General features: G+C 34.4%; 1 protein-coding gene and 1 long non-coding RNA gene across 4 annotated transcripts; one reads left to right on the top strand and one right to left on the bottom strand.

The window, feature by feature from the left end:
• Positions 1 to 19,827: 19,827 nt before the first annotated feature.
• Positions 19,828 to 138,193, bottom strand: LOC127553905 (amine oxidase [flavin-containing] A-like). Of its 3 annotated transcripts, none has more exons than XM_051984994.1 (16): positions 138,175 to 138,193; positions 133,696 to 133,831; positions 93,741 to 93,835; positions 88,004 to 88,141; positions 50,025 to 50,129; positions 49,434 to 49,525; positions 46,171 to 46,312; positions 43,087 to 43,236; positions 42,612 to 42,771; positions 41,879 to 41,975; positions 38,625 to 38,678; positions 33,220 to 33,277; positions 28,566 to 28,663; positions 27,457 to 27,568; positions 20,597 to 20,659; positions 19,828 to 20,398 (listed from the first exon to the last, which is right to left on the bottom strand). In XM_051984994.1, exons 2-16 carry the CDS (start codon positions 133,793 to 133,795, stop codon positions 20,255 to 20,257), a joined length of 1,608 nt encoding a protein of 535 aa, XP_051840954.1. In that variant the 5' UTR covers positions 133,796 to 133,831; positions 138,175 to 138,193; the 3' UTR covers positions 19,828 to 20,254. The 3 variants fall into 3 exon arrangements, with proteins under 3 accessions (XP_051840954.1, XP_051840953.1, XP_051840955.1); XM_051984993.1 differs by lacking the exon at positions 138,175 to 138,193 and adding an exon at positions 134,697 to 134,906; XM_051984995.1 differs by lacking the exons at positions 133,696 to 133,831; positions 138,175 to 138,193 and adding an exon at positions 132,508 to 132,535.
• Positions 93,851 to 114,801, top strand: LOC127553906 (uncharacterized). The gene is made up of 2 exons (XR_007951843.1): positions 93,851 to 95,210; positions 114,548 to 114,801. It is a non-coding gene; the product is annotated as an uncharacterized LOC127553906 (long non-coding RNA).
• Positions 138,194 to 288,358: the final 150,165 nt, after the last annotated feature.

The following is a 288,358-nucleotide window of genomic DNA, read 5'->3' on the forward strand; positions in this document are numbered from 1 at the left end:
AGCTGTGATCACTTTGGCCTGTTCCTCTGGTTTTATTGACATTCTAATCTTTAACCTTTTCTTCCTGAGTACTCTGGCTTGTTTATTTTCCTTGACAATCTATTTCCCTGGAAGGCAAAACACTGAGTGGCACTGATGCTTTTGCTCTTTAGCTTGAATGTCTCACAATTCATAGGCCTTGACACTGGAACATTGGACTGTATTAACTTTCTGTCCCCTAAACTTCTTCTGAACATAATATGCTCTGAGAGCCTTGTTTAAACTCTAGCCTAAAGTAAAATGGCAGAATGAATGAATGAATAGATAGATGAGTGAATGAATGAAAAAGCATTTATTAAGCACCTATTAAATGTCAGGCCCTGTACTAGGGACTAGAGAGTCAAATATAAAAGTGATATAACTCTAAATATAAAATATATATAAAAATAAGCCGTGAAGGAGCATATATTGCAATATATTTATAAGGAGAAAGGGAGAAAGAACCACACATGTAGGGCAGTGGTAGTTAAGGAAGTGAGTTTGGATCTGGGGACTCACAGGAATGGTTAAGTGAAACCATAAAAAAGTCTCTTGTTACAATTTTCACATTCTTTCTAGAAGCAATATTAATTCTCTTACTAGAAAAAAATTATAATGTATTTCTGATAATGAAAATTTATTTGGAATCAGTGAGTCCCATTCCTACCTTGGGAGCTTCAATCCCATATCACATGACAGGGATATGGAAGAATTCCCTGTCTTTTTTCACCTTGCTTTTTTCTGCTGGGTATATGAAGCAGAAACAAAGAAGATAACTAGGGATTAAGAGAGGAAAAGAAGTGTGAGTAGACAAAAGTGTCTAAATGGGGAAAAAAGAAAGGAAAAAAGACTATTTCAAAAAGCAAGTAGTGATTTGAGCTATTATCTGCATTGTAGATACTTTTTTTTCCAGAACTGAATAAAAAATCAATATGACTTGTCCTCTCATGCCCTTGGCTCAGACTCAGAGTCATTTTTTCCAGCCAGCAGAACTGGTTCAACTTTATGAAAAGAAAGGTTTTTTTTTTTTTTTAAATTGGTCCCCTTTTTTAGTGCAGAATTATATAATTTAATTTAATTCAACAAATATTTATTAAATTCCTGATATTTAGCTTTGCAGAGCTACTGGGCATGGAAAGAAAGAAACATAGTCTTTGCCTTCAAAAAGCTGGGTGCCATCAGATCTTAACTTTTTTACAGAAATGAAAGAAATGTATTTATATGTATGTTATACTGTGCTAAGAGCTGGGGATACAAACAATACAAAACCATAAAAGAGACAATCCTTGCTCTCATGAAAATCAGTTTCTTATGATAGAAAATTCCATCTACATTCAGAGAATGAAATATGGAGTTTGAATGCAGATGAAGCATACTGTTTTTACATTTCAAAAATTCATTTTTTGTTTTTTCTTTCTTGGTTTTTCCCTTTTATTATGATTCTTATTTCATAGCATGACAAATGTGTAAATATGTTTAACATAATATTGTGTGTGTGTGTGTGTGTGTGTGTGTGTGTGTGTGTGTAAAATTCTACTCATACTTGTATTTATCAGTTCTTTCTTTGGATGCAAATTTGGGTATTTATAATAGTCAAAATAATTTGTTGACTCAAAGTTGTTCTTAAAATAATATTATTGCTTCAGTATACAATGTTCTCTTGGTTCTGCTCATTTAATTCTTCATTATTCCATGCAATCTACCCATGTTTTTCTAAGCTCATTGAGCTTATCATTTCTTATAGCACAGTAATCTTCTATTACAATCCATATATCTCAACTTGTTTGGCTATTCCCAATTAATAAGCATCCCTACATTTTCCAAGTCTTTGCCACTATCAAGAGAGCTACTATAAATATTTTAGAACACATAGCTACTAAAAGAAAGAAGGAAATTTACATGACAACTGTATTATATATTTAAAAGAGAAAGGTAGTTGTACACAATATGTTGTCATATGGGAGCCACTGCCAGTGGCTGCTGGAGGTCTAATTCAGACCTGTAGAATGGATCTCTTCATGTGAGAGGATGATGATGATGAAACAAAGAGACTGAGAGGCAGTTGTTGTTCTCTAACCTCCCTCTTCTTCACTCTTGCCTTTAATTTATTTCATTCCCAATTCACAAGGAATATCTGCGTAAGTACAGATGTTATGATCCGTAGCTGGAGAGTCTCTCAAAGAATTGATCTGCCCCTTCATTTAGGCATGGTCCTTAACAATAAAAGATTTGCGGTGTCATGTGCAATCACCTTTTTTATTATACCATATATATGGTATATGCTTGTTTTATTCCATAAATTAAAAATTAAATAAATGAAAATTTAAAAAATAATATTTTATTACACTAAAGGCAAAAAAAAAAAAAAAAGAACCTTGAGCCTCTTACCTGTTTTCTTTCTCTCCTAAAATAACTCAGAAATCCCCATCATCTGCAATGAGCTTTTTATATATTTATGTACATTTACAAGCACTGTGTCCTGTGATACAAAAGAAAGAAAAATGGTGTTTGTCCTTGAAGAGTATAAAGAGGGAAGAATAATTTCAAAAAACAATTGAGGACTAGGTTTATTACAAGCGAAACAAACTTGAATGTGGAACCCAAAGAGTTGACAGTCAATATGTAAGTTTGCACATTTATGATAGTAGGAAAAAGGATAGAGTATATCTATCACACAAATCTCCACCTAAAGAGAGGAAGAATGTAATAAAGGTGCAGTAAAGGTGGGGAAAAGATAAAGCCCCTCCCACAGGGAAGGAACAAGGCACTAGCAGGAGCCAAGTTATTTTCCCTTAGGAACTGTGAGATGAGGAAGATAGAAGGGTCTGCTTATCTACAAGAGACCCAGCTGCACAATTTCTCAGCTTAGTACAGACTGACTGGTGTCTGCCTTAACTACCAAAAATCAGGGAGGGCCCAGTCTGGGATGCAAACAACACATTATGTTAGCTTAGGATGGGCTTCATCCATGACACAGTCAAGGCCTCCTGTATACTTTGGGCCTGATGTTTCTGGAAAATAGGGCAATTCAAAAAGACAAGTTCAGGGAAATCCTTAACATTCCTTGACAAGAATTCACATTTAAAGGTGAAGAATGGGTGTTGAGTTTGATCAGTGTTACAATTTGAGTCGAACAGTTGAATGGACTTTGTACAATCATCTTATCAATATGAATCAGTACATATTACATATATTATTCTTATTCCCTAAATGCAATTAAAGCTCCAACTTAAGTTTTGGGTCTCGAGTACAATGTGAGATCAATGAGCGTAGAGGCCCACAGATACTGGGGGAACGTTGGGTAAGGTGTAAGACTCTTCAGCTCAGAGGGAACCTGCTGACAACATCTGGTTCCGCTCCTCAACACCCTTTGGTGCTTTCCCCCTTCCTGAGAAGTCAGGGAGGGCGTGACCACCCCCCCTTGGTTCTTTACCCCTTCCTGAGAAGTCAGGGAGGGCATGACCACCTATGTTCTACTTGAAGTAAGGGATGCTGAGAGAACTTGAAATAAAAGGGCTCCATCTTTGAGCATCCACATGAATCTTGCCTCATCACTTCTCCACTAAGACCAAGGACTCGGGATGGTCCTGATATCCTCCAGAGGGCTAGACCAGACCGCATATTTTGGCACCCTAGTGTGGGGGCTCTAGAAAGCACACTACAAATAAGGAAAAGGTAAAAAGTTGTCCAGTCAAGGTAACAGAATCATACGTTGAGAGCTACAAGAAACCTAGGCCATTCATCTAACGCCATGATTTTATAGATAAGGAAAATAAGGGCTAAGGAGAGTTAAAAGTTATATGAGTAGTAAATCTCAAAAACAGGATTTGAACAAATTTAAATGAACAAAGAAATTATATTCTTTAACCAGTAGATGGTGCTCTGTTTAACAAATACTTGGTAGATTTATTCTTGTTGGAGGATTCCAAATACAATGATGTAGACTAATTGAAAATAGGTTCTTAGATTAGTAGGAAGAAAATCATCTAGAAAAAGCTAAAGAAGATGGAAAAACAACATAAGGTTGATGGAACTGATAACAACAATGAACATCCAAATTGGATTTTACAAGCAATAAAGATCAATTCATCTCTACCTTTGGAGTCAGGCTTCTTAATTGCTTTTTGTTTAATTTATTCAACCAATATTTATTAGAAGACACAAAGTCTCATGACAACATCTTTCTAAATCAATGTGAATCTTGTCCATCCTTAGAAATGCAATGATATGTTTAACATATATTGGATTACTTACTGTCCAGGGGAGAGAGTGAAGGAAAGGGAGGGGGAAAAATTGAAACACAAGGTTTTGCATGGGTGAATGTTGAAAACTATGTATATATTTTGAAAATAAAAAGCTTTAATAAAGAGAAATACAATAATATACACAGGATATTTCAGGAAACTAAGAAAAGTATCCACAAAAAGAGCATTTTAAAAATATTTTTTATTAATGCTTTTAAAAAACTATATTAACTATACTGAATAGATCTGAATAGAACTTAGTTTGTACTTTGTACTTTGGAACAAAAAACAGTTAAGCAAAACAAATCCACTCTTTGACCACATTTGACAACATATTTAACTATAGTACCTCTCTAGGACTAATGCAATGCTTGCGTTGATATCCCTGGGAATATACCACAGGGACACTATCCAAATGGTTCATTGAAAGTTTTACAGTATGGTGATTTGTGTAAAAATTGGGTATTATGTTTTAAAAGAAATTTTACACGCACATTTTTGTTGTTGCTTTTAAAAATACATTTTTAATCGAGTTTTTTATATTTTGGGTTTTTTTTTTGTTTGTTTCCAGGCTTCTATCTATATCTAAAGTGTTTTTGCACGCCACTGACTGAGGAACAAATGATGACTCCAAGTTGATACAGTAAATGACCTGACAATAAATACCTGGCAGTTTGTTACAGAGCATCTTGGAGTAGAAACATTTGTGGTTTGGGACACTCTACAAGAGATCCAAGAAAAGACCAAATGCTATAAATATGTAGAGGAATGTAGCACCTCAATTTGTCCCTAATTTCCAGCTAGTCCTCCTAGTGATTTTAGAAGAGACTCTTCCTTTAAGTGAGATTGAGATTTCTCAGTTGAACTGAAATCTTATCCTGCTTCTCTCTAAAGAACATAGTTACTCTTGTGACTGGCATGTTTAATCTGTATCATTTCCTCTTCTGCTTAAACTTTTTGTTTGGGTCAGTGGTTTTACTTACATAATCTCAGTTCCAAAACCCATTGATATGAGACTCCCTTCTCATTGGTGGAGATCAGTGTTCTGTGTTTGTGAGGGACTGGGAGGAGTTGGCAAGATGAGGAGAGAGGAAAGTCTTTCAGTCTTTTCAAGATTCAAGTCTTTTTGGATTTCAGATGCTTCTGGCTTCCAGATTTGAAAGAGAAAGTAGAAAAGGACAATTCTATCTCAGATTACTGAAGGAAAAGATAGTGGGAAGACTTGAGAGACACTGGAAGTTTCCATTGCGCTCCTAATGCCAACTTGCTATACTGGAGACCTCAGGAAACTTTTCTTTGGGTGAAATGTAGTGCTTCTCTCTCCCTCCCCCCTCTTATTTTTCTTCCCCCCCCCGTCTCTCTCTCCCCTCCTTCTCTCTCTCTCTCCCCCTCTTTCTCTCTCTTTTCTCTTTCTCTCTCTTCTCTCTCCTTCTGTCTCTGTCTCTCTTTCTTTCTCTTTCTATCTCTCTGTCTCTCTCTCTTTCTGTGTATATGTGTCTCTATCTCTATTTCTCTGTCTTTCTTTCTCTCTCTTCTCTCTCTGCCTCTCTCTGTGTGTCTCTCTCCTTCTGTCTCTCTGTCTTTCTCTTTCTGTCTCTCTCTTTCTGTGTATATGTGTTTCTATCTCTGTTTCTTTGTATTTCTCTCTCTCTCTGTCTCTGTCTCTCTCTCTGTGTGTATATGTGTCTCTGTCTCTATCTCTCTGTCTCTTTCTTTTTCTCTGTCTCTCTCTGTGTCTGTGTCTCTCAGCGTCTCTGTCTCTCTCTGTTGAGCTGAGTTACCTTGCTCCTAATGATAGGGCTCCTTTATCCTGTTTTGCCTGTCATATTCTAACATGTACACTTTCTCAGATTTCTGTTTTTGTTACCAATTTGGATAAATAGATTTCTTGTCTAATTGCTATGTGTGTCTTCATGTGGAACTGGTATCTAATGGAAAACAAATCAAGCCTTTAGGATAAATCTTGGGGTCCTGCTTTCCCCATTGGTGAAATAATGATCAGAATTAGATTGAACTTGAAAATCACATCCTCTAGACTAATAATATTCAAAGGAGCAAATGAGTATAATTCTAGCTCATTACCCTTTCTCTCTGAGGAAAGCACAGTGGTGGCCTCTGGCTTCCTGATTCCCCATCTGAAAGGAATCTTCCTTACAAAAGTGTGGAGGAAGAAGAGGCTATATGTATCTATTCTGCCTCTGCCCAAACCATACAACACCCCTTTGCTATAGTCTAGCAATATGGTCTTATGTAACTAACATTGATAGAAAAGAGCTAAGCTAGTCAGAATAAGCTAAGGGGTATCTTTAGAGTGATTAGGAAAACAACTTTGTTTTGAACACCCCCCCAATAAAAGGAACCCCCAGACCAGAGATATTTGAGGGAAACTGATATAAATGTAACTACGCTACTGGAAGATAACCAAGAAAAAAAATAGATATCCAGCTAGGAACCTTTTCCTATTCCCCTCAAAATAAAAATGCCAGTGTTTCATGGAGAATGGCTGGTCATACAGACATTAATAAATTTAAACATTGCTAAGATGGCTGGAACATCATGTCTTCCAGGGATAATTCTCCCTGCTATTGCCTTCAAAGTGCATCTATGTGTAAATATATTTCATGTGGAACGTTTATTTTACACTCTTCACATTTGCAAAGAGATATTCATCCAGTACTTGAGTTATTGAAAGCTTTTGTAGAACAGACAAATGTTAAATTTTCAGTGTGTACATTAATGATTAGAAATTAGCAAATGCTACAAAATCAGGCTTAATTTATTGTTTTGTTGACTGAGAAAGTAGAAAAAATTTTTAACATAAATTAAACTTAAAAGGGTATTATACATTTTTTCTTTTTGTTTTTGGAGAATCATCTGTGAAACCTTTATAGCATACCATCAGTTATTAGGATTTCTTAATTTGGTATCCAGTAAAGAAAATTTTGCATATTATTTTTTCTCTTTGTTTTAACCTGTAAATCTGCAAATACACAGGGTTTTTTTTGTGATGTGATGAAAAAAATTTTCATATTTATACATTTGTTGAATGGTTATTGTTCTGTTACTGAATACTAGACAAGTATTAATATTGAGGTTGATGTGATGTGAAAAGCATGGACTTTGAATCACTTAAGTGCTGGTGCCTGATAATGATTTTTTTTTCTTTTTATTAATCTCTCCCTCTCATTACTCTTCTATTTTTCCCTAGTCCCTCCAATAACAATACATTTCTTTTTTGTCATCATGTTATTCTGATGAGTATGATATAGAACCTCAGAAATGTTTTAATTTTCCTTTCTCTAATTGTGAGTAACTTGGTGCATTTTTATATAGTTGTGAATATCTTAAATTTCTTACCTTAAAAATTATCTGTTCTTATCTTTCTTACCAGCTATTTGGGGAATAGCTCTTATTTTAAGAAATTTGAATCAATTTATCTATCTTGAAAATGAGGCTTTTATCAGAAAAACTTGTTGCAAAGATTTTCTCAGTTAACCATTTCCACTATAATTTTTGTTATGTTTAATTTGCTTTGCAAATATATTTTTTTAATTTTAAATCATAAAATGTATCAATTTTATTATATGTGATGCTCACCTATCCCTTGCTGGAAGAATAAGAGTTAAAAGACTTATGCTATTTTTGAAATTGAACTGCAAAAGAATATACATATTTCACAATATCACATGGAATTTTTATTTGTCATATATGAGGGTACAAAGATATTGCAAATAAATGCAAAGGGGCAAAAATTAATAAAAACATAATTTGCAGAATTTAATACAGTAAAAACAAGATTCAGTTGCGGATGCACAAGCAAAAGAAGCACAGACTCAAATGGAGGCTTAGTTATGAAGTTCTAAAGAATAAGTGGATTACAGAATAAATCACACAAACAATGAACAATTATCTGAAAGAAAATGATAATGAGGAAACAACATACCAAAATTTGTGGGATTTAGCTGAAACAATCAGCAATGAGAAATATGCATCTCTCTACTAATATACATTTTTAAAAATATAAAAGGAGAGAAATGAATATGCATCTAGAAAGCTAACAAATAAACTCTATTATTAAAAACTTAAAGGAGAAATAAGCAAACTGGAAACCAAAATAATTATAAAAATGAACATAAAACTAAAAGACAGTTCTTTAAAAAGATGATTAAAATTGATTCCTCCTCCCAATCTGATTAAAAAGAAGAGGGGAAAATAAAATAAAAAATAAAATTATAAACATATTGTTTATTATATTTACAGTAATAGAACACCAATATGGAGTCATTTTTGGCTGAGTGGGTCTAATGCCTATAAAAGCAAATAGGCAAACGAATTCTGAGAATGTACCAAACTATTTCTAGCATCTTTTTGAGGTAGCAAAGTATCAAAATTGAACATTATGATATATAAATTTAATGGTTTAGTATTATACTATAAGAAATGATTAAAAAGGATGATTTCAGAGAAATCTGTGAAGGCTTAAATAAATTGATGCATGCACACATATATTGTATCTAGGATATACTGTAACCTATTCAACATGTAAAGGACTGCTTGCCATCTGGGGGAGGAGGTGGAGGGAGAGAGGGGAAAAATCAGAACAGAAGTGAATGCAAGGGATAATGCTGTAAAAAATTACTCTGGCATGGATTCTGTCAATAAAAAGTTATTTAAAGAATAAAAAAAAAAGAAAAAGAAATAAATCGATGCAGGGTGAAGTGAATAGAACTAAAAGAACAATTTGCTGGTATCTTTCTTCAGATTATTGATTTTCCCAGGAGGACAACTGTTCTGCCTCAACTCTTATTTGTATTTACTGCTCTATGTTTGCCCTGAGAAAAATTTTTGTCCTGTTTGTGAGGGAAATCTGAAAAGCTTAGAATATTCTGATCAACTCTAACATTTGCCATCCTCCCAGAATCCTTCTCCGACTTTTTTTTCTTATTACTGCAAACAGTTGATGCAATATCGGAATTAGTTCTTTGAATATTTGCTATAATTCATTTGCAAATCCATCTGGTTCTGGAGTTTTTCTTTGGGAATTAGTTCATGGATTATTTAATTTCTTTTTTTAGATACGGTATTGTTGGAATCTTTACAAACTGCTAACTCTTTAGAGTTGATGTTTTGGGCCAGAACCTGGAACAAGGTACTAAGTAGAACAAATTGATACAATGCTTGTGTTCACACCAATACTCATTGGAGTTCACAAGTATGGGAGAGTCACAAAGTAAACTTTGTAACTTTGTGAATTCACACCTCCCTTGAAGCTCTTAGGGCCAGAGAATACTCTGGGAGAAACCCATAATCCCTCTCTCTCACATCCCACAATTCCTCTCTCTCGAATAAATAGAGCCTCAAAGGGGCCAGTGAGAAGAGTTTTCAGAGGAAGAAGCTACGAGTCGAGAGTTCAGCGGAAGATTGAGAAGTCTCTCTCAGAGGCACAACCAGATTCATCTTCATCTCACACCACTGTAGTTGGTGGCTGGGCTCCTGCACTTCCCCCACTAAGACCAAGCTGCTCTGAAAGACTCGCCAGAAAGCTGCCGAGCCCCAAGTGAAGGAGACAAGACATTCATTCCATCTTTGTGTTGGCTGGAGGCTGAAGGAAGCAGAGGCAGAGGCTGAAGGACAAAACCTTTGGATTTGGAGATATTCGGAGGGAGCTCTTGGAACCAAGCAGAGAGAGAGGCCTCTAAGAATCTAGCTATCCGGGCCCAAGGAAAGAGACAAGACTTGGAAGGAGAAATAAACATTTGTATTTTTACCAGCTGGCTGCATTTGGGGTAATTATTGATCTGAACTGATACTAAGGCTGCCTCCAGAAAACCTCCTCAAGAAACCTGCTCTCTCTCCCAGACAGAACCTTTATATTATTTTAAAGAAGAAAAAGAACACCACACTGTATTATTTAAATAGCTTAATAGTCTGATATGGGAATTTTATATTTTGGCAAGTATTATTCCATATATTCTATTTTATTATTTTTGATAATCAGGAAAAGTAGTTTATAATAATTTACTTTTTCTCAATTGTTATGAGTTTTTTCATTTTTGATATTTAGTTTTCCTCTTTTTCTTTTTAGAATTAGATTAGGTAACTGTTTATCTGTTTCATTAGGTTTTTTAAAATAGTGGATCCTAGTGTTATTTACTAATTGGATATACTCTTTGCTTTCCACTTTATTAAATTCCTTCTTTAAGGTGTCTTCTACTCTACCTCAAAAGTGTCATGGTATTTTATGGAACAGAAAAGCAGAGTAGGAAAGTACATAAATGGAGAGAGGGAAATTGTGAGGTATATGACAATGGATGATCAACCTCTATAAAGTCTGTAGGTAAACAGTGACAGCTTGATTTCTATCAGAAAATAACATTTGGGAGAATAGGAGATTGAAGATTGGAGAGTTTGAAATTGAAGGACTGAGGGGAAAAAAGATTTTACTGTGAGCAGTAGAGATAATCCTACTGACGAGCATGCTCATGAGAAGTGATATATGTCTATGTTGGGAAATAAAGACTTCATTAAGAATTTCATATGAAAGTAGAGGGAGTGGGAAGGAAGTAGTGGTGGACTGGGAGGCTACAATCTTTAAAAGACTATTAATAGTATTTAGGATAAATTGCCAAAAACAGAAGATAGAATGGTGGTGAGGATGAGATGGAGAGAACATAAACCCAGAGAAGGGATGCCACAGTTTTGGGGAAATAAAATTATGCTGTTTAGGATGGGAAGGTGGGCCTAAAATAATTTAGAGAACAGAATTATTTCTATCACATGGCATTATTCCTCTGCAACAGGTGCTTCTTTAACTGATTCCTTAAAGAGCAAGGATCAGCAAAAAATCAGGATGATGAGACAGAACCCATAAAAACCCTAATAAAAATTAGGAATGTAGTTAGGAAAGGAAGCTCAAATTCGGTAGTTCAAAAATGTTAGCCATTTTTTTTTCAAATGTTCTCTAGTTCTTCTTTGTTCATGAATTCCTCCTTTCTCTAAAGATCTGGTAGGTAAATTACTTTGCTCTCCTAATTTACTTATGACATCATCTTTTATGTCAAATCATGTAGTCATTTTGATTTTATTTTGGTATAATATGAGATGTAGATCTATGTCAAGTTTCTGACATATTTCAGTTTTCCCAGCAATTTTGGTCAAATAGCGACGTATTTTCAAAGCTGAAGTTTGGGGAGTTATCAAACACTAGACTATACAGGCCTTGATTATTGTCGGGGTCTCTGATCTACTCCACAGATCCAGCACTCTATTTCTTAGCCAGCACCAACCAACAACTCTAACTTTTTTCATTAATTCCCTTGATATTCTTGACCTTTTGTTCTTCCAGATAAATTTTGTTATTTTTTCTAGTTCAATAAAATAATTTTTGGCACTTTTGAACTAGTAGACCAATTTAGGTATAATTTAATTGTTGTTTTTTATTATATTAGCTTGGCCTATCTTATGTAAAATTAATATTGTTCCAACTTTTTAGATCTGACTTTGTATGAAAAGTTTCGTAATAGTGTTCATATAGTTCCTTGGTTTTGCCTTGACAGATAGACAGCCAAATATTTTAGTTTTTCTACAATGGAATTTCTCTTGTTGCTTGCTGATGGGCTTTGTCAGTAATAAACAGAAATGCTGATGATTTGGGCAGGTTTATTTTATATCCTGCAACTTTGCTAAAGCTATTAATTGTTTCAAGTAGATTTTTGGCTGATTTTCTAGGATTCTCTGTATCATCATATCATATGCAAAGAGTGATACTTTTATTTTCTCATTGCCTATTCTAATTCCTTTAATTTCTTTTTCTTTTCTTATTGCTAAAATCAACATTTTTAGTACAATATCGAATACTCATAGTGATAATGGCATTCTTGTTTCACTCCTGATCTTATAGGTGGGAATGCATCCAAACTCTATTACAAATAATGCTTGCTGTTTTAGGTAGACATTGTTAATTATTTAAAGGAAAGATCCCTTTATCCTTATGCTCTTTAGTGTTTTTTTTTTTTAAAGAAATGAATACTGTATTTTGTCAAAAGCTTTTTCTGCATCTATTGAGATTGTCATATAATTTTTGTTGGCTTTATTATTGATATGGTCAATTATGGTAACAGTTTTCCTGATGTTGAACCAGCTCTGTATTTCTGCTATAAATTCCATTTGGTATTAAAGAATTATCCTGCTGACAAGTTGATGTAGTTTCTTTGCTAATATTTTATTTAAATTTTTTGTATCAGTATTCACTAGGGAGATCAGTCTGTAATTTTATTTCTGTTTTGGTTATTCCTGGTTTAGGTATCAGTGCTATATTTGTGTCATAGAAGGAATTTTGGCAAGATTCTTTATTTTTTCAAATAGTTTACATATTATTGGAATTAATCTTTCTTTAAATGTTTAATAGAATTCACTTGTGAAACCAAGCCCTGGAGATTTTTTCTTAGGGAGTTCATTAATGGCTTCTTCAATTGCTTTTTCTAAAATGGGACTATTTAAGTGATTTATTTCTTTTTCTGTTAATTTATACTTTTTGTAAATATTCATCCATTTTGGTTAGATTGTCTAATTTGCTGTCACACAGCTAGGCAAACTAGCCTCTAATTATTGCTTTAATTTCTTTTTCATGATGGTAATTTCATTCTTTTCATTTGTGATACTGGTGATTTGGGTTTTTTTTCTTTTTCTTTTTTCTCATCAAATTAACCAAAGATTTATCTATTGTATTTATTTTCTCAAAAAACCAACTTTTCATGTTATATATTACTACTTTAATAGTTTTCTTAATTCCAATTGTATTTAATTTCTCCTGTGAGTTTCAGAAATTCTGATTTGGTATTTAATTTGGGGTTTCAGACAACAATAAGGAGCAAGTGAGGATTATCCAGAATCTGGCAGCTTCTACAATAAAATATTGGAGGACCTGAAATACCATATTCTGGAAGGCAAAGGATCTTGGATTGCAATCAAGAATTAATTATCTGGTAAGATTGAGCATCATTTTTCAGGAAAGGTGATGGATTTCCAATGAAGAGACTTTTAATCATTTCTATTGAAAAAAAATCAGAACTAAACTAAAAATTTAATCTACAAGCACCAAACTTGAGAGAAGCATAGAAAAGTAAATAGGAAAAATATTTAAAAGTTAAACTGTTTCTATCGCTAGATGGGAAAATGATACCTATAACTCTCAAGACCTTTATCTGGATAATCCTGTTGTTCCTTGATATTTAAATTGTTTTTGTCTGGCAGCTTGCAGTATTTTTTTCCTTGAGATTGTAGTTCTGGAGTTTTACAACAATGTTCTTTGGGGATATCCTTGTGGATCTCTTTTCAAAGGTGATTTTAATGGATTCTTACAATGGCTATTTTCCCCTTTATTTCTAGAATATCAAGGCAGTTTTCCTTGATGATCTCTTGAAGAATACTATCCAGGCTTCTTTTTTTTTTTTTTTTTGTCATGGCTTTCAGATAGACCAAAACATTCATTTTTAAATTGTCTTTGTCTCTTCTGGATGCATTTTCCAGGTTAGCTGTTTTTCCAAGGAGGTATTTCACATTTTCTTCCATTTTTTCATTCTTTTTAGTTTGACTGATGTCTCATAGAGTCATTAGCTTCCATTTGTCCTATTCTAGTTTTTAATGTGTGATTTTTATTCAGTTAGGTTTTGTATCTCTTTTTCCAATTGGCTAATTCTACTTTTGAAGGTTGTGTTTTCTGGATTTTTTATTTTTTTTTTTTTGCATTTGGCCAATTGTATTTAAGAAATTTTCTCCCTTTTCCAAGCTGTTGACTCTCTTTTGCATACCTCTCATTTTTTTTCTCATTTTTTCTTCTACCTCTCTTATTTACCTTTTAAAGTCTTTTATAAGTACTTCCCAGAAGCCTCAATTCATATTCCTCTTTGAGATTTCCTCTGTGGATATTTTGTCCTCATCTATATTGGTGTTTTGGTCTTCCTTATCACTATAATATCTTTTTATGTTCAAGATTCTTTTCTGTTTCTTGCTCATTTTCCTTCCTTTTGTTATTTCCTTTTTTTTTTTTTTTTCTTTTTTTAACTTTTAAGGTGCAGCTCTGCTCCTGGGATATAGAGGGCACTGTCCCAGGTTTCCTGTGCAGCTCTAAGCCTTGGCTTTGAGCACAGCAACCCCTTGTATTTGCAGAGAGCAGCTTTGCCTGGTTCCAGAGTTTGTCTTCTGAGCTGGAACTGGAGACTGCCTCCCTGCTGTGCTTCTTTCCTGAACTAGAACTAAGGGCCTTAGTTGCTGATTTGCTGTCATTAAGACCTTCTCACAGGCTTTCCCAGAGTCTATATGAGCTGGCCTGAACACCTTTTCACTCACCTTGATTCCTCTTTTTTTGATTTTGGTTTTACCTGATAAGTCAGCCTTTCTTTAAAAAAACCAAAAACCAAAAACAAAAACACCTCTGTATATAAATTAGTTTTATCATTCATTTTTTCTTGGTAGTTGTACTTATTCTTGTGTTTTTATTATTTGGTGTATTTATAGGAATACTTCAAATACTCCTTTGTTGAATATCTTTTTATATAAGTAATCGGGCATAAATTTGCAGGTTATCATTTGAGATTGCAGGTTGCATTTCTTTGCTTTTGGGTACTCTACATTTTTTTTGTTTTTGCAATTTTTCAGGGCTGCAATATTCCAATTTTTCTCTTTTAAAAGTCTTTTTCCTTAGCACTTGCAAAATTAGTTTTAATAATTGAAATTGTTAAATTTGAAATACTTTAAAAATGTATGGTCTTCTCTAAAAATTGCTACTATTACCTGTATTCAGAAGTTTTGGCGTACTTAAATTTCCTGCATCGTGATGCTTGGATTTTTTGGTGTGCCATGGTCTTCTGGGAAACTTATCTTTACAAATAGGTATTTTTGTGCATCTTTCTTCAATGTCAATGATTTTGTTTTGTATAGATACATGTATTATTTTAATGTTGTTGCCCTTTCTTTTCTAACATTTTCCTTCACTTCAATTAATTTTTTATCTCAAACTTTCCTTTGTTGTGACTCTCCATTATTGGATTTTTCTAAATTTCTAATTGAGTCTTAAAATTTTTACATCAAAAAAAATTAAATTTCTGATTTATAATTATTCCTAATCTTTCCTTTAAAAAAGATTGCCTTTTGATCTACTCTTGAGTTTCTTATTCCATGCTCTCTTAGGAATCCCCAGTCTTCTATATTTCATCAGCAATAGGTTCATTTTTCTTTGCCTTATATTTGTCGAGAGCTTCTCATTCTCTTTGGGTATTTAATATCTATTATTCTTATTGGTTTTAGGATTCTCTATGTTGATTTATCCAATTATACACTGGATTTTAATGGAGAGTTTTCATATGTTTCACTTTTTAAAAAATATCTTAAATTCCTGTCCCTTTTCCAGTAAGAACACTCAAGGAAAGCTATTTAAGCCATTCAAATTGAGAAAATATTCACCAGATTTAGGCACTCATTACAAATATGGGGTAAAAGGGGATTGAGGATGGTTCTGAGGCTGAAAATCTGGGTATAGGAAAGAGGAATTTGTGGAGAAAAGTTTTTTTTTCTATTTTGTACAAGTTGAATTTAGGAAACAAAACATCTAGTTCTAAATTTTCCAATATATTGTTGCTCATGTAGGACTTATTTCTGCATCTGAATCTTTTATCATATTATTTCCCGCTGCCTCCTCTCTTTGTGGCTCTTCCCACTTACACAAATTTTACCTATTTTTCAAAGTTCAATTCAAGTCTTACCTACTCAATGAAGACTCCAGCTAAATTCTTTCCCCAAACTTTCACATCACGTGTGTATATATTCAATTCAATGTTCCTAACACTTTTATCATGATGTAACATCTTTTCAGTCAATTCAGAACATTTTAGTAACAGTTGAATATATCTTCAATAGGAGAGACATCACTGAGCAATCCTTATGAACATGTGTAATAATAATACTCTGTGATACAGCCAATCTCTCCAACATAGAAGATACCAGGAAGTCTTTTTCTTCCAGAAGAATAATAATGTTGTGTAACAGTAAATACCTTGGAGAAAGTGCATGCACGTGCACACATTCCGTCCCTGGTTCAGATCTGCTAACCGTGCAGTGAGGATAAGTAACTGACTGGCCACGGCAGTGTAAGTGGGAGTGCAGTCAGAGGACACTAACCAACTAGAACTTGGCCCCTCCTCTTCAGCTGATTCCTTTCTGCTACTAATGGGCTCCAGAAAGCCAACGCTATGAAAGGCATATGAAGCCAACAGATAGCCTGTGAATATGGGCCTCAACTTTTTGCCTCAGTGTTTCTTTTTTTTACTTTAGATGAAACTGGAACTATGATTGTGAGTTTCAAGGAATCAGATGAGGCATCTGATATCCAGGGGACTAAATCCTTATTGGGTTTTGCAGCTAATTTATTCTCCATTCCATATAGAGTGAATTTCACGAGCCAACTGGAGGTAACTTACATTTAGAGACTCATTCCTCATTCCCTTCCCAGAGACTAAGATAATATAGGGTAGAGTGTGCCTTGAGGAGCTTTCTAGATCTTAAACATCTTTGAAGTAAGTATCCCTTTGAAAATGCTGATAAATTAATTAAATGCAACTCACATACTAGTTACTGGTTGCTTGCAGTGGGGGATTCATACTGCAATGAGGATTTCAATATGTGTAGCATTAAAGATAAGACAATCCAATCCCTCAGAAGTATCCCTAAGAGGTAAAATGCAAAAGGACTTGCTCTCTCTCATGATCTTATGAATCAAAATATAGAATGCAAACCAAGTAGCTCTGGGATTTAATACTAATTCCAGTCACACACTTGTGACTGATGCTTTAATGTTGGCCCCTGTCATAAAATCGTAGAGCTCTGTCCATAAACCCAAATTTATGTTCCAAGAAAGGAAACAAGATTAGCCCAGAAGTAATATACATTCTACTTTATTAACAAACAAAACAGTAAAGGCAAAAATCTTACTTTAAGCCAAAGAACACACACATACTTCCAATATGCAACTATGAGGGCAAACTTGGGAGACAAAACATCAGACACTAAACTGCCAAATTGAACACATTCCCCAATCCTTCATTTTGAAGTCTGTCTACAACACAATATGTTAACATTTTCTATAACACAGTTAATAACCATCAAGGGTTAACTGTTATCCATTTCTAGGTATCTTAACATAGGACACCAACTTCAGTGTCTGAAATTCTTAAGCAGATGGTCAAATAAACCAACACTATCAAGTTTTTCAAAGTGACTTCATTCATTTGGTCCAAGAAAATAATTATAATTTCTATTTAGCCAGTTAATATGATCTCTAAGTTTTTGCTTATAGGTGATTCCATGAAAATGTCTGGATTGGCACTTATTTTATGGCTAATTTAATCTGCAGTTTTAAGACAACTGTTTTGACTAGAATGGATTGACTAAGAACAAGAGAGAATGAGGTCCCTTCGTTTTTTTAAAGGAGGAAATTGAGGCCCACAGAAGACACATTGACTTGTTCAATTATAGAAATGATCAGTCTTCCGAAACATGATCAAAGCTGTCTCCATCCTCTACACCACAGCTGTCTCCTAATGGAGCATATAAAACTTGGGAGTCAGTTGCTCATAACACTCCTAGGCTATTATTAAACCTGACCCTCACACCATGTCCAATAGAAAACTAAATCAGTGGTTGGCCACTGAAGAGCTAGGACTAATGTGATGGATTAGATTACAACAGTCTCAAGTACCCAGGGAAGAGAGCAGAACATCTGAAAGCAACCAGCTGCAGGGTCAGAGCTGCAAAGTACACAGAACTGTCACAAAAGCTACTTTTTGCTTAGAACAGTCTTCTGGACTTCCTGCCACCTCAGAGCAATGTTTTTTAAAGAAGGTAGGGATTTAATAAGTCGTTTATCTGATTTCCTTTGCCAACCAAAAGTTCTTCCCAGTTTATAAGGGATGGGATAGTAAACTGAGAAAGGGCAAAGTCGACCATGACAAATGACAAAAAATAGTAAAGGCTGAAGCATCACTTAATGCAAAAGCCTCTGGAAAAAATAAACAGTTTCCAAGGGTATTGAGAAGGTGTACAAATGCCGTTTATAATGAAAACCCTAAGAAATCAAGGAAAATGTAAATTTTTGTTTAATACAAATATGAAAATGTGTCGATATTCACTTGAGAGCTTGATAAAAGTAAAATTTTTTAAAAATTTGGCACCTAAAGGGTTAAGCTTCAGTAATCTGCAAAATTCACTAAAGTGAAACATTCTGGTCCCTGGACTTATTTATGCTAAATAAATTATTATACATAGATACTACTTTGCCATGATTGACTTTGTCAGATTTTGTAAACTACTTTCTATATTATTATCTGGATGACCTCTTTTTTTCTCACATTACTATTATCAAGACATCCCTTCTGTTCTAGAAGTACTGCCTTGAATTTAAGAAAGTTGTAAAAAAATGTGACAGCAAAATGGCATCATGTAGAAGAAATGTATACTATTGGATTGATATGCCTTCTAGGATAAAGGCCACTTATAATCCACTTGATTTCTTGTCTTTTTATTTAAAGTAAAATAAATAATAAAAAGGTCAGTTCATTTTTACTGATTTCTACTTTCTTTTTGATGAATGATTTATAAGGTTACATTTGACATCTTTCAGAATTATTTTTGAAAATATATAGCAATCTGAAATTTAAAAATCTGTTACTATATTTGAGTACAATTTGAATCTTTAGCAACAATGTCATCAAAATATTTGGTTTGACTGCCATTTAATCATAATGTAGAAAAAAGTGGTACTAAGAAAAAAGAAATAGAACCTCTCCTCTGGTCTATGTGAAAAACAACCACAAATCAGGGGGAAGCTCCTGATAGTTCCCCACCTTCAATTCTAGTCCAAACCCACATTATAGGCTTTACTAATGAAGATTAAATTGATTCCCTCCCAAATTTTATGTGGTACTGAAAAGTAGGGGATGAGAAGAAAGGAGGGAGTAATGGTTTTATCTGTAAGAATACATTAGTTGCAATTCTTTAGAAAAATGCTTGGTTTGGACTAATATAAGATTCTATTCATAAACTTTATCCTAACCAACTGGTACAACACTTTAAACTATACCTAAGTAAATACATTCTTCTCAAGTTTGGAATACATCTCCAGCAGCAAAGGAAACACACACACACACACACACACACACACACACACACACACACACACACCAAAGAAGAGCAGATCACAGAACAATCTCTGGAAATTAGAAATGGAATGGAATTCCCCACAATAAATGTATACAAGATGTTGTTCTAAACACACACTGCAATCCAACATTTTTATTTCTAGTACCACATTAAAATGATTGAGAAAAAGGAGGCCTGCTCACTGCAGGAAGCTCTGTGAATAATGGACTCTATAAATACTCCCATCCTCAAAGAAGGAAGGAAGAGGGGACCCCAACCATATAGTTACCCCTGCCATTTGGCCCTTAGGCCAGCCTCCTTGCTGTGATGATTATTTCATGGGACTGATCCTTAACTTATAGAGCCACTACAGAGAGAAGGTTAAAAAGAAATTTATTTATGAAATCATAAGGTGCTCTCATTTTTTAAAGGAAGAATCAGGAAATAGAAGTAAAGTGATTGTTTCTTATGAGCGTCTGATCTTTAAAAGCTTTCTCTTGAGACTTTTAACTTCCTGAAATTCAAAATCTGATACTATGGTTTTATTCTACCAACGAATACAACTTAATCTGCACATACAAATGATGATAGACCTTGCTCCTACTGAAATTGATTGCAATTTTTTGTTGTTGTTGTTTTGTTCTGTTTTTTGGAATGGCTTTAACACTGACAGGAAAAAAAAATTGGCTTGTAAAATCCAGTGCACAAAAATAGGGTCCAATGTTACCGCATTTAATTTTTCCAGGTTTTTCTTTTGATGGTGCTGGGAAGAAGCAGAAAGCATGAAAATGAAATTTTAGAATCTATCGTACAAAGCTCTTGCATTTGCAAATCATCACACAGAGGGCAATTATGGAAGAAGATACTCCGAGAGCCGTCAGCAGGCCTGGAACCGACGGTAAGTTTCTCTCCCAGAAGGTAGTAGTGATTGTCAGGGCTGGAACTTCCTGGGGGAAGGAACACAAGAATACATCTGTCAGGGTGTCTCAAGATGAGTTTGGGAGGGGTTTGTACATCCAAGAAAGAGAAGCCATTAAAATATTTCACAGTAGATATACAATTTACCCAGAAGTTAACAGGTAAATAAATAAATTAGGGATGGCTAAAGAAATAAGAAGTTGAATAGATAAAAGATTGAAACTTACCTTTGATTCTGGTTCTGGTACCCAAATGTCTTTTTTTGCCACTTTCCCCAAGGCATTCAATACCTGAAAAGAAATACTATTAAGTATTACTGAATTCATTCATTTATTCAGCATAAATGCCTATAAAATGTGAGATACATTTCTAAGGCCTAGTGTTACAAAGATGAGTCAAGACAACAGCCCCTAGCTTCAAAAAAAGTGACAACCAAATCTGGAGAAAGCAAGGACAAAGCACAATATACAAAAACCAATTCTGATACTAGATAAGAGTGTGATGGGGCAAAAGACAAATATAAAATATTCCAGTAAAATCTAAAGGTTGAGATTATTTTCAGTTAAGGAATTTCTGGGGACTCCATATGGAAAAGACAGCATTTGAACTTAAAGGAAGAAAATATCAATAGGCAGAGAAAAGAAGGCAATATAATCTGATATAGATATAAATATATGAATAAATGCATACATTAAAACATGCAGACTTAAATCAAAGGGAAGAATTAAATCAATTTCAATATTATGTATGTATACACATATACATATGTATAGACAGAAATACACATACAGGCATACACAAACACAAACACATATGAAATGGGGCATACAGATTAACAGGAAGCAAACAAAAATCTTTTTTTGATATTTAATAAGTCTAAATAGTTTAAATTTAGAACAAAACTCTGCTGCTAACATATGGCAAAAGTTATCTGATCAAGGCAAAACAGGAAAATGTTAATTTAATAAGTGAACTCTGTCTTACTAAAAAGTTTAAAAGTAGTGCTCTTGTATAATTTAAATAAGATTATTGGAACAAGTTACAAAAGCTAATTTGTGTAAGATGTTTATATTATGACAAATTCACAATTAAGTTTTATGAACTTTTTGCTTTATATGAATTTTATGGACCTGGAGGTCTAATTGGAACCTGTGATGATTTACTGGTTGAGTGTCAGCAGTAGGAATGAATGATTTCTTTTCTATACTGGCTACTTGAAAAATAGTCTGATACATGATAAATGTAAATTCTGGTTTAAAAAGATGAGGTTAGGGTATGTAAATTATTTTTATTTATGAGGGAAACAATCTTATGAACTTATATTTTTATTACTTCAGAATATCTTGTGATTTTTGTTAATGTACATGAATCCATTTTAATATTGTCATAGTTGGCATTTTTGTCATTTAATATAATTTGCCTTTAAATTTCCAACAAATCAGCATATCACCATATCTCTACTTTAATTGTTATTTATAGATAAAGCAACATTTAAATGTTATATCAATATACCATAAGGGTTAGAATAACAGAACTGGAACCATGAGACCTAAATCCAAATCCTACACTTTAGTGTATGACTATGTCCAAAGTCATTTAACTACTTTATGCCTCAAACTTATTTATTAAATCATACTTGATTTGATTGTAGGCTGAATATACTCCCAAATGTGATAAAGAAATCACTGATCTTTTGCTTACATTTCATTATTTCAAGAATCACATAGGCTGGGGTAATGGTGAGCCTAACTATAATTTCAGGTACCATGACTGTGACCAAAATAAAATGTATTGCCTTGGAGGCAGAGCTAAGATGGTACTGTAAAGTGAGGGATTTTCCTGAGCTCTCCCCAAATTCCCCTCCAACCAACTTCAAAATAATGTCTCAAAACAAATTGTAGAGTGGCAGATCGAATAAAGGGACAGGGTGAAACAATTTTCTAGCCTAGGAGAACTTAGAAGTTCAACAGGAGACAGAACCAAGATGGTGAAGTTCATGCAACCCTTCCAAATTCTCCTCCAGATAAATTTAAAATAATCCCTTCCAAACAGATTCAGGAATGGGGGTGAAATGGTTTTTCAGCCCAAAACAACTTAGAATGTTGGCAGAATATCTGTCTTCCTTGAGTATAAGGAAAGTGCAGTACAGCAAATGACAGCAAGTTTAGCACAGAACTCTGTGAGTTCTAGAGAAACCCCATAGTGAGGCCTCCAGATGCAAACCAATAGTGACTGCTACAAGGCCTTGGCACAAGCCAGCCGTGAGGCCTGCTTACCTGAACAAAGCAGGCAATGGCAGCCACACCCAACACAATCCAGCAGCAAGCTTTGGGAGTAACTGAATCTGAGGCAGCAACTTCCAGAGCTCCCAGCCCGCAGACCAAAAGGGAATCAGACAACTGATCAGAAGATTATTATAAGAGAGACCCTCTATGGGTAGTAAGTGCAGGAATCCTATAATCAGTTCCAGGTTGCAATCCCAGGAAGAAGAAAAGCACCAGAGATCCTGGTGCTAGAGAAGCAGGATCCTGGTCACAGTTCCAGAGCAGAAGTACATGTTGTTTACAGAGTGCAGAGAGGAAAGCAGTAATCATACCTTTCCTAAGACCACAATACCTTGGAAGAACAGAAAACTTAACAGAAATTAGCTCTACAAACAATGGAACAAAACCTTGGAAGAACAGGAAACTTAACAAATTAAATCTAAAAACAGTGGAACAAAAACCCTGAAATATGAGAAAGCTCTACTTCAAGAAGAGGAACCAAATTTAATATAATGCCAAATTCAAGAAACAGGCTAGGGAAATGAGCAAGCAACAAGAACCTGACCACATTGGTGATGACAGGGAAGATGAAAACACAAACTCAAAAAAGACAACAATGTAAAAATGGCTAAATATAAAGCCTCAAAAAATGTGAATTGGTCTCAAGCTCAAAAGATTCCTTGAAAAACTCAAAAAGGATTTATAAAATCAAATTAATAGAGGTAGAGAAAATACTGGGAAAAGAAATGAGGATGAAAAAAGAAAATAACACCTTAAAAAGTTTAAAAAAAAATCACCAAATGGTAAAAGAGCCATCAAAATCCAGAAATTGCCAAATGGAAAAAAAATTTACAAAAATTCACAAAGAAATATCTTTTCTAAAAAGTAGAACTGCCCAAATGAAAATGGAAGTACAAAAGCTTCCTTAAGAAAAATAATTCCTTAAAATGAGAATTGGGCAAGTGAAAACTAAAATTCTATGAAACATCAAAAAGCAATAAAATAACACTGATAGAATTTTAAAAATAGGATAAAATGTGAAATTATCTTATTGGAAAAAACTAACCTAAAATAGATCAAGGAAAAATAATTTAAGAATGAATGTACTAAAACTATGACCAGTGAAAAAGCCTACACATTATATTTTAAGAAATTTGCCCTCATATTCTAGAACCAAAACACAGAATAGAAATTGAAAGAATCCACTATCCAACTGAAAGAGTATTATCAGTCAAATTCCTGAGCTCCCAGGAGGAAAAAATTACTGAAAATAGTCAGAAAGAAATAATTCAATTTGAGAATGGGGCAAATTATCTCACATAAAAGAGACACAAAAGAGTTTTTACAATGGAAGAGAATATGGATGAGTATTGGCAATTCAAAAGAATTGAACCTTATTCTCACTGGAATTGGCTAAAAGAGGGAATAACACACTCAACTGAGTTTTTTTAAAAAAAAATCAATCAGGAAAGTAGGAAGGGAGAGGGAAGTTGGGGAACTGATACAAGGGAGGACAGATTGGGGGAAGTGATAGTCAGAAGTAAAATATTTTTGAAGGAAGACAGAGTGAAAGGAGAGAAAAAGATGGATAAACAGAAGGAAAATAAGATGGAAGAAAATACACAGCAAAAATAACATTAAATGAGAAAATGGGATGAATTTACCCATAAAACAGAGGCAAACAGTAGAAAGGCTCAGAGTCGTATAATATGTTCTTTAAAAAAAACATATTTGAAGTAGAAATATAAAAATAGTAAAGAGTAAGGGGGCTGGGACAGAATCTATTATGCTTCACTTCAAGTTAAGGAAAAAATAAAGCAAAGGTAGAACAATTATAATTTCAGACCAAGCAAAAGCAAAAACAGACCTAATTAAAAGTTAAAAAAAGAAATGCTACATAAAGCTTGCTATTACTTTAATATAAAGCAATATCAATGCACCAAATAGTATAGCATCCAAATTCTCAAAGGCAAAGTTAAATGAGAAGTAAAATAAATTGAAATATTTAGAACAGGTAATGAAGACAACAAAACTATCATTGTTAGTAGGTGACATGATGGTATATGTTAAGAATCCTAGAGAATGTGCTTAAATCTAGTTGGAGTGATTAAAAACTTAGGCAATGCTACAGGATATAAAATAAACCCAAATAATTCATTAGCATATCTACATGTTGCCAACAAAGTCCAACAACAGAAATTTTAGAAAGAAAAATTCCTTTTAACATAATGGTAGGCAATATAAAATACTTAGTAGTAGTTTACTTGCCAAGACAAAATCAGGAATTATATGAACATAATTATAAAACACTTTTCACCCAAATAAAGTCCTATCTAAAGAAAGAGAAAAATACTAATTGCTAATGGGTAGGCTGAGTCAATAAAATAAAAATTACATTTCTACAAAAATTAATTGACTTCCTCATTTTTAAAAAATAGTTTTTTTTTTCTGGATATACATGTATATTAACTTTTTAAAATCTACATTGCTCTATGACTTATACTGGAAAAAAAATTAGAACATAAAAGAAAAATCATGAAAGAGGAATAAAACAGAAAAAAGAAGTGAAAATAGCATGTCTCGATTTACATTCAATTTCCATAACTTTTTTTCTGGATGAAGATGGCATTTTCTGTCCAAAGTATATTGGGATTATTGGAATTATTGGGATCACTGAATCACAAACAAAAACCAAGTCTTTCATAGTTGATCATCATACAATCTTGCTGTTATTGGGTACAATGTATTCCTGATTCTGCTTGTTTGGCTCAGTATCAATTCATGAAAATCTTTACAAGCCTTCCTAATTGTTCATCATTTTTTACAGAACAATAATCCCATTACCTTCATATACCGCAACTTATTCAGTCTTTCCCAAACTAATGGGCATTCATTCAGTTTCCAGTTCCTTGCCATTACAAAAAGAGCTACTACAAACACTTTTGTACATGTGGGCCTTTTTCTCTCCTTTATGATTTCCTTGGGATACAGACTCAGTAATGGTACTGCTGGGGCAAAGGGTATGTAGAGTTTTATAGTCCTTTGGGCACAATTACAAATCGCTCTCCAGAATAGTTGGATCAGTTCACAACTCCACCAACAATGTATTAGTGTCCCAGTTTTCCTACATCTCCTCCCACATTTATCATTATCTTTTCCTGTCATTTTAGCCACATAGACATGTGAGGTGGTACCTCAGAGTTGTTTTAATTTGCATTTGCCAAATCAAAGTAATTTGGAGCATTTTTTTCATATAATTACAGATGACTTTATCATCTGAAAATTATCTGTCCATATCCTTTAAACATGTATCAATTGGGAAATGACTTGTATTCTTATAAATTTAATATAGCTCTTTATATATTTTAGATCTGAGACTTTTATCAGAAACACTGGATGTAATTTTTTTTCCCCAGATTTGTAGTTTCTTTAATCTTGTTTGTGTTGATTTTGTTTATACAAAGACTATAATTTAATGAAATCAAAGCAGTCCATTTTTCCTTTTATAATGTTTTCTAGTTCTTCTTTGTTCATAAATTCCTTCTTTCTCCAAAGATCTGATAAATTATCTCTTGCTCTTTTAATTTGCTTATAGCATCATCCTTTATGCCCAAATCATGTACTCATTTTGACCTTATTTTGGTATAGGGTGTGACATGTAGGTCTCTGTTGAGTTCCTGATAGATTATTTCCCAGTATTCCCAGCAATTTTTGTCAAACAGTAAGTTCTTATCCCAGAAGTTGGAGTTTGGGGGCTCCCCAAACTAGTAATCAAATTCTAGATTATTAAAATCAGTGGGTTATTATATTGTGTGTATCTAACCTATTCCACTGATCTACTACTCGATTTTTTAGCCAGTACCAAATAGTTTTGATTACTGTTGCTTTATAATATAGTTTTAGCTCTGATACAGCTAAATGATTTATTCAGTGCCATACCAATCAAACTACTAAAAAAATTCATAGAGATTGAAAAAAATAAAATCTATTTGAAAGAACAAAAGGTCAAGAATATCAAGGGAAGCAATGAAAAAAAAATGTGAAGGATGGCAGTTTAGCAGGACCAGATCTCAAACTGTATTATAAAGCAGTAATGATCAAAACAAAACAAAAGCAAAAAAAGTGGAAGATCGGTAGAACAGATTAGGTACACAACACATAGCAGTGAATGATCACAGTGATCTTATATTTATAAATGCAATCATCCAAACTTTTGGGCCAAGAACTTACTTGATAAAAATTCTTGGAAAAATGAAGGCAATTTGGAAGAAACTAGCTATAGAACATCCCACACATGTCTGCCTCACAAAGACATCCTAAAAACTTTCTATTTTTTCAAACCAATATCTATATTTTAAACCATTCCATTTCTCTAAATAAGCAATTTTTATTTCCTATTTCACTGTAAAGATTGAGGCCATGCAACATAAAACTTCCTCTGTCAATTACTTCTATACAAATAAAACCTCTCTATGTCATAATCTATTTTCTCCTTCCTTCTGGACTATGGAGAAGAGGGATTCCTCTTTCTCTCAAAGATAATTTATTCTACCCATGTCCTTTCTTTACTCAAAAACTGCATAAATATAATGGTGAAAAGTAGAAATGGGGACCTGAATTTGAATCCCGTTTCTTTGATTTACCTATTTCTGAGTCATAAACTCTCTGCGCCTAAGTTTTCTCATTTGGGAAATAGCCATATAAGATGCGCAACAGGCTGTTTTAAGGAAAGTATCTTATAAATGAACAAATGCTATGTATAGATATGTAAACTAACATTATAATTATTTAAAGTCCATTATTCCACTTTCTCCTGAACATACCTCTCTAGCTGCTCTTTCTCCAGCTTCCACTGCTCCTTCCATGTATCCACTCCAAGAGGTTGCTGTCTCTGTCCCAGCAAAATAAATCCTATCAACTGGCTGGCGGATAACCCTTCAAAGTAAATATGAAAAATCAAGATGACAAGAGTCAAATAATGCATTCACAATGAAGATGGGGGGACATGTTCAAATATTAAAAACAAACAAACAAAAACAAATTTCTTGGTTTTCAGCTAGAAATGAAAGCATCAAGTCAGGCAAAGATCAAATTATTAAGCAGCTAGAGACAAACCTCACTCCATAAATAGAAATGTGTTATAGGAATTTTAAAAAGGAATTTGTTTATTTTCAATAAGTATTATTTTAGCAAGATAAGTTTCCTCACTTCTTAGACCAATCATGGATATTTTGTGCCAATAATGAACTGTTATTGATAACAATCAACAATAAGGGGTTTTCCCTCTTTTTAAGATGACAATCTCTTTAAAATGCCCTGTTGCCAAGGTTTGTGGTGAGGAAGGGAAAAATAATAAAAGATATTGAGGTGAGTACAGGACATACAAAGGGGAAAAATAAAGTTAAGGTGACAACTCTGGCAAAGAAAGTGCCTACTGGGGTTCTATCAAATTAAAGATCATCTCATGGTAACTATGGGCAGACAAAATATAGGAATCCAATTACTTTCTTCTCTTTTCCTGAGGCTCTCTTGCTTTCCTATATTCCTTGACTTCTTAGAGTTTTTTTGCCGACTGGCTGTCTTCCCTGAAGTTAATATTTTGTCATCTTGGGTTATTCTGTTGCTGTGTTGGTTCTGTTCACAACAGTTATTTGATTGTATATGATTTTAATTTTATGAAAAAAACAGCTGTTTTCATCTTCAGTTGGATACCTAATAAATCTCAATAAAAACCAAGAAAACTAGTATTTGCCTATACCTTGATGTTTTTTATAAAACGAGACAAAAATTGGTAACCAGACATTTAAAGATTTACATATTGCTGATTCACTAAAATCATAAGGTCTTTGATTGCCTTTCTACTTCTGTCTTTATTTATCTATTCAGAAGTTAACCCTATGGCTTTTCTAAGTGAAAAGTAGTTTATTTGTACCTTCCATACTGAGTCATGGTCCCTGGAGGAAAGTAGGCCGTGTAGCAGCCTCCAGAGTATTGATCTTCACACCAGTTCTTCTCCTCATAATGAAGTGGCTACAAGATTCACAGGAAATGGAAAAAAGAGAAAACAAAGCTGAAATGCTGAAATAAAGGAAAACAAAGAATCTATTCCCAATAGCAAGAACAACAAAAACCACTACAATATTTTGAAGCATCCAATGATAAGGATCTGGATCTACTATATAATAGATTAAAGAAGAATGAATATTCACATTTTACCCATACTGTGGTCTTAGTAAGATGGTATAGACTACTCAGTTTTAGAAGATCTGGGTTTATATTTAGATGTTAATAAATTTAATTTTATAGATATTTCTCTCTCTCTCTCTCTCTGTGTGTGTGTGTGTGTGTGTGTGTGTGTGTGTTAGGAATGACTAGAAGAATATCTTAAAGGACATTATCTATTCAAAAAAGCATGTGTATGTGGAAGAGAGTCAGGAGAATTGGGGTATGGATCAAGCAGTTTTTCTAATATGAAGAAATCGGAGAAAGAAAGTATTTGGAAAGGGGGTGGCATTTGGGTCAACAGACTTGATGGTATCATTGTAATATACATCACAAAAAATCCAGGCAGAAGTACTGAACAACTTAGGAGTTCCAGAAACAAATCAAATACTGACAACAGAGAAATATGATTATAATAGTGAGAAGGGATTTTAATCATCTGTATCTCTCTCTGCCAAAAGTAGAAAAATTAAAAGATTGTTTTGGCTTGCCTCAATGATAATTTCATCTTTTGAAAGGCAGAGGAAGCCACGAAAAGGAAATTATTCTTCTGGATCTGCTTTTCACTATTAGAGGAGGAACCAATTTTGCTTAAGGTAATTTTGGAAGGGAGTGATCATCCCACATTTAAAATTTTTATAGAAGAAAGCAGGAATAATCTTATGTATCTTTTGAGCTGATTTCATAAGAATTCAAAGAAAGAATGGTAGATAAGAGCCTGTTACCTAAATTTCTATAGAGAAAATCATGCCAAGAGGGCTAGGGAGCGCTGAAGAATTAAATTCCAAAGATACAAAAAGAATCCATTTAAGATGGTCTACAAAGGTAGAATGTTTAAAGAGAACTATGGGAATGTTCAGGGGGAAAGTTAACCAATTTTTAAAAGATACACAGAAGATACAAACAAGAGCAGGAAGCAAAGGATGAATGACAATATCAATAGCTAACCATTTACTCTGGGCTTGCCAAGTATAACAGATTTCTTATCACATTGATCTTCACAACTCTGAGATGGCATTGTCATCATCTCAGTTTTATAGATGAGGAAACCAAGGCCGAGAGGGAAGAATTATTTGCCCAGAATCAGCAGATACGAAGTGCTTGAGGTAGGATTCAAATAGACATGTCAAACATCAATTGTTTTATCCATTATATCACACAATTACATCAAAAGTTTAGAATACCCCCAAAAGGAGAAAGTCAGGAAAACCACATCTTAGAAGGAGCTAAAAACAAAAAAACATGGTTTGAGATGAATGTAATGATGATAACTGACAATGGAAGGACACACAGCTGTTTCATTGTTTTGTTGTCTCTGATAACAATGATAATCCTTAGATCATAAAGGATAAAAACCAGCTAATAAAAACTGAAAACCAATATAAATAAGCAAAGAATAGCAAAGTCTGGATTAGTTATGTTTTCCAGTGAACAAGGAGATAGAATAGCTGGATAATGGTCAATCAAACAGCATGCAGAGTAGTAGAAGTTAATATAAAGAACTGGGGAAGAACAACCTTTTTCCTGTTCTTTAAAAAAGAGAAATAAGTAGACTTTTCAATCTATATTGACAGTGAATTTGACTTTGATTGCTGGTATAATTCTAAAGTAACTGCATGAACACCTGGAAAATAAAATTAATAACAGGTTTGATCAAGAACAGGTTATGGAATTCCGAGGGACTCATGATGAAAAATGCTATCTAGCTCCAGAGAAGAAACTGAGTTTTAATGTAGATTGAAGCATAATTTTTTCACAGTTTTTTTGGTTTTTGTTTTCTTTCACAACATGAGTAAGATACATTTTGCATGACTGCACATGTATAACCTCTATCAAATTTCTTGACATCTCAGGGAGGGAGGATGGAAAGGAGGAATTTAGAGCTCAAAAACTTTTAAAATATACATAAAATTATTGTATACATAATTGGGAAAATAATTTTTTTAAATAACAGATCATGATAGACTAACCAGTTTCTTTGTGATAGTTTATTAGATTGGAGAATTCTATAAAGATCATCTAAATATCAGCAAAGCATAGAGCATATGGCAAAGTTTCTCATGCTATTCTCACCATTTCCTTCTATGTGATATTAATATTAAATTTTTCAGAAATTATGTCCCCCATTTCAAAACAAAGTAACAACACTAACAGAGAACAGATATGAAATAAATGAGTCTGTTTCCCTTTGAAATTTGAGGTCATTAACAGTGTTTTGCAATATTTTTAAAGGAATTCAGTCTGCTCCCCCCCACTTCCTTTTCCATTCTGAGCGAAATTCATTATTCTTACTGTGTGTTCCTGAAACACACACTGATGGGCAAGTTCTATGGATTGTCCATTTAAATGTATATAATAATCTAAGCAATTCAAGTCAAGGAGCATTTATTATGCTTTTATGTGCCAGGGACTATGCCAAGAGGTGGAGTTATAAAGAAAGGCAAAAGTAGCCCTGCCCTCAATCGGCTCACATTCAAATGTGGTAGATCAACTTGCAAACAACTATAGATAAACTGGATGTATATATGAGATACCATGTAGGTAGGATTTTAGCTGAGACTTGAAGGAAGCCAGGAGAATGGTAATAGAGAATCTACCAAGCCTAAGAGACAGGCAGTAAAAATGCAGTTAGAAGGTAAATGTCTTGTGGGAGAACAGTAAGGAAGCCAGAGCACTTGACTGGAATCTGTAAAGTGGAGCAAAAAGATTGAAAAGGTAGGCAGAAACAAAGTTATGAAGAGCTTTAAAATCCCCAAATAAGACTGCATATTTGATTCTGGAAGCAAAGTGCATCACTGGATTTATTGGATATGGAGAGTGATATGGTCAGGTCCAATCTGACAGCTGAGAGGATAGTGGACCAGAGTAATATGATACAAGGCATAGGGAGATTAAACTAGAGGCCTATGACAATAGTCCAGGTGTTAGATGATGAGAAACCACATCTGGGTGGTGGCAGTGTCACAGGACAAGAGGGGGCATATGTGAAACATGTTGAAAAAGTACAATCAAGAGAACTTGATGAGATTAGACATGGGTGTGACAGAGTTTGAAGAGTATGACATCTATGTTGTGAGTCTAGGTAACTGCAGTAACTGTTCACTGGGAAGAAGTGATAATCAAATGCATGTAAAAAATAGTGTAGAATTAAGAACTAGATAAAAAACAACTTTCTCCTCTTGGAATCACTAAGCTACCTATCCTTTGCATCAATAACTGAAGGTGCTCTGTCAGATTGGCTAGAATGATAGGGAAAGATAATATGGAATGTTGGAGGGGATGTGGGAAAACAGGGACACTGATACATTGTTGGTGGAATTGTGAATACATCCAGCCATTCTGGAGAGCAATTTGGAACTATGCTCATGTGCATACCCTTTGATCCAGCAGTGTTTCTACTGGGCATAAACCCAAAGAGATTTTAAAAAAGGGAAAGGGAACTGTATGTGCACGAATGTTTGTGGCAGCCCTGTTTGTAGTGGCCAGAAACTGGAAAGTGAGTGGATACCCATCAACTGGAGAATGGCTGAATAAATTGTAGTATATGAATGTTATGGAATATTATTGTTCTGTAAGAAATGACCAGCAGGATGATTTCAGAAAGGCCTGGAGAGACTTAAATGAACTGATGCTGAGGAAATGAGCAGGACCAAAGATCATTATTTACTTCAACAATACTACTATATGATGATCAATTCTGATGGACCTGGCCATCTTCAGCAATGAGATGAACCAAATCAGTTCTAATGGAGTAGTAATGAACTGCACCCAAATGAACACCCAGCAAAAGAACTCTGGGAGATGACTATGAACCACTACATAGAATTCCCAATCCCTCTATTTTTGTCCGCCTGAATTTTTTATTTCCTTCACAGGCTAATTGTATACTATTTTGAAGTCCGACTCTTTTTATACAGCAAAATAACTGTTTGGATATGTATACATATATTTTATTTAACTTATACTTTAACATATTTAACATGTATTGGTCAATGTGCCATCTGGGGAAAGGGGTGAGGGAAGGAAGGAAAAAGTTTGAACAAAAGGATTTGTAACTGTCAATGCCGAAAAATCACCTCTGCATATATTTGTAAATAAAAAGCTATAATAAAAAAATAACTGAAGGTGCTGAATTTTCAGGAATTAATGGTCAGTTATCCAATTAAAGCTTTAATGAATTGGACACTTTTTGCACTTGAAAACTTTAAATTTTTAAATTTAATTTAATTGCTAACACAAATCTTCAAACTTAAAACAAACCCCTTTTAATTACTTCTCATAAACTTACTAGGAAATGAGCATTTGTATTGTTTTAGCGAGTAAATCAAGGAGAAGAACATAACCATTTAAAGATAATTGCTTACTTGCAAAGCTTCTTGTGACCCCAACACTTTTGCATAAAGTTCACAGATTTTCCTCTTCCTGCAAGAAGTATGGTAAGAATAAAAAGACAAACAGATAAACTTTAAACTCTAATAACTTGTTACAGAATAGAAGCAGTAATTCCTATTTATATATAGGTATTCAAAAGCATCCAAATCTGCATTTAATGGACAGCTAATTAGATAAATTGAAAATAAATTATTATAATTAAAACTACTGCATGATACTGCAAATTCTCATTTAATTTGATGATACTTAGGCCTTGGACTTTTTCTTTCTGCATTACTGACTTCAATATTAACTTATAAAGCATTATTAACCTTAGACAGTAGAGAAAAACATAAGAAAAGTTCAAGTATTAACTCTAAGTCATTTTTCTGGACAAGGAGTTATATGTCCTAAAAGTTTTTGAAATTGTGTAGATTATAATGAGATTATCTTTCACTCTTTTCTAAAATAATAAATAGATAAGGTTTAATTAATAGTTGATTAGTATTTCTAATGTATAATAAATGACAGACTTAGGCAAACCATTGTTTCAACTCACAATCTAGGATTCTGTTTTTTGACAATGAGGTGCATACAAAGGAAAATTTGTCCAGGGTCATATAGCCAATTGCTATAATGTCACTTCAAGGTATTAAAGCTTATATGCTCATTTTCTCTAGAATCCCTTTAGAATCTATTATGGATCTATCACAAACTAATTTAATCATTCTTAAAACTTATTTATATTTTCAATCTAAACTATCTCTAGGTGTGCCAGTTTCTATAATTTTATATTGCTAAATAATATAGAATATTTTATTACTTGTCCTATGAATACCACATTAGGATTTCAAGAATTATCACTTCCTATGAATACCTAATAGTATGTGAAGAAGGCCATGTACACTCTTAAGAGATTTTGCAGAGTGGGTTCTTTGAGTTCCATTGACTTTATCTGTCTGGGGCTATAGGAATGTTAAAGAGTGACGAATGGTGACAGTATTATCTTCAATGAAAGAGTTTCCTCCTATTCCTCAAAGTCTGGCTTGGACATAAAGGTACATAAAAAATCCTTGTGAGATATTTCCCATCTGCTAAGATGGGGACTAAAACACAAAATACCTTTCTTCTGATAAGGGAATATTTTGTGAGACAAGATGAATACATTTTATGACTCCAACTTCAAAAAGATGGTGATATACCCCCCACTTTCAAATATCCCCAAATTATAGTAACTTATTAATTGGGCATTATCATCCAAGGGTTAATTTTCCCAACTCTCAGTTCACGTATTTCTGTTTTTATGTAAAGGAAAGAATGTGCAGTTAAGAGTAGAATTTAAAATTATGAGATACAAAATTACAAAACAGTTTTCAATAGTGTATTACAGAAGGTTTAAGGGGAAAAAGAAAGAAAGGAAGGAAGGATGGGTGAGAAAAGAGGGAGAGGGAAAGGGAGGGGAGAGGGAAGGAGAGAGAGAGAGAGACAGACAGACAGAGAGATTATCCTTGAGAAATGGCATAAAACCTCAGGCAGGGATTTGAAATCATAAGAGCTATGGAGATGTGTTTCTTAAGGGAATTTCTTATTTAATGGTTAATTTCACAAGTCACAATTCAAAAATCATGAAGCTACAGTACCGATTCTGTTCCTTCTGTCTTGTTGAAAAAAAGGAAGCTCTCAGAATCATCCCCTCAAGCACAAATCACAGCATTTTATGAAAACTTTCCTACTATAAAACATTCTCAGAGCTCAGAAAAAAGTCTGAATCATAGAATATTTCAGCAAGAAGGGACTTTTTCCTTTAAAAATAGTTATGAGAAAAATAAGTCACAGAGATTAAATGATCTGCCCAATTCAACAGGACAAACATTTATTATGGGCTTATTACTTGTAGACCAATAAGTCAGGTATTAAGGGAGAGAGAGAAATAAATATCTCTACTTTCAGGGAGGTTTTATGCTAATAAATGTAATATGAAAATACAAATAAATTAGTATGCAGGCAATAAATATATATTTTTTTTGACTAATGCCTAGATTTGAAGTCAAGGCAGGAAAAAAAGTTAGTTTGCAGGGGAGATTTGATCACAAAAATAATAGAACTGTGCACAAAGGGCTATCAAACTATGCATACCCTTTGATACAGCAGTGTCTCTACTGGGTATGTATCCCAAAGAGATCATAAAAAAGGAAAGGGACCCACATAAAAAGCTGTAAAAGTAGCCCTTTTTGTAGTGTCAAGAAACTGGAAACTGTAGATTCTCATCAGTTGGGGAAATGGCTGAATTAGTTATGATATATGAATTTTATGGAATATTATTGTTCTGTAAGAAACAATCAGCAGGAAGATTTCAGAGAGGCCTGGAGAGACTTACATGAACTGATGCTAAGTGAAGTGAACAGAACCAGGAGAACAATGTACACATTAACAACAAGATTATGTGATGATCAACTCTGATGGACATGGCTCTTTTTGGCAATGAGGCGATTTAGGCCAATTCCAATGGACTTGTGAAGGAGACAGACATCTGCATCCAGAGAGGGGATTATGGGGAATGAATGTGGATCACAGCATAGTATTTCCCTTTTGATACTTGTTTGCTTTGTTTTCCTTCTCATTTTTTTCTATTTGATTTGATTTTTCTTGTGCAGTATGATAAATATGAAATACGTCTAGAAGAACTGAATATGTTTAACATATATTGGATTACTTGCTGACTAAGAGAGGGGATGGGAGGAGGGGAGGAAGAAAAAAATTTGGAACACAAGGTTTTTCAAGGGTAAATGTTGAAAACATTTTGAAAGTAAATTTTGAAAGTATTCATATATTTTTGAAAGTAAAAAGCTATAAAAACAAAAGATGAAAAGGCAAAAACTATTAAAAAATTAACATGAATTCAGAGTAACACACAAAAGTTCCGTGTTTATTGATGTAGAGTTAAGTTGACTCAATATGAAAATATACCCAAGGATTATAATAATGTAAAAAAAAGAATATGTATAGAAATCCAAAAAAAAGTGATTCTAGATACTGACCAGATGTCACTGTGCAATTCAACCTTCTTTAATCAAGACAATTTATTTAAAGTTTTAAGGGTTATATACTAGAATCTTACATGTCTCATAAACATTTGAAAAGTGTAGGCATATTGTAAAAACAATCAAATGTTTACTACCACCCCTTGCATAAAGTAAAACTGTTTATTTTGTTCTAAACGAGAATGAAAAAGAATAGATGTTTCCTAAATGTTACAATCCATTTTCTAGCCCTATGCATAATGTATTCCCTAATTAGAATGAGCTCTTCTTCATCTTTATCACTGACACTTTGCTACTCACTCTCACTTCCAAATATCCTCCTCTTCAGTAAGATACTCAAAATAGCCCTGGTGGTTCCAGCCAAACTTCATACAGCATGGACCCAAGGCCTTTCTAAGTTCTGCTTGGTGTCCCCTAGACACTCCAAACACTTACTGGTTAGACATATGCAGTGAAGAGGTGACAGATCATCACCAGTCTCTTGGAGGGTTCAGAAAAGCTTCCTGTGGAACACTGGACAAGCAAGAGAGCAGTGAGGAAAGAGTATACTCTAGGTACAGAGGAAAGATAGAGTTTGGAAATGGAGATCCATTTAGACAGAACACTAAGAAAGCCAAGTCTACTAAAATGAAATGTGTATAAATGGAGTAATGTGTGATAAAGTCAGAATGGTGGGTTAGGGCCAGACTGGAAAGCAAAGGTATTTATGTCCTGTAAATGTTCTGTAATGTACACATATATAATATATACAGAGGTAATAGAGAACTATTGGGGATTTTGAGTCAGGAAGTCACATGGTTAGACATGTGTCTCAGAAAACTGCAGATACACTGATTTCTTTTTCTAAAGTTATTTGCAGCTTGAAGCTTTAAAGTCTGTTATTTTTACCTTATAAGGAAAAGCACTGAGAATGTTTTGTCCTAGGACATTCATGACATTTAAAAGAACCAGCTTTCTAATTAAAAACATCCGTGGATTTAACTAATTATTAGAATATCATTTGGCTTACATTTACAAAAATCATTTGCAAATAGGCTAATCTTCTAGAAACTATGTAAGTTCAGAGAATTATTTATATTAGAGTCATTTATACCATCATACTTCTGACTTGAGTTAAATAAAATAAACAAATCACTGCCAGAAAGGAAAATCACTACACTACAGCTTTTCATCATTTTCTAACTTATCAAAAACAACCTTCTTAAAGCCTGTACCTTTTGCAAGTCCTTTCCAAAACCTCTTCTATAACTAAATTTATTATAACTTCAAGTCAAAGTTTAATTAGACACTTAAATTCCTATTAGTTTTCTTCAAAATTATACTATTTATCATCTGAAATTTTCAAAATCAACTTTCTTCCTTACTTGGACAAATCTACTCTTTCAAAGTTAATGTATAGTTTTAGACATAAAGTTATAATTTACATATAATAATCAGTTGTAGGTGGCTGTCCACCTAGTGGTTTGAAAGCAGGGTCTGGAGTCAGGAAGACTCACCCTACTGAGTTCAAATCTGGCTTCAGACACTTATTAGCTATGTGAGTCTGGGGGAAAGTCACTTGACTCCATAAACCTTAGTTTCCTCAGCTGTGCAATGAGCTGGATAAAGAAATTGAAGATCACTCAAGAAAATCTTAAATGGGTCAAGAACTAAAACAATCACTCATAATGTTTATGACTAGATATCCATAAAGATTTGAATGGCAATAGGTGCACTTGCTTACAAAAATATATATTAGAAAGCATATTTCTATGAATGAATTAGTGGTTACAAAGTACTTTTCTCACAAGACAAGTCTTTGAGGTAAGTAGGATAAGTATTACCATGGCCATTTTAAAGATGAGGAAACTGAAACTAACAGGATTGAGATGTTTTTCCTACAGCAATTGATTATTTGGAATAGGTAAGACTCTAAATCTGTCTATTTTAAGTTCCACCTACATTACTCTGCTTCTCAATCTTATAGTCTACATTAGAGAACATTTTTGTACTGAGAAGTTTGCATCAGATGATTTCTAAGGTATTCTCTTCCAACTTTAAGAGTCAGTTCGTGATTCATTCATCATTCTTTCCATGGAAATTCTCCAAACTAACCCATTTAAAATGAAGCTAATGTTTTAAGATATGATTTGCCTCAAGGTCACACAACCAGTATTTATCAGAGAAAGGACATGCATCTAGTTCTCTTATACTTTAATGAGTTGTCATAGCACCTCTCATTACTTTAAATCACAGAACAGTTGTTGATTTGTGGGATTAGAGGGAGTCATCTGAAAGGGGGTTCTCTTTCATAGATCTGAATAACAAAATGTAAACAATGTCTTGTTTTAATAGATTTTTTAAAATTCAACTCTTACCTTAGCTCTTTACTAATGACGGCAAGTTGATGAGCCTTCCTGGCAAGGATAAACCTGTTAAGAAAAAAGTTATTAAATGTTTAATATGAGGAATAAAACAAGCAGTTCTATAACATATATGTTTATATATTTTATATTATAATAATTAATATATTTTATAATATGCTTATAATAAAAAGGATGTCTGCACATGAAACTGCAAATCTACTATGTATAACTTGGTATTCCTTTTAAATAAAACAGCTATCACATAAATTTTTTTCTTCCCTTCCTTTCTTTCTTCCTTCACTCTCTGACCTAAGATGACCTAGATGACTAAGTTGACCTTAGACACCACAGCTGTGTGTATATATGTGTGCATATATGCACACACACATATATGTATATATACATATTTACATAAATGCAAGTATGTGTTTTGCATATATAAATATACCTCTACTTATCAGTTCTTTCTCTAGATGCCAAGAACATCATTTTTATGTCCTTTATAGTGAATCTAGAAAAGTCAGAATGACTTACTTGCCTAGTCATTCTTAAAAAAAATATTGCTGTTACTGTATACAATGTTCTCTTGGTTCTGCTCATTTCACTCTTCATAATTTCATGGAAGTGTTGGAACACTCAGACAAACCACTATGATTCTAGGTAGAATCACTGATTAAGAGTTGGAAGGGATGCTATGAGCCATAAGTCTGACCCCTTCATTTTAGAGATGAGGAATTTAGGTCCAGAGTTGTTAGTGCCAATAGAAAACATTAGAGCCAAAACTTAACTAAAGAAAGAGCTCTTAGAGTCTATGAAGCTTTCATCTTTAATTTCTAAATCCACATCTACCTTATGTATCTCTGAGAGATGTGGCAAAAAGAAACAAACAAAAACTGAATCTTCTGATCCTTAAAGGATCATCTGGCTGATATAGAAGATGTGAGACTGATTATATGATAAGTCACAAGCAGGCTATTTCTACATAAATACTTTTGATGTACAGAAAAATAAGCTTTTGAGAGCCTGAAATAAAGTAAATCTTAGAGGCTCCATAGTATTATATGGAGAGCTATCCATTTTCCAGCTTAACTTCACAGTATTTCCCTTCCTCCTCAGGCTAGAGTCCCTACTCTGAAGCTGCTGTGTGTTGAGTTGTGTTACGTACACTCAGTGTAGAAGGAAGGACAGATATTCCCCACCTCCTCTATTGGGCAACTTTATCCAAGAATCAATATCAGTATGAAATAGACTCATCTTTTTTTCTGGGAACTGCACACTAGTGCAATAACAAGTAGGAAAGATAAAAAGACAAGAAAATAATAACAGAATCCTAATTTCCCTTCATTTTTTATTAGAAATTATTTTTTAATAGAAATCCCAATAAAAGAAATCAATACTTTGTGTGAAAAGGTCCTATACTGATTCTTGAATGATCAAAAAGTCCAATATCTTCATGTCTTTACTTCCCCTCTTTCCCTCTCTTCTAAGTCCTCTGTAATATAGCTTTTGATCCTGTTACTCGATTAAAGCTGTTCTTTGCAGGTGACCAATGACCAATCTCTTTTCTCAGTTTTTATCCTACTTGATTGACCTCTCTGAAGCATCTGACAATGTGGGTTATCCTAAATTTGTAAATACTCTTTTCTTGGCAGAGTTTTATGACATCATTATTTCTTGGCGCTCCCTCTTGCTTGTCTGATGACTTCTGGATCTCTTGATTAACATCCGTTTCATGTTCACTAATTATAGGTGCTTTCCAGAGCTCTATCCTGGGTATATTCTTTCTTTTCTATACTCTCACTTCACAACTTCATTTGCTCCCATGTTAAGTTCAATTAGCATCTCTATACAGATCTTCATATTTAGTCTTAGTCTGCCATGTGAGATCCAGTTCCACATTACTAGCTGCCTTCTGGATATGTGGAACAGAATGTCCCATAAATATTTCAAGCTCAGTATGTCCAAAATAGAACTCATTATCTTTCCCCCTAGCACCCTCCTATTTACAGTGTCTAGGGTCTGCAACCTCAATGTCATCCTTAACTGTTCCCTCTTAATCACTCCACATATCCAGTTAACTGCCATATCTTGTACTTTCTATTTACAAAGGACTTTTATTTACCCTTTCTTTATACCCATATGACCACTATCTTATTTTAGGTCTCTCATCACCATTCCTCTATTGTACAGCTTCTTAATTGATCTCCCTGCTTCTTCTCATTGCTACAATTCATCCTCCCCACAGCTAACAACATGATTTTCCTAAAGCAATTTTCCTAATGAATTTTCTAAGCAAAGATTTCTAATTCTTAAGTGAATTTCTCACCATGTCATCTCCCCCCATTATCTAAACTCTAATGGATTCATATTTCTTCTAAGATCAAATATAAACTCCTTTGGCTTTTTCCCTTTAACTGCCCAAATCCAATCAACAGTCAAATCTTGTTATTTCCTCAACATTTATTCCTTTCCAGTTACACAGTTACTAGCTTTGTTCAGGATCTCCACATCTCTCCTGCATTTTTATAATAGTCTCCAAATTGGTCATTTTCTTCTAGTCTCCTCCAATCCATCTTCTTTACACATGGTTGCAAAACTGACATTCTTTAAGTATATGTCTATTTTCCCTCAACAATAAAAACTCCAGGGATTCCCTATTACCTCCAGGTAAAATGAGAAACTCCTCTCCTTTAAGCTCTTTTTAATTAATTCAAAAAAAAGTAGGTTAATGCTAAATTAAAAAGAGCTTAAGTTCAAAACAGAAGAGTTTCTCATTGAATGATTCTAATAGTAATTCCCCTTTCTGCACTCTGCAGAATCATCCAACCAAACTAGCCTATCCTCCCCAAATGTGATATTCCACTCAATTCCACTATTCCTTCATCCCTGAAAAGTTCCTAACTCCTCCTCTGCCTCTTTATGAATTTCTAAATCCACTAAAGTTCATCTCAAATGCCACCTCCTACAATATATAAGACCTTTTCTGATTTACATCCCACACCCAGTTGATATTGTTCTCCCTCAACAAGTTCCTTTGTATAAATCTATTTTGATTTCTCTTTGTCTTTGTGTCCCTAGGTGCTAGCACCGTGCCTAGCTTGTAGTATACACTTAATAAATGTTTGCGGAATTAAAATGAAGTAATTCTGAAGTCCTGAGTTTTCATTTGCAAATGAACTTTGTATTATTAGTTGTATTTCATAATAAATAAAACTTCTCAACAAAGTTTTCTAATTCTAAAATAAAATTTTTAAATTCTCTATTACCCCATGATGGCAGGTACAGATCCATCTGGTTTGCTGTCATCCAAGGTGATTGAAATTGGAGATTCATCATCTTCAATGAGTATGCAGCCACAGTAATCTTATTGGAAAGAAAATAAAATACAATGATGACAAATTACCAGAAATGGACATGTTCTGAATAATTACACATAATCATAATTTGCTAAAGACATGGTAAAGTCTGAACAAACATTTTCTTAAATCTGCAACTTAATCTCCCTTAAGTACAAACACAAGACTTCATGGAAAAGTTCTGCCCAAAGGAGGAAAAATATTTTTTATCCTTGTTTAGAAACATTCCTGCATACATGCTATGAACAATGTCATGGTTCTAGAGCATTAGTGTATTCTCTCTATTGGTCTACTGGTCAAAAGAATGGGAAGAAAACTGAATCAGGAAATCTACTGCCAACCTAAATACTAGATTCAAAACAAGACTGGTTTACTTTACTAGTTCTGAAAAGATTGATGACACTCTCCTCAACCTTTTATTTTATAATTTGTTTCAATTTATTCAATAAGCATTTATTAAGTAATCCTATATGTAGGACATTGTAGTTATAAATGGGATTCCTTCATGAAAAGTCTAATGAAGTCTGGTCCTTTATTTGAGTATGTTTTTAAAAAAAATATTATGTCCAATGTATACATTGGTTCTTAGCCCAAGGTAGTCCTCAATTTAATTTGAATTATACTATGAATAAAAGCAACCTACTCTTCTTTTTCCAAAAGGCTTCCTTGTAATACATCACACATTTAATGATGGCCCCCATTGGAAGACGCTGGATTAACTGGTTTCTTTCTGATGGAAGTTCTGGTTGAAAGTGGATCTTGCAAGTCAAGATTGGAGGGATGGCACTAATTACATATCTGCACTAAAACACACATATGACATCAACTTAACCATGACTGCAGCCCTTTGTGAAAAGGTGGAAACAATCATTTACATTTTCACTTAATATAGAGCAGGAAGTATTAACATCTAAAGTAAGACTACTGGTGAAAATAAAACATAAACAAGAAAGAATAATGACAGGTACTAATGGAAATGCTGAAAAAGATACAATGTAGTATCAATTAAACAGTAAAGAAAGTTGCAAAGATATTTTAAAAAGCTTATTACAATTATTTTAAAGCTGCATCAGATATATCACACATTAAATAGATTCCTTTTGGTTGAAGGAAATTACCTCATATTTGTCATGGGTTGTTGTCTCCACAAGGACATTATCACCTGTCTGATCAATAGAGCATACAGGCTTCTCCAATTTCACTCGTTCTCCAAGAAGTTCCATGATCTTTTCACTAACTTGACCAGAGCCTCCAATAAACTTCCTTTCCTAAGAGAGGCAAGAGAGATGGGAAAGAAAATAAAAGGAAAACTGTCAAAAACATACATGTTAAAAAATTCTTTGGTTGGTGTAACTACCTCTAAGAATTCATATTCTACAGGCATGTTTCACTCTATGATTAAAGGCTTTTTCAAAGAAATATATCACCACAAATATGGCTACTATAGAAATGAATATATTTACCCATAATTATTAACAAAAACCATCTATATTAAGACACAGGCAGAAGAGAACACCCATGTCAATGAAAAAGATTTTTTGATGTTTTATGTCTTTATAATCACAATTAGTTGTCTAAGTGACTTATCTGAATAGAAACAGTAACTTTTTCCAACATCTATCTGGATTAATACATTTGCAGGAAGGCAAGAATTAAGTAGTACATGGACTCATGAAGACCTGAGTTTAAATCTGTTCTCAGAAATACACTGTGTGTCCCTGTCAAGTCACTTAACCGTTACCTGCCTCAGTTTCCTCAGCTGTAAAATGGGGATAACAGCACCTACCTGTCACTTGTTATAAGAATCAAATCAGAATTATAAAACACTTGGCATAATGCCTGGCATATAATAGGCCCTTATATATGCTTGTTCTCTCCCTCATGCTTCTGACATATACCTGAATTAATTTTATTTGCATGACAAAAAAATGGAAAAAACCATTAATAAAGAACTCTTTCAGTACACTATTGCCTCAAGTGAAAAATATTTACAGAAAATGTCATAATCATCCCCAGTTTTTTTAGATGAGGGAACTGAGGCTGAGAAGTTAAATGATTTGCTTTAAGTCACATAGCTACTAAATATCTAAGGTAGGACTATACTACCTAACCTCCTGTGCTCTATATACATAATAACCTGAAATGGAAGTTTTACTGATATAGTAACCTAAAGGGGACTGCATCTGATTTCTCTCATTTCTTAGGCAATATTTTGACAGAACTGTCTGGATTAAAAGTTTTCAGCCTTTTTGACTCATTTACTCATTTAACATGGCTATAGACCTTATGGTTCTATTTTTTTTAATCATTACCTCTTGCTATCACAAAAATAGCTTAAAACCCACAAATAGAGAAAATCAAATGTCTTTAATAAGAATTAAAGAAACCAATGGGGTTGGTTTTTAAAAGCCAATGAAGTTTTATAATCATCCAGTATCAAAAGGTATTGTTCAGTCATTACAGTCGTGTCCAACTCTTTATGAACTTATTAGGGATTTTCTTGGCAAAGATATAGAGAGATTTGTCATTTTCTTTTGAGACAAACTCTGAGTCAAGTTACTTGCCACACAGCTAGGTCTGAGGCTCAGTTTGAACTCAGAAAGATGATTCTTCCTGATTTTAAGTCCAGCAAAAGTAAGATCATTATATTTATTATACTTGGATAGGGAAAGGATTCAAGTCAGAATCACATGGAGTATTTGCAATTAGGATGTCAATTCAAAATTGAAAGACCAGCGGTAATCACTACTGTTACTTCTCCAAACTACAATTATGAAGATAGTTTTAAATTCTCTTGTTTATTCTGATATTTAAAATGTTGAGTTGTTGGCTTTACTGGTAAGAAAAAGAAATCAGATAATTTTTTTGACCACATAAGTATGAAATAATTTCATATGGGTTCAACTTGTTTTCCAACCAGTTCTGAACTTCTTGAGGTCCAAGACCACTTGCAAGCTTCCATCCATAAAAGATAGAAATGACTTGAAGGGTAAATATTTGTATCTTAGTACCCACACTCATCTATACATTTCACAGAAAAGGCCCCCAGAGTAAGGGATGACCACACTTTGTTCATAAATTATTTTGGAAAATGAATTGAATATTTTACTTTAAACAGGTACAACTTTAAACTAGGATCATGATGTTAAGGGACTTTAAAGCATTTTGGATGGATATTAGGTGCATATTTACTGGTTATGCTAAGAGTTGTTGAGGCTGAAAATATATCCACAAGGATGTGTTATATGTGTGTGTGTGTGTGTGTGTGTGTGTATGTATATATAAAATATAAATGGATGACAGGGGTTAACTAGGAAATTAAAGACACAATATGAGTTCACAGTATTCCTTCAATTGATAAATGACGGACAAAAGCAGCTACACCCAAAGAAAGAACACTGGGAAACGAATGTGAACTATCTGCATTTTTGTTTTTCTTCCCGGGTTATTTATATCTTCTGAATCCAATTCTCCCTATGCAACAAGAGAACTGTTCAGTTCTGCAAACATATATTGTATCTAGGATATACTGCAACATATCCAACATATAAAGGACTGCTTGCCATCTAGGGGAGGGGGCGGAGGGAGGGAGGGAGGGAAAAAAAAATCGGAACAGAAACGAGTGTCAATATAAAGTAATTATTAAATAAAAATTAAATTTAAAAAAAATAAATTAACTATGGAAGATAACATAGCAAGTTATAAAGGAGATAAGGATATTATTTGGTATACTAGACTTCTGAGTAAGGAAAATCTTGTACAATTGAGGTTGAGACCTAGTTGTCTTGAGGACAGAGAGAGTAGGCAATCTGCTCAGGGTCACACAGCCAAAATGTGCCAGAGGCAGGAAGTAAATTCAGGTTTTCCTGGTTCCAAGGCTAAGTTTTTCACAATACTACATCATCATAAAAGAGAGAAAACACATTCCAGAATTAAGCAAACTGGATTGATTGAAATACATCCCTCTAATTTTTAAGACATTGATCTTAAAGGGGAAAACATCTTTTAATGTTTAAATCTTTCTTTTCAGTAATGACAATGAAAATAAGAAGTTACTTTTTTTAAAGCACTCATAATAGAATTTTCAGCCAATCATTTACTCATTCAGCAAATTATTACGACAGTCGTTAAGACACCAATGTCAATCTGTCACAAAGTTAAGACTAAAACATAAGTATGGTTAAAATAAAGACAATGCATACCTGGCCCCCATTGCTGACAGAAAATATTCTAGTTGTGCCCCCACACTGCTTCACATACCACAGGAACCAGAGGGCAGAAACTTCATGAGGTTCAGATGTAACGTTGATATTCACAAAAAGAAAAGCAAATTGCCTGGCAGTTCTGCCAAAGGAACAACAACAACAAAAACCAAATCTAAGTTCATACATCTGTAATGAGCTATAAGACTTTACATATCATTAACCATCTATTCTTGGGGATTTTTGGTATATATTTCTATTACCCCCTAAAATATGTATCTTCTTATTTTCTCCTAATCTCTTTGTTGGACGAGGGCGAGAGAGGAGAGTCATTGAATGGGTAGAACAAAGTCTAACATACTTTCAGAAAACCTTTGGCTTTGCCTCATATACTCTAGTATTACAATAATCTAAATATTCAACATTCTTGCTAACAGACTACAGATCCTGGCTAACAAAGAGGAAAATGCCTATATGGATACATCTGCAATTGGAATTTTTCCTTAAGCCCTTAAACTGACAAAATATTTATTATGCTTATTTTTAGTTTATTATGGTCCCTATTTGCTTATATAGCCAAAAGTCTGGGTAACCCATAGCTATAAGTTGTTTTTAGACAACGAATAAGTTCATAGGTGGGAATTGCAAAGAAAATCTCTTTAATTTTATGTTATGAACATGATACTGGGGAGTTTTGGAGTTCTTCAGGGTAAAAGGGCTTCAGGATACAGACATGAAACAATGTCAGAAATCAGCCAATTGCAAGTATAACTGCAATTTCAAATTGAATACAATTATGAGCAGCTGAAGTACTGTCTAGCTTATTATACAGCTTAAATAGTGACCTGACTACAAAAAAAAAATGCTGTTGCCCTGATGTCTAGCACTCCTGGAACCTCCTAGTTTATCTCTTCTTCACTTCCTTCCCTGCCCTACTTCATCACTGCTTGGGCAAATTGGCATTGCTTATCCTTGGGAATTTCCTGTTCTCTTTAAATCGTGTTTATTTGATGTCTGACTTTCTTTATAGGTTTTGTCTCAGAATAAAGATAAACTGATTTTCATTGCATTCTGACCAAGCCTTTCCTACCAAAGGGTGGACCATATACTGGAGGAAGGACAAAAGATAACTCAGGGATCATTAATCTTAGATAACCTCAAGCTTACACTAAAATACCTTCTCTATGGACACAAAGAGGGCCTTTAAAAATAAAACCTCATTCAGAGAACAATAACAATTCATATTTCTAGAATGACTTTAAGTTGAAAAAACTTAACAACATTTACAATAACCCTGTGAGGTAGGCTGAAACTATTTCTAAGCCCTAAGCAGCAATTATCCTGTATACCTTGCAAAATGAGTTCATTAGGAGTGATTGCTATGAATTCATTAAAGACATATTTTCTTGGCACTACTGCCTTAGCCATTTGTTTGTTTTACTGCATAGAAGTGAAAATCATAAAACCAATTTTTCTTTGAAAGTAAGCTACAATTCAGATGTGTCACCAATTTAGCTTCATTTTCCCCAATCAATCTAATTCAGTACTGTAATTTTTGCATATAATTATGTAATTCCTTCTAGGAAAATCAAATGTTATTTAAGCCAAGAATTTTTGTCCAGCATTCTTCAGGCTCAAAGGAGAGTTGCATGGGCAGAATATACTCATGGGTACTTTAAAATTTTATTTAAGAACAGAGAAAGAATGACAGAAAAGATCTCATTAAGGCTAAAAGTCTAATGAGCAATAATAACAATGATAATACATATTCATAATATTTTCTAATTTTAGCATCAGAGTCTTTGCCTAAAGCATAAATACCTACCTTAATAAGGGGCAAGTTAAAGCAATTGGTATTTAAATTTTTTATTTGAATTGTGGCCACAATGCACTACAAGTTAGGGATGGGCAATTCCTATTGTAGCTGGGGGGTGGGAGGGGTAAGGAGGAAGGGAGAAGAGGAGAGGAAAAAGAGCACACATAACCCAGACAGGTCCCTGACAATGTTTGGATTTGGTGATCTAATTAATTCTTCTTTACTTTTGGTATCTGGCTCTTTGTCCTCACTCCAGTGAAATCAGAGTGCCAAGGTAAGTTTCATTCTAAAACATTTAACATTTCTTTCTTTAGAATGAGGAGAAGAATAAAAAAGACTTACAATGTTCTGCACACATGGCACTGTCAAATGATTTAAAGGAATTGAGGATAATGTGTAAAAAGAAGAATTATATTATATATATATATATTATACTGCTATATAAAATATATTGCATCCCCTGTTGGAACTCCTAAGAATTGACATCTCCTATAGCATTGTCACAGCTCAGTGGGAGAGTTACGAGAGGAAGCCGAGTTCAAAAAACACACACCCTTACTAACTGTGTGACCCTGGGCAAGTCACTTAATCCTGCTTGCCTCATTTGTAAATCAAGCTGGAGAAGGAAATGGCAAACTACTCTAGTATCTTTGCCAAGACAACCCCAAATTGGATTATAAAGAGTCAGACACAACTAAAATGACTTAACAACCATCATCCTACAGGTGCTTGAAGCTTTAGTGAAGGACTTGACATAGTGGTATTCTCATTTGATTCTCACAGCAACCTCTGAGTTGGGTTACTATTATACATGATCTCATATATGACATATATGAGAAAGGTGAAGTGACAGAGCCTGGGGTTGCATAAATATGGATTTTTCAGAGTGGTTTTGAATCCAAGTTTTCCTGAGCTCCCTGGAAAAGATCTGCCTTGTATGTGCACTCAAGGATACATTAAAAAAGCCCAATAGTGAGTACCCCTCATTTGCTAAATTTACATGGAGCATATTTCTGAGCTGCTCCGGGCAGCTTATGTTTGTGTTCTGTATTTGCTATTGAGAAGATGATGATGTTTTTTTCATAATCTTGGACAACTCTGCCCCATAAAAAGTCCTTCTTTGTCTTTCTTTTTTTAAAGCTTCTGATAACTGTTCTCAATATAATTATTCTTCTTTGTAATTGTAAATATTTACTTTTATACATTTTGAAATATTTTTCTTAGAAGGAGCTCATAACCCTCTCCAGATTTCTAAAAGGGTCCACACCTTAGAAGAGGATAAGGTCCCTTATCAAAGTGTAAGAACAGGTCCTTTAAGGTTGCTACTAAAAAGGAACACAAGTGTTTTTTCATTTTCTTCTTCTAAATTGCTATGGAAATCACAATAGGCAGTGACTAAAATGAAGTGTGAAACATAAAAACAATTCCAAAATTAAATTAGGTCTACTTTGTCCAACAGATTTTTTCAATGAGCTGCTTCATGGTCATCTTGTCCCATTCTTCAGCATGAGGTGCCTGCCAGGGAGCCTCAGCGGGAATCTGAAAGAAAAACATTTTTATTTCTTAGGGAATATGTTCATATTCCTCTGCAGAGTGATGCTGAACCCTAAATGGAAAAATCTTTCTTAATCACACCCAGTTACAAAGATATTCCACCACATAGTAAGTTAATATATTAAATGTGGAAAGGTGGGGAGGTGAATTTCAATTATCACATTATCTGTGGTTAACTTATGAAAAAATATATTTATCTTTGCCAGTTTATATATGAGGATCATGGATCTATCTAGTCCAACCCCTTCTCATTGTATACATAAGGAAATTAAGGTATGGGAAGGTTAGCTATAGAAATAGAATTCCTCTGATTCAAATTGGTAAGATTTGAATACAGGTACTGAGTTTAAAGCTAATACCTTTGCACTGTATACCAGAGCCACAGTTCCTGATAGGAAGTGACTACTCAAAGCTATTTAATATAGTTGAACTATAAAGTATAGTTACTCGATAAATTTCTATGGAAACTTCACTCTCATCATACCTCTTTCCCCATATGATCTATTGTCCTCCACAGATTGTTGTAATCAAGATATGCTATGGGATTCCACACAGGAGGAAATGTCCCCCGGAAGACTGTAGATTTTCCCTTTAACATAAAAATTATGAAAAAAAATTAGGTTATACAATGCTTTGAATTAAGAATAGGTAATTATAACAACAAAAACAAGAAAAATTGTTTTCAAATAAACTGTAAGCAGCAGCAGCAGCCAATAGGTAGGTAAAATCAATGAGAACAACTATTTATGTTATCACATGTATATAGTCTGAAAATTTTCAATAAGAGAAATAAAATTCCACTATTATTGATAACTGAGATCAAGGTAGCTATTTTTATGATTTCAGAAAGGAGCAATTTAATATACTTTTATCTCTTGACAAACTAATACTTACCTGATAAAAAAAAATTTGAAAAGAATTTCAAATTTTATCCACATCTAATTCAGATCAAAATGAAAAGGAGCTGAAGACAGCCTCTAGACTACAAAGGGTGATTAAAAACATTAATACTGTGTTTTTTAGCCTTGATACTGTAGCCAGACTAGAAATGGGAAAAGTATCAATATTTTAAAATTGTGGAAAAACAAATCAGCAATAATTTATGAAAAGTAGCTACTACGTATTGACTATTATAGTGAGTGCTGTATTATATTAGATAAAGTGAGGTGAGATTATCTATAAGCTGTTTTTTAACCATTTTCCCCTTAGAAAATGTTTTTTACTAAAATAAAAAAAATATTTAGATATAGTGATAGAGTATATATGGCTGAATAAATGGAAATCAAGGAAAATTATGCTTAGAAAAAATGTCTCATACGAAAGATGATATTAATTATTAAGTGAGCTGGTTTTATTAATTATTATTAATCAACAACAATTTAGTAAGTCTATTATATGTGCTAGATACTGTGATTAAATATACAAAAACAAAAGTGAAAGGAATAACTTTTGAATAGAAGAAACAGTATGTATATATTTAAGTATACACAAGATACTTACAAGAAAATAGTCTGAAAAGTTAACTTTAGAGAGAAAGGCATTAACTTATTAAAATATATAGACAAAACATCAAAAAATATATAAATGGACCAGAACCAAAAATTTACGAGAACACAAATCATGCAATAGACTAGCAGTTCATAAATTGAAGATAATAAACATTAAGGAGTATACTAATGAATAAAGTTGATATGAGAATTATATAGAGACATGAGACTAAGTCCATATTTCACATAATATATAGTAAATAAACCAAATACATCAATAATCAAATAATAAAAACTAATAAAAGTTGTAATATATCTAATGCACTTTGAAAAAGAGAAATTCTTATCTTTTCAATGAATTGAAGAAAATTATCAGAACAGAAAATATATCAGAACTACTAAAAATAGTTTTATAAAGTAATACATTAGAAAGGAAAGAAACATATTGGGGGAAATGTTTACTATTAATATTTCTGATAAAAATGAGATATCTTAAAAAATTAAGGAATCAAGAGTACAATCTACTTTCTAAAGGAAAAATGGCTGAGATGTGAATAATGAGATAGGATTATGTCATAGAAGGATAAAGGTACCATCTAATTCAACCTCCTCATTTTCCTTAGATTTAATAGTCTCAACTTGATCAAGGTAATATGGTTAATGGCAGAGCTGAGATCTGAACCCAAGTACTCTCTTTCCAAAGATCTTGAAAAGGAAGACACAACATAAAAAATGTTTAGCCTCTTTATTAACTGGGGAAATAGAAATTCAAATATCTGTGGGTTTTCATCATATATACGATAATTGCCAAAGGGATTTAGAAACAATAAATTCAATGTTGGTGAGGCAACTGAGTTACTAGTAGGACTGCAAGGTTCCTGAAAGAAAAAAAAATATTGAAAGTATTCATAACAATTATTTGTATTTATAAATCAATATCTAATGATTGAGAAAGCTGAAGATTTCCTGAACAGATCATGGTATGAATATAATGCAAATATGAAAAATGACAACTGCTATGGAAAATTTTATATGGAACAATATATGATTAAGAAATAAATAAAATTAATATGTAAAGACTATAATTTATCCCTCCCTCCAAAACAGACAAACAAAAAAGAGTAAAGAGACAAAGATGCCAACAGGACATTTTTTGTTAATAGTTTTATTAAAATCAAGAGTTATATTTAAAATCAAACTTTAGATAACAGAATTCATGATTAAAGGTATATGTGAACTGTTTTCATTGATAGTTACTATTATTTAGAAGAAAAAATATCTTAAAACATTTTATAAATAACTGGGACATGTCAATTCTGTTGTGAGAGAATGACTATCTGTAAAGTTTTAGCAAACAACTTTGTTTTTAAGAAATAGGTGGAGACTTGGAAGAACAGTAGAAAATGTATTTGGACAATTTCAAAAAAAGATACTGCAAAATATTCCATGTACTCTAAAAAGACAATGATAGAGAATCTATTTACAAAACACATAAGGGAAGGGAAAAAGAGATACTTATATTAAGATGCTCTATTTAGCAAAGAATTTCATTGGTAACTCTCTGAACAGCTAGTTCTTGTTACAGTTCTTAACTAGTACTTAGTTCACATTTTCTCACAAAAACACAAATGTTTAAAAAAAATAACTCAATGTAAAACAAGCAGTTCCATTTGATTCTTTTCAATTTTCTGTAAAGCATGCCTCTGGGGAACATTTAGAATGTAAAGAGATGAACATCTATAGTTAACAAGTGGAAATTGATAAAAAGAGAGTACAACTAGAGGATACAGATCAATCCAAAGACCACAAGAGGGGAAAAACATTTTGATGTTAACTTTTTTTTTTAAACAAATGAGTAAAAATTGTCATTTTAAATAGTTGCAAATGTAAAAAGGTGATCTTGATAGTTCTTTCTGCAGCCTTCTGCAAGTTTTGACAGAGAAAAAAAATCAACCAAAAAATGGGGGAGGTGATAACAATTACATTAATTAACATTAACATTTAAATAAAGTGTTAAGATTTGCAAAATGTTTTATATACATTATCATATTTCTCACAACAGTCAAATAAGGCAGGTGCTCTTATTATTTATTTCCATTTTATAGATGAGGAAAGTAAGACAAAAAGATTAATTAGATGGCCAAAGGTCATACAGCTATTAAGTGCCAAAGGCATAATTCAAATTTAGATCTTCTTGACTTCTAGTCCAGTACTCTATCATTACATTAAAAATGCTTTACTAGCACAGGTAGTAAGACCTGGAAATAAGCACCCATTTCCACATGTTGTCAAGATTTACCTTTATCTTCAGAGACCCATTGCCTAGAGATTCCTTAATCTGTGCAGCTGGCCAGACTGACAATGCTTCAAGTGGTCTCCATGTAGGCCTCACAGCTCTCCTGTTCTAATCCATTCTCCACTCACCAGATAACTGCAGTTAAGGTCTGAACTATGTCACTTTTTTATTCGATAAACTCTAGTGGTTACCAATTATCTCCAAGATCAAATATACAGTGTCCTGGGCTATTCCTACTTTTACAGTGTTCTTATACTTTATTCTCTTCCACCCATTTCATGATTCAGCCATGCTGATATACCTGCTCTCCTTTACTCAAGATCTTCACCTCCTAAATATGGGTATTTTTTTCACTTCTATGTCTTAGCTTCCAAGGAATCCTTCAAAACTCAGGTCAAAGCCCACTTCCTTCTGTTAAACAGAAAATCTTAAGGCCTCTAACAACAACTTCAATTTGGGGGCAATTTTATGGAAGAAGAAAAAAAAGCAAAAGCAGAAGAATATAGTTGACTAAGAAAAGCTCTAAGTGGTGGTGATTGATTGCATTTTCTAGAATAGCTAGTGTTCCCAGATGTGTTAGTACAATATTAGGATCAGGATTTCAAAGACTTCTTGATCATGGACACATTTCTCATGAATAAAGATTTTGGTGAATTAAGTATCAACAAATTAGATACCCGAAGAATAAGCATGTAATTCCTCAAGTCCTAGTTTTTGAGATTCCAGTTAACTTTCCCTGTGGCCAATTCTCCCATCTCAACAGAAAAAGTCTTCTGCAAAGCCATAAGAATCATTGTTTTGAGCAGAACACAATGTCCTTGGAAGAATACCAAAGCTTCTTGGCTCCTGTTAACACTAAGTACTGTTTAAACCAACCCTTATTTGTGATAAGAGGGGGAGGGGGGAACACTGCACTGTTCAAGAGATAATCATTTATTGAACTTATGACATTATTGTGTTGGCCTTTTCAAGGTAAGCCAAGTGTTGGCACATCAGTAAACAACTGCAGGCATTTATCTTTTGGCATTGTTAGAAATTTTTACTGTTGTTCCTTTTTATTTAAAAAATATTCCTTTAAAAGATTTTTTTTTAAGCATTGGTTTTGTAGGTCTGACATATTAGTAAAGTCCAGAGGATTATCCATGGTATGGCTGGAGTTACATAAGAATTGTATATAGTTTAAATTTTCTTTGCTTTGAAAAACAAAGAGAAAAATTCACTGAAGATTTAACAGAAAGATTTGGATTCCAGCTTCAACTCTACCCAGCTTGGTGATCTCAAGACCAAGCCCATCTAAACTGGACCTCAGATTCCTCAAGTTTAGAATGAGAATATTATGGTACATTATCTTTAAGGGAATTTTTAGCTGTAAACTGCTGTCATTTCCAGGTTTTCTGTGATAAGTTAACTTGTTAGACTATACCGGTTTTCCTCATCAAACCTGCTGGCAAATCAAGATACTTAAAAACACTCAGATGCGGAAGTGCAAATCAGATATTTGTAGTAATTTTTACTGCTTATAATCTTAATGAAATGACTCAGCCTCTCCTTTTAATTGCTGGGACCTTCATCTGTGAATACAGTATTAGGAACAATTTGCAATATCAAATGACAGGTTATTTTATAAATGATCTTCCTTATTATCCACAGAATCCAGGAACAGTTTAGATCTTTAACAAGAGGGTTTCTAGTTAGAAATAATGAAATCAGAGTTACAAAACAATACAATGGATTACTAATGAGCATTTTAAAGTATTCATCTTTTGAGGTTTTTAAATTAAAAATACATTTAGGGAAGGTTCAAATTCGGGTAGGATAATATATCAGATACATATATATCTACATGCAAATAAAAAGACAAAAAAATAAGTAAACTTGGAGGAAAACAAGTAAACTTGGGAATAGACAGAAGGTGGGGAGAGAGAATAGTCTGGGCAAGGAAAATAGCCAATGCACACAGCCCTAAATATGTGAGATGGAGTGTCCTGTGTAAGGAAGAGCCAGAAGGTCAGGGTGACTGGACCTAAGAGTATATGAAGGGGAATAAAAAGTAAAAAGATTAGAAAGGTAAGGTTTGTCTAGGTTGTAAAGAACTTTAAATACCAAACAGAAAACTATATTTGATCCTAAAGGCAATAGGGAACTCCAAAGCTTATTGATTAGGGGAAAGACATGTACTTCAGGAAAATTCCTTTGATAATTAAAAACAAATTATAGTGAGGAAAGACTGGAACTGAGAGACCAGTTGAGAGACATTTCTGTCTGAGTCAGAATTGATCAGGAAGTAAACATGGATGGTAGCTATGTTGAATAAAAAGAAGGGAATAAATGTGAAAGATATGAAAATAAAAAGGAAAAGATTGGATTTGTGGGGTTATTGAGAGTAAGATTTCAAGAGAGACATTAAGATGTTGATCATGAGGGACTGGAATGATGGTACCCTTAAAGATAATAAGCAAATATAGAAGAAGCATAATTTAAGGGGAAAGACAATGAAGTTTTGTTTTGAATGTGTTAAGTTTGAGGTACACATGAGACATCCAGTTCAAAATTTTTAATAGGCAACTGTTTATATGGGATTCAAATCAGAAAATAGATTAGAGTTAGATATTAATCCATGGGAGTTGATGAGATTACCAAGTGAGTATATAAAGACATTTGCTCCATTGTGTTACTCTAGCAAAGAATACTGCAAATAGGGGAAGAAGATAAACATTTCTATTTTTTTTAACCAAGTTCAAGCAAGACACTGTGCAGATTGTTTAACCAGTATTATCTCAGTTCATCTTCACAACAACTCTGTGAATTAGTTGCTGTTAACTCTATTTTACAGTTGAGGAAATTGAGGCAAACAGAAGCTAAGTGACTTGCAACATAGCTAGCATCTGAACTAGATCTAAACTTGAAAGTTCTTTCTGACTCCAAATCAGCACTCTATTTATTACATTAATCCAGAATGAAGAAAGTATTTAGGAGGAGAGAGTGATCAACATGTCAAATAGTGGAGGAAGGTTAAAAAAGAATGAGATTTAAGAAATAAGATGTTTGAGAATTAAAGGTCATGTGGAGGACGAAGTAATTTGTGACCAAAGAAGAACTAGAGATCATTATTGATCACAAAATAGAAAATTTTGATTATGTCAAATTAAAAAGCTTTTGTACAAATAAAACTAATGCAGACAACATTAGAAAGAAAGCAATAAACTGGGAAAACATTTTTACAGTCAAAGGTTCTAATAAAGGCTTCATTTCCAAAATATAGAGAGAATTTATAAAAAATCAAGCCATTTTCCAATTGATAATGGTTCAAAGGATATGAACAGACAATTTTTGGATAAAGAAATAAAAACTATTTCTAGACATATGAAAAGATGCTCCAAATCATTATAAATCAGAGAAATGCAAATTAAGATAACTTGGAGATACCATTATACACTTGTCAGACTGGCTAAGATGACAGGAAAAGATAATGCTGAATGTTGGAGGGGATGTGGGAAAACCAGGACATTGATGCATTGTTGGTGGAATTGTGAACGAATCCAACCATTCTAGAGAGCAATTTGGAACTATGCTCAAAAAGCTTTCAAACTGTACATACTCTTTGATCAGCACTATTACTACTGGGCTTATATTCCAAAGGAATCTTAAAGAAGGGAAAGGGACTTGATTGTGCAAGAATGTTTGTGGCAGCCCTCTTTATAGTGGCTAAAAACTGAAAATTGAATGGATGCCCATCAACTGGAGGATAGCTGAATAAGTTATGGTATATGAATGTTATGGAATATTATTGTTCTGTAAGAAATGATCAGCAGGATGATTTCAGAAAGGCCTGGAGAGACTTAGATGAACTGATGCTGAGTGAAATGAGCAGGACCAGGAGATCATTATATATTTCAACAACAATACTATATGATGATTAATTCTGATGGACATGGCTCTCTTCAACAATAAGATGAGCCAAATCAGTTCCCCTATTTGTTCAATAATGAAGAGAACCAGCTACATCCATCAAAAGAACTATGGGAAATGAGTATGAACCACAACATAGCATTTCCACTCCCTCTGTTTTTGTCCGCTTGCATTTTTGATTTCCTTCTCAGGTTATTTTTACTTTATGTCTAAGTCCGATTTTTCTTGTACAAGCAAGATAACTGTATGGATGTGTGTGTGTGTGTGTGTGTGTGTGTGTGTGTGTGTGTGTGCAGTAGTATTTAACATATATTTTAACATATTTAACATGTATGGATCTACCTGCCATCTGGGGGAGAGGGAAGGAGGGGAAAAGTTGGAACAGAAGGTTTTGCAAGGGTCAATGCTAAAAAAATACTATATCTTGTAAATAAAAAGCTATAATAAAAAAGGGAAAAAAACAAGAATGATATGCATAATGTATTGCTTTCTAGGTACTGAAATAATAATAAAATGATAGTTCGAATTAAAAAAAGAGAGTGAATTAAAGGTCGTTTATAACTCTGGATGGGGTAGTTTCAATTTAATGGCAAAGCCAGAAGCCCAATTGCAAAGGATTTCACCAGAAAAGAAAGGAGGTGTGGTGGAGATAAGCATAAGCAGCTTTTTAAAGAAAGTTAGATGAGAAAAGAAAGAGAGAAAATAGGACATTAGCCAGACTATATTGATTCTATTACTGTATGTTTTTGATTCTCTTACTGCACAGTGCCTAGGGCCCATAAAATGCTTTTTGACTGATTTATTGAGTACAAATATGGGTTACTATAAATATGCAAACCACAGTGAAGTATGAGATTAACAAACGCTCTATTCATAAAGAGCTAAAAATAGAAAGATAAGGTCTCATAGAGGTGTAAGTAACATTATTACCATCATATATTTAAGAACATATCTTGAAAGCTGAAGTAAAAAGATACTGATGTGGTCTTTCAGAAATTCCTACAAAACATAATACTAATATAAACTCCTATGCTTCCTTTTAGAAAAACATTCCTAAAAATTACAGGTGGAATCAAAATGGTGAATTAAGGCAGGGACTTGGTTGGGTTTTCTCCTAAGCTTTTCCAAATACATTTAAATGGTAAAAGAAAAAAAATGAAATAATTGTCCATCCAAGATAACTTAGAAGGTTGCTAGGAAAAACCTGATACATAGGGGTGAGAATAGAACACAGTCCAGCACAGACTGCACCAATATAGTCATAGCTCCAGGAAACAAGGAGCAGGCCTGGGAGCCATTGAACCAGCGGTGGCAGCCAGCCAGCAAGAACTTGCAGAACTCTCAGCCCACAAAAGGTAAGGACGTTTAACAACTATCAGAAGGAAACTATTGGAGTTTCTTTGCTATCAATGAGACAGGACTCAGTTGTTTTGCCCATACTCGAATCCAGGTCACAGTCCTGGGTGGCAGTCCCAAGGCAAGGAGAACAACCAGCACACCAGAGTTTGGAACTTGCAGTGGAGCAGGGACCCTCCTCACAGTTCCAAGGCAGAAAAGACCATATGTGATTGCTCACAGACCAAAACATAGATCAGGAGAGTAGCTCACATATCTTTCTTTAGAAGAACTAAAAACTTACAAATTCCTAGAACTATCTCTGAAAACGGCTGCACAAAAGCCCTGAAGGTTGGAACATTGCAGACCCATCCCTGCAAGCAGAGTCCTACTTTAAAGTATATAAAGAATTAAAAGTTAACTAATAGGTTGAGAAAATAAGGAAAGAGAAAAAATATTCAGACTACAGAAAGTGACTGTGGTGACAAGAAAGACCGAAACACACACTCAGAAAATGATAACAAAATCAGCACTCCTACACTGAAAGCCTTCAAGAAAAATATGAATTGGTTTCATAGAATTGGCCATAGAAGAGTTCAAAAAAGTTTTTTTGAAAGCAAATAAGAAAAATAGAGGGAAAATATGGGAAGTGAAATGAAAGTGATGCAATGGGCCATCATGGTAAAGGAGAAAAAAAACTACTGAAGAAAATAACTTAACCTTACCACCTTAAAAACAGACTATAGTAAATGGTAATGGAAGTACAAAAAAAAAAGTCAATGAAGAGAAAAATGACTTAAAAAGCAGAACAGAAATGGAAAGAGGGACACAAAGAATTCTCTGAAGGGAAAAAAAAAACTTGTTCAAGAGTAGAATTGGATAAGAGAAAAAAAAATCCACTGAAGAAAACAAGTCCTTTACAAGTCGAATTGGACAAATGGAAAAGGAGGTGCAAAAGCTCACTGAAAAAAATTCCTTAAAAATCAGAAGTAACCAAGTAGAAATTATTGATTTTATGAGAAATCAAGAAACACTAAGACAAATCAAAAATAAAAAAATAGAAAACAATCTGAAATCTCTCACTGGAAAAAAACAACTCTTGGAAAATAAATCTAGGAGAGATCTTTTAAAAATTATTGAACTATTATGATTAAAAAAAGAGCTCAGACATGTTCTTTCAAGAAATTATCAAGGAAAACTGTCCTGATATTCTAGAACAAGAGAATAAAAATAGAAATTGAAAGAATCCATTGATCACCAGTTGAAAGAGATCCCAAAATTCCAAGGCTCCCGGGTCAAGGACAAAATATTGCAAGCAACCAAAAAAGAAACAATTCAAGTATGGTGGAGCCATAGTCAGGATAAAATAGAATCTAGCAGCTTCTACAGTAAAGGATTGGAGGGCTCAGAATATGATTTTCTGGAGGGCAAAAGAGCTAGGATTACAATCAAGAACTGCTTACCCAGCAAAAAATGAATATAATGGTTCTGGGGGAAAAATAGATATTCAAAGAAAAAGATGACTTTCAAGTATTCTTGATGATAAGATCAGAGCTGAATAGAAAATCTGACTTTCAAATAAAAGACTCTAGAAAAACATACAAAGATAAACAGAAAAGGACTTAATGAAGTTGGACTGTTTGCATTCTTACATGGGAAGATGATACAACTCATAAGAACTTTCTCATTAAGGCAGTTAGGAAGAGTATATATAGACAGAGGGCATAGGTATTAGTTTAATGTGAAGGGGTAATAGCTAAAAAGATGAAATTAAGGAGGTGAGAGAATAATATGCTGGGAGAGAAGGAAAGGGAAAACCATTAGGTTCTTTCAAATACAAGATTGAAGAAGCATGCAAAGATAAACAATAAAGAAAATCATATGGAAATTAAAGAAGTTAGACTGTTTGCCATAAGAAATGGATGAGCAGGATGGTCTTAGAAGAACCTGGAAAGACTGCCATGAGTTAATTCAAAGTGAAATGTACTATGTACAAAGAAACAGCAATATTGTAAGATGATGGGATATGAATGGTATAGACATTCTCAGCAATACAATGATTCAAGACAATGCTGTGAGACTTATGAAAAATACTATCCATACCCAAAGAAAGAACTAATAGTGTCTGAATACATATTGACAGATACTTACTTTTTAAACTTTATTTTTCTTGAGGGTTTTTTTTTTTGGTTTAATTTTCTTTCACAACTTAATTATTATGGAAATATTTAGCATAACTAAACATGTATAACCTATATCTACTTCTTGCATTCTCAATGGAAGGGGGAGGGAGGGAGAGAGGAGAGGAGAGAATCTGGAACTCAAAGTTTAAAAAAAAAAGAGTATTAAAATTGTTTTTATAGGTAAGTAGAAAAAATAAATAAATTTCCAAAGTTGAAGAATTCTTTACCATATTAAAAAGACATTGTTGTTTAAAGGTCCCCCCACCAAGATTAAAGTTAACAATTGCCATAGTTTTGCTCCAAATTGGCTGGGCTGGTTATCGACACAGACGCAATTTGTCTGATTATTCAATTTTCACTTTCATTTTAAACAAGAGTGTCCAAGAACGAAAAAAGCTCTCACTTTCTAAATCATTACCTGATAATCTTTCATGGGAACATAAAAACAAATTTACAATATAGGCTTTCTCTCCAATGTTGTCTTTAAAATCTATACCATTTGTTGTTGTTCAGTCGTTTCAATCATATCCCATTCTTCTTGGCAAAGATTTTGGAGTTATTTACCATTTTCTTCCCTAGCACATTTTATAAATGAGAACTGTGGCAAACATGGATAAGTGACGGCCAGGGACAAGCTAATAAGTATCTGGATCCAGATTTGAACTCAAGAAGTTCCCAAGTCTTCCTGACTCCAGGTCTGGCACTCTAGCCACTATGCCACTTAGCTGCTCTATCTACAACAAGAACTGGGCATGCTGAAATGAGAGGTACCCAGAGCTGAAACGTTTTTATCTGTGCTTTTAACAAAACAGTGATAATAGATTATCTTTACTCTTAAATTCCTCATTCCTTACTCAAATTGCCCTATTTCTTCCTCTGAATAAATGAATTTCTATCACTCAGGGACATAACTTGTCAGGGCGTGGCTCTTTTTTCCCTTTAATCCCTATACTCAGTTTCCAACTTTTGCCAATTATATCATTATCCCAAAAGAGACATTGTGATGGTAAACGCTGATGAAATACAAAAAGGAATGAATTTGGAAGTCCTAAACCAAACTGCCCCTTTATAACTCCCATGATAATCACAAGAAATGTTATAGGAAATTATCCCCAAAGTTGGAGATCACTACTATTACCACTCCTTGAGACCATGAGAGTACAATTTTGGACCTAATTATGTGTCATTCAACAAAGTAAACAAATTCAGTAGAACCTATAGCTGAACCTGAGGATGAAGAACCAACTATGTTTACCTTAATGGGACAAGAACTAGAAGTAGTATTGGTTAATAAGACCAAGAAATCAGAAAAGAAAGACTTTCACTGAAGATCAAGCTATGTTGGTTAAAAAGTATAATATATATATATTATATAAGCACCTACTATTTCTTTACTGTAGAACTCTGTATTTCTATGAAATACAATGAAGAAAATGGCCATCATGGAAATGAGTCACAGGGCTATATCTATAGCATCTACCACAATTGCTACATCAATTCTATCCTTATTTCCAGTTCTATTCCACATAGGAACATTTATTTTTAAATGACTGCTATCCACTGGAACCAATAAAAGATAAATCTTAAGTAGTTTATATTTATGAAGTACTCAATAAAGGGCTGTAAAAGTGTTTTGTGTGTGTATCTCAAGTGATCCTCACAATGGCCCTGTAAGATAGGTAAGGCAATTATTCCCATTTAGAAGACAAAAGACACAAAAATTCAGAGGTTTTCTCAGACACAAAGCTGAATGAGAATTTGAAACAGGTCTTTTTTGACTCCAAATCCAATGCTCTGTCTAGTCTGCATCTGCTGTTCTGTCTGACTTTAGTTGGTCTACTTACCCATCCTACTCACCAGGTTCCTGCCTCCTTTTATGTGTTGTTTTATCCCATTAGATTATAAAATCCTTGAGGCAAGGGAACTATCTATTAATCATATCCCTAGTGCTCAACAAAATGTCTGGCACATGACAGGAGCATAAAGCTTATTGGATTATCTATCATAATTATACCTATCATGTAGGAGAAAAGCACTGGGGGTATGAGATGATGCTAGCTTATGCTCAGGACAATTCCTAACAGGAGATTTCCCTCCTCTCCTAGTATGCCTTGCCCTAGTAAGACTAAATTTGGGGGGGTACTACTTTTAACAAGAGGAGAAAGCCAATAAACAAAAGGAAGACAACCAAGATGAAATTCATTATCATGGGGACAAACTGCAACCATTCCCAATAAGATCAGGAGTGAAACAAGGTTGCCCACTATCACCATTGCTATTCAATACTGTATTAGAAATGCTAGCTTTGGCAATAAGAGTTGAGAAAGAGATCAAAGGAAGCAGAGTAGGTAATGAGGAAACCAAATTATCACTCTTTGCTGATGATATGATGGTATACTTAGAGAACCCCAGAGATTCTACTGAAAAGTTATTAGAAATAATCCATACCTTTAGCAAAGTTGCAGGATACAAAATAGACCCACATAAGTCATCAGAATTCTTATATATCACTATCAAAATCCAATAGTTAGAGTTACAAAGAGAAATTCCATTTAAAGTAACTACTGATAGTATTTTATACTATTTTACTATATATATTATAAGTATTTTATACTTAGGAATCTATCTGCCAAGGGAAAATCAGAAACTTTATGAGCAAAACTACAAAACACTTTCCACACAAATTAAGTGTGATCTAACCAATTGGAAAAAATATTAAATGCTCTTGAATAGGGCGAACAAATATAATAAAGATGACAATACTACCTGATCTATTTATTTAGTGCTATACCAATCAGACTCCCAAAAAACTATTTTAATGACCTAGAAAAAAAATGACAACAAAGTTCATATGGAAAAAACAAAAGGTCAAGAATTCCAAGGGAATTAATGAAAAAAAAATCAAATGAAGGTGGCCTAGCTGTACCTGATCTAAAATTATATTATAAATCAGCAGTTACCAAAACCATTTGATATTGGCTAAGAAATAGACTAGTTAATCAGCGGAATAGGTTAGGTTCAAAGGACAAAACAGTAAATAACTTTAATACTCTAGTGTTTGACAAACCCAAAGACCACAACTTTTGTGATAAGAACTCACTGTTTGATAAAAATTGCTGGGAAAATTGGAAATTAGTATGGCAGAAACTAGGCATTGACCCACACCTTAATACTGTACACCAAGATAAGGTCAAAATAGGTTCATGACCTAGGCATAAAGAATGATATTATAAATAAATGAGAGGAACATAAGATAGTTTACCTCTCAGACCTATGGAAGAGGAAGGAATTTATGACCAAAGAAGAACTAGAAATCATTACTGATCACAAAATAGAAAATTTTAATTATATCAAATTGGAAAGTTTTTGTACAAACAAAATTAATGCAGACAAAATTAGAAGGGAAGCAATAAACTGGGAAAACATTTTTACAGTCAAAGGTTCTGATAAAGACCGCATTTCCAAAATAAATAGAGAATTGATTCTCATTTATAAGAAATCAAACCATTCTCCAATTGATAAATAGTCAAAGGATATGAACAGACAATTCTCAGACAAAGAAATTGAAATTATTTCTAGCCATATGAAAAGATGCTCCAAGTCATTATTAATCAGAGAAATACAAATTAAGACAACTCTGAGATACCACTACGCACCTGTCAGATTGGCAAGAATGACAGGGAAAGATAATGCTGAATGTTGGAGGGGATGTGGGGAAAGTGGGACACTGATACATTGTTGGTGGAATTGCGAATACATGCAGCCATTCTGGTGAGCAATTTGGAACTATGCTCAAAAAGTTATCAAATTGTGCATACCCTTTGATCCAGCAGTGTTACTACTGGACTTATGTCCCAAAGAGATACTAAAGAAGGGAAAGGGACTTGTATGTGCCAGAATGTTTGTGGCAGTCCTGTTTGTAGTGGCTAGAAGCTGGAAAATGAATGGATGCCCATCAACTGGAGAATAGTTGAGTAAACTGTGGTATATGAATGTTATGGAATATTATTGTTCTGTAAGAAATGACTAGCAGGATGAATACAGAGAGGCTTGGAGAGGCTTACATGAACTGATGCTAAGTGAAATGAGCAGAACCAGGAGATCATTATATACTTCAACAATGATACTATATGATCAATTCTGATGGATCTTGCCATCTTCAGCAATGAGATGAACCAAATCAGTTCCAATGGAGCAATAATGAACTGACTCTCCTACATCCAGCAAAAGAACTCTGGGAGATGACTAAGAACCATTACATAGAATTCCCAATCCCTCTATTTTTGTCCGCCTGCATTTTTGATTTCCTTCACAGGCTAATTGTACACTATTTCAGAGTTCGATTCTTTTTGTACAGCAAAATAACTGTTTGGAAATGTATACTTATTTTGTATTTAATTTATACTTTAACATATTTAACATGTATTGGTCAACTTGCCATCTGGGGGAAGGATGGGGGAAAGAGGGGAAAGATTGGGACAAAAGGTTTGGCAATTGTCAATGTGTAAAACTATCCATGTATATAACTTGTAAATAAAAAGCTATAATAAAAAAAAGTCCAACCAATTGAGAAATTAAAAAAAAGAAATTTAATATCATGACAAGAAATTTTATAAGCATAATGGGAATCAATGTCACCTCTAGTCTACTCCTTGCCCCCTATAGATCTAATTTGTTAAGTTTTAAGGAAAAGGAGATTATTCTTGACCTATTTAGTCCCAGAAAACAGAACCAAAGTCAATGTTATGATTATGTGGAGGTAACCAGGTAGAATAGTGAATGTAGAATACTAGAGCTGACATCAGGAATACTTAAATCTGGCTTCAGACACTTATTAGCTGTGTGCCAGGCAAGTCACTTGCCTTTTTTTTACCCCCATTCTTCATCTGTAAAATGAGTTGAAGAAAATGGCAAACCACTCCAGAACTTTTTCCAAAAAAATACCAAATGGGATCATGAAGGGTCTGACACAACTGAAATGAGTGAACAACATTGCTATATGGTTTATGTAGCTCAATTCAAATAAATAACATATGCATATGACATTCTACTATATCCAGATTAGCAGTTGCATACCTCTCTGTAATTGCAAAGCACAGTTTCATTTCCCCAGGCTTGTCAGTTGGTACTGCCAAGCATTCTCTCTCTCCTGTTATTTAGTGGCATTTACAGTGATTATCAAAATGACATATACTAAAGAAAATCTTCTATAAAAGCATCCCATCTTCCATTTCATATCTTTAACAAATATACTCTTAATATAGTAACAAAAATGTAAAAAATGGCATTTGTATTAAGATTTATAAATGCCTTTTCAGTTATTTCTTGCTTGGGGTATAGGCAATTAATATTAATGCAAAATCTTTTCTACACTCTCTTAATTTTTACTTCTTTTAGATATCTAAAGATAGATATCTAAAAGAAGATATCTTGAAAACCACTCATTGTCTTAAGAGGACTGAGGCAACAATTGGTCAATCAATAGCTTTTATTAAACCTTTAACATGCCAGGCACAGTATTAAGTATTGGAGATATAAAGAAAAGCAAATTAAATACAAGTCCACGTTTTCAAAATTGCTAACTATTTGGAGCATGAGTGGGGAAGAAGAGTGAGTGTGTGTGTATGCATGTGAGTGAGAGAAATTGAATGATAGAGAAATTGTCACATGTTCATAAAATATGTAGAATACTAAGGTTTTGTTATTCAGTGGTTTCAGTTGTATCCAACTTTTTGTAACTCCATTTGGGATTTTCTTAATAAATATAATGGAGTAATTTACCATTTCCTTCTCCAGCTGCTAGTTTTATAAATGTGGAAACTCAGGTAAACAGATTTAAGTGATTTGATGAGAGTAAAACAGATTTAAGTGATTTGCCCAGGGTAACACAGTATCTGAGGCTGGATGAAAATTCTTTCCAACTCCAGGCTCAACACTCTGTCCACTCATTCATTCATTCATCACTGATGAAAATAAGAGTATACCCAAAATTATAGCAGCTCTGTTCCATTCAATTAAGAATAAGGGTTCTTAATATGACTGCATGAGGCATTAAAATATAAAGACAAAAATGAGAGCCTTTGTTCTCAAACTTATATTCTATAGATAGATAACTAGATGATAGATAGATATATGTGTTCTATATATCTATATATAGAGAAAACTTATGTTATACTGGGGAAGCCAAAAAATATGCACACAAATAAATATATCTTATATAAGAAAAACATATGAAGTGTTTGGAGGAAGGGAAGACCATTTATAACTAAGAGATCAGGGAAGGTTCTCAGATAGAAGGTGAAACTTGTATTGTATCTTGATAGGAACTAGGGAATTTAAGAGGTGTTTATCATCATAAAAACTCAGAGAGGAGAGAAAATCCTGAAATTAACAACATCAAGTATTGTACAAAGAAGGTCAAAAGGAATGAGGACTGAAAAAAGGCCAATGGGTTTAACAACTGAGACAGCAGTTTCATTCACATGATATAATCAGAAGTTAAACTGCAAAGGGCTGAGAAGTGAATATCATATGAGAACATGAAGTTAATATAATGCGTAGTAAGCAATTACTTCTAACAGTCTGTCAATGAAAGGGAGAAGTGAAGACTTTTTTAACTATGAGGAAGGGATGCTCATGAATAAAAAGAAAATACATATGACAAAGAAAAAGGGCATAATAGCTTCTGTATGAAACAAGCAGGATTAGAATCAAAAACACAGACAGATAGGTTGGCCTTGACAAGAAGGGTCACTTTTTTGAAAGTGGAGCATGTGAGAGAATAGGGAATTAATTTTTAGGTTTTTTTGAGGAATAGAATGAGAAAAGTTTTAAGCAAAATGGTATCATTTTTTCTCTTTTCAGTCTTATTCACAAATTTCATCTTAAGATGATCTGACTTATCTTGAACTCACATTAAAAGTCTTATTTTCCACAACTCCCCCAGATTCTTCAAAGAATTAGCCTTTTGAAATCATTCATTTTTTTGTTCCATACAACTGAGTGCATATTTAAACTGGTGTCACCCTTGGCTGCCATGTTTCCTTGTTTGCTAATTTCATTAAGTATTTGCTATACAGGTTAATTTCAGAAAAGCCTGGAAAGACTGACATGAACAGATGCTTAGTGAAATAACCAGAACCAAGAGAACATTGTACATAGTATAAGACAGTATGATGATCAACTATTATAAATTTATCTTTTCTTAGCAATACAGTGATCCAAGATAACTTCAATAAACTTGGAATGGAAAATTCCATCCATATACAGAGACAACTATGAATCTAAATAGAGACTGAAGCATATATTTTCACTTGTATTTGTTTTCCCTTCTTGTGGTTTTTCTCTTTTTTTTCTAATTTTTTCACAACATGATTAATATGGAAATATGGTTTAAATAACTGTACATTCACAAGCTATATCAGATTGCTTGCTTCTGAAACAGAAAGAGGAAGAAAAATTTTATTTAAAAAATTTATAAAAATTTTTTTTATAAAAATGAGTGTTGAAAACTATCTTTACATGTAATTGGAAAAACAAAATACTATTTTTAAAAAGTATTTTATACATAAGATCATTTATAGGCTCTTTTGGCTCTCTTTTTGTTTTTTAAAGCAAGTGTTTTATGTTGATTAGATTTCTTTTTAAAAAATGGCAACAGTTGGGAGAAGGAGCCAAGATGGCTGAGTAAAGGAAGGGACTCACCTGAGCTCTCCCCCAAACCCATTCAAAGTAATGATTTTGTAAAAATTTTAGAGCATTAGATTCCCCTGAGCTTCCCCCGAAGCTTCCCTCCCATTCAAATAAAGACTATATATTACAGTATCAGGACCTAGAAAAAGATGAAGTGGAACAATTTTCCAGCCGAGAGCAACACAGAAAGTTGGCAGGAGGTATCTGTTACACTAGGGTAGATTTGGAGTGCAATCATAGCACAAGCTGGGCCAGCAAAGCCCAGGCCCCAGGCAACCAGGAATAGGTGGGGGGGAGGGGTGTTTGAATCTGTAGCAGTTGTACCAGTCTCCAATACTCTCAGCCCACAACCACCAAAGATAACTTGTCAGGAAAGGATGGCACACTAAGCTCTCAGGGAAGCCCCAGCAAACTAGTATCCAGCTTTGTGAGTCACTGAAACAACAAGAGTAGCAGCAACTACTGTTGTAGTGACAGCAACCATGGCAGCAATGGCTTCCAAACATTTCAGCCTTCAATCAGAGATGCTAGAACAGCTAGTCAGAGGGAGAGTTCAGGGGTCTCTTTGCTAGTGCTGTGACAGGAGTTTGTTGTTTTGGCCATACTCGGAACTGGGTAGCAGTGCTGACTCATACTATAGGTTCCTAGAAGGATCTCTGAAAACAACTGTACAAAACCCCTGCAAATTGGGACACTGCAGGCTCCACTCTGGAAACAGAGCCCTACTTTAACAAAGAATTAAAAGCCAAGTAGGCTAGGGAAATGAGCAGACAAGAGAAAAAGATTCGGACCACATAAAGTTACTGTAGTGACAAGGAAGATAAAAACACACACTCAGAAAATAATAAAGTTAAAGCTCCTACCTCCAAATCCTCCAATACAAAAACAACAACAAAGAATTGGTCTGGGGCCATGGAAGATCTCAAAAGGGATTTTGAAAACCAAGTAAGAGAAGTACAGGAAAAATTAAGAAGAGAAATAAGAGTGATGCAAAAGGAAACATAAAACACTAATAAGGAAAAAAAAATTCCTTAAAAAGGAGTTATAAAAACTCACTGAAGAAAATAATTCATTAAATACTGGAATTAAGCAAATGAAAGCTAATGACTTTATGAGAAATTTAAAAATGTAGAAGGAACTAAGACAAATTTATTTTTTTAAAAAAGAGCCATTCCCCAATTGACAATCATCAAAAATATGAACTGTGACCAAAAGGCTACAAAATCATGTATATTCTTTGACTTAACAATACCATTACTAAGCATGAATACCAAAAGAGAATTGAAGAAAAAAACTTACACATAGAAAAATATTTTTAGCAGCTCTTTTCTCAGGGCAAAAAAAATGGAAATTGAGAGGATGTGCATCAATTGGAGAATGGCTGAATAAATTGTGGCATGTGATTATGATGGAATATTATTGTTCTCCAAAAACCAATGAGCAGGATGCTCTTAGAAAAATATGAAAAGCTCAAGCAAAAATGAAATGTACTATATACATACTAAAAGTAAAGTTGTGGGATGATCAACTATAAATGACTTTACTATTCTTAGAAATACAATGATCTAAGACTACTCTGAAGGACTTATGATGAAAAATGCTATCCATACCTGTTTGAATACAGATTGAAGTACACTTTTCTTTGAACTTTTTTTCCTTGAGTTTTTTTTTTTTTTTTTTTGGCAGGGAGAGGGAGGATGTGTTTTATTCTTCAACATGACTTTTTGATTATTAAAGCTTTTTATTTTCAAAACATATGCATAGATAATTTTCAACATTCCTGCTGCAAAACCTTGTACTCCACATGTTTTTCTTCCTTCCTTTCCCTCACTGATAGCAAGTAATCTAATATAGGTTAAACATATACAATTCTTATACACATATTTCCATATTTATCATGCTGCTCAAGAAAAATCAGATCAAAAAGGAAAAAAAAATGAGAAAGAAAACAAAATGCAAGCAAACAACAAAAAAGAGTGAACAGTAATAATATGTTGTGATCCACACTCAGTGCCCTCTCTAGAATGCAGATGGCTCTCTCCATCATAAGATCATGGAAATTGGCCTGAATCATCTCATTATGCAATATGATATTTATAGAAATGTTTTGCATAACTACATGCCTTCTCAATGGGAAGATGTGGAGGACACTATGGTACTCAAAATGTTTTTTAAAAAACTGTAAAATATGTTTTACAGGGAGAATAAGAATATTAAAACAAAAATGGTAATAATTCTTTACTTTTATTCATTTTCTATTTTTCAGAGTTGACAGCTGGAGTTGCTCAGTCTTTTCATCTTTTTTTCCTCTAATTCAGCATTTGTCACTTTTACTCTAATCAATTAAGCAACCTGATTTCACAAAAATAAAGGATGCAATCAAACAACAAAAATGAATAAGAACCTATTGTGTGAGGCTCTAAGGATACAAATACAAAAGTATGATTGTCCCTGATCTTACTTAATTTATTATCTGAAAGTTATGACATGTTCAAAGATAAGTACATATACAATTTATACAAAATAAGTACATAGTAACCAGGGCACAGTAATAATGTTTCTAAAAAGGAGAAAGAAGAAAAATAACATTAAAGGAATGAGAGAACACCAGTCTAAATAGATGGTGATAGGCAAAGAGAATGTATAAAATTAGCCCTTCATAACCTTGTCTCAACCTATCTTTCCAACCTCAGTGGACATTATCAGCCTTCTTATTGCTCTCTATGTCCTAATTTCTTACCTTTGTCCTGGTTCCCATGTCTCATTGATTTCTTCTCTTCTTTTAAATTTAACTAAGACATAATTATTTTCTACACAGAGACCTTCCTGATTCCCCCCAACCATTAGTGCCTTCCCCTTTAAGTTATGTTGCACTTAAGTGCACTGTATTAATTATCTTTCTATTTATTCTGTTTATATTTCAATATGTACTTGTGCCTTCCATTTGAAGGTAAACTCTTTGCAATTAGTTGTTTCATTTGTACTACTGGTAACTCTGGGATCCAGTATTATGTACTTAATAAATTGTTGTTTTTGGAATGAATAATAGTCTGGAAGTCAAGATTATGAATGATTTTAAGTGCCAGACCAAGAAGTTTGTATTTTAATAAAGTCATGAGTCACTGAAGCCTCCAAAACATGACATGGTTAAAACTGGATTATCAGTTCAATAGCTATTCCTGAAAATGAGTGGATGAAACAAAAACCTGGGTGCAGAGAAATAAATTAATAAGTTGTTGCAATAGTTTGTGCAAGAGGAGATCAGGCCCTGGCCTATGGTGGTTATGAAGTAAGGAGAAAAGGGTATAGACATGCATTAAAGAGATGTTGAGGATGTGGAATCAACCAAACCTGGTGATAGGATAAAAATGAGGGTGAGAGCCAGAAATCAAAAATAACTTCTGGATTGCAAACTTGTGTTAACTAGAAGCAGGGTAGTTCTCTGAACAGAAATAAAGAAGAGTTTAGGGGGTATGATAAGGACTTCTGTTGTAGACATGATGAATTCCAGATATCTTTGGATTGCATAGGTGAAATTTTAGAGCAAGCACTTAAAGATGTGGGTCTGGAACTCAGAATCTGGTTATATAGATTTGGAAGCCATCTGCACATTTGAATTAATGGGAGTTGATGAGATCAATGAAAGTATACATTCAGAAGGGATGACCAAGGAGAAAGACTAAGATACATACTGACTTGTTTTGGAATAACTTGTAAAGTCCAATGAATTTCTGTTTCATGTACTAAAATCAAGGCTAGTTTTTACTCAAATTGAATAATTGTTGACTTATCTTGATTTAGAAATGCTGGAGGAATTCAAAACCTCAAGTAGGGTAAACTCCTCCTTTTAGTTCATCTTGAATCTCAATTGCTTGTTCAATTGGGAAATAAGGGATTATACTGTCTCATAAGACAAAGGAGTTATGTAAGGGAGAATAATATCCTCCCCCTCACTCTTACACATCACAGTGTGACTGTATCTTGTAATTCTGAAGAACTATTAAGCAAAGGATACCAATGATTCAGGAGTAGACTTCATAGGTTGGTTAAATGGTTTATAATTTATATGATGAGAAGTTCCAAAGGTTTGTAAATTTTGAATTTTTTTAGTGTTAATACTGTGGTGGTGTTTTTGGAGAGGCAGAGAACAAATTACAGGCATAGAAAAGTGAAGAGGGAAAATGGTGGAATGATTAGAAAGTCTTTACCATCATATGAGTAAATGTTACTTCCTAAAGAGAAAAAGCATAAAAAGATATTGGTATGATTTTTATGCTGATGATGACAATAGTAACCAAAGCCATAAAAATATACTATTACATCATTTCTAAAAGGCACTTTTAAAGACACTTTCACATACATTTTCTTTTACAAAGCTTCCCTATTAAATAACTTATTTTATTCTTTCTCATGCTGTGGAATTTAAGAACTTCACTAATAAAAATCTCCTGAAAAGTAATATCCCAGAGTATCATAATCCCTATAAGTCAGGAAACTATTAAACATGAACTTTTATCTTACTGAAAGTGAAAAAGGCACAAATTAGAAAGTAACTAAAATATTGTTGAGTAAAAACTGAAAATGGGATTTCTGCCATGAAATTTTCCTCATTAAAACAGATGCCTTTCCTTTATTACTTGCTTAATAACTCCTTACCATATATTTTATGTTATAAAATGTAACTAGTCAAGCCAAATATCTTTTTGATTCAAAATATGGGTGTAGATAGCTGTGATTAGAAAAAGAAATGATTCCCACTGCTTCTAAAAATCTAATCAAAATCTCTAATCATCAAACTTGAAGTTTTGCCAGGATTTAACTGCTCTTATCTAACAGTTTTTATTATCTTCAATGCCCTGACTCGTGCTCTTTGATCTGGGGAATGAAGATATTTTCTTCTCACTCTACTACTGTTTTTCTTATTATATCTAATAGAGCCTACTAGAATGCCCAAGTGCTTGCCCAATTTCTCTCTCTCCTTTCTTGCTAAACTGTCAGAAGCACTATAAAATCCTTCCAGAGAAATTTAACTATCCTTACCATTTCTTCCTTGATCCAATTCAACTGAACAAATGTATATTAAATGTCTACTGTATAGAATATGGTATAAGAGTTTGGGGAGATGCAAAATTTAAATTAGACCATCTCTGTCCTCATGAAGTTTAAAATCTGATACTTCCGCATAAAGGACAGCTCCACGATAGATGAAACCCCATTCTACAAAGATCCCAACTTAAGAATAATAAATAAGATGTATGTACTTTACTTTACATGTCAAGACCCTTCAAAAATGAATTTTTAGAGTTGGTTCATCACTGATCATTCAAATCAAGAAACATTTATGAAGCTTCTGTGTTCAAAAATGCTAGCCTTGGATTAAGAGAACTTCATGGCATATATATTCATATAAAAAACTCTCTAAATCACTAGAGAAAATTAGAGAAATGCAAACTAAGACCATTTAACACCTCTCAAATCGGCTAAGATGACAGGAAAAGAAAATGATAATGCAGGGGATGTGGGAAAACTGGGACACATATATTGTTGGTGGAGTTGTGAACTGATCTAACCATTTTGGACAGCAGTTTCAAACTATGCCCAAAGCACTGTGCATACCCTTTGGGAAAAGGACCCACACATGCAAAGATGTTTGTAGGAGCTCTTCTTGTAGTGGCAAGGAACTAGAAACTGAGTGGATGTCTAACAGTTGGAGAATGGCTGAATAAGTTACAATATATGAATGTTATAGAATGTTATTATTCTATAAGAAATAATCAGCAGAATGATTTCAGAAAAGTCTGGAGAGACTTACATGAACTGATGCTAAGTGAAGTGAGGAGAACCAAAAGAACACTGCACACCATAAAAGCAAAATTATATGATGATTAACTGTGATAATCTTGCCTCTTCTGTGATTCAAGACAATTCCAACAGATTTGGGATGGAAAGTACCACTTGTATACAGGGAGAGAACTATGGAGACTGAATGTGGAGAAAAGGAAAGCATGGAATTTTCACTTTTATTTTCTTTTTTGCCTTTTCTTTCCCCTTTTGGGCTAATTTTTCTTGTACAACATGACAAATATGGAAATATATTTAAAAGGATTATATGTGTTTAACATTATCAGATTGTTTATTGTTTTGCGGAGAAGAAAGATGAGAGAGAGGGAGAAAAATTTGGATTTGAGTCACAAAATTCTACAAAAATGAATGTTGAAAATTATCTTTACAACTATTTGGGAGGAAATACTATTAAAAAAAAAAGAACTTCCAGGCATAGTGGAAAGCAGCATAAGAATTCAAATGAGAAGATCTGGGATCAAATCCTGGAAGGATAGCTCTAATTATCCATGTATCTTATCCATGTATCCTTGGGCACCTTAAAAACTCTATGACTCTTAATATCCTCTTCTGTGAAATGAGGAAGATTGGACTAGAACTATAAGGTCCTTTCTAGTTCTAAATGATTTAGGATTCTTCTGTTTGTGCAGCACTCTATTCCTTAGAATTTCAAGGACAGTAAAACTGGGAACAAAATAATATAGAAATTAATCCTAAAGTCCATATTATATCAAGAAGTGTTGGATTTAAAAATTCATCATCCATGGCCAGCCTTCCAGTGAAGTCTTAACTTACTGAGGCTACTCTTTATATGACAGATGTATGGCCGATTGTTGCACTAGCACTATAAGTCTTTCTAGTTTAACTCAACCTGCTCTCAGAGCTTGAACTTCACTGGCTCAGTTTTTGAAAGGCCTTGATACAATGAGATATGAGAGCCTGACCCCAGTGAAGATAAAAAGTCAAAACTCCAATCAAGATATGTGCAACAAAATGATAAGATTCACTAATAAACCTTAGTCCTGCATATTTCTGTGGCATCTTCAAAAGTGTAATACTTACTCAAAAGTCATGGTAGGATGAAGGTCAGCCATTTTGTATTTCATTTACACACTACTTACTTTACAGCTAGTCCTAGATCAGGTACAATTGAAACAATCTGTATCTTTACAGATTTTTCTTCCTAAACTCATACCAACAAGTATCTCCCTAAATTATGCTAGAACAACAAACACATAACATATTCTAGGATCAAAGAAACTCACCAAAATTAGGAGATAGGGGAAAGAAAGAGATCGTACTTCTTAGAAAATATTATTCATAGGATAACAAATCTGACAAATCTGAATTTACTTTTTGGGAAAAAAAATAGGGCTGACTCTATGTTCTGGGCCTGGTACATGGATTTGTAAAAATTTAGACTATCACTCCCCAGGATAAGTAAGACTCTCCCACTCCTGATTTAAAAGCTGACCCTACCAGAGCCCCTCTACTTGAACTGGCATATAGCTCAAGAGAAAATACCATGTGCTGTTAAGGATTCTTCCCATCAATGCCTACTCCAAAACATTCATGTAATTTCTAAAGTAGCACAGTGAAAAATCACTAATGGCTATAATTTAGCTGGTTGCCATGGAGTGCTTTTTGGCTCCTGTTGGAAAGGATGATATGGGAAGGATTCAAAGGGTGAATTTCTCCTCAGAATACTGTGTAATCAGGAGGAGACTTAAAGCAATAAAATGCATATCAGATTTTTTAAGGCATTAACATTTTAGTAATCTAAGACTTCCTACTCAGTAGTTGTGAAAGAAAAAATTAATAACTTTCAGTGAAGATATGGAAAGGTCTCCCTGTAACTTAAAAGAGATATGTCAATTCAAATTGAAAAAAAAGAAACATCTTATTACCAATCTATTTAACAACCATTACAGCTAAGTCTGCCTTATCAAAACAAAACCAAACATAATTCTTCCCCCAGTGTTATCCCCTCCACAATGCTCCATAATTGAAACTAAGTATACCTGTTTGGAACAAACATTTTACTTAGGATTCCAGAACACATATACTCTGAAAAGTCTCTGATTTCTGTCATTGGCATGGTAACCAAAGATAAATGTCTGTGAGAGGAACAAAACAAATATTGAAAACAGTTACCAGTGATGGATTACTACAAGATAACCTATATTCTTTGTATGACAACCTGTGTTCTTATAGAATCAAAAAAACTTTTATTTACTTCTCTACACATGTGTCATATGTGTACATATAACATCCATCTGCTAACATCCTTTCCTAATTGACTCATTATGTTCTGTTTGTCACTGGATTCTTAATGGAGATGGAAAGGTAGCATTAAGCTCTGATAGGCCCTCTCAAAACTGTGTTCTACACTTAATTCTACATTTTATTTTCAATCAAACTGTGATACAAAACAGTCCAGAAGCTATACCCAATGAAAATTCTGAGTATTTTTGCCATGGCGTGATACCATAAAGATTAACAAAAAGTCTCCAAAATTGCTACTAAGAGCAAACAAACTCTAAAACAAAAATTTAATGTGTCCAAGCTGATCTTAGTACTTTATAAATCCAAATTTGAAATTCATTATTTTATAATAGAGAACAGATTGTTTAGCCTAATTAATTTGGAGAAGAGGGGAAGCAATCTCCTGTAATAGTTCTAAATCTTTTCTGGTCCCAGTATCTATCACTAAATACTATCCTTGGGGCAAATTGGAAGAGAAGAAAATCCATTAAGAAGTATAGAATAGATCAGATATCTTCCAGCTAAATAAAACATTTACAAATATTAATAAACTCTGCCAGTAACAGAAACTTGCAGAAAATCTATTAAATAAGAAAAAGTATTCCACTACAGGATTCTATTAACAAAATATGTGCAGCACAGAAGAGAGATTCAAAAAGGTCCAATTTAAATATTTTATAATAGTATCATTTTAATATATTCAAGAACAAGTTAGAAAACTATAAATTTGCTATTGAGATAGAGAGCAGAAGGATTATGAAAGTATATCTTCCTGTAGGAGAATAATAATGCCATTAATGATGATAATATCATAATAATAGCTTAACATGTATATAGCACATACTATATAGTGCCAGACACTGTGCTAAGCAATTTGCAAACTCATCTCAGTTGATCCTTACAACTCTGAGAAGTAGATGAGAAAAGTGAAGCAAACAGCTTCATGCATTGCTCAGGGTCACAAACTAACAACTGAGGTCACAAATTATCCTGATTCCAAGTCCTATACTGTACCACCTAACTCCCCCTATGATCAAACACTTTCTTAAGCATGAAAGGAGCCTCGAAGAACAGTGAGTGAGTGATATAAAAATAAGACATTAATAAAAATGTATTTTAAAAATATTTGGATCATTTAACTTTTATTTAAAGACATTCAGCTCATTCCCTTTTTTTTTTGTCAGATCTAATTGTGAGACATTTTTGCCTTACATAAACTTATTTGGTTTTGTAAGTTTTACCCCACCCACTCTTACTTATTATGTCTTAAAGGGATAAGCAGAATCCTTCTACATGATATGTTATTATTTATTCATTATATAGTAAGATCTGAGTGTTCATGAATCCATGTGGGGTCTTCTTGATAGTGGAATGGTTTGCCATTGTCTTCTCCAGTTCACTTTTACAGATAAGGAAACTAAGGCAAACAGGATTAAGTGACTTGCCCAGGGACACACAGCTAGCTAGTATCTGAGGCCAGATTTAAACTCCAGGTCCTCTTGATGCTAGACTTAGACTATGGCCATGCCACCTGGTTTCTTTTCTGAATGGTGACCTTTCAAACACCTGAAAACAGCTATCATATGCCATCAGTAACATCCTCTATACTTTCAGTCAATCCTCTTTTAACTAGATCGTTTTTCTTCTTAGTTGTTCTGCTTTAAGATGCTCCTTTCTAAAGTGAAGAATCTAGAACTGCTCACAATTCTCCATATGTGGTGTGACCAATACTGCAAGACTATCACCACACTAATTCTGGGCACAATGTCCTCTCCCACCCCATCCCCCACCTTATGCCAACCTAAGAAAACATGAATCTTTTTGGGGGGAGGAGGCGAGTTGGCTGCTTTTATCACATAGTTGACTCATATAAACTTGTATCTCATTGAGGCAACTAGCTGATAGTAAATGATGCTGAAGTTAAGGGACAGGAAAACCTGAGATCAAATCTCAGACTCTTACTGGTATGTGATCCTGAGCAAGTCACTTCACTTTGTTTGTTCTTAACTGCTCATCTATAAAATGAGTCAGTAAAGGAAATAGCATAACCACACCAGTATCTTTGCCAAGAAAATCTCAAATGAGATCACAAAGAGTAGGATATGACTAAAAATAACTAGACAACAACAAAACGATAAAGATTATGTATTTTCCATTGTTAAATGAGAGGATTAGTTGAAGTTACACACACATACACACACACACACACACACGTGTATATATACAGACTTTAAAAACTTTAAAATGTTAAATAAATACTAGCCAGTGTGACAACTGATGGTGCTCCTAGCATGGTGGGGTCTAGGAAAGGAGTAATTGCTCGCATTAACCAAAAGAGGGACCATTCAACAGCCATACACTGCCTCATCCACCAACAAGTGCTGTGTAGTAAATCACTGAAGTGGGACTTTGTTATGAAAATTGTGGTATCTTGTGTTAACTTCATTAGAGCTAATGCACTAAATCACAGACAATTTCAGGAATTTCTGTCTGAGCTAAATGTTGAGTATGAAGATGTTCTATATCACACAGAAGTCCATTGGCTGAGTCGAGGGAGAGTTTTGAAACATTTCTAAGACTTACTTCCACAGGTTACAACTTTTCTGCTTTCAAAAAACAAAGAAGTACCAGAGCTCAATGATGCAGAATGGAAATGGCACCTCGCCTTTCTGACAGATATAACAGAGCTACTCAACAATTTCAATATGCAACTTCAAGGAAAGGGGAAGCTCATCTGTGATATGCAATCACATGTCAAAACATCTGAAGTAAAATTAGGCCTCCTCATCAAACAAGTGAAGGAGGAAAACTTCTGCCATCTCCCCACAACTCAAAATCTGTTAGCGGAAAAACCGCTGATTGCATTCCCAAACAAAACATGTGTGGATTCACTGGAAAAATTGCAAAAGGGGTTCCAATTTAGATTTAAAGAGCTTCATTCTCCATGAACAGGACATATAGCTTTTCCATAACCCATTTTCTATTGACATTGAAAATGCGGATACAATTTACCAAATGGAACTGGCTGAACTGAAGAATTGTGACTCTCTGAAAGACGCATTCAAGTCAAGCAGCCTTCATAATTTCTACGCATCTCTCCCCTCTGGGACATATCCTCATCTCAGGAATCATGCACTCAAAATAGCAACCATCTTTGGCAGCACTTATATCTGTGAACAGACTTTTTCTAGAATGAAACATTTGAAATCTCCAACCAGATCAAGACTAACGGATGCACACTTGCATCACTTGTTATGACTAGCAGTGACAAATATGGAACCAGACATTGACCATCTCATTAGCCAAAAGCAGGCCCATAGTTCCTATTGAAATACTGGTAAGTTTGTTGATTTAACTTTACTTCATTTTAAATATTGTATTTGTTCCCGTTTTGTTTCTTCACTTCAAAATAAGATATATGATATATGCAGCGTGCATAGGAATTTGTTCATAGTTTTTGTTTTTACTATAGTCCGGCCCTCCAACAGTCTGAGGGACAGTGAACTAGCCCCCTATTTAAAAAGTTTGAGGACCCCTGCCTTACACTCTCTTCTACCTTTCCCCAATACTCTTGGATACAGTTACAATGACCTCCAGATTAATCCACTAAGAAGACAATGCTCTCCTTCCTCATTGCTGCCTACTGGTTTCCCTGGCTTCCTTCAAATCCTAGCTAAACTCTTACCCCTTCTAAGTGGAAACCTTTCCTAATTCCTCTTTAATTTTAGTGCCTTCCCTTTGCTATTTATTTCCTATTTATCCTTTATGTAGCCGATGTTGAGGGCAGAAACTGCCTTTTGCCCTTTCTTTGTATCCTCAGAACTTAGCCCAGTGCCTGACACTAATAAGAACTTCATGCTAACAGTTAGGTGGAGGCCAGACTAGATGGACATTCTAACTCTGAGATTCTGTGGTACTGCCTACAAATTCACCAGATAAGTTATCTCCAGCCCTAAAAATGCCTTTTCTTGAACTTTTTATCTATAGTAACTTATTTACAGTTATTGGGTCTCTTCTTTATTAACAAATGTCTTGAAAAACATAACTATAATTCTATAGTTCTAAAGAAAGTTATCATTAAAGGTCACAAAGGTCTTGAGTATAAAGTATAAAATGAAGTATAAAAGTATGGAGATAAGAGAACCAGAAAGTACAATTTCTCTGTCCATGTATGATGTCATATAGTTGCGAGTCTGGAAATCATATTCCATGGGGAACTAAACTGGTCTATATAGGAAAATCAAAGGCAGTCACAATTGACATTTTTTAGGACAAATCAGATATAAAATGTGTTTCCTTACAGATACTTATAAATAAAAATGGAACCAAGAACACATAACTATGACTATAGTGTCAATTCTAGGCTAAGAGTAAGTGCAATGTCTTTATTTGAGTAGATGTTTAAGATGAAAGGGATGGCTCACCCAAGAACCCATATGGTATGTGGTAAGAAAAAGAGGGATTCTATCCCAAGTAACTGGCTCCAATATCAACATTATTTCATTAGTGTGTAACCTCTCCAGGCAACCACACTAATCATTCAGACCAAAAAGAATTCATCTGGAAGGGAATTAAATGCCTCCTGCTTTCAGTGTAAAGAACCCAAAGGACAGGGTGTAAGAAGTGGGGAATAAACTGTAAGAGCTGATAAAACCTGTCACTAACACCAAGCTGTTGCCTGCAAGATGCTTTACAGCATCTCCAATAACCAAGAAGAGATGTAAGCGGTTCACTGGATTGATTGTGAGGGCTAGAGGTTAAGAACCATATTCTCCTTTCACGAAAATCATTGGGGATAAAAAAGTAATGACATACTTCTCAAAACTATGAGGTAAAGTGAGGAAAAGGGAATGATAGAGAGAACACAGTGGGAATTGGTTCAATCAAGAACTCCCCACCATATGCTCTCTAGTTAAATCACAGGATAATAAGAGTTAGAGATAAAGCGCGTTCTCTTTGAGGTAATCCATTCAATTTTCATATAGGGAAACTGAAGTTCATAGATATTAAGTGAATTACCCAAGGTCAGATTAGTAAAAAGCAGCAGACTCAGGATATGAAACCAGATCCTTGGGATACTCAAACCTGTCTCTTATGTCTGCTTAGGAAATTTCTAGACATCCCTTGAGCACTAGGAAAAGTAAAATATTAACCGGGAAAAGTTAGGAAATCCTGGCATTGACCCTAGAAAATTGACTTAATTTGGACTTGTTATAAACAATGCTTAGATAATTTGCCACAGTGTCAAAGAGAAAAAGAGCATTTTAAAAAGTTTTTATTCTACAGAGCTTAAAAAGTTTGAATTTATTTATACATTTTTGCATGTCTGAGCCTACTATTAAGATGAATGTTTACCAGCAACGTGGGATTTAATTTAGTTTTACAATTTACTGTTCCTTTTTGCCTGTACACTACAAAGAGACTTGGGGAAAAAATGGAGGCTTCTGACTGAGTAGATGAGGGATAAAGGAAGACGATGAAAGTTAGCAATTTCAAATTACTTCAGAATATCTAAAGAATTTGAATTAGAGTCAGAGATTTTTAAATTTGGCATTTAAGAGATTACAAAATTGGATTTAAAAAATCAAGTCAATTCATCTTCCTATGGCCATCTTCCTATGGCTAGTCAGTCTGAAATGATGTTTTAGCTGCTATATTCATAAATTATGTATGTCTGTATGAATAATTTCTTTACTAAGGGATATCTGAAATCATAGTGCTTTTAAACCATATTTGCATTAAAGTGGTATTTAAATTCTGATTTCTTTTATAGACACAACTTTATTAAATGTTAATTTAGTTTTTTGCATATTTTAATGGAATAGAATTATATCAAAGCCTAATTTTAACTAAATCCATTTCCTCATTCTTTGGAATTTAACTCCATTATCAGTGTTGTAATTAGATGAATTCTTCTTTAAGAGATAGGATTCTGCAAGGGATTAATACATATTAAATATAACATTTTTCTGTATTTACCCTCCTCTTTCCTCAGAGACTATTAAATTCCCAAACACAGATTATTCTGTGAATTATGTGAACAGCTGTATCTAGATTGCAACTGAACTCTGAAAAGAGGTAAAAACAGAAAAAAAAATAGTATGTATTTCTAGAGACAAAGGGAAGTCTGGAACAAAAAAGTATTATGATTTACAAAAAGTCTGAAACACCACAGTAATATCAGCTATCGGATGTGTTGGTGGGTTTTTTAAAATTAACTTTTCTTTTGCTTATAGGACTATTTCTTTAATTATTATTGTGTTAGAATGAGTTTATTCACATGATATTGTTCTGCTTACTGTATCCTGGGGTAGACTGCAATGATAGTGTCTTACTTCTTGATGTTAATCTGTTCCGTTGATGTTTATCATCAAAACCAAATATAATCAAAAAGAAGATAGGCTATAGTCAGGCTGTGAACATATATTTTACTACGTTTCTGACAAAGTAATCCATCTATCTAATTTTTCAACATTCCATGTTTTGTTTACACTTCCCTCTGCCTGGACTCTTTGCCTATCTCTTAATTAATTCTTGATTTAATGCTACATCAAATGCTAGTTTGTAGCCTTTCCTGATTGATCAAGAATGTTATTCCCACTTGAGCTTCAGGGCTCTCTAATTATCAAATGCACTTAACAGATAATATATTCTATAATACAACTATCTATATTTCTATCTTCTTTCTCCCCACATCAACTCTAGCTCCAGCAGGGGAAAGACCTCGTCTTTATTCAAACTATTTTTTTTAAATCTCCCCTACAATGAGGATTCTGGGAAGATCGCAGAGAAGATCAGAAAATTTAACTTCTCCAGATTCCCTCCACAAACAAAATTTGCACCTCAGGGTGAACATAGAGTGGAGTGGTGAAAAACAAAGACAACTTGGGACAGAACAAGGGTCCTCCTAGGACAACCCATGGAAACCCTAGGAAAGACCCCACGGTCAGTGCTTATAAGTAGTGTGAAGTGAAAATACCTGCGGGTTAGTTCTGCACGGATAGTCAGCAGGGAGCCCTGGGGCTAGCTGGGTTCAGAGGGGGCCCTCAGCCACATCCACAGAGACTTTCACTTTCCAGAAAAGCTTGGGAAATTGGGGATTTGAGTCTGAGAAGATAGAATAACATTGGGGTGGGGGGGTAGTGCTGTACTGCAGAGATGTGACCTTGAAGAAGAAGGGACTAGCACCAGTAAAAACAGAGGCAGGGCCAGGGTGGCTGTTGGCTGTGGGCACTTGCTTGCAGGAGGGGGATGCTCTTGGTTTGGAGTTCCTAGTCAGAGAGAAGAGCTGAAGGGAACTTAGAGGCACCATTCCCTCACCTTTCAATTAGAGATGCTTACAATAATATCTCTTATTAAAAAAAATTAAAAATGAATTGGTGAAGAAGAACCCAAGCATATAAAGTTACTATGGGAAAAGAAAAGACCAGGGTTCATCTTCAGAGTAGGACAATGAAATAAAAAAAAATGCTTCTTCTACCCCAAGGATTAATATTAAATGGCTACTTGCCCAGAAAGAATTTATAGATCTTAAAAAAAAAAAAAAAAAAAAAAACTTTAAAAGCCAAGTGAAAGAAACTGAAGGGAAAAAAAAAGAACTATCCAAAAAACCCAAGAGCAACTTTTTTTAAAAGTTAACCAATTAGAAAAGATAGTCTTAAAGAAGAAAAAAAAAGTTGAAAATTAGAACTGGACAAGGGAAAGCCAGTGAAGATATGAGACCAAGAAATAACAAAACAAAATATAAAAAATCAAAAAAATCAAAAAGAATGTGAAATGTAAGGAAAACAATAGATATGGAGAACAGATCAAGAAGAGAAAAATATAAGAATTGGACTACCTGAAACCTGTGACTAAAAGACCCTTGACACAATAATGCAGAAAATAATCACCATTTTAAAGGGATCTTACAAGTAAAAAACATAGGAATATTACTGCCTAATTTAAAATTCCCCATATCAAACAGAAAATTCTACAAGAAACAAAAAGACAGCAATAATAAAAAAAAAAAAAAACAATTCAAATATGCTAGAGCTACAACTGGAATTGTATAGGATTTTATCAGCAGCAACAACAAGAGACTACAGGTCCTGGAATAATTTATACCAGCAATCAAAAGAAGTAGAGCTACAGTTGAAAATATCATATCTAGCAAAATTATCCATTAATGCTGAAAAAAATGGACATTCGATGAACTTACAGATTTTCAGTGCTTTTTCTTAACTAAACCTGAACTTAATAGAAAATTTAACATATAAGAGCCAACATCAAAGATTAATTTCAAGGAACTCAATATGGATAAATTGTTTATGATGTTTTTCATCGAAATGTAGATATATATTTAAGACTGATATCAATATTTTCATAGTTCCAAAGAAAGATTGGGGAAGAGTTGAGTATGATTTGATTCTAAAAAGCAAAACTCTCTAGGAAAAGTAATATGTTATACAGTAATTATGTTATACAAATGAACTGACATAGAGGTGTTAAGAGTAGGGAAGAGGGCTCATAATTCTGAAAACCTATTTACACCAAGAATGGGTGTATATATATATATATACCATGAAGGGTACAGCACCCTCCAAAATCTATAAAGAAATAAAGCAGGAGGCAATAGGATAAGGTGGGGTATAGAAGGATATGTAGATTTATGGCAGTAGGAGAAAGTATAGAGATTAATGAGAAAGGGATAAAGAGGGATGGAAAGGATGAGGGGAAAAGAGAAGGAAGGGATCTATGGATGAGAGGAGAATAAGTAACAGCAAGGCAAGTTAAGAAGCAAAGTTGAAGTAGAAGAGTTGCAGGGATAGACACAAACACAATAATAAAGATCAAAAGTAGAATTTATTGGAAAAAGAGGTCAAGCTAATAATCATTAATCTCAGACAAAGTCAATCTATTCAATCGAGAGGAAATATACATTATATATTAGCAATATTAATATTGTTTTAGAATCATGTTTACATATGAGCAAATACTTAAATATATAGGTGTGTGTTTGAGTATATGTGGTATGTATACATGTAAGTCTATGTATGTTACATATAGATATATGTATATATGGGTATGTGTCTGTGTATATCTGTGTGCTTAGCTGTAGCCAGCTTGGAAGTGGTAGGGAGATGAAAGGGGAAAAAAAAGAATTAAATCAAAAGAACAAAATAATAACCAAAGCAAAGAAAAGATGGACACTCATGAATATAATTTCTTCCATTGCTATATATGCTTTCTTGAAATGGGAGTTTATTGTCATATATTTTAAATCTCTCTGATGTTGTTGGGCACATGACAATGTTTTGTTTTTTATTTTCCTTTTCTTTCTTTTTCTATTCTTTTTCTCTTTTTTAGTTCAATAAAAAAAAATTGTGCTGTGCTGTACACACAGTAAGTATTAAATTAAGATATATTTAATTTAATCCAATATTTATAAAAAACTAAAGTATAAAGCACATTGCTAAGGAGCCAATGAATTTTGATGCAATAGAAACAGGTCTAATTAATGCTTTTTTTTTTTTAACCACATCTGAGATACATTTATAAGAACAAATTTTCAAGAACTATCTCCTTTTAAAACTTTCAAGTGACTACATAATAAGTCGAATGGCACAGTTTTATTTAATTATACTTTCATCAAATAAAGGCAATGCATTCTGTATGGTTGTGGCAATTCACATGATGACAAATTCATTATCAACTTAGTAATGGCATGAAATAAATGAGATAAAATGCATACTTGATCCTGATTCACACTGGACATTGTATTCTCTGAAGCTAATGTAGGAGAGTCCAGAAAGGGGAGAAAAATTCATGACGGGGTGTCAAGGAAGCATACTGTACAAAAAAGAAGGGGAAAAGAATTCCCTCTACATCTTGCATTTCACTGACTTTTTACATCTCACCCTAAGATGAATAATAAGTTTCTCTTAAAAATGTATATATTTTTTTCAAAATACTCCCCAGAACTGTTCCCAAATATGAAATTCATAAAACAATGTTTCTTTATCCAAAAATTATAGCAAATCTAGAATACAATTGTGTTTCAGTCCCTTGACCACCAGATAACTGCACATAAGACACGTAATTGTTTAAAAAATAAAATTTTATGTACATTTTTATCTTTATATCACCTAGATTTTCCCTTGCATCTCTCCCCTCCTCTTCTCCCTAAAAGCCTACAACAAAGAATGTGGTGTTTTTTTTTTTTTTTTAGAAAAAAAGTCCAGCAAAGTTGATTGGTCCTTCAAACAAAATCCTATAATCTATACAATATTCCATATCTCCATTACCTTCTCTCACCCCAACAAGAAAGTAAAAAGTGGCATATTCTTGCATTTCTTCCTGTATAGAAAAAGAAGTTTTAAAACCTAAAAAGGACGAACTACTTCCATTTGCTTCTCCCTTTCAAACCTGAAGAAATGAGGCACAGAGATTTGCCCCAATATCTTAAGAGCTAAATTTGTTGCAGCTTGGAGTAAAAAAGTCAGGTCTTCTGACTTTCAGTCCATTGCTTTTTCCACATTCTGCAGTGACTTTTGGGGAGGAGGAACTATTATCAGCATTTGAAAGTTAAGGGGAATAAGTAAAGACTTGGTCCACCATAAAGAATAGTTATTGATCTGCCCTCTCTAGAAACCTGTTGTAAGAGTAGGACTACATTGTTAAACTATTTCTCCAGACCTATTTTCTAGACCTCAACTCTTATAATTTATCCTTATATATTTATGACATTAGTTATAACTATGATTTCTTGGTCATATACCAGTAGCTCAAATTTAAATAGCTTCTTGCCTAAGTATTAGGAAACAGCACAAAAGGGGCCAAACAGAAAGCTATGATTTTAGGCAGTCCTGGCCTGGTCCCAGATAATGTTCCAAATCATTCACTTAAATATAAATCATTACTGGAATTAGCCTACCACCCTACTTCTGTTTTCCTATGTTACTGGATTTACAAATATTTGTAATTCAAGTTTTGAAGAACTGATTTTCCATTAAAAAATAGCATAAGGAGGATTCCTGGTCAGTTCTTTAAGGTAATGGTTCCATTGGTCATCAGCATAAAGAGTTAATAACAAAGCAAATAGAAAAGCTGGGAGACAAACTTTCCAATTCTTACAAATGAAAGCAAGAGATAAGCAAAAGCAAAATGATTAATTCAACTAATTACTTCAGGAGGATAACAAACAACACAAAACAGAAACACATAAAAGGAATCAAGAGGCATAAAGTACCAAACTGATAGGTGCTATTGACTGATCTTGCAAGTCAAAGTGGAATAGTTGGTGAAAAGGATTTAGAATAAGGATATGTAAAATACAGTAGAAACTCAAAGGAAGAATAAACTAAGTAACCAATACTTTTAAAGTCTCATTATTTATGCAACATCAAAACAACTTTAAAAACAAAATACTTTTTCCAACAACTAATGAGAATAATTTTTTTTTTAAAAAACTTACCTTTACATGATGAATTAGGCATTCCTTTATATTCACTTTATAAGTCTCTAAACCCAGTTCCTTAGATAATCGTAGGATTCTATTTTGAGTAGGTCCTACATAAGCTCCACCAATATCTACATAATCAACGAAGTCATTCTAAAAGAAAAAAAAAAAAAAAGATGGGCTGAAAAATTTTCATTAACCACTTTTTAAAAAAAATCTCAATCATGACAAAGGATTTCCCTGTTAATTGTGTGATCTCACTATGGAGAGACAGAGAGAGTCAGGAAGACCCAGACTCAAATGCTCCTTTTTATACTCTATTACTATGTGATGATAGGTTAAATCACTTATTCTCTGAACCTCCATTAACATTTATAAAATGGGGATAATAATGTTTATAGTATTATATTATATAGCATCAGTAAAGGCAAGAAACTTTAGGTCACAGTTAAATGATCGTAGAACAATAAATTGTCCACTTTGGCTAAAACAAAGATAAAGCAAGAGACAAGCTTATAGAAATAGTAGCTGGAGCTTAGTTGTGGGGAAGCCTGAATGTAAGGCTAAGGAGTTTACATCTTATTCAGTAGTCAATAGAATGTTTTGAAGAAAAGAGCTAACATAATTTAAAATATTCTTTTAAATGATTACTCTGGAAGTACAAGGTAGTTTAACAATCAATCAACCAACAAGGATTTATTAAACACCTACTATGTACTAAGAAAACCCCATGGATAGTATGGTACACAAAGTCACAATGAGTTGGACATGACTAAACAACTTAATATGCTAGGAATAATCAAGAGACAGAAAAGCTTAGTAGATAGAAAGTTGATCTCAGAAGATGATGTCTGGAATGTTAATTCATGATTTAATAAGAAAGGTAATATAAGATACATCAGGTCCAGTGGGGAATGAAAAAACTCAAGTTAGAATGGGAGAGTCTGGGAAGGAGTTGTGGATTAGAGATTGTGAGTAGGGCTCAATGAACATCCAGTGGAAAGAAATGACAACATGGAAGTTGTAGTTAGAAGAGAAATTCCAGGGCTTGATTCAACTATTCAAGTACAGTAAATTGAATGTTCATAATAATAACTATAAGTAATCCACAAATTGCTAAATTAAATTATGTGCCATCTGCTTAACATGGCAGAGAAATGTCTAATATATGTTTAGAAAGATATCCATACAAAAATAAGACCAAAAAAAAAAAAAGTTTTGGTGTTGAAATTTCAATTTTATGGAATATACTTAAAAATGTCTAATATATGTTTAGAAAGATATCCATACAAAAATAAAACCAAAAAAAAAGTTTTGGTGTTGAAATTTCAATTTTATGGAATATACTTAACTGGAATATATGATTCCTGAAAGATTTCAAATAAATAAGGAATTGCTATGAAATATTTTGGATTTTAAAATTTTCTAATACATTTATTTGGAGGCAACAGCATTCTGAGTGATGAGGAAGTCCAATGCTGTGGGTAAAACTAGTTGTATAGTTAAAATTGAAATTAGGACAAAGGTCAAAGCTTAGCTGGCATCTGCATATTTAATTGCTTTGTGAATATTAATTTCTCTACCTCTGAATGGAGTTGAGCAGCCATTTTCTCTGAACATGCAATATATGTAGTAGAAGGGGGAACATGTTAAGGGTTTATGTTGTAGGAGGATTAAGAAAATGTGTTAATTTCATTATCTCCATCCAGTGAGATGATGATGGAGGGACCCTGAAGCTGGGAAAAGGGATATAAGGCTTGCTTTCTCTTATAGGCTGTGTACTTATGCTTCATCTTAAACTCCACACCCACTTCTTGCAGGAATGTATTAAAAGTTGATAATGCTTCACTCAGCCTGAAGGGAACACTATTTTCCTTTCTGGAGTTCAGAATTTTGTTTCCAATAGTAGTATGATGAAGGCTAAAACTAGAAGGAATAATAAATAGCTAAAAGGATGAAATTACCAAAGATGAAAGCAGAACAAAAGACTAAGTAAGAATGATTCTTTCTAACCCCTCCTCAATTTTCTTTGAAAAATTCTTCTATCATTTATTTCAGCCTATTCTTCCTTAGTGCCCTAACTAAAATGTCAACTTAAATATACTGCTGGAAAAGAAATGTGTAAAGTATGTTACTTTTTACATTTTTATGTTTTTTCTTTAGTTTCTTATCAAAATTCCCTTTTTAAAAATTTCAACCTTGTATTAGCTAACCACAATGAAAAAGGGCTTTTCAGCACAGATTAGAATGAAGAAATTCAGAAAGGAAATCTCTCAATAGTGAAATAATAACAGCAATAATCAATCAAATAACAACCAAAAAGCATTTACTAAGCACCTGCTATATGCCAAATTCCAGGAATTAAAAAAAAAATGTTTTAAATGTCTATCCTCCAGGATTTTACATTCTACTAGATGAGCAATTAATGGCTTTTTCTCAACCTTCACCCCTTGACTTCTCAGCAACATTTAACAGGCCTAATTCCTGGTAGAAACAATCAACTCTGCATTGTCTTCCTCTCAAATCCCTTTTACCATACTGCAGATTATATCCAGCCAACCCTCACCCTTCAATCACTCCCACCATTTATCACCTTTGTACCTAATGTGCTCCTGAATGAAGTTGGGGGTGGGGGATCTACACAATCATGCTGCCTGGGTCTACTACAGTAAACTTCTATCACAACCTCAACTGGGCCCTCATTGCTGGTAGACAAATTTACTTTACCCTCCCCATATCAACTCTTCATAGTGGCTCTTGAGAACATTTTCATCCTTTCTCAAATCTCCCATGGTTCCCTCTCCCCACTTTCTCAGCCAAGAACTTCGCCTCATATTTTACAGGTAAAAAAAAAAAAAAAAAACTGAGATCATTCACCATGAGTTCCCTCTTTTCTCCTCTTCCTCATCTCCAATCACTGTGGTGCCTTTTGCCAGTCTCTCTTCCCACCTTTTCTTTATCCATTCTCAGATGGTGAAGTGGCCTTACTCCTTAGCAAGGTTAATCCTTCTACCTGTTCCACTCCACTTCCTCTAACAGGATCACTTCCTCTTATTTTCAATCTCTCCCTCTCTAAAGATTCATTTCCTTCTGCCTACAAAACATGCTGGTGTCCTTCTCCATCTTCCAAAAGCCCTCATCTGATCCTTCCACTGGTACTTTCATCCTATTTTTCTTCTTTGTAAGTAAAATTCCTTGAAAAGGTTAGGTATAATAGGTGCTTCCACTTTTTCTCCTCTTGCTCTCTTCTTAACCCTTTACAATCTGGCTGCTCTGCAAAGTTTTTAAAGCTTTCTTAGTTCCCACATTCAATGGTCTTTTCTCCATCCTCATTCCCTTTACCTCTCTGCAGCCTCTGACACTGTTGATCACTCTTCTTGATACTTTCTCCTCTGTAAGTTTTCAGAACATTTCTCTGTGATGACCGTGTATTTTAAAATCAGCCAAAGTTAGGAAGTCAGGTTAAGGGAAAATCCTTCATCTTTATTCTTTGTGGAGGTGAAGGGGGATGGCAATAGGAATGTGAGCAGCTGCAACACGAACCCGGCCAGCAGTCTCTCTTCCTCTCTCTCTCTCCACTCACCCAAATCCTGTCTATGTCATTTCTTATACAACACATCAAAACTTGCACAGAGAGTGGGCGGGGACATGGTTTCTCCAAACATATATTAATAGAGTATCGTCCAATTGCTATTTAGCCTCATGCTTGGGACCTCAGTGCATCAACTCGAGCTTCAGCCCATTACATCTCTCTCTCTCTCTCCTGGTTCTTCTCCACCTGACTATATTCTTCCTCTTTCTCCTCTCCTGGATACTCCTCCAGATCATGAGTATTCCTTGGAGCTCTGTCCTGCATCCTCTTCTCTTCACCCTTTATACTACTTTACTTATAATCTCATCAGCTCCCAGCTCCCATGAATTTAATTACCGTCTTTTATGCTGATATTTCAAAAATCTCCCTTTCTTGCCCTAATCTCTCTGGTGACCTACAATCCTTAACTGCCTTTCAGACACATTGAACTAGATGTCCAGAAGATATTTTAAACTCAATCTGCTCAAAACACAGCTCATGATCTTTCTCTCTAAACCCTTCTCACTTCTTCCTACCTTCTTAAGCATTGCAAAGAATACTACCATCCTCCCAGTCTCTCAGACACACAATCTAGGAGTCAGACACATTATCTCTCACCACCTCCCTCCACCCCCACATCCAAGGTGTTGCCAAAGCCTGTCATCTTCAACTTTGCACCCCATTTCTCCTAATGTTCCCAGTCTGGTACAGGCTCTGATCACTTCATCCCTTGTTTACTGAAATAGTCTGCTGCCTTCAAGTCTCTCCTCTATCCAGCCACTAAGGTGACCTTCCTAAAATACAATCTGATCATTCCCTACCACCAACCCCCACGATAAACTTCAATGGATTCCTATTGCCTGCAGGTACAGTTACAAAATGCTCTGTTAGTGTTCCTACACACACACATCTTTTCCATTCTTCTTACACCTTATATATACCTTCACCCCCTCCTCTTTTACCTACTTAACATTGGCCTCCTTGCTGTTCCAGGAACAAGACATTCCTTTCCACTCTGATCTTTTTCTCTGGCTGTCTTCTATGCCTAGATTGCTCTCCCTTTTCTGCTACTATTGACTTCTCCCTGGTTTCCTTTGTTTTTGTTTTAGTCATTTTTCAGTCAGATTTTTCATGACTTCATTTGGAGTTTTCTTGGTAAAGACGATGCAGTAGTTTGTTATTTCCTTCTCCAGCTCATTTTACAGATGAGAAACTAAGGTAAACAGGTTAAGTGACTTGTCCAGGGTCACCCAGTGAATATATGTCTGAGGTCAGATTTGGACTCAGAAACAAGAGCTTTGCTGACTATCCCTGGCCTAATATTGGATTTAGTGTGCAACCTCTCTACCTCCGTCTTCCTTTAAGTTCCATCTAAAACCATAACTCCTACAGGAAGTTTTCTCCAACACCATCTGCCTTTTAACTCCAGTGCTATACTCTCTCTTAATTATTTCCTATATCTCCCTTGGCATATATCTATTTATGTGTCATCTCCTTCATTAATTTCCTTGAGGGCAGACTGGTTTTGTCTCATTTTGGATCCCAAATACTAAAAACAATGCCTGACACATATTAGGCAATTAATATTTACTGAATTGAAATGAACAATTACTATCTCCTCTCTGTATATTTCAGTGACCGACCACACACACACACACACACACACACACATACACACACGCCCCTCTTCTCCTAACTATATATCTGCTCTTCCTTAATCTCCTTTATATGATCATAACCTCAAAATGCTTTCCAAATGTGAGTAAACACCAAGATTCTGTTCTGTTTCATCATTTCATTACCTGTCAATACTAGCAAAAAAAAATCATCCTAATGCATGTTAATTTTTAAAAGAATAGTCTATCATTTAACACTGTTAAAAGTGAAGGCAGTAGGCAGTAAAACATAAAATCAAATGGTGAGGGATTAGAACTGGAAATCCTTAATGTAAAAGTAAAGGAAGAATTTAAAGTTTCCTGATTAGAAAAGAATTATGTGCAATTTGGTTATAAAGGAAACCTGTGCAATCCTTCTTAAATTGATGGAGGAACTGAGGTTCCATGGTACTTATAGACAAGCAACTGAACTTCATTTCTCAGAGTCCCATTAGCCCTCTGAATCTCAACAATATTTAGGACCAGTGTTTTAGATACTGCAAGTGAAATATTAAGAAGCTCTTACCCTCATAGTGTAAGTCCTTCCTCCAACTCGGTCCCGTGCCTCTAAAACCACAACATCAATTTCATATTCAGCCAACATTTTGGCAGCAGACAGACCTAAGGGGGAAAAAAAGAGAGGAAAATGTTATGCATAAGTAAATGTTAAACTATATATTCTACCTGATTTAAGGTGATTCCAAAATAGTCCAGGATTCATATTGTTTTAAAATATATTTCTTTATCAATGTATTTGGATTTTTAGTCAATATACAACTACCTTTTTAAAAAATATCCAACACATATCCTCACAAAAAGCTTGTTTCTGTATAAAGAAGTAAAAAGTGTGTATTCAAAACTATTCTCTGGTTATTATAGGTCTTTCTGATCTTGTGGTATTCTAATATAAAATTGATAGGGTCTAGACTAGAGAATCCTAATTAGCACACACATACACTTTCTTATATTGTTTGCTAACTATTTAACATTTATTCATCTTTTCTCTCCAATTAAGTATTAGATTCTATGACAGTATGAACCATATCTAATAGTCTTTCTTGATTCACTCAATTGCTAATTTCTTCCCTTCCTTCTCCTAGTTTACATTTAACTTCTGTGTATATTTGTATTTATTTTATTTTTATGCAGTTTAAATATATTTTATGCATATGTATTATCTGCCCTATTTAAAATACAGGGACATTGTTTGGTGGTTTTTTGGTTTGCTTATAATCAGAGCAATGTTTTTTTCTGCCTGTACCAGAGAGGTCTTGAAGCACGAAATGAGAAATGTTTGACAAAACAAATGAAAACAAAACATAATGTAGACAATGTTAATTTGTGGTTTTTCAAGTCAATATGCCACCACATTTTCTATTTGTGTTTGTTTTCACTGGATATATAAGTTTGTAATCGAGCCCATACTCAAAAGTTTTTTCCAATTTTGAAGGACCATCCAGAACTTGTGAACTAGTTATATAACTACTGAAACCCAAGGTCATCTCCACATGATAAGTCTGCACTGTAATAGATTTTGAATTTTATACCACTCAATTACATAGAAAAGAGAGGCTTAAAAGTACAAAAAAAACCCAATCCAAATCATGGTAGATGACTAAACTTCATTTCATAACTCTTTTGTTCTTAGATTAATACAGGTCTTTTCTATTAGATTCATTTATATGGTGCAGCATATAAAACTAATGAAATACATACCATGTGCACTACATTTACTATGTTTATAATTAAATGGTCTTCAGACTCTTGCCAAACTGTTAATTTTCTGCTTCATACAGGAGCCATCTAAATCAGATGTCCTGTTTTTCTTTTTTCTTTTCTTTTTTTTTTTTTTACCAGTAGGAGCTGACATGACTCTGAAGAGAGAATGACTTCACTTTATCATAATTTTAGTAATAAAAAAATGAAGAAAACAAAGTTTTAATTATTTTTCCTTGGAAGCAATCCCTGGAAGATGCAGCCTGGCAAGTTACTTCAGGTACTGCTAGCAATTAGTGTCACTGAAGACCCAGAAAATAACGTTCTTGTCACAAAACTCTTTGGTAATATCAAATGGTCAATAGCAGACACTGATATGATTTGATTAGCACAAATAATATTAAAGAATGAGAGAGTGATTACAAGGCATGAGGGGAAATCCCAGTAAAAAAGATGTTGATTATAAATTAAACATCAGACAGGTCCAGAAAGAGGCTGGGAAATTGAGCTGAGAATTGTTTGAATAAAAGATGACAATGAAACCCAGGAGAGCTGATGAAATCATCAAATGAAACTCAGTGTAGTTCCAGTGCACTAAGATTTTTGGTACAGGTTATAATCTAAGGCAAGAGGAGAAGGGAATCAAGGGCAGAGCTTTGGGGAATATCCACAGTTGGTGGGCATGCCTTAGATCTCAGAGGAGACAAGAAAGAGCAGACAGAAGTGAGAAAAGAGCCATCCTATGGTGTTGTCACAAAAACTAGAAAGAAGTGCATACCAAGGAGAAGAGGGGCTAATAACCCTGGAAAAGTCTACAGAGAATTAAAGAAGGGGGATTCAGAAAAGAACATTATGGACTTAATGATTAAGAAATCATTTATGACTTTGAAGAGAGCAGTTTCAATTGAAGGAAGAGGTTAGAAGCCAGACAGAGGAGTTTTAAAAGTATTAAGCAAAAGGAAGAACACATGCTAACTGTAAAAGAGAGTGCCTTCTCTCATGGGGTTTAGCATAGAAATAAGGAAAATGATATTGAATGGCAATGATCAGGAATAGATTAATCAAGCGGAGGGTTTTTAAAGGATGAGGAACATATAGTAATGTTTACAAGTGGTAGAGAAGCGGTCATTGAGTCAAGCAGAGACTGAAGAAAATTGAGAGTTGTGATGATAAGAGGTGACAACTTCCTGGAGGAGAAAGAATAGAATGGAGTCACTAGTGCATTTGGGGAGTTCCCTGGCAAGGAGAAAGACCACCTCTTTACATGAGACAAAGGTGAAGGAGGAAATACTCAAAAAATGCATCTGAAATATGAGATGAAGAAAGGATAATAAGAAAGAGCTCTCCATGAATGATCTCATTTTTTTTTTTCAGAGAAAATATAAGGCAAAGTTTTTATCTGAGGGGAGGAGGGAAGAGGATGTGGAGGTAGGTTTCAGTAGGGATAAAAAGGTTTTAAAAAGAGTGATGAGTAAAATAGTAGTAAGTCAATTAGGGAAGTATTAAGAGGGTTGCTTTCCCAGTTGAGATTATGGAACATAATTCTGTAGTGACATAGGTCAGCATGGCTTTGTGATTTTCTCCAGCTTTGGTCAGCATATAAATAGGAGGAGAATCAGCAGATAGTGGGAATAATCCAAGGCTAAGGCTTAACAATGAGATACTGGATAATCAGGAGTATGGGACTTAAGAAAAGAGGATAGTGTACAGCTGAACTGGTTCTCTAAAGGTGCAAGATGAAGAAAGGATTAGTGTAGCCAGTGCAGGGGTGACTGCCTCAGAAAGAATTAAGGGTTTGAGGGACCAGAGGTCACAGTGAAAATAAAGAACAGAGTTTGGTGTTATGGGCCAGATCTCTGTACTTGAAACAAGGTCTTACACGATGCTAACTCAGTAGAATTAAATACAATGGTTATCTAGTTTAGCATGGTGCTTAATAGTTCTCTAGTTCAGTACATGTACTTAGTACTTAATATAGTTCTACAAGATTCACACTTACGATGATGTAATTATAATAGCAGGGACCCAGAGACACATTCATTCCATGGTCCACCTTTGTGGTAGAGCTGGAGGCTGAAGCACAAGCCTTCAGACTCAGAGCCAGATTCATTTACTTCATCTCACAGCGGTGGCTGACCTCCTGCACTTACCCCACTGAGACCAAGGCTGGTCTGAAAGGCTCTCAAGAAAGCTAATCCAGGCCCCAGGCAAGGAGACAATAAAGAATATGGACTTTGGACTTTAACAAACTGAAAGGAAGGCTATTCCAGAGACCTCCAGAAAACCAACCAAGAACACTACAGCAGTTTGGGGTTACAAGCCAGAGTCAGAGAGTTGGAATGACAACAGATTATTATCAAATAAGAGAATTTCTGGGTTCATGATTTGTAGGTGATAGCGAGATCAAGGATATGACTGTTTCTTTATGTAAGTAAAGTTGGTAAGGGAATAATAGATCATGAGAAATGAGAAAGTTGAGGAACTAAGTGGTTGAGATTTTTGAGGCTGTCCCCATACTAGGAGAGGAGAGAAAGACTGAGAGTCAGGAACTGAATTCATTGAGAAAAGAAGGAAACTATCCTGGAGATTGCCAGATAATAGATGAGGGCAAAGAACAGGGTTAGGAACTGCAAGGCAGAGGGAGAGGAAGAATGAAAACAAAATTATAATCAGATAAAAGAATTTGCAAGTTCACAAAAATAGAAACAGAACTGTTTCTACGCGTGACCGCAGAATCAAAAGTATGACATTTTGATGTTTTTAAAATTTTCCTGGGATAATTGTCCACATCCTCAGGAAGAACTTTTGAAAATCTTTTTCATTCTCTTCTACGATATACTCAGCCTAATTTACAATAAAAAGATCTGAGCACAAATTCTAGCTCAGCCACATACTTCCTGTTGGACAAGTCCCTTCTCTATTAGCCTATTTCCTTATCAAAAAACTTGCAGTTTGTAGTAGATAATCTCTGAAGTCCCTTCTAACTCCAAACCTCCTATACTAGAGCTTTAGAATTTACAAAGCAAGGTATTTTTTAACCTTTAAACATTAGGATCATAGATTGAGAAAAAAGAAGGGAATCCAACAATGTTACCAAATAGATAATGCAAATATTTTGCAGATGATGAATCTGCAAATTTATTCATTTATACAGTGCTTTTGGGTTTGCAAAGTACTTTAAAAATATTACTTCATTTTATCCTCACAAACCTGGAGAATTAGGTATAATATTATCCCCATTTACTGAGAAGAAAACTGAAGAAAACAGAGGTTAAGTGATTTGCAAAGGGTCAAATAATTATTAAAATTAGACCCGAACTCAGGTCTTCCTGACACCAGGTCAGTACTCTACACACTGTGCCACATCTAATTGCCTACTTTAAGGCTCAATGAAGAAAGGTGATTTGTCCCATACCATGCTGTAGTGAATGTCAATGCTGGGACTAAAACTTAAATTTTCTGAAATCAAGATTAATATTCTTACCAACATTTCCTCTTTTCCAATGAAAACATCTCAGGAAAGAATACATTCATTCAAAACAGAACATTTAAAAAATTCATTATAAGACTGCCATTCTAAAGGGTACTATAGATAATGAAGCAATATCAGTATTAAACATATATGCACCAAGTGGTACAGCATCTAACTTCCTAAAGGAGAAGATAAGAGAGTTGAAAGAAGAAATAGACAGCAAAACTATAATAGTGGGAGATCTCAATCTTGCACTCTAAGATTTAGATAAATCAAATCAGAAAACAAATAAGAAAGAAATTAAAGAGGTAAAAATATTAGAAAAATCAGGTATGATAGATCTCTGGAGAAAACGGTGATAGAAAGGAGTATACTTTCTTCTCAGCAGTTCATGGAACCTACACAAAAATTGGCCATATATTAAGACATAAAGATCTTAAAATTAAATGCAGGAAGGCAGAAATAGTAAATGCTTTCTTTTCAGATCACAATGCAATAAAAACTACATTCAACAAAAAGTTAGGTGTAAATAGACCAAAAATTAATTGGAAACTAAATAATCTCATCTTAAATAATGATTGGGTGAAACAGCAAATTATAGACACAATTAATAATTTCACTCAAGATAATGACAATGATGAGACATCATACCAAAATTTATGGGATGCAGCCAAAGCGGCAATAAGGGGAAATTTTATATCCTTAGAGGCTTACTTGAATACAATAGAGAAAGAAAATATCAATGAATTGGGCCTGCAACTTAAAAAGTTAGAAAAAGACCAAATTAAAAACCCCCAATCAATTACTAAACTTGAAATTCTAAAATTAAAAGGAGAAATTAATAATATAGAAAGTAAAAAAAAACTATTGAACTAATAAATAAAACTAAGAGTTGGTTTTATGAAAAAACCAATAAAATTGATAAACCTTTGGTAAATCTGATTAGAAAAAGGAGAGAGGGAAATCAAATTAGTAGTCTTAAAAATGAAAAGGGAGAACATTCCACCAATGAAGAGGAAATTAAAGAAATAATAAGGGGTTACTTTGCCCAACTTTATGCCAATAAATTTGATAACCTAAGTGAAATGGATGACTACTCCCAAAAATATAGGCTTCCCAGATAATCAGAAGAGGAAGTAAATTGCTTAAATAGTCCCATTTAAGAAAAAGAAATAGAAGAAGCTATTAATCAACTCCCTAAAAAATATCCCTGGGACCAGACAGATTTACATGTGAATTCTACCAAACATTTGAAGAACAATTAGCCCCAATGCTATATAAACTATTTGAAAAAATAGGGAATGAAGGAGTCCTACCAAATTCCTTTTATGACACAGACATGGTACTGATACCTAAACCAGGTAGGTTGAAAACAGAAAGAAAATTATAGACCAATCTCCCTAATGAATATTGATGCTAAAATCTTAAATGAGATATTAGCAAAAAGACTTCCAGAAAATCATCCCCAGGATAATACACTACCATCAAGTAGGATTTATACCAGGAATGCAGGGCTGGTTCAATATTAGGAAAACTATCAGTATAATTGGCCATATTAATAATCAAATTAGCAAAAACCATATGATCATCTCAATAGATGCAGAAAAAGCATTTGATAAAATCCAACATCCATTCCTATTCAAAACTCTTGAGAGTATAAGAATAAATGGACTTTTCCTTAAAATAATGAGGAGCATCTATTCAAAACTAGCAGTAAGCATCATATGTAATGGGGACAAATTGCAACCATTCCCAATAAGATCAGGAGTGAAACAAGGTTGCCCACTATCACCATTACTATTTAATATTGTATTAGAAATGCTAGCTTTGGCAACAAGAGTTGAGAAAGAGATTAAAGGAATAAGAATAGGCAATGAGAAAACCAAATTATCACTCTTTGCTGATGATATGATGGTATACTTAGAGAACCCCATAGACTCTACTAAAAAGTTATTAGAAACAATCCACACTTTTAGCAAAGTTGCAGGATACAAAATAAACCCACAAAAGTCATTAGCATTCTTATATATCACTAACAAAACCCAACAGTTAGAGTTACAAAGAGAAATCCCATGTAAAGTAACTACTGATTGTATAAAATATTTAGGAATCTATCTGCCAAGGGAAAATCAGAAAACTTTATGAGCAAAACTACAAAACACTTTCTACATAAATTAAGTCTGATCTAACCAATTGGAAAAATATTAAATGCTCTTGGATTGGGTGAGCAAATATAATAAAGATGACCATACTACCTAAACTAATCTATTTATTTAGCGCTATACCAATCAGACTCCCAAAAAACTATTTTGATGACCTAGAAAAAATAACAACAAACTTCATATGGAAAAACAAAAGGTCAAGAATTTCAAGGGAATTAATGAAAAAAAATTAAATGAAGGTGGCCTAGCTGTACCAGATCTAAAATTATATTATAAAGCAGCAGTTACTAAAACCATCTAGTATTGGCTAAGAAATAGACTAGTTGATCAATGGAATAGCTTAGGTTCAAAGGACAAAACAGCCAATAACTTTAACAATCTAGTGTTTGACAAACCCAAAGCCCCCAGTTTTTGGGATAAGAATGCAGTATTTGACAAAAAATGCTGGGAAAATTGGAAATTAGTTTGGCAGAAACTAGGCATTGACCCATACTTAACACCATACACCAAGATAAGGTCAAAATGGGTTCATGACCTAGGCATAAAGAATGAGATTATAAATAAATTGGAAGAGCATAGGATAGTTTACCTCTCAGACCTGTGGAAGAGGGAGGAATTTATGACCAAAGAAGAACTAGAGATCACTATTGATTACAAAATAGAAAAGTTTGATTATATCAAATTGAAAAGTTTTGTACAAACAAAACAAATGCAGACAAGATTAGAAGGGAAACAATAAACTGGGAAAACATTTTTACAGTCAAAGGTTCTGATAAAGGCCTCATTTCCAAAATATATAGAGAACTGACTCTAATTTATAAGAAATCAAGCCATTCTCCAATTGATAAATGGTCAAAGGATATGAACAAGACAATTCTCAGACAAAGAAATTAAAACTATTTATAGCCATGTGAAAATGTACTCCAAATCATTATTAATCAGAGAAATGCAAATTAAGACAACTCTGAGATATCACTACACACCCCTGTCAGATGACAGGGAAAGATAATGTAGAATGTTGCAGGGGATGTGGGAAAACAGGGACACTGATACATTGTTGGTGGAATTGTGAACACATCCAGCCATTCTGGAGAGCAATTTGGAACTATGCTCAAAAAGTTATCAAACTGTGCATATCCTTTGATCCAGCAGTGTTTCTACTGGGCTTATACCCCAAAGAGATACTAAAGAAGGGAAAGGGACCGGTATGTGCCAAAATGTTTGTGGCAGCCCTGTTTGTAGTGGCTAGAAGCTGGAAAATGAATGGATGCCCATCAATTGGAGAATGGTTGGCAAAATTGTGGTATATGAATGTTATGGAATATTATTGTTCTGTAAGAAATGACCAGCAGGATGAATATAGAGAGGACTGGCGAGACTTACATGAACTCATGCTAAGTGAAATGAGCAGAACCAGGAGATCATTATATACCTCAACAACAATACTGTTTGAGGATGTATTCTGATGGAAGTGGATCTCTTCGATAAAGAGAGCTAATTCAGTTTCAATTGATCAAGGATGGACAAAAACAGCTACACCCAAAGAAAGAACACTGGGAAATGAATATAAATTGCTTGCATTTTTGTTTTTCTTCCCGGTTTATTTATACCTTCTGAATCCAATTCTCCCTGTGCAACAAAAGAACTGTTTGGTTCTGCACACATATATTGTATCTAGGATATACTGTAACCTATTCAACATGTAAAGGACTGCTTGCCATCTGGCAGAGGGGGTAGAGGGAGGGAGGGGAAAAATCGGAACAGAAGTGAGTACAAGGGATAATGCTGTAAAAAATTACCCTAGCATGGGTTTCTGTAAATAAAAAGTTTAAAAAAAAAAAGACCGCCATTTATAAGATGTACCAAATATGCTTTAAATTCACATATTTCTTGTAATCACACATTACCCATTATCTAAGCAATTTCTTGCACACCATAAGAGTATCTAAACAATTTCTAAAATTTTCCAAAATGCCTGTGCATTAAAGACAAATATTTGGGTAAATATGGAATATTTCCAAGTAAAGTTAAATCTAAACAATTGGAAGAATCTCAAGTGATCATGGGTAGGATGAGCTAATGTAATGAAAATGACAATTCTATCTTAATTAATCTACTTATTCAGTGCCAAATCAATCAAATTGCAAAGAAATTACAGAGCTAGAAAAATAACAAAATTCATCTGGAAGAATAAAAGGTGAAGAATTTAAGGGAATTAATGAAAAAATGCAAAGGAAAATGATGAAAAAAGCCTAGCAATTCCAGACTAAAACTATGTTATAAAGCAGCAATCATCCATTTGATATTGGCTAAAATGTAGAGTAGTAGATTAATGGAATAGGATAGGTTCACAAGACATAATAGTCAATTGCAATAGTAATCTTGTGTTTGATAAACTTAAAGACCTCAGCTTCTGGGATATAAGAACTCACTCTCTGACAAAAGTCAAAACTGGGAAAACTGGAAAACAGTAGACAGAAATTAAGTATTCATCAACATCTAACACCTTATACCAAGATAAGGTAATTTAAACATAAAGGGTGATACTATAAGTAAATTAGAACAAGAGAGTCTACCCCTCAGAGCTGTGGAGAAGGGAGAAATTTGTGGCCAAAAAGAACTAGAGAACATAATGAAATCAAAATGGAAAATTTGGATTACATTATATTAAAAAGATTTTGCATAAATAAAACTAATGTAGCCAAGATTATAAAGGAAGCAGAGAGCTGGGGAAAAATTTTTACCACCAGTTTTTCTGATAAAGGCCTCATTTCTAAAAATATATAGAGAAATGACTCAAATTTATAAAAACACAAGTCATTCTTCTATTAATAAATGATCAAAAGACATGAACCGTTAATTTTCGGGTGAAATTAAAGCCATTTCTTAGCCATACAAAAAAATCTTCTCACTATTGATTAGAAATGCAAATTAAAACAACTCTGAAGAACGTTATACTTCTCAAATTGACTAACATGACAGAAAAAAGATAATGAACGTTGGAGCGAATATGAAAAAACTGGGATTGTAGAGGGCCACAGATAGTGGGGGAACTCTGGGTGAGGTAGAAGATCCTTTAACCCAGAGGGAATCTGCCGACGATGTCTGGTAAAGCTCCCCATCTCCACTAAGAGCTCTCAGCTTTCCTGAGAAGTCAGGGGCAGACAACCTGTTGCTGTGACTGAAGCAGAGTCATACTAAGTGGCAAAGAGTCATCTACATACAATAGTAAGTTGTTTATGTGCAGTATATAGTTAGTACATGCACAGTGTTCTTTGGTTATATAAGTGAATTAGGGTATATAAGGGTGAGAGAATTTGGAATATATGGACTCCATATTTGACCATCTATATGAGTCTTGCCTCATCACTCTTTTTCTAAGACCAAGGACTTGGGCTAGTACCGAGATCCTCCAGAGCTAGTCTGGACACAACATGGGACACTAACAGATTGTTGGAGCTGTGAAATGATCCACCCATTCTGCAGAGCAATTTGCAACTATGCCCAAGGGCTATAGTATATAAATATAATCTGGTTGTTGCAGTGCACCATTCTCTTTTGGTTCTATTATATACATATATATATTATACAATTCTCTTTTGGTTCTATAATATCTATAGATATATATAGATATTATAGAACCAAAAGAGAATGGTGCACTGCAACAACCAAATTATATGCTGATCAACTGTGATAGACTTGGCTCATCAATGAGGTGAATCAAAGCAATTCCAATAGACTTGTGATGAAAAGTGCCATCCACATCCAGAGAGAGAACCATGGAGACTGAATGGAGATCAAAACATATATTTTTACCTTTTTGTTGTTTGCTTATTATTTTTCCTTTCTGATTTTTTTGGCACAGCATGATGAATATGGAAATACATTTAGAAAAAACTGCACATGTTTAACTTCTATTAGTTAATGTAGCCAAGTATTAGTTTGCATGCAGTCTTGGGGAGCAGATGGGGGGAAGAGAGGGAAAAAACTGGAGCACAAGGTTTTGCAAAGGTCGATGTTGAAAACTATCTTTGCATGTATTTAAAAAAAATATTAAAAAGGTAAAAAATAGGTTGAATCAAGAAATAATAGTTCAAACTATTAAAATTTAAAGCCAAACTAAGACTTTTTTGGACAGTTTATTTAAATGCACATCTATACATACACATATATATATTACATATTTGTGTGTGTGACAGACAGCTTGGTGAAATGGCTAGACACATGGCTCTGGTCCCAGAGATAAAAAGATCTGGATTTCTACCTTTGATACATACTGTGATGCCAGGCAAGTCATTCAATAATTCTAAGCAACTCACTAATACTGTAAATTGCAAAGAATATGAAAATTTCCTTTGGCAGAAGGAGGATCTCTCAAGAATTGCCTCTATCAATAAAATCACAAGTCTAGTTCCTGTTCCTATATATATAAATATATAATGTACACCTACATATATACATACAATTAACAGATTTTTTTTTCAGTATGTGGTTAGACAATGTATAAAATTCCCAGGAAGTTTACAGAATGCCTGCAAACTAATGCTTTGCATTTATTATATATATGGATCCTTTGATACCAATGCCCAACCTATGAGACCTCTCTTTAGAAAAAATGAAGCCCAGCTTACTCTTCCTATAACTAAAGATTTCTATAAGCCTATTTGCAATGAACACTGACAATATCATCAGTGAAGCCTCCAGGGTACTCCTTTGTTTTACAAATGAGAAACATGATCCTATCTGCAAATCATAGTAATTTTAAGAATAAAATACTCCCCCCTGGATTTTTTTATTTAATTTTTTTGGTTTTCACAGGAGGAGGGAGAGGAGGAAGAGACAATGTTTTAGCTAATGTGACAAAAAGTCTATTTTTAAAAGACTTGTTTGAGATTTCAGATAATATAGGTCTAACAACATACATAATACAACAGCATAATCAGGGTAAGATGATTAATATGGACATATCAGTTACCCTGGTAACTGCAAAGCTCCAGCTCCAGACATACTGTTTAAGAAAACTATATCCGACTGTAACCTATTCAACATGTAAAGGATTGTTTGCCATCTGGGGGAGGGGGTGGAGGGAGGGAGGGGAAAAATCGGAACAGAAGTGAATGCAAGGGATAATGTTGTAAAAAATTACCCTGGCATGAGTTCTATCAATAAAAAGTTATTAAAAAAAAGAAAACTATATCCGGATTGATTTTGCATTCTAAAATCTAAAAATTAAAAATCACAAGTGATATAAAATTATTATCTATGATATAAAATTATTATCTAAACATAACTAGAGCAATATATCAAATAAGTGAATATACAGTATAATCTTAAAAGGTAGAGATAGTCTTCTACTTTCTAAAACAAACTCATTCACTTATAATATAAATCTCATTTCTTCTTGGGATCTAGTCCTGCATCTTTTCCCTCTCTCTGGTACTTTTTGGTCTCTCTCATTCTACAGACTCATTCTCTACAGCTACTTTCCAACATGTACAAATTAGAGCTATCACTGAGGGATTTCTGTGGAGGTTTGATTTGATTAATACCTCTTGAGGGGCTTTTCAATTATATAGTTCTCTGTTTTTAAACTACCCACCAAAACAAGCCCAAAAAGCCAGTTTAAAAAAAAAAAAAAACTAAAATCGAACAAACAAAACAAAAAAAAAAAAAAGAGGTAATTATCTGACAATTTCAAAACTTTCCATATACCACTTTTTTGTTTTCTATTTCAAGACTGAATTCCTCAAATTACTAATAAGATTGTTGATTCCATTGTTATTACTTATATACAAATCCCTACAAACCTGGCTTCTACACACAGAAAAATCAGTAGTCCATTCTAAGGTCACCAATAATGGTTTTTTTTTAAATAATTTTTTATTGATAGAACGCATGCCAGGGTAATTTTTTACAGCATTATCCCTTGCATTCATTTCTATTCCGATTTTTCCCCTCCCTCCCTCCACCCCTTCCCCCCAGATGGCAAGAGTCCTTTACATGTTGAATGGGTTGCAGTATATCCTAGATACAATATATGTGTGCAGAACCAAACAGTTTTCTTGTTGCACAGGGAGAATTGAATTCAGAAGGTATAAATAACCCGGGAGGAAAAACATAAATGCAAGCAGTTTATATTCATTTCCAGTGTTCTTTCTCTGGGTGTAGCTGCTTCTGTCCATCTTTGATCAATTAAGGCTCTCTTTATCAAAGAGGTCCACTTCCATCAGAATACATCCTCAAACAGTATCATTGTTGAGGTATATAATGATCTCCTGGTTCTGCTCATTTCACTCAGCATCAGTTCATGTAAGTCTCGCCAGTCCTCTCTGTATTCATCCTGCTGGTCGTTCCTTACAGAACAATAATATTCCATAACGTTCATATACCACAATTTACTCAACCATTCTCCAATTGATGGACATCCTTTCATTTTCCAGCTTCTAGCCACTACAAACAGGGCTGCCACAAACATTTTGGCACATACAGGTCCCTTTCCTTTCTTTAGTATCTCTTTGGGGTATAAGCCCAATAGAAACACTGCTGGATCAAAGGGTATGCACAGCTTGACCAATAATGTTTTAAACCAAATTGGAGTTTATGGAGAGAAAAATAGTAAAAATTTCTATTTACATAAGGCTTTCTATCCAAAAAATGAATTTAAAGTCTCCTAATGTTTTAAATACAAATTGATATTTGATCCAAATGTCAGACAGTCAGGTGTCACATTCAGTACATGAGATACTTGGTTTCCAAAGGCCCACATTCTCACATTTTGTAAGTGTTTGAGACCAGTCTTGAATTAGGAAGATGAATCTTCCTGACTCCAGTATAGCGTTCTATCCATTGTGCCATCTAACTACCCATCCTTAAAGATGAATAAGATATAAAAAATTTTGGAGGCCATTATTTAAAGTAAAAACAAATTTCCCATCTAATTTCATCTTTGTATTTTTTGTAGATTCGTCTTTCTTTCACCCATTGGTGTCCAAAACTCAGCTTACTTGTTCTTTTTCTTCCCTTTACATTCATTTTATCAGAGAATTCAATATTCTCAGTCACATGCAAGAAAGTAAAGAAGAACTATATTGTAAAGAAATTTTTGAATAACTCCGAAGTTTATGTTTCACCCTAGCAGCCATAAACTATAGAGTCATTGAAGATTCTGAGGAGAATAGTAAAATGCTTAGAAATGCTCATTTTGAAGACTTGGCATCTATGGAGGAGACTGAAGAGAAGACCAATAGAAGACAGGGAAACCATTTAGGAAGCTTTTACGTTAAACTAAGCAGGTGGTAATAGGAGACTGATCTAGGATAAAAAGAAAACAGATACAAAGAAATGTCAGGATATAGAATCATTAGGCCTTAAACAATTAGATATTGGGAGCAAGTGAAGTAAAGATTTATTGAGTAACTAAGAGAATTCTGATGCTTCAAAAATAAAAAAAGAAGTTTAGAGAAAGAGCAGGTTTAGTTTTAGTGAGAGAAATAAATAAGTTCTAGTTTGGATATAGTAAGTTTGATTTGCCACAAAAATATATGATCACATATAACTCAGCACTGAAGGATTAAGGTAGTCTGAAGATGACAAAGCATTCATCTTACTGGCCACTAAGCAGGATTTATCAATGACTCAGTAGACTCTTATTAAAAAGTGGTACCTTGTTGATTGAACTGCTTTCTCAGTGCTTTTTACTCTTTTTAGTTAAGACAGACAGTATTGGGACTACTACAACCTATCAAAAGGTAAATGAGGAAAAGAATATTGGTACCCTTCCTCCCGAACTAACATAAATGTGACTGATCATATCATATCTAAAGTAAACTGCTCAAAAATATCATCTGATCCCAAAAATTGGGTGCCCTGGCTGCCTCTTCCATTTTGCAGTTTTTTTTTTAAATACTTAAAGATGACAACAGCATCCAGAAATGAACACAGTTGACTGGTGACAGGATTTTTATACTTTTGGAGAAAAATATTATCAGCTGGAAAATGACTCTAAATCGTTGGCCTGAAAATACCTTGTGGTGGGAAAAGTGGATAGCCAAAGTGAAATAAAATTATGCCCAATTTCTACAAATTGCTTCATGTTTAAAGGTATAAACCTCAACCCTTCCAGGAAAATATGAAGTTATAACTCTTGTTTTAATGCCTTGTTAAATATAAACCTATGAGATCCTTTTATATTAAGTATTTCTTTGTGTATAGGAAATCTGTTAAGATACATGACTTTGGTTATACATGGAATGCCTTTCTATTCACTTTAAGTAAATCTTCCCTGGAATACAAGAGGAGGAGACATAACCAGCCAAAGACAAGAAAGGAAGTCTGACCTTTCTCTTCTTGGTGGTCTGACTCTCCCAGGACAAAACTCTGTCTAGATACATACCTGGCTCAAAATCAGATATGCTCTTTAGGGGAGCAGGAAAGGGTACAACTGGTTTCAGAAATTATTCTAATTTTTAGAAATAGCTTAGGGAATTCATTTGCAGAGAGGTATGATTTGAAGCAGATGAGGTCTTAAGATTGAGTGCAGAAAAGAAAGACAAGAGGTCCAAGACAAAGATATGAAGAATATACATATTAAGGAAAATGAGAAAGAATGATCACACAGGTAAAGGTAAACCAGGAGAGTCACTGAAACCAAGGGAAGAGAGAGAAAAGCAAGACAAGACAGAAAACATGTCACCATGATTTTTCTTTTTAAAAAAGGGCTGTAGGATGAATACAGAGAGGACTGGCGAGACTTACATGAACTGATGCTCAATGAAATGAGCAGAACCAGGAGATCATTATATACCTCAACCACGATACTGCTTGAGGATGTATTCTGATGGAAGTGGATCTCTTCGATAAAGAGAGCTAATTCAGTTTCAATTGATCTAGGATGGACAGAAGCAGCTACACCCAAAGAAATAACACTGGGAAATGAATATAAACTGCTTGCATTATTGTTTTTCTTCCCGGGTTATTTATACCTTCTGAATCCAATTCTCCCTGTGCCACAAGAAAACTGTTCGGTTCTGCATACATATATTGTATCTAGGATATACTGTAACCTATTCAACATGTAAAGGACTGCTTGCCATCTGGCAGAGGGGATTGAGGGAGGAGGGGAAAAATCGGAACAGAAGTGAGTGCAAGGGATAATGCTGTAAAAGATTACATGGGTTTTATCAATAAAAAGTTATTTTAAAAAATTAAAATAAAAATAAAACAGGGCTGTTCCTCTTTCAGAAACTAGCAATCTAGTTAAAAGTAATGGGGATATAGAGTATTCATTTTTTTTAATGTGTAGGTAAAAAAGAATACAATCACAGGAATTTACTATAGGCATAGGGAAGACAGAGTTCATCTTCAGAAGAGGAGAGTAAAAAAAAAAACAATCCTCTTCTACCCCAAAGAGTGACATTACATCACTCCCTCCCCAGAGAGAATTTATAGAAGACCTCAGAAAAGACTTCAAAAATCAAATGAGAGAGATTAAGGAAAAAACTAAAAAATAGTAATAATCCAAGAAAAACTAGTTCATAAAGTTAAAGAGAAAAGGAGATATAGAGTCTTAAAGAAGAAAAGAATTCTTCGGAAATTAAAATCAGGCAAGGGGAAGCCAGTGAAAGCTATAAGAGACCAGGAAATAACAAAACAAAATATAAAAAGTGAAAAGTAGAAGAGAATGTATAACATTTTTAAGAAAAACAATAGACCTGTAGAACAGATTAAGAAGAGAAAACATAAGAATAATTGGACTACCTAAAAACTGTGACCAACAAAAGAACCTTGACACAACAATGCAAGAAATAATCAAAGAAAATTCTGCTGGATTGATAGAACACAAGGAAAAAGTAGAAATAGAAAAAAAATTACCAATCACCATGTCAAAGAGATCTTACAAGAAAAATAAATAGGAATATTATTACTAAATTTTGAAACCCCTGGATCAAAGGAAAAATTCTATAAGAAACAATAAAAAACAAAACAACAAAAAACGCAAAAAAATTCAAATATGCTGGAGCTACAATTAGAATTGTACAGGATTTATGAGCAGCCACAACAAAAGGTCCTATAGTAATATATATTAATCAAAATACTACGCCTGTGTCCAACAATATCACATCCAACAAAATTAACCATAATATTAAATGAAAAAATGGATATTCAACAAACTTGCACATTTTTAAGGCTTTATCTCAACCAAACCTGAACTCAATAGAAACTTTAACATACAGAAGCCAATATTAAAGATTAATTTCAAGGAACTCAATATGGACAAATATATTTTTTTCATGGAAACATACACCATATGTTTAAGATTGACATCAATAATTGGGTAGCTGAAAAGAAAGATTGCGCAGAACTGACTCTAAAAAGCAAAACTGTCTAGGAAAAGGTAAAAATGGTACTACTTTTATTACGTGTAATGAGGTGCAGAGGAAGAATGCACACAGGGCCATTAGACGGGGAGGAAAGCTGATAGTTCTAAAAACTTACATTGGGAATGGATTAAAAGGGAAACAATAGGAAAATTATATATATATATATATATATATATTTATATTTATATTTATATAATGTGTATATATGTAATCCAAAATAGCACCCTCTGAAATCTATTAAAAATTAGGGGGAATGGAATAGGATAAGTTGGAGTATAGATGGGTGTGTAGATTTATGGCAATGGGAAAAGCTGTGTAAATTAACAGGAAAAGGATAAAGAGGGAGAGAAATGGTGGCACAGGATAAGTTGGGGTACAGAAGCGTGTTTAGATTAACAGGAGTTTGAAGATTTATAAATGAATGGGAAAAAGAGGGAGGGGAAAATTGGGAGAGAAGATAAGATAGGAAGTAGGGATCTATGGATGTGAATAATATTCACCAAATTATTAATATTCATCCAAATTAAATAATACCAAAGCAAATGAAGGAGTAGAACTAAAGTAGAAGAATAATAAGAAATAAGAGATATTCATAGACAATAGCAAGGATCAGGAGTAGAATTTATTAGAAAAAAAAGTAGAGCTAGTAATCATTAATCTTAGACAAGGTCAAATTTAAAGATTCAATCAAGAGAGAAATCTATATTATATGTCAATCAGCCATATTAATATTGTTTTAGATGCATGTCTACATGTGTAAATGCATATTTATACAGGTGAGTATATGTGCATGTACACATTCAGGTATATGTATGTGTAGATAGATGTGTGTGTGGAAATATATGTGTATATATATATATATATATATACATACATACACATGCATATATACATATATGTGCATATGTAAATAATCATGTTTAAGTGAAACCTACATGGGGGAAGTGGGGAGGATGAAAGAAGGAAAAAAGAATAAAGTAAAAAGTGAGCAGAGAACAAAAGAAAAACCTATAAGGAAGCAAAGAAAAGATGGACAGTCATGAATATATAATCTCTTCTATCATATATGCTTTATTGAAATGGAAATTTATTTTTACATATATTGAAACCTCCCTGATGTTAACAATGTTCTGTTTTGTTTTTTATCTTTCTTTTCTCTTTTGTTTTTTTCTTATTTTATGGTTAGTTTTAAATAAATATTTTGAAAAGAGTAATAGGGATATTTAAATAATATAAATATATAATTTATATATTTATATATAATTTATATGTATTATACATATTAAATAAGTAAATAAATAATACAAATAAATACAACACCCCCCCAAAAAAAACAAACCCTGAAGTATGAGAAGAGCATCAAATTACTGAATGAATACATATGTCTCATCTAGATAAGACAAGATAATAGGATATAAATACCAAACCATGTAAAACTTCATGTTCACTCAAGACTGGCAGATAGTCAGATGATTTTAAACATTTTCTGTAATATGAGCCAAAAAATGTGCTGGCAATGCAAATGTTGCTACACTGTAATTATCTACCTGTGCATAAAAATACACATACACCAAAATAAACCAATATGTATATGCATTATTTCTTTTCATAGGAAAAGAACATCTTTTAAATAGGTTAACTATTTTTTTAACCATCTTTTAAAAATATTCCAATGACAATCTTCCTTAGATAAACTAAAGACTCAGTTTTCTTTCAAATGATGCAAAGAAAACAGGTAGCAAATGGCTTTATTTTGCATGAACTACAGACTGGTTGTCTAGACAGACAATTTATTTGATTACTTCTTAGTCCACATCTTCACTTAAGCTAAGAAGAATTGGTCTAAAAATGAGAATGTCATCACCCTATAATTCATCTTTTCATCCTACTTCACAAAAAAAAAAATCATAGCAAGAGGACACTAGATTCTCTCTACCAGTGTTATTTTCAACATCTATACCACAGAATTGTTACAAATTTTAAAAGTATTTATATTGATTCTCCTAATCACTCAAGTTGAAAACTATTTTTTACTTTTTTCTCTCCCTCAAAGGCCATACTGGGCAAGTATCTTATACCTGATTCTCTATATTCACCAGTCCATCCATTACACAGCTGCCAATATAATCTTTTTAACTTATACATGTAACTCCACATTTACCTACTCAAAAAATTCATCTTTCTTTGAATATGGCATAGAGGATACAATTAAATTCTTCAAATATACATCATCTTATCCTGTCAAAATTCTTCTCTTTTCTCAGGTCCCTGTGTCTTTAAGTATACAAAAATCCTTGTCCCTCACACTGAAATATTCTCCATTCAAACTTTCACTTTTGCTGACTATCTCTCCTTTGTTCTGATTATACTTCGTGTTATACAAGTTTCATAATCAGTTCTCTCTCCACTCTATTCAATCCTCTACACTAAAATGATTTACCTTATATTCAGATCTGACCACTTCACTTCCCTTTCCAAGAAAATAATGTCTCTCTATTGTCTCTAGGATTAAAATATAAATTATGCTATTTAGTTGTCTTTACAACTCTTTACAAGCTTTGAAATCATCACTTCACCCTCACTTAGCAATATGCCTCCAGAATTCTACATGTCATCACCAAAACTAGCCTCCCATTATTTCCACATGGTACTTCAATTCATATATTTATCCCTTTCTACTGGCAAAGGCATACATGGAATATGGTCTTTCTCCATCAAACCCCTCTCTTCTTTCAAAAGACAGCCCAACTAAGACATTCCATAAAATTTTTCCTGATCCCCTTCAACTACTAACACTCACTTCTTCTTTGCATACAAATTTGTTATTCATCACTTTTATATTTATTCTGTACATTCTGCATAAGTCATACTATCTATGTTAGTTAGAAAGCAAGCTCGAGAGTAACAATTGTTTCATTCTTTGTAACCCAAGCACTGACCACAGTGTTGGACACAAAGGCATTTAATAAATGCTTACTGTTGTTCCCCTACCATTCCTCTACTTTAAAATTTTCAATGGTTCCAAAGCTTACAAGATTAAAAATACAGCCTATAACCTATTTAGTTCCTACTGAATACTTTAGTTTTATTTCACATATTCCCTTTCATGAATTCCATGGAGACTAGACAATTATTACCTACTACCCTATCACATGAGGCACAATTCTGCCTCAATTCCAAGATCATATATAGAAGAAATTTTAGATGGAAAATCAAACTTTTTGGTAGATAAAATTATTCTATAAATTTAGTTGTAGCTTTTTCTAGAGCTCTTAATAATCAACTCATCTCAAGTGCTTATAGCATATAGAAAATATGGCTTGATTTCTTTTCTGGTTCTCTGAATTTATTTTTTTAAGTATATCCTATTAATATAAAATTCATGCAACATGTATTTAGGGACAGGGGGGCTTAGTTTCACATTACTAGTCAAGCTTCTGGCATGTATTATCAATAACATAATATCCCATTTGCCTATAGGATACAAAAGACAAAGTCACTAAGGTCCTTTAGTAAAACTGTTCCAATGTTTCTAATGTATCTGCATATCAAATCTGAACAAAAACTGACTATGTAGTTAGACATATGTTTGTTTCTCTTTCAGAGAATCAGAAGAGATGTCAAAGGAATGAAAAGAGATATCAGAAATCATTTTGTCCACCTGCAGCTGAACTGAAATATCCACAGTATTTAAAGACCTCCAGTGGAGTTCTTCAATCTACTACACTTCCTGAGGAAACCCATTACACTACATTACATTACTACATACATGAAATTACATTACATGGGTAATTCTAATTTCCATTCAGTACTATATATTTTGCCCTCTTAAAAGCAGTAAAAAGAACAAGTATATTATCTTCTTCTGACTGGTAATGTGATTATAAGACTTTACTGTAATTTTAACTTCTTTCATTAACCATAGTATCTATGATATTTGAGATTTGTAACTAACCTCTATTCTATGAGAATAATTCTTGTAAAGAGAATAATGTAAACTAATTGAATATGTGTATATATGTACACACACAGAGACACACAAAATCCACTGGAGAAGGAATTGGCAAATGATTCCAGTATCTTGCCAAGAAAACCTCTTGAACAGTATCAAAATGCTCAAAGAAATGTCATCAGGGACTTCTGGGGTGGAACAGAGAGGAGAGGACACACTTCTTTCTGACCTCCTCTTACTATCCTCACACTAATTATGAAATCCAGCCTCCCCGAATTAGCTCTGGACAGGCAAAACACACAAATATTGGAGTGCAACAAATTATCAGAAGAAAATTTCAAAAATCACCAAAAAGGGTCTGTTTTCAATCAGCACGAAGGGAGGAAGGCCAACCGCAAGCAGGTTGAGCATAGATACCAGTGTAGGCAGCACAGTCTGGGGGCAGTGTGAGCTCCGTGTGCCAGAGGATCTAAAGGGAGGACTCTACCACAGTGTTGCCTACTCTGCCCTGGCTGCATGCCTGTAGATCAGTAGAGAAGTTATACAACATCCAACACAAACACAAAAGGTAAAGAGAGAACCCCAGAAATGCCAGAAACTTGTGGGATCTGGCCACACCCACCCAGCGCCTAGAGTGAAATCAGCACGGACTTAGCACAGCCACTGCCACTCATAAAGGAAGCTGCTGTCACTTGTACACAAAGCTTGGACAACTTTCACTGCCCTAATAACAGATCTCAACGTAAAAAAAAAAAAAAAAAAAAAAATAAAAAAGCAAAAAGAACTCTAACTACAGATAGTTTTTAAGGTGAAAGAGAAGAACAGATTTCAAATCCTGAGGAGACTAAAAGCAGATCATCTCAGATGAAGCCCCAAAAGGTGATATAAATTGATCCCCATTATACAAAGCTCTCCTAGAAGAAATTCAAAACCTAGAAGAAAAATGGGGAAAGAAAATGAGAACTTTACGAGAGAGTTTGGAAAAGGCAACATGGAAATTATCTGAAAAAAATTCACTACAAAATAGTGAAAAGGAAAAAGCATGTAACTCCTTAAAACAGACTTGACAAAATGGAAAAAGAAAACAACTCCCTGAAAAAACAGTATTTGTGAAATGGAAAAAGAAAACAAATCCCTTAAAACTGTGAAATGGAAAAAGAAAATAATTCTTTAAAACATAGAATTTGTGAAATGGAAAAAGAAAATAACTTCTTAAAAAATGGAATTTGTGAAATGGAAAAAATCCATAGGAAAAAACAATTCATTTAAAAATTCAATTGGACAAATATAAAAAGAAGTAAAAAAAAAAAAGTAAAAGAAGAAAACAATTTCCTAAAAATCAGAACTAAACAAATGGAAATGAATGACTCAATGAGACATTAAGAATCAGTCAAGTAAAACCAAAAAAATAGAGAAAAAGTAAAATACCTACTTGCAAAAATAACTGACATGGAAAATAGATCCAAGAGAGACAATCTAAGGATTATTGGACTTTTGGAAAACCATGATTGAAAAAAAAAAAGCCTAGAGACTATTTTCCAAGAAATCATCAACGAGAACTACCCGGATGTCATAGAATGAGAAGTTAAAATAGCCATTGAAAAGAATTCACCAAACATCTCCTGAAAGAGACCCCAAAATTAAAACTCCAAGGAATATCGTGACTAAATTTCAGAACTATCAGACCTAGGAAAAAATATTACAAGGTAGCCAGAAAAAAAAAATTCAAATACCAAGGAGCCACAATGAGGATTACTCAGGATCTAGCAGCTTCCACCTTAAAGGATTGAAGGAACTGGAATCTGATATTCCAAAAGGCAAAGGAACTTGGAATGCAACCAGCTAAGCTGAGCATTTTCTTCCAGGGAAGAATATGGACATTCAATGAAACAGATGAATTCCATTCCACAGTGTTATACACTTTACGGTAATGTGGGTGTCACTAACCAAGAAGTTTTCAGAATGTGAGAGGTTAAGGAAAATTAGGATTCACAGAACAATTATGTGATCAATAGAAGCCTTGAGCAAACAAGAAATTTGGGGGGGGGAGGCAAAAATGGATTCAGCCCATCAGAAAAGAGTCTTGTGGTTTTCAGAAAACCACAAACTTAAAATAATAGCCCATCCAACCAAAACTAGTTGGGGTCAATGACCTGACATGACCAAATCACTACTGCGCCTGCTTAAAAAGCTAATTGAATATTAAACAACACACCCCAGAAGAGGAGTTTTCCGCCATTTTTGAAGATGGGATATATGATGGGGGGGGGGGGAGACATTTTCATATATATTAAGGGGAAATATGTAGTGGGCTTATCAGAAAGACTGTAACCTAGACAAAACAGACCAATCCATTTTCTGAAGGGAGAAATTACATCACACAAGAAAGTATAAAGACTCCCCCCACTTCTGTACCCAGTTCTCCCTCTTTCCAAAGAGGAGTGGGGCACACTTCTTCCAAGAAATGTTAAGACAATTCCTCAAGATTCTTCTTTAATAAAATTTCCTTGATATCTGATTTTCAGTATCAAAAGTGTTATTTTTAACAATAATGTGAATGGGGTGGACTCCCCCATAAAGTGGAAGCAGATAGCAAACTGGATTAAAAGCCAGAATCCTACAATATGTTGTTTTACAAGAAACACATTTAAAGCAGAATGATACATACAGAATAAAGGTAAAATGCTAGAGCAGAATCTACTACGCTTCAGGTGAAGTTTAAAAGCAAAAGCAGGGGTAGCCAAACTAATCTCAGATCAAGCAAAAGCAAAACTTGATCTAATTAAAAGACAAGAAACTATATCTTGCTAAAGGGCAGCATAGAAAATGAAACAATATCAATACTAAACATATATGTACCAAGTGTGTGTGTGTGGGGGAGCCAAGATGGGCAGAGAGGACCCACACATCTTCCTAAACTCTCCTTTTCCCTCAATCTATTTTAATGAAATTCAGACTATGATTTAGTGCTTGATTGTCAGAACCTACGAATATTGGAAGTACAACACATTACCAACAGAAAATAATCTCGAAATTCACTGGAAAAGATCTGTTTTTGCTCTTGGGTAGGGATGAAATGGGGTTAGCCCAGGCACAGACTTTAGGCTGCAGGCAGTGAGAGCACAGGAAACAGCTCACACTGAGCAGACTGGAGTGAGGTGAGATGTGGTCTCTGCTGGCAGAAAATCTGCGGGGAGTGACCAAGAATAAAGACTAAGGACTTTTGCTTATCCTGACTCCAGCTTCTGGGGTATCCTGGGTTTTAGTGCAGTCATCAAATTTGGTGCCTGAGCATACAACCCTAACTTTACTGAAGAAGTCTCTGGTGACCAGGAAATAGGGTGAATATTTTAATAGACAAACAGGGAACTTATTTTGTTAGGGGTTAAACTAGTAACCATTTCTAGCTGCAATGGGGCAGATATTGGGAGAAGATTCTCCCCCAACCCCAGCCCCACGCCCAACCCCAACCCCAACTCCACCCCAAAGGAGATCCAGGAAAGCATACTCCAACTGATAAAGAGACAGGGCTTATTTATGACTTGGGAGCAGATTGATGGATTCCTGGATACATTAGAACGTACATCTGGTTCTTAAGAGAAGAAGAGATAAGCCTAACTAATTGGAAACTTGTAGGAGAGCAATTATGTGATTATTATAATGACAATGGTTCTGAGTCAATTTCCAAAGAAACACTACATATATACGACATAATACAATTGTCCTTTAAAAATCCTGCAAGTTATAGAGAAAAAAGAAAAGTTTTCAGAACAGACAAATGAGAAAGTATGAGGAAAATAAGGAGGACAAAGGAGGGATTAAAGGTGATATCACCAGAGGGCATGAGGAGTTAAGTGAGGATGAAGGGCCTAGTGAAGGGTGTGGTGATTCTCTCTCTCACCAAGCAGTTTCAACCCCACCTAAATCAGAACTGGTTCTTGAAATGCCCCCATCAACTTCACCTTCTGGGATGGAGGGGGGAGCAGTAGTGGGAAGGGCAGTGACACCACCAGCACCTCCCCCCAAAAAATCACACACCCCCCCCATGACTAGATTGCAAAAGGCGGTACTCAAAGACACCAAAGAGAGGCAGAATCTAGCTCTTTATACTATTAATTTCTTGATTTTTGACAAAGATGCACTGGCTCCAGCAGACAGGTTTTATAACCCACCAGAAGGGCAGCATCCAGTGCGAGCAGCTCCACTATCTTTTCAGAATTGCCAGGTGATGTGGAGAGATCCAGAAAGTGGTGAATGGAAGGGACCAGATAGGTTAACTGCTTGGGGGAGAGCGTTTGCTTGTATCTCCACAGATAGAGAAGGAATCAGATGGGTGCCAACGAGCCATATTTGCCTTGTCCATCAGGGAGACATGGAACAGACCCTTGAAATGAAGGAGAAGACCCAAGAAACATCGAGTGGTTCCATTGCTGACTGTGCCCACCCCTGAATGAGCATGGCAGTTATGGCATTTGACTCATGGACATTAAAAATTGTTGGACTTTAAAACCCTCAAGAAGCATTAGATTCTTTGAGACATGATAAGATTGTTGTAGGACTTCAAAACCCTCGGGAATCATTGGAATCTCTGAGACATGATAAGATTGTTGTAGGACTTCAAAACCCTCGGGAATCATTGGAATCTCTGAGACATGATAAGATTGTTGTAGGACTTCAAAACCCTCAGGAATCATTGGATTCTTTGAGACAGAGGTCCTCAAACTATGGCCCGTGGGCCAGATACGGCAGCTGAGGATGTTTATCCCCTTCACCCAGGACTATGAAGTTTCTTTATTTAAAGGCCCACAAAACAAAGTTTTTGTTTTTACTATAGTCTGGCCCTTCAACAGTCTGAGGGACAATGGACTGACCCCCTATTTAAAAAGTTTGAGGACCCCTGCTCTGAGACATGATAAAACTGTTGTAGGATTTCAAAACCCTCAGGAATCACTGGATTCTCTGAGACATGATAAGACTGTTGTAGGACTTCAAAACCCTCAGGAATCATTGGATTTTTCTGAGAAATGATAAGACTGCTGCAGGACTTCAAAATCTGCTGAAATCATTGGGTTCCCTAACACATAAAAAGACTATTGCATGACTTCAAAAACTTGTGGGGATCATTGGATTCCCTGACACATGAAGCAATGGACAATAGATTGGTTTTGGACTATTTCTTGGCTCTTGAGAAAGGCATATGTGTGACTGTTGTTTACATACCCTCCTTCTAGGACTTCTAGAAATCTCTTACAATACCAGATTGACTCATTTTGTTTGTTATATCACTACTTACATGTACAATTTATGTTTGTTGCACCGCATTGAGCCTGCACTGGTTGTGGGGAGAGTCATTACTAATAGCCTGTGCATTATTGCTCTGTGCTTATGTAATATCTCCCATGATGATGGGTTTGTGCATAGCTGTTTCTAATAAAACCCTTCAGCCCAGAGACCCGCTAGCAACCCCCACTTCTCTTTGGTGCTTTTCATCTCCCTTCCTGAGATGTCAGGGAGGGCGTGATCATCTCCTTTTTAGTGCTTTCACCTCCCTTCCCGAGAAGTTGGGGGGGGGTGATCACCTCCCTTCTTTTCTGTGCTTTCACAGCCTTTGAGATAAGAATTCATTATTTGACAAAAATTGCTATGAAAATTGGAAATTAGTATGGCAGAAACTAGGCATTGACCCATACTTACCACCATATACCAAGATAAGATCAAAATGGGCTCATGATTTAGACATAAAGAATGAGATTATAAATTAGAAGAACATAGGATCATTTATCTCTCATACCTGTGGAGGAGGAAGGAATTTGTGACCAAAGAAGTGGAGGTCATTATTGATCACAAAATAGTAAATTTTGATTATATTAAGTTAAAAAGCTTTTGTATAAATAAAACTAATGTGGACAAGATTAGAAGGAGAAGCAATAAACTGGGAAAAAAAGGTTCTGATAAAGGCCACATCTCCAAAATATATAGAGAATTGATTCAAATTTATTAAAAAATCAAGCCATTCTCCAATTGATAAATGGTCAAAGGATATGAACAGAAAATTTTCGGATGAAGAAATTGAAACTATTTCTAAGTCATATAAAAAGGTGTTCCAAATAATTGTTGATCAGAGAAATGCAAATTAAGAAAACTCTTGAGATACCATGACACACCTGTCAGATTGGTTAAGATGACAATGATGAATGTTGGAGGGGATGTGGGAAAACTGGGACACTGATACATTGTTGGTAGAGTTGTGAACGGATCCAACCATTTTGGAGAGCAATTTGAAACTATACTCAAAAAGTTATCAAACTGTACATACCCTTTGATCCAGCAGTGTCACTACTAGGCTTGTACTCCAAAGAGATACTAAAGAAGGGAAAGGGACCCTTATATGTGCAAAAATGTTTGTGGCAGCCCTTTTTGTAGTGGCTAAAAACTGGAAATTGAAGGGATGTTCATCAATTGGAGATTGGCTAAATAATTTGTGATATGTGAATGTTGTGGAATATTATTGTTCTGTAAGAAATGACCAGTGGGATCAATACAGAGAGACTTGGAAAGATAGATATATATGAACTGATGCTAAGTGAAATGGGCAGAACCAGGAGATCATTATACACTTCAACAACAATACTATATGATGACCAATTCTGATGGACATGGCTCTCTTCAATAATGAGAGGATCCAAATCAGTTCCAACTGATCAGTAATGAACAGAACCAGCTGCACCCAGAACCAGCTACACCCAGATACCCTGGGAAATGAGTACAGACCACAACATAACATTTCCACTCTTTCTGTTGTTTGCTTGTGTTTTTGCTTTTTTCTTCTCAGGTTATTTTTATTTTCTTTCAAAATCTGATCTTGCTTGTGCAACAAAATAACTGTAATAAATATGTGTATACATATGCTGTATTTAACATATACTTTAACATATTTAACATATATGGGACGACTTGCCATCCAGGGGAAGAGGTGAAGGGAAGGAGGGGAAAAGTTGAAACAGAAGTTTTTGCAAGGGTCAAGTTAAAAAATTACCCATACATATGTTTTGTAATATAAAAAGCTATAACAAAAAATAAAATAAAAAATATATGCACCAAATGGTGTAGCATCTAAATTCCTTAAAGAAGTTATAAGAGTTACAAAAAGAAATATACAACAAAACTACAATACTGGGAGATCTCAACCCTGCACTCTCAGAACTAGATAAAACAAAACAAAATAAGCAAGAAAAAAGTTAAAGATGTAAATAGAACACTAGAAAAGTTAGGTATGATAGATCTTTGGAGAAAACTAAATGGAGACACAAAGGAGTACACTTTCTTCTTGGCAGTTCATGGAACCTATACAAAAATTGACCATATATTGGCCAATAAAAGACCTCAAAATCAAATGCAAAAAGGCAGAAATAGTAAATGCATATTTTTCAGATCGTGATGCAATAAAAATTATATTCAATAAAAATCCAAGGCAAAATAGACCAAAAAGTAATTGGAAAATAAATAATCTCATCCTAAAGAATGAATGGATGAAACAGCAAATCATAGATACAATTAATGATTTCATCCAAGAGGATGACAATAATAAGACAACATACCAAAAGTTGTAAGATGCAATGAAACTGGTAATAAGTATAAATTTTATATTTCTAGATGATTACTTGCATAAAACAGAGAAAGAAGATCACTGAATTGGGCTTGCAACTAAAAAAGCTAGAAAAAGAGCAAATTAAAACCCCCTAATCAAATATCAAACTTAAAATTCTAAAAATAAAAGGAGAGATTAATAAAATGAAAGTAAAAAAACTATTAATTAATACATAAAACTAAGAGTTGACTTTTTGAAAAAAACAACAAACAGATAAATCTTTAGTTAATTTGATTAGAAAAAGGAAAGAGGAAAATCAAATTGTTAGTCTCAAAAATGATAAGGAAGAACTTTCCACCCATGAAGAGGAAATTAGAGTAGTAATTAGGAGTTATTTTGTCCAACTTTATCCCAATAAATTTGATAACCTAAGTGAAATGGAGGAATACGTCACTCTTTGAAGATGATATAATGGTATACTTAAAGAATCCTGAGATTCTATAAAAAGCTATTATAAATAATCCACAACTTTAGTAAAGGTACAGGATACAAAATAAATCCACATAAATCCTCAGCATTTTTATATAGCACTAACAAAATTCAATAACAAGAGATACAAAAAGAAATTTCATTTAAAATAACTGCTAATAGTCTAAAAATATTTGGGAATCTATCTGCCAAGAGAAAGTCAGGAACTATATGAGCAAAATTATAAAACACTTTCCACACAAATAAAGTCAGATCTAAATAACAGGAAAAATATCAAATGCTTTTGGATAGTTCGAAGCAAATATAATAAAAATGACAATACTCCCTAAATCAATCTATTTATTTACTATTATACCAATCAAACTCCCAAGAAACTATTTTACTGACCTACCAAAAAAAATAACAAAACTCATCTGGAAGAACAAAAGGTCAAGAATTTCAAGGGAATTAATGAAGAGAAAAGCAAATGAAGGTGGCCTAGCTGTACCAGATCTAAAACTATATTATAAAGCAGTGGTCATCAAAACCATTTGGTACTGGCTAAGAAATAGAGCAGTTGATCAGTAGAATAGGTTAGGTTCACAGGACAAAATAGTGAATGACTATAGCAATCTAATATTTGACAAACCCAAAGACCCCAGAGCTTTTGGGACAAGAATTCACTTTTTGTCAAAAACTAGGAAAATTGGAACCTGGTATGGCAGAAACTAGGCATTGACCCACAGCCAACACCATACACCAAGATAAGATCAAAATAGATTCATGATCTAGACATAAAGAATGATATTATTACCTCTCAGATCTGTGGAGGAAGGAATTTGTGACCAAAGAAGAACTAGAGATCATGATTGACCACAAAATAAATAATTTTGATTTTATTTAGTTAAAAAGTTTTTATGCAAACAAACCTAATACAGACAAGATTAGAAGGGAAACAATAAACTGGGAAAACATTTTTACATTCAAAGGTTCTGATAAAAGCCTCATTTCTGAAACAGAGAATTGACTCAAATTTATAAAAAATAAAGCCATTTTCCAATTGATAAATAGTCAAAGGATATGAATAAACAATTTTCAGATGAAGATATTGAAAATATTTCTAGTCACATGAAAAGATGCTCCAAATTACTATTGATCAGAAAAATGTAAATTAAGACCACTCAGATACCACTACACACCTGTCAGATTGGCTAAGATGACAGGAAAAGATAATTAAGAATACTGGAGGGGGTGTAGGAAAACTGGGACACTGATACATTGTTGGTGAAGTTGTGAACAGATCCAACCATTCTGGAGAGCAATTTGGAACTATACTCAAAACGTTATCAAATTGTGCGTATCCTTTGATCCAATAGTGTTTCTACTGGGTTTATATCCCAAAGAGATCTTAAAGGAAGGAAAGGGACCCACATGTGCAAAAATGTTTGTGGCAGCCTTTTTTTGTAGTGGCAAGAAACTGGAAACTGAATGGATGCCCATCAATTGGAGAATGGCTGAATAAATTTGAATGTTGTGGAATATTATTGTTCTGTAAGAAACAACCAACAGGATGATTTCAGAGAGGCTTGGAGAGACTTACATGAAGTGATACTAAGTGAAATGAGCAGAACCAAGTGATCATTATACATGGCAACAAGAAGACTATATATAGATAATCAATTCTGATGGATGTGGCTCTTTTCAACAATGAGATGATTCAAACCAGTTCCAATTGTTGAGTGATGAAGAAAGCTATCTATACCTAAAGAGAAGACTGTGGGAACTGAGTGTGGTTCACAACATAGCATTCTCCCTCTTTCTGTTGTTGTTTGCTTGTATTTTAGTTTTTTTCTCAGGTTTTTTTTTCCTTTTTGATCCAAGTTTTCTTGTCAGCAAGATAAATGGTTAAATATGTATACATATAATGGATTTAATATATTTTAACATATTTAATATGTATTGGACTACCTACCATCTAGGGGATGGGATGAGGGAAAGGAGCGGAAAATTTGGAACAGAAGGTTTTACAAGGGTCAATGTTGAAAAATTACCAATGCATATGTTTTGTAAGTAAAAAAGCTTTAATTAAAAAAGGGAAAAAAAAGACAAGCCCTCAGATCTGAAGAACCTAGGATGTCATGGTCCATAGGGTCAAAAACAATCAGACAAGACTTAAGACTGAACAATACCACATACACATATATAATATTCATGTATATATACATATATACATATACACATATACAAATAATAATCCTAATAAAGAATGCTCACAAACATAATTAAGCATATATGAAATCTATGGAAGTTTTTTTCACTTTTAGTTCAAACAGAATATGTAAGAATTTTTTTAATATGTGAAAATACTCAATAATATCAAACTAGCACAAATAGTCACTGCCCAATTTCTCATTCCTGAAGTTAACATTGTTAAAAAAAGTTTATGCAAACTATAGATATTATTGTTTTGTGCTCCACTTTTGGAAGTATTAAAACAACTGATCGAAACAGTAGGCCTATTTAATATTACCAGGTATGTAAATGAAAATTTTCAAGCCTAAGACATCTATAGAAGTGAAAATGCAACATATCAATATCAATAATGATACCACATCCTTGGCCACATGTTTATTATTCCTCTTTTCTACACTACTCTCTCCCTCATTACCTCATTACAGATATATATCATATCCTTGTATTGCTCAGATACTGAAGGAGAGGGGCAAAAGAAGGAAGAGATCCTTCTCTGAAGATTTGCTTTATTTTGCAATGATAGTAGAGATTCAAGTTGGAATCCTTCTTTTTTGCTTTGAGGTTTAACATTTAAAATATCAGGTTACTGGCTCCCATTCATTGCTTATATTTTTGCTGATCCAGGCAGAATTTTAATTGAGGCTCTCTAATTACAGACTGTTTTCTTTCTCTATATCATATATCACACCACACCAAGATTAGTAGTAGATAGAGTGAACAGTCATCTGGGTAGAGTTTTAATATTCACTTTTACTTATGGAATGAGGTATGAATCCTGGTTCTGCAATTTTTTAGCTATATGTCCTTGGTCTCATTCTATAAAATTAGAGTGTTGAATTAGATGGTTTCTAAAGTTCCTTCCAATTATAAACTAAGATTTTATAAACAGAAAAAGTAGGAGAGTGATATCAAAGTATTTCCCTAGGGGTTAAGCAAAACTACTAATATATTAGGATCACAATTCAGTATCAGAGAGTGTAGCATCAAATAAATGATGTTTTCTTTGGGGGGGGGGGTTTGCACTAAGAGGTAATTTTTTCCAATTACATATAAAGATAGTTCTCAACATTTATTTTTTAAGATTTTGAGTTTCAAATTTTTCTCCCTCCCCTTCTTTCTCTCCCTCCTCCCCAAGACAGCAAGCAATCCAATATAGGCTTTATTTGTATGATCATGTAAATAAACATTTCCATATTAGTCATGTTGTGAAAGAAGAATCAGAATAAAAGGGAAAAAAACACAAGAAAAAAAAACAGAAAAGGTGAAAATATGTACTTCAATCCATATTCAGTCTCCATAGTTCTCTCTCTCTGGATATGGATGGCATTTTACATCCCAAGTCTCCTGAAATTGTCTTGGATGACTGTATTTTGGAAAAGAGCTAAGTCTATCATGGTTGATTTTCACACAATGCAAATGATAAATTCTTAAGGAAAAGTTAAAGATGATAGAAAAGAAACACAAAATATAAAACATCACAATTGTATATAGAATTTAGTGATTTTGTAAGAAATTGGAATCTAAAATAGTAACAAATCTGATTATATTTCACAGGATCTTTAAAATCAAAGTATTCAATTCTGTCTTTAATATAGAAGATAGTGCTGCTTCAGAAGAGAAAATCCATAAACAATACTTCCTTACAAGGGACTGACAACAACATACACAGGATGAAGACCAACAAAAAAGACTCCTTCATTCTACTTTTTTCCTACTAGTATTCCTACATCCATATCTGATCATAGGATATATAGCTGGAAGGCGCCTAAGGGATTGAGATCATCTAGTCTGGCCCCTTCATTATAAAGAGGAAGAAACCTAGGTCCAGATAGGAAGTAACTTGTCCACAGTACAAGTAGCAGAGTGAAGAATTGCCCTACATCACAATGTCTCACATATCCAAAAGCCTTCCCTGATCCCTGCCCCTGTACCAGTTATGACCTTTTTTTCCCTACAAATTCCTCATAACATTTAATGTGCATCTCTAATTATGCACTTATTAGGTATTATAGTTGGCTGTTTATTTGTCCTATCTTCCAGTTAGACTGAACATTCTAAGAGCAGAACTTTTGCCAGTGTCTAGCACAAAACACACGGTGAACATTTTTAAAATGCAGTTTAAATTTGTGCTTTATAAGCTAATTAAGATCACACTCTGTGTATGAGTATGTTCACACTACACAAAACAACAAATGACCTAGCATTAAGCATTCCATACTCAAGTACTATAAACCTAATAAATCAATTAATAGATGGATATTCTCCACAGGAATTGATGTCAAATTCAATAAAGAATTGGAGATATAGCAAAAGTTATAATTCAGGGAGACTATTATTCAATGTAAATTAAGCTTCTAATCATCTAATTTTCTTTTTCAATTACTTTCAAATCCCCTTCCAGATCTCCGGCCAATTATTTACAAAATCCAAACATAAAAAGTACTAAAAAATTCATTACAATCCTCATCATTATGTCTTGTTTGCAAAAATGCTATGAGTTTAAGATATTGTTCTCCTAGAATTCAAGGACTCAAGCCTTTTAACTTTCTATAAAATATATTATCTAATAAATATAACATATAAAGAAGTACAAAATAAATCCTGTTAGAACACAGAGATTTTTTATTAATTTTAAGATATAAATTACATTTGCAGCATGTTCAGAGTTTTTTGAGAAAGGATCCTATTAACTGAGAGAAGTTTTCCCTGGACATTTGTCACCCTGATGTGATCTGTTGAAAGAGGGAGAGGGAAAGGAAAGGGAAGAAAGGGTTACATCCCATACATGTCTAAATACATTCTCAATATTCCCAACTATATGCAATCAACAATTACTTACTGATATAAAATATGAAAATCATATGAAATCATGCAGTAAAAGAAATACAGAAAAAAACAAATGTGAAGTTTTATAACATACAGAACAAATCAATGAGGATGACAAAAAAGTGGGAGCAATCAATTTTGGAGAAACTATGAAAAAACAGGCAGGCTAACATACCAATTGGTGAAAGCCACCTAATTGATACAACCATTGTGAAGTTCAATTTAGAATTATACTAGAAACCCAGCAATCCAAGTACTGGGTAGTCAAGGACAGAAAGAAAAACCTAGAAAGTTCTATACTTCTATATATCAAGAAAGTAGCAGGACCAAAAGAATAATAGAGCAATGACAATACAATACAGCTTAAATGAGATCACTAAAAGGAAATTAAATTTTGAGTAACTGAGAAAACCAGTGATGGTCCCTTAAGAAAAATGGATGGTAAAACTTAAAAGAGAAGACCTAATTTCAAGTCTTATTTTTGACATCTAATAATTATGAGACTTTTGGCAAATCATCACTAAACTTCAGTTTCCTTAGCTATAAAAAATAAAATGGTTTAACTATATTTTCTAGGGTCTATCCCAGCTCTATATGATCTTCCTTCTCAAGGAAGAGAGACAGGAAACTAATGGAATATAGAGTATTATATAACTTTTCTGACTTGATCATTATATTTTATGCTTTTTTTGTTATAACATTGGGTTTAATGGGGAAGAATGCTCTTCCCCCTTCCCAAGAAATTGCTGTGAAGTAAAAGCAGACAACATGAATAAAACTTATTTTAAAGTAAAAATTTCCTGAGCATCTACTATATGCTTAATGCTCTGACAACGACTTTCAAAGAAGTGTAAGGTGGGCTTCTGGCATCTCTCAAAAAATCTAACCTTTCTAGCCAGGGAAGTAAAATACAGGTGAAAACAAAAGCAAAAACCACAAGTCCCCAAGAATAAAATTAAGTAAAATTAAATAATAATGACTTTAAGTGTCAGAGGATTTCAGAGAAAGAGATCATGAAGGATTGGAGAAATCAAAGAGATTTGGAAATAATAAAAAAGATTCTGACTTTAGAACTGGAAGGGACCATAGAAAGATGGAAGATAGATTACGCCTATGGAAGAAGTAGCATTTCTAGCAGAACTTGAACCTGGCAAAGATGGGTTCAATTTCTGCTTTTGATACCAGCAAACTGTGTGTTCATGGGGCATGTTTCATTGAGCCTCAATTTCTTCATCTATAAAATGTGGATAATAATATTTCTGTAATTCAATCTTTTCAGTAATGTGTGACTCATTGCCACTCCTTTGGAGTTTTTTTGACAGAGACACTGGAGTGTTTGCTATTTCCTTATGTAGGCTCAACTTATGTGCCCTAAAGCTATGTGAATTGTGAGGTTACATTAAGGACTAGTGTCAGTATGTTATTGATTCATTCAGTGACTCCATCTGGAGTATTCTTGGCAGAGATACTAGAGCGGTTTGTCATTTCCTTCTCCAGATCATTTTACAAATGAGGAAACTGAGGGAAACAAGGTAAAATGACTTGACAGGATCACACCGCTAGTAAGTGTCAATGGCAAGATTTGAAGATCTCTTCCTGGCTCTATCCAGTGTACTACTTACCTGCCTTAATAATATTTATAATACCTGTTTCTAACAGGGTTGTGAGTAAATCATTTTTAAAACCTTAAATAAATGCTAAAATTTCAGTTATTTGATTTTTAGGTAGGGGAAAGGAGAGAAACCATCCAGGGTAAAGGAAAGCTGAGTGAAGGCATGGAAGTGGGAAGAAGAAGCATAGTGGATTTTTGAAGGAATAAACAGACAGGACAGAGCAAATAATTCCATAAAGATAAGCAATTAAGAAATACGGTTAAATTATCTGAATTTTGAGAAAATTTTTCTGAATTTTGTGAACAGAGTCTGGAAAACCTGGAGTACTTAGAGCTGACATAATGCAGGAAAGATTTAAAAACAAATTTATCTAGGAGCAATAGATAGCATGGGTTGGAATGAGATGAGGATAAAGTCAAAGAAGTCAGCTTAGGTGATATTGAAATAATAAAGGATTGGCTTAAGGTGAGAGAGAATTGAAAAGAAAATAGGATAATATAAGAAATATTTTAAAGGAAGAAATGAAAGAACTCTATGACTGATTAAATACAACTAAATTTAAGGTTTAATTCTATGTGAGTAATAGCCACTGCAATGTAACTGACAAAAACAAAAAAGCAAAAACAATGGGAAATTGGGTGGAGGGATTACTCTGTTTTGGAGGAAGAGATGATGTTTTGTCTTCTGAAATAAATTTGAGATGCCTTGGAAAGATACAAGTATACATGTCTCCAAGGCAGCTGTATATACAAAAGACAAGACCTGATGTAAGATGACAAGACCTTGATTTGAGAGTCATCAATAGAAGCTGACGCCAGGAAAGGGCTTACCTTCTAGAAAAGGGAATAGAAGAGAAACAAAGATTGGTGATTGAGTCTTGGGAATGCCTAAAATTTTTGCTGTGGGAAGAATAGGAATGGTTATAACTACTGTTTCCATTTCTAAGCAAAGAAACAGAAAAGGCCCAGATGTAGAGTTGAAGAAAAACAGAACCAAAAGAGGAGCTTCAAGAAGTTAGAGAGACCAGTGATATCCCTTCAACAGAGTTCAGAAGTTCAAAGCTGAGAGTATATTTTGAACTATTATTATTCAATTTGAAAAAAATTTCAAAAAGGAAATTAAGACTTACCTCTCCCCCCCAAAAAAAATGGCTTAAATTATTTCCTTTGCAAAAATTTTCCCATTCAATATAGAGTAAGGTTTTTTTTTTTTTTTTAATTAGTGGGAAGCAATGGGAATGTTTATTATACACCAATCATCTCTTCTATTTATACCTGGGGACAAGCTTGTCTGAGTCTTAATTTCCCTATCTATAAAAGTTCCATTTTAAAATGACAAAAACTAAGAACATGAATATCACCATAGACTTTTTTTGCGTATGCAAAGTGTTTCAAAATCATTTAAAATCCTATTGTGTAAAACCTATTTTTTATCAAAATATAAAAATTGTCAAAGCGAAATTTGTAAAAGCATACATCTGGTAATGTTTCTAAATGGTATCTTAGGGACTCAAAACTAATTGCTGCTGGGGAAATACATAAACTCATGGGACACTGCTTAGTAATGAAAAGATCTGTTCTTGAATTTACAGATTTGATGCCAGTAAAACTCAGTCTATCCTCATAGATTATTAGGGAAATACCTTACAAAAGATACACCTGATTTCTGTTTAGTTCTAGTTCTACTCTGGAAGGGTTTACCGTCTTCAATATCTCCATTTAAAGTCACATATAACAGATCAAAAAAGGCAAAAGACCCTAATTTTTTTCTATCTGGTGTCGATGTTGGCAGAAAACTATCCTCTGGTGTAGCATAAAATGACTATGCAAAAAGATCTTTGTAGTTCTTTCTTTTCTCCCTCCCTTCCTCCCGCCCCCTTCTCTCTCTCTCCTCTCTCTCTCTCCTCCTCCTCTCTCTCTCTCTCTCTCTCTCTCTCAACAATAATAAACCTTGGAGCCAGGAAGGAGAAAAGTGGTCAAACAATTAGAAACAAGATCCTTAATGATGCTACAGAAACAGGTCCTAAAAAACATGAAATCCAAGAACTAATGCTTGAATTACAAAGGACTGGCAATAGATAATGGGGAAGACATTCTTCTAGATGCCATCCCATGTCTCTTTAAGAGATTCTAAAATTACCTTTTTTTGTTTGTGTGTGTGTGTGAAGACTAGATTAAAAAGCCTACATCCTTATTTTTCCAGATTAAAGAACACAGAAACTATACTGTTTGATACTCCCCTCCCACACCCCCCACACCCAATACAAGAGCCAGCAACCATCTGCCATTAAAGCCAAACCTTCTAAGTTTTTAATAAAGCATCACCTGTTATATACAATGGCCACTAATATCAAAGTAGTTTGATCCTGATGATCCAAAGTACCGATGTCCAATTTAAGTGAAAAAGCTGTTTCTGTGATTAATTTGGGAGTAGCATATGGGGTCTCCCCAAAGGATACTACAAGATGATGGCTTCTCTATGACTCCCTGCAACCCCATCCCCAGCCTTTCTTTTTAATTAGATGCTACAGGTAACCTTTTAGCAATTTCAGCAGACCCTCCTGTGGGGTTGGGAAGGAATAAATGAGTATCCAAACTTTCATACTGACCAGCCCACAAAGATGTCATATAGACCCAATTTCTTATTTAAAGTACAGGCATTTTATCAAGAATTGACAGACCATTTAGGATAATGGGGCAAAAAACCAGTTTCCTAAGTTAGGTTCCTCTCTGAATTGAAAAGCACTGAAAATTTTATAAGTAAATTCAGAGGTCATAAGGGAAATTATCTTGTTAACAATGCTGAGAGCTTTTATGAACAAGTTATCTTAATTAAGAAAAAAAAAAAAACACAAGTCTAAATACCTGTTGATATCATGTCCTTTGCTAGCCCTTCTACTCTTTCACTGAGAGTGCTTAAATTAAGGTGGCGTAAGTAAAGAAAGGAGCTGCAACAGAAACCAGCAATCCTTTAAGAATAGAGGAGTAGGTTTTACCCATTTGCTTCTTGTTCTTAAGGGTTCCAACCTCTTTTTAGGGCAAGAGAACTTAAAAAAAAAAGGCTCAGAGCAGAAGATAACCACCCTATTGAGCCTTTCTTGATAATATCCCTCCTTTTTCTCCCATCCTCTAATCTTCCCTTGCCACAGAATTAGGAGGGAGAGATATATGCAAAGAAAACTTAAAATAGGAATAAAAATGCACCAGCATAGATGTTCCAATGGGGGGAGGAGAACTATAGGATTCCCAAGCAGTTGCATAACCGGACACCCCCTGAAGCTCCTTTCTATATATACTCCAGGATTCCAAGGTGCAGCCCTGGCCCTAGCTGATGCCAACTGTTGCTGCTCATAGACACACATGTGTTACATATGTAAATATGCCATTGCACACATGTAACTAAGCTCTTGCATTTCTCTAAGTGAAGGGTCACCTCCAACAGCTCTATTGGAGCAAAGTTCAACCCCCAACTATGCATCTTACCCTGTCACTCACTTTGGCTCTGAACCTCAGTTTCCTCATCTGTAAAAATGAGTAGGTTGGCCTAAGGCGATGCACACTACTTATGTGAGGCCCAGGATATAAGACCCTATTATCTTGTAGATATCAGGTTCACATTTGGAATCCCTGTCATGGCTACCTGCCTCAATTTCCTCACTTGTAAAATGTGTAGGTAGGCCCAAGATGATGTTGCTTGACTTTTCAGACTCAAATCTGTGATCCCAAGAACTTGTCAGTGTCAGGTGCACAAGCTGTATGCGGTATTTGTGGCTGGGCTGTCCTGCCTCAGTTTCCTCATTTGTAAAATGGGTGGGTCAGCCTAAAGATCGCTACGATCTTTTTAAGACCTCTTCTAGCCCCAAATCTATAGGTCCTGGATGATGTTGGTGCAGGCTCCATAACTTGCATGCCCGCAATAGAGTGCATGCTCCCTGGGCACTGCTATGCCTTAGTTTCCCCCTCTGTAAAATGGGGAGAATAAAGGCCCCTGCCCCACAGGCTGGTGGGGGTCTCGCCTCCCCACCTCCGCCGCCCAACTCAGGCCCGACTGACCTGAGATGCCTCCCCCTATGACGACCACGTCGCACTTGCTGATCGCGTCGTCCCGACTCTTCCTGGAGGACGGGGGAGTGTTCCTAGCCGAGGACGCCATGCTCACGGTTGTGTGGCTTCCGCTGAGAGATTCGGTCTGAGGGTACGAGGGGGGAAAGAAAGGTTTGGGCCGGTCGACAAGGGTCTAGGGATGCGCTCGGCTCCGCTCGGCTCCGTTCGGCTCGGGCTCACAGGCTCGGCTCTGCGGTGCTGCGCGGCGCGGCGCTGCGGGGCTGCTTGCCTGAGCCACCCGGCGCGCCAGGGGGGGCTCGAGCGCTCCCGCTTGGCTCGGCTCGGCCCGGCCCGCCCCGCCTCCGCCTGCTCTAGGTTTGGGCAGCTCTCGCTCCCGCCCTCCCTAGCCGCAGACCAAGCCTCAGCCTATTTCACTCCCCTCGCCTCCTCGCGGCCTCCCTGGGGCGTCTCGCGGGCCTAGATCTTATAGCCTGAGCCAGGCGGCGCTGGCGCTGAGCTCCTCTGGTTCACTACTGGCGGAGGAGGAGGGGAGGGGCGTGTCGGACTGAGGGGGACTGGGTGTCAGGTAAAGCCTGCCCTGGCACAGCCGCGGTGGTGGCGGCGTCCCTATCCTGGCACGCGTGTCATAGGGAGATGGGCGGCCGGACTGGTTCACTCAGGCCCCTAAAACGCCGGACGGGCGCTGTCGCTGCTGTTACGAGTCGGCTGGAAGACCCATGGGAAAAAGCGTGGAGGAGGGGCTGGGGGCCGGAGCCGTGGGAAGCTTCCTTTTGGCACGCGCCACCTGCCCTCGTTACTGAGCATGCCCGGAGTCCAAGGCCGGAGCCTCTCGAAGCCCGGCAAGGGGTCGCTGGGGCTGGGGTTTCTAGGCGACGTGTTAGAGGAGAGGCAGCCTTAAGTCCTGACCGGCCATCCTGGGGAACCCCGAGGACAAAAAATCCGAGAGTAAGGCCCGAAAGGGAAGAGACACATAAAAAAGCATAACCAACCTTGATCTTGACTTGACCTTTTGTCTACACAAAGAGCAGGTTCCCTTTGTGACGTCAGTCGCCTAAACCTCCCCATCCCCCCGCCGGGTACTTTGCTGGGGGAAACTGATGTATCTTGGAAGCAGAATGCTTCTCTAATCTCTATAACAAAGCGTAGTGGAGACTCCAAGGCTCACAAAATTGGTTTCTCCTGCGTGTCCCAGAGGCCACTTGTTAGTTTTTCAAATCCACAGATTTAACCCAACTTAATAAAAGATAGTAGTTATCTAATTGTACTAAAAAAAAAAAAAAAAAAAAAAAAAAAGCCAAAATGAAAATTGGAGTTGAGGTTTAAAACGAGGGTAATGGATAAAAGAAGACAACAGAAAAAGTATAACTAGAACTTTCCATTAAGAGGAAAAAACAAATCAAAAAAAACTATCGAGAGCTAGTGTCCTTAGAAGCAGTATGTGTCAGAGATAAATAGCAGAGATGCAGTATTATTAATGCAAAGATCACTGTCAGAGGACTTGGATCCAAATCCCACATCTTCCACTTTACCTTTGATCCTTAGTAAGTCACTTCGTCAGAACTCAGATTTCTAAACTGTGAAATGAAGGGATTATATTCCAAAATCACTCCCAGTCCTACCTGTGAAATCCTTTAGAAAGTTTGGGTGGCATAGTGGACAGAAAGATGGCCTTGAAGCCTGTCAAGCCGTACTTCTGGCACACAATCTTATAACCCTAACTTTTCTGCATCTGAGGCAACCCTCCAAAACTTTATATTAAACTGCAGAAATGGTGCTGATGTCTATTGCTGGAGGATGCTGGCAACTCCTTACATTGATCAAATAAAACATCTCATTTTTTAAAAATCTAAAAAAAAATTGAGTTTGTGATCTCAAATGGCATATTCCTTTTGATAATTCATTTCACAACTTGTGCAGGGCTTTCATGTTCTTCCATAAATCTGCCAATGTTCTGAGACCTTCTTCCATCTCTTCAGATTGAGAGGATATTGGACCTTAATATCCATTCTCAGCTGTCCATCAGTTATCACTCAATGATCCCAGAAAACAACTGAAGCTATATATTACTTCTTACAAATTTGCTTTCAGTGATAACATTTCCCTCTTGAAGTTGAAATTTATCCCTTTTTCCCATGCTCAAAAATCCCATGATTATGTTTATGGTTCTGAATCTATTGTTAACTGAGTTTTTTAAAAAGGAACTTGTAAAATCAGTTAATAAACATTAGCACCTAATGTGTTTCATGCACTGCAGTAATCACTGAGGATACAAAGAAAGCTAAAAAACAACCTCTCTTGAGGAGCTCCTAATCTATGACTCTTCAAACTTCATGCCCAATCTGGAGTAAAGGCTACACTTGCCAAAGGCCAATAAAAAAATTCAAATGTTTACCTCTCCATATTTGCCTCTGTTCATATACTTGTAAAAATTTTAATGGAAACATTTTGATAGTAATAAAAATGCAGTTTTATGTAATGGTTCTGCATAGACATTACTAATCATTCATATTGATTCTATAATAATCATGTTGTATTGTTCTGGTTTGTTTTCTCCCAATAAAAATAATTTTTACTTTATTTTTCTTGAGTTGTTTTGTCTGTTTTCTTTCACCTCTTGACTATATGGAATGTTTTATATAGCTGTATATATTTTGTATATCATGTATAATGTTTATCAAATTGCTTGCCTCCTAAATGATGAGGAAGGAGATGGAGGGTGGGAGAAAATGTGAAATTCAAAATTATTTTTTAAAAATTTTAAATTGTTTTTAAAATTATCCTTTCCACATTTCGGGGGTTAGAGACTTGGCACTTCCATCATCTGGAAAATCTGTGTACAATTTTTTGGCTCTCTCTTTGTATCAGAGAAGTCTGAATTATTATAAGATAAAAATATGAAATGCTATACACACATTTCTGAATGTCATCTGCAGCTTCTCCAAAACTCCCTAAAAGTTCCCATGTAATTTCTTATTCCATTCCTTAATCTATCAAAATCATGATGGGGAAAGTCACAATGTGGAAGGAATAACTGTATATGTACTTGAGGGAAAATAATATATTTAATTTTTTTTTAAATGTGGGTTTTTTCCTCAATTATGGTACTTTACTTCCTACTTAGCTATGAGCAAGTCATTCAATTTTTTTGAGCCTCAGTTTCTTTATCTGTTACAAGGGGACAGTATGCTTGCTTTGCCTATTTTGAAGGGGTATCTAAAATGATATGTAAAGTACTACATAGAAATCCAAGAAGAGAATTAGAGGAAAGCAAATAATCACAAGTTTGTATGGAAATAGCAAAGTCCTCAGAATAACAAGTCCTTACTTTTCCTTTCTTCTCAACAATTTTCTCTCTTAAATAGTCCTTGAGTAGGTGGCAAGCAGTAGGGTTAAGCCCTACTCTTTTAATTTCCAGTAATCTCAAAGTAGGTTCCCATCCTTCCAATTTTCATGGCCATCTAATGGCAGTCACCAAACCTTCAGATGTATGTGATCAATCAATAGGAAGGCAGGAAAATGAATTATGTCACTGGACTTGTGTCTTTCATAACAACATCATCCCCTTTAATATCATCACTCCATCACCTCCTACCACAGGCCTTCCTTCTTTGGCTGCATCTCCTCAATATAGTTACAACTGGACTTGACTAAGGCACCCACAGTATCTGTGCAGCAAAACTCTGACCCCATTCTTTGCCCTCTTCCCCCTATCATCTCATAGATGCTCCAGAGGAGAAGCTCTGCACTTTGGGGCAGAGACCAGTGAGTATGTTCTCCTTATGCCAACCATACCCCTCTACACATACCCATACAGGAATACACACTTTATTTTTCAGTGGAAAAGAATGAATAATAGGATGAGCAAGCATAGATAGGCTTTGATGACAGTATTGTTAGAAGAGCTAAGTGAAATCAGGAAGACTCAAATCCAGCCTCAAATACAGAAATACAGACTGAATAAATTACTTAATCCTGCCTGCCTTGGTTTCCTCATCTGTAAAATGAGCTGGAGATGGAAATGGCAAACTACTCTAGTATCTTTGCCAAGAAAATCCCAAAATGGGGTCACAAGAAGTCAGACGCTACTGAAATGACTAAATAATAATGCAATCTTTTCCCCAAAAACTCACCCTCCTAAACTTCCCTATTTTTGTGGAAATTAACATATCCTCCCTTCCTCTTTGATTCTCATTCTCCTTGTTATCCTTGATTCCTCATATCAAAATGACTTTATTCTCTTATAAGTCACCAATGGTCATGTCTTTATTAATAAATCGAATAGCCTTTCCTTAATTTTCAATCTTCTTGACCTATCTGAGGAATTTGATACTCCTGAGTACATTGTTATTCTCCTAAATATTTACTCTTTCTTCTCTGAGATGTATTGACATCTCATCTACTTATTTGGCTTCTCCTTATTCTTCTCTTTTTTTTCCCCTGAACATATCCGTCATATCACACCTTTACCTGTGGGTATTCCTGAAGTCTTTTGTCTTGGGTCCTCTTCTTTATAAAGTCTTTCACTTGGTGACTTCATCAGCCTCCATAGATTTAATTATTACTTCTGTTCAGATGAGCCCCAGATCCATTTGTATCTAGCATTAACTTTACTACTACAGTCCCACATCACTAGCTGCCTGTTGAGCATTAAAAACAAGATATTTTATAGATATCTTGAACTCAACATGTCCAGATCCACTTTGCTTATTGAAATCATCCTTTAAAACCTAACTCAAATACCAACCCCTCCAGGTAGCCTTCCCTAATTCCCTCTTGTCAGCAAAGATTTTCCCCTTTAGCTCTCATCTAACACTATATTTTGCCCATATTTAAAGCACTTAACATGTATTATCTATACCTGTAGTATAGCCTGTTGGGCTTCAAGTTGCAATAAAGACAAGTGCTATCCTGTGAATTTTATATTTCATTCTTTTCTAGAGCAAAGCTCTGCACACAATAGGCACTCAATAAATACTTATTGAATGAATGTACCAATGCTAATGGAAATATGGAAAGCTTCTTTGGAAGTTAGGATCCAGTGCCACAGTTGCCAACAAACTTTTTAAAGGGAGGAATAAACCTGTATTATCAGCTCATCCTCAGATGTCTCATTATGACATCAAAGTCATGCTGTCATCTTGAAGGTTTTGTCACTGGAATATAAACTCCAGAAGGCCCTAACCAGAATGGACTTGTCAATGAACCATATCTATTTTCCATCTGAGGATCAGTTTAAGTATGTTCTGAATAGCTTATCACCAGAGGATTAGGCACAAGCTGAAGATAACTTTTCTGATACATCAATGTATTTAATGAACTACTTAAGGATAGAAGAGGCTGCCTTCAGAAAGCATAGGGGCATGAAATCATTCACTCTTGAAGTACTTAAAGTAAAAATCTGCATCAAACTCATTAAGAGTATAAGAGGAGACAAGAAAAACAATAACTAGTGTACAATTTACAAGTTAATTTTCAAATTGAGCTCAGCATTAGAGTTTCTAAAGAGAATATGTAGAGATTATGTGAAAATGCTTTGAAAAATATAAAATGTTCTCAATAACGTAGAATTTTATTGTTATTCAGACTAATTCAGTGAATCAAGTGGTTTGAAAACCAGATGTGACTTTTAAACAGCTGAAAGCAAACCTCTTATGATACTCATGCATTCTTTATTTGTGTATATTGGAATCTGTGAAAAAAAAATCCTTTAAATTCTTTAATTCTTTTCCACCAAACTTCCTTCTCCCAAACTTCTTTGTTATTGTTGAGGATACCACAATCTTCTCAGCCATCCAATTACCCACAATATCAACATCATCCTTTACTTCTCACTTAAATTCACACCACATTCCACTGGAAGAGTTTAATGATTTCTGTCTTACATCTCTTATATCTCTCTCCCCACTCAGCTACTACAGTGGTTCAAGTCCTTATCACCGATCCCCTAGACCGTAGTCTTCTAATTGGTATCTCTACTTCAAATATCTCCCTGCTCCAATCCATCTTCCACTCAGCCAAAGTGAATTTTTTTTTTTAAATAGGTCAGTCCACATCAACTCCTTGTTCAATGAGCTCTAGGGAGCTGTTACATCCAAGATCAAATTTGAACTCCTCTGTTTGACATTTAAAGTTCTTCATAATCTGACCCCTTCCTAATTTTTCAGTTTTCTCACATTTATTCCCTTCCACACAAACTAAAGTTAGCTATCTGTTCTTCACATAGGACACTCCATGTCTTGATCCTCTATAACTTGAATGTTTTTTACCCGAATCTCTATTTCTTAGTTTTTCTGGTTTCAGTGGGGGGAAAAAAAACAAAAAACAGTTTTCCTGTTTTTCATATAAAATCCTATTTTCTTAACGAGGTTGTTTTCAGTACCTCCAGATATAAGAGCCTTCTATTCCAAGATTATCTATCTACTTTGTATATATCTTGAATGTACCTAATTATTACATATTATCTCCCTTTAGAATGTAACCTTCTTAAAGGTTGCCATATATTTAAAAATTCTTTTTATTTCTAGTGCTTAGAACAGTGCCTGGAACTTAGTAAACATGTAATCAATGCTTGTTGACTGACAATGAATGAATGAATAACTTTTGATTAACTATAGAGCTTTCTAAAGCTCAGATATAGGTCCATGGAAGAGCCCAAAGGCAGGTTAGAATTTTTCAGTGAACCTATATTGATGATGTCATTATGATCTTTAGAAGTCAGATTCTGGGATAGAATATATTGATAATTTTAAAGATTTAATATTGTGATAAAGAAAAATAGATTGAACTACAAGATTCAAAATTTCCTGAATTAAGTTGAAAATGATTGTCATTTGCAAATGCCATTTGGGATTTGACCTTTCACTCAAACATGTTGCCCAAATAAATTTCTTTTCCTCTTCATCAGCATATAAAAGCCTACATAAGTAAAATAGTTTTTACTCTCTTGGGTTTAGCAAATATTTAGAGAGATACTACTCTAGAAAGAAACTAAGGAAAAGCCTTCTTTTTCAATCCTTCCCATTCAACTTTTACTCTCAATAATTTGCCTGGTCTTTCCAACCCCTTGAAAAAATAGCATTTGAACAGTACTCCCCCACCCTAATTTTTGACCTTTAAGACTAATACAACATTTCCTGTTTGTCTACATTTATAAAAGAGGTCCAACTTGTTTAAGACTCTGAATGTCTTAACATTGTACTTCATCTTTGTGTTTTCATGACAGGGAAATAGTCAGGGTAGGTGCTTCGGGCTCTCTCTTTTGCCAATTAGATTATAGCTATTAGTTTGAGGGAAAGGAACATGTCATCTAATCTTTTGTATCTCCCTGGAGTGAAATCCCATACTGCCTGATTTATATATGCATTGTAATCATACCCCTTTTCCAAGGTAGACCCTTGCTAAATTCTTAATAGCCAAAGGATTAAATTAGAGAAGGAAAAAGATGGTGAAATGTGCTGTTTAGAAAAAGGTAAATCAAGAAGAAGTATATTTGGTACAAACAAGATCATCACATAGGAGCTACAATAAAGGTTTCAAGAAAGATAAAATGTTATTTAGTGTGAATATAGTTCTCCTTAAGATTAAAAAAGAACCTGGCAGGGTGGAAATGAGGTAGGAAAGAGTTTGGAACTAGCTTAAGTTCTATAACTATAAAATTACTCACCTATATCTAGTTTATTCTAAATTTCATCATACTTCCCCACTGTCCAAGTCTTTGTCCTTAAAAAAACTTCACCATCATTCTACCAAGTTATTGTTGTATCTTTCTTAGCCAAACTTCTTGAAAACACTATCAACACTTGCTGCCTTTATTTCCTCTCCTCACATTCACTCTTCACTCCTTTCCAATCTATTTTGTCATATAGAGAAATATAGATGTTACAGATATAAACTTATTCTCTTACCTGAGCTTCAATCTAAAACTAAACTAAAACTGAACTCATTCAATATCCAATCGTCTTGGGTTGCCTGAATCATGGAAACAGCCTCCTAAATGGCCTCTTTGCCTCAAGTCTCTCCCCATTCCAATCTATCTCTAAACACTTGCCAATTGATTTTCCTGGAAGGGCAACTTTGACCATAGGATACCATCCAACAAAATCCCCCAAACTATTATCTTTGGGATAAACTAAAAACTGTGTGAGTTTAAAGCCCTTCAGGTCTTAGGCCACTTTCACTGGATAGTTTTCCTTCACTTGCAATGCTGTCAAATTAATTTTCTTTCCATTCCTCACCCCAAACATAGCATCTTTCAACTTTGTAACTGGCTTGTATTCATATCCTGTCCTGTGATAATACAGTTCCTTATCTTTACTTCAAGATGCAGCTCAATCACCATTGCCAGCATAAATCCTTTCTTGGTCTTTCCTCGATTTCTAGTGTTCTCATTCCCCAGCTATCTTATTTTTTAAGCTTTCTTTGTATATATTTATATATGTATCCTTTGTAGCATATAATAGGTACTTAATAAATAATTGGTTGTTTATGGTCATATAATATTATAGTATAAGGGGGAAGGGAAAGGAAGAACCCTTTACTAAGCATTTTGTCTGTGCCAAGCATTGTACTAAGCATTTTATATTTTATCCTCATAATGACCCTGGAAGATGGATGTTATCATCATTCCCATTTTATAATTGAGGAAACTGATGCAAACAAGGATTAAATAACTTGCCTGAGGTTACACAACTAGTGAGTGAGACTAGATTTGAATTCAGGTTTTAATGATCATCTAGTCATCTCTAAATCTTATAATCTCAATTATAAATTTCTCCAAGGGAGAAAAAGACCATAAAAAAGGGAAAAGGACCCACATGTATAAAAATTTTTATAGTAGCTCTTTTTGTGGTAACAAAGAATTGCAAATTAAGAGGAAGCTCATTAATTGGGGAATAACTGAACAAGTGGTATATGATTGGTATAGAATATAATTCTGCTATAAGAAATGATAAGCAGGATGATTTCAGAAAAGCTTGGCAAGACATATTAACTGATGTTGAGTGCAGTGAGCAGAATAAGGAGCAACAATATGTGATAATTAATTTTGATAGATTTAGCTTTCAAAAATATAATGATCCAAGACAATTACAACAAATTTGGAATGGAAAATACTATCTAGAACTATGGAGTCTGATTGCAGATCTTATGGTTCTTCATTTTTTATCAATATGGCTTTCACAACATGGCTAGTATTTAATGATTGTATATGTATGTGTATATATATATGTCTAATTATTATCAGCTTGCTTGCTGTTTTAGGGAAAGGGAAGGAAGAGAGACAAGAAAAAGATTTGAAACTCAAACTCTTAGAAAAATGAGTGTTGAAAATTATCTTCACATGTAATTGAAAAAATAAAACATTATTAAATGGGGAAAAGAAAGAAAAAAAATTAAATAAATAAAAAAACACTTGGGGGGGGGGCTTTCCTTCCCTGCCTTCCTGTTACAAATGACAAAAAAGAAAGAAAGAATGACTTGTATTTAATAAACTGTAATTCATTAACCCTGAAACTTAGGAAGATATAAACAGGTTTGCATAAGCAGGTTTTATTATATTTTAGTGAGTAATTTTTTGTGCTTTCAAAGCTAACAAGTGCCATACTGTCTATCATTCAACGAAATTTGTGAAAACTTGCTAGGTTCTACCCTCTGCTCAACTTCCCTTAGGCATGGAGGCAGGATGACCATGGGCTTTTACAAACTATCTTAGCAACACACAGACTCCAGCTCACCACCCTGTAAAGGAATAACAATAATAGTAATAATAGCTAGATATCCTATAGGCCTTTAAGATTTGCAGAGTATTTTATGCTATACCTTTATTTGATCTTTAACACAACCCTGTCTTCCTGACTCCAAGGGTACCTCTCTATCTGCTATATTCTTTACTTGCTTTGGGGAAAGGTGAACGATACACTCGTGTTTGTCACCTAAAGATTGCTCAGCTAGGGTTAGAGGATCCTTTCCAAAGGACTCAGCCACCAGATGTATGAGTTTTGTGGCCACAGCAATTTATGAAGATCATTTACTGACAGAGAACTGATTGTGAAATATGTTTATGGAGAAATCCCACAGAGACTGGAGGAAGCCATATCTGATAATTCTCTCTTCAGAACAACACTAATAGGCCAAGTAATTCATCTAGTCTTAGAATAACAGATCTGCAGTGAGATTCAACTCACTGACTACAGAGGCATCCAGTTCCACTTTAGGCTATATCTGATTAAAAGAGTTTCCTAAGATTAAGTTTAAGTTTGCCCCTTTGTAACTTCTTTCTATAGGAATGAACATTGGTATCATGGTCCATGTATACCTGGTTTCCCATATTACCCTCTATAAACAAATAGAATAATTTATTCCTTTCCACAAGATATCTTATCTCCCAAGTTTTTTCCTTCTCGATTTGATTGTAATAATAGTAGCTATTTTTAATATCATATTTAATATCAAGATTTGCAAAGATGTAGACATACATACATATACATAGAAATCTAGACATTATATCATCTCAAAATAGTTCACCATCTTGGGTATCTCATTTAAAATTAAAATCAGCATCTAATTATTTAGGGGAAATTTCAACCCCAATTTGTTCCAGTAAAAGAGGTTCTAAATTTTTTTCCTCATTTCTCAGAACTTTATTGGAATGACATATACATATCAAGGCACCTTAATTAAATATGGAATTAAACAAAAAGAATTTCACAAATTATTTTCTTTAAGTGACCAAATCTTCAGTCTCCTTGTTGTCTGAATAATACAAAGAATAAAAGCTTTCACTGTTTTTACTTGTTAATTATCTCATCCCAAACATTTGATTCTATAAAGCAAATTGCATTCTTAAAAAGTTCTTATCCAACACACTATCTCCCTTGTATGTGCTATGATTACATGAGATTTTTTTTTTAAATGTACACAGGAATAATTTTATCCAACAGTTCTCTAATAATTAGCACCAACTGAATAAGAAAATGTGGAGAACTATACTAACCAAAGATATTATGGAGGATGTCCTGAATGTTCTAAATTTTTAAAGGAATAAATGATAATTTTTGTCTCTGGATTCTGTCTCATAGAAAATGACTCCTTGAAGAAAAAATGTTAGCAATGCAATTCAAATCAACCACACTGCTAATAGTGGGACTTGTAGAGTAAGCAAGAACTCAGTTATTATTATGCTTGGTAAATGCTATATTTTCATCTATCTGTCAATAAGCATTTATTAAGCACTTACTCTGTGCCAGGTACTGTGTTAAGCAGTTAAAGAGTTAGGCAAAAATTAAAGAGAAAGGAAAAAATACAATCCCACATGCTAATAACTATTTAAACAGCTATAATTATATATATATAAATTATATGTATAATATGTATACCATATATAAATAACATAATTATAACATGCAAATAACTCTAACCAGAAATATGTAACTATGACAAATATAGCTATTAACTATAACTAGCCATAACTATAACATACAAATAACTATAACTTATATAAAGTGTAAATGGAAGGAAGATAATCCCAGGGGGAAGGTACTGGCTGTATGGGGAGTAATGAGAAGAGAACTGGAAAAAGCTTCCAACAGTGGGTGAACCGAGCCCTCAAGGAAGCCAGGTGGCAGAGTTATGGAAGAAGAGAATTTTTGGCATGGGATCAGCCAATGAAAAACTATAGAACAGAGAGACAATGAGTCATCTGCAAGGAGCAGCAAGAAAGCCAATTAGGCTGGATCATTGAGCATAGGGAAGAGAATAAAGGTTGGAAGAGCGAAGTTGTGGAGGGTTTTATATGCTGAACAAAGGATTTTATATTTGATCTTGAGGAATAGGAAACCACTATACTTTTTTTTTTTTTTTTTTTGCTGAGGCAGTTGGGGTTAAGTGACTTGCCCAGGGTCACACAGCTAGCAAGTATTAAGTATCTGAGGTCACATTTGAACTCAGGTACTCCTGACTTCAGGGCTGGTTTCTATCCACTGCACCACCTAGCTGTCCCCACTACTATAGTTTAATGAGAGAGATTATGAGATGAGGAGTCATTGTCAAATTTAAGCTCGAATTGGAGAAGAGAGATTATGTGGTGAAGGCCTATGTGGAAATGGAGAAAAGGGCATAAATGAAATAAAAATTCATTGCTTTCCTTTACCCATTCATTCTCTCATCTTGAATGCTGCCTCTTCATTAGTTTCACTTTTTCATATTCTTTTTAATCTCTCATTTGCTCTCAAAAAGGGAAACTTTTAAAGGCTCATAGTATTATCTTCTCTAATATGAAATCATTGAATTTTAGCTTGGCTTTTTCATCTCTTCGATAAAGAGAGCTAATTCAGTTTCAATAGATCAAAGATGGACAGAAGCAGCTACATCCAAAGAAAGAATACTGGGAAATGAATATAAACTGCTTGCATTTTGTTTTTCTTCCCGGGTTATTTCTACCTTCTGAATCCAATTCTCCCTGTGCAACAAAAGAACTGTTTGGTTCTGCACACATATATTGCATCTAGGATATACTGTAACCTATTCAACATGTAAAGGACTACTTGCCATCTGGGGGAGGGGGTGAAGAGAGGGAGGGGAAAAATCGGAACAGAAGTGAATGCAAGGGATAATGCTGTAAAAAATTACCCTGGTATGGGTTCTGTCAATAAAAAGTTATGGTGATGATATTTTCTCCTTGGTATTTCCTCTTTAAAAAGCCACACTTCCAGAGAATGGCAATGATCCCAATCAGGAGGAGAATGCCCCTGGCGCTGCTTCCCAGGATGAGGGGCAGGATGTGGACCCCGTGGTCCTCCAGCAGGACAGTGATATTCGAGCTCAAGAAGCTGACCAGCCCCTGGTTTTCATACACGGCTCCGTCGAAGGAGATCTCAGCAGGGATGCACAGCACCCACGGAGCCCTGGGCAGCTGCGGGGACAGCTGGGCTCCTAGCCACACTGCGGAGGGAACCTGGGACAGGTCGCAGCTCAGCTGTAGCCACTGCAGGTCCTGGCCAGGGAGAAGGACATTCGGAGTGCGAGGAGGTCGGCGGTGCCCCCGAGCCGCAATCAGGCTCGGGAGAACAGGCCCCCAGGGCAGATGGGGAGACCACACTCCAGGGAGGCCCAAGGAGAAATCTGGTGAAAATGATATTTTTGGATTAGTCTCTGGTAGCATCCTGTTCAATATATTAATTTATACTTTACCTTGTCTCAAATCCTTCATTTGATAATTTTTTGTGTGAATTTTTGAAATAAGATATTTGGACTGCTTCATTGTTGTTATCATCTTTCCATGAGATCAACATTTCTTAGACTGTTTACTGAGATATGTTTTTAAGACCACTTGCTTTAATTTTAAGAAATATTAAGCATGCTTTCAATACTTCTTTTTTGATTTTGTTCTAATAATCTTTATTTTTTCTACTTTTTGAGTTCCAAATTTGCCAATATCTCATTCAGTGCCTTTGGTCTTACTGAATCACAATTATTCCACAAAAATTTCTTAAGCATCTACTCCAAATTGAGTACTGTGCTAGGTGCTGGTAAGACACTCCCAATGTACTGAGACTAAGGTAGGACTGTAAATTAGAGATCACTTCTTTTGCAGTTTTCTTTCAATTATCAATGCTCCTATTCCTTTTTTCTGATGTTCTGAACATTTTCTTTTATTGTTTTATAGGAGAGACAGAGAAACAGAATAGAGAAAAGTCTATTGTCTTTTTGTGTTCCCATTGGCTAAGGTCCAGGGGTGAAGTCTGAGCTGTTTGGGAGTTACTTTTGAGGGACATAAAGTTTGAGTCCATCCCTTATGGAAGCTTAGATCTGAGATCCTAAGATGTAATAACAGGTGGTAAATGCTATATATAGGAGCAAAACAAAATTCTGTATGAAACCTGAGGGAAAAGGTTATTTCCTTTAGGGAAGGGCTGTAACAGCAGTGACATTTTATTTGGGCTTTAATGATTTCATTTACCTGCTTAGAAATAGTCAATGATTCTCCATGGCCTCCAACTCTTCTGTTGGTTTCGTACAGTTTTCATAATCTGGCTTCAGATTATCTTTCTATTCATTTCATAATACTCTGACTCCATATTCTAGCCAATATATGCCCATATTACATGGGTAGATTATACTCATGATATGCCCTCTCATTCGGCCATACAATTGCACAAGCTCTTCTCTCTTTCCAACCCAGATGGCCCTTTCTATATGAGGTATTTGTTAGTACCCAGTTGTTAGTACTCTTCCTTTAATCCAACTATTTTGCATTTACTTATTTGTGTCTAGGCTGTATCTAACCATGCTCCACAAATGAATAATAAGCTCCTTGAAAGCAGGAACTATTTCTTTTCTTTTCTTTTTGTCTTTATATTCCTAGTTTCTATTAAGATTCCTTGCTCACAGAAAATACTTAAATATTTGTTGCTAACATCAAATTTGAATTGAATTTATCATTTCAAGATGGGATAAATTCAAGATGGGAGGAACAGAGATATTCCAAGGCTAGAAAACAACCAAAGGCATGGAAGTGAAAGATGCAGACAGAGAACACCTGTCCACCTAATAGAAGTTTGAGATTTAACTTAATGCAAACAGAATTCAAGTTAGATACTCAGAGAAAAACTGCATAGATTTCAAACAAGTTGAAGATTAGTGGTTTTGAACCTTAAAAAAACAGGATGGAAAAAAAAGCACTCTGTTTATTCATTGAGTTAGATACCTTAGAGAATAGCGACAATTAAGAAAAAATAATAATTGGGATATCCAGAAGTTAACAGGACATAAAATTCAAGAAAGAAGCTAGCTGTAAAAGTTAGGGCCACAAATACCCATACACATATATCTTTAATTAACAAAATGAAGTAGAAGTTCACATTAAAAAAAAATCTGACAATCCCTAACACTTCACTTATATCATCTCTACACTAATTCAAGTCCTTACAGATATTTACCTGGACCACCAAATTAGCTTTCTAAATCACTTCTAAGCCTCAAGTCTCTTTCCATTCCAATATAATCTCTTATTTTGCATTTCTAACCCCTTCCTCTCTTTGCACCTTTCTATGTTTCTCTATGTTTCAACAGTGTTGCTTCCTTGCTGTTCCAAGACATTGCATCTCCTGAACTCACTGTCTTATGTCTAGAAGGTGGTCCCCTTTCACCTCCTCTTAGAATCTTTGATTTCCTTCAAGAATCAGCTCAAATGTTACTTTTTGCAAAGACCTTTCCCAGTACCAGTAGGTGCTAGAACTTTCCTAAGATTATATTTGTACTCTGTATGAATCTTATATGTATTGATTTATTTACATGTTGTACTCCCCATTAGAATGTGAACTTTTTCAGATCATGACCTGCCCCCGCCTTTTTTTCCATATTCCCAGTGCTTAATACAGGGCTCAGCACGAGAAGGCACTTGTTGACTTAGTGACTAGCTATATTAGAAAAGTATCATCATATGAGGAAAATGAGGAATTACAGAGGAAATCATTATAGAAAGAACTTAGGTAAAAAAAAAAATCAGTGGAAGAAACAAAGAGAAGTATTTTCAAAGACCTACCACAATTTGGTTCTGCCCTCCCCACCCCCACCCCTTTATAACTTTACTCTTACTGCTCCTTATCTCTTAGCTTCAGCTAAAAGAGAGAATCTTCAGGGAAAGTTGGAGGTGTACACTGTGATCCAAGGTTCTTTTGGATTTGGAATTTTGTGATTCTGTCTCACATTTATATGGTTATTTCTTTTAGAAATAAGTACATTTTCCCCATTATCAATAAGAACTTTATTTTTTCCCTAAAATCTCATTACATATCTCTGTGTATGTCCCAATGAAGAGCAATACATTTCCCGTACCTTTGAACATTTACTTTAGTTTCTCAAGATCTACAATGTACAGACACAAATATTTTAATTGGAGTCAGGTACCTCAGCTCTTTCCTATGTTGCCTGTGTGGCCATAGGAAATTCCCTATCCCCCTGAAACTCCTTTTTGTCATTTATAAAATGATAGACTTAGATTGGATGATTTCAAATTCCCCTCCCAGTTCTAAATCCTCTTGTTTCTCCATTAATGCTACAGCCTCTCCATACTGCAATCAGTGGTCTTTGTGAGTTTCTGTAGCTGAGAAATTTATAGTGCTGCAGATGATCTGATAATGTGTAACTGGGTTGGTTTATAAGTGTCATCACCAACCTCTTACTTAAAACTGTCAGAAAGTTCTTATCAATAGTCACATGAGCTTTCTGTTCTCTTTGTCCGTTCTATTTCCTTCATATACTCAAGATATTATCCACCCTTCAACTCTCCTAATATGCTTAAATAGGAACCAGAAACAGTTCTATACCTCACAGTCTCAGGTGTGTAAAAGTAGTTTAAAAGTCAGGGCCACAAATACCTCTCTTCCTGGAATCTGATATCTGATTGTTTTGATATCTGAAAGCATACTTTCTTGAAGATTTATCATTTCTTGATGCTCCTCGTGGAAAAATGGGACAAGAGCTACCTTGATCACGTTGCACTAAAGGAGGAAGGACTTGCAGTTTAAATACTGGAAAGGAAAGATGTTCAGCCTCTTATATTGTTTCCTGGGACGACACTTTTCATGTTATTGCTCCTTCATGCCTCCTTTCTCAGAGGAAGTTGAATATAACAGTTTACAGGTCAACAGTTTGGAGTGAGGCTCTGATATATTCAGTCCTCCAACTAATATTCACATGTGAATGCAATCCTTTTTAGAAGTAGAAAGACTTTACATTTGGGATACTATCAAATAGCTACTTCTTTATTAGAGATCTAAGAAAAACTGGATAACTACTTATCAGATAGCTTACAGAGTTAATTTTCCTTCAGGTATAGCTTGTATTAGTTGATGTTTTAGATTACATGTAGTTTTATATCTTTCCTAAGCCATTCTAGTGGATGGCCATTGCTCATATCTTCCATTGAGGTAAGTGTATTAAAAACTGCGCAAATACTCCACACGCCTGGGAAAACCCAATACCACTGTGCCATGAGGATTTGGTACCATTATCTGATCTAGAGTGGATTTTTATCGCTGCCTCTGTATGGCATCCTCTTTTTCCTTCCAAAGTCCAATCCTCCAAATCCTGAAACCCACTTCTAGATGTCACCACAAGTACAATATTCTGTAAAAATTTAAGACCTCAGCCCCCTGCAACCATGCCCAAATCTGGAAGCCTCAAGCTTTATGAAAAGTATAAAAATTAATCTGTTTTAGGAAGTGGGTTCTCTTGGAGACATAAGGGCACCTAAGACACTGATGAATCCCATTTATGCCACTTCAATAAATCAATCAATAAATAAAATCCTGAGTATCAAGCACTATATGAGGAACTGAGGATGATAGGAGCTCACATTCCAATGGGAGAGACAACACTTACAAAAGTATCTCCACTGAAAAAGGAAGGGAATCTCAGAGGGAAAGCATGACAGTAGGGATGGGGGTAAGGAAGAGGAAAGGCCTCTTTCGGAAGGTGGGGGAGTCTTAAAGAAGAAAAGGAATCCAGCAGGAGGAGATGAGGAAGTTATGAACATTTCAGGAATGGGGGATGGCCATGAAGGTATGAGGACACTGGCCACTACGGTTTTCTTTCAGAAAGAAGTTAATAAGAATAGATATTGGTACCCAGATGGCCTGTATGCTGGTGTATGAGTTGTTATTCCTGAAAGCCATAGTGTTCTTGGTGGTGACATCACTATATTTTGTAAAGGAATAGATGGTTCCCAGAACTGATGATCTGCATATTCAATTATCTTCTGAATTTGAGTTATCTTTTTCCAGCCTCTGTAAGAAATAATTCCCTCTGGATCTGGTAACTCTGGCCAAGCTCCATATTCAGAATCCTCTTCCCCCTCAGTCAAGCATTATGAACTATGAGATCCTGAGATCTCCAAGGTATTAATTTTTTTCTTTTTTTCCCCAGTTTGTAGGCAGAGGTTGGGATAGGATGACCCCAGGGAACCTTCCTCTTCATGGTCATGGTGGGAAAGAGGAAAGTGAAAATAAATTTATTTCAAGAATGTTCATTGAGAATTTTTTTTATTGTTAAAGCTTTTATTTTCAAAACATATTCATAGATATTTTTCAACATTCACCCTAGCAAAGCCTTGTGTTCCAAATATGTTCCCCTCCCCCCCTTTTCCTAGATGGTTAGTAATTCAATATATGTTAAACATGTGCATATCTTCTATACATATTTCCACATTTATCATGTTATACAGTCCAGTTCCAATGATCTTGTGATGGAGAGAACCATCTACATCCAGAGAGAGGGTTGTGTAGACTGAGTGTGGATCCTGACATAGTATTTTCACCTTTTTTGTTGTTGCATGCATTTTAATTTCTTTCTTATTTTTTTAAATCTGACTTTCTTGTGCATTTACCATTGAGAATATTCCTAATGTTTGTTTTGTATGTCTTTTTCCCCATTTCCTTTTCTGTACTCATGAAATGTTTTTGTTAATGTTATGCTATTGCTTGCCTTGATTTCTATAAGCATGGTAATGATGATACAGTATTTAGGTCCAATGGACTTTAGGGTTAATGAGTTAGGATATTGATTCATCTAAGGTACACTTAGAAAATACCACTCCCCAAATATAAATTCATATCTCTGAAAACTCCCCACAAAATCCCATCATTCACAATTTTACCCCAATAAGTGGTGTTGTTGACTCTTCAAAAATGAAGAAAAAACAAAAATACCCTTAATTTTTACTAAACATAGTAGTCTGCATGTTGCCTCTTTCATTAGATTGTGAGTTCTTTAAGAGCAAGAAACTCTTTCCAAACAATTACAGTGCTAGTTTTAAAAACAATAGATTAAAAAAATGAGAGAAATGATTTTATAACTTGATCTTTATAATATTATTTTATCTTGTATTTTTTGGGGTTTTTTTTGGTAGTGCTCCCACATCGAATAATTGTTTACCTTTTTTTTTTTAATGAATGCTTTCATGACTTTTATTAAAAGTTCATGTTTAGACTCAGTTTATCCATATGTATTTTGGGATTTCAATTAGTGCTCTTTTGCTTTTTTAAAATTTGCAATTCCATTTTCTTTTCCAATTTCACATGATATATTATTTGAATTGCCTTTCCTTCATATTTGAATATTTTTCTCCTGGCTGTTTGTAAAGGTTTTTGTTCATAGGTGAACTAAACCAATATAATACAAATGAAAATTCCATCTAAATTTTTAAGTACCATAACAAACTACCAAAAATTATTTTATAGAACTAGAAAAAATAACAAAACTAATCTGGAAGAACAAAAGGTCAAGAAGATCAAGATAATCTATGAAAAAAAAGGAAAGAAACCAGATCTCAAATAGAATATAGAGTGGTAAATAAGTAAAATAAATTAGGGATATAACAATACTATTATGTCAGTAATTTAGTATTTGATAAACCCAAAGTTCCAAGCAGAAACCCAAAGTTCATATCATATACCAAGATAAGGTCAAAATGAGTACATGATTTAGATATAAAGGGTGATATAAGCAAATTAGAAGAACAAGTAATAATTTGCTTGTCAGATCTATGGATAAGTAAAGAATTTATAACCAAACAAGAGATAGAAAGCATTATAAAATGTAAAATAAATAATTTTGATTGAAGGAGTGGAAATGCTATGTTGTGGTCCACAGTCATTTCCCAGTATTCTTTCACTGGGTGTAGCTGGTTCTCTTCATTACTGAACAATTGGAACTGATTTTGGATCATCTCATTATTGAAGAGAGCCATGTCAATCAGAATTGATCATCGTATAGTATTGTTGTTGAAGTATATAATGATCTCCTGGTTCTGCTCATTTCACTCAGCATCAGTTCATGTATGTCTCTCCTGCTGCTCATTTCTTAGAAAACAATAATATTCCATAACATTCATATACCACAATTTATTCAGCCATTCTCCAATTGATGGGCATTCACTCAGTTTCCAGTTTCTGGCCTCTATAAAAAGAGCTGCCACAAACATTTTTACACATATGGGTCCCTTTCCCTTCTTTAAAATCTCTTTGGGACATAAGCCCAGTAGTAACACTGCTGGATCAAAGAGTACGCACAGTTTGATAACTTTTTGAGCACCAACTATATACTCTTTAACCCAGCAATAACACTACTAGGTCTAAATCCCAAAAAGATACTGAAAAAAAAGGAGGGAGGACCTATTTATACAAAAACATTTATAGGCTTGCTTTATGGTGACAAAGAATTAGAAATCAAGGAGATGCCCATCAATTAGGGAATGGCTGAATAAGTTGTAGTGTGTGATTATGATGAAATATTATTGTGCTATAAGAAATGACAAGTAGGATGCTTCTTTCCACAAAATCTGGAAAACCTTACATTAACTGCTACAAAGTAAAGTGAACAGAATCAGTAACAGCAATATTGTAAAGTGATCAACTGGGAATGACTAGGCTATTCTAAGCAATACAACAATCCAAGACAATTATAATGATCCAACACAATTCCAAAGCACTCATGATGAAAAATGCTAACCATCTCTAGAGAGAGAATTGATACAGGGTCTAAATGCAGACTACAGCATACAATTTTTCATTTTATTCTTTTTGTGGTTTTTTTGGGGGGTTGTGTCTTTCACACTATGTCTAATATGGAAATATGTATATTTCCATGATTGCACATGGATAACCCATAGCAAGTGGCTTACCATCTCAGGCAAGAGGAAGGCATAGGAAGGAGGAAGAAAATTCAGAACTAATTTTTTTTTTTTAATGAGTGCTGAAGTTGTTTTTACATGCTATTGGGGAACAATTTTAAATTTTAAAAAGCAAGCTATAAGTTTAATATAAGTGTGATAAGATTATAACAAAAGAAAAATTAAAACAAAACTATTGTAACCCTAAACTTCCTTAAACAATGATATAACTTCCAAAAATAGGGACTTAAGAATACCATTGTACTCTGCCTTTATTAGACTTTATGTGGAATATGGTATTAAGTTCTAAACACTTGAGTTTGAGAAGAGCATTGATAATTTGGATAAATAGGATGATGAAAGGTTTGGGTTCATGACATATAAGGATAGACTGAAGGAAATAGGAAAAAGTTTACCTTTTTCCAGTTTACCTGGAAAAAGAGGCTCAAGAAAAACAACATAGGGGTCTTCAATTATTTGAAAGATTGTTATGTGGAGATGGGATTAAATTTACTTTGCATTCACAGGGCAAAATCACAAGATAGAAGTTATAAAGAAGTAAATTGAGAATTGATATTGGGAAAAAAACTTCTAGCAATTAGAATTGTCCAGAAGTGGAATGAGTTATCTTGAGAAGTGATAGGCTCCCCTTCTTAGTATGTCTTAATTACTTGTATTTGTTTTTTGTTTTTTTTTTGGTCTTGAAATTATTATTTTATTTTATTTATTTATCTTTTTTGGCTGAGGCAATTAGGGTTAAGTGACTTGCCCAGGATCACACAGCTAGGAAGTGTTAGGTGTCTGAGGTCAGATTTGAACTCAGGTCCTCCTAACTTCAGGGCTGGTGCTCTATCCACTGCGCCATCTAGCTGCCCCTTTGTATTTGTTTTTAGTGGAGTTTGGATAAATAGGTTTTGCTCTATGTGTTCATTGTAGAACACAATAGTCAAACCTAGGATATAACTCTTGGGTCTTTTTTTTTACATAAGTAATTAATTAGAAGTTCTACTGAACCCGAATATATCCCTTAGAGTAATAATATTTAAGAGAAAAGATAGACATAATTCTTGTCTCATACGCCTTCTCTCTAAAGACTCTGACTCCATCATCTTGCTTCCCTTCTTGGCAAGACTGAAAGTCTTCCTTGGAGAAAGTTGGTGGGGAGAAAAGGCCATATTTGTCCTTCTTAAAGTAAGCCTTCCAGACACCCCAATGTGGTGTGCTGGGAGATGGCCTCATCACATATGGGGTTCACCCCATAACTGTTATATATATATATAAAGAGGGAGGGAGAGAGAGAGAGAGAGAGAGAGAGAGAGAGAGAGAGAGAGGAGAGAGAGAGAGAGAGAGAGAGAGAGAAACAGAGACAGAGACATAGACTGTACCTACTATGGCCTATAGTAGGCCCAAATCTTACTATGAGATTAAGCACTGAGAATACAAATATAATCAAAACTATCCCTTTCCTCAAGGAACTCTTATTTTAATAAGAAAAAAGACAGCAAATAAAGGGAAACTGGGTGACATGATATGTATATATCAGAGTATTGTAGAATTCTGATTCAGTCCAAAGTGAATCAAAGCTAGTCAATAAAAACATCATTTCCCCAAGATTATAACCCAAGGTTTAAATGGGAGAGAGATGAGGTTGATGGTGACAATACTAGCAGTAAGGAGAGGTGGAGAAACCTTATTTGGGACAAGAAGTGAAAGTTTGTTTCTCAGATCAGTTCTTTTAAAATGTATGTTTTTTTTTTTCCTTCTGTTTTCAGTATACAAAATTACAAATTAAGTTCCCTCAGCCTCCCAACATTTTCACTCTGAGTACCTTTAAGCTATTTACCAAATGAATCAAGAGAAATTTCTGAGTGAAGTAGCAGCTGGTAGCTAAAGGTCCACACTTTGATGATAGTAAATAGGATTACCTACTTAGCCCCAAGGATAAAACAGATCCAATATTCCTGATTTAATTAGAATATCTGTCTCTGTGATGTGCTGAATCACAGACAGACAGCTATCTCTTGCTGGAGGGCTCCCACTTTTTTTTTTTTTTTTTTTTTGTCTTTAGTAAACTGTCTTTCAATTCAACATATTCCATTCGTAAAGTCTTCCAGGTAACTATAGCTTTACATATCATGAGAGATTTTCTTATAGCTATGAGTTAAAGAGACACTATTGCATCCTATGATTATTTTGGGATTTCACTTCTACTTCTTGTCAAACCTGGTCCACTAGAAAACCTGGCCTTTTTTCAGAAAAACCTGTGTTTTCTAGGTTCCTGACACCTCCACTAAAGACTTTCTGGGAAGGGGAGTGGGTCTTAAAGTACACTTTCTCCTAACAGTTTAAACTACCAACAATGTATGTGGCTTTAGAGTTCTTCCTTCAAATCCTGATTGCCTTTAGATTAGACCTAATGTCATTCTATGAATACCTTTTCTCATAATATTCTCAGAGCTATTCTTTAAAACATCTTTAGGCATTTTTTTGTTTGTTTGTTTTTAATGTGAGTCAGTAAACATGATTAATATGGAAATGTGTTTTTGTACAAATTTGTAAGACATATTTATAAATATATTTGTAATAGTTTTTTTTTTCCTTTTCTTCTCATTTAGATGATTGGGGGGATAGAAGAAGGCAGGGAGAGAATTTGGAAATTAAAAAAAAGAATTTAAAAGTCTCCGTTTTTAAAAAAATAGAGTAAAAATAAAATAAGTAGAATTAAAGTCAATCAGTAAAAGTTGACCTTATGCAAACATATAAAAGAACTAGAATTTTTCACTATGGGGAATTCCTAATATGGATAGTACAGAACTCAAGTTCTCTATTTTAATAGATAATTCCTATGGATAATTCTTTAATGGATAATTTCCTTGTCTGAGATATACAGGATTTAAGTGTTTTACTCAGAGAAACACAACTGGTGTTAGCATTAGAGTTTAAACTTAAATCCTCCTGAATCTCAGACCATTTAACATTCATTACCTATGTTACTCCAGGAAAATCACTTAACCTTGTTAGGTCTCAAATTCCCCATTACTAAGATGAAAGTCCTAAACTAGATAAGAGCTTGGGGTTGGAGGGCTCTAGGATCTCTTCTGATTTGAAATCCTTGCCTCTATGATACAACATTTCATAATGGATAGAAATTGAAAAAACTTCTATAGAAAAAAACAAACAATAAATCACTTTTATCACATCTTATATGTTGTAGAGTGTTCATTTTTTTTTTTTAAATCATATTCTATCTAACACAGACACCTTCTTATTTCTTCTTTTTGGATCTGAGGAGAGGTTTCTGTAGCAAAAAGCTATTTATAATATAAATATATTATATCTATTTTTTAAAAATTATGCCCAGATGTAAGCCATTAAATAAATACAACCAAAGAAAAGACATTAATTCAGCACAGGATTCATGATTTAAATAGAACAAGAACTATGGTAGATCAGACCATAAGTTGACACAATTTTGCATCTATTTAAAGATTTATTAACTATCTGGGAAAGTAGACTTAGTAAATAAACTGCTGAACCTGGAGTCATGAAGACTGATCTTCCTGAATTCAAATCTTGTTAAACATTTACTAGGACACTGTTTCAAAGTGATATTATGTTGTAATGACTAAAATAAATAACTTTTTCAGAGCAAAACTGAGAATCACTAAAAACTGAAATTCATTGTTATGGAATATTATTGTTCTATAAGAAACAATCAACAGGATGATTTCAGAGAGGCCTGGAGAAACTTACATGAACTGATGCTAAGTGAAGTGAGCAGAACCAGGAGATCATTATACAAGATAACAATATTATACAACAATCAATTCTGATGAACATGACTCTTTTCAACAATGAGATGATTCAGACCAGTTCCATCTCCACATAGAGAGAGGTCTTGTGGGGACTGAATGTGGATTCTAACATAACATTCTCACTCTTATTGTTGTTCAGTTGCATTTTATTTTCTTATTCATTTTATTTCTTTTTTGATTTGATCTTTCTGGTGTAGCAAGATAACTGTATTGGATATTGGATTTAATATATATTTTAACATATATAGCATATATTGGATTGCTTGCCATCTAGGGGAGGAGTGGGGGGAAGGAGGGGAAAACCATGCAAGGGTCAATGTTGAAAAATTACCCATGCATATGTTTTAAAAATAAAAAGCTTTAATAAAAAATATAAAAATTGACAAAAAATGTAGAAAATCCTGCAGAGCTTTCAATTTGATTCATTGAACAATGATTAAGTGACTACTATGTACCAAGCACGATAGGTATCAATAAGAACATAAAAACAAAAAAAGGAAAAAAAAAACTGAAATTCATTCTACTTCAAACAGTGTGGTTATATAACAAGAGTCCAGAGATTCAACAATAGTCCTATAATTTGTAGGAATCAATATTGCAATGGGACATTACACTTAGACATATGCACAGTATCCAGGTATACCTTTATGTACCTGCAATATTCTTATCATAATCTGCACCTTGATGGAGAAAACTTTTCTAGAGTATGGTTATTCATAGTTGCTATAGCCTCTCTACTACTTTTTTCTTCTCTTTCCTCTCCCTTTTTCCATTTCCACGAAGCTCTAACATAGGAGGAAGAAGGAAACATATTTCAGGGCTTCACAGTGTCACGTTCTGAGGCTCCTTTAAGACTTCCTCATTTTTGCAGCATAGACCTCCCTATTCTTTTTGGCAAAGCCCAAGATTTCTTGTGGTCAGGAAGGCTGTCTGCCCTTTGACTTCCTGCTCCTCAACACGTACTCCCTACTCCCTTCTACCAGACAGTTTTAGCAGAATCAGGGAAAATTAACTAGAATTCTTTTTAACTCCTTTGATTCCACTGGCTACCATTATCTGTGGCTTAGCTCATAATAAGTGGTCCAGGTGCAATACTTAATGGGGGTAAAGAAGAAGGAAAAAAAAAAGGTAAAAATTTAACATTTTAAAAGGGCAGCATCCTTTTATGTCCCCTTCTCTTTCCAGGAACCAATGAGGATAGAATGTCTAACAGGTAGGGAGTGTGTATGGTGGTGGGAAGGAATGGATCATCTGGGAGATGGTCCATTTCTCTCTGATTTGGGGAAATGACTAAAAGACAGAGTTTGACTCTTAAGAGAGGGGAGAATGGTGGTGACAGGACTATCTGGGTACTAGAGAAGCCCTAACCTGGGTCTTAGGCTGACATTTTCCAGGATTGAGTTGAGCTAAATGCCCAGACTCCCCTGGCTTGGCTAGGAGGAATCCCAATCCCCGAGGACTCTGGACAGTCCAGAGCCTGCTAGTATCAGCCATGCATGACTCAAAGGGTGTAATGATGAGAAAAGCTTCAGGTCCTGGCACTTTTTCAGGAGAGAGAGTGACTTTTCTTTATCTGCCTTCATCGGCTGCTTCCTGCTCTTTATCTAAAACAGCTGAGAATGGAGGCAAAAATGACAAAGCTTCTTTAGGCTGCAGCTGCAGAAACTGACATTAGATGATTATCTCTTGAAGAGTGATTTTTGCATTTTCCTGCTATGTGTATGAAATTTTATTAAAACCAAATAGCTATTAAGTCAGTGAAGGTTTCTGTTTATTTGAATGTAAACAGGAAGTTTGCAAAAGAAGAGGAATATGAAAGGGAGGGCATTCCTGGGTTTTCTAAACTTAATGAGGGATAAACACACACACACATATTGCCTGGGCAAACTGCACAGATAATGTAGTTTAAAGTTTATTGGAGGGAAACAAAAAATCTCTGGGAAAAATCTTCCGAGAAACTTAAGCTGATAGCCCCAGAGGAACATGAATGTGTTGAGAGGAGATGAGCTGAGATTTCCCTGCCTTTCTCCTACAAGGCAGAATTACTAGGGTAGTTGAAAAGGAAACCACACCCCATAAGGTTTCAGCCTTTATTTTATCTATCAAAAAAGGAATGATTCATAGTCATCTTTAACGAAGAAAATAAAAATTTTCCCTTTCTATGAATCTTACCATTCTCTAGAACTCTGTATGGTCCTCCAGACTTTTAGCACCACCCTGTGGTTTGCACTTCCCTCAAAAAGGAAATTAATTTAATGTTTTTAAAAGGTCAATCGCCTGACATTACCTTTAATCCTCATTTTCACTTCAGAAGTCTACACAGGCATCTAGGTTTATGGTATTATGCTAAGAGCTTAAATTCCTTTGGAAGGAAAATGAGCTTAGGGTTGCTAGAGATGCAACTCTTCCCATCAGACTTGCCCTCTTTAAATACTTTACTGTATTAGAGAGTAAAGTTCAGGTCTTTCTTTTCTCCTGTTATGGTTTTAATCCCTCACAGTTTCTTCAGCTCTTGGGGGCCATAATTCTCCAGAAGTTGATGTTATACAATCATTTCTCTTCTCTCTCTAGAATTCCTGGGGTATGTGAATTGTTATTACTTGGCCACATGATTCATGGTTCCCTTTTACTGGGGCTATGTTGTTGAAAGTCTGTATAACACAACATGCTCTTCCCACTCTCCTCCTGGGCTGGATCCAGGCACTCAGTGCCAGGGAACTGTGAGTGAAAAAATCCTCAGTATTCTACTGTTGGGAATAGAGTATAGATGAGTAATTTATTTCTATTCCAATGTACAAATTTCTTCCAGGGATTGAAGTCTATACTCAGGTGACTAATCTATGTTCTGGTAAGATAAAAATGTCTCTGTAACTGCTGCCTTTTTAAAGACCAGCATAAAAGAGATGACTTCAACCCACAAATGTCAAAACCAACCAATTCATCCCCCAAATAATGAGATAATAGTCAAAATCCCAAGATCAACCAACCAGTAAGTTGATCAAATAATTATCGTGCTTAGCTGCCAACAAATAAATTTACCTTTTCTCTGATGTTTTTACTACCTTTATGTTTTACGCTTGAGTAGTAGAATTCTTATTCTTTGTTTGAACTTTGTCTTGTCCCCAATATATCTTTTATTTTTTAATTTCAATAATATTTTATTTTTCCAAATGCATGTAAAGATAATTTTCAACATTCATTTTTGTAAGACTTGTGTTCCAAAATTTCTTTCCTCCCTCCTTTACCTCTGCTTTCCCCAAGACAGCAAGTAATCTGATATAGGTTAAATAGGTGCAATTCTTTTAAACTTATTTATTTGTTGTTTTGTGCAAGAAAAATCAAACCAAAAGGGAAAAAAAAACATGAGAAAACAAAGGGTAAAAATACTATGCTTCAAACCACATTGAATCACCATAATTCTCTCTCTAAATATGGATGGCATTTTTGATCTCAAGTCTATTGGAATTGCCTTAAATCACCACATTGCCCAGTAACCTTTGGCTATAGTTGTCCTTAGAATTTAGCCTCAAATTATTCTTAGATTTAGAACCCATTCCAGAAATAATCTTGTAGAACTATACATTTCTTTTATATTCATCTCTTATGATTTGTTCTTGCTTTCATTTTCTGTATGTACCTTTTAAAATTATCTGTTGACCAGAGTTAGGTTTTTTCCTCTTTTATCAGAATCATTTAGTTTTTTTTTTTTTCTCAGTAAGATTGCCTCCTTAGAGCTTCCCTTCCTTTAAGAAACAGAGAATATTATTTATCTTTTCTCTAAACTCTGGACTCTGGGTTCCCAGGACTTAGGGCACATATCAGTTTATACTCAGCATTCTTCTATCATGAACTTGGTGATGGTATTCTTTTCAAGATTTCTGTTATTTGAGTTCTTTCATTTTTGTTAAGAATATATCATGACCAACAAGTCCATTTGTTGACTCTTCCATTTCCAAAGAAAAATGAAATTATCATTAAGGGAGAGCATGCATTAATTAGCTGGGTGGGGAGAGACCCAGAGATAGAGACAGACACAAAGAGACATAGAGAACTTCAACAGATCCCAGCATAGCTAAAGTGTTCTATAATTAGTAAAGTATCTCTCTATATATCAGGTTTATTATCTATTATCTATAACTCCTCATTTATTCTCTCATTCTGCCCAGATGACCTATAGTAACTAATTATGGCAACATGATTTCTATTTCTTTCTTCTTTGGTCTTCATTCCATATACTTCATAAAACTTTTCCTTGGATTTCCTCATAGAAAAACATTTTCTTAATATTTAATCCTACTTCAGTGACCATTTTATTTATACTACTTTTGAATTATTTCTAGGAGATTGAATATGCCTCCTTCCTTTAGAATTTTTCATTAGTTTTCTTTATTATTCATACTTTCAGCATTTATGTATAGATATCTGAAGTCATGGGTTTTATTATTGCCTCCTATATTTCTAGTTTATCAAGGCTATTCTTTCTGCTTTATTATGCCTATTACTTCTTTTGATACCTAGTTTGATCATGTACTATGAGGGAAGATGTTTTACCCCACTCAATCTCTCTTTACACTTTAAATATCTTCTGATCAAAAAAGGAAAAGGATCTGTTAATACAAAAATATTTATAGCATGTTAAGGGACCGATCAGTTCTCTGAGAGCCTCCACAGCTGTGGATCACAGCATTTGAAGGAATTACAGGGCAGCCTTTGCTGACACAGATGTTGTGGACTATGAATGAGATAAATTGGAGGCAGAGGGAAGAGGAGAGAGAGGTCTGACAATGCAACAGCCTCTCAGTGGGGAGGTCAGAGAACCGCAACTATCTCTGTCTCTTTGTATCATCCTCTGACAAGAAGATGGGTTGGATCTCCAGCAGCCACTGTCAGGTGGCTCCCCTGTATTCCAACAATAGCAGCTCTTTTTGTGGTGGCTAAGAATTGGAAATTGAAGAGATGCCCATCAATTGGGGAATGGCTGAACAAGATGTAACATATAAATAATAGAATATCATTGTGTTATATGAAAAGCAAGATGATTTCAGAAAAACCAGGACTCATAGAACTGATGCAAAGTTAATGGAACAGAACTAGGAGAACATTACACATGGTATCAGCAATGTTGTTTAAGAAAAAAAACTTGAAATGACAACTATTCTCAGCAATACAATGATCCAAGACAATTCCAAAGGACTAATGATGATGTATATTATTCACCTGCAGAGAAAGAACTGATATTATTTGAATACAAACTGAAACATGATATTTTTTACTTTCATTCTTTTTTTTAAATTGAATCTTCTTGTACAAAATGACTAATATGGAAATGTTTTACATGATTGCACATGTTCTCAGGTAAGAGAGAAGGGAGGAAGAAAAGTGTTTAAAATTCAACATGTAATTGGTAAAAAGTAAAATATTATACATTGTAAACATATTACAATATTTTTGATCAAAAAGAAATACTCCTGGCAAATATATATATATTTATCAGCCCTTGCAAGGTACACTCTATCTTTGACCAATAGATCATTATTTTTGTATTTTAAGTCATAGTTCAGAAATGCCAGCTGCTTCATTAGTTATTCACTTCTTCATAATAAGCCTCTCTTCTGTAGGCCTTGACTTCAAACAGTCAAACTGACTTTTTATATTTTTATATTTTTATTTTCTTGCTCAGGACCTTAATATATAAGGATCAAATCAAACCCCAGTATGAAGGTATTAAAGATGCTGTTGGTGCATTAAGTGGTATAGTGAAAAGAATAATGAACTAGGGGAACAGTTAGATGGTGCAGTGGATAGAGCACCAGCCCTGAAGTCAGGAGGACCTGAGTTCAAATCAGACACTTGGCTGTGTGACCCTGGGCAAGTCACTTAACCCCAATCACAACAACAAAAACAAACAAATAAATAAATAAATGGATGAATAAATAAATAAGAATAATGAAGTGGGAGTTAAGGGGTTTACTAAAAACAAACAAAAAAACACCAGCAGCTACTACTATTAGCATTAATCTATGACTATTCTATTATCCAGAAAAAAAATAAGTCACTTATGCATCTATTGAGGGCCTCCTTGGTGAGAATATTAATGGGGAACAAGGACTTCACAAGCAATTGACTGAAAGTACTATATGATATCAAAAGATTCTGATCTAGTCTAAATTAGCCACCGGTGTCATATAGAAAACAAGAAGTCCATGGAATTTAGAGGTAATGGAGAAGGCATCATCATCAATTTTTGTAGGCCTTTTGAAAAAAAATTACTGGAAATACTACTTTTTAAGCTCACTTAACATTGTTTAATGCAATGTATGCTGAGTCTGGAATCAAGAAGATGCATCTTCCTGAATTTAAATCCAGCCTCAGATACTTCCTAGTTGTGTGACTCTGGATTAAGTCACTTAATTCTGTTTGCCTCAGTTTCATCATTTGTAAAATGAGCTGGAGAAGGAAATGGCAAACTACTCCCATATCTTTACCAAGAAAACCACATATAGGATAAGGAATAGTCAAGACATTACTGAAACAACTGAACAATAACAAAATCATTGAATGTAAAACCATATCAGCTTCCTAATTAGAAATCTGGAAAGAATTATGTGCTTTCTTTATTTGAATGACTTTTAATATCATGGTATCTTGCCTAGATAGTCATGTATTTAGAAAACCATGCCATTTATTACAAGCAAATAACATGTACAACCTTAATTCCTTTTATGACTGTTTTCTGGGATGTGTGGCAACTCTATGCTTTTTGATTAGTGTATTTTTTAATATTTTGCCTTATAGACTGGTATTCAACATGGTCACAACTGTATTTTCATATGGCAATTTGAAAGTAAAACTAGAAATAGTTCCTCAAAATGGTATTTAGCATATCAGCAGCACCCCTTCCTCTGCAATAGAAGATATATGTGTTTAATCTAGTATGTGGCTAAAGCGAGCTACTGGAAACTTCAGAGATTCATGGCTTACAGCAAAGCTGTGATTTGTGATTCTGCAGGGGCCATAGATCACAACCCAGGGGAGAAAATGAATTCCTTTTTATCAGAGCCATTTTTCTATCTTTGGGGTTCTCCTGTTATACTAAAGTGAGATTTATTCTTAAGTGAGTTACCAAAAAAACAAAAAACAAACAAACAAACAAACAAAAAAAAAAAACAAGGAAGAGGAAAAAGAATACAAGATAGGAAAAAATACTACAACAATTAAATTCAAGTCTCCCAGCAGTTTTTTGCTAATCCCTCTTGTTTCCTTAAAGAAAAAGGAAAAGTTTTGAGTGTAAGTATAGCTCTAGAGGGAAACTTCAAGAAATAAATTTTGTAGAAATTAGAAAATGGGGACAGCTAGAGGGCACAATGGATAGAGCACAGACCCTGGAGTCAGGAGGACCTGAATTGAAATCTGACTAAAGATACTTAATACTTACTGTGTGATCCCAAGCAAGTCACTTAATTGCAATTCCCTGAAAGAAAGAGAGAGAGAAAGAGAAAGAAATTAGAAAATAGAAGAGAATATTGCAAAGAGAGCTTTTCTTAAAAAAAATGATTATAATCATGAATTTAAAACTGGAAGGAACCTTAGAGGCCATTTCCTTATTTTATAGATGAGGAAAATGAGAGCTGAAGGAGGTTCAATGACTTGTTTATAATTAACTAGGTAAGAAGAAGTGGTATTTGACTCTCAAATGCCATACTTTTTTCCAATAGCCAGTGCTGCCTCATTTTGTCAGGCTGGTAAGTAATAAGGCTTTATTGAACAGCTACTATATGCCAGGCACACAGCTAAGCACTAGAGATACAGAGAAATGCACAAGACAACCCCTGCTTTGAAGGAGCTCATATGGGGGAGACAACATACAAACAATTATGTGAAAACAAGATATCTCCTAGATAAACTGGAGATAATCAACAGAGAGAAGGGAAAGTAAGAATTGCTTCTTGTTTTCAGGATTCCTTAAAGGTTCTTCAATGGATAGAATTTTCTTTAATGACCATCATTCAATACCTTAATGAGTTGCTCTCTGAATGCTCCACTATAGAACCTTTAGTAAACATTTTTTTGGAAAACAAAAGAAAACAAACAAACAAACAAACAAAAAAAAAAAACCCCAAAACAGCCAAAAAATGTAACTAAGCAAATACAAAATGATGAGCATAGCCTGCTACACATCATATAGCCGGATCCTAATTAGTATGAATAGGTTCCCTGAAGTGGTTTCATATCTTTACACTATTCAAAGTTATAATTATATACATTATAAGTTTATAATAATTATAATATTTTACAAATTTTTAATAATGATTCAATTTTATAGTATTATAATAATATAAATTATAATGGTGATTGGTTCCAATCCAATGTAAATATGTGGTACAAATTTATATAATGTGAACACTTTTGAGAGATTTATTATTTGCAGTAATCAGGACCTAGCTGTGCTAAAAGCTATTCTTCCATTATTCACCAACATGGATGCTATTGCATATTACTACAAAGCTTTATATCTCAGAAATAACCTATCTTGGAAGCAAATGTCTCCATTTTTACATGTTGCCAATCAGCATTTGCAGAGAAATGCAAAATTCCTATCTGAAATGTGCTGCAGAATTCAATGGGAGGAAGAAAGTCTACTATATTATACAGAGAAGCATTGTGACCTGATGGGAGAGTTGTGCACTTTTAGTCATAGAGACCTCTGAGTTCAAATACCATATTTTATGCTTATTGACTATGTGACCATGGGCAAGTTGTGTAGCCTAAGCTCAGTTTTCTCATCTCCACAATGAGGATGAATGTGAATTGGAAAAATTGAATGAAGACCTCTTATGGGAATATTGTCTTGAAACTTTACAGTAACAATTTGAACTACAGCTAAAATGCTGCAGGAGTTCCATTGTCTTGGATGAACATTCCTCTCCTGTTTTTTACTACCTCTTAAGTAGCATTTAAGTACTTCTTCTAAAGGCCATGTTGGCTTGGGAAATTTAAGCAACAGAATTCTCTTTTTCAAGAGTATAGCTATTCTCTAGAAAAAGTTGAATTAAGAATTTGTTACTAATATTCTTTTGTTTTTGGGATAAACGTCCATGTTTAGACTAAGCCTGAACTTCCCCAAACAATGGGAGAAAAAGTGTGTGTGTGTGTGGGGGGGCTTCTGCATTCAAGGTCTATTTAATCTTGTTTTGCAGTTTGTGCTTTGCACTCCTCCATTGACACCTTGTCTGTTGGGAGTTGCCCTTTTTCATGAGGGTGTAATAAATCCCTTTTTGCATTTTTTTTATCTTGAGAACTCTGATTTTAATCTGGGTAAGGTTCATTGTCCCACACAAATGAATAAAAAAGCTTCAAGGTACTTACCTTCAAGGTACTAACTGCTATGAACAAAAAAAAAAAAAAAAAAAAAAAAAAAAAAAGAAAGAAAATCAAGATGGTCTCTCATACATAAAAATACAATTTTGCTTCAGAACCTCACTCTGAATTATGATTATCATAGAGATAGAGATACTTTCCCAGGAGCTCATTGGAGGCTGCACTAACTGAGGGGTACCTGGAAGAGTTTACAGCATACATATACTTAAAAATATAACCTTTACTTCAAACTTATTATGAATTATAATTATCACAGAAATGGAGATACTTTCCCAGGAGCTCATTGGGGGCTGCACTAACTGAGGGGTACCTGGAAGAGTTTACAGCACACATACACATACACACACACATAAATACAATTTTGCTTGAGAATCTTACTCTGAATTATAATTACTACAGAGATGGAGATACTTTCCCAGGAGCTCACTGAGGGCTGAGATCACTAACTGAGGAGTACAAGAACAGTTTACAAAACCATTCAGGAAAGGAGAGAGAGAGAAAACTGAGTCAGGGTGTTGAGAGTTAGAAGCTTCCTCCATCTTGCTATCTATGTGGATCCTGCAAAGTTGAGCCTCTATACCTCTTTGCACAGCTTATACACCTAGGGTAGGTGGGGCCATGGTCATTCTGGCAGTTTGTAATAGCTATAGCTTATTTTAGCAGGGGGTGAGCAGGAGGAAACTCTCTTTGCCTTTCCCTCCTATTTTGGAATAAAGGATATAACTTTGGTAATTGAGCATTCCTGAAAGGCCCTTGTTTTCCTTCTCACAAAAGAGAAAGAAATTGAACCAAAGAAATTGTTCCTGCAGTTAAGAACTGCTCAGCATGTTATTTCCAGTGAACTGTACTGACCAGGTTTTCATGCTATCATGTTCCTTATACTTTCCTCTACTTCTCTGGCCTTTGGTTATTCTTTTGCCAAATTTAAAAAAAAATGGTAGCAGTTAATCTAGATTGTATTTGGAATAGTTTGTGGTAGAATGGTTATTGTTTGTCCTTAGTTCTCAAAGAAAACATCAGGGAGGTGCATCAGTGAGTTGGATATTTGCGAGGGAGGCTGGGCAAGGTCATCTGCCTCTCTTTCTCCTCCAGAGCCATCTGGTTCCAGTGGCCAGATAGAGATCAGGATGACTGGAGATGGCCCTGGATGTAGTGGGAGACCTTGGCTTTTTTAAGCTAAGTATTCCACAGATCTCAGAGGCTGCGTCCATTCAGTGATTAAGGCTGGGTGGCAACTGAAGCAAAGAATCTCCTCTTTCTCCTAATACACACACACACACACACACACACACACACACACACACACACACACACACACACAAATAAACAAATAAATCCGAGAGGGGAAGGCCCTCAGGGTTTCTGGCCAAAGCAGAACTGATTACTATTTACATTTAATCTGAGTCAATCAGGAACCTAAACAAAGAATAGCATGGGAGAGAGGATGCATCTGTGTGAGATGGAAATAGTGATTTCTCCCTCTCCCAGCAACAATATTTGAAAAATAGCTAAGCTCTCCCCAAAATTCACAAGCCTGTTATGCTACCTGGCCAATTTTTAAAGCCAACCTAAGGTAACAAGCATGTGAAATGAATAATAGGCAGAAAGCGGTTAGGAACAAAAAAGTAAACCACATCCTCTTAAACTAACAAACTCCTTGAGAACAGGGATTATTGTTTGCCTTTCTTTGTATTTCCAGGATTTAGCTCAGTATGTGGCACATAATAGGTCCCTAATAAATGCTGTTTGAAAGATTGATGTTATTAGTGAGCCAGAACACTAGGATTAGAGAGAAGCTTGACTAAGTTGACTTGTGAGTTTATCAATTCCCTTCCCCTATTCTTTGCTACATGTGGGGAATATCCTTGTTACACTTACATTCAGGTATTTGTTGCAGGAAGAGTCAGTTGTAGTATGTGAGAAGGCTTATGGATGCTTAGGGCATTTTGGCAGAAAGACCCAGTAGTGTTTCTTTTTTATCAGTACATGATTCCCTGGTTCACAGAAATGAGTAGCCAAATACATTCTGTCCCAATAGGGCTTGAAGGGTCCAACTCCATGACCCTTGGAAAAGTCATACCGTCAAACAGAAGCCATTTCTTTGGGCCCTCACCATGGTGGAAAGGAAGGAATAGTAGTGTCAGAATCCATTTGAAATGAATGGGGAAAAGAGAAGAAGTGCTAGAAGAATAGTTGGGAAAAGAAGATTCCAATGGGTTGTGGGAAGGAAAAAATTTCCTCTTAATACCTCCAAGTATCTCCTCCATAGGATTGTGATGTGATTCAAGTAAATTAATGATTATAGTACTATGAAAGCTTTAAATCACTGCAAAGTTGTCAGCTTTTCTTAGAGAAATTGTGTAATGTTTTCAAAGCCCCTAAGCTGCAGATACAATGTCTTTTTATATAGTGTTCTCTCCTAGAGATATTATATGTCTCCTCCTTTATGAAATATTTTAGTCTCTGAAGTGTCCAAATTGCAGGATTGAAAGAACAATGAAGAGACACATGGCTGCCTTAAAGATAAGTTACATACAGATAAAAACTGAAATAAAAGATATTGAAGAAAATATGATTGGAAAAGGAGGTGGTCTATCTATTCACTCAGCAAAAGTGAGGGATGCCAAGTAGCTAGCCCAAGTGCTATGTACTTATACACCCCTATACTATGTACTTATATAGTATATGTATATCATTATATATACACTTCTATATGTACTTTAGATACATTATTTGGTTAGTCTGTATATTTATATATTATACATTTATATATGTACTACATGTATATTTACATGAATATTATACCTATAAATGCACTACTTACTGCCTATGTACTTATATAATTATATGTATACTATATACTTTTTATATTACACTATACTTTTATCCTATGTACTTTGATAATTATGTATATACTTACATGTGCCTTATGTATATCATGTACTTATAACCCATGAACTTATATATTACTATGCATACTTATATTGTAGTTTATGTCCTATATACTTATAGATCATATATGTATTTCAGAAAATGTTACAAAATCTATACAATCATTTTCAATGTATTGAGTGGCTCATCTTTAGAAAACTGAAAGAAAATTGTAGATGTAGTATCTTTTTTTTTTTTTTTTTTTTTTTTGAGAGGCAATAAGTGACCTGCCCAGGGTTATACCAGTAATAAGTGTTAAATATCTGAGACCAAATTTGAATTCAGGTCCTCCTGACTCTACTGCACCATCTAGCTGCCCCATATGGGTATATGTCATCTTCACTGACAGAGATAGTCTTCTCATTATTGAGATAATAGAAACCTCAAAATATTAAAATATCAAAGAAAATTAAAAATACCTTCTCTAAAGTCCTCTGCTGATAGTTCTCTGTGGACATGGTAGTGACTCTAGATTCTCAAATTTGGGGTATAAATCAATTTTGTTGGACTGATTTACCAAAAAAAGAATGTAGAAGTAAGAAAGAGGGATGCACTGGGAGAAGGAATAAAGGAAAGATGTAATGGAGCAAATTTTTTTCATACAAAGGTGGTATGCAAGGAAGAACTTTTATGGTAGAGGAGAAAATAAGAGGAGTAATGAATGCTTGAAACTCACTCTCATTAAAACTGGTTCAAATAGGGAAGAATATAAATACACTTATTTATTTGGGTACAGAAATCATTCTTTTCTAATAAAGAGATAAGAAGGGAAGGGAATAAGAGCTAGGGGAGGAGGAGAGTATGATTAGGGATAGAGTAGTTTGGGGAAGGTAGTGGTTGGAAGTAAGAAAGGCTATCAAGGAAGGATGATATAAAAAGAGAAGATAAATAGAGGAAAATGGGAGGGAGGGAAATAGTGATCATAATTGAATGAGAATGGAATTCATTCATTCATAAACCATAGAACAGAAGTGAATAGCAGAATGGATTGGAAACTAGAATCCAATAATATATAGTATACAAGAGATACACTTGGGAGAGGAGGACACATACAGAGTTGAAATGAAGGACTGGAGCAGAATTTATTATGCTTCAAGCTGAAATAGAGAGGGCAAGGGTGACAATCATGATCTCATTCAGGGCAATAGCAAGTTGTATCTAATTGAAAGACATAATCAAGGAAACTACATTTTGTTTAAAGATACCATAGACATTGAATACATACATACATATATATATTTTTGCATATATATGCACATATGTATTTATGAAGTAATATTCATAATAATATACATATATAGAAACTTTACAGCAATTTTTTTCTGATAAAGACTTCATGTCTTGACTATATAAAAGACTGAGTCAAATTTATTAAAAATAGAAATTATTCCCCAGTTGATAAAGGGTCAGAGGATATGAACAGACACTTTTCAGAAGAAGAAATCAAAGATATAGACAAATGAAAAAGTAATCTAAATCACTATTGATTAGAAAAATGCAAATTAAAACAACTTCGAGGTATCAGCTTACACACATCAGGAATGACAAATGCTGGATAGGATGAGAGAAAATAGGTACATTAATGAACTGATGAACTTGCCCAACCATTTTGAAGAACTTTCTTGAACTATGCCCAAAGGACTATCAAACGTTTTGACCCAGACATACAACTATAGGGCCTGTATCCAAAAGAGAATTTTTTTTTAAAAGAGAAAGGATCTATATGTGCAAAAATATTTACAGTCACCGTTTATGTGGTAGCAAAGAATTAGAAATTTTCAGGATGTTCAGCAATTGGGGAATGACTGAACAGGTTGTAGCATAGGATTGTGAAAGAGTATTATTATATTATCACAAATTATGAAGGTGGCAGGTTAGAAAAAAATAACACATGGAAAGACCTATAACAACTCAAGTATAGGAAGTTCATTGCATACATTAAAAACAACGTTGTAATGATGATAAACTATGAAAGAATTGGCTATTCTAATCAATACAATGATCCAACACAATTCCAAATGACTCATGATGAAACAATAATATCCACCTGCAGAGAAAAAACTGATGAACTTTGAGTGTAAACTGAAGTGTAATTTTCTCATTCTTTTTTTTTTGCTTTTATTTGTAATATACTTAATATGGAAATATGTTTCACATGTATAACTGATATATTGTTTGTCTTCTTAGTGGGGAAAGAAGTAAAGGGAGGAGGAGAATCCAGAACTCAAAATAAAAAAAAAAAAGAATTCTAAAAGTAAATAAAATTTGATAAAATGGCAAAGGAAGAAGAGTCATTATTCAAAAAGGAATGCTATGCTAATTAAAACTGGTCGAGTATCTTAATTCTATGGTCTCAAACTATTGATCCTAGATCATTAGAAAAGTTTTATCAGTGTGATGAAAAATGCTATCCATCTCCAGAGAAAGAACTGATGGAGTCTATAGATCAAAGTATACCTTTTAAAATCTTTCTTCATTTTTCTTGTTTTCATTTGTGTTTTCTGTCACATTATTAATATGGAAATATCTTTTGTATGAATAAACATTATAACATATCAAATTGGCTTCTTAATGAGGGAGGGAAGGAGAGAATTTGGAACTAAAATGTTAAAAACTTTTTACATGTGATAAAAAAAATAAAATATTTTTAAAAGTTTATATCCCCAATATATGCATATTTGCATATGTAAAATCAGCTAAATAGAGCAGTGGATAGAGTGTTAGATCTAAAGTCAAGAAGACCTGAGTTCAAATTTGAATTCAGATACTTACTAACATTGTTCCAAATGAAAGGCACTTTAATAAAACAATTCTTTGCCCTCATCAGAACATATCTGGAATAGGTGTTCAGTTCTGTTACTGTTTAAAAAAAAGTGAGAAGTTATATAGAATATTCTGATGAAGAAACTGGATTTGATAGATATAAGATAGAACTAAATGAGAAAAAAATCATTCATATTTTGAGGTGCATGAAAAATTTCAAATTGATCACATTTAAGTACTTTTCAGAAATTAGTTTCAGAATTATAAACAGTTAAACAATGCTTTTTATATGTCATATTAAAGTGAGAAAGCATCAAAGAATAAAGCACTAGGACTATAAGATGACAAGAAAGCATATCTGGGTTTTGGTTATATGTTTGGTTTAACAAAACAAATTACAGAAACAAGATGATGATAAAACACCTAGAGAAAATATAAAACAACAGTTTTACAAGCTAACATAATAAACTAATAGAGAACTTACATTTTCAATAATTATACTAGGCCATTCATTTAAGACATATAAGAGCTATACAAAGATAGTTAGAAAGCAATTTTCTAGTAATAAAGGAAGAATTAAATAGGAGAAATTCTACCTTAATGTCTAGGTTGAGTCAATATAATGAATATTACAATATCCTCCTACTTAATGCAACACCAATTAAAATATCAGTGGGCTTATTCATAAAATGCCAGTTTATATGACAGACAAATGGATGAGAATATATTAAGAAGAATTGCTAACAAAAGAATAAGGATTTGAAGAAAGAGATTTTCAATGATTAAGGATTTTGATAATTATCTTCATTTGATGCTGAATTAAAAATAGAAATAGATCAATAGAACAAAATAGACAATTTCAAAAATAGAACAAAGGAGATATAGCTCACCATCCCTATGAAAATGGTTCCTCAATAAAACTGACATAATAACCACAATAAGTAGATATATATCACAGATCCTACAATGGCAGGGATTTTACTACTAAGTTTCTAGTCTCAGTATTCAATACTCAACTATTTACTAGCATGGCTACTATTCTTCCGAAAAGGATCTAGACTCCAGATTCACAGCAGAATCCTGATTTGGCTTTACTTACATGATCTTGGACAAGTTGACTTCTTTGAGAGAGGAATTGCTGTTTTTTATCTAGTCAATTGTTGATTTTCAGTCATTTTTCTTGTCACTTCCAACTCATTTGGGATTTTCTTGGCAAAGATACTAGAGTGGTTTACCATTTCCTTCTCCAGCTCATATTTCACATGGGGAAACTGAGTCAAACAGAGTTAAGTGACTTGCACACACAGGGTCACACAGCGAGTAAGTGTCTGAGACCATATTTGAACTCAGGAAAATGACTCTTACAGATTCCAAGCCCAGCATTTTATCCATTTTGCCACCTAATTTCCCTTGATATTTAGTCAATGTCTCTAATAAAATGGTTCTGTTATCAGTGCCTAATCAACCATATTTCTCAGAGTAATTTACAAAAAGAGAGAGACTGGATAATGTTTTATACCTAGACTATATTTTTATATTCTGTTTTGTTCAAATTAGAAGGCTTGCATGTTCCCTAGAATTCACAGACAGGAGAGCAACCCATCAATATCATGTCTTTAATTCTTTTCACAAAATTTGTTCTCTGGTATAGAGCTAGGATGTGGTAATTATGGGAAGATTTCTACTATCTGTATATTTGATGAAGAACTGTTTGGTAAAGGAAAAGTAACTGGTATTTACTGGTACAGCTGATAATTTTATCTTTCAATTATGAGATATCTATTTTGGATCCAGAACAGGGTACATACAGTACTAGAAATGAATATATCCCAGTATTGAGAAACAAGAGGTAGATATTGCAAGCCATAAGCTGATAGGTAGTATTTATTCCTAGCAACAACAAAAACAAACAAAAAAACCCAAGAATATACTCATGAACACTTAAAGGGATGAAAAAATCAATTAGAGCCAGCATGTGGTCACTAAGAATGAAGGAAAAACAACAAACACACCCATTTATGTCAAGCTAGCCTTATTCCATTTGACAGAATTATTAAACAGATCTAGGAAATGCTGTCAGCAGTGTGGTCTGCATTGAAATATATGTTTGGCTTGAGAAGTAAAGGATCCAGAGTGCTAATTGCAAAGACCTTTGTAAACCTGGTAGGAAGTTTTAGAATGACATAGCCCTGTATTCTCAGCCCAGTTTTGTTCATTTTTTTTTTTTTGTATTTGAATAAGTGCACAGATCAAATTTAGAAATAATATAAAGGTGAGGGAGGGGTTTTAGAGATAGAAAGGACAGTTTATTTTTTGGATGATTAAAATAAGACATTAAGAGCTCAAAGTTAAAAAAGGAAATAATAGATATGGAATTCAAACCTTCATCTTGACTTCAAATTCAACACTTTGTCATCTCATATAGTATTATGGAAACAGGATCTGATCTTAAAAAAAGTTGGAATAATGAACTGAGAGCAATAATATGATACTTAATAAAATTAAAGTAATATTCTGTTATTTATGTAGTACTTTAAAAACCCCCACTACAGGATGAAAATAATTATGATTGTAAAGGCATCCACATTAAATAATCAGCCATATTAATGAACACATCATGAGCTAACAGTACAGCATAGCACCTTGGAAAGTTAAAGAAATCTTGAGCTTACAAGTGTAGGATGTCCAGAATAAGAAAAGTAATAGATGTCTGGTACTATTTTCTAGTCAGATCAACCATTGAAGATCAGCTCTAGGAGGAAAATGTATCAGGTATATTTAATCAGCTGGGTTATATTCAGATTAGGATAGCCAGGATGAGGGACCTGATTAACTTTGAGTATTGATTACAAAGACTTAGAAGTGGTGTGTGGAGAAAAGTAGAGCAAGAAATATTTTTTATGTTGCCACAGATGGCTGGATCAAGGAAGATGTTTAAAGAGCAGATTTAAAGTCAATGGCAATATGTTTTAATAGATTGAAGCTGTCCAACAGAAGAACTGATTGCTCCAAAAGCAGCCAATTTTCTGCATTATGGGAATATTTAAGCAGAGACAACATGGCCACTTTAAGAGATTCCCACTGGTTCGAGGTTCTCTTAAAGTATTTTTCAAATGTAAACTGATTCCATGGAAAGATTCTGCCCCACTTAGAAGGGGGCCAAGAAGTTATCCCCATAGTGATTTAATGCTCCTCTAAGGATGATGGTTCATTAAACTCAGTATACAGGTTTTAAAAATTACTGGATCATTTCTGAACATCAAACTTTAGAACAATTGTTTTTCTTTTCTATGCTTTGATTTCATGTTTTAGCTTGAATTTGATTTATTACTCATGTCATAAACTTAATTTTTTTGGTCTAAGAGGACCTTGTACCATAAGTCACTGATCCTTCAAACCGAATTTTCCATTATAAGGATGTATACTAAAACCTCCACAAAGTCTTAGCGAAAAATTTCCCCTTTGTGTTGGTATTGTAACCATTGACAATCATCTTCGTGGCCTTGTAAAGATAAAAAGAGAGGATTTTGAGTTAATTAGCATCTCTAGTAAATTGGTTCTTCAATAAAATTGATATCACCACTTAACTAGGTACTTTCACAGTGATTTTACAGGAACTTTACTTTTAGGTTTTCACTCTACTATCAAATATTTAGCAGCATGGTCACTATTGTTCCCAATAAGTAGAAGCCATGAAGCAAATGATAGAGATATATAAGTAGCAGATCCAGGAATACACAATAGAGTTTCAACAGCAGGAGGACAAATTTAAGTTTAAATATGGTATTAGTTGTCCCTGTTTATTTTCCCAATAGTAGGAACAAGGGGAGAATATACCGAAGTCTAATTCTGGGAGTTAGAACTCTGCCAATAGAGATCACTTGCATTAACTCAGTCCAACCTTTGCTTCCTAAGCAGTTTCCTCCTCTTGGTGTCTATACACTTTCTAGATTCTGCCTTTTGAAATCCTGCTCAGTTTTCAAGGTCTATTTCTAATGCCACCTGATCAACGAAGGCATCAAAGAATCGTTTATACATTGAAAATAAATGCTAGTGGGGATGACAGAGGGGAATCTATTGCAGGAAATGGAATAGAACAAGACTGCTTGAGCAGCATATTCTTTGCTTAAGCTACATTTGCTTACTTGAGGTTCTGTGCCTTCATACTGGCTGTACTCCATGCATGGAATGCTTTTCTCCTCACCTCTGCCTCCTGGCTTCCATCAAGACTTGGTTGAAAGCACATGTGTTTTAAATCAATTCTGCCTAGCTTTCACAAGGGGAAAAGATATAAGCTAAGATTTGGCAAGTCATCTTCAGGCTTGGGGATTTTGTGTATATGTTAACAAAAAAAATTAATGAACAGAAAATTGAAATTAAGAGTACAATTACTTCCTATTAATTTCTTCCTTCCTTCTTTTTTAGGTCAATAGCAGTATATATAGTATTTAGGTCAATATAGTAGCTACTATAGAATTTTAATAATGGCAACATATTAGGTAGTCTTTTTTCAAACAATACTCATCTACAAGCTAAATATTAGAGATTATAATAACATACATATCTTAGACTGCAAAAATCAAAGACTAGCAAAGAATGAGTATGGGAGAATACATTTTGCAAAACTGTGTAAGAAAGTAAACAGGATGCAGAACTGTTCAGTTATTCTTATTACAAAAGAATGAATGAAAAACAACCAAAGTATTTAAGATAAGCAAACAATCTTGAAGCTGAATAAGTCTTTCATTAAAAACAAAAAACAAAAAACAAAACTTAACTCACTTAATAAAGTTCAACTGTGTAAGCAATAGAAGGTATATTCCAGGGCCTTAACCCAAATAATTTAGAATCAGAGCAGAAAACAACTTGAAATTGAGATTAAAGGCTCAAGTCAATCTATCCAGGCATTAAAATAGGGTTGGATGTTGCTACCACAATTGTGCAATTTAGATGTAGCTTTCTCAGAATTTAATAAATATATGGAGTTTCCTAGTAGGAGGTAATCCCCTGGAGCTCTCCTTATAACTTTTTCATTCAATATCAAAAGTATAGCAAGAAGAAAAACAAAGAAAGTGTTAGACTCATCAAAAATTTAAATGTTTTACTGCTGAAATTATATACTACTGATGGAACATTTAAAATAACACTGACCTGGTTGAGGGACAAGACCAGGAAAAATAGGAAAGAGGTTAATGGTCATATTTTAGTTTATTTTAGATTTGATAGCAAAGAATGTAGGACAAGAAAACTACATCATGAATCCTCTTTTCTTTTTAGTCACTGATGAGAGTATTGACTTCTAAAAAGAAAAAAAAAAAACAAATGTTTTGTATTAAACATGAGGACCTCTAAGCAAAACAAGATATTTCTTCTGGAGATTGTTTGAAATAATTCCAGTAGACAACTACAAAGATCTAGAAAAGAAAAGAGGTTGATAAATTTAGATTTATAGAAAGAGTGGAAGGGGGAAATTGTTATAAGAGACTAAATTTTTAGATCAACAGGATTAGACAATGAGGAAAATCTCCTGTCTCTCCAATTTCCAGGAAGTTCTCTGAGTACCTCTTTTGCCTGCTTTATGTAGACTAACCCAACTAGTCTGATGCCTAACTCCTATTACCTGGAACTTCATTTTCTACCTTGTCACCCATAACTTATTGGCTCTTGGATTGAGGCTGTTTCTAATAGAGGAAAGGATCACTATTGCTTAGACAGATAAAAGGAGTTGGTAGAAAAATCTAAATTTCACATTAAAAAAAGATTATTGAATGGATGACTAATCAAATTTACAAGCAAAACCTCACTGAAAGTGATTATAAATGTTAATCATTAACAATGGCAAACAGCAACGCAGGTTTCACAAATATTCTAACATTTTGCTTTTGTGGAAAGCTAGTTAGAAGATTTAGTAATAGCTTTTACCAGTGAAAAAGTAGCAGATCCTATGATTCTTTTTAGAAATTAATTTTAAAAAGAAAATAGCAAGGACATCTAGGTGGTGTAATGGATAGAACACCTGTCCCAGATGCAAGTCATTTAACCCTTCAAAAAAGAAAAGGAAGTAGCAGATTGTACTAACACAGTGCTTATATAGTACAAAGTGTTTGAGTGGAGATGAAGGAGGGGGATCATTATTTAAGGAACGGGCCTAAAATAGACACTTATATTTCATTAATGAATACAGATTCCAGATCCAATCTGAGTAGGGTAAAGACCTATAGCATTAAATTCTTTCTTATTTGAAATGCTGCTTATGGCAATTGGGATTAAATGACTTTCTAGGGTTTGAAAGTCTCAAGTGCTTGAGGATTTGAATTCAGGTCCTCCTAACTTCAGAGCTAGTGTTCTATCCACTGAGCCATTTAACTGTCCCTTCTCTTTTGCCCTTTAATGTAGCTTATAGTCATCACCTTTTTGGGGAGAGAGGATGATATTGCATTCTAGTAAGACACCCATTACCTTTCAGATAAACTATCTCAAGCCTGCCTCTTGATTTAATTTCAATATCAATCTCCCAGCAAACAGCCAAATATGACAAGGATTGTCAATGTTGGAAGCCTGTAGGAAGATTGAAACACTAAAATTGTTGCTGGAATTGTCTGGAAAGTAATTTGAAATTATGTGAAGAATAATGTGAAATATGTGAAGACTAAAATATCTATATACCTTAACCCAGGAATTCTATTGCTACTTCCTTTTTATTCCATCCAATGAAAAGACTTGGATCTTTTGCTATTTGACTAGTTTTACTGTTTTTGGCAAAAACTAAGGTAAATAGAGCTTAAAATGACCTGTCCTGGTGATGCATCAGATTATATTGTGCCTAACATAGGGGAGCAGAAACTGGGGAGAGATGAAAGGATCTTCCCTGATACTTTCTGTCTCTGTCCCTGCTTAGTCCTACTTTTTGCTTCTCAAGGGTGTGCTCTACCTTCTTAAGTTACTGTCTTGTAAACCTGATTAATAATTTTAAATGACCCCTTGGATACGACTAAACTTTTTTAGCCTAGTCAAACATAATTTTTTTTGCAACTATTTAATGCTATTCTTTTTAAAAATTACTGTTTATTATCCTACTTAGGATTTTTCTCATTTAATCTAAATATTTTGATTGAACTTGATTAATAGATATCTAAACAGTTGAGTTAAAAACCCTGCCCTTATGGTAGCAAAGAACTGGAAACAAAGTAGTTGCCCATTGTAATATTCTTCTCTAAAATTTAATGTTCTCTGGGAGCAGGTTTCTTGGGGGGCTTCTGGAGGCAGCCTTCCTTTCAGTTCAGTGTAATAATCACCTCAAATGCAGTCAGGAGTTTAAGTCCAAATCTTTTATTGTTTCTTTCCAAGTTTTGTCTCCTTTCCTCCGGCTGGTTAGCTTTCTGGAGGTTTATCTCTCTCCTTGGTTCCTGCCCCTAGTGTTTTGCCTCTAGCTCCCTACAAATGTCTCCAGTCAGCACAAAGGTGGAAGGTGGAATGACTTCTGAATGTCCTGGACTCAATCCTGGTTGAGGCTCCTAGCTTATATATGCTCTCTTAAAAGTGTGAATCTTGTAGAACTCTAATAAATATTAAGTACATTAGTGAACTAGAGAACTGTTAAGTATCATGCTAAATTAGATAACTGACTTAAAACCTTGTAAGAATCCTAACAGCCCATCAGATAAACAAGTGGTGTAGTACATGAATAATGGAATATTATTGTTCTATAAGAAATAACAAATATAGATATGAAAATGAAGTATCAGATAAAAACATATACTTGGAAAGACTAATATTATTTGATGCAAAGGGAAGAGCAGAACTAGAACATTGTACAAAGCAAAAGAAATACTATAAGGTGATCAACTGTGAATGATTTAACTATTCTGAGCAATGCAATGATCCAAAACAATTCTAAAGGACTCATGATGAAAAATGCTATCGACCTCCAGAGAGAGAAGTGATGGAGGCTGAATGCATATTGAAGCCTACTATTTTTTTCCCTTTCTGTATTTCTTTTTTTGGGGGGAGATGGTGATGTTTTTTTCCTTTGAGTCTGACTTCTTTTACAACAAGACCAATATAGTAAAATGTTTTACATGACTGAGCATAACCTATAACAAATTGCTTCTTGTCTCAGGGAAGGGGGAGGTGAGGAGAAAGAGAGAATATTTGGAACTCACAAGTTTTTAAAAATAAATGTTAAAAACTGTCTTTATGAGCTCATTGCCTCCAGCTCTGTTATACCCAAATCCTTTGAATAAAAATAAAGAAAAATAGAAGTGTGAGAGACGAGTTCAATTTTTATTTATTTTTAAGTAAAATCATTTTTTAAGTCTTTACAAAAAAACTAACTTGATATCTAACTGGGAAAAAATAAAATATTATTTTTAAAAAGAAAGAAAAGAAATAGTTTACCTAGCATATGACTACTGAGATGTTTATCATTTGTTAACTTATTTTAAAACATTATTTTTGTTAACTAGATACTAATATAGGAGTATAAGTATTGTGAATGAATTTTAAATTCAGGAAAAATAGTGATGACTATTGGTCAGGTTTATCAAGGTCATTAAGGAAAAGAATTTCAGAGAGAAAGTTCTCAGTCAAGGCTCTAATATTTTAAGATTTTATTAGCCACATCAATTTCAACTCATTCTGAGAACTGCTTCTCTCACTGTTCACAGGGAATGGGGTTGTGATGCTATTGAGATATTGTTTTTAAATTCTTCATTTGATTCTATTGGTGTCATATGCTGAGATTCTCCAGATATATTACCATAATTATTTTCTGGGCCAGATCCAGAGATGACTACATTGTAATCTGTGTGTTCTTTGTTAGAAAAGCTAAGGCAGGGTTCAGCAAAAACAAAACCTGTGTAACTGGGAAAAAAGATTTGGGGAAGGGATAAATTGAGTGAAGCACCCAGATATTTAAGTCATACATACCCCAAGTCCATGTAACTTATTCTCCCCAACTTAGCTCTTTGGTTATGCTTTTCAACAGTGAGACCTGGTTATTTCAAACTGCTTTACCCTGGAATTTCTGTCTATATACAAATCTACTTCAAAGCTGGCTCCAGACTAGGATGAATACCAGAAGTTCACTTGCTTGATCATTTTCCCAAAAATGCTATATGAAAGTTGACTGAAAAGCAAAAGAACATGGTGTTTCAAAGTCAGTTCCTATGGCAACTGAAAAGAACCTCTGTCTTACCTGGCAATATCTTTCCTCAAATAGAAGGTGTTATGGATTGGATGGCATATGGGGCAGGATGGTCAGCAATGTTCTTTCTCTCACACGAAAGATAAACATTGTTTGTACAGTGTGCAAACAGAGGTTGTAAAATGAGTCTTAAATATATCCTTAAATAGCAATAGGATTGAACATAGGGATTTTATATCCATCTAGCCTTGAGAGTTATCATATAATGGAAAATAAATAACCAGGGAAATGGTCAGATGATCTACACCTGGGATTTAAGTATTCTTAAATGAGGTTAAGCCTCCAAATACTCTTTTGTGGTTATGATCGTTTGTAGCAGAAATATCAAATATTTAAGTGCCTCTGCCTAAGGTCTGAGCTTGAAATGCTTTGTAGTTAGTTATAATTATCTTGACTGAGAGTTCCTATCTGTAAATCTTTGATTTTTGTTTGTGTTTGTTTTTGTTTGCATCTAATAGATGCAATTTAGATGGATGTCATCTTAAACCACAACAAATCCAAATTTAAAGGACTAGTATGTAACAATATCCACATTACTCTTGCCCTCTGTAACAAGGTATCAATGCAGTTGCAACTATGGGAATATGGAGGAACCATTCTATAAAACGGATTCATTGGTGCTCCCCTTAACCAGTCAATAAATCCTTTTAATCATTATCCTCAAAAACATCTAACTACAATGTATGTATAGCAACAGGATGTTATCTTCCTGAAGAAAAAATTCCCTGTTTGGATATTCCAGATTTGACATTAGCAGTAGTCTAAGTCAATAAACATTTATTAAAGCTACCTATATACCAGGTACCATGCTAAATACTGGTGACCCACACACACACAAAAAAAAACTTAAGGAGCTGATAGTCTAAAGAGAGAGATAGCATGCAAACAAATGTATACACAAAAAAAGAAAATTTGCTATTTTTTAAAAATTATAGAATAAAACAAGCATTTTCATAACAGTATAATAAAAAGATGATTGTACATGAGACTTTGAACCTATGTGCAATTTACTATTCCTTTTAATTATATAATAAAGTCATCATGTAATTATTTTTATTTTTTTCTTTCCCCTATTGATAGTTATCTTTAGGTACAAATACGGATATACATATATACAAATGTAAAATTATATGCCTAAAATAATAGAAAAACCCTAGAATTAAGAGGGATTGGGAAAGATTTCCTGTAAAAGATGATATTTAATTGGGGCAAAGAAAACAGAGAGACCAGTAAGTAGAGATGAGGGAAAATATTTTAGATATGGTGGGGAGGGGGAGGAAGGGGACACAACCAAGTGCTCAAAGATGGGAGGAGTGTCATTCATAAAACAACCAGGAGATTAGTATCATTAGGTTGAATATTACAAAGCAGAAAATAAAATATAAGAAGACTGTAAAGATAGACAGAAGGTTTTGAATTTAATTCTAGAAATGATAGGCTTGAGCTACTGGAAATCACTGGTGTGTGTGTGTGTGTGTGTGTGTGTGTGTGTGTGTGTGTGAGAGAGAGAGAGAGAGAGAGAGAGAGAGAGAGAGAGAGAGAGAGAGAGAGAGAGAGAGAGAGAGAGAGAGAGAGAGAGAGGGAGAGGGAGAAGGAGAAGGAGAGGGAGAGGGAGAGGGAGAGGGAGAGGAGAGGGAGAGGGAGAGGGAGAGGGAGAGGAGAGGGAGAGGAGAGGGAGAGAGAGAAAGAAAAAGAGAGAGAGAGAGAGAGAGAGAGAGAGAGAGAGAGAGCATCAGATTTTTCTTGTAGTATGCCCTGAGGGGAGAGAGAAGCAGAGACAGTATAGAGCCTACTTCTGGGAACTCCTCACCATCAGACCTTATGTATACTGCCCAGACTCTATCCCCAATGTGCCTATTCCAGTACCCATTCTTTGAGGAATCAGTGCCCAAGTCTCAGTGCCTTCCTGAAAGGAGCTTCTTCCCAGCCTGACAGAGACAGAGAGAAAAGAGAAAGATCAAAACTATGCTTTAGAAAATTCATTTTAATGGCTGGATCAGAGGATTGGAAAGACGATGCAGGCAGAGCCCCGGCAGGCTTTTGCACTAGTGCAGACATAAGCTAATGAGAGCCGGCCTTATTTGAGAGAGGTTGCAAAGGTGAAGTTTACAGGCTCCCTCAACAGCTTGGATATGGTGGGGGAGAGGGATGGTCTAACGACAGTCAGAAACGACAGCTGTGTTGTAAGCCTGACGGACTCAAAGTCTGGCTTTGCCCTCGATAGCAATATGGACGATAGGAGGGAGGGAGGATTTGGGGGAGAGATAGTGAGCTTGGTTTTGGTCTTGTGTTTAAGATGTCTGCTCTTCATCCAGTTTGACATGCTAGGTTAGGGTAGGTTAGGTCAAGATAGGGAGATTTAAGAATTATTAGTATTCTTAATATAATAATTCACAGGAGCCAATGAGGTAACCAAGTTGCTGTTGGCCCTTCATTTTTTGATGTCTTGATTTGCCCTTCATTTTCTAGATAAAGAAAATTTTGCTCTGGGAGGCGGCCTTTCTGTCTGTTGACATGTGGGTTATAAATTAAAGCCAAATTTGATTCCAGGGTTTTCTGTCTGACAATAACACACTTATTCACTTGACCCGGAGATGGAGTTGGGAATGGAAAGTTTATCTGAGCAATCAGTATATGCTTAAATATGTGTGTTGGTACATGTGTGTGCATATGTACATATACATATATATACACACATGTGTGTATACTCTCATATATACATTTAAGCCAGCTGCATTTGGGGCATTTACTCCATTCACTGATCATGTTCTCTTTGTGCTTTAGTAAACAGTCTTCAGTTACTATTTAAAAAAAAAATCAAATAGCTGCAAAAGTTGAGTCATTCATATAGGCAAGGAGGGTACTTGGCAAATGTTTAATGGGTTATTGGATCCTCCACTTTCTGGCATGTTCTTCCTCCAGGAATCACTTTATATCTACTTCATGTTGTTCACATGAATATTGCAGCCCCTGCTCTAGGAAGAATTAAATCTCATGAGGACAGGGATTATTTCCTTTTTTGCATCTATACGCAGGGGTCCTCAAACTTTTTAAACAGGGGGTCAGTTCACTGTCCCTCAGACTGTTGGAGGGCTGGACTATAGTAAAAACAAAAATTTTGTTTTGTGGGCCTTTAAATAAAGAAACTTCATAGCCCTGGGTGAGGGGGATAATCATCCTCAGCTGCCCCATCTGGCAGGCGGGTCGTAGTTTGAGAACCCCTGCAGTATAGTGCCTTGTACATAGAAGGCATTTTGTCAATGTTTGAATACATTTTTATGTGTACGACTTTCCAGAGTTTGTGCTTTGCTAGCAGAGCCCTCAGGAACCCAGGATGCCTTCAGGTCATTAAGCAAGATCAGAGACAGTGATACTAGTACATAATGCAGAGAAAAGGATGACATAACAGTTTGGGGAATTGTTATTTCAGTTGATAGTCTACTACCTATCTATGCAATGCTTTGAAAGCTTGTACTCTTCTACATTGTCACAAAAAAATCAAGAAGAGCTCTAAACTTAGATTGATCAGTCCTTGGCAGAAATATTTATTCAAAAAATTCAATTCACCAAGCAATGATCTCCTGCGATGTACTAAGAACTACACAAAGATGCCTCCTCTTTCAAAGAACTTAATACATTCTCATCATAGTGGCAGAATCAGGATGAGGAATGTTTTATATATATACATATGTTAACACAAAATCTAGGGAACAATGGGATGAGGGTATTCTTGACATGATGTGTCTTAGAGGCTGAGGAGGGAACTGATGATTAGAAATTTCAAAGGAGGTGACACCTGAGCTGAAACTTAAAGAAAGAAAATCAAGGAAAGATGATCAACATCCACATTCCAGATGCGTTAGGAGATTTCTGTAAATGGGCAGAAACCAGAGGAAAAAATAGTCTTTTCAGACAAACAACTAGTATTCCGATTTCTCCAGATTGCAAGATCATGATGAAAGAGCTAGAAACTGGAGCTAGATTATGGAGAATAATAAAAACAGATCTACGGGGCTTGCATTTTATCCTAGATGGACTAGAAAGATTGAAGAATTTTTAGCATGGAAGCTACAAACAAGGTAATAACAATATTTGAGAAAATTATCTTGGCCATATGGAAAAGAATTATAGTAATGAATGATTGGAAAAATGGAGACATAGGATGAGTCTTTTATGATTTCCCAAGTTAAAAGTGATGCTGCTTTGAATTAAGATAGTGGCTATGTGAGTAAAGAGAAGGAAAAGATGCAAGATGGCTTTTGTGGGGAGGGAGGGGCAGAAAGAAGGTAGTAGAAGATAAAACCTAAAGGATTCCTAAATTTATAAAAATCAAGGATTAGGCAAAGATTATGAACTAGGATGGCAAAAGGGCCAGGCAAGAGGAGCTCAGATTTTTACTTAATTTGAGTTTGAGGGACATTCAAGTGAATAGGTTTAGTGGGAAGTGAATTATTTAGATTTGATATTATTTGGGTATAGATGAACCCATGGAAGTGGATGGAAGCAAGAAAAAAGGGAAACAGAATGACTAAAAAAAGGTGGTGGTGGATAGGGATATTCATTTAAGGAATGGGAGACAGCCAGGAATAATACAGACCAGCTGCACAAATAGGAGAACAAAGATTGAGCAGTACATAGAAGCCCAGAGAGGAAAGAACATCCAGGAAGGAAAGGCATTCATCCATGTCTAAGTATTAGTGGAATTTCATGTTTAACATATATTGGATTGCTTGCTGTCTAGGGGAAGGAATGAGAAGTGAGGGAAAAATTTTGGAACACAAGTTTTTGTAAGAGTGAATGCTGAAAATTAGTTATGCACATGTTTTGAAAAAAAAAACACTTTTAAGATCTTAAAGAAAGGAAAGGGACCCACATGTGCAAAATTGTGGCAGCCCTTTTCATAGTGGCAAGAAACTGGAAACTGAGTGAATGCTTATCAGTTGGAGAATGGCTGAATAAGTTATGATATATGAATGTTATGGAATATTATTGTTCTATAAGAAATCATCAGGAGGATGATTTCAGAAAGGCCTAGAGAGACTTACATGCACACAACATCAACATTATACTACAATCAATTCTGATGAGTGTAATTCTTTCCAACCATGAGATGACTGATGCCAGTTCCAATAATCTTGTGATGAAGAGAACCCATCTACACCCAGAGAGAGGACTGTAAGAAATTAATGTGGATCACAACATAATATTCTCACTCTTATTTTTGTTCACTTGCATTTTTTCTTTTTTTATTATAGCTTTTTATTTACAAGATATATGCATAGATAATTTTTCAGCATTGACAATTGCAAATCCTTTTGTTTCAACTTTTTCCCTCCTTTCCCCCACCCCTTCCCCCAGATGGCAGGTTGACCAATACATGTTAAATATGTTAAAATATAAGTTAAATACAATATAAATATACATGTCCAAACAGTTATTTTGCTGTACAAAAAGAGTCAACTTTGAAATAGTGTGCAATTAGCCTGTGAAGGAAATCAAAAATGCAGGTGGACAAAAATAGAGGAATTGGGAATTCTATGTAGTGGTTCATAGTCATCTCCCAGAGTTCTTTCCCTGGATGTAGCTGGTTCAGTTTATTAATTGCTCTATTGGAATTGATTTGGTTCATCTCATTGCTGGAGATGGCCATGTCCATCAGAATTGATCATCATATAGTATTGTTGTTGAAGTATATAATGATCTTCTGGTCCTGATCATTTCACTCAGCATCAGTTCGTGTAAGTCTCTCCAGGCCTTTCCAAAATCATCCTGCTGGTCATGTCTTACTGAACAATGATATTCCATAATATTCATATACCATAATTTATTCAGCCTTTTTCCAATTGATGGGCATCGATTCAGTTTCCAGTTTTTGGCCACTACCAACAGGGCTGCCACAAACATTTTGGCACATACAGGTCCCTTTCCCTTCTTTAAAATCTCTTTGGGGGATAAGCCCAGTAGAAACACTGCTGAGTCAAAGGGTATGCACAGTTTGATAACTTTTTGAGCATAGTTCCAAATTGCTCTCTAGAATGGCTGGATGTGTTCACAATTCCACCAACAATGTATCAGTGTCCCTGTTTTCCCACATCCCTTCCAACATTCTGCATTATCTTTCCCTGTCATTCTAGCCAATCTGACAGGTGTGTAGTGGTATCTCAGAGTTGTCTTAATTTACATTTCTCTGATTAATAATGACTTGGAGCATCTTTTCATATGGCTAGAAATAGTTTCAATTTCTTCGTCTGAGAATTGTCTGTTCATATCCTTTGACCATTTATCAATTGGAGAATGGCTTGATTTCTTATAAATTAGAGTCAATTCTCTATATATTTTGGAAATGAGGCCTTTATCAGAACCTTTGACTGTTAAAAATGTTTTCCCAGTTTATTGCTTTCCTTCTAATCTTGTCTGCATTAGTTTTCTTTGTACAAAAACTTTTCAATTTGATATAATCAAATTTTTCTATTTCGTGATCAATAATGGTTTCTAGTTCTTCTTTGGTCACAAATTCCTTCCTCTTCAACAGGTCTGAAAGGTAAACTATCCTATGCTCTTCCAGCTTGCATTTTTTTCTTACTCATTTACTTTCTTCTTTTTGATCTGATTTTTGTTTTACAGCAAGAGAATTGTATAAATATGTTTATTCATATTGGATTTAACATATATTTTAACATGTTTAACATAGATTGAGTTGTGTGCTCTCTAGGGGCAGGGGTGGGGGGAAGAGGAGAAAATCTGAAACACAAAGCTATGCAAGGGTCAATGTCAAATTATTTGTGCATATGTTTTGAAATTTAAAAAGCTTTAAAAATAAAAAATAAAATAAAAAAACTTTAATAATAAAAAAGTATTAGTGGAATTCATAGTAACAAGAAAAATTTATATTGTCGGGGAGAACAATTTCAGTAGAGCAGGTTGGTAGCCAGACTAAAAGGGACTGATAAATGAACAAATGAACAAGCATTTTTTAAGTGCTTACTATATTCCAGGCACTGTGGTAAGCACTGGTGATTCATAAAAAGGTGTGTACAAATACAAAGAACATTCCTTGTCCCTAAAGTGCCTACATTTTAGTGGAAAAGAGACAATATAGTTATATCCCTTTCACATCTTGGAAATTAGGGGTGCTCCCAAAATTCAGGTAAAATTTTTTGGTTCTTCCTTATAGCAGAGAAGGTCTGAATTTTTTTTCTTTTTGGAATGCTGATACTATACACATATTTTATTCATTTCTGAGGTTCTAAACTTTTTCTGTGTTGTTTGCTGAGCCTTCATGTTCCATCTGCAGCTTCCTATTTAATTTCTTATATTGACCCAGGATATATTAAAATTGTGATGGAGAAAGTCACAATGTAGAAGGGGTAACTATTAAAATAATTATGTATTTATCATACAAATAAGACTGTTCCCTCTCTTCCACACACAAATACACACACACACACACACACACACACACACACACACACACAAGATTAAGGGAACATAATGCCAGAGGGAAGGAAGTATATAAGGGAAATAAAGGCTGCAATGTAGAGGTTGATGAAGAATAAGAAATAAGAGGTGCAGGGAAAGAAGCTGTTATTAATGGAGAATTTTAGTTCAAAATCGTGTAAACAATAGGTTTTGTGTTATGGTGAAATCACATGAGTTCCTTGGGAGATCATGTGTGCATAAAGGAAACAAGTTAAAGTAAGGGAGACTAAGGAGTCAAAAGCATCAGTAACAGAATAATTCAAGTAGCCAAGGATGAGAGTTGTGAATTAGGGCTGAGTTGGTAGTAACTTTGAAGTGACAAACACGTTGATGACCTTTTCTTTTTGATTATGTGGCAGAAAAATAATTCTAATAGCTCACATTCAAGTAACTGCAAAGCATAGTCCTTGCCAGCACTCAAGCAGTGATGATGGTAATCAAGGTGGTAGATAGTATAAGTAGAATAGTGAAAACTGTTAATTTAAGATTTCTTCCTCAGGAAAAAAAAATTCATTTTCTGAAATGGCAAAATATTTTGACTGACTTCTGACCTGAATTTCTTAGATTAATTTGAAAAGATTACTAATATTCCTGGGATAAGACTTGTTATTCTCTTATAGTAGATATTTCTTATAATTTTATGAGCAAATAAGACTTTTTTTTAGATGTGATGCATATAGAGCAGAGCAGAATCGACTGTGTCATAGTAGAGGAATTTTAGTAACATCAGAAGAGAGAGCATCAATTGCTTTACTACCAACAGCCAACTATATCCCAAATAGGTTAGCAAACATTATTAATCTAGAGATGTTAACTTTAAAAAAATCAATATAATTTATCTTCTAAAATCCTATGAATTTTTTTTCATTTATAACGTTATTCTGAGAGGGAGTCCACAACACAAAAAAGATTAAGAGACCAGAGGTTTAGAAGCATTGGACTGTGGCAGTAAAGAGGTCAGTAATTGTTTGCAGTTCTACTCTTTAACACTTTTTTTTTCATTCTTTTCTTAACAGCAGATTCTTAATTTGATTTGGAATTTCTTCATTTACATTTTCCCATTTAATTGTATTTTATTTTTTCCAATTGCATGTAAATATAATTTTCAATATTTACTTTTATAAGATTTTGATTTCCATTTTCTTTCTCCCTCCCATTATCTACAACACAGCAAGCAATCTGATGTAGATTATACATCTACAATAACATTAAACATATTTCCACGTAAGTCATATTATGAAAGAAGAATCATAACAAAAGGGAAAAACCATGATAAAGAAAAGTGAAAATAATATGCTTCCATCTTTATTTAGAGTCTGTGATTCTTTCTTTGAATGTAGAAGAGCATTTTCCATCATGAGTGTTTGGGAATTGCCTTAGATCATTGTATTACTAAGGAGAGCAAAATACAATGTTGCTTTTGCTGTGTACAATGTTCTCCTAGTTCTGCTCATTTCACTCAGTATCATTTCATGTAGGTTTTTCCAAGATTTTTTGAAATCCACCAGTTCAACATTTTTAGAGAACAATAATATTCCATAACACTCATATACTATAACTTATTCAGCCATTCTCCAATGGAGGAGCATCCACTTAGTTTCCAGTTTTTTGCCACTACAAAAAAGGTTGCCACAAATATTTTTGCACATGTGGTTCCTTTCCCCTCCTTTATGATCTCTTTGGGATATAGATCCAGTGGTGACATTGTTGAATCAAAGAGTATGCAGTTTTATAGCCCTTTTGGCATAGTTCCAGATTGCTCTCCAGACTGTTTGGATCACTTCACAACTCCACCAACAAAGTATCAATTAGGGTTCCAATTTTTCCACATGTTTTCTGACACCATTTTCCTTTCCTGTCATCTTAGTCAATATGATAGGTATGAGGTAGTACCTCAGAGTCATTTTAATTTGTATTTCTCTAATGAATAGTGATTAAGATCATTTTCCCCATATAACTATAAATAGCTTTGATTTTATCTGAAAAGTGTTTATTCATAATATTTGACTATCAGTTGGGAAACATTTACATTTTTCTTAAAACTATTTCTCAGAGCTCAATTATCATCAGTGGAATCCAGGGGCTTCAATGACTTTTTAGGCAGGCTTTTCAATTACTTGTAGCATTATGCAATAAGTTGATGAGTTTTGCTGGTTATTTTCTAATTTAATCTTTTCTTCCTTAGGTGATCCTCTGGATAAAGCATTGAACTTGAAGTCAGAACGATTGATTTGCATTTAAATTATACCTCAGACACATACTAGCAGTACAATGTTAGTCATAATTCCAGTCTTCCTCAGTTTCCTCATTTATAAAATGGGAGTAATACTTATTTCACAGGGTCATTGTTAAAAATAGCACAGAAAATGGCATATAATAGGAGCTTAATAAATGAATGTTCTTCTTTCCTTTAAGTAATTGTGTGAAACATTTTTCTTTTAATGACTTCATTATATAAATCTATTATACAGTTTGTATGGGGGTGAATAAAAGGAGTACCTGCTGATTTTGGTTGTTCAGTGGGAAATTGTCTCTCTTAATTTAGGGAAGACATTTGCCTAAGATCCAGGGGTTGGAGAAAAAAGAAGCAAAAGGCCCAGAAAAGTGGGGAAATGCTGACAAAAGCAAATGGAATAATGCCCAATGGTAAATGACCTTCAGAGTTACTTCTCACATGAAAGAGATGGGTGCTGTTACAGAAATAGAGTCTTGACCTTTGAATTGTGATATCACCATATTTCAGTTTCTTGTCTGACTAGTGCTTTTGCCTTCAGGAAGCACCTCAGGCAAGATTTTTCATCCTGACTACAATTTGGCCCTTTATATTCTCCTGGCAGTAACAAGCATTATCAGCTATTTCTTAGCTAATCAGCAAGTATTTATTCAGGATCTGGTCTTATAAAATATCTTTATTCAGGATATAAAGATATAAAGATAGGACAAGTCCCTGCCTTCAAGGACAGACAAGATTAATATACATGAAATATTTAGAGAATAGCTCATGGCAATAGAAAAAACTAAATTGTACAGCACAGAGGATGAGAGCAAGAGGAATTCTAAGTTGCGAAAGAATCGCAGAAGAGAATTAGATACCTTATTAGGAAATCAAGTTCATCCTAATGAATTGGACCCTAATGTTCAAAAAATACAATAGCAAGAAGGTTAAGAAGGTAGGTTATCATAGACTATGTTTGCTTAAGCTCCTGTTTATTCTACAATTTGATTTCCTAAAACAAGTCAAATATTTTGTCTTTATACTGTCTTTTTTTTTTTTAACCCTTCTTCCATTTTTTTTTTCTCAGTCCATTCCAGGTTGATCTGATGGCCCTTTATCCCTTTTAACTTCCCTTCTAGGAGAGGACCAACTCATATTTTAGATATATGTAGAAGTTACTTGGTCAGAGAAAAAACAAAACAAAATTTGGATACCCTATATAGAGTCACCACAAAATTCTTCTTTGCCTCTATACTTGCTTAAGTAAAATCCTCCAGCTTCAGTTCTCTGATGTTTCCATTGGTAACTCAATAGCCCAACTGGGGCAAATAGCACCACATATTAGCCCTACTTATTCACCTAACTAGGAGCTCATTGTATCATATTACCAGCACTATATTTGCCCCTTTATGACATGGTCTTTGATATTCAGAAAAAATCAGAAGCTACTAAGCTACTAGGGAAATCCAGGACATATATGTATATGTATGCGTGTGGTATATATACAAACACACATACATGTGTCTGAATATCTGCATAATGATACATATATGTGTATATGCATATGTGTGGTGTGCACACATATATGAAAAGGAGATACAATAAAACTTAAAGAAAAATCTGGACTTGTGATTTCTTTGTTATAAGGAGCATCTGGGGTAGAAACTTTCTTTATAATTGATATTCATAATTTATCTTTAACTTATAGTCTTATAAATGACATCAAGAGGTCAAGCTGTTATTGCTGTATATGCCATAACTTATGACTTCCTGACATTATTAATTCTTCATTAACTTTTGCCTCTGGCATTTTCTGGTGGTACTTGTTGGTACTATCCTTTGGGTCTGGAAGGAAATTAATTTGATAATTGACCCCATGAGATGTTGGTAGCTGATAAAAGCTCAATATGTTTTTCCTTGGATATATAGCTTCCCCTAGACTATTTTAAAATAGAGACACCATTAAGATAATCTCCCTTAGCTGGATTTTGATATATGATATGTACCCTTATAACAAAGAGTAGATATTTCCTTTTTTTAAAAATTGTTTTAAATTTTAAATTAATTTAAATTAAATTAATTTGGACAGCTTTTTACCCTTACCTTTACCCCCTTCCCTTTTTATTATGCCTGGTGCCTGGCATGTAGGAGAAACTTAATAAATGCTTCTTTTAAGGAAACTATTTTGCTCCAGATATAGTGGGTTTAAAAACTTGTTTGAGATGGATTTTGAGGAGATTTGTTATTAGAACTGGGAAGAAAACCATTAGAGAGTAGACTGAGAATTCCTGAAAAGTACTGAAGTCCCAAAACCAACCAAATAAATAAATAAAAAGGGAAAAAAAAGTACCTTTCTTGAGTTTCCAAGAAGCAAAATCAACTCAGTAGAAGAATAGTAAATACTAAGATATGATGACAACCCTTATCTGAAGTTGTGGCAGTCAATTAGATAGACATATATTTTTGGGAAATGTAAAGAGGTGCTTATGTAGATGAAATCAATTAATTTTTCTCACCCAAACTGATCTAATATAATGTTATTATGAAGGAAATATTCTAATGTACAATTCAATTCAGACTATTTAATTTAATTTTTCTTAATATATATTTTTATGAATTTAATCTATTCCCACTTCTTTTCCCTTGATAAAATCACCCTATTACCAAGTCTCTCTCTTAAGTAAGGTTTTTTTACTTTACTATGTAAACTTATGACAGATACATGATAAAAAATAATGGAGGGCTTCCAATTTAAGGTTAGTGTAAAATTAATAAAAATAAATTTTAATTTTGTCTTTATTTTGTCTCCTTGTGTCTTTTTTATACTTTTAACTATGTTAAATTCTACACTGATTAGATTGTAAAATGTTATAATCCCCTGAATTGGGGAATGGCTGTATAAGTTATGGTATATCAAAGTAATGGAATATTATTGTTCTATAAAAATGATGAATAGTCTGATTTTTAGAAAGGCCTGGAAATATTTACATGAACTGATGCTGAGCAAAACAAGAAGAACCAGGAAAACTCTGTACACAGCTATGGCAAGATTATGTAGTGATCAACTATGATAGACTTGGTTCTTCTCAGCAGTTCAGTGATCCAAAGCAATTCCAATAAATTTTAGATGGAAAACACTATCCACATCCAGAGAGATTGAATGGAGACTTGAATGTAAATCAATACATGCTATGTTCACTTTTTACCTCATGTTTCTTTTTCCTTTTGTTCTGATTTTTCTTTCCCATCATGACTCATATAAAAATGAAAAATGGAAATATGAATGTATATATATAAACCCCCCAAAACATTGTTTTATATGTAACTGGAAAAATACAAATAAAAATAAAGTTAAGAGGAGTTCTAATTCCTAACTAAGCAGGGGGAGGAAGCAGATTGCCTTGTTAAAGAATCAATATGGTATCCCAAGTTTAAGAGACTCTTTGTCCTAAAGAGACTGTCTTTGTTGATAACAGAAATGTAAACTTGTTCCAGGAAGTTAGGACAGCTGCATTTTCTTTGATCTTCTTTTCCTTTGTAGAGTCTCTGTGCCTGGTTCCTCTCCAAGTTATAAACTGTTTTAACTGATAGCATTTGTGTATGTGGGGGTATGTATGTATGAATATGTGGAAACCTCTATGAAACTCATTTTTAGATGAGAGAGACTAAGAAGCTGAAATTGAGGTTTCTTTCCCCAGTATTCCCAGTAAAGGTTTAATCTTAGGCCTAATTTGGTGTTATTGTATTATTTCCTTAATATGTACTTAAAATCATAAGAAATTCAAATTCATATGTTGTCTTTTTTAGAATTTATTGGAATCTATAGATATGTAATATAAAAATAAAAACAACACATAACAAAATAAAAATAAAAATAAATAAGAGGACAGGAAGGAAAATGTTAAGTTTGGGCCCAAAGTCTGTTCATCTATCACAATGCTTTTCAGCCTCTTTACTTCACAATATGCATGATTGAGCTTTTATGACCTGGTACAGTATTTCTAAACAGACTGTCTTTCATAGACCTGTTGACAGTCTCATATGTTACAAAGCACTAGCAGACTTTTTCTTGACACTGAAGGAAAAATGCCTAGAGAAAATTTTATATATGCTGAGGCTTGGCTGTTCTGATATTTTCTTCTTCCCACACAGATCATAGGCAATACTTGCCCAAGACATTGGGGAATATTGATTGTATGGAAAACAGTGTGTGCATGCTCAAGAATTTTTTTCAAGTTGTATAATAGCAGAAAAGCTGAAATAAAGTACATCTGTAAAAAATCTGGGTTTTTTCCAATCTTATATCTAATGGCAAATTACAGTGCCAGACAATTTATTTTGGCAAAATAACTATACTGCAGCTTTTTTATGATTACATTATATAACTTTCTGAAAATTGAATGACACACTTGTAGTTTCTCAGACTCAATTCTCATCATTCTCTCAAGTCATTTCATGACTTTAATTTTTCTTAAAAGTAATGTATTCTTCCCTGTACCTGTTTCTTGTATATCACCTCTGAAAGTCCTCCTTTAACAAACTATTTGTTAAGAAGTACAACCGTGGTGTTTGCATTACTGATGGCTTCAAGACTAAAAAGGCAGCGATCCCTGTAAAGAACCAGGCACTTCTACCTAGGAGGAAGGGAAAACGATCTCACCTTAAAGTGAGTAGGGAAGAGTACTTTGCCTATAAGCAGTGAGGTCATGGGATTAAAACTCCAACAAATTTGGTATAAATATAAATGATTTGTGCTTTGACTTCTAGAATGGAGACAACAGAGCTGATCTTCTTGAGGGACTCTGAAATAAGCCCTAATAACCTTTTTGGGTAGTTTGACCATTGATTAGAAAAAAGGGAATAGGACAGAATTAAATTATATTTGTATTGGAATGGATTGGACTTACAATTTGCTGTTTTCTTAACCCTAAGCACCAAAGTCAGAAGACTTTCGTATTAGAGGGGAGGAGGAAGTTGAGTTCTCTGTATCAATCTGGAACCAGATTGGACAGCTTTTAAATTTTCAGTTTGAGCATTTATACTCTGAAAATTCACAAAGGCTACAAATAAAGGTATGATTTGTTGCTTTGTTGACTTAAACAGTCTAGAAAATATTCATGCAAATTAAACTTAGTGTATCTTGCAGGTTTTTATTTTAGAGAGCTGGTTGCTAAACATTTATCAGAATATTCCTGATCATAAAATAAACTACATAGGCAGTACAAGCATGGCAGTTACAAACTTATCTTAATGATAATGACAAAAAGGATAAGAGATGAGATAGAATCAGTACATCTAATGCTATATCACTTTTTATGGGGAAGACTTGGCTACAAAGGTCCTTATCCTTAATATTTTCAAGTTTTTCAGAAAGAGTAAGAAACTAAGAGGGATGTAATTTATTATACCTTTCTCTGATCTGTGCTCTCAAACTTAATTTCCAATTCTACAAGCATTTATTAAGCAGTTAAAAGGTAAAATGTCCTGTTTGGGAAGATGAAAAAACACTATATTCTCTTTAGAATCAGGGCAAATAAGGCATGTACACTAAAAGTAACAGACATTTATGTTGCTTTTCTAGTAGACTGGAAACTTAAGAGAGTTTTCATAATCAAGTCAGTAAATGCCTAAAGCAATAGGCTTTTGATTACTGTTTTTGCCCATAAATAGAAAAGTTTAAGACCTGAAAAAAAATAAGAAATCAAGTAGAGATTTCTAGGTAAAGATTACCAAGAGTTATTAAGAGTCCAGTCTTTGTCTGAATTCATAAGTAGAGAATAATTTACAACAAATGAATCTAGGTAGATGATAGAAGAGATTACAGAATTTTGCTTGTAAAGTGTTTACATGAAGGTACAGGGGTCAAGAAAATAAAAAGAGAAAGGGGAGAATATATGGGACTGAAAAATCTTATAATTGATCATTCAACAATTTAGAGTTATTTCAGTTTGCTCTACAATTGGTTAAATCCTTCATTTAAATCTCATTTGATCTTGGCAACAAATTTATGGGCTATCTCTCTTTACAGATGAGGAAAGTGAATCTCAGAAGTGCATGTCTGCAGCCTAACGACTAGTTTCAGAGGTATAATTCCATCTATTCTTTTTAGTATATGAAATAAAATGTGAGAAGAGTGAAGGAAATATCCAAAGGAAGGAAAGGAAATATTGTATTTATTAAGCACTGTCCTCAGCACTTTAACAACATTTTTTGAGTCCCTACAACAAAACTATGAAGTAGGTGCTATTATAAAGGAGGAACCTGAGACATACTAAAGTTAAGTAACTTGTTTAGAATCATACATCTAGTTTCTAAGACCAGATTTAAACTATGATCTTCTTGATTCCAGGACCCACCACTCAAAAGTGTTATAAAACATTTTGAGAAAACAGATCACTTACAAGTTTTTGTAGAGGTGGGAGTGGGAATGGAGAAGGAAAATTAAGATATAATGGAAGTTCAAACTAGAGGTGGAGCAGAAAGTAATTTCAGGAACATGGGTTGATGGTCCAATGGGAATAGAAAGACTGGAAAATGAAATGAGAGAATTAGCAGCCCTGTTGGAATGTAGAATACATGAGAAGAGAATAATGTAAGGCTGAAAAGTAGTTTGAAACCAGATTGTGGAGGACCTTAAATGAAAAGCTGGAGGGTTTATATTTATCTTATTGGCATCTGCCCAAAGTCCTATCAATTAAACAAAGAGGAGGCTCTTGCCAGTGCAGAAGGATTAATAGCTAGGATTTATATTGGGCTTTAAGGTTTGCAAAGCACTTTATAAAAATCTAGCTTCATCCTCACAACAACCTAGTAAGTAGGTACTATTATACAATCATCCAAGACAATTCCAAAAGACTCATGATAGAAAATGCAGTCTGCATCTAGAGAAAGAATTAATGGAGCCTGAATGATGACTGAAGCATACATATTATTTTCACTTTCTTTGTTTTGTTTTCTTTTTTCTTTTTTCCTTTGTTCTATTTGTTCTTTCACATGACTAACATGGAAATATATTTAACATGATTGCACATGTATAATTTATGGATTTAACTTGTGGATAACTCGTTGATTTAGGGAGGACAAAGGGGAGGAAGGGAGGAAGGGAGAGAGAAAAATTTAGAATTCAAAATCTTATTTAAAAAATACTAATTTTACATTTAATTGAAAATAAAATACTACTTACAAAAAAAGAAAAAAAAACTGTAGACCCTAAATGCAGATCAGAGATATTTTTCTTTTTCTTTCTTTTTCTTCTTCTTCTTCTTTTTTTTTTTTGGCTTGTGTTTTCTTTCATGGAATGATTTGTGTTTTGTATGACTACACATGTATAACTACTATGTCAAATTGCTTGCCTTCTCAATGAGAGGGACAAAGGGAGGAAGGGAGAGAATCTAGAACTCAAAATATGAAAAAAAAATTAAAATTGCTTTTATATTTAATTGGGAAAACAAAATATTAAATCAGATTAAAAAAGAAAACTGCCTTTACATGTAGGAAAATGCCATTTATTTGATTTTTTAAAATAAGAAAGTAGGTACTATTATTATCTTCATTTTACAGATGAAAAAATAAAGCTTTGTGATTCCAGGTTGAGCACAATCTGTATTGTACCACTTGGCTGACTGAAGAAGTAAGCTGTCAGTAACTAGAGACAGATTTATATATGCCCTGTAGGTAAATGAATATTATAAAATATCTTTGACCAAATTTGGAGAGATAATTATACTCTCTAAAAGCCTGGGCCTTTTCTGAAGACTTAATTTGGGCATTGTCTAAAAATTATGTGGACTACTTAGGACTCTATATGGAATTTGAGAGGCTATTAAGACTTGTTTTATGTGGACTTTAAAAAAAATACCATTTTCACGTTCTATATATTTTGAAAAATTTCTAATCTCAATTTCCTGTCTTCTGGCCTACCCCCATGCTACAGACAAAGAGAAATGGGGGGGGGGGACTTCAATTTCCCTTGGCACAATTTTTTAACCCTTGGCTGTTTTGTCCTGGCTGGAACTTTTGACTTCATCCAGCCACAAGTAGTCCAATATGTAAGCTTGCCATCAAGACTCTCACAGAATTAAAGAGAATACATTCTGTCTTTTTCTCTTTCTCTTTCTGTCTCTCTGTCTCTGTCTTTCTGTCTCTCTGTGTCTTTCTTTCTCTCTGTCTCTATCTTTCTCTCTGTCTCTGTCTCTCTCTGTGTCTCTCTTTGTCTCTGTCTCAGTCTCTCTGTTTCTGTCTCTGTCTCTGTCTCTCTCTGTTTCGGTCTCCCTTCTCTCTCTTCCATCTTCTTTCTTTCTCCCTCCTCCCTTCTGTCCCCACCCACTCCATAGCTTGGGAACCTTCATAAAATCAATATGATTGTTACTATTAGGAAGAGTATGTTAATCTATTCCCCACAATAGTTACCACCTTGTAATTTTCCAAACCAAAATCCCTCTCTGACCCATATTCCCCTACATAGACTATCTCTATCAGAGGGTATGCTCTTTGTTTCTGTGTTTATGTCTCCAGCACCTGGCATGGTTCTTGGCATATGGTAAGCATTTAAATAAATATCTTTTCATTTATTCATTGCTTCTATAAGGTTTTTAAGTACTTTCTAAAAGCATTAAAGAAGGAATGACTTGGGTAACCAGACAAGATAGCCATATCTGATTTCATAGGTATGATTCTGAGAAATTGAGCATTAGCAACAAATAGGCACACTGACACTTTCTGCATGATGAAACTTAAATAAAACAAAAATTAAAACTTACAATTTAGTAGTATATTGTGTAGAGAATGCTTCGTACTGGCCAGTTTCTGAGGAGAATACAAATTTAAAATGAAGTTAGTGCTCTTTGGGGTTTACAGCCTAGTGGAAGAGGAAGGACAAGATACTCCTACACATTTCCTTGAATACACGGAAAAGAAAAATGTCTGATTGCCCAGATATTTGTTCTATTTTTATCTTATTCTTTCATAACCTTGGTTTAGGCTCTCTCTCTCTTCCCTAAGCTAGTCAAATTTTCCTATCTGGAATAGAATGCTCAGAATTCACATTCTACTTTTCTTATGACAAAATTTTACACATTGAAATTTTTTTCCATAGAATTATCTTAATAAAATTGGTATCTATGCAAGTATAATGGAATTAAGCCAAATCAATTCCAAATGAAATTGAGATGAAGAAAAATATTGTAGGAAGTTTTTTTGTTTGTCTTTGTTTTGTCTCACTACAGTGGGTCACAGATTAGGACAGCAGATGGTACACTGTTTTATTATGAAATATACCTGTCAACATCTTAAAATCACTGAATCAGAAGAAATGTACCACCTGAGATGAAATGGGCCATCTCCAAAACCAACCCTCCAAGCCAATTTCTAATGATTGTTTATCTTGGTTAGCTTTCCTCTATGGCCATATTGTTCTTAACTTGTGCCCAGAAACAGAATTTTGAAGGCAACAGGAGACATCTGCTGGATGATGTACAGGCAGCAGACAAAAGTGTAATATTTGTGGTTGTTTCCATAAAATGAGGGCAATATGAGTCAGCTGTGATCTGTCAGGTTTTTATAAGGTTTCTGGATCTTTGTAAATTGTGCTGGATCAGTTAAATTGTGCTTAAGTGAATATTTTTTCTCTTTTACCCAAATTGTACCTTAAAAATCTTCAATTATGGTATCTACCTTTACAAGTGTCCCACTACAATTAGCAAAGACATAATTGTGAGGCAGAGGAAATCCAGTATTTGTCTGTTATCCTAAAACAATACTGTAGCAGGCATATCTAATTTTCCCTCTGACCTTCATTATTAGTTTGCATATAATGGAAAAATGAATGTCATAGTAAAGAGAACTAGCATTTTAATCATGAAAATGTATTTTCAGGCATTATGGTCAGATCTGTCTATTATGGTTCACTTTATTCTTTGCAGACCTTGTCTAGAGCCCTTCCTCAGACTGAAGATGCTGTGTAGGCAGATAACATGGGCCAAGTATATCTGAACAAAGAATATTTTGGATAGGGGATGTTAGGGCTAGCACAGGTCTAGATCATAGGGTAAATATAAAGGGAAGAAACATCCCAGTCAGGAATACCTTCCAAAGATAGATAAACCAAGGGCCATACTCTGATTGGATTTCCTGCGGGAATATAATATAAGTTGGATTTCCTGCAGGAATATAAGTTGGATTTCCTGCAGGAATATAATATAAATTAAAATAAACAAATAAAAAATCCAAAAGCCGATGTTTCTAGACATCATATAATTTGGGAGGCACTGTATAAAGTCTGTTTATTTGTGAAGAATTTATTGAATTTGTTCTTCAGGTAAGCTTTATGGCATGTCTCATAATATCCTAGTGAATGGAAGAAAGGACTTAAGACCATATGACATTCTAGGTATAATGTTTTTTCTAGGTGTGTGCTTATTTGTGCATGGCAGAGATTCCAGAATTAAAGGACCTGAATTCAAATACTATTGGATTCCCTTCCAAATTCTTGATATAATCCTAAGCAGTCACTGACCTAGGAAGGAAGATCATCTTTTTTCAATGTAACAGTGACATGTGGTGCATGTGTGTGTATGTATGTGTGTATGCAGATACATTTCTAACAATCCAAGAAAAAGTTTATGCCTCTATAGTTTTTGCAAAATAACATCTGCAAGCATAAATAGCAATTGTCTAATTTAAATTCATCAGATCAGAATAATTGAACAATGACATTTTGTTTCTTTCCTGCTGCTTGCTAACAATAAATTATTAAGAGATAACTTACTATTCTTAGTTCTCTTTTCTTGCTTTTTAAATTTTTTTTCCATTCAGGGAAAATGTGTTAAAATTTTTCAATTCACCTCTGACCAAATACAATCTTTTATTTTTTTTAACTTTCTGATGAATTTTGCTTATTATTTATAACATATATAATCACAGACTAAATCCTCCAGAAGTTCACTTCAAGACTTCATATAGTCCAAGAGATCACAGCTGCCACCACACAGACGATTGGTTCTGCTGGCAAAGATATGTTTTCTTAGCATGTCATAAAATGCAAATATCACTACATTCTTGTCATATAAGACATGAGTTCTGGGTCTCCTCTCAGGTATAAACCTCACTTTTCTAGATTTCTGCTTTCTCATTCTATGTGTGCAACTTGTTAGTGTCTAAAAATCTTACAAAAATTTCAAATTTCAGGAAATATATACCCTAATAGAGAAAGACTATGAGTAGAACTAAAGAGATCCGCTAGACCTTGCTGGTTTTTCAGGTATTCCAAGAACTGTGTATTGTGCATCTTCAAGTCAAGTCAATAAGTATTTACTAAATACTTGCTGTGGGCCATTTACCAGGTAGTGTTGGAAGTACAAATGGTAAAAAAAAAGATTCCAGCTCTGAAGGAACTCAAGTCTAATGGAGTCTCCTTTCTTTCCAGTTAGAACAAAAAGAGTTGCTATAAATGTTTGTGGACATATGGGTATCTGACAGACATTTTAATTAGTAGCTCTCTAATGGTGATTTGGAGCATTTTTTTTTAATGTGGATGTTGATAGCTTAGATTTTTTTATTTGAAAATTACCTATTCATATCTATTGGGAAATAACTTTTACATTTGCTTGAATTCTTTATCTATCTTGGATAATAGACCTTTAACAGAAAAACTTTCTGCAAAAATTTCCTTCCCTTCAATTAACCATTTTCTTTCTAATTCTAATTGCCTTAATCTAGTTAGTATAACCTCTCTATGTCTGATTTGCCAGTGGGGCCTTTCTCCTTTTCTCTTGAAATTGGAAAGATAATAATAAAACATGTTATTCTTGATCAAAAAAGGTAGGCTGGACTTATGTCAAGATAATATAGTTCTTTGACATCATCAACTCGGGTTCTTTGGCATTCCATATTCATTGTATATCACAGCCTGCTCATACTCACAAACACTCTTCTATTGCTCTCTAAGGGATACTAATCTTTTTTTCCCAGAGATTGCTATATTTTATGACTCACAACCATATCAATACCACTGGTAGAACATTGATATTTTTTAAAATGAGTTTTTGTTTCATAAATTTTGGATCATTAAAGGAGCTTTGTAATTTCCCAAAACAATCCAATCTGCTCTTATCCTGTTTAATTCTGGTACCAGTTCTTTAAGTTTATTTCTTATCTATTCAAAATGCCTGTCTAGATGTATGTATGTATGCATGTATGTATTTGTACATGCATACTGATGCATGAGCTTTATAGATTGTTAACCTAACTGTACAACATACTTTCTTTTTTCAGGTCTTTTAAAAAATTTCTATGTAAATGGCTAGGCAAAACTCCTGAGTAGTTATGAATCTTGTACAATAAGTTCTGTAGTGTTCTGGAGCTTCTTGTGCAAACAAGAACAAATGGAAGAAATCACTATCCATAGGGAATCCCTCTTCCACTTCAACTTCTGCTATGGATCTCTTCCAATCCAGTTGTAAACACCTTTTGGTGAGAATTTACCTCATTTTTGCTTTTGTTTTTGTTTTTTATACTGAATTCAATCTGATCCTCTGAGTAGCCTAAGATGCTTTTCAAGTGTATCTCTGATGCTTGCTTAATCACTTTCTTTATACATACACACACACACACACACACACACACACACTATATATATATGTGTGTGTATGTGTATATATATATATATATCTGTTTTATTAACCATTCATATATATATATATGTATATATATATACATATACCTGTTTTATAACCATTCATATATATATATATGTATATATATATATATATATATATATATACATATACCTGTTTTAGTAACCATTCATATATATATATATACCTATTTTATTTTGTTAACCATTCAAGTACAGTAGTATCTGGAAACATTGAGACAAAAGGTCAGATTTCAAAAATGAAGAGACACATAGTCAGCATTTAGCAATTGGAAAGAAGCAAACTACAACTACTGATTACTTTCATAAACATGTTTTCACAGATCTAATATAGTATTAGCCTTAATCCAGCAACAAGCATATTTGTTTTGGGAATCAATGGCATGAAGAGTCTTTCTAAAATGTCAAAGTTATCATGAATGACCTCGCCCAAGGGGACTTAATGTCAATAGTACAGGAGGCATTTCTGACAATATTTAGGAAATTATCCTTTTTCTCATGGCTCACTCTCATCATGAAGATGGAGCATCAGCTGAAGGGGCAGAGATAATGACCCTTTTGGCGCCACTCTTCAGGTGAATTCCAGCCTTTTCCATGGTGGTAAAGATATCAAAGGAATCTACAATATACTTGGCTCCAGGTTCTTCCACTTAATATTGGTGGGATCCCCCTCTTAGAAGATGGTAATGGGTATTCCACTTATCATCAATTTTCTACTTTTATTTTTGATAATGCCCTTGAACTTGCTGTGGTGGAATCATATTGAAACATACACAAACTATGTGGTTGAGGACAATAAATAGGTAATTAATGGGCAAATTACCCCTAAGTAAATGTAGCCTTGGTTACTAGGTAACTAATATGATTAAATCCATTGATTCTGACCTTCACCATCTTATTTCAAGGATGCAGCTGAGAGTTTGGGAGAAGAGCTGGGAGCCAAGAACTTATCTCATGTATTTTATCCCTTTCTTGTCATTAATGATAGAAGACTCATCAAGCAAGATCATCTGTCATATAAGATCTTTGAAAAACATTTTCTTTGGTGGAGCAAAACTCTCCATTACTTATTCTTTTGCAACAAGAAACATTCATATGTTAATTTTTTAAAATAGTCAACATGGTAGTCTTTTCTACTTTGTCAATCATTTAGTAGTTCATTGTGGAGTGTTGAGTGGAGAGTATGAAAAAGCCTTTCTGTTTCTCATTTCTTGCTCCATTACTTTATACATTGATGATGGGAAAGTATGTATGTGGATTGATATTTATTTTCTGTCACTCTTTTTGTATTAGATTCTGCCCCACTCCCACCTTTCATATCTTACCCTCCTTCTGGTTGTTGTTGAATTATCTCAGTTGTGTGCAATTATCCATGATGCCATTTTGGGATACCTTTGGAGTACCCTTGGGTATTTTATGAATTGATCCTTCAATGCCTTTATCACTGTGTAACCTGAAGCACAGTCTCCTTTATGCAGTTGGTCCAATTAAGATGCTTTCTCCACTCTTTGTTTTCTTTAGATCTTTCTAAGCATTCTGTGAGAATTTTGTTGTTATATAATTTTGGTGGCTCTATTTTTGATGATGCTGAGATTTGTCACAGTCTTTACTGATATTTTCCATCTTTATTTTTCTGTTTCACATGAGAAAGATTTAGTTAAATACTTTGATTCCAGGTGTTGTGCTTAGTGAAGAAGATAAAAATATAAAAGCAAAACCTTGGAGTTGGTTAGCTGGATCTCTTTCCAAGCTTTCTTTAAGTGGCTTTAAACCTTCCATTGTTGTTGTTTGATAGTTTTCAACTTTTCATGATTCCAATGGAGTTTTCTTGGCAAAGATACTAAAATGGTCTGCTGTTTTCTTCTGCAGCTCATACAGAGGAGGAAACTGAGGCAAATAGGGTTAAGTGATTGCTCAAGATTACATAGCTATCAAGTGTCTGAGGCTGGATTTGAACTCAGGAATATGCTTTCTATCCACTGTGCCATTTCATTGTTCTTTATTTATTTAGCTTCCCTTATTTCTCTCTATTTTATGAAGTAATAGTGCTCATAATCTTTCACCATTCTTCTTAAGATTTTATATATAAACTTATATTCTAAACCTTTTACTTTCATTGTTCTCCTTTTAACTAGGTATTTGCTGACTCTTCTAGTCCCCTGGTTACAACAATCAATGGTTAAATTCTTCATGAAGTAATTGCTTTCTTTTTATATCAATTACTTAAACAGGTCAGGTTGGAATTCTATTAAAGTCCCTACCTTTCTAATTTCCTACTTATTTAAAAAAATTTTTAATGAGATGATCATCTAAATTTATGAAACAGTTTATTTAAGAATGAATAAGATCTCATCAATATATATTCAATTTCACCTTTTGTGGTGCTTGGTACAGTGCTAACACTGTCTGAATCTTTAAGTAAATTATTAGATTTGTGGACTACATGGAAACCTCATGCCTTTAAGTCTTTAGTCTCTCATATTTTATTTCTGATTCACATATATTTCACTATTCTTGGTGGACAAAATAGAAGCAACGTAAGAGGTAATCAACTCTATTATCTCTGTTCTTGACTTATTCCTTCTCTCCTGCCTCTATAACGAGCTTTGATCTTTTCCCACCTGCTACTTCTCCATAATAACTGAGAAAAAGTTTTTTAAACATCCTTGACTTTGTCAATTTTAGTTTCCTATAAAGCCCCAAACAATGCTTCAGACATTCTTACATCACTATGTCATGTTTGATTTCATTATTAGATGATCTTCCTTCTGTCTTCTGTAGTCTTCTTAAAATTCTTTTGTTCTTAGTGCAAGAAGATTAGGGACCTTTACTGCTTAGTGGGAATGTGGGGAAGAACTTGCCAGCTTTTGCTTCTTTTCTCTCTAATACTTCCAATGCTTTCTAGAGGTTTCTCACCACCAAGGTTACTTGAATGTAATAATACTGAACACAGCAGCTCAGAGAATCACATATTTGCTATAGGATGTGGGGATGTGATATGGACAACAGATTAATGGAATTCAATGTCCTAACAAGAAAAATAATATGGCCTTCCAAAATAAAGAGAAAATTCAAAGTTCCATAGTTTTTCTGAGCCTGAAATATGGTCTAGGCAGTCTCACTCTGAAACAAAACAAAACAAAATTTAAAAAACCACTTTTTTGAAGTAGTTTAATCAGCCATGCTGTAGAATAGCAAAGAAAATTAGAAAGCAGACTATATAGAAGATGCTAATTACATCAGTAGAATATGGCAATTGAGCAGTTCTATGGTCTCCAAGAGGGAGTGTAGAGTAACTGGCAGTGGAATCCAAGGACTAAGCCAAAAACTTAAAGGAGGCAGAACTATGAGGAATCTCATGGGAGCAATTTTTTAAATTAAAAAATATTTTTAATTTTTATTTAATAGTATTTTTCTAATTAACATAAAGATAGTTTTTAATATTCATTTTGTAAGATTTTGAGCTCCAAATTTTTCTTCCTTCCAGCTTTTTGTTCCCTCTCCTCAAGACAATAAGTAATCTGATAAGATTATTTATATATGTATAATCATGTTAAATATATTTCCACATTAGTCATGTTATGAAAGAAGACTCAGAACAAAAGGGAAAACCCATGAGAAAAAAATAAACAAACAAAGAAAGCGAAAATAATATGATCCAATCTGCATTCACAGTCCTGGAGGCTGGATATAGTTAGCATTTTCCATCATGAGCCCCTTGGAATTCTCTTGCATCAGTGCATTGCTGAAAAAAGCAAAGTCTGTCATAGTTGATCATCATAAAATGTTGCTGTTATTGTTTACAATGTTCTTCTGATTCTGCTCACTTCACCAATACTAGTTCATGTAAAGTCTTTTCAGGTTTTCCTGAAGTTCACTTGTTCTTTATTTCTTACAGAATAATAGTATTTTATGTACCACAATTTGTTCAGCCATTCTCCAATTTATGTGTATCTTCTTAATTTCTAGTTCTTTGCACCACAAAAAGAGCTGCTATGAACATTTTTGTATAAGTCAATTCCGTTTCATTTTTTATGATCCTTTTGGGAAACAGACCTAATAGTGTTATTACTTCATCAAAGGTTATGCACAGTTTTATAGCTCTTTGGGCATAGTTCTAAATTGCTATTCAAAATGGTTAAATCAATTCACAATTCCATCAACAATGCATTAATTGGCATTCCAATTTTTGGAGCAATTTTCTATCTCACATATATGTATAGCACTTCTCTCACAGGACTATTATAATGACCAAACAACATAATATTAGTAAGCACTTAGCACAGTGCTTGGCACATATTGGTACTATAAAATGCTAATTATTATTATTATTACTATTAGCACACTAAGGAAGCTTCTTATAAAAACAGTTTCAGTCTTCTCAGAAATGCTAGTTATCTATAATTATAAGACATGGTAGGGTTTAGGTTAGATAGGTAATCCATAACATTCTTCAGCATTTAACTGGACAAAAGGAATATTATATCATACAAAGAAAACTGATTCCTTGATTTGATTTATGTTCCTATAATTGGTCATTGAACATCTTGTAGCATCACCTGTTTGCTCATAGGCTGAGTTTTAGCTCTTACATAAGGCATTTCTCAGAGAAAAGTACAGGTTGCCAATTTAGTCACATATTAAGTTTAAAATAGCATGTCTTTTCTTCTGCAAAAGTCAGACTCCTACTTTACTTAAAAGTTTAAATTAAAAAAAAAACTTAATTTTTCCTTCCTTAAATGCATGAGTCTATAAGACTTTGTGCTCATTTATGTATGAATTCCATTAATTTTTTTCTATTATGTATCATTTAAGTACTTTATCATTCCTGCTTAGTGAGTTGGTAGGGAATACAACAAAGATGTTAGCAATTTAATTAATCAAATGAGACTTCTAAATTCTAATAATGAAGATATTATCATTAACCATTAATCATTTATGCTATAGTTTATAGTTAAAAAGAAATTTGCATAATATTCTTCTAATTCTAAGTAGTTATTCACATTTTGCAAATGAGGAAACTGATATTTTGATAGCTAAATGACTTACCCAATGTCTTAACAATTAATAAACAGCAGATTTTAAGATCTAAATTTGAATCCACACTCAAAATCCTGTCTTCTTTCAAAAGAATCCAAAATGTCTTCATAGGTTTAGTAACATTAGTATAAAGAAGGTTATTGAAAGAAAAGAGGACATTTTTAAAACAGGTTGACAAGGATTTTAGTTACCACTTACTAATTCCATAAAGTCTTTTACTATGTTATACCTGGGGAGTAAATATTTCTGTCCCATCTTTCCTCAACAATTTTCATGGGTTATTATGCTCTTTTATCCCAGAGATTTGGGTTTTGGCCAGTGTCTTGCCATGTAAAATATGGGAATAATTTTGATACTCCTACTCAATTTAATCAGTATTTACTCAGGTCATTGTGATTTAATGGATATCTGTGATTGTATTAATGAATGATTAAGATAAAATTAAGTTTAATTTAGTTAATGCTGTAAGACTAAATCATATGGGTCATAATTAATGAACCCACCACATATTGATGATAATACAACCTTCATTTGATTATAGTATAAATTTTTACTATATTAGGCCTGTAATAAAGACTTCTATTAACTTGTATTAAGAATTTGCTGTATAATAACTTGCTAGTACTACCCTCACCCCCTCCTCCTAAATGAACTAGCCTTAAAAAACACAAATTCTTTCTTCCTTTGTCATAATGTTCCTAAGCCACAGAATACTGTGGACCAAATATTAGTGGTTGACGGTCTATGGAACTACCAAGAATGCTGCTGACAAAGTAATCGTGTTCTGTATCTCAAAGAGATCATAAAAGAGGGGAAAGGACCCACATGTCCAAAAATGTTTGTAGTAGCTTTTTTTGTAGTGGTAAGGAACTGGAAATTGGGCAGATGTCTATCAGTTGGGAAATGGCTGAATAAGTTATTGTATATGAATGTTATGGAATATTATTGTTCTATAAGAAATGATGAGCAGGCTGATTTCAGAAAAGCCAGGAAAGACTTATATGAACTGATGCTAAGTAAAGTTACACAATAACAGCAAGATTATGTGATGATCAGCTGTTGAGGACTTTGCTCATCTCAGCGACATGCTAATCCAAGACAATTCTAGTAGACTTTGGATGGAAAATGCCATCTGCAACCAGAGAGAGAAGTATAGAAACTGAATGTTGATTGAAGCATAATATTTAGAACTTTCCATATTTGCTTGTTTGCTAGCATTTTATTTAATATTTCTGTAATGGTACTCATTTATCATTTTCTTCTGTGATTTCTCTTCTACTTTGGTTTCTAGGATAAATTCATAGGTGTTTGGTGAGGTAAATCCTGAAATTTTGAAGGAAACCAATTCTCCAAAGCCAGCATAGAACAGTTAATGGGATCTCCATCAGGGCTACTGAAGGGAGACAAGAACTTCCTATAATCAGGAGCTATCTCATGTTCTTACTAAGCTTGTGTTATAATTTGTCTCATAACTATGGAAGAGTATGTCCTAAACTTTGAGAAGATAGAGGAAGAATTTTTTAATACCCTCTGCCCCTGCTATTTCCAATTAGTAAACATTCCTTTACAAGTTATTAATTGATAATCAGTGGGAAGCAAAAATTCTCATTCTCACTTCAATTAATCCTAGAACCCTGAGGGGGAGAAAGAGCTGTATATCCACTCTATCTCGGAACTTACCCAAACTATTCTTGTGGGAGGTGAAAAAGAAGCCATATAAATTTTATTGATATCTTTAGATCTTATATCATATCTATCTACTCACCTAATATCCCTTTCACGAAGAAGAAAAAAAAGTGAGGAAATGTAAGGAAATATTAAGTAAGTTTGACAATGCTCTTCAATCTAGCTTCTTAAATTGTGGGTCATAACTCCATGTGGAGTCTCATAACTACATGTGGGAGTTGCAAAATTATGATTTATTATCACTAAATAGCTGATTTGTATCTCTGTTATACATATCTATATATTTGGAATCACATAAAAATTTCTTGGTTGAAAAGAGATGAGTGGAAAAGATTTAAGAAGTCCTGCTCTACCACAATAGTCTTATACCTTTGCAGTGAAGGGAGAGAGGTACATTCTGCTATCTCTTCTGTTGGATAGAGCTTGATTTTTGAAATTACAGTGAGTTTGGATTTTGTTTTTTCTCTTTCAATTTAAACAATTTTATCTCTTGGTTTTACTGTCTCATTCCTAAAAATAAGTTTGTGAGGGAAGTAACATTAGATTGAAGCAGCACATGACAGAAGTTATTCTACATCCTAAGTCATGTAGCACATGATCCCAGTGTGATCAGAATCCTTCCTAATATCAAATCTGCTTTTCTCTTCCATCATTCCATCATTCTAGTTCCAAGTTGGTCATAGGAGCTTATCTTCTGGAGAAGAATACAGTTCACAAAAGAGCAGAATTGTCATAGAATAGTTTCCTGATGCACAAACTTCTTCCAGAAAAATCCCATTCTTCCCCAACATCCCATCCCCATTTATATCCTCTTCTCCATGGCAGTGCTCCTTATAGTCTTTTCATTGACTCTATCCCTGTCATTTCCTTCCACCATCACCTTTCCATGTCACCATCTTTCCTCCTTTTACAGGATCATAGGAATGATCAGTCCTTCCCTGTCCTCTTATTATTAGCACATATATAGCATCTTGAATTTTCAACTACTTCTCTCCCCCCACCCCTTCCACTTTAGGTAATTAGGGTTAAGTGATTTCACACAGCTAGGAAATGTTAAGTGTCTGAGGTTAGATTTGAACTCAGGTCCTCCTGACTTCAGGGCTGGTGCTCTATCTACCAAGTCACCTAGCTGTCTTCAACTACTTCTTATAAGACATTATTTCCCCTGTAGAAAATCAGGACATTTATTTCATGCTGTATTATCTCAACTTTTAATATTTCTTTAAATGATTAACCTCTCATATACTTTTTAAAGTCTTAAATATTTTTAACATGTTGTTTTACCCTCTTACTAATATTTTGTTTTATTTTTATTATTTATAGAATGAAATAAGCATTTTCATAGCATAGTATAATAAAAAGATGATTGCACATGAAACTGAAAATCTATTATGTACAACTTGCTATACCTTTTAAATATATTATAAAATTATCATGTAAATTTATTTTTTATTCTTTTTTTTCTTCCCCCCCACCCTAGAAATAACTGCCATTAGATGCGACATACATACATATATTATATTACAAATATATAAATATATAATATTACTCTATACATATTTCTATTTAACATTTATTTCTCTGGATGCAGATAATGTCTTTCTTCATATATCTTTTATAGTTACTTGTCAAAGTATATGAACAGTTTTCCAATGAAAAAAATAATTTATAGTGTTATAAAAATGCACATATACTTTTATAAATGCCTCAGTGATGCCTCTCTGTTGATAATCCTTTTTTTTTTAGTTTAAAAAAGAGACACCACCATAAAACCACTAAAATTGAGTAAACTGATTGAATTTTTTTTTTTGGGGGGGGGGATAATGACACTTATTTACTCTTCTTGGGTATATACAAATTAAATATTCTGCTCATGGGTTTTTCAGTTTGGTTTTTAGAATACCTCAAATGATTCTTGCTGAATAACTATATATGTATAAATGTATATGTAAACATATAAATGCATGCATATATATTTGGTTGTGGTCAGATTTTCAAGATGTGACATCATAGTTGGCAGTTTAAATTGTTTTGCTTTTAGGACTATATTATACCATTCCCTCGTGATTTATCATGAATGAAAAATAATCCTGCATTATTCAATTTTCTTTTCTTTCATATTTCAAGGCCTTTATCTAGGCTACTTGCAAACTCAATTTAACATTTAAATTGTTCAATTTAATCACCATGTACCTTGGAATTGGTAGCACAGGTTTCACTTGCTTTTTTTGTTGGTGAATTGTGGATTCACTCAATTGCAGAATTTCTTAATTAAAAAAAAAAAAAAAAAACTTCTTACACTGTGATATTCAAGATTAAATTTTGCCCCGTGTTCTTCTGGTTAGACCTATGATTTTTAAGCTATTTCTGTGTATCCTATCTTCAATGTCAATTGTCTATGCTTATATAGAATTTATTTGTTCTCTTAAAACTTTTGCTTCTATTCTGTCAATTTTTTTGTCCATTTACATATTGGTTTTGTCCATTCACAACTTCAAATGCAGAGATTCTATATCCTGTATTCAGTTTCTCTTCCTGATAAAGAGCTGAGTAACTAGATGGAATTGGCAAAGAAAAACTGAAGTATTGATGGAATTATTTCCTGAAGGAAAAAAGGAATGACACTGATGAGGATCAGTTTAACCTTACAATCCCACTTTCTGTAGAGGTTGTGAGTAGCCCAACCTTGCTGTATCCAGCCAGAAAGCCAATTTATGTCCAATCCCTTTAAATTTTCTCTATAAAGTTGTCCATTGCTCACTCCATCCTGGCTGAGCCCATTTGGGTTAAGCTTGCCATACCATTCTGCCTTTTAGTATTTTTCCCCTCTCTTTTCCCCAGTGCCTCCTGGTGTCTTTCTTCTCATCCCCACACAATGACTCATGATGCCTTTCTCCTTCTTATAGCTAAGCAATTATTTTAGAATGCTAAACTCTATGGATATAGCCTGCCAGCTAAGGGCATATTACAATCTCATGGAGTTTCCCTTTCTCCTGGTTAAATGTAAGTTCCACTGGGGAAGTTGTCTCAAATTATTGTTTTATGCTCTCTCAACTCTGTTTCATATTTATCATTCCTGGTTTGTATTGTATTTCTTCATTTTGTCTCTAACCTGTTCTCCTAAATAAACCTACCTTTTGCCAAAGGGAATGGCCATTGTGAAAGCTTCACACGACCAAACCCCAACATTTGCTGTCTACATAAATTTCAACATTTGCTGCTAAATATCAAACACATTATTTGGAACTCGGTATTGTTGACCTGAATACATCATTTGGTGCCAAAATTGCTAACCTCAATTATATCACTACTCTGTTAATTATGTTATTTTAATTCTATATTTAAGAACTTTGATTCTGAGATATACACACACACACAAGCTCCTTATTTTTAAATTACTTTTTTTTTCTTTTGAGTCATTCTGTAGTTCTTTATTCCATAATCCTTAGAGAGGTCACATACATCTCCCTTTGATCAGGTACTATTGGATTACCTTTTTTCATATGATATTATCTAAGGAAGTTTGTATTCTCTTTAAGGTTTTGTTCATTTTTTTCCTTAGTATCCTCTTTACTTAGCTAGGGCTTTGTTGAGCCTTTTTTTTCTTGTTTAGTGTTTTCAGCTATTATCTTGAATGATCATTCTCTTTTCTAGCTCTGCTCACCCAAATCCCCAGACCTGCCCTCATTTTTCTTTCTTTGGGGGATAATGGCCAAGTTCTCTGCCTTTGGATAGTGCTGATTATAGGTGAACATTTCTGTCTGATATTCCCTCCTGCTTTTCTTCAACAGATTAGACAGAATCAATGTATTTTAGTTTTTTTTAAAGATTTTAGGGATGGAAATGGTATTTGGGTAGAATCAATATATACATGAGTATCACCCTTCTTTATTTTTAAAGCTTGAAAAGAGATTCTTTTGTGAATTTAATTGAAATTGCTCTACATTTACTGCCAAACTTTGTTTTGAAGACAAATGGTTAAAAAATTCTGCTGAAAGACTAATTTGATACTTCCTGGTCATATGATCTTATGAATCTTATTAGTATTTTTATAAAAAAAAAAAACCTTGTAAGATTAATAGTCTTCAATGTCAATTGTCTATGCTTATATAGAATTTATTTGTTCTCTTAAAACTTTTGCTTCTATTCTGTCAATATTTTTGTCCATTTACATATTGGTTTTGTCCATTCACAACTTCAAATGCAGAGATTCTATATCCTGTATTCAGTTTCTCTTCCTGATAAAGAGCTGAGTAACTAGATGGAATTGGCAAAGAAAAACTGAAGTATTGATGGAATTATTTCCTGAAGGAAAAAAGGAATGACACTGATGAGGATCAGTTTAACCTTACAGTCCCACTTTCTGTAGAGGTTGTGAGTAGCCCAACCTTGCTGTATCCAGCCAGAAAGCCAATTTATGTCCAACCCCTTTAAATTTTCTCTATAAAGTTGTCCATTGCTCACGCCATCCTGGCTGAGCCCATTTGGGTTAAGCTTGCCATACCATTCTGCCTTTTAGTATTTTTCCCCTCTCTTTTCCCCAGTGCCTCCTGGTGTCTTTCTTCTCATCCCCACACAATGACTCATGATGCCTTTCTCCTTCTTATAGCTAAGCAATTATTTTAGAATGCTAAACTCTATGGATATAGCCTGCCAGCTAAGGGCATATTACAATCTCATGGAGTTTCCCTTTCTCCTGGTTAAATGTAAGTTCCACTGGGGAAGTTGTCTCAAATTATTGTTTTATGCTCTCTCAACTCTGTTTCATATTTATCATTCCTGGTTTGTATTGTATCTCTTCATTTTGTCTCTAACCTGTTCTCCTAAATAAACCTACCTTTTGCCAAAGGGAATGGCCATTGTGAAAGCTTCACATGACCAAACCCCAACATTTGCTGTCTACATAAATTTCAACATTTGCTGCTAAATATCAAACACATTATTTGGAACTCGGTATTGTTGACCTGAATACATCATTTGGTGCCAAAATTGCTAACCTCAATTATATCACTACTCTGTTAATTATGTTATTTTAATTCTATATTTAAGAACTTTGATTCTGAGATACACACACACACAAGCTCCTTATTTTTAAATTACTTTTTTTTTCTTTTGAGTCATTCTGTAGTTCTTTATTCCATAATCCTTAGAGAGGTCACATACATCTCCCTTTGATCAGGTACTATTGGATTACCTTTTTTCATATGATATTATCTAAGGAAGTTTGTATTCTCTTTAAGGTTTTGTTCATTTTTTTCTTAGTATCCTCTTTACTTAGCTAGGGCTTTGTTGAGCCTTTTTTTCTTGTTTAGTGTTTTCAGCTATTATCTTGAATGATCATTCTCCTTTCTAGCTCTGCTCACCCAAATCCCCAGACCTGCCCTCATTTTTCTTTCTTTGGGGGATAATGGCCAAGTTCTCTGCCTTTGGATAGTGCTGATTATAGGTGAACATTTCTGTCTGATATTCCCTCCTGCTTTTCTTCTTTTCTTCAACAGATTAGACAGAATCAATGTATTTTAGTTTTTTTAAAGATTTTAGGGATAGAAATGGTATTTGGGTAGAATCAATATATACATGAGTATCACCCTTCTTTATTTTTAAAGCTTGAAAAGAGATTCTTTTGTGAATTTAATTGAAATTGCTCTACATTTACTGCCAAACTTTGTTTTGAAGACAAATGGTTAAAAAATTCTCCTGAAAGACTAATTTGATACTTCCTGGTCATATGATCTTATCAATCTTATTAGTATTTTTTTAAAAAAAAAACCTTGTAAGATTAATAGTCTTCATTTTCAATTTCTTTTTTTCAGAACTTCTATGTTGATGTTGGGATAATTTGTTCTAAGCTTTAATAGTATGTACTTTTTTTTTCAGATATAGATGAATACTAAATACTATAGATAAAAATTGTCCCATTTTTCTTTTTATTTATCCACTTCTTAAACTCAGGATTGGAATGGAACACTTTTCATAGAACATCTTACATTTAACAAAAATATTCTTATTTAGCTGTAATAGGAAAAGAACATTCTGATCAGGGCAAAACAGTAAAAATTCCATGAGTTTGTATACCTTGCTCCTGTTGGCAGATTATTCAGAAGCTTGAGAAAATAGAAGGTGATTACCCATGGTCCAAATTCAAATCTAACCTCATTAACTTATATCTGTGAACCTGTACAATCATTTAATCTCTATTTGCCTCAAGGCCCTCAACTGTAAAATGGCAATAATAACATCTATTTCCCAAGATTATTATAAGAATAAAATGAAGTAATATTTGTAAAAGCATTTTGTAAACCTTAAAGTGCAATATATTAGCTATTATTAATATACTCTTCTTCCTTCCCTTCTCTTTCATTACTTCTCCTCTCTTGTTCTTGTTCTTCCTTCTTGTTTTGTTCTTATTCTTCCTTCTTGTTCTTGTTCTTCCTTCTTGTTCTTGTTCTTATTCTTCCTTCTTGTTCTTGCTCTTGATCTTATTCTTGTTCTTCTTGTTCTTTTTTTATTTTTCTTCTTGATCTTGTCCTTGTTCTTGTACTTGTCCTTGTTCTTGTATTTGTCCTTGTTCTTGTATTTGTCCTTGTTGTTCTTCTTCTTGTTGTTGTTGTTCTTGTTCTTCTTGTTGTTCATGTTCTTCTTCTTCGTGTTCTTGTTCTTCTTGTTGTTCATGTTCTTCTTCGTGTTCTTGTTGTTGTTGTTGTTGTTGTTGTTGTTGTTGTTGTTGTTCTTCTTCTTCTTCTTCTTCTTCTTCTTCTTCTTCTTCTTCTTCTTCTTCTTCTTCTTCTTCTTCTTCTTCTTCTTCTTCTTCCCCTTCCTATCCACAAAGCTGCTAGGTCAACAGTCCAAGCCTTTACTCCTTTGAACCAATGAAATTTCAAAGACAGTTTCAACACTTTCTGTGAGATAATCATAATTGAGTGTAACCACCCTGGAGGAATTGCAACTATCACATTCAAAGTGCAACTGTCATTCCAAAGAGCAGTTTATTTACCTTCAACTCCCACCAAGAAACTAAAAGACACATAAGTATGTTGAAGGAAGTAAACAAGAATTTATTAAATACCTACTATGTGCTAGGTATTGTGCTAAGTACTTAAAGATATTCTCATTTCATCTTCACAACAGCCTTGGGATATAGGTGCTACTATTATCCCCATTTTACAATTGAGAACACTGAGGAAAACAGAGATTAAGTGACTTACTTTGTAAGTAAGTGTGTGAGGCTAGTTTAGAACACAGGTCTAGCACTCTATGCATTACTCTGCCTAGCTTTCTCTGATGGGGAGGAAATAAGGGAGAAAACTTAGCAGTCACAGAATTGTAGAATTTTAAATATGGAAGAGACCTTACGCTATCCATTCGCTAATGAATCCTCAGAATGACAAGTCAACAAATTACCTTCTTCAACTCTGGGATTCAATGACAACATACAGCAACAACATTGTATATGACTCAGGGAATTGAGCCATTGTTTTCAGGAGGGGCTGATCTGATTCCTGAAGATCGGCAATGATTTCAAGGGGAGGACAGCTTTTATAGTTAATTTTTAGACAATCTAGATAGTTACACATCAGCAAAAGAAGGTCATTGAATTTCAGCTCCTTCCAGGGTAGCAAGAACATGACAATTTGCAAATAGGGATATATGACAAAAAATCTGGTGATACAAAAAGCTAAAAACTTAGTGTCTCCTTTCTTATAAACCTTCTCTCTCCACCCCCATTTAATAAGCAAGGCTGGGAACTTTGAGTAATTGAATTAAAATAATATTCAGAAATATAAAATAAGATAAAATTCAGAAATTAGTAGCTATTAGTTCATAGTATTCAGGCTTCAAAAGTACCCTGTGGGTCACTTTAAAAACCATATCACATCCTCTCTACTATACTTCTTTTGCCTTTTTACATTTCATTAGCATATTACTTCCCTGTTATCTGTTTCTAGTAGTTTTAGTGATTATACTCATCTGCTGTTACAGATATATTCATGTATTTCCCCAAATGTATGTATATGTATGTATGTATATATATATATATATATATATATATATATGTCTGTTTCAATAAGTTTTCCCAAAGAGAACACAGATACTGTTAATTTATTTTTAAGAGAATGTAAAAAATGGAATGGTTAGTGACTTTCTTGATTTGCTCAAGCTTCCTTGACTCCCTTGAGAAGCCAGACTGATCTGAGAATCCCATAAAACTGATCATTTCTTGCTGGGCGTTATCAGAATTTTTTTCCCCCAAGTACTTGCACTTTGGAAGTTCCTTGCAATATTGGCACACTGAACCTAGAACTTTCCCTCTTATGTCAGATAACCAATTCATATCATATCATATTCATATCAACTCTCAGTTCTGAAAAACAGCCCAGCCCAACAACGACCTGATAAAGACCACTATGTGATTACATTCCCTGATGGGGTCCTGAGTGGCAGGGTGCAATTGGCAGAGAGGGAGAAGATGGATGAAATTGTTCCCTGGGCAGGCAGGGAAGGGCACTGATGGAGATCAGTTTAGCCTCAGAAGCCCACCCGCTGTGGAGGTCGAGGGCACTCCCACCTTGCTATAGCCTATCAGAAATCTGAGTTATGTCAAACCCCCGAGGTTGAATTTCCACTACAAATCTGCCCATGGCTCGTGCCATCTTTGCAGAACCCTTTTGGGCTATAGTCTGAACCATTTTGGGCTATAGTCTGTCTCCTTACCCCCCACTCCTTCCACAAGTTTCATTCTGTCTTTCTTCTCCCTTGCATATATTTTGAAAATTAAAAAAAAAAAAAAAACTCTTAAAAAAAAAAAAAGGTAAAATCCTAGAGTAGGGAGACTTGGGGTCTGACTCAGCTCACCTAGTAGACATCTGGAAATGCTGCTGACATTCTAATATTGCTAGGGTCTTTTAGGAATGACAGATAACATTACATTTGTTATTAACAATTTCCGTCCTTTCCTTTCTGTCAAACTCATTAAGCTTTTATCAGCCACCAGCACCTCCTGGTGGTGAGTTTTCAGATCAGTTTCTAGACCAAAAGGATTATACAAAAGAGTGCCTCCAAGAAAAATGTCAAAAGTACAAGTTATCTACCACCTAACTTAGTAAAATACAAATTTTATTTATCAGAAGGAGCCTGGTATCCTATCAGGAAGATCAAGGTTCAAGTCATGCCTTTGCTATATCACAGATCTGGATTAAAAACAAACAAACAAACCCAAAGAACAAAAACTTTCTCTATTACCTAAGTGCAGAAATCAAAAAAACAAAAATATTAAGCCCTAATTTCCAAGGTTTAAGTGAAAATTCTGTCCAAACTAACCCCAGCATGCCCTTTGCATTTCTATTTTTTCCAACACCTTTTTCCTTTTAACACATATAAATAGTACCTTAGAAACCTTAGAAACTTGATTTTTTTTTTTTAAAGGCAGGGCACTAAATAGAGATAAAAAAGGGCAAATGTAGTACCAGCTGTTTGGTTTAATGAGTTGCTAGCTAAGTGAACAGGTATGGCCAATTGGCATTTTGTACCAGTCACCACAGGTTTGATGATATGTTACTGATGGGGACTATAAATGAAAAGAAGCATCTCAAGTTCATTTTTGACTAAATTGAGAGAACTTTATGAAGTAGTAGATAAGCATTAAGTGTAAGTGTTTATTAATTGATTATGATCAAGGTGGTCCAGACACTATATTAAACCTTGAAGATACAAAAAAAAAAAAAACCCAAAACATTACTATCCTCAAGCAGCTGAAATTCTCCTTTGGGGAGATAATATAAGTAATTATGTGCATGCATAAAATACAAAGATAGTTCTGCCCTTGGACCTCACCACAAGCAAATATATACAAAGAAATTGTGGACAGTATAGGATGAACAGGAAATAATAGAGGGAAGGTACTAGAGTTAATAGAAGTTAGGAAAAGCTTCCTGAAGAAAATGGGACTTTGGGTGGGATTTAAATAGTCTACAGTCAGAGATGAGAAGGGAGAAGGATTGGGACAATTAGAGAAAGTATCAAGAGCATGACAATTGCAGATTAGGGATATCTGACAAAGAGCAGGTGATACAAAAGCTGTAGACTTAGTGTTTTCTTCATTACCAGCCTTCTTCATTGCTGTTTGATAAGTAGGGCTGGGAATAGTGGGTAAATGAGACAACAAAACTTTCAACAATATCAATTTATAGGGTTCTTCTATTGACCTCAGGTATTGTAGGGGAATAATGATGTAATCGGAACCATGGTGTATCGAAATAATTCTTTAATTCAATGAAAAGAAAAATGAGAAGGAACTAAATATTCACATAAAGAGAACAACCCAAAGGCATCTCTGCAGAATGGGCCAGCTTTTTGGGGACTCCCAGGTTCTTTGCCATTAATGACTTTGTTTCTGGATATTGCTATTTTGGGGCTTTTGTAACACTTTTAGTTTCTTCCATCTGACTTGTTCTTTTTTCTGTGTCATTATCCATATCTCACCCTTAACTGTGAGTGTTGGTTCTGTTTGATGGCTCTATTTTGGAACTCTTTTTCTCTCTCTGTAGTTTCTCACTTGGTTTAATTTATTCTCTCTATCAAGATAGTACCCAGCTAAATATATCCAGTCTCAATCTTATGAACTAATTGTCTGTTGGTCATCCAGTTTAAAATGTTAAATAGACATCTCAAACTCAGCATATCCAAAAATATTCTTATTTTTTCACCCAAACCTCTTCTATTCCAAACTTCCTACTTGTATTCACATTCATCTAGTCTTCCAGGTTTGGAAATTCAGCATTATTCTGGATTTTATCTCACATTTCTCCATTGCCATTTCTATCTAAAATATCTCTTGCATTTAACCTTTTTTCTTTTTAAAGTATTATTATTATTATTATTATTATTATTATTAGTAAAGAACAGTTAGATTAACAAATTTAAATGCAAACCCTTAGTATATGTTAGATACTATTTGACACTGAAAATACAAAGATTAGCCTCATAGGGACACAGTCTAAATAATAATTCCCAGACAAAACCCAAGTAGCAACTCGATTTTATGAATGAATATTTCTTTTCTCTCTCATTCTCTTATTCACCTTCTCTTACTGTTACTTTATCTCTCTATGTTGGCCTTTGTGTGTCTATTTCTATTTAGTATCTTCTCAACAATATTATTACAATTTTTCATTATGATATCACTATGAATCTATGCACTTAAAAGTCATGACAATTGGAGTTCAAGGCTTAATAGGTTTTACCAAGAAAGAATTATTTCAAGCAGGGTCCCTGTGATCAATAGTGGAGCTGTCAGAAGTCAATTTTAAGTTCAGAAAGGCTCCTCCATAAGTGTTTGACCATTATGGGATGAATTCTTTATCAATAGCAATCCAATTCTCTTTACTATATTGTCCAGAAAAACATGACCCTTTTCAATTCTAATTCTAAGGAATATTTTAAATGGCATAAACAGATGTGATATAGTTAAGTTTAATTTGATAAATTTAATGATAAAGACAATAAAATATAGTTGAAATAGTTTGAAAGTGTGATGTGGTACATTTTTTGTTTTTATAATTCTTTTTTTCCTCTTATTTATTTTTAAGTGCACACTGCTTTGGTAAAACGTTGGGAGAGAAAAATCAAAACAAAAGAGAAAAAATATGGGAGAGGAAAAAAACAATAGAAAAAAGAAATGAACATAGCATGTGTTGATTTATATTTAATTTTCATAGTTCTTTTTTCTGGATGCAGATATTCTGTCCAAAATCTATTGGGATTGCTTTGGATCACTGAACACTAAGAAGAACCAAGTTTTTCATAGTTGATCATCTCACTTTCATACTGTTACTCAGCATCAGTTCATGTAAATCTTTCCAGGCCTTTCTATAATCATCTTGGTCATCATTTTTTTTTTTTTTTGGAACAACAATATTCCATTACTTTCATATTACCACAACTTATTCAGCCATTCCCCAAATGATGGGTATCCCTTCATTTTCTAATTCTTTGCTACCACAAAAAAGCTGTTACAAACATTATTTGTAGATATGGGTCTTTTTCCTTCCTTTATGATTTCCTTGGAATACAGACCTAGTAGTGGTACTGCTGGGTCAAAGGGTATACATAATTTTATAGCCCTTTGGGCATAGTTCCAGATTGTTCTCCAGAACAGTTGGATCAGAATGGAGTTCACAACTCCACCAATAATGTATCGGTGTCCCAGTTTTCCCACATCCCCTCCAACATTCAGCATTGCCTTTTCCTGTCATCTTAGCCAATCTGACAGGTAGGAGGTGAGTTGTCTTAATTTGCATCTCTCTGATCAGCAGTGGTTTAGGGCATTTTTATATGACTATAGATGGCTTTAATTTCACCATCTGAAAATTGTCTATTTACATCCTTTTGACCATTTATCAATTGGGGAATGAGATCCCTTTTCTCTACTGCCATAACTACAGCATTAGTTCAGACACTTGTCACCTCTCACTAGATTCTTGCAATAGGCTTCTAACTGGTTTTCTCACTCCAGCTCTCAGCAATCAAGTTCATCCTTCACATTGCTATCAAAATATTTTTGTTTAAAAGCAGATCTGATCATTTGACTTCCCTAATTCAATCAACTCCAGTATCTTTCTATTGCTCCTTGTTCTCATATTCTTTAATTTATTGAATATCTACTCCCCGGGTTCAATTTAATTTACTTTAAAGATTACGTTATATCTCATAGTTTTTTCCCTAAAAAAGGGGGAGTTGAAGGCTATTGATTATATAGTATGCAAAGGTTATAAGGCAGGGTTCCTCCCGCTCCATATAAAGAATAAATACAAACATGAATTGATGGTGAGATTTAAATCAAATTAGCAACATTGCTAACTGTTGTTATACCTATTCAATAAGTTTATAATTAAAAATATTTAAATGCAAACCAGCTTGTGGGATTTGTTTCTCCTTAGCTCTAGGCCATCCAAACAGCTCCTGGTATATGTCTTCTAGTCAATAAGGACAGGCTTGCGTGAACATCTCGTTTCCAGGAGTGGTAGACTAATTTCTGGAGACTCCTCCTTGTGTTGCCATTTAGCTCCAATTACAAGGGAAAAGGAGTTTTAGGAGCCAGAACTTTAGAAATTCATAAAGTTGCTTTTATATTTAGTATGTACACCTTGTGATAGAGTAAAAATCTAAAATCAAACTTGGATAAATCCCAAAGTAGAAAGGACAGCCTAGGAGCAAGCTCATTAATTGTGTCCCCCTGTACCAGCTGCCGTGTGGATGAGGTCACCGCAATGCTCGATGGGAGAATGTCTCTAGTTTTTGACTTTTCATTAAATTGTGACATCTGCTGAATCAAAATAAGGGGAACCCAGCTGGAAGCTGGCTCTTTTAACTGGTAGCACTTTACCCTACCAGGGGTCCTCAAACTACGCCAGATGCCACAGCTGAGGATGTTTATCCCCCTCACCCAGGGCTATGAAGTTTCTTTATTTAAAGGCCCACAAAACAAAGTTTTTGTTTTTACTATAGTCCGGCCCTCCAACAGTCTGAGGGACAGTGAATTGGCTCCCTACTTAAAAAGTTTGAGGACCCCTGCTGACCACCCTTGTCGAGATGAAAATAATATTTGGGGATTTCTGGGCCTTTGCAGAATGACGAACACTTTCAGAGCTTGGCCATCCCCTAGCTAGAAGCCGCCAGTCATGTTTCTGATACATCCAAATGCTGAGTCACCGTGTCCTTGGGGTCCCTGGAAATTTCCCCGGGGAACTCTAGGCCCACCCTTCCCCGGAAGGCCTCTGTCTTATATAAACTAGCTTAACCTCGGCTACAATTAACACAGGAATCGTGAGAATGGATGGATTTTTGTGAGAATATCATGAAGCCGCCACTTCTACAATCCTCTCCATGGATGATTTTCCATAATTTTTCATTGCTTGTTCAGTGTTTGGCCACCAGATGGCATTAGTGTGCCATGACAGTCTCTTTTAAGCAGCAAGGCATTTGGTTTCCCTACGCTACAAAATGGTGGATCTTGGAAATATATACATTACATCATACTTTTAAATTTGTTATGAAGATGGTTCAATTTAAGCAAACCTGAAAAAAGCATCTATTTTGTGAATTAGCTTTTAATTTGCTTCAAAAAGCTGCTTTAAGGAATTTTAGCTTTTTTTAGATAACTCTTTACATTAAGCTTGGTATTGTGGGAAGATTATTAGTTTGGGTATCACGAAACCTACATTAGAATCCTGGTTTTGATACAAAAGCATGCTTCAAGGGCTTAGGGCTACACCAGCTGGAGAATGTCAATCACTTAAGTTCTCTGTATTTATCTGGCTTTAGGTCATTTTTTTTTTTTAATTAAAGCTTTTTATTTACAAAACATATTGCATGTTTTTCACTTTCAATTTTTCAACATTGACCCTTGCAAAATCTTGTGTTCCAAATTTTCCCTTCCTTTCCCCCACCATTCCCCTAGATGATAGATAAGCCAAAATGTTAAATATGTTAAAAATATATGTTAAATCCAATATATGTATATGTATTTTTACAGATACCTTGCTGCACAAGAAAAATCAGATAAAGGAAAAAAAAAAAAAACTGAGAAAGAAAACAAAATGCAAGCCAACAGCAGAAAGAGTAAAAATGCTATGTTGTGATCCACACTCACTTCCCACAGTCCTCTCTCTGGGTATAGATGGCTATCTGTCACAAGATCATTGGAACTGGTCTGAATCATCTCATTGTTGATGAGAGCCACTTCCATCAGAATTTATCATCATATAGTCTTGTTGTTGAATAATTATCTCCTGGTTCTGCTCATTTCACTCAGCATCAGTTCATGTAAATCTCTCCAGGACTTTCTGAAATCCTCCTGTTGTTCGTTTCTCACCGAACAATAATATTCCATATTATTCATATGCCATAATTTATTCAGCCATTCTCCAATTGATGGCCATCCTTTCATTTTCCAGCTTCTAGCCACTACAAACAGGGCTGCCACAAACATTTTGGCACATACAGGTCTCTTTCCCTTCTTTAAAATCTCTTTGGGATATAAGCCCAGTAGAAACACTGCTGGGTCAAAGGGTATGCACCGTTTGATAACTTTTTGAGCATAGTTCCAAATTGCTCTCCAGAATGGTTGGATTCGTTCACAACTCCACCAACAATGCATCAGTGTCCCAGTTTTCCCACATTCCCTCCAACATTCCGCATTATCTTTTCCTGTCATCTTAGCCAATCTGACAGGGGTGTAGTGGTATCTCAGAGTTGTGTTAATGTGCATTTCTCTGATCAGTAGTAATTTAGAGCACCTTTTCATGTGACTAGAAATGGTTTTAATTTCTTCATCTGAAAATTGTCTGTTCATATCTTTAGGTCATTCTTCATCTTATAGAACATCAGAGCCCAGCCAAGGCAGAGATCACTATTTGTTTCATTTCTTTACCATCTCCCCACCAGAGACCTTCCCTTAACCTGCCTCCGAGTGAGTTATATTCTTATTGGGGGCTGGCCAGGATGGTGCTCTCTAGATTGAAAATGGAATTCCTCCTTGTTTCTTACATCCAGCTCCAGACCATGTTTTAGTTTACATGTATGGTAGAAATTATGGGGTCAATTAAGAATATTTTATCTATGTGTAGTGTTACACACACACACACACACACACACACACACACACACACACCCATGTATGCAAATACTCTTATTGGGGAGACTGAGGCTGGATGGTGTCTTGGGTTCAGAAGTTCTGAGTTACAATAGAAGTAAAGGCCATTCAGTGTCCTAACTAATCTTAACACCAATATGATCGCCCCGGTAGTGGGATAGTAGGCTGTGTCCCAAAGAATGAATAGACATAGGTCAGAAAAATAGAACTACTTCTCTACAATTGCAGTGATCCAAAACAATTTCAGTAGTCTTGGGTTGGAAAATGCCATCTATATTCCGAGAAAGAACTATGGAAAATGAATATAGATCGAAGCATCCTATATTCACTTTTTTTGTTTTTGTTTATTTCCCATGGATTTCCCCTTTTGTTCTGATTTTTCTTTCACAACTTGACTAATATGAAAATATGTTTAAAATAAATATATCAAATTGTTTGCTGTCTTGGGGAGTGGGGAGTTAAGGGAGGGAAAGAGAAAAAAACTGAAACTCAAAATCTTACAAAAAATGAATATTGAAAACTATCTTTACATGTAATTGAAAAAAATTATTAAACAAAATAAAAATAAAAGAAAAATGCCACTAAAGGATCTCAGCCATGAGGTCCAGACTAGTGAAGAGGTGTTGTACTTCTAACCTTAGCTATAGTGAAACTAAGCCTTGGGGGGAGAAAACATTGCTTTGATATCAAGAACATATGACTACTATACTATCCCCCAGACTCAGTGCTGAAAATTTTCTTCAGCTTTCAAGTCCTCATACAAATGTTGGAAAGATTGAATTGGTGGATATTGTAGACACTCCCCTGAAGCTAAAAAGGGTAAGAACTAATATACTTGTAAAAGACACATAATTTTGGATTTTTTATGTCAGCAAAATATCAATCAATGTGGATGCATTTTTGTCTCTTTCTAAAACTGATTGATCTATGACTGGATTTTTCTCCTCATTTTCTTTCTTAACACCCCACTTCTTATTATAACTAGTTTATCAGTGGAATGAGTCAAGATGTGTTGTCAACAGACTATTTGATAAATTTAACCCTTCCATGGTGTGGTTCCAAGCTATTTTAACCAAGTAAAGATCTCTTTGATAAAATCCTTATCTGAGATACTGGAATGATGTAAAAGGTCATGTCCAGTTCAAGTGAAGCTGTTGCCTCAGGTTCAAGATTGAAATGAGATGAGACATTATAAGAACATCTAAAATTAATTTAATCATAGTGTAGAAAGGTCTTTCAAAAGAGGAAAATCAAGGATATAGTCTTAATTTAGCTGAGTGTGGTTTCGTGGTATTGGTCATAAAATTGATATTCTTATCCAAAATTTCAGTGAAGACCTTGGACTTTGTTTTTTCTGCTCAGGCAACCAAGAAACCATCAATGGCCCAAACCTTAATCCTTTAAACTAATCTGGTCCCAAGGAAAAAATAGCTTTTGTGGTGTAGGACCTTAGAGAAAAGCTGGCTCAAGCTATTGGCAGAACATTCTGGTAAATATTTAGGAGTATTCTGATAAGTGTTGTAACTAGGTTTTTTTTTTTTATTTTTTTGTTTTTTACAAAAATGTATGCATGATGCTTAATTTTCATTATTAAAGTTTTTGCCATCACTTTCTTAAGTCTAGATCAGCGGTTCTCAAATTTTTGTTTTCAGCATTTTTATCCTATTAAAAATTATTGAGTATCTCTCCAAAGAGTTTTTGTTTATCTGGATTATATTTATAGACATTTACCATATTGGAAATAAAAACTATTTTTGAATTTGTAGACCCTCTAAAAGGGTTTCAGAGATCCCCAAGATTCTCTAGATCATACTTTAAGAACCACTGGTTTAGACAATTAACCAAGTAAATCTAGTTAAATAGTTAAATTATCAATAAGACATTTATACCTCAAAAACTGTCAGCTGATTTTTATCATCTGACAGTTTTTGAGGTATAAATGTCTTATTGATAATTTAACTATCAACTCTACTACTGGTAATAGCTGTCTCCCTCTAAGCTATTTCTCCCACTGTGAATAGGAAATGGAGATTGAGGTAAAGATTTTAATACATATGTGCTGCTATTACATCCAATGTCCTGTTATCCCACTCTCTTAGACTTCAAAATGTTTGCCCCCTTTGCCTTATCCCCTCCATTTTTTCAAGGTCCTTTCTGAATTCTTAGCTTCTTATTAGTCCCTAGCTTTTATGCTTCATTTAATAACTGATGCAATGTGCTCTTGGAGAGAAGTGATGGTGTAAGAAAAGTCCACTTTATGGGGTCAAGCCTCTCATTTTATGTATGTGAGAGTAAAGAGGACTTACGTTTCTTACGAAAAAATAAAATAACATATTATTGAAGAGTGGATGACAAATTGCCAGTGAAAAATGTTCATTATTTGTCCTTGCTGCCTGGTCTCTCACCTTCTACCCAGAAGAGATTATTATTCATCTATGTAACAATCTCCAGTTCTGTTTAGTGGGACAGAAGTCATTAGTCAGCAGCCAACCAAGACTATTAGAAAAAAGCTAAAGCTTATTAAGTATGATCTGCTCCATGGGTTATATCCTCATTGAAAAAGATGCTGAGCCAAAAGTTATAGCCCTATGCTTAAGTATTTTACAATTATCCTCTCAGAGCTGTGTTAATTATGGCCTTCTGTTTTTCTCTTGGATGTCACATTGGTAATAATGAATTTTCTTCCAAATATATTCGTCTGAGATTTAAAAAAAATTCTTACATAGGAATACAAGACTAAGTAACCAAAATGCAGAAAATAGACTCCAATCCTATAAATGTTTGTGCTTGACTTTCTAAAGTAGGTTTTATTTCAATTTGGAAAAAGCCACTGACTATGTGGCAGAGTCATTATCATCAGTTGGCTGAATTAATAACCAGGGGGAAAAAAAAAAAAAAAAAACCTCTTACTGAATCAACCTTGGGCAAAACCCATTCCCTGGAGGTTTTTTTTTTTTTTTTTTTTTTTTTTTTTACTTGCTTATTGACTTGCCATTTTCTTCTTCCAGAATGAAAGGATGAATTAATTTCCAACTTGGGGGGAGGTGGGGAAATTACATAAATGTTAAAGCATTAAAAGGTTGGAAAAATCACAATGCTTAAATTAAATGGTCATTGAAATAGATTATAGTTGCAGGTCTGGCTTTAAAAAGCAAAATTAGCAATCTGAATATCTGTGTTCTCAGAATATATCCTAGGTATCAGTTTTCTTATTGTCAAAAGATTATGAATAACAGATAAATTAGTATTTTTACTTTGTGAAATAATTCATAGGAGTTTAGGGAAGGCCACAGAATAAAAAACCTGAGCTTTTTTGGGCAGCCTCTCTTGAGGTTCCTCAATGGCAGAGACTGTGTTTTATGCCATTTAGTTACCCTCCTCAACCCTATTGCCATTTCTCTCATACCATGGAATGGACTATAAATTTTTCTCTTTCTTTATCCAATGGGTTATAGTTTCTTTTTTAGTTTTCTCTAGAGGAAATAGGGTAATTTGAATAATTCCACGAAGGTATCATATGAATGGGAGAAGAGATACAATCAGGGAGAGAATGGGGGGCTTAAAATACATAGTGTTATGAAGGAAACTAATTGTAGTTAAGTACAATTATCAAAGTCAAAATAATAAGTTTATGGACCCAGATTAAGCCTCAATGGAGAGAATAGATTCAAGCAAGAGTCACATGACCCAGACATTAAGAGAAAAGGATGTAGATGGCAATGAGGGGAAAGCCTTATTTATAAGAGGCTTTATAAAATCCCTTGAAAGGTTTTGTGTGTGTGGATTGGTATTTTGACACCAACTCTACAGCCATGAGTGAAATCTGTTCAATTTTCCTCACAAGCAATTCTCTTAAGTCTTATCTATTACAAAGTTACAGATTTGCTGTTGTAGTTCAGACATTTCAGTGACTTTTGGTGACCCTCTTAGGGGTTTTCTTGGCAAAAGCACTGGAAAGATTTGCCATTTCCTTCTCCAGCTCATTTGACAGATGAGGAAACTGAGTCCAATAGAGTTAAGTGACTAGTCCAGGCTCACACAGCTAGTAAGTGTCTGAGTAAGTGAACTCAGGAATCTATCTTCTGTGCTACTTAGATTTTCCGAATAATTTGTAATTAATTTCAAACTATGAGCCGGCTCTTATTCTATCTAAATCATGAATCTGGTGCTGAGTTAAGTAGTTTCTTCTTCCTGTGTATTTTCTGAACCACTCACATTTTGGTATTCTTTTCTTAAAAAAGATCAAGATGTTCTGCAACCATAGCAGAAACCCCAACATCCTGGTTATTGATGATCACCTGGAATATCAGACTCCTAAGTTATCCTGTAGGTGGTATACTGTATAATTAACAAGGACAGCCCCCCAAATAGTAGAGGATCCTGAAAAAGAAAGTACAGTGGAGAAGAGAACAACCTTTAGATATAATTCTATAAGGCACTTTTCTAACTGTTGGAAGGCTAGAGTGTAAAGAAGTATTGGAGTTTTTCTTGGGGGGGGATTGAAGCAATTGGGGTTAAGTGACTTGCCCAGGATCAGATCTACCTTATTCCAGGACTGGGGCTCTATCCACTGGGCCATGTAGTTGTCCCTGTTGGAGTTGAATCATAACCTTTCCCAGGGAACCAAGAAACGGAGAAAAAGACTCCATTAGGGCTTAAATAAATGTGATAGAACTGATAGACAGGGTCCGATGAGCTAGCTGTAGTAGATCATCCCACAATGGGGCCATCATTTTCTCTGCCTGAGCCTTCCCTTCCTCAATGGCAGCACAGAAGTTTGTCTCAGAGGCTGCTCCACCTGCTCTAATAGCTGAGGGGAGTTAGAGAAGTTTCCCTTGGAAACAAAGTCTCAGGGGAGGCAGCTGCTTAGATAATGGTACATGGGAGATATGGCAAGACTTTCCCTGTGCTCTATTTCCCTTTGTGAAAATAGTCATTATGAAGAACTTTCATTCTAGGAAGTTAAGAAATCATTTGATCATAAGATTTAGAATTAGGAGGGCCCTTAGAGATTATTTAGTCCAACCTCTTCCTTTTAGAGATTAGGAAACTAAGATCTATCTGTTGAGATCCAAGATCATGTAGCCAGGAGGAATTTGAGCAGTGCCTTTGACTTCAAATCCAGTGCTCTGCCCACTGTACCACACTTCCTTATGCTCCAACCCCTTTTTTTAATCCCACGAGAATTTTGATCCAGATCAAAATTGAAAATGGATTTCTTATCTCCTAAATCCTTGGGCAATAAGTGCCCTTCCTGCTGTGTCAACAAAGTAGTTTCTTCACCTACTTTCCTCTAATATATGCATCATAAGACAAAAGTGAACTTCCAAGGAAATAGTATGGTTGGGTTATAAAGAAATTATATATATATATTATAGGATACTATTAGAGAAAGGAAAGTTTGGGTAATACCCTGAATAGATAACTGGAATAATGAGCAAATAATCTTTGGGGATCACAGTGTGCTTCAAGGCATACTGGGCTAAATGCCATGACTTTCGGATAGTAGCACATTGTTCTCACCTCCTTCTTGCACTCATCACTAGGGCTCCTACGTTAAAAAAAAAAAAATTTGTCCCCCTCTGGCAAGACAAAGAAACTAATAAACCATTTTGCATAGAAAATAAGGTGCAAAGGTAGGAGTCTGTGAGCAGGGAAAAAGAGGGTGGTTAAAAAATAGGAGGAAAAAAAGTAAGGTAAGTGTTAACTGGAGGCCAGCCTTATTCTGCAGTACTCAGTAAACAAATCTGTTCTCCCTCTGATTTGCTCAGATCTTCACTGCAGCTCAACCCAATTCTCCCTGGATTTTCTCACTTGAAGTTCCAACTGGTTCCTGAATTTGGCACTGTTCCCTTGCTGTGACATGAAGTGGGTGCCGGGAGAGTTGCCAATTCCTGATTAACAATTCCATACATCTTTTCCCCTCGCCCCCATCATGAGAGGAGGCTACTGCTACCTGTTGGCAGCAATTGGCTGTTTTCTTGACCAGCTTTGTAATGTCCCTCTTCCCTGGGAGTAGTCTTAGGGAAAATAGACTCAGAAGTTTTGCAGCTGTGATTACCAAATGCTATACATGGGGGGAAATAAAAGCAAGCTCACCCCTTTTCTGGTTTTCTCATTATCTTCCTTTCACACCTATTCTTTATTCCCTCTTTGCCCCCTTCATTAGTAGGATACCTACAATTATTCAGTCATTGGAGAAAAAAAGATGACATCTTGAAATCACTAGTAAGGTGATTCTAAAGTCAAGGAATTTTTTTCTTCTTCATAAAATGGAAAAATGGAGAGGCATCTCTCTCTCTCTCTCTCTCTCTCTCTCTCTCTCTCTCTCTCTCTCTTTTTCTGCCTCTCCATCTGTCTGCCTGTATGTGTGCCTCTCCCTCCTTCCCTTTCTTTCCCTCTCCCTATGTTCTCTCTCTCTCCCTTCTCCCTTCTCCCCTCTCTATGTCGCTCTCTGTGTCGGTGTTTCTCTTTCCCTCCTTCCCTCTCTTTCTCTGTCTCTGTCTTTACTCTTTCCCCCTTTGTTTCTGCCTCTCTTCCCTTCCCTCCCTCTCTTTCTCTGTCTCTGTCTTTATCTCTCTCTCTTTGTCCTTCTCTCCCTCTCTTTCTCTGCCTGTCTTTATCTCTCATTCTCTTTCTCTCTCTTTGTCCTTCCCTCCCTCTCTTTCTCTGCCTGTCCTTATCTCTCATTCTCTTTCTCTCCTTTTTCCTTCCCTCCCTCTCTTTCTCTGTCTCTGTCTTTATCTCTCTCTTTCTCTCCCTCTCTTTCTCTGCCTGTCTTTATCTCTCATTCTCTTTCTCTCTCTTTGTCTTTCCCTCCCTCTCTTTCTCTGTCTCTGTCTTTATCTCTCTCTCTCCTTCTCTCCCTCTCTTTATCTCTCATTCTCTTTCTCTCCTTTTTCTTTCCCTCCCTCTCTTTCTCTGTCTCTGTCTTTATCTCTCTCTGTCTCTGTTTGTCTGTCTGTATCTCTCTCTTTTCTGCTGAGATAATTCTTCCTGGAATTTATAGGAACAGCATAAAGCTTTCTGATGGACATATAGACATCAGTTTAGTGGGCAGAGTCTGTCATTGTCAAGTCAACAAATAGCAAGCTTAATGAGCCTTGAAAGGCATTATTGTAGGCTCCCCTTTCATATCCACACCTTCTAATTTAAAACAAATATGGTTGCAGTCTTCATTTTTGAATCTGGAGTAACCGAAGACATGAAATTCAATATAACAAGCTTCACAGACAGTATTTTTGTGCACCATGCACAGCCTTTGTTTCAAACAGTGTGCTCTTTTGCCTTTCATCTAATGAATTACACAAACAGGTAGCAAAGGATGCGTCCAACCCTGTTGATTGTGGCAGAATTCCTCAAGCAATATCATGTCCTGGGGTGAATACAGAATAATGACTGGGAAATTGGGAGAGGGGTCAGGCATTCCTTCTAACACACTGCCTGTAATATTTCACTGATGCTGGAGGAGAGGTTTTTCTTTTTTCCATTTCCTATATAAATCCAGAATATCTCTTGAGGAATACAGAAGTGTGTATGACATCAATCAGAGCCAATAGGAAAGCCTCAGACAAGTTCTAGTCTTTAAAACAATTTTAAGGTTTCATTGTATCATACTGAAAGAAATTGTGATTTTTGAAATAATGCTGTTTATTATGGCTTTAATAATAAGACCTCAATATGGATTCATAAATGGCATTAATGTTCATAAGATAATAATAACAGACAATTTGTACTTTTCCACTATGCTGATCCATTCCGATCCTAAATCAGTTAATGATCCAAACTTCTGATTGGATAAGACTCCAGGCCCATTACAGTAGTTGGTAACTGCTTTCCTCAAGTTTTTCTTATATAGCCAACTCAAACTCTTACCCAATTGGTAGTCCTATAAAGAAACTTCATTCCCCCATCTTGGTATCTAGAATAGACCCTGGAAATTTCTCTACTGCAGTTGGGTATGATTGACAGTGCCGCTTCCCACACTTGAAATCAATTATTCATATTCAAAAATACAGATATTTAAGTTATCCGACTTCCCTGTTCTGACCCTTGTTCTGAGAGTGTATGTCCTCCTAAGATCTTTGTTACTCTGCATATACAATCTCTATCTTCAATTAGGGGACTGTTCATCTGTATTGTAATAATGTGTTATACTTTTTTTCCCTTTTGAGTATCAAATTGATTCTGAATCCAGGTCTTTGCTTTAATCTGACTATGAGACCAAACAAAATAGTTAGGCTAGTTGCCAGTAGCCCAATTATAAAAAGGTGTTTTAGGAATTAATTTAGGAACCATTATTGATTCCTCAGTTTTAGGAAACATCAAAATTATGATTTTATCAGCACAAATATTTTTCCAATTTCACATCAAATATTTTCAATCCATTTATTTTTAGAGATGTTGTACCCCATCTAATCTATTTCCTAAAGGATAGAATTCAGTGTTTCTCAAACTTTTGTTCTCAGTATCTTCATGTTAAAAAACTATCGAGGATCTGTTCAAAGAGTTTTTGTTCACATGGGTTATATTTATAGCTATTTACTATATTAGAAATAAAAATGATTTTGAATTTGTAGACCCTCTGAAAGGGTTTCAGAGACCCCAACAATTATTTGGACTACACTTTGAGGACCATTGGGATAGATATTCTTCTTAGGTTTTTAAGGTAACTGTGGGCCTACAATCCACACTATAGCTCTATAGCTATACACTATATGCTCACAAGCCCCACACAAAAGTGTGCTTTTTTTTTTTTTTTAAACAATGAGCCAGTGGATAGAGAGACACAAATGCAGTGTATGTATTTTTATGTGTATTTAGGTATATGTATATGGCAACAGCAGCTAGTAGTTCATATTGGAGAGAGTTCTTTTGGAGTCTGCTGGTTATATTTCTCTGCAATCTTATGGATTGCTCATCTTGAATGTCCTTCTTCTATGTTGCCAAAAGTCTCATCCCTTGAAGTTGTTTTGTAGCTACCTTCTTCATATCTGGCTTAGCCATTAAACTAGGTGTTTGCTGTTCTTTTGCTAGATGTCTTGGATGATATGGGGTAGGAAGAAATCTCCTTTCTTCCAAAAGGAGGCTCCTCCACAAAGTACTATGGAGCCCAAATTCCTTTAACTCCCTTAGGCTTAGTTATTTAAGTCTCTACGAGTATGGCTATTTTTTTTTCTCAGGCAAATGGGTTGAGCCCTCCTGATTCACTCAAGGGGCTTATTTGTACTTCTTAAATGCATGACCACAATTTTACAGTTAGTTTAATGATTTTCTACCACATTAAAACCCTATAATCTCAGACTAAATCTTCTGACCCCATCAAAAGAGTTGAGGGAAATCATATCCTTCCTTTACATAGGAAATATTCCAAAATGAGATAATTAGTGTATTTTAAAAAATATATTTATAAGGTCAACTGTTGGGAGGGAGACAATACTATAATTTTATTAAGAAGAGTTTGACATGCCTTACTATTCTAATTGTTTTGTTGAACTTAATTGTCTCTTGTAATAAGGAAATGGCTCATGAGACTCTGGTTTTTAGAGTACATATTATATTCCTAACCTGTTTTTAATCTAACATTTGTAATTTAGGAGAGTGTCTTTCTACCCTTAAATGGCCAAAGAGAAAATTCTGTATAGGGAGTGGTTTTCTAGGTTGCTTCAAAGATAGAAGGACTGATGGAGCTGGAACTGTATGTGGTACACACAAAGGATAAACAGATCTCAGCCATTTTGGGGGGTATATAATGTCATTTGTTGTTATTATTCATAGTATCATTCTTTGGCAGTTCAAAACAGACAGATGTTTAATATTTACAAGCGTCAACTATCACTGAGTTACTAGGGAAATCCATTTCCCATTTTTTACTTTCTTAGAAAACTTTTTAATTGTAGCATTTCTATCATTATAAATTGTGTACCTGCTAAGTGAAATGAGCAGGACCAGGAGATCATTATATACTTCAACAACAATACAATATGATGATCAATTTTGATGGACTTGGCCATCTTTAGCAATGAGATGAACCAAATCAGTTCCAATGGAGCAGTAATGAACTGAATCATCTATACCCAGTGAAAGAACTCTGGGAGATAACTAAGAACCATTACATAGAATTCCCAATCCCTCTATTTTTTGCCTGCTTACATTTTTGATTTCCTTCACAGGCTAATTGTACACTATTTCAGAGTCTGATTATTTTTGTACAGCAAAATAACGGTTTGGACATGTATACTTATTGTGTATTTAATTTATACTTTAACATATTTAACATGTATTGGTCATCCTGCCATCTAGGGGAGGGAGTGGGGAGAAGGAAGGGAAAAATTGGAACAAAAGGTTTGGCAATTGTCAATGCTGTAAAATTACCCAAGCATATAAGAGAATAAAAAAAAAAATTGTATACCTCTGCTACATTTTTTTCTTTCTAGCCCCTATTTGATCTTTTTTTGTATTAGTATTTTTCAGTTACACTGATTACTGGCTAACATAGATTTTGGTATATTATGAAAATTAGGTTTTCCACATTCAGCCATTTTTTTATTTAATAGTATTTTATTTTTCCCAAATATATATAATTTTCAATATTCATTTTCTAAGATTTTTGAGTTCTAAATTTTTCTTTTTTCTTCTCTTCCCCTCTCCTCAAGACACCAAAAAATCTGATATAGGTTATACATGTGCAATTATTTAAAACATATTTCCATATTAGTCATGTTATGAAAGAAAAATCAGAACAAAAGGACAAAACTACTACAAAGGAAAACAAAACAAAAAGGGGGGGTAGGTAAATAATATGCTTTAATCTGCTTAATTCTCTATATGATTCAAACATTTTTGCACATGTGAGTCCTTTTCCTCTTTTTTATACATCTCAGTCATTTTTTGTTTCTTTATTCCCTAATATTTAGAGTAAAGAAAACTGGCTATGAACTTTTAAGGAATAGGGAGGGATTATAGTTGCAACTATCTCTTCACAGGCTTTCCATGTATCCCTGAACATGATGCCTATTTATTTTGCATTTATTATTTCCTGATCTTGGATAAATGAATATCCTTGTATAGAATGGATCAGATGATCAATTATGAGCTTTAAAAGATGAAAACTACCATAAGAGCCAACAGTTCTGGTGGTCAAGTCCAGTGAGCAGCTCACCCTGAGGGGAGCAACTTTCTTGATCCTTCCTAGCAGTAGAGACATTACATCCTGGAAAGACAGAGTTCCACTGAACACTCAGTGATCATGTCATACTCAGACATGATTTGATTTTCATAGGAATTATCAGGGGCTAACAGGGCCAGGTCATGTACATATGTGCCTCAGCCACATATGTTTCTTGCTACCTTTGTGTTTTTGCTTTGATCTGCTTCTTTTACTGACCTACTATGTGCTAAGAGGAGAATGGGGATTTTCTTCCTAACTTCCATCCTTGGAGTATTTCATGAGTAAATATCCCCTTGTGAAAACTTATTTCTTGGCTAATATTTAGGGAATAATAGATAAATGAATGTATTAGAAACCATAACCCTTTGGGGATATTCTTAGACTACTAAGGGAAAGAATAGTGAGTCATTCTCTGAAGATCCAGATTGTCAGTGCAAATTGGGGAATTAAAAGAGTGATCCCAGAGAGAATATAGTACAAGTAATTTAGAAGCAGAGTACCTAAAATGAATGTAATAAAAAGAAAAGATTAGAAGTGACCATTTGGTTGCAGGTTCTTAAGAAATTAAATTAGAAAATGGTTTATATGGGAAAGAAATTGTCTGTAAACCTGGATGTTTCATCTTTCATTACTCAGTAGAATAATGCAATCAATTCAAGACATTTTGCAGACTATAAATCATAGTGGATTCCAAAAAGAATACCTTTTGAGCAGTTTGTGTAGCATGGCAAGACCTGGAAAAGTTGCTAATATTATATTCAGAAAATTGTTAAATTTACCCTAAAAAGTATCCATGGAAAAGAAAAAAAAAGTAATGAAAACAGTTATTCGTAATGAGAGATATATGAAGTTAAAGAATTAACTTGTGTGCCAAAAAGAAAGTGAAATATTGAATTAATACAGAGAAAAGTACAGTGACTTGCAACAGGAGTTTAGTTAATTAGGGTCAGGACCTAAATGGAAAAAAGATTAAGTGAAATTAAAAGGTCTTTTGAATTAGCACAGCATAGACTTGAAGCTCATTGAAAAGATAAAAATGTATAGAGATACTCTTCACACTAGGAAGAAAAAAAAAGTGTATAATAAAAAGAAATCCAGAGTAGGAAATTTAATGTTGGAAATAAACATACAGACATGCAACAAATTATGTAGAGTCCAAACTAGTGGTTTCAATGTCTATTTCTCCAACATAAGATACAGGGACTAATGCAAGATTCTTATTTTATGTCAACATTGGCATTTCAAGCAAAATTAAATTAAACAATAGGAAAAAAAAACAAGAGAGATTTTCCAGGAACCAAAATTTGAGTTTTTTTCCTTTTTAAAATTTCTTTAGGAAGATAATAGACAAGGGTGGAAATCACCTATGATGAATCATAGGAAATCATGTTATGAACCCCATCCAGAGAAATAATTATTTTAATGTGGGGCATTATATTTAAATGGGGAGAAATTAAACTCTCCACAGTGGTAAAAACTTAAATACATTTAAGCCTCAAGAAGTTTAGCTTAGAAGGGCAATGGAGAAAAGCTAGGACAGATTGAAATGGAATATCCTATTAAAAACACACCAAAAAATGTGTTTTAGGAAATATCTAGGACAGGAGATTTTCTGTAGAGACAATTTCTCTAGGTAGCTAGAGAGACTTGAGCTTTCTAATGATTTTCAAAATCAATTTCATATATGCTGTTACCCTAGATTTGAAAAATAAGCTGAAGGAAGCTTTAGAATTGAACAACTTAAAATTTATATTTATTGGGTTTGGTACATTATTTATTCATAGTATATTTGAACTGTGTTCTAGATAGTTTTGCTGGGAAATCGTGTGAGACCTTCAAAGATGGGAGATTAACTTTTTTATACAGGTGTTTTAATGCAAGCAACATAGAATGCCAAAACTGGGAAACATACATGAGGTTTGGTTTATTGCCCCCTATACAGATGACTCATAGATTCATGCAACTCCACTATTGCTTTTATATTCATGACAAAACATTGTTTTTTAATTTATATTTTTGTGGCTCACAAGATTACTGTATGTTCATTTTATATTTATGTGTATTTATCTATATTTCTATGTATGCATATGTGTATATATATCTCCCTATGTTCCAAATGTGGGATATCCCAATATGCAACATTCTGAAGAGAGGCTTATGAGTGACTGTTAATCCATTTGTTGTACTTGTACCAGACTTTCTATCAGGAAATAAATATTTGCAATTTAGATGCAGAAGAGCTAAACTGTCTCCATGCTTTTGTATTTTTACTACTAGGCAATACAATTATTACTGTGACTCTTCTTTCTTCATTTATTCCTATTATGAAGTATAGAAGACTTTGGTTCCAATTAAAGTGATCCTGTGATTCATAGAATATTGACTCCGAGCAAAGGGTGAGGTGACATGGGGCTTGAAGTGATATTGCTTTGTGTTGCAGTCCAGTATTGGTTGATAAGCATTAGTTTTTTTTTTTTTAAATTAAAGCTTTCTATTTTCAAAACATTTGCATAGATAATATTTTGCATTCATCCTTGACAGACCTTGTATTCCAAAAATTCTCCCTCCCTTTTTCTCACTCCCTTCCCTAGACAACAAGTAATCCAATCTAGATTAATTGTGTGTAATTCTTATATATGTGTGTGTGTGTGTGTTTCCACAGTTATCATGTTACACAATTTTGAAATCAGATCAAAAAGAAAAAAATGAGAAAGAAAACAAAAAGCAAGCAAATAACAATAAAAATGGTGAAAATGCTATGTTGTGAGCCACATTCAGTTCCCACAGTCCTCTCTCTGGGTGTAGATGGCTCTCTTCATCACAAGATCATTGAAACTGGCTTCAAACATCTCATTGTTGAAGAGGGCTACATCCATCAGAATTGATCATCATATAATCTTGTTGTTGCCGTGTACAGTGATCTCTTGATTCTACTCACTTCACTTTAGCATCAGTTCATGTAAGTCTCTCTAGGCCTCTCTGAAGTCATCCTGCTGACCCTTTCTTGTAGAACAATAATATTCTGTAACATTCATACACACCATAGCTTATTTTGCCATTCTCCAACAGATGGATAGCCACTCAACTTCCAGTTCCTTGCCACTACAAAAAGGGCCAGCATTGTTATTTTTTTTAATCAGCCTAATAATATTATTGTATCTGATTCCTTTGTGTTGAGAGAAAACAGATAAAGACAAAAGACCATACACCATAACTCCTTTTGTTAAAAATTTCATATTTCAGTTTTTCTAAAGTTGCTCCCTTTTTTGAAACCAATTTACTCTATTGCATTTACCAATGTAAAAAACTGAGAAGTATGAAAGATATTATGATACTTGAACTTTGACATTAAAATCAATCATAGATGCTACACAGTCAGTCACATGCAGCAAAAAGCTTCATCACAAAACACTCACCTGCATAGTGACTCTATTCAGGTAAAGTTATTAGTGACAGATTACACCTTCTCCACAGACCCACCCACTCAAATGGGCTTTCCTTTGAGCTCATTATCTTAAATATTGTATTCATTGTCATGTCTCATTCTTGTGGTTTTGATTTGAACTTTGTTTTCAATAAAAACAGTGTAATACATAAATACATGTTGTTATTATGTATACATTTACATATTTATATATGCATATGCCTATATATTTATATACATATATGTGTACATATATATGTAGCAGATATATTTATGTAGAAATTATACTTAAAAAAAGTGCAATTCTTTTGGAAATTCCTTTTATTCTCTCTCTGCTTCCATCCAGCTACATCACTCTCCCACATGAATGAAATAGTATGTAACAGTGAATGTTCCACAATTTTGAAAACTTTGGGAAAACTCACACCAACAGTGTCTCCTCTTTGCCCCTTCTCTCCCAAATTGTCATTATTGCTCAAGTATCACTTATATTCAGAGTGATGTTTGTCTGTTAATTAATTATAAGATAAAGGTCCTTTAGGAAAGAATCAGTAAATAGAGAGAGATTGAATAGAAGAAATGTGAAAGACAAAGAAGGTAATCTTCTAGAAAATAGTGGGATGAGACATAATAAGGGTACACAGATGGGAGGTGAGAAGGAGGAGAGAGAAAAAGGGAACTCTCTTAATGCTCTCAACCTCATAAAATATGAGGTAAATAAGGTCTTTATGTGATGGGTTATGAAGAGGAGGTGGAGTGAATGGTCTAAGGCATGAAGATTTGAAACAATTATTGTTGAGTGGAATAGATAAATAGAGACTGACTTGTTATGCTGACATCCTGGTTGAGATTTACTAGCATAATTTAATTGTGTAATACACTCAAGACATCATGAATTGTCCAATTATAATTATAAAAAACTGAATTTTCTTTAATTATCTTTGTTTTTGTTTTGTTTTGTTTTGTTTTTTGTTTTTAATGACTAAACCTTGACCAGTATCAAACTCTAGAATAAGAATTCTTAAACTTTTTTTTGGGGGGGGGTAATATATCCCTTTGGAAGTCTAGTAAAACTTATGAATTCCTTCTCAAAATATTTAAATGTATAAAATAAAATATATAATAAACCAATAGTTTCCATAGGTACCATATTATATAGGAAACCAATCATTGAAATACAATTATCAAAGTATTTTTTCAATTTTGGGGTTCACGGATCTCAAGTTAAGAAATTCTGCCCTTGGATTGTTATCCCAAATTCCCATTTGCACTTGTCCCCAGAGGCTACTTCTTCCCTTTGTGTTATGGGGATAACATGAACACTCACTGGTATGTTTCCTGTCAACTAATCATTAGCTTTCAGAAATAGGTATTTACTGAAGCAATATAATAAAACAATTACTGTAAAATAAACTCCCCAAACTATCTTTGAAATTTTCACTCTCTCACAAGTCTATATAAAAACCATAGGAAAGTCAGCTTAGTCTTAGAAATCATACATGACTAAGGGAAATCTCATAGCTTCTGGTTGTCTAAAGTCCTTTTCTCCATTTCATGGGGATTCATGGATCCTTATTTAGGTGTGTTGAGGCTCCTGTGGAGTTCCAGCTACAAGTCTGAAACTATCTTCTCAATATGTCTAGTTTGCATCCAATCCCATTGCAGATATTTGTCAATCATTGAAGTTTCAGGGACACTATTAGGATATCACCAAGAAATCCAAATATTCTTATGTTTACAAGTCTTACTCTAGTTGAGGAGATGGTCTACCCCCTTCTGCCCTGTTGGGATCGTTTTTAACCTTCCTTTATGTGTATCTGAAGCCAGATTTGAACTTAGGGTCTCTGTCTGCTATACCACCTTTTTGCCCCTTGGTGGAAAAAAAAAGCCCTTAAAAAAGTTTGGACTCCAAATATTCTCTCTCCAGCCAGCTCCTTTTCCATGCATTGAGAAGGCAGGCAATATAATCTATTATACATGTGAATTCATGTAAAACAGTTTTATATTAGATATACATCTTGGAAATCTTAACTGGAACTGTGGAATCTTACCTGAAATGGTATCATTATTAGTCAGATCTGTTCTTATAAATGCCAGATTTATTAGCCAATGAGCAGGTTTTCAATCCTAATATATTTCCTTGTTGCATCTCATTTTGTCCAATGCCTTTCACTTTTTAAAATGATTGAATATTCTTAGACACTAAGTTTTGTGTTTTTGATTCATTAGAAGGGTTCTTACCTGATAAAATATCATGGTCATAAAGAATCTCTTGCTTTCATTGGGGTGGAGGAAGAGGAGAGGGTACAAACATTTATTAAATACCTACTAAGTGCTAAGTTCTTCGCAAATATCTTATTTGATCTTCACAACTGTCTTGTGAGGTAAGAGGTATTATTATCCTTATTTTTACATCTGAGGAATGTTTTGCCCAGAGTCACACAGCTACTTAAGTTTCTGTGGTCCTATCTGAATTTAGATTTTCCCGACTCCAGACTCAGTGTTCTACTCACCTACCTACCTTTGTGGAGGCCATTGAATCTGAGAGAAAGCAAAAATAATAAGGAAAGGGGAAAAAGATGTTTCAATAAAGTGTTGTTGGTGAATTAAATCTTGCATTCTAAAGGCATAGTAATCATGGCAAAGAAAATGTGAGACTTAAAAAATACCCAACATCATAGTTCTGCATTAAGTTAAGTGCTCCTGAGAGAATGAAGCAAGAAAAAATAAACATGCAGCATTTGACTCTGAAAAATAAACAGCTTCATTATGTATCAGTGCCTAAAATACACACTAGTGAACATTAACATTGCAAATGAAGAAGGGTGAAGGCCAGGACAATCTGCAATCTTTTACATGGTTTTCTTTCACAGGGGCCTAGGGCATTTTTTTAAAGGAGAAAAAAAATAACCACAAACTACTTTCCATACCCCAAGAATGAGTGATTACAAAAGAAATAGAATATTAAGAAGAATATAAAATGGCTTCTAAATGATGTCTAAAACAAGAGTTTAATGAACCTGATTAATGAAGAAGGAAAGGGGCCAAGGCTATAATCTGCTTTGTGTTTTGCATGAGATTTGTTAGATTCCTATTTTAGGGGGTGTGGCTTTAATTCAGGAGTCTGGGGATAGTCTGACTAATTGATGTCCACTTAGAGGTCATTGGCCTGTGAATATAGGACTGACCACTTCCTCCAGAGCCTTGGGGTGAAGTATTAGCATTCAGAAATGGTCTGCAGCAACTGTGGCTGCTGCTAATATTTTGTTTTAAAGACATGCATAGAAATGGACATTTCTTCTAGAGTTAAGATCATTATTCTTTGTAAAAATGAAAAATAAAGCTAAGTAGAGAGTTTTAATGGGTTCATCATCCCACCTAGCTGTGAGTTAGGATGTCTAATGTGCAGTCCTGTCTCTGCCACTCATTAATTATGTGATCTTAGCCAAGTCACTTAGGCATCGACTTTCACAGATGGACAAACTGAGGTCAAAGAAACTAAGTGTCAACCTGAACAGTCTGAGGCAGATGGCATCTATCACCATAAAGAATGCTTTGTAGTTAGAGTTCTTGCTTCAGGCAGAAGAAAAAGAACAGGGAAATGATGTGGAGAGCACTGGCATTCACAATGATCTGGCAAGTGTCTCAGATCATACTTAAAGATAGAAAGTATTATCCAGGCAAAGAATTTAAATTCATTTTTTTCCCCTTTAAGACCATAGGGAACAGTGTTATACAGTAAGACCAGAGCATTATAAAAGAAGTGTTCTGGCCAAGTCTCTTGGGAATGGAATTTCATTTTGAAAATTTTACCAAATCACAGAAAGGGGGGGGGTCAAGAAATGAAATTACAGAATTGCTTTTTATATTTTTATAATTTTTTCCCTCTCAAATTGGGAGTACAAATTCATAAGAGAATTTAAGATCATGGAGATGTATTGTGAAGGAGAGAAGGGGATGATGTAAACATATTTTTATCTTGGCCCCATCTTTGTAGCTTCTCCTCATCCTTTAAGCAGAAGTGGAAGAAACTTTTCTATTTTTTTTTTTCTTTCAAGTATCAATTGAGGGTTTCTCAATTGAGGGTTATGCAAATTAAAGCACATCCATTTTATAATTTCTCTAAAAAAATTCATTGTACTCAGAAATATAAAAACAAGTAATAATGTATTTTATCATAAATACAACACATAATAAGCATTAACTCCATATTATAACCAGCACTAGTCAGTCAATAAACACTTATTAAGTACTTACTATGTACCAAGTGCTGATGATAAAAAAAAAAGAGACAAAAAATATAGTCGAGAGGCTCTTAATCTAATCTTTCTTAAAGGGAGCAAGACAAACTTTAAGATTCACAATATAGGTAATGTCTAAATAACTTTGAACCAAATTTCACAAAATTTATATCAGATGTCCAGTTGACAAAATTTTAAAGCATAGCTCATATAAGTTTTTACAAATTGCCTAATATGCAATTTAGGAAGCAATATATTTAATCTAATTAGGAGATACAAACATATTACCTCTTTAGCTGTTAGCAGAACTGTTTTAATATCATTTAAAAAATAACTTAAAATCAGATCAAATACAGATTTAAAGTTCTAGTAGCAATACTTCAATATTAGTGCATACATATTTCTAGAATTTAGAATTTCTAGAATCATAAATCTAGACTCTAGAATTTCTAGAATCCCAAATGCATCATTTGAAAGTAATTCTATCATATACCAATTAAAATTTTAACACAGTAACTTAGGTCACATTTTGGGGAGAAAACTCTCCTTTCCCCTCAAAAATCCATTCTTTTAGATTCCCCAAAAATCTTTGAAATATACTATGAGACATGAGAGAGAGACACAGGTCCTTGGAGCAAAATGGCATTGGCTCCTATCTCCCTATTCTAAATTTTGTACTCTTCCATAAACTCATATAGACTGCTTTTATTGGAAATGGGGAAAAATATTAAAGTGTAAAGTGGATTTCCCTAGATTTCCTCAAGCCATGTGGAGAGAGACCACACCCTTTTACTGAGTCCAGAGTCATCTGAGAAGAGTTTTGGGATTCTTGGGTTGAGGGACATAGGGATCCATTTAGAGAGCAACTTGAAAGCTTAAGAATAATTCAGGTTAGTGAATCAAAATGTCTGACAGGCAAACAGGCTTAAAACAGGGACACAAAACAAGTGCTTTTAAATCTTAAAAATAGCCAAATCTTTTCCTTTGTAATTTCAACTGACTGAGAGAAACATAGACAAAATACAATCACTCATATAAACATAAACTGCTTTTTAAATTCTTTTTTCTTTCTGTCTAGCACAGGATTTGTCCTTCCCTACTTCCTGGAGGAGAACCTCTTCTCTTCCAGACCCCTACTTCTTTGCTTCTTTACTGCTTCTATCCCAGAGTTGTTTATTTTTATTAACATTTCTTGTGCAGACCCTTCCTTCAGCCCACTGTGGAGATCTCCACACTCCTGTGATCCTAGATCACTAATATTTACCCAACTCTAGATTCCCTGACATCACTTCTCTTGTAGGACTATGAAAGGACTTGTGGGAAAGGGGTCTCACTATTCAACTTTGACTGAGACTTTCCCATCTCAGTTCCTAATTCGTCCCACGGGAGAAGAGTGAATTTAAACTACTTTGTCTCTTGCTGAGATGAATTTTGAGCCCATCAGCCCAAATCTGTCTCAGCTACAAAGTCTATACCAATTACCCTACATTTTGTCTTGGATATCTTGTTGCTAAGCTTAGGGAAGGGAGATGCTTGTCAGAGGGTTCTCATCAGAGACTTCTCACCATCCTCCACCTCTGGGACTCTCAGCCCAGCTGGACTTAACAAAAACCTATCTGTGCAGTCACCCAGGTTGCTTCTCCTTACCTGGGATCTGGGCATACAGTTACTTTCCCTTACAATGGAGCTCTGATTTTCCCCTGACTTTTTCTTCCTCCCTCACTTGGTCCTCTCCTTAGCCTTGAATTCACATGCATATGAAAGTTCCTCTACCAGATTGAGGGTCACTGCAAAATGATCAGTGGAATGCCCTGCTAGTCAGTCAGGGTCAAGAGACTCCCACTCAGTGAAGCTTTTATCCCAGATGAGCCCCCAGCTGTGTGGGTCAGTAGCAACCACTAAAACAATCAGAAGTCCCAGTATGAGTGTAGGAAAAAGCTTATTTCTTTCTCCTGAGAAAGGATGCATAGTCTCTGACACACAAAATATGGTTTTAGACATACACATATACACACAAGCAAAAGACATTCCTTTTTTTTTATTTCCCAACACCAGCTCCCTTCCCCAAACTCCTAGCTTCTTTCTCCATTGACTGGGGTTTCTAAAGCACAGTTTCTAAAAAATGAAGTAAGAAAGCCTGAGATCAAATGCTTAACAGAGTAGGGTTTTTCCCACTCAATCTAATTCTTTTCCCTAGTGAACTTCCATTCTAGAAGGGGAAGATAACAGTGGAAAGTAGAGGGGCAAAGAATAAAAGATTCTTTTAAAATTTCAAGTCACTACCAGTCAAGATTACAAAACCTAGTCCCTGTCCCTAGGAATTTATATTCTTATATTCATTTGGATGAAGTAATCTCTATCCCTGACTGCCCTCCAATGTCCCTGTGGGTTTCAATTTTCTAATTTAAGTTTCATTTCTCTAATTTAACTTTTATACTGTGGAAACCAAATAAATCAATTTCTCACAGATATGTAAATACATTGTAAATTTAAAAATATTTGAATAAATATTTAGAAATGAATAGAAAACAAATGAGGGAAGACACTAGAATTGAGGATAGGGAAAGACTTCCTACAGAACATAGAATTTTACAGGCAGAGATGAAGAGGAAGAATATTTCAGAGATGGGAGGTAGGAAGAAAAAATTCCCAGAGCTGACTTGTTTATGGTCAGAGCCACTGGATTAACAAGAACCTTTCAAGAGAATAAGGTATAAGAGGAGGACTGGAAAGGTAGATAGGGTCTAAGTTTTGAAGGGTTTTGAGTGATAAGGAAAGATTTTGTATTTGATTCTAGAGGCAATAGGAAGTCAGTTGAGTTTGAGCAGGGAGAATGACATGATCAAAGATTGTCTCAGTACTACTGTTTTGCTTCTTCCATTAGACTAATGGGAACCTGCTCTTGAAGTAGGAATAGGGAGGGGTGTTATTTTGCTTTGATTCACTGATTCTAGTATTCAATATGATAATTACTAATTAAACCTTGGCAGCCTTTAATAATGAGGGACATTGAGAGCTGGAATGAAGTTGTCTTTTTAACCAACTATCACTGAGCCTCTTTCCTCCTCTATAAATAATGCCCTATTGTATATTTTACAAATTTAGTATGAAGGTCAAATGAAAGGAAGCATGAAAATTGTTTTGAGATCTCTTGGATGCTAAGATCTTTAAAGGTTATTTGCTCAGAGACTTGGCCCATGATAATATTGGAGTGAAATCCTACCTACCTACTCCCAACTGAGGCATTGCTCTCAAGATTGCATTTAATATTGCATTTAATCCTCAAACAAATCTTGTGAGATATTCTCTCTCCATTTTACAATTGAGGTTAAGAGAATTGCACAGGAACATAGAGATAGTGCAGTCCCTGGCTGTAAGGAGAATTTTTCTCTGTAGCCCTACATGTCTGAAGTCCATCCAAAGAAAAGCCTCCTTATGAGAGAATTTAATTTATTTATTTTAAAACCAGAAAAGATCATTTTGTTTGGACACCAAGTAATTTTGGTTCTGCAAAGTAGGTGTTGTTGGTGGAGAAGTTTAGAGATTGGTTTTGTTCTATGATTCTGCTTTTGCTTACCTGTCAATTCAAGGAATTCCAATTCAAGGAATCTTCCTCTCCCTACCCTTATTGTGAAAAAAGCACTTTATTAGTTATAGTAGGAAATCCCATAGGAAGTTTTGGAAATTTCATGGAACTGTCTAAAGACTAACTAGAGTTTTTAGATGAGCTAGGGGAGGTAGAAATATAATATGATCACGTAAAACTGGTCTTTGCACATGCTCATATCACTGGATTGGAGGTATCCATGTAGAAGACAGATGGAAGCTACTCTGGGAGAAGACATCCTTTATTACCCTTTGCCATGAGTGGAAACAGCCTTTTACCATTGATTATGTAACCAAAACAGACAAGAACTTAAAAACTGGCTCACTAGGCCAGACATTGGTCAATTAATGCCCACTCTTCTGTGTTATGGGCCAGAACTCTGAATTTGAAACAAAGGATTTTTGCAAGGTGCTAGTAGAATTGATAGAGACAATGGTTGTTTAGCAGGGTATTTAACAGTTCTCTAGTTCAGTACATGTACTTAGTACTTACTATAGTTCTACAGGATTCACACCTTTGATAAGAGAGCATATAAGCTGGGACAAACTCAGCCAAAATCAGAACTAGGGAAGACCGAGAAGTGGTGACAGGCTGACCTCCTTTGCTTCTCCACTGAAACCAGGATAGGGAAGGCCTCCAGAAAAACTAGCCCAGCCCCAAGTGAAGGAAACAAGACTTTGAAAGAGACAATAAAGGATTTGGACTTTAATACCTGGCTGTACTTGTGTGATGATTACTGAACTGAAACGAAGGCTGTTCCCAGAGACCCCAAGAAAACCTCAACAGAGAACATTATATTTTAGAGAGAACATAACACTTCCGTGGCTTTGAAAGTTGTTAATGACATTTTACCATTTCCAAAATGCAGGCGGGAAAAGGAAAGAAAAAAAAGCATTTATGTAATTCCTACTTATTCCTCCACCAGGCATTGTGCTAAGTACTTTACAAATATTGCATTTAATCCTCAAACCAACCTTGTGAAATAGGTGCTGCTATTCTCCCCTCATTTTACAATTAAAGTCAAGTGACTTGCCTAGCTAGTACAAATCTAGCTTGGATTTGAATTGAAGTTTTCCTAGTTGCCTTTACTTTTTTTTTCTTAAATTCCTACAACTGCTTAAAATCCCCCTCTCTTTTAAGGCAGGTAGGTGGTCCAGTGGATAGAACGCCATTCCTAAAGTTGGGAGGACCTGAGTTCAAGTCTGGCTTAAGACACTTCATGCTTCCTGGCTGTTTGACCCTGGGCAAATCACTCAGCTCCAATTACCTCAGCAAACAATAACAAAACCACAGCCTCCCTTTTTCTAGTTTTTCCCTTCTTTCAAAATCATCTACAAATGGCAGACTAACTTTCTCAAAATATTGTAATTATTGTCACATTCTTCTATCCAACGACCCCAAATAGTTCTTGTTACCTAGCAGAGAAAGTCCAAACATTGAGGGTCCTTTCTGTGGCTTGGCCTGACAAATTCATATTTCTTTATATGGAAATATTAAACTCCTTTCTCATTTAGGCCAGGTTCCTTTTTGTCCTCTGCACATGCTTATTTGTATCTCTGTAGTTTGTCTCATGCGGTGTCTCTAGTGACCTAATTATAAATTAAAGGAAAATGTAGTACTACTATTGAAGTGATTAATGATTGTAATCTCAATCAAAGCAGTGATTGTTAATTGTAATTCCAATCAAAGTGGAAAAGGTAGTTATTAATTGTGCAATCCAATTAAATAATTACTATGTAAGCCCAATTCATCCAACTGAGAAGGTTAATTCAACATAAATAGTTAAACTTTGGTGTTCTTGAATATAAATGTGGATCTGAGTACCCATGAAGAAAAACTAAGGAACAGTAAAAGAAAATGTTAGTCTAACAAAAGCCATGTTTTTGTGACAAAAATAGGAGGTTTCACCAGAATAAACAAGAAATGTAAATCTTTAAATCCAGGAGTGAAAAACAGTGCTTTGCATTTGCTCTAACCAGGAAGAAGCCACAAGAAAGAAGATGGCATTAAAAAAAAGTAAGGACAGTTGAATTGTCTATAATAAATTGAAAGTGCATATTAGCTATTCTCTATCATTTAAGGGACTGATAACAAGCTATGGCTGTAGAACTTCTGATTTGACCTTTTCTTTCCAAATTTGATCTATCAACCCACCAATTTTGTATGTGCCAACTTTTTGCGAATTTTTCTCAACTATTCTTGCCCCCCTTTAAAATTTTTACCTAAACCTCCTCAAATAATTTCACACCTTCTACATTATTCTACTTTTTGGGGGGCCTGTGGTTTCTATTATATAGGGAACTTTTAGGGAGACATTCCCTTTGTCATTGAGGAATAGTACATTTTTGTGATATATTGTCTTTTTTTTTTTCTCAAAACATATGCAAAGATAGTTTTCAACATTCACCCTTGCAAAACCTTGCGTTCCAAATGTTTTCTCCCTTTTTCTCCCCATTCCCTCTCCAGACAGCAAATAATGCAATATATGTTAAACATGTGTAATTTTTCTAAACATATTTCTGCAATTGTGATGTACAGTTTGAAGAAGTTAACCTAGGAGCAGTGGCAAAAGACAAAACTTGCTTAGAGTCATGCAGCAAGTACTGACAGAAGACAGTTTGGAGACTCTAAGTTTTTCCAACTGAGCTCAGCTCTCTAGTCACACTATATTATATTGCTTTTTATATGCTATAAAATTAATTTCACAAAAACATAGTTTACAATGTTTCAGTTAAGCCAAATCTGAACTAGCAGAATCCCATTATTGTGATTGGTTTTCTTCTGTTATGAACCGATAAAAATCAATGTCTTTAGTTATTTAAATAGATTAGGTTTTTAATTATTTGCAAGTGTATGCAATATTTTCCCATCCTCATGGTTTTAATTTTGGTATTGTTGACTTTTGTTCTAATCATTTCATGAAGAGCCATTTCTTAAAAAATCTCTGCTGCCTCAGTCTTTCTTTCAAGATTTCATGAATTTTATTTTTTGTGATCGTTGGTGTGCTCCATGTCTTGCACCTTTCTTTCCTTTTCTTGAGGACTGCATTCATGCTATAAGTTTGTTTTACTCCAGGGGACTCAACAAGCTTTTCTCATTTCTTAACTCTGAATCTTATTTTTTTGCTGTAGTTTTTGTTATTCTTTCCTCTACCTACCTTTTCATTAAATCGTTGAGTATTAAGGTATATGATCTGGATCAGACATGACATATGCCAGGAGTTTGGTTTAGTTTTGGGATTACAAAGAAATGAAACTCACAGACCATAAAGTATTTAACAAAAGGAGGTTTACTTAATAGAAGCATGAAAAGGATATCCACTAAGGATAGTACATTGATTTTTGTTGAGTACAGCTCTTCTGTTGCTGAATTTATTGTGGTGCTGCATCTCACTCCCTACCTAATCAAAACTGAGGATATTCTTGCTCCCTATACTTGTTTTTTTTTTCCCCTACTTGAGTATCTAGTAAGCTATGTCAATGGTACAAGCCTTAGTTCCTTGAACTAATTAAGTTTCAAGTTAGCCTAGCTTACATAGCGGGGACCTTAACAGATGTTATTTCTATCAAAATAAATGTTGAATTGGTTTGGAAAAGCTTGTCTAAATCCTCATAGAATTTCTTTTCTTCTTTATCCTTTACACAGATCATGGTGCAGAAAATCATTTTATGATCTTCTTGCTTGGAAAAGTGAGATGAACAAATAGTTCATGAAATGTTTCAGAGTTCCTCTGTAAAGTTGAAAACCAGTTTTACTAGTTCCTTTATTTGTCTAAGGATAATTGTTTTTCCTTCCATGCAACTTCTTTTTCTTTTTGTTTCATTTATAGATAGACTGTCAATGAAAATGCAAATTTATTTCTTAAGTAGACCTTGAACTCACTGTGCTTTGGAGAAAAGTTTGACACTTATAGTATCAGCAGTATGAGGACCGTGATTCTCAACTGTAATTCTAGGCAACCTGGGTTTCTTTTTGAACGTTATTCCACTATCACAGTAAACAAAGATAAAAACAAATTAAAAAAAAGCTTAAAAAAACAAAATAAATAATGTTGCACATGATTGATGACCATTTCCTATTTTCATCAGTTTCAGGGCTATTTGTAACACCAAATTTCATCATGGCTAGCCACGTGATTGCAAACTTTCTTGTCTGTGGGCTAGTTTTCAGACATCCTATAGCCAGATCCGTCCAGCTTGTTAGATGATCATTATCATCATCTCCATTATTATTATTATTAAATGCCTATCTGTGTAAAAAAATAATCTGACATGATGCAAATGTCATGGTCAGCATCATTTCCCTGCCATGAAGTCCTAGAGTAGAACCCCTTGTAAATAAAAGCTGGAGTAAAAATTATAAAGCACACCAGCCCTGAATTCAGGAGGACCTGAGTTCAAATCTGACCTCAGACACTTCCTAGCTGTGTGACCCTGGGCAACTTACTTAACTCTAATTGCTGCAGCAAAATAAACAAAGAAATAAATAAATAGATAAATAAATAAACGAATGAAGGAATAAATAAATAAATAGACAAGCAGATAATTAAATAAATAATTATACATCCAGATTTTTTTTTTTCCTTTGCATTCTTGGAAGCATCTGGATAAAACATAAACTTCATGTTTCTTGTCCTTGGGTATGGTACTTAAGAAAAGCCTTTTCTATGTTTTTGAAATTAAACATCACAGAAAGAAGATGAAAACTTTATGCAAAGATTCAGAGCAACAATAAGGCTTGAGTTGTTCTTACCTTTTGAAAGAGATTTTAGTGGGTGACATGGAATATCACTTTAGGGCTTGGTACATGTCATGTCTGGAATTTTCCTTTTCTTGAAGACAATATTCTCTGCTGAATATCAAGGTTTATTAAACACCTACACTGTGCTAAGCCTTTCCTTTCTTAATTCTGAACCTTATTTTCTTTTATAGTTTTATCTGTCATTAAGAATTTGCTTAATTCTTAATATATACATATATTATGTGATACATATTTGAAGAAAATTGAATAGAAATTGAAAGGAATTTATTTTCTCAGTGGTTTATGGTACTTTTTAAAAGACTGACAATCTATTATAATGTAAGAATTTTATAATAAAAAACAAATGCAATATTAAAAAGTATCTTTTTCAGATCACAATGCAATAAAAAAATTAATAAGGGACCTTAGGAACTAGAAATTAAGTAACCTACTCTCAATGAATGATTGAGTTAAAGAAAAATCACAGAAATAATAATAACTTCATTAAAGAGAATGACAGCAGTGAGACAACATATCAAAACCTGTGGGGTACAGCAAAAGCAGTGATCAGGAAAATTTATATCTAAATGTTTACATGAATAAAATAGAGAAAATGCAGATGAATGACTTGGGTATGCAACAAAAACAAACAAGAACAAACTAAAAATCCCCAATTAAATACAAAATTGGTAATCTTAAAAATTAAAGATGAAAATAAAATTGAGTATAAAAATCTATTAGATTAATATAAAATAAAATTGATCAGGACAACTTGATGCAGACTATACCAGCAGAGTAGGTAAGTGGCAATGGTGGATAGAATGCTGGACCTGAATGAAGTCAGGAAGATTCATCTTGTTAAATTCAAACATGGTCTCAGACACTTGGTAAATGTATGATTTGGGGCAAGTCAATTTTTTGCCTCAATATGCTAATCTGTAAAATGAGCTGGGCAAACAAATGGCAAACCATTCCAGAATTTTTGCCAAGAAAACTTCAAATGGAATCATGAAGTCAGGTATGACAAAAAAAGATTGAATACAGATCTATCAAGTCCCTGTTTTTTGTGCATTCTATGTGTGTGTGTGTGTGTACATATATGTTGTCTTTCTCAACCCTTTGGGCTCCATATGGGTTGGCACTAAAATGATAACTAAATTTTAATAGCACTTTGAGGTTTACAAAGGTCTTTAAATTATACTTTATTTTATTTAATCTCTACAATACCGTTCCATTGATGTCCCTGGGTTATAGATGAAGAAAAGGGGACTAAGATAGGTTAAATGACTTGTCAAAGGCCTTTATTCACATCCAAATTAACTACAAAAAAGATAAAGGAAGATACTATCTGTATGCAGAGGAAGAACTGATAAAAATATGTATAAAATAATTTTATACACACATCTATGTATTCATATTATTGAGAGGGCAAGGAAAAAGAAAAAAAAAGAAATTTATTATATAAATTTTATGTATAAATTTATTTAATGTAAATGGAATAGCAAGTTGTACATAAAAGATTTTCATTTTCATGTATAATAATTTTTATTACACTATGTTATGGAAATTCTTGTTTTATCACATAAATTTTAAAAAATTCAATGAAAGATCCTTTTTAGTGTCAGTCAGGAATCCCCAGCCTTGAATCCTGCCTCAAATACAGTCTTCTGTCTCTTATGCCACTGAGTTGCCTCTATGGTTTTGCTTGTAATCATTTAGGGACATAATAGCTCTATAATAAATACCTGTTGACTTGATGAAATTGACATATTTGCATATTTTAAACACCTTAAAGCATGAAAAGAAGAAATTATTCCAGTCAGTGCATTGATTTGTTTTGCTTGACTCAACTAATTTGTTAAAAGAGATAGTTCTAAGGGAAGAGAGACATTGCAAAGCTATGGTAATATTTAAGAGTACTTATTTTTAAAGAAAAAAGGAAATTAATTATCTTATGCAAATGAGATTAAAAGACCATAATTTCACTGTATAGAGTAATCCATGTTGTTCAAGACCTCGGACACTGCAGAAACCTCTGTCCAATCAAGAGAGTCATCAAAATAGAAAAAAAAGAAAAACACCAAAACAAGGACAACTGTAAAATATTTAAGGGAAGAAAGAAAAGAAATAGCAAACCTTTCCCAAGAGGTAGCTACCTGCTGTTTCTAATCTTCATCAAGAAAATGAGATTAAGGGAGATGTTCAAAACATTTCAGATGTCACTTTTGTTTGTGAACAAACGCATCTGATTTTCCCCAAGTAAAAGTTTAGACAATAACAGCAGGGCTGGTCAGTCAATAGACAAGATATTCAAGCTCTCCACCTTAGGCCACCCACTTGATGTCCTCAGTACTGAATTGCAAGCACACTCTTCTCTAGGGTGAAATGCAATTGAGTCTCCCTATTAACTTGTATCTTGAGCTTCTCCTCAGCAGAATCTCAGTTACTTGACTTATAATATATTGTATTAAGTACTAAAGGTTAGTACACAGGTTAGAATCTGCAAGAGATTAAGAAGCAAATTATTCCTTTACCTCCATGAAACACAGGAAATCAGAGTTAACTAAATCTTAACTAAAAAGTTCTATTTTCCGTTCTCTGCAGATAAAAGATCATAACTTTACAACTATTATTCCTGGCTGCTTTCATCGATCAGCTTATTACTGATTTGGTGAGATACAGACACAGAGTCAGTTATTACAGCACAAACTAGCCAATGATCTTCTAAAAATATTAATGGCTAAATTAAAACTTAAACAATTAATCTAAAGTTTTAGTATGTCTTTGTGAGATCTGGACTTACACACTTATAAGTCACTTATCCTGTTTCCTCAGTTTCCTTATCTGTAAATGAACTGGAAATGGAAATAGCAAATCACTCTATTGTCTTTACTAAGAAAACCCCCAACAGAGTCATGAAGAATTGGACATAATTGAAAAACAATAACCATGTTATATGATAGGAATCTGATAATTTCTCATTCCAAAAATATGTTATTTTTATGTTGGATTGAGCAGCATGAATTTACCTGATAAATATTATTTTTTGATAATTTCCTGTTTTAAATGTATCTATTGGGCATCTAAGGATGCATGAATAAGGCAGCCTTAGAATGAGATTTTGTGGAAGGGGGAAAAGATTAGGATCCAATTATAGATGTGACAACCAATCAAAAAGAATTTATTTAAAATTAATTGTGGGCTAGGCATTCAGCTAAGGAGTAGGGGCTATAAGAATAGGATAAAACTGTTAATATCCTTAAGAAGCTCACACTGGAAATGGGGAGAAATGTAAATAAATTAAGAACATACATGATATGGACAAGAAAAGATGGGAATTAAGAGGAGAAGAAACTAATAGCTAGAACTTTTGGGAAAGAACTGTAGAAATTTAACCTGGACTTTAAAAAAGCCAAGTAAATTAAGGGAAAAAAAGGCTAAGAAGGAGAATATCTAAAGCAGGGAAGATAGTTATTGCAAAGATTTGAAAAGGGGTAATAAGGACATTGTGTATGAGGAATAAAAGTAGGCCCTCACAGCTAAGCTTTAGTGTGTGAGGAGGGAACAAAGTATAAGATGGCTCTGTAAAATAGCATTTTTGACTATTTTATTTATGTGTTGAATGATCTCCACATGAAGCCAGATTCAACTGATGTGAACAGAGGAACAGAGGAGAGTTCACTAAAAGAGCACATTTCTCTTCTTTAGTCCTTTTGGTCCATCCTTCCATACATGGACTCAAATATGTGTGTGTGTGTGTGTGTACATGTGTACATATGTATGTGTGTATATTTATGTGTGTGTGTGTATATATATATTTGTGTTCCAGAATATTTTCTGCCTTCCTTCCCTCCCATTCCCTCTCTTAGATGACAAGTAATCCAATATGTTAAACATGTGCAATCCTTCTACACATATTTCTACAATTATCATGCTGCACAAGAAAAATCAAATCAAAAAGGGAAAAAGTGACAAAGAAAATAAAAAGCAAACAACAAAAAAGATGAAAATACTGTATTGTGATCCACATTCATTTCCCACAGTCTTCTCTCTGGATGCAGATGGCTCTCTCCATCACAACTCTGTTGGAATTGGCCTGAATCATCTCATTGTTGTAAAGAGTCACATCCATCAGAGTTGATCATTACATAGTCTTATTGTTGCTGTGTACAATGTTCTCCTGGTTCTGCTCATTTCACTTAGCATGTAAGTCTTTCTAGGCATTTCTGAAATCAGCCTGATCATCATTTCTTATAGAACAATAATATTCCATAACATTCATGTACCATAACTTATTCAGCCATTCTCCAGCTGATGGACATCCACTCACTTCCCAGTTTCTTGCTACTACAAAAAGGGCTGCCAGAAACATTTTTGCACATGTGGGTCCCTTTCCTTCCTTTAAGATCTCTTTGGAACATAAGCCCAGTAGAGACACTGATGGATCAAAGGATATGCACAGGATGCAGCCCTTTGGGCAGAAGTCCATATTGCTCTCCAGATGGTTGGGTCAGTTCACAACTCCACCAACAATGTATCAGCATTCTAGTTTTCCTACACCTCCTCCAATATTTGTCATTATATTTTTCTGTCATCTTAACCAATCTGAAACATATCTAGTGGTACCTCAGAGTTGTCTTAATTTTCATTTCTTTGATGAATAGTGATTTAGCTACTCATCATTTTTTACAGCACAATTGTATTCTATTACTTTCATATACCATAGCTTCTCCAGCCATTCCCCAACTGATTGACATCCTCTCTATTTCTAATTCTTTGTTGTCACAAAAAGAGCTGCTATAAGTATTTTTGTGCAAATGTTTCCTTTCTATGATCTTTTTAGGATACTTACTAGTGATGTTTTAGCACACTTTTCAATTATTTAGAAACATTATTTTGAGCAGGAAGGAGTAGGTAAGAATGTTGTATCTAGGGAATGATAGCTCAAATTAAATACTTTTTCTTTTTATTTCTAAATGTCTATAACCTTGGATTGGCTAAAGGTTATTACATCAGTGGATTTCACCCTTGTTCATCACTTTTCCACTGCTACCTAATGCTGGCCTCTGCTTTAGGTGCTGAATGAGCCTGCTGCTTTCCCTCCTCCCATTTCTAATTCTCCCTCCCAAACAGTCACAGAACAAAGATTAGAACTTTAGATTCTTTTTTTTTTCAGGCAGTGGAATAGATGGGATGGACAAAAAGAATGAGGAAAAAAGGAAGTAGGAGTTTGGGGCCAGCTAATTCCCCTAGAGATACAGCAAATACCTCTTACACTCTTTGATAGCAAGACCAGAGAACAATTAATTCCTGCTAGAATATCAGGAAAAGGATATTTAGTGCATGGATAATATTTATGAGAAGAAGGAAGATTAGTGTTCAAATCCAGCCTCAGATATAGTGCCCAGGCAAATCACTTAAATCTTTACCTCAATTTCTTTAACTGTAATAGGGGCATAATAATTGCACCTACTTCTCAGTGTTGTATTGAGGATGAAATAGGATAATATCTATAAAAAGTGCTTAGCATAGTGCTTACCACATAGCAGCTGCTTCATTAATGCTTAATCTCATCAGTTTGGGCTCTAAGAAAGAATAATTTAATCATTCACTTGGGTATAGAAATTTAGCTAGCCTTATTAAATAGGAGGAGAAAGAGGAAAGAAAAGGAGGAGCAGGATAGATGTGAGGACAGAAACACTAAGGAGAAAAAGGAAGGAGAAGGGGGAAAGGTGATAGAAGATAAGATAAGATAATGGATTATATGGGTTAACAAACAAACAAACATTACTAAGGACAGGATCAAAAGAGAGAACAAAAGTATATTCAGCAGAGAAAATAGGTTGGAGAGAAATACAGAGCAGGTAATCCTAACTGTGAATGGGAATGAGATGAACTCTCCCATAAAACTTAAGCAAATAGCAGAGTAGATTAAAAAGCAGACTACTACAATATATTTTTTACAAAAAACACATTTGACACAGAGGGACACATACAAGGTAAAGATGAAAGGCTGGAACAGAATTTACTGTGCTTCAGCTGAAGTAAAAAAAAAAAAAATCCTCATCTCAGATAAAGCAAAAGTAAAAAAAAAAACAGATCTAATTAAAAGAGATAAGGAAGGAAAGTACATCTTGATAAAGGATACTGTAAACAATGAAGTAGTAAAGATATTAAATATATATGCACCAAGGGATAGAGCATACAAATTCCTAGGGAAGATATTAAACCAATTACAGGAAGAAGTAGCAAAAGTATATTAGTTGGGGGACCTCAACCTTCCCCCTTCAAGAAATCAGGCAAATATAATCATAAAATAAACAAGAAAGAAACTAAAGAGGTTTCTAGAAAACCATAGACTTCTGGAGAAAATTGAATAGATACAGAATTAAATAGAGATAGTACATAATTGATCATGTATTAGGGCACAAAAACCTCACAATCAAATGTAAAATTTATGAAAGGTAAAATGAATAACTTTGATTATATTACATTAAAAAAGTTTTTCACAAACAAAACCAACAGAAACAAGATTAAAAGGAAAGTACAAAGTTGGGGAAAAAAATCTTTACAGCCAACATTTCTGATAAATGGCTTATTTCTAAAATATATAAAGCACTGTGTCAACTTTATAAGAATACAAGTCATTCCTCAATTGATATGTGGTCAAAGGATCTGAACAGATAATTTTCAGATGAAGAAATTAAAGTCATCTATAAAGCATATGGAAAAAATGCTCTGTCATTACTGATTATATAAATGTAAATTAAAACCTCTCTGAGGCACCACCTCATACCTCTTAGACTGGCTAAGATGACAGGAAAAAAATAATGATTAATGTTGGAGAGGATGTGGGAAAAGTGGGACACTTTGTTGGTGGAACTGTGAACAGATCCAACTCTTTTGAAGAGCAATTTGGAACTATGCCTAAAGGACTATCAAATTGTACATACATCCAGCAGTGCTATTACTGGGTCTGTATCTCAAAGAAATCATAAAGGAAGGAAAAGGACTCAGGTGTGCAAAATAGTTTGTAGCAGCTCTTTTTGTGATGACAAAGAATTTGAAAATGAATAGATTCCCATCAATTGGGGAATGGCTGAATAAACTATTTTATACAAAGGCAATGGAATATTATTATTCTATTATAAAAAGATAAACTGATTTTAGAAAGGTCTGAAAAGATTTACACCTATTAATGCTGAGCAAAACAAGAAGAATAAGAAATACATTGTACACAATAACATTAAGATGTGAGATGATTAACTGTGAAAGACTTGATTCTTAGTAATTCAGTATCCAATAGCCTTTGGACAGAAATGTCATCTGCATCTAGAAAAAGAATTATAAAAATTAAATATAAGTCAAAACATGCTATGTTAACTTCTTTTTTTTTTTTTTACACTCTGTTATGGTTTTTCCCTTTTGTTCTGACTTTTGTCTCCCAACATGATTTGTAAAGCAATGTGTATTAAAATAAATAAACAAAATAAAAAGAACAGTAATTTATTTATTTACTTTATTTCTGCTCTTTTCTTTTTTAAATTTTATAATAGCTTTTTAATTTTCTAGCTACATGCAAAGATAGTTTTGAACACTGACTTCTGCAAAACCCAATGTTCCAAATTTTTCTCCATCCCCTTCACCCCTGCCTCCTCCCTTAGAGAGCAAGCAATCCACTATAGATTAAATGTGCAATTCTTCTAAATACACTTCCATATTCATCATGTTTCACAAGAAAAATCAGATCAAAGGGGAGAAAAAAAAGGAGAGGAAAAAAAGAAGTGAAACCATAAAAAGGTAAAAATACTATGCTTTGATCCACATTCAGTCTTCATATTTCTTTCTCCATATGTGGATGGCTGTTTCCATCATGAATCTATTGGAATTGCTTTGAATCACCTTATTGGGTAATAGTAATTTTAAAAAAGTAAATGTTGCAAAATTACAAAGGACAAATCTGGCCCAAATAAGAGCTTTATAAACATACTTCCTCTCATTATTTTGCATAGCTAAAAATAGGGAAGAGTTTGTTAATTAGTCAATTAATAAATGTCTTTTAAAGTGCCTCTTCTAACCCAGGTACGCTGCAAGGGATATAGTGAAAGCCCAAAACAAAACAAAACAAAAACAACAACAACAACAACAAAAACCAAACCAAACAAATAAAACAAACAAAAAAAAACATTTCTTACCTTCTTCAAAAAGTTTACTACCTAAAGGGTTCAGGTAATGGAATATTATACATGTTTTCATGCTTTTATTTGTTGATTTATGTTCGGAATATCTTCACACCCCTGATTTCTTGTTTTTCCTTTTTTAAAAAATTTTATTTAAGTCTTATACATGAGATATTTCTGAGAAGGAGAGATAAAAAAAAAAAAAGGAAACAAGGTGCATCACAGTTTCCACTTCAAATATGGAAGAAAAAATCTCAATTTTCCTCTACTTCTCTCATCTTCCACTTTCTTTACAGAATTCTTCAGGAACCCATCACATGCTCCTTTCTAAAATCCCTGTTGTACATCTAGGATTGCTATCTCTCACTACAATAGGAAGAGCTAAGGGAACTTGAAAGTCATTCTATTGACTAGAAAGGGAACAGGGATAATTATGTGATAGTGGTAGTCCAGTTAGTGAGTCACTCAGAATGCTGTATTAATCCACTGTTAATATTAGTCCTGTGATTTTGGACAAGCTACTGTGATTCTCAATTATCCTGTTTGTAAAAAGAGGAGTTGATTTAGATGATTTCAAAAGTCCCTTCTCTAGGCCTGTGATTCTAATGAGAATTTTTTTTTTAAATCAAGTTTAATGTAACTATTGTAATTGTTTATAGCCAAAGCCAGCATCAGTACCAGCATCTGCATTCCGGAAAGAATGACCAGAATTCCTACTTAGAAACCATAGTGAGTTTTAGCAGAGTGCTTGCCAAATCAGATACTTTCTCTAAATCAGCACTTCCTAGGCTACAGGCAGATAAATAATAAATTTTACTCAATAATAAGCTCATAAGTTTACTTCTAATTGTAAATGATACAATACACATAGGAAAAAGAAGTGAGATTTCACAGCTAATGAAAGAATGAAATATTCATTTATTAGGTAAATGCCTACTGGCCCTAGCACTGTGTTAAGTGATTTACAGATAACATCTCATTTATTTCCTCACCATTAGACTGAGAACTTCTCCAGTGAGGACAAGGATTATTTTTTGCTTTTCTTTGCATCCCTTGCCTTTAGCATAGTGCCTGGCACATAGTAGCTGCTTTAAAAATGTTCATTGATTGAAATAACCACAACACTTCTATTTAGGTGCTACTACCGTGTTTCCCCGACAATAAGACCTATCCTGAAAATAAGCCCTCCCCTTACTGTATAAGATTTCTCTAAAATGAGCCCTCCCCCGAAAATAAGCCCTATTGAGATTGCTACTATAGTGAAGGTGATTCCCCTGAGCTACACGCTATATAATGGGCTATATAATGGTACCCTCTGTATGCACTGTCTTCCTCCCCTTCCCCCCCCCCCCCCCCCGTGAAACTCACGCCGCGCTCCGAGCTGCATCCAATCAGAGCTACAGCAGTGAGCACGTCATCCTGTTCTTCCTTTTTTTTTTTTAAAATAACTTTTTATTGATAGAACCCATACCAGAGTAATTTTTTACAGCATTATCCCTTGCATTCACTTCTGTTCCGATTTTTCCCCTCCCTCCCTCCACCTCCTCCCCCAGATGGCAAGCAGTCCTTTACATGTTCAATAGGTTACAGTATATCCTAGATACAATATATGTGTGCAGAATCTAACAGTTTTCTTGTTGCACAGGGAGAATTGGATTCAGAAGGTATAAATAACCCGGGAAGAAAAACAAAATGCAAGCAGTTTATATTCATTTCCCAGTGTTCTTTCTTTGGGTGTAGCTGCTTCTGTCCATCTTTGATCTATTGAAACTGAATTAGCTCTCTTTATTGAAGAGATCCACTTCCATCAGAATACATCCTCAAACAGTATTGTTGTTGAGGTATATAATGATCTCCTGGTACTGCTCATTTCACTCAGCATCAGTTCATATAAGTCTCGCCAGTCCTCTCTGTATTCATCCTACTGGTCATTTCTTACAGAACAATAATATTCCATAACATTCATATACCACAATTTACCCAGCCATTCTCCAATTGATGGGCATCCATTCATTTTCCAGCTTCTAGCCACTTCAAACAGGGCTGCCACAAACATTTTGGCACATACAGGTCCCTTTCCCTACTTTAGTATCTCTTTGGGGTATAAGTCCAGTAGAAACACTGCTGGATCAAAGCATCCTGTTCTTCTCCAGTGATTTGCTTGCTGGTGCCATTGAGAGCAGTGCCGCGGAGAAGAGTTGAGGCAGGACAACATAAAAACCCAGTATGTAAGCGGGAGTGAGGGGGCATGATGGAGGATAAAAGGGGCATGATGGAGGATAAAAGAAGAACTCAGCCAGCACTTACCGCGCTAAAAAAATGAAGAACTTCCTTGCAGAGAGAAGAATAGATCAAGTAATGATTCCTGCAGGAATGACTGCCTATCTCCAGACCCTTGAGATTTCAATAAACAAGCCATTCAAGGACCATTTGCGCATGGAAGTCAATGACTACATTGAAAATAGAATGGAAAGAAATCAGTGCGGAAACTTTGTGAAGCCCTGTCTGCAAGAAGTCATGACTTGGGTGAAGAAGTCATGGGATAAAATTACTGACAGCTGTGTCGCCAAGGCACTACGAGCAGGTTACCTGGACAAGACATGTTCATTTAAAGGAAGCTATATTGCTGGACATGACAGATTGAGTCCACTTCTTCTGAAGGAAATAGAGGCGCAAGACATCCAGGATAGAATTCAAGGTATGGACACTTATGACGATGTTGTTAAAGAAGATGACATGATCATTATTGAATAAAGATATTTTTTTTTGTTCACATTTACCTGTTTATTAAAATTGCTGTCAATGTTCATTAAAATTAGCCCTCCCCTGAAATTAAGCCCTCTGGTGTTTTTCTGTCCAAAAAAAATATAATAAGACAGTGTCTTATTATCAGGGAAACACGGTATTATCCAAGAAGAAGCCAAGATAAATGGAAATTAAGTGAATTGCCTAGAGTCATACAGGTGGCCAGTGTCAAAGACTGGATTTAAACTCAGTTCTTCCAGACTCCATCCAGCCCTGGGGCTTTCTTTTTCAAACATTAATTCACCCACTTAACTAAAGTTTAGAGAGCTGAAATGATCTGTTCCAATTCTTTAACTAAGGTCCTCCGATTCTACTTTATTATTCTTCAGAGATAGAAAAGAAGTTCCTCCTGCTAATTCTAATGGACATCAGCACCTGTACTGCTTGATATTTGAACTGATCTGTGTCTTCCTCACTCTATTCACTGCTTCACCTAGCTGCCCAATCATAATGCTGTTTAGCAAATATATGCGGGTCAAAATGTAACCATTGTAATTGTTTTTCCTTCTTCTCCAAAGTGCACCATCATGTGTGGAACGGGTGCTAGACTCCTTTTCCCAAATTAACTAATCAGAGACATTTTCAGATACAGAGATTAAGTATTCATTTAATCCTTGGAGGGAGAGGTCCAGACACACCTGGGAGCCATCACAACTCCCATCATGTGCTCCTGAACCTGACCAGCAGGAAAGAGAAAACCTGATTCCAGAAATGCCTCATTTCATTCCTTTCATTTCAATTTACTCAACCCCAGTTTCTACAGTGTTCTTTGGATGTTACCTTCTCTTAGCAACATTTATATTTTATTTCATAGAATCAAAGAAATTTTATACTAAATTTTTTTTTAGTATTTTAAGTTTTAAAAGGTGTTTTTGCCAAAATAACCCTGCAAAGTAGAAAATGTGAGTACAGTTATAATTGGAAAGAACTTGAGATGTCATATAGTTTAACCTTATTTTTTAAAATAATTTTTTTAATTTTTTAAAATATATTTTTTAATAAATTAGGAAATTTGGGCCAGAGAAAGCAAATGACTTCACCAGTTGTTGGCAGAAACTCCTAGATTCATGACAAAAGGGGTTTGGATATGAGGTTTGGTTAGATTACCTCTTATTCAAGAATTCAAAGCTTAGGGGGATATCTTTTATTCTCCAGAAATTATTTAAAAGAACATTTTCAAATAACAAAAGATATGGGTAGTGGGGGGGGTATCATTTTGTTTCTTATGCTCTTAAAAAGATGTGACTTTTTCTTTAGAACTTAGTATATATTAAGATACTTTCAAAATTATTATTAGATGATTTGTTCTGCCTCAAAGCCAATAGTTTCACATTCATTTACATAGTATTCATTCATTTAATCTTTTATAATCTATTCGGACTGTGGCAGTTTCATATTATAAGAGGAGTTAAGATAATACCAGTTGAAAGAATTTTCATGGTGTCTCATCATCCTCTACTCCCAGTACAGTAATAACTTTCTATATTCAAATGTGATTCCATGTATTCTCACTATGCCTACCAGACATTGACAGATGAGTTGAGTCAAAAAGCTTAGCTGCTTAGAAATTGTTATGGCATTTTGTAGTATAGGTGGTAGAAATATACACAAGGCTTCTTAATAGGGGAAAAAATAAAAATATTTGAAGGGCTGTCATATAAAAAAAGGCGTGCTACTTGTGTTGATCCCAGAGGGGACAACTTGAAATGGGGATTGGAAGCTACAGAGAGGCTGACTTTGATTTGATGTAAGGAAAATTAATTCTTAATAATTGAAGTGGCCCCAGAGTTCCACTAGCTGCCTTAGGGAGATATTGTTCCAATTTTAAAAAAACATGGTGGTGGTGGAGGATAGTTAGTTTTTTTTGTTGTTTTTTTTTTTTTTTCCAAATTATAGATCAATGAGCCTTACTTTGATTCCCATAAAAATTCTTGAACACAGTATTAAAAGAGAGCTCTTGTAAACATCCATGAAAGAAAGTGATGATCCTTAGAAAATAGCATGACTTTATAAAAATATTCATATCAAATTCATTCTATTTCCTTTTTTTTTTTTTTGATAGAGTCTCTCTGTATACTACCATTATGGACAAAATGGAGTGAATACTCTAAATGATAGCTGCTGCCAGTAATTACATCAGTTCTCTCCATCTTTACCAAAAGAATTCATTAAGGCATTGATAGCAACTGATAATAACGCATCTAAGGGATTGATTGCATTTGGACTTAGGGAAGAAGGGAAGGGGGAAAAATCTAGAATTCAAAATCTTTTTAAATTGAATGTTGAAATCTGTTGTTATATGTAATTGGAAGAAATAAAATTCTATTAAATGGGAAAAAAAAGAAAGAAAAGACAATTCAATCCCAAATCCAAATAAATAGAAATTCTTTCTACAATTTTTCCCACAAGTGGCTACCCAGATTCACTTGAGACCTATAGTGAGAGGGGAACCCCTTCTGTCCTGAGGGAGTCTATTCCATCCATGTTGGAATGGCCCTAATCATTTTAAAGATATTTCCACATTAGTTATATTGTGAAAAAGTAATCAGAAAAGGGAGGGGGAGGGGGGAAACCATGAGAAAGAAATGCTTTGATCTACATTGTCTCAATCCATACTTCTTTCTCTGGATGTGTATAGAATTTCCCATTATGAGTCTTTTGGAATTGTATTAAATAACTGTATTGCTGAGAAAAGCTAATCTATCATAGTTGATCCTCATATAATCTTGCTGTAATTGTATACAGTGTTCTCTTGGTTTTACTCACTTCACATCAATTCATGTAAGTTTTTCCAGGTTTTTCTGTGTTTTTCTTTTCAACCAGTATTTCTTTGTGTCACAATCCCCAGTGGTAGCCTGGTGAAATTTGTGGATCCCTTCTTAGAAAAATGCTTTTAAATAAAAAAAATTATAATATGTAGAAATTAAATTAATGTTATTAATTTAATCATTAATTGTCATTAATAAATGAAAATATAAAGGAAACCATTTATATTTTAATACAGTTTGTAGACTAGAAAAGTTGTGAGGAGCATAAATATTTTGAGGTATCTATCACCAATAGAAATCACAGATTTTTATATCAGATTGAAGTTTTATCAAAGTTACAAGTGGTATACTCCTGTGGACTGTTCATAACATGCTAAATTTCAGTTAGTCCTTAGTGTAATGGTTTTTCCATCTAAGTTCATAGACCCCTGAAATTTATCCATGGCTCCCTCTGGGGACCATGATCTCAGGTTAACAACTCACCCCTGCTTTAAACTGATTTTGTTTTTCTTAATGCATAATTGTGATTGTATCATTCTCCCATCTTCAGAAACTATCAGTGATACTCCATTACTTTCCTAATAAAAACTAGCCCCTTACTCTGGCATTCAAGGCTCTTAATATCATGGCTCCAAATTCTTTTATTGCTCTATGTAATATCTTTTCTATTACTATTTAAATCTTACTTCCTTTCATTTAATTTAGACTTTCCCAAAATAGGTCATTCTCCACTCTTCTCAAAATTTCATCCCCCTTGCTTAGAATGCATTCTTCCAATTTTTGAAAGAATTCTCTTGTTTTTCAAGACTCATTTAGGTGTTGCTTTTTTTTAATCTTTTTTTTAAAATAACTTTTTATTGATAGAACCCATGCCAGGGTAATTTTTTACAGCATTATCCCTTGCACTCACTTCTATTCTGATTTTCCCCCTCCCTCCCTTCACCCCCTCCCCCAGATGGCAAGCAGTCCTTTACATGTTAAATAGGTTACAGTATATCCTAGATACAATATATGTGTGCAGAACTGAACAATTCTCTTGTTGCACAGGGAGAATTGGATTTAGAAGGTATAAATAACCCGGGAAGAAAAACAAAAATGCAAGCAGTTTTATATTCATTTCCCAGTGTTCTTTCTTTGGGTATAGCTGCTTCTGTCCATCCTTGATCAATTGAAATTGAATTAGCTTTCTTTATCGAAGAGATCCATTTCCATCAGAATACATCCTCAAACAGTATTGTTGTTGAGGTATATGATGATCTCCTGGTTCTGCTCATTTCACTTAGCATCAGTTCATGTAAGTCACTCCAAGCCTCTCTGTATTCATCCTGCTGGTCATTCCTTACAGAACAATAATATTCCATAACGTTCAGATACCACAATTTACTCAACCATTCTCTGATTGATGGGCATCCTTTCATTTTCCAGTTTCTGGCCACTACAAACAGGGCTGCCACAAACATTTTGGCACATACAGGTCTCTTTCCCTTCTTTAGTATTTCTTTGGGGTATAAGCACAGTAGTAGCACTGCTAGATCAAAGGGTATGCACAGTTTGATAGCTTTTTGAGCATAGTTCCAAATTGCTCACCAGAATGCCTGGATGTGTTCACAATTCCACCAACAATGTATCAGTGTCCCTGTTTTCCCACATTCCCTCCAACATTCCACATTATCTTTCCCTGTCACTCTAGCCAATCTGACAGGTGTGTAGTGGTATCTCAGGGTTGTCTTAATTTGAATTTCTCTGATTAATAATGATTTGGAGCATATTTTGACATATCTATAAATAGTTTCAATTTCTTTGTCTGAGAATTGTCTGTTTATATCCTTTGACCATTCATCAATTGGAGAATGGCTTGATTTCTTATAAATTAGAGTCAATTCTCTATATATTTTGGAAATGAGGCCTTTATCAGAACCTTTGACTATAAAAATGTTTTCCCAGTTTATTGTTTCCCTTCTAATCTTGTCTGCATTTGTTTTGTTTGTACAAAAACTTTTCAATTTGATATAATCAAAATTTTTTTATTTTGTGGTCAATAGTGATCTCTAGTTCTTCTTTAGTCATAAATTCCTCCCTGTTCTACAGGTCTGAGAGGTAAACTCTTCCAGTTTATTTATAATCTCATTCTTTATGCCTAGGTCATGAACCCATTTTGACCTTATCTTGGTGTACGGTGTTAAGTGTGGGTCAATGCCCATCAATTGGAGAATGGTTGAGTAAATTGTGGTATCTGAACGTTATGGAACATTATTGTTCTGTAAAGAATGACCAGCAGGATGAATACAAAGAGGCTTGGAGTGACTTACATGAACTGATGCTAAGTGAAATGAGCAGAACCAGGAGATCATCATATACCTCAACAACAATACTGTTTGAGGATGTATTCTGATGGAAATGGATCTCTTCGATAAAGAAAGCTAATTCAATTTCAATTGATCAAAGATGGACAGAAGCAGCTATACCCAAAGAAAGAACTCTGGGAAACGAATATAAAACTGTTTGCATTTTTGTTTTTCTTCCCGGGTTATTTATACCTTCTGAATCCAATTCTCCTTGTGCAACAAGAGAAATTTTCTGAAAATTTCCAATTTTCCCAGCAATTTTTGTCAAATAATGTGTTCTTATCCCCAAAACTGGGATCTTTGGGTTTGCCAAACACTATATTATTAAAGTTATTGGCTGTTTTGTCCTTTGAACCTACGTATTCCATTGATCAACTAGTCTATTTCTTAGCCAATACCAGATGGTTTTAGTAACTGCTGCTTTGTAATATAATTTTAGATCTGGTACAACTAGGCCTAGGTGTTGCTTTTTCTTCTTTTTTCTAGGTGAGCTTTTTCTTCTCAAAATGCAGCCAGGTGATAAAAGTTCAGATCTTTTATTATCCCAATATAGCCCGGTTAGCCTAGAGGCCTATCTCTCTGCTTGGTTCCAAGAGCTCCCTCCGAATGTCACCAAATCCAAAGGTCTGGTCCTTCAGCCTCTGCCTCTGCTTTCTTCAGCCTCCAGCCAGCTCTAGTCTTCATGTCATTCCGGTGAAATCTCGACTTGTAGCGTCTTCCTCTCTGAAGAACACTTCTGCCACCAGCCAGCCAAGTGGAAAATATTCTGCCTTGCCTCGGAGAGAGGGCTTCTGGCGTAACTCTACTGAAATCTGACCGAGAGCTTCTGTCTGTTTCTTTTATCCAAGAGGGAGGAATTGTGGGATACGAGAGAGAGGGATTATGGGTTTTCTCCCATAGTGCTCTCTGGCCCAACGAGCTTCAAGGGAGGTGTGGACTCATTGAACTTAGTTCTACTTAGTACCTTGTTTCAGGTTCTGCCCAAAACATCTTCTTGTAAGATTAGATCAACTCTAATTAGTTAGCAGTTAGTAAGGATTCCAACATAGAAGGATAAATATTCTTTCTCTGCTTGGAGAGAAATTTCTGATTGAGCTCTTCCAATCAGAAACCAGACTTTAGTCAAGCCTGAGAGCTGTTAAAGGAATATAGAAAATGTCTGAGAAAAAGAGATGGAAAGGAGTAGTGACTTTAGCATCTCAGTCAGAAAGCACTCCACAGCATGAAGGATGCATATGTGGGGGAGTATGAGGAGTGGGACATGCCAGTAAGAAGGGAAAGAAGAAAGAAATTAGGTAGATTTGAGTTGTACTAGAGAAGAGAGAGATTGAGGCACTCCCTTGTCTTCCAACAGGCATCTCAGTATGGAAAACTCAGACTGAAGCTAAGTTGTATCTATCTTCAAAATAAATCAGGTTCCGATAATAAAAGATCTGTTCCTCCCCTAACTTCCCCTTCCTATGACTCTTAACAGACAATATACAACATACTCTGCCTACATTTTTATCCAAACATTTCTGGTAACTGAATTTTGATTCTTACCATAATGAGGCCAGGGGTTAGCTAGAAATAAGTATAAATTAAAATAGAACAGAAAAGCAAACTTAATATTTGATTTTTTTTTCTTAACTGGGGTCTGAGAGCTCTGCTGTTTGCACTTCTAATTGACCAGGGAAACAAATTCCAGTCACTGTGCCCTGTCACCTTCACGATCAAAGATAAAAACTTATGTTTGGTATGGAAAGCTTTTCATAAGCTCGTTCTCTCCTACCTTTCCAGTCCACTGTGTACTCCAGCACCACTCAAACTAAAGACTCCATTCATAGCTCATTTCCAGAAATTTTCTTTGGTTCTCTATACTTTCCCCCGAATGCTTTCCCTGATCCTCTCTACCCCTGACTTCCTTGATTTCCTTCAAATTCCAGCTTAAAAATCCTGTTTCTCCCCCTTTTTTGCCTTCCCTAAAGTTCATTGTTTATCTCCATTTTATCCTGTATACCACTTGTTTGTAGTTTTTTGCATGTTTTTCTTTCCTTTTAAGTTGGTGAACTTTTTTCTTTAATTTTCTTTATTTTTAATTTATTAAATAAAATAATCATTTCCATAACAATAAAAAGATTTCACATGAAGCTACAAATGTGTTATGTGTATTCCTTTTAAATACGTAGCAGAGCTATCATGTACATGTTTTTCCTGTAACAGAGATTCTTATATTTCATTGTATGCCTAGTCCTTGACACATGGCACATTGTAGGCATTTATTAAATACTCATTGACTGGACAGTTCTTACAAGTTGATTGGCTCGAAATAGTTAAGTTTAAATAACCAAATACCCCAAGAAGGCAAGTAATTGCCCAAAGTCCTATCTAATTTCCATGATTCCAGTGACTAGTGATAGAACCTGGGATTTAAGCTCCATTCCATAGCACTTCATTAAAAAAGGAAAAAGGCATAGAGATCAGATCTGACTGATTTTGGGAACCTCCTGACTCTAGAAATTCTTTCTAACAAAGAAGGTAGCCTGGAGCAACTCAAGCTTTTAGCCAGCGTTAAAGCAGCATAAGTAGGAGTTGGAAAGATGGCTCCAAAGCCAAATTATTATTATTTTTTTAATTACTCTATCCTGTCTCCTAGAAAGCAGATTTATTTATTTTTTTGGTTACAGCCAAAGAGCTCTTTCATATCTTTCCGATTTTTAAACATATTCAGATTTGAAGGTAGTCCTTTTGCTGCTGTGATTAGGCTGCTTTTTTGCATGCTTCCTAACAATTTGCTAAAGTACAACCTTCTCCATCCAGTTGTTAAGAAGTAGAGATTGAAAAATCAACATCAACCCACATGAATTAAAATTCATGTGATATTTAAATGTAGTCATTTCTTCCAAATATGCAACCTATGAAATGATCTTTGAAAGGGACAATCTGCCTACTTTTTACATTTCCAAGTCATAAAATCAGCTTGTGGCTCACAAAGAAAACATTCTAACTCTATAAACAATTTCGGCCAGAAAAAAACTAAAGGATGGATCAGTAAATAAAATTACCTTTGGTCAGCTTAAATCTTCCAGGGAATCAGGTGTTTCTTAGATAGTTGCCTCTTCACAGGCAAATGCATGGAGAATGGCTGGAAAATCCTCGAGAAAATTGGAGATTTGTGTCAGACCGATGTTGATTGCATTGAAAACAGTAACTATTGCTGACCCAACTTTTCTACTCAAAGAAGATTATTACATAAGACACCATCCCATGCATTGGGGTATAAAGAAAATTGAATTTTAATACACTATCGAGTCCTCTGACCTTCAGGGAAAATTGAAGGAAAATAAACAAATGGTAATTTGCACTTGGACTCCATCATGCAATTCCATGTTCTCTTGTGTTTTTCTTTTTTATTATTTTCAGTGGGTCATTGAAAAGTAATATGCTTGGCTTATTTTAAAAATAATAACTCTGCCTGTCATTCTCTTCTTAGCATTTCCTTTAGGTCACCTTGCTGTTAATTGAGACCAAAAGACTATTTGCGTTTTAATTGTTATTGCTCTGTTTCTGCCTATCCTCTTCTCTTTAATTACTAGGGCTGAGAGAGTACATATCCTTTTTGCAGTTTGTATTGAAGATCCTGAGTGTAATAACATAATCCTTTTATTGTTTTGTTTGCCAAGTATTGATCTCCTGTTTACAAGTATTCTTTTCCTTTAGCTTTTGCCAAGAGATGACAAGATTCCCCACTCTCCACCCCTTCCTTTTGGTGGATTTTTCCTGTCTTAGATTTTTGCCTAGAATTTTTACTTTTTAATGTGTACATAGAGTATGGTGGGCAAACTGGTTAATCTAAGCTCCTGATACTCTTGTAACCATGACAACCTTGATGACATCAGTGAATGGTCCATCTCATCCTTGCAGTTAGCATTCCAGGCTAATTAAAAGCTAATGATGGTTTTCCAATTGTGGCTTAAATATTTCTTATGCTTAAAAATTAGTGTAGCACAGGGGAAAAGAGGCCCTTTTGTTCCCAGAGTGGATGTTTATGCTATAATACCTTGTTTTTCTCATGCCATTTTTCTATTATGAAATATCCCACATTGCCCTAATGTTTCACATGTCATTGAAATGAGTAGAATAAAAAGCTAACTACTTTTATTTCCACTGAAGGTTAAAAAAAAAAGACCTTGATAAAAAGAACAGATTTTTGTCACTGAGTACCTTTCTCTATTCTATGCCCATATGTAAATAGAATGAGCTTCTGCTAGTCTGAGTGATAGAAGCAGTGCAGCAAGGTAGAGGGAGAATTTCCCACACCCCACTTAATTTTCACTTGAGAAGAAATGAAATAAAAATCCAGTAACAGTTTTCCCAGGCTGCTTGACTTTTCTGTTATATGATGAGCACCTAGCCTTTTCTGGGGAGGGGACATTGGATCATAAAATTTTAATGGTTGTAGGAAGAAACAATATGGCTAAAAGGGAAGTGTTTCTCTAAGAATCAACTTGCCAGCATGAGTTTAATCCTTCTCTTTCTGTGGCTGATTATTTCAACTTGTGTATTCTCTCTTCAGAATCCAAGCTTTTGGTTTTTACACTGATTGAGTGTAATCTTGATGGCCTCCCACTTAAATCTGTTTTGTTGTTGGATTTTTTTTCCCACTTGAATCTCCAGAGATTTTTATGGGAAATTCAAAATTTAGGCTAAGTCTGGATCTCTTCAAAATGAAAAGGGCCTTCATTCCCATGCGTGCAAGCATTCAGAACAAGATAATATTCAATATAGGATAGGTTATATTTAATTGGTCAAAGGAAAGATACAAGGGAAAATGATTTTTCCTCTCCAATGTGACTCTTCTATCCAAATGATCCATATAGTCCTTCAGATCTATAGTGTTATTCCTAATCGAGTTTCCTAACAGGGGAATGCACTTAAGGTTGCTAAAGAGTCATATCCCACTATTGACCTTGCCTTTTGGATATGCACAGTCCACATAATTCACAATATCATTAGAGGACAAGGTCCTGGTTTGCATCTCATTGCTTCCCTGTCCCTCGATGCTCCTATGTTCTTGTATTTACTTATTCCTGGTACTGCTAGTGGTCCAAGAGACTTGATCCAGAAATTTTTCAATCATTCCACTTCTGCAGTTCTTCTACTGGCATTTCACATTCTTGTATTTCACCAATGCTTTTTTTTTGTTTGTTTTTTTGGCCATTGCTTTCATGTACTACACTTCTGAGGCAGTGTTCTCTGATGGGATTTCACAGATTTACATCTCTTCTCTCATCTGAGGTAAGATTACAACCCATTTCTCTTGTCTTCAATGCTATTACTCTTTGCATTATTTCATCTCCTCTTTTTAATAGTTCAAACAAGTTTGAGAGTGTATGTGTGTGTGTGTGTGTGTGTGTGTGTGTGTATCTTTTTGATAGCTTTTGTATTGCTGTTTTTTTTTAAAGGTCAAATATAAATGTCAGGTAGGGGTGGGTAGAGAGGGATTTGAAATGAATTTAAATGAATCATTTATGTGATTGAATGTGGTATTAAAGAAGCATGGGGGATTATCCAAGGCCAGGTGTGTAGTTATAGTTATTAGAGTTCCTATCTTAAAGAAATAATCTCATCAATGGAATCTAACACTTTAATACATATAAGGAGAACTCAGGAGGCCCTGGGCTAATTTGAGTCTTTCCAAACCTGTTAACATTACATAAGGATAAAACAACTCATCCTATAGAATTATTGTGAGTATTATAGAAATGAACTATTATTATTGATTTAATCAATTTTAACTCTGAATCAATGGAGTGAAATTATTGCTATTGCAAATAGTATTCAAATGAGTATCATGGGATGAAACATGTTGGAGTTATCAGGCACCTACAAGATTATGTAGTACAACTTTTTCAATTCATTAATGAGAAAATGGAGGATCAGAGAGGAAAAAGAAAATTATCAAAGGCCAACTAAGTAAATGGCAAAATTAATATATGAATCTAGGTCCTCTAGTTCTACTCAGATCTAGTATTCTGTTTCCTTTAGTTTCCATCTGTAAAATGGGTATGATAATAATAATACTTCCCAGGGCTGTTAGGATAAAAATGAGATAATATTTGTAAACATTAAAGCATAATAAACATATAAACACATGTATATACATATATATACACACATACACTGTTGTTATTCCTCCTTAAGCCCATTTCTTTTATTTGGATCTTTTTGTCTAGCTACCTTATCCAAGTTATGCCTGCTATCCATGAGTGTTTCACAAGGCTCCATTCTGGTTCCTCTTCCCTTTTTGTTCTATACTCTTTGCTTGGTGGCCTCATATGTTCCAATGAATTCAATTAATTCTATTGTGAAATTGGATATTGATTTTTAATACATTATATTTCATTCTCTTTCACTGTGTGAGTCTAAATTCCTTATCCTTGTAAATTCATTCTTGTAATCTCTGGTTACTTGGGTTACAATTCTTGCACCTTGTACTTGCATTCTTATTTTGTGACTTTCATATCTGTCTTTATTAGTTGACTCATTGCTCGTAATTTAGAGAAGCTTTCTTAAGTCAATGGTCAAATTTATTCAATCTGTGCTGTTGTAGCAATTCACAAATTCCCTGGATTATATCTTCTTTATGGTTAAGGGAGTTTGAGAAATGGGTGTCTAAATGAAGAAATATCAGACTAATGTTAGTGTGCATCAAAAGAAGGCAAACATGTTTTTCAAGAAGACCCTGTTAGACTTCACTTGAAGCCATTGAGAGGATTCCATATACATTCATACAATCCATATACATATATGATATAATCATTATATATTATACCTGAGTAAGATACTGACCTCTAATATAACGCTTCAGGAGAAGTTCCTAGAATACACAGCTGTTGATTTCATCAAGGAACTTCGATGAAAAAGGTCTGCCCTTGACTCCCTCTCAGATCATTCCAATTCTTCTGAGGCAAGGTAAGATCCACAATGGATGGATCCAGGAATCCCCCTCAAGAAAAAGAAAGTAGATTCCTTGTTTGTCTCTCTTATTTTACTCATTCCTTCTCTGTCTCTCTCTCTCTCTCTTTTTCCTCATTATTTGGGAAACTTCCAGTTCCCCTTTTATTGTTTAAGGGGGCTGATTAGAGTATACCAGGATTCGGTAATAATACAAAATAAAAGCAAAAATTGAACTCTTACATTTCATCATTAACTTGTAATATACAGAATTTTGCAAATCCCCAAATTTCCTTAAGAATGTTAATACTAATTAGTGATATCATATCATCAGGTGTGTGTCTTCATAAACCTATAGTTGTCAAAGAGTCTAGAGGTGTAAAGTTAATTTTCTATCAAGTATGAAGAACTTAACCATCACTTTCCAAATTGAAGTTGAAGATAAATACTTTGCTAGTTATTGCTTCTGTGTGACTGTGTTTATGTTTTGTTAGAATACCTGACTTTTTCCTGACCTTAGACATAAAGGGGCCACTGGTACTTGATTGATAACAGCTGCTCTGAAACTCTTGAGAATGGCACTGTTATGTGAAAGCAAGAGCTATCAAATGAAATATCATGGACCACCAAGACACATCCCCTGTTAACACTTCTTGGATTTTATTTGGATTCATTAGTCAAGGACCTGATCTGTTAATAGGTTCCATGAAAACATCTGACCAGTTGGGCTATCTGACTGAGCTTAGTGGAAAGCAATAGCTGTGGAACTCAATCAAGCCACGTGATCCTCTAAACAGAACTCCCAGGGTTCAAAGAGAGATAAAGAGTTTTAAAGCTTTATCAGTGTTTGTCTATATTACTGTCTGTTTTGGAATAGTGCCCATGAATCTAGACATCCTTTCTGCAATCAGGGGATTTCTTGTTGTAGATCTCTTACAAATAGAGATATCAGAACTATTTCTTTCACAAGCAAGTAAAATCAATCTGGAGATAAAACAATAGCTCATAAAAGTAGAAGAATCTCTTTAGCAGGATGAAAGTTCCCTCTATAGACTAGATTCTTAAAATTTCACCTGTTTGTATTCTAAACAAATTGACTCTTTGACAATTAGAGGTAAATTTCCCCCATTTCTGTGCCAAAGAAAGAAGGAATGAAAACTAGCATTGAAAATATTTCTAACAGGGACTGCCTGCCATCTAGGGGAGGGGATGGAGGGAAGGAGGGGAAAAGTTGGAACAGAAATGTTTGTAAAGGGTCAATGTTGAAAAATTATCCATGCATATTTTTGTCAATAAAAAGCTATAATAATAATAAAAAGAAACAAAATATTTCTAATAGTTTGCAGTTCAAAATGTATCCATCCTCAAAGGAGCCAAGTTGTAGAAAATCATGGTGTCCAAAAATAGTGTGCCAAAATGAACCCCTTTAGAGATATTCCTTTTTTCTGGAAGCAAATAAAACTCCTAGTTCAATTAAGAATGACAATGAAACATACCATCATGTTATGTGAAATTTGCTCTAGAACTGAAAGGGATTCAACTTGCAAATTATTTTGGTCCAGATTTGGAACTTTTGACCTTGACATTTTACAGAGGTTAGGATCATATATTCAAGAACCTCACCATAAAAAAAAAGTCAGATTCCTAAGAGTCTGACCTACAGAGCTTTAAAAGATTTGCTTTTCTCTATCCTGTTGTGTCTTCTCTTTCTTCATCTGTGTCACTTTTATTTCTTGCTCCTTCCATTCCTTCCCAAGAGAATTAGGGACTTGGTCTTTTTTGAAACCGAGGGGGTCGCCTATCACTCTTTTTATTCACTTGCAAAGAGGTAAAGGGTGAAGTGTGGTTCTCCCTAATTAGACTGTGTAGGACCTAGTCTAAAATCCTAACAATCCAGTAGATTACAATAGATTATTATAGGCTTCTTGATTAGGGGGACAGAAGCATGTGCTATTCACCAGATAACTAGTACAAATTTCAAGAGATAATTTGGGAATAAAATAAAATTTCATCTACTTTTTTGGATAGTGTAAGAGTGCTGAGCCAGTATGCTTGCTTAAATCCATTTGACTTGTGCAAAAATCCCTAATTTAGCCTTTCTTAGCTAACCATTCCTGAAGTTTAGGATTATTTTCTCTAAAGTTTCTTTGGTTGTCAGGAAAAGAACATTTATCATTGGATGTTGCATCCAAATATCTATGAAGAAAGAGATAAAAGAGAAAGTTAAAATTAAAACTGAAAGAGATTCCCCAAATGAAAACTCCCAAGAAAATTATAGTCAATTTCTAAAACTTCTAGGACAAGGATAAAATACTGCAAACAGGAAAAATTCAGATACTATTGAGCCACAGTCAGAACTGCAAAGGATTTAGCAGCATAAGATCAGGGGATTTGGAATATAATATTCCAGAGGGCAAAGGGGAGCTATAATTAAAACCAAGAACCATCTACCCTGCAAAACAATATAATCCTCCAGGAAGAAAATGGATATTTAATAAAATTGAGTGGATTTCAAAATGAAGACATGACAAATATAGAGATTTTACAAAAAAAATTAGAAGAATATGGAAGATATTACTTATCAGATTTAGGGATAGGTGAATAATTTGTAAATAAACAAGAGTTAGATCCAAGTTATGTGTAAAATGGATAATTCAGTTACATAAAGTTAAAAGTCTTGTACAAATATGGCCAAGATCAGAAGGAAAGCAGAAAATTGAAAAAAAAAAACATTTTACAAACATTTTATCGGGGAAAGGTCTTGTCTAAAATGTATGTTATCAAATCTATAAGAATATGCATCATTCCACCACTACACACCTCTCAGATTGGCTAAAATGCCAGCAAAAAACAAGGACAAATGTTGGAGGGGATGTGGGAAAACTGGGATATTAATACATTGTTGGTGGAGAGCAATTTGGAACTATGTTAAAAAAATTATCAAACTGTGCATACCCTTTGAACCAGCATTGTTTCTATTGGGACTATATCCTAAAGAGATCTTAAAGGAGGGAAAAGAATCCACATGGGCAAAAATATTTGTGGTAGCCATTTTTGTAGTGACAAGAAACTGGAAACTGAATGGATGCCCATCAATTGGAGAATAGCTGAATGAGTTATGATGTATAAAAGTTATGGAATATTATTGTTCTATAAGAAATGATCAGCAGAATCATTTTAGCTAGGCTTGGAGAGACTTGGATTAGCTGATGCTAAGTGAAATGAGCAAAATCAGGGAGATCATTGTACATAACAACATCATAATTATATAATGATCAATTCTGATGAACGTGACTCTTTCCAACAATGAGATGATTGAAGCCTGTTCCAATGATCTTGTGATGAAGAGAGTCATCTATATCCAGAGAGAAGATTGTAGGAGCTGAATATGGATCACAACATAACATTCTCACTCTTTTTGTAGTTGTTCACTTGTATTTTATTTTCTTACTCATTTACTTTCTTTTTTTTTTTTGATCTAGTTTCTCTTATGTAGCAAGAGAATTATATAAATATGTTTATACATATTGGATTCAACATATATTTTAACACATATAATATATATTGGATTGCTTGCCATCTAGGAGAGGGGATGGGAGGAAGGAGAAGAAAATCTGAAATACGAGCCTATGCAAGGATCAGTGTTGTAAAATTATCTGTGTATATGTTTTGAAAATAAAAAGCTTTATAAAAAAATAAAAGAATATGCATCATCCCCCAAGATAAATGGCCAAAGGATATAAACAGGAAGCTTTTAATGAAGAAATCAAAACAATATATAGTCATATGAAATGTTGTAAATTATTAATGGTTATAGAATTTCAGATTAAATCAATCTTGAGACAGTCATTTTACATTTACTAGATTGGCTTAAAATGATAGGGGGAATGACACATTTTGGAGATGATGTGTAAAAATTAGAAACATAATAATTGATAATGAGGACAAATTAAAAGCCCTGTCAATAAAGTCAGGGGGGAAACAAGGATGTACTTTACCTTGAAGAACACATACTGAAATTGACTTCTTTGCCACAAGTATATATAGAAATCCTCACTCTAATTCTCTCATTCTTTATTAGGAGTTAGCTTCTAACACTTGTAAAAGCACTTCTCTATTCTAGTATGTTGATGAACTCCTAATAGCAGCTCCCAATATCAACCAGATAGCCATCTTCTTCAGTTTTAGTAAATAGGTAGCAAAGTCTCCAAATCTGAGATTCATTGGTGCTGCCCTCAAGTTCAATATTTTGGTTTCATTTTTTTTTTGCCTCCACTCTCTGGATTTCTCCAAAATGTTTATGGATGACTCCCTAAGCTCCAATGTCCATCAAACAGCATCATGCCATACTAGGTGCAACATGATACTGCCAACAATGGATTCCACTCTTTGAAGAGTTTACAAATCCTCTAATTTCCTTCAGTAAAGACTATTCTGGAATCTTTACAATTCTTGCAGACTTCTATTATAGGTTTCTGCACCAACACTCCCAGATTACCTTTTCCCCTTTTTTCTATGAGAGAAAGAAATGACCCCACATTTTAGTTATTCAACTTAATGGCTTATTATTCTGCCCCGACTAGATTTGAAAGATAATGAAGTTACCTTTTTTGACTGAGAAAACATCAACTCAAGCTACATTGCTGTTTCTTAATCTTCCTAAGTCTGGGGAACTTCTACATGACTATTCTCTTGTTGTGGACCTGACTGAGTACCCTCAAGATGACTTTAATTATGTTTTTTGTCAAAACCCTGACTACAACTTTTACAGCAATGGCTTTTTAAAAAATAAGATTTGGTTGGTTGTTGTCTTTTGTTCTCAAAAAGGACCAAAATGATATCAGTATATTAGAGTTGACTATGGCTGATCAGACCAATATAAGCTCAGAATGCTCTATCATAAGTTGGACACAAACAATCCTTATGAACATCTGGGAGTGGTTCCTCTAACTTTGGCATCTCACATTTCTTCAGAACTCATACAATTCTGCTTTGCTTAGAGAAAGCTCCTTCTCTGATGAAGGCATGCCATGATGGGTGGTTCTGTGCCAGTGTCTCCTGGGTCATAAATCAATTCTAAAGTTCTTAAGAGAAATTTTTGAAAATGTCTTTGAATCACTTTTTTTGGCCACCTTATGAGCACTTGCCCTGTGTGAGTTTTCCAAAAAACAATCTTTTTGGCAAATATCCACTTGGCATTAGAACAATGTGCCAATTCAATGGAGTTGTGCTCTCTGCAGTAAAGTAGCACAGCAGCTACATCCTGGTAAACCATTTTGGTAAATAGGCTAAATCAGGTTGAGGGTAAGGAAGAAGTCCCAAACCTTATGAGAGAGGAAATTTGTTATGTAGGTGCTAATCACAAGAATTCAACTAACATGTTTTTTGAGCCACAACTTTTGATGCCTGCTCTTTCCAAGTGTCCCACTTGGACATGTACAATTTTTTCCTAGTTCAAAAGTCACAATAACATTTGTTGCTAAGATTCTTCTAAAGGAAATTGTGACTAAGTTTGGTCTCCTGATGGCATTGACTTATAGGGAAACTCATTTTGCTGACACTGTATTGGGTTTACTCCAGTTTTGGGAAAACTCCCACTTCATATCCCCTCTCATCCTCATAATTTTGAGCAGATTGAACAAGTGACCAAATAATTTAAAACTTTTATTGGCAAGTTATGTTCTGAAACATCGTCAGGTATATTTCCTTTTGCTTTGTTCTGTCTTCAAAGCACAACAAAGTGTGAACTGCATAGCCCTCCCTATAAAATGTTATTTGGCTATCCTGTCATTAAAACAAATTTTCTCCAACCTACACCTCTTTTCCTTTTACATACATTAATGAGCTACAATATAGACTGAGAGAACTCTAGCAAGTAGGAGCTGTAGTACAGACCATCCTTTGGTCTTTTTGCTTCACTACTTCCATCCTGATGACAATGTCTACATTAAGAATTTCCATCCAATCAGCAGGATTCAATCTGCCTGGGAAAGTTTGGTTCCTTGTGTACTTGTTCATTTCAACTGCCATCAAGATCAAAGCAAAGGATTCTTGAATTTACTACTCTCATGTAAAACCAACACTATATTCTGATACATTATGTGTCTATTACTTTTAATATCACCTGTGACTTTGAGGAAAAATATAGGAATATGGACTTTTCTTATCTTACTTTTTATAGTGGATCTTGTAATTCTTGGTTTTGTTCACAGCCTACGAGACTATTCAAGAAAGAGGAAGAGGAATACTTAACTAAAATAGATGAGCTACATTTTGAAAATCTTAGATTGTCTTCTGATTCTGGTTATCCAGCATTTATTATAGTTGATGAAGACACACAAACTAACATTTGTCTCTGTCTAAAGAAGAGCAAATGCAGGATCTTCACATGGAAAAAAAAATTGTGATCATAATTTTAATGAGCTTATATTGTAGGCTTGCTTTGTCATTTTAAATTTATCATTGTTGCTTATACATTTTTCTTCCTAATTTGCTTCTCTCATAATTGGGCAATGAATAACAGTATCATTAGAGTTCATATTCAAGACATATTTTTCACCATTGTATAGTCACTGAATTCTATAAATCTGTCATCAACCTTATCAGAACACTAGTGTCACATGAATTCTTGTCCATACAAGTGGGACCAAGCCCCAACTTGTATATGAGGGGAATTGTGGTGAGTCACCATCCTTTGAAACTCCATTTGCATCTTTTGTTTTTGCCATTTGTAAAATTAACAGTAGTACCTAGAAACCAGTCAATTTCTTTTTAAGACATAGACATAGTGCTTGATACCTAAACCAGGTAGGGTCAAAACAGAGAAAGAAAATTATGGACCAATTTCTCTAATGAATATTGATGTAAAAATCTTAAATATAATATTATAAAAGAGATTGTAGCAAGTTATCTCAATGGTAACACACCATGACCAATTAGGATTTATACCAGGAATGTAAGATTGGTTCAATATTAGGAAAACTATTAGCAAAATTGACAATATCAATAACTAAACTAGCAAAAATCATGATTGTCTCAATAGATACAGAAAAAGCATTTGACAAAAACCAATAATACCTCCTATTAAAAACTTTAGAGAGTATAGGAATAAATGAAATTTGCCTTAAAATGATAAATTTTAAATAAAATAAAAATATTTAAAGCCATCAGCAAGCATCAGATGCAATGAGGATAAACTAAAACCATTCCCCATGAGGGAATGTTTCTCAGGAGTGAAACAAGGTTGCCCACGATCACCATTATTATTCAATATTATGTTAGAAATGTTAGTTTTGGCAATAAGAGAAGAAAAAGAAATTAAAGGAATTAGAGTAGATAATGAGAAAATCAAATTATCAATTTTTACAGATGATGCAATGGTATAGTTAGAGAATCTTAGAGAATCAACTAAAAAACTACTAGAAACAATTTACAACTTTAGCAAAGTAGTAAGATACAAAATAAATCCACATAAATCATCAGAATTCATATATATATATATATATATATATTACCAAGAAAGTCTAGTAGCAAGAGATACAAAAAGAAATTCCATTTAAAATAATTGTAGATAATATAAAACATTTGAGAGTTTAATTGCCAAGACAAAGTCAGGAACTATATGAACACAGTTACAAAACACTTTCCACATAAATAAGTCAGATCTAATCTCTTGGAAAAATGTCAAGTGCTCATTATTAGGCCAAGTGAATAAAAATGACAATACTACTAAATTAATCTACTTATTTAGTGCCATACCAAACTCCCCAGAAATTATTTTACAGAGCTAGAAAAAATAATAACAAAGTTCAACTGAAAAAACAAAAGGTCAAGAATTTCAAGGGAATTAATGAAAAAATGAAAAGGCCAAATAAAGATGGCCTAGCTGCACCAAACCTAAAACTATATTATAAAGCAGAGGTCATCAAAACCATTTGGTACTGGCGAAGAAATACAGTACTCCATCAGTAGAATAGGTTAGGTTCACAGAACAAAATAGTTAATGACTATAGTAATGTAATGTTTGACAAACCCAAAGGTCCCAGCTCACAATTTGACAAAAACTGCTAGGCAAGTTGGAAATTAGTATGGCAAAAACTAGGCTACCAGATGTGGTAGCTGAGGACGTTTATCCCCCTCACTAAGGGCTATGAAGTTTCTTTATTTAAAGGCCCACAAAACAAAGTTTTTGTTTTTACTATAGTCCGGCCCTTCAACAGTCTGAGGGACAGTGAACTGGTCCTCTATTTAAAAAGTTTGAGGACCCCTGCCTATACTAAGACAGGGTTGAAATGGATTCATGATTTAGACATAAAGAATGATATAATAAGCAAATTAGAAAAAACAAAGAATAGTTTACCTTTCAGATCAGATCCATCAGAAGAATGGAATTTGTGACCAAAGAAGGACTCAAATATGTTATTGAATACAAAATGGATAATTTTGATTATATTAAGTTAAAAAGTTTTTGTACAAACAAAACTAATGCAGAGAAGATTAGAAAAGAAGCAATAAAATGGGAAAAATTTAGATCAAAGAGTTCTGATAAAGGCCTCATTTCTAAAACATAAAGAAAATTGACTCAAATTTATAAAAATTCAAGCATTTCTCCAATTAATAAAAGGTGAAAGGATATGAATAGGAAATTTTCAGATGAAGAAATTAAAACCATTTCCAGTCATATGAAAAGGTGCTCTACATCATTATTGATCAGAGAAATGGAAATTAAGACAACCCTGAAATACCAATACACAGCTCTCAGATTGGCTGACAGCAAAAGATAATGACGAATGTTGGAGGGGATATGAGAAAACTGGGACACTGATACATTGTTGGTGGAACTGTGAACGATCCAACTACTCTGGAGATCAGTTAGGAACTATGTCCAAAAAGTTATCAAATTGTGCATACTCTTTGAACCATCAGTGTTACTACTGGGTTTATATCCCAAAGAGATCTTGAAGGAGGGAAAGGGACCCACATATGCAAAAATGTTTGTGGCAGCCCTTTTTGTAGTGGCAAGAAATTGGAAACTGAGTGGATGCCTATCATTTGGAGGATGGCTAAATAATTTATGGTATATGAATGCTATGGAATATTATTTTTTATGAGAAATGATTGGCAGGATGATTTTAGAAAGACCTGGAGAGACTTACATGAACTGATGCTGAGTAAAATGAGCAGAACCTGGAGACTATTGTACATGGCAATGAAATTATATGATGATCAATTCTGATGGATGTGGCTCTCATCAACAATGAGGTGATTCAGAGCAGTTCCAATGATCTTGTGATGAAGAAAGCCATCTGCACTCAGAGAGAGAACAGTAGGAAATGAATGTCGACCACAACATAATATTTTCCCTTTTTGTTGTTGTTTGCTTGCATTTTGTTTTCTTTCTCATTTTTTCCCTTTTTGATCAGAATTTTTCTTGTGCAGCATGATATTTGTGGAAATATGTATAGGAGAATTTCACATTTAACATATATTGGATTAATTGCTGTTTAGGGGAGGGAGTAAGGGGAAGGAAGGGAAAAATTAGAATACAAATTTTTTTAAGGGTAAATGTTGAAAATTATCCATGTATTTATTTTGAAAATAAAAAGCTTTAATTAAAAAAAAAAAAAAACTTTTCCCATGACCTTCATTCCAAAGAAATTTCCTTAATTTTGAGGTCAAACTTATTCAATTTAAGCTGTTGTAGTAATTCCCAAATCCCCCAAATCACATGTCTTGGTTGTAGTTAAGGAGATTTGATAAAAGAAAGTCTATATACTCAACTGTCAACTCTTCCTAAATCATAAATTTCACCATGTTACCCCCATATTCAATAAACTTTAATGGCTCCTTATTAACTCCAGCATCCAATAAGAAATCCTGTTTGACTTTGGAAACCCTCTGGCTCCTTCCTACCTTGCCAGTCTTCTTATATCTTATATGCTATCCTCCTTGCTGTTCCTTTAACAGGATGTGCCATTTTACTGACTGTCCTTCAGGCCTGGAATACTCTTCTATCTCAGCCTCCTGCTTCCGAGGCTTTATGTCTTAGATGAAGTCTTGCATTCTACAAGAAGCCTTTAACTCTTCTTTAATCTTATTATCTATTTCCTGAGATTGCCTCCAGTTTGTACATGTTTGTACATGATTTGCATTTTGTCTTCTCAAGAGGCTGAGATTCTTGAGAACAGAGATTAGATTTTGCTTTTCTTCATATCCTCACTGCTTAGCACAGCACCTGACGCACAGTAAGTGCATAATATGTTTGTTGAATGACCCTATATTTTATATTTATTGTATGTATTTTATTATAAGATAGATAATATATTGTGTTATATTACATATTTGAATTATATATTACATATATTTTATATTTGTTATATATATATATGCCTTATATAGTTATATAAATAGAAATCCCACATGGAGTCTTATGCTATGTTATCCTAATTTCTTCATAAAGCATATAGGCAAGGATAGACAAGACTTGTATTTTTCCATTGCTGTCACTCATGTCACAGCTGTCAGGAAGATAATATTCATAGTTTTTGATTGATTAAGACTCTTGTCTGGCTGCAGGGTCTTGTCATTCCCTTTGCTATTTTTAATAGTTCACTTAGATATTCCCTCTGTTTTTTTTTAAATAAATTCTCCCTATTCAAACTTAACTTAACTTTGGTATCGATAGTTAACTCCAATATCTTTCCACCACATCTAATTAGCAATGGCCCCTCCTACATTCAGCAATATTTTGTCTATCTGTAACCAAGCCCATTTTTGGTGTGTATTATTTCTCCACCTGATACTCAACCGTGGAGTGTTTTTGCCCCAACACATTTCCACTCTAGTTGGATGAGTTTCTTGCAACTGTGAAGATGAATCTTTGTTTATATTGCCACATAGTGTGTATATCTGCTTGGCTTCCCAGATTTTGTTTGTCAGTTTGCTGCACTGCATAGTA

Source organism: Antechinus flavipes, chromosome 3, assembly GCF_016432865.1.
Source record: "Antechinus flavipes isolate AdamAnt ecotype Samford, QLD, Australia chromosome 3, AdamAnt_v2, whole genome shotgun sequence".
Classification (NCBI taxonomy): domain Eukaryota; kingdom Metazoa; phylum Chordata; class Mammalia; order Dasyuromorphia; family Dasyuridae; genus Antechinus; species Antechinus flavipes.

Coding starts and splice junctions, on each gene's coding strand:
- LOC127553905 (XM_051984994.1), bottom strand. CDS start 133,795: ATGGCGTCCTCGGCTAGGAACACTCCCCCGTCCTCCAGGAAGAGTCGG. Junction 43,237..46,170: donor CTGTCAGCAATGGGGGCCAG/GTATGCATTGTC, acceptor TGCCTCTCTTAG/GAAAGGAAGTTTATTGGAGG. Junction 38,679..41,878: donor TCTGTACCTGCCATCATGGG/GTAATAGAGAAT, acceptor TTTTCTTAACAG/GTTTATCCTTGCCAGGAAGG.